The sequence below is a fragment of the Phaethon aethereus genome, assembly GCF_964289735.1.
Source record: "Phaethon aethereus genome assembly, chromosome: 5".
NCBI classification, from domain to species: domain Eukaryota; kingdom Metazoa; phylum Chordata; class Aves; order Phaethontiformes; family Phaethontidae; genus Phaethon; species Phaethon aethereus.
Genome location: NC_138579.1, coordinates 69577171 through 69865528, shown reverse-complemented (window position 1 = coordinate 69865528; position 288358 = coordinate 69577171). Strand labels below are relative to the sequence as shown.

The window sequence follows — 288358 nt, the reverse complement described above, 5'->3', positions numbered from 1 at the left end:
ATTGTCTCTCTGGTGGTGCTGACCATTTCCCAGGTAAGCAACTAAGTCCATAGCATACACATACGGACTGGCATGAACTTCCACACACATAATACTATTGCGGTTTTGTAGCCCTGTTTCCATACTTTATAGAGTTCTCCTTTGTTATTAGAAGACAGCCACCATGTGGCATGTGTTTACAGAACACGTAAAGAAGAAATTCTGCATTTTGGGAGCTCCCACTAAACCTAGTCTGGGATTCTTTCAGCAAGATCTGTTCTATGGGAAGCTTCAAGCATATCAGGATTTCATAGTTTCTTTCTGATTGTGACTTTGGAGCACTGTCCAAGAAATAGGTCTTGATATTTCAAAGCAAAGGATGGGTGTGGCACTGTCCTGGTCTTGATTCCTTTTTTATTTTTTTTTCTTTAGTTCTCCTCCCCTCCCAATGTTTTCTTTTTCCTCTTGCAGGTCCAGGCTTCATGGTTACAACATGATTTAGGACATCTTTCAGTATTCAGGAAGACCAGTTGGAACCACTTGCTGCATAAGTTTGTGATGTGCCATTTGATTGTAAGTACCCGACCCTGGAAAAACTTCTTAGATTTGATGGCATTTGTGTAGAAGTGTGTGTTCCGAAGACTCTGTGAGGATAGCGTGTTCAGCATTGGGCAAAGGAGGGGAATTGGAGAGAATGTGGCTGTGAGAGTATTGTACTTCTCATATCTTGTTCTTCACTAAAACAGGGGGCATCAGCCAAATGGTGGACTCTTCTGCACTCCCGGCACCATGCCAAACCCAACTGCTTCCAGAAAGACCCTGATATTGATATGCACCCTTTCTTGTTTACTTTGGGGAAGAAATTCTCTGTGGAGGTCAGTGTGTGTGTGTGCGCGCGCGTGCACGTGCTCAGGTACCAGGAGCTGGGAAGAACACCCTAGTCAACAAAAAGCACACTGTATCATAAAGATCTAAAACTAAGATGTGATGACAGTTTCTGAAAAAAGATTGCTTTCATCTGTCTCTTCTTTCTTCAGCCTTTGTTAGCAGGTCGCAGTTCATGTTAAGTTCCTTTAAAAATTTTTTGCATAGGTGAGAAGTTGTAAATAAATTAGACATGATGTACGTGCATCTCATAGGGTGGAAAATCCATCAGCAAAAAGATTATTAATGGTTATAGCAACTTAATGACCTAGTAGAACAACTCCGTAATTAATGATTATTAGATGACCTGTAAACATTAATATAAAGCAAGTCTGCAGTTGGCCTGCTTTCATATCAGCGTCTGAGGCTCAGAGGTACAAGCGGCTTTGGCATGTCTATGCCTTCCAGGAGAAGGCAGAAGCTTTGCTGTGAAAGGCAGCCAGCACAGCAGGGCGGAATAACCAAGGGCTGTTCCCGTACCTCCGTAGGACAGGTTGTTGGGTTGTTGGCAGGTCCCTCTTGTGGGCAGAAGCCATCTGACCACGTAGGATGTCCTCAGCTTGCACTGCTAGGCCACTTCCAGGAGCGACAACCTAAGACAATGCTGAACCCCTTTTGCTGTAGGACTTCATCAGTTCTTGAGACCCTGTCCGAGTAGCTACAGCAGTGAAATATTTTTCTCCTTGGAAGACATTTGCAAGCATGAAACTGTCATTTAAGTGTACAGAATCAAATTGGAGAAGAAAGTCAGGGGGGAAGGGAAGGAAGAGAGAAAATACATGCGACTTTTTGACCGATAATATAACTTAGCGTTGAAATATCTAATATTTCCCCAAATGAGTTATGAATTTGGTAAGAACACAAAACCAAGGAAAGTCAATAGTTAAAATTCACCTCTGTCCATCCTCAAAATTATTTTTATCATAACTTACAGATGACACCATCTTTTAATGGATGAAATGTTCTGATATAGTTTTTACTACATCATTCTGTTCGAACCCAGACAATGGCGGTATCTGTAACAGCAGTTTCCTTCCTACCATATACCAGCATAGGGTTTTTTTATGGGCTGTCACCTCTGTAATACGTATATCTAGAACTACTTTTCAGCAATCAATTATTTAATTTATTTTGCCCCCCCTAAAATCGCATGCTTGCTTAAAAGTTTATCTCTGAAGGACTTTACAAAGCTGTAAGGCATTAAAGCCGTACGTTAATGAAATGAGGATCTATACACATTAGTATAGGACAGGTACGCAAGAGGGAGAAAGTAGGAATGAAGGTTGTGGGAAGCGTGCAACAAGAGTGCCTCTTGGCAAGAAAGAATGGAAAACAGCACATTATCTGTACAAATTGCTCAGTTCTCACTCAGGTTTGTGGTTTTTTTCACGGTTTCTTTTCACAGCTTGGGATCAAAAAGAAAAAATACATGCCATACAATCACCAACACAAATACTTCTTCATCAGTGAGTATCTCCATTCTCCTGCAATACCATGAGGGGTACTAATGGGGCTTGTAGATCTTACTTTTGACCTGTAGAACTTGGGCAGAACTAAGATGCCTGCATCAGAGAACATAATAATCAGTTAGTATCTAATTTTTGGAGGAGTTGAAGACCTGGCTGGATAAAATCCCAAGTAACCTGGTCTGACCTCATAGTGGATGCTGCTCTGAGATCCTGAGGTCCTTTCCTGAGGCCTGAATTATCATGTGACCCTATGCGAGATCAGGTTTCTATGCCTTTCTTGATTTGAAACTCTCAAACCAAATGAATGTATTTCTAACCAAATGGCTTAAGTTTGTTCCAGGGTAGAAAAAGTAGCGGGGTACACTTATCCCAGCTCATCCTAAAAGTATAGTGCAGTGCAAAAATAAGTCTACATCTATTTGGGTAGAGAAAAAGATGTCAGACTCTTAATTCACTAATTAAGGAAGTTATTTGGGAGGGCTCTAGGGACTGTATATGTGAGCTTGTATAATGTATGGCTACTAAAGTGCATAAAGAGAGCAGAGGAAAAATTCAGAATTTCTCCACTGTCAGTACCCTAATCTCCAGATTCTCACTCCTGCCCCCTTCTTCCCATCTTAGTGAAGCTTTATTCCTTTTGCAAAGCAGCATAATTTCAACATGGGACAAGGAGATGTCACCTCTTGCAACTCTCCAGAATAGTCTGGTCTGCTGCTTAGGATGCTTGCCGAAAAAGAGGACAGTATGAATTTGAGCCCTAAAACCCAGCAGAAATGGGCACTTTCAAGGTGCGATTCATTTGACCTGTTTTCTGCCTTGACCTCTCAGGGTGGCAGGAACTGCACTCCAGCAGTGGCTCTCCTCTCAAGTAGCTAGACGGAACTAGTAGAGTTAGTTCAGATCTGCGTATCTCGGGCAACTCGGAGATGCCTAGTTAAGGGAGGTGATCCCATGTTACAGTGTCGTACCACATCTTTCAGTAGTATTCAAATTTAAAGAATAGTCTGTGAGGTTATTTGTTGGTTTGTTTTTTGAGTACAACAAAGATTTCCATCTGGAAGGTTGAGTTTGAGTTCTTCTTGCAACCCAGAATCCCTGGTAGACAAGGGATTTCCTATGTATTCCTGTTGTTCCTCTTTTTGAACAACTGAATGGGGAGCCAGGCAAGCTTTGGGGCTGTGGAAGCCACTTCTTGAAATAATACTCTGTGGCTGTTCCCCAGTTAGAAACCTAAAATGAAATCTTGGGTAAGCACTATCAGATTAGCAGACAGACCTTGACATGTTTAGAGGCACTAATCACAGAATCATAAAATAGTTTGGGTTGGAAGAGACCTCAAAGATCACGTAGTCCAGCCTGCCTGCAATGAGCAGGGGCACCTTCAGCTAGAAGGTGAAGGTTGCTCAGAGCCCTGCATAGCGTCCTAACCAGTATCCGTCAGTCACTTCCTTGCAAAGGGGTTACTGTGGTACTCAAAAGGATTATTAAGTTTCTAGGGTCTTGTCCTCCGTATTTTTCAGGATTCTCCACACCCCTTTTTGCTTTCACTCTTTTCTAAACGAAGCCATGACCATAGCTCTCTCTGAGGAAACAGAAGGCCATCCTACCTGTGTTGACCGGTGACATAAGCAGTAGCAGGCTGTCGTGCTGAAGAGCAGGAACTGTCCTCAGTCAAGCTTCAGAGAGCTTCTTGTCTTACCTTGTTTTACCTCGTGAGGTCAGCAGGTTCCCAGATTGCTTACTGTTTGTCTGTGGTGGTGCATGCTGATATCATCCAGAAAATTCCGCAGCCCTAAAGCTTCCCAGAATACTCTCCATATTGAGTAGCTGTTCAGGGATCCCTTGCTTCCAGACTGATTAGCTGTCATCCAGTCCGTGGCGTTACCAGTGATCATGAATTCTCCCTTACAGCTCTTCCTCCGCTCCTGTTTCCCACCTACTTCCACTGCCACACATTTTATATTGCATATACAAAAAGGTATTGGGTGGTAAGTATTGCTACTCGTGCAACCAAGAAGGGGTCAGTTGTGGGCCTTCAACCTTTCTTCTGAACATGGAGCCAGCTTCTGTCCAGAGCTCAGTTCCCGCTGTGCGATGCTGTATACCACTCAGTTAAGCCTAATGTGACAGTTTGGTGCAGCGTTTTCAGTGGCTGTGCATACTTTCTGCTACACCCATTCTGTATCCCAGCTCGACGATAAATGCTTGAAAACAAGCAATAGGCTGCTTGGCTTGTACTGCTTTGCCTCATTTGCAGAACCAGAAAGTATATGGTCTCCTTTGGTTTGGGAAGCAAATTGGAAGGTCCATAGTGGCCAGGAATGGGAGGATGTGGATTTATAGGAACTGTTGTTGTTGTTGACTTGTTAGCAGTAAGCATATGCTTGGCGTTACTTGCTACGCCAGGGAGCCCGAATTAATGCTTCGCTCTTCCTTCTCTCGTGTGTGTTATGCATACCGGAGGACAGAGCAACTTCCAGCCAAAACAAAATCGTTGGTCTAGCACTTAGTTCACTGTAGAGTCCTGGGCAATGATTTGATACGAGTCTTCAACTCACATTTCGGAGCACATAGTCATTGGCTAATAGGTTCATGTGCTTACTAGGCGTGAATGCTCAGATTCATCTCTATCACAGCAAGCCGTGAAAAGAAAGTGTTATTAGCTCCTGTTAACTTGGGTTGCTCCAGATGATTCAATTCAGCAAAAACCTATAAAAGCTGAATGTAGACTGTTCTCTTGTACATATAACATGAAGCTTAGGAAAAGATTTAAGCAAATGTAATTTATAATGATTTTCTTTTCTTATTGTCTCTGGTTTTGGTAGGACTTGGCCTGGATGCTGACCTTCTATATCAGATTCTTTTTTACTTATGGATCATTATTAGAAATAAAGAGTCTCCTGGCATATTATTTTATATTCAGGTGATCTCTCTTTAGAAGGTTCTTCAGCCTTCCTCTACGTATTCTTTCCATCTGTGCCTGCCTGCTTTTCTCTGCTTATCTTTCCACGTTCTCCTTGACCACGTCATTTTTTGCTTAGTTTTTTTAATTCCATAAAGATAGACTAAGACTCTTCTGCTTAATTGCTAGTTCAAGTTTTATGTTGCCTCATTGGCTCTGGCAGCAAAGAGACTTCACTGAGGGCTGCCCAAATTGAGAAATACTTACCTTATATGACACTCAGTGCTTTGGGTGTTGGGTCTGCTACTGGTTAAAGAAAGAGAACATTTAACAGAAACAGCTTAGCCCGGGCTTGCAAATGCCCAGGCATTACCCAGCAGCACTGGCTTGACTGAACATTACATTCTCCACTTGGATCATTTTACTGATTCTAACCAGTTTGGTCCTTGGCTACAGATAGAACAAGATGAGTAACAGGCTACATCAGTTTCATAACGAAACATATTAAAATCACGAGTTTCATAAGGAAGTATGAAACTTCCAGGTTTTGGAAGCTCTTCCATGTGCTGGATTAGCAAGGCTGGTGTTCAGCCAGGGGTTTGTAAGTCGGGCTACTGTTATTTCAATGGCTTATCATTGACTTGCTTACCTGTCACTGAATTCTGGCCTCTTGTCTGATTGCACAGGATGCTGGAGAGCAGCTGGTTTGTCTGGGTTTCACAGATGAACCATATCCCTATGGATATTTACTATGACAACAATTTGGACTGGGTGTCTACTCAGGTAAAATATTTTCCATTCTTAAGAATTGTGGCCATACAGGTACAAACTCCAACCACAAGACAAGCAAGTCCTCTATTGCACTAAGGGCGAGAACCTGTTGATAGCTGGGAAGTGAAGGTTAGTAGGATAACGGGATTCAGCTACACTAATGGTAAAGGAGGACAGCAATGACATGTTCATGAGCAATCTAAAATCAAAGCCAGGTCTCAGCTCTATTTCCAAAACATACCCACCTCCCCACCTATTGCATCACTCTGTCTTGGACCTTTTCTGCATATGTGGAGATGGAAGTTTGTGTCCCGCCCTTGCTGAGCGATTTCGCACTAGTAGAATGACAGTGTGGTGTCCCCTCTTTGCAGAGAGGCTTACTGGAGTCCAGCAGTAAAATCTGACCATCACAGCAGAACCCTGCCATCTCTGCTTTTTCTGCAGACATAGGTTTGAGAAGACTCAGGAGGAACTTTTGACTGTCTGTTCACATGCATTCACAGAAGCACAGAGCCAACTCCTAGTTTTACCATGGTCCATGTTAGCCAGTCTACGTACCTCTGCTGGTCCACAAAGCTGAAGGAGGATTATGATCCCTGGCTTGAGATAGCTCAGCTTAGGCTAAAACAAAACAATAGAACAGAGTAGCACAGCATACTGTGCTCTTTAGACAAACACGAAAGGCTGCAGTCACCAATCTGTACTGACTTTGCTTTCCTTTCTCCTCCTCTAGCTCCAGGCGACGTGCAATGTTGAGCAGTCTCTGTTCAATGACTGGTTCACTGGGCATCTGAACTTCCAGATTGAACATCAGTGAGTACACACCCTGAGAGAGAATTTTCTTCCCTCTTTTTAAAAAAAAAAAGGTTTTTTTTTTCTCTTTTTCTTTTCCCTATTCCTCTTTGCCCTGAATTCTACAAATACTTGTGAGGCACTGATGAGTTTGTCTTTTAAAAAGACTGAAAACCCTAAAGAGAATCATAATATAATTAAAAGACTTCACTGGACCTGCAGGAAGGTGAGAGTGACTGGCTTAAGTTGAACGTGGTCAGGATCTATGAAACCATACTGACAGCAAGAAGGTCTAACAAGGTAGTAGCTTGTAAGCATTAGTGAAATTGTACATGCTAAGGCATCCTATTTATAGCCTGACGCAGTAGTTTAAGCCTAACTATACTGACTACTTACACTATTACTCTAGAGACTGAGAGATACAACTGGAGGATGGGCTCATATCCTTTCTGTGCTATGGAGATGGTTACTTGTGGAGAAAGAAGTAGTTTCTTCCAGTTTACAGCATCACTTAATTTGGAGAAATGTAGCTTCAGAGATGCTAGAGCCAATGGTGGAAAATAACGGAAGGGGAAAGCAGGAAGGTCTTCTGAGTTACTTGTGCTAAAAGCACTCCAAGGGGAAAGAGCCAGGAGTAGCTAAAGGCCCTGCTCAGTGTGAGCTGGGTGATTCCTGGGAAGTAATAATGAATGTGAACATGTCAAAGGTAATATTTCTCATGGGGCTCTGGAAGAAAATTTGTCTGTCTCCTGTTCACAGCCTGTTCCCCACAATGCCAAGACACAACTACTGGAAGGTGGCTCCTCTGGTGAAGTCCTTGTGTGCCAAACACGGCATTGAGTACCAATGTAAGCCGTTGCTCACGGCTTTTGCAGACATTGTGCAGTAAGTAACAACATGCTGGCAAAACATTGCAGAAGGATGTAGGAGAGACTGGAAGCCCAAGAACAAGAGCTGGCTTGTTCTCCTACAAATCGACACACAGAAACCCTCATTTCCCTTGTCCCCACCAACAGTCTCCTAAGCAACCTTGCATAATGTGGCCTCTTGCGCTCTCTCTCTCTCTCAGCTCTCTGAAGAATTCAGGAGAACTCTGGCTTGATGCCTACCTACACAAATAAGAAGACAAGGCTTGACGGTACCATTCACAGCCTGCCACGTCTTTGCATTCCCAGCAAGCTGAGGAGCAGGGATCACAAGGAACTCAACGGTAGAAGAAAATGGATAAGGACTGAAGGATATGATTCCAATAGATACGAAGTTGCCTGAATTTTACTTCTGGTCTTTCCTGGTGTTTTGGTTCAGATACGTTAAGAGTGGATAGGGCAAGCAGGAGATGACTGGTTAGAACAGGAGAAACTCTTTGCTATCTATGTCTGAGTAAATATGGCCAAGAGCATTTCTGAGCCCGAGTATGTGTTCAAGTCAGATTATAGACTGGTGCAGCTGCACACACTTCACCTCATGTCAGAGTCCTCTGACCGGTGTGGTTTTTAGGTACTCCTCATGTGGAAGGTTTAATGCTTAATACAAGGTTTACTTATTTGAAGTCATTTGAAATGGTACAGACTTTTGAATTAACACTGTGTTCCAGCAATGTGCTTAAACCACGATAAATTATAATAAAGTACATGTCACACTTATAGTGTGTATATAGACACACTATATATATATAGACTTAAAGTATAGCAATATACAGTTGAATAACAACATAAATGTGTTTCCTGTTACTGTTCTCTAGAGCATCCTCATTGTTAGGAAGAAATAGATGGGTTGAAAGCAGCTCAAGTCCACTGCTCTCTTCGAAGTTGTGTTGTGGGTTTTTTTGGGGTTGTTTTGTTGTGTTTTTTTTTAATTCATTGTTTGGTTTTTGTACTTTGAGTTGGCCTGAGCCATGTGTCTGTTCCCCATGCTGGTCTGGCTGAGTTGTTTATAACCATGAGGTCTCCTGTTGTCTATGCCGTGAAGTGCTCTTAACCACTTCATGCCGGTATTCCTTCTGGCCAGGTCCTTCGTCTTCACTTCTCAAAGCTGCTACTATTATACCAGGTCTGTATTTCATTATGTTAACAGGCATAATGTGTTTTTTTGGTTTTGCTCATAGGTCCACAAATTAGGAGTTATTGGTTATAAGTTATGAAACCTCAACACTTGAGTAAGTAGACTCAAGTGAGAGGCTGGTCTGGGTAAAAGGGGATTGAGCCCCTGTTTGTTTGTCATATGTCTTCATGAGCTCATGAAATAAAGTTTAAATCATGGAGTACATTGTCCTGTAAATTTGACAGACTGGGACAGGTACTAACCCTCACCTGAAACCTAATAGGCCTGAACCCAAACCCCAACCCTAACGGCCCTAACCCTAACAGGCCCTAAACCTAGCCCTAATGGACATCATGCTAAACCTAACCTTAATGGCCCTAACCCTAACAGGCCCTAAGCCTTACCCTAATCATAACCCCAACCCTACCAAGCCCTAACCTTAAAAGTAACTTGAACCCTAATAGGCCTTAACCATAACACTAACCCTAAACCCAGTACTTACTTTAATGGCCCTAACCATAACACTAAACCAAACCCTAACCCTAGCTTTAATAGTCTCTAACCGTAACACTAATTGGCCATAACACTAAGCGTAAGTCTAACCCTAATGACCCTCACCTTAACCCCACCCTTAACACTCATAGGTACTAACCCAAACAGGCCCTTACCTCAACCCTAAGATTGAGCCCAAAGGCTCTAACACTAAGCCCAACCCTAGCCCATTCAAATAAATAGATTCAAGGATTTTTTTACTAAATGAAGTAAAATGTGTTTTTTACTTCCTATGCCACTTGATACATAGTGGGGAGTGGTTTATATTATATTTTTGGAGCTCATTCATGCTGTATAGTTACAGGAAGTCACACCATGTTTCTAAGCATATTTCTAAGGAAGTTTTGGGGGGCTTCCTTGCTTCCCAGGGAGGTTTACAGCTCTGGAAAGGAACCTGAGAGTTTGGATTACAAATCAGGTGAGGAAGGTGGGACAAGAAATTGGGGAAAAGGGTAGAGTTGGATAGTTATGCAAGTTTGGCTTGCAGGAATGACAGCCATGTGAACTCGTCATGGTGCAGAGCAGCTCGTGCTCTAGACTACCTCCCGGCTACTATTTAAATCAGCATCACACAAGGCGTAGTGCTAGCCATTTGGACTTGAACAGTGGCCACGTACTACAAGGGAACAAGAGTACCAGATCCAGAGTCAAGGTTTTAAGTGAGCCACAGATGTTTGTGTGTCAAGGCTTATTAAGGCAAAGCTTCTTAAGCTCAAGCTTATTAAGGCAGTTTTGAACGTTCAAGAGTAAACTGAATTTCCTGAGTGAAGTCAGATTTTGGCTCTGCCATTCAGAAGGTGAATCGGAGAAAGAGGCTAATCTAGGCACTCTGAATCACCCTTGAGAGGAGGGAATATCTTGCAGTTAATTAGTAAAACTGTGTTCCTTGAAGTGAGTACATACTCAGACCTTGAAATAAAAGACTAACTTTTGGAAAGGCAACTTGAGGAACAAAAAATTCATTTGAATATCAGCAGTTAAGTCCACTTTCCTACAATAATGCAAATAATGAGGTTAATAAATAGAGATCTTGCTTGGTAAAAAGAAAGCTTCTGATTAGATAATGAATGGACTTTGTATTGCTTGTGCAATGATTGTCTGAATTATACATGCCATACTCAGCACTGACTTTTACTTAAAAACCTTTAACCCAGTAGAGACAGCCAGAACATGTAAAATTTGTTACTAAACCATTTTCTGCCCTGGAAAATGTGCAATTATGTTTAGCGGTTAACAGCACAAAGTATGACGCCCGAACCGTGGGAGTGAAAGCAGCAATTCCTGAAAACTCTGTAGGAGAACTAAGGAGTGCACTATCAGTTATTCACAAACACTTTTCCACTATTTGAAAAAACCTTTTGAAATTACTTTAAGTAGTCTTTTAAAATAATTTCTTTGGGTAGATGAGAGGCCTGATTTTGAAGACCAGCATTTGATTTTTGGACCTTCGACACCGTTGGGCTTCTCGTGCAATCTGCAGTCAGGACCCCTGTAAGTCAAAATACAATTTAAAAAAAGAGCTGCAAATGTTTTCATTAGCTGAAGACCCAACAGTGTGCAAATGAGGAAAGGTATGCAAGAAGGTTAAGCAAGATTGAGATGAAAGGCTGCGGATAAATGTGGAATAAAGCCTAAGTGATATGGATCAATGCCAGAGCAAACAGGAGGAGCTGCCAAGTCTTCCCCAGGTATCTTTGACCAATCTTATCAGTATGGTAGGCAGTATAGATTTAGATGAAAGGCTGCCTGTATTACCTCAGGAAAATATTTAATAGCTTGGTGAGATTTTACAAAGAAGATATCACTGAGAGGTCCAAAGAAGGAAACATACAAATTAGTTATACAACCCAACAGAAAGGTATAAATAAAACTACTCTTATGTAAATAAGTTCTGGTACATGAAAAAAGAGTGGGAGTAAAACTGGCATCACCACTGGAGTATTTTCTCTAAATGTGAAGAATGATGGAAATAATACAAAATATTAACTGATTTATTCTAAAATACAGCCTTTATTCCTGCAACTCCAAAATGCAAATTCTATTATTTTCCAGTATCTTGAAATCAGAAAGCCACTGGAAATAATATTGAAAATTTGAATTTAAAATGAAGTATTTTTTCTGATAAATTCTCTCTGGAAAAAGAGTATGTTTTAAGGAATATCAGTGTGCGTGACAAATTTCATTTTGTATGTAGCACCTCAATAGCTAGATATTAAGTAAATTAAATAAGCACATTCATTGTCTTCTGTGTTATAAAGCTGAACAGTAAATAATAAAAATCTTATTCTTTAAATGAGAAGCTGTATCTATTAACTAGATCTCAGCCAAGCTTTTCAGCGCAGAATCACACTGTGTATTTCATGGAAGTGTTGAGAACTATTCCTCATCCTGCAGTCTTCACAAACTTGTACGCATTGCCTATCAGATGCATAACTTCACTAAAGCCAAGCTGGAAATGCATTTGTTTCAAATCCAAAGAGCGAGCTGCATTTGGGGAAAGCGATGAGCGTCGGAAGCACCTTGGACTCTGCACATACACAGTAAGTAAAGCAGGAAAAATGAGCAGAGACTTCTTTGTTGTTGCTTTTCCAACTTCCCTCCACAAAGTCAAGAGCATTGTCAGGAAACTGTAGAGGACACAAGGGCTATGATTAGGCAGAGCTACGTGGTTTCATCTCCTTAATATGTGCCAATTGGGATTTTTCCCCTCATGTCAAGCTATGCAAAGAGTAACATCAGACTTACCGCCTTGTTTAACTGGGTTTAACAGAAAGAGTGGAAAAAATGCAAGCGAGGCAAAAATACGTTAGACTTCTGTTAAAGATTACACCTCTAGGCAGAGCAAGCATTGCATAATTTAAAGCAGCACTGGTTTGGGCAGCTTGCTCACCAGGGTGTAGGCACCCGCTACCTCAGCGGAGCTGGCTGGGAACAGGTCGTGCAGACCTTTGATCAGGCAGGGGGTCAGCCGCGCGCCGTTTGGGCAGACGTTCGCTAAAGCAGTCAACAAAAGAAGCAGCTTGATCAAACAGGCAGTTACTCTGCATATTTTCCTTTGATCTATTCTGTCAAGACAATGCTAATGCAAAGAGACAACGTGTTTAACTGAGTTGCTTTCTAAAAGTGAGGAGGAACCAAAAAGAAGGCTGGACGCGATCGATGAGGGTGAAGTAACTGCAGTGGACTGACGAAAGCAAGCTGCGAGACTGATATTTGGGTTTAGGTCTTCCAGCGATCTCCATCTCCTAGATACCCTCACCCTTTCACAGCCTTACACACCAACACAGCCCAAGTATAGAAAATGAGATACCGACTTCCACAAGAACTCAGTTACCCGCTGCTTCACACATCACAGCTACCTGAAAGGGGGTTGTGGTGAGGTCGGTGTTGTTCTATTGCTGGTTACTTGGGAGAAGAGACCAAGAGGAAACAGCGCCAGGGGAGGTTCAGACTAGATATTACGAAAGATTTCTTTACTGAGAGAGTGGTCAAGCATTGGCACAGGCTGCCCAGGGAGGTGGTGGAGTCACCATCGCTGGAAGTGTTCAAAAATGTATAGACGCGGCACTTCAGGACATGGTTTAGTGGGGCCATGGTGGTGTTGGGTTGATGGTTGAACTTGACTGGCTTACAGGCCTTTTCCAACCATAATGATTCTGTGATTTTCAACAGCAAGCCCAGCAGCATCTGTGAGTGAAAGCCAGAATTAAAGCTGAAAACTTGCCCAACTCCCACCCAAGGGAAGGCTGCCTTAAAGCATTTTACATTTTCATTCCCTTTGGGCAGCGTTGCAACTGCAACTTAAGTCTGTAAACAGTATCTTCCATCATCCTTATTCCTCAATAATTCTTACAAAATATATGCACAAGGTCAAGGAAAGATTCCTGAGACTTAAGTGTAGAAAATAGGAGGGAGACAGTTCTTCCCCAGTTTGCTCTTTGTAGAAGAGTCTGTCCTCTTGTGGGTCAATGCTGCTGCTGTCAACCCCGAATCAATCACCACTGTGAGACACGGATTTATTGCACCGGGGCAAAAAAAATTAAAATCAATGAAAAAATAACAAAGTTCCCAATACTAGTCAAAGTTCTAAAATGGTGAAATCTGAGAGGAATAAGTAAAGACTAAACACTGAAGCTAAGTCACAGAAAATCTATATAAAGCATTTTTTGTGATTTATCACATGCTATGAAACAGGAAATGAAGCTTTTCTTCTGACTTGTTCCATTATAGCTTTACAGTATTTGAATCTGATAATTGCATCCAGCTTTGATTACAGCAACCAAGCAAAACACCTTTTAGAATCTTGTAATTATTTGAATGAGATGGATTAAGATCAAGGCAAAGACTTCTGAGGTTTTCAAGAAACTATGAGGACATTGTCTGCAAGTTCTTCCGAAAACAAACTAAAACCACCAGTGTCTAATGTCTTCTTTCACGGTAAAGAGCAATGTATCATCATTTAATGAAACAGGTCAGGCTGCAACTTCTCAGCTGAAAAATGCCATCATTAATCATGTAACAATACCAGACCTCCTTGATCCAGCAGCTTTGCTCTGGATGCAAAAATGTTTTACTTTTTCTATTAAAAAAGTACAAGTATCAGTTTACAAGCTTTAGTGTGTGACCTGAAAATAAATTTCAGCGCAGCTCCTGAGGGCCTGTTCACTCTCCCTGCAATGCAGTGAGATTTCCAGCTGCATTGGGGTTGAAGTTTGACTTTGTCACCACCATGACAAAGTTCAAGCTTTTATCACACAACCAAATCATACAGGCTCTACACAGCAATCCAGGCTGCAAAAGTGTCATTGTCAGCAGTGGACTGAGTATCAGGCTACTTCACTTATTTTTAGACCACTGCCTCATTGCTTAGCCTTGATTAGCTTTCCCAGACTATGTAAATATGCAACCCTTCACAACCTTTTGCAAACATAGGGCTTTTTCAGGAATCATCTTCAGTCTAAATAACCCATCCCCACAACTGAAGTAATCCTGAACTGGAAGAGGACCTCAGAACTTCTCATGGGGGAGAAGTTTTCACAGGAAAAGTATATTGATCATTTCTTAACAGGACAGAAGAGAAAGGGAATGTGACAGATGCTTTGCAGGTACCTTAAACAGCTATTTGTGAGATGATGGTACAGCACAGATTGTAAAGGTCTTTAGCTCTTAGTCTGGATTCAAGAGCTAAGTGGGAATCAGAAATTACTGACAGACAAACCACAAATCTGGCAAAATTGCCTTAATTTAATCTACAATCATCAAATTAGAGCCTTAGTTCTTCTCCCAGTTCTGTCCAAAATGGCCTTATGCAACTGCTTAAGTTACATCCTCAATGTCAGTTCGGTCAAGACTATGCTCAAGTCTGGCTTTGCATGTCACGATCACACAACTGTGAGCTCAAACATTGGTTCAGATTAAGTTCGGCCATGTTGCCTCGGAGGAAAGGTCAAGCTTTACTGTGCACTGCATATCTCCATGTAATCTACTATCAGTGAGAGAGAAGAACATGGAACATCCCACTGGATCAATCTACTTCTGCAGTACTGGTTTGAGGCCCCAAACCCCACAGCAAACAAAACTCAAAGTGCAGAAAGAATCATAGAATGGTTTGGGCTGGAAGGGACCTTTAAAGGCCATCTAGTCCAACCCCCCTGCAGTGAGCAGGGACATCTTCAACTAGATCAGGCTGCTCAGAGCCCCATCCAACCTGACCTTGAATGTCTCCAGGGATGGGGCATCTACCACCTCTCTGGGCAACCTGGGCCAGTGTTTCACCACCCTCCTTGTGAAAAATTTCTTCCTAAGGTCTAGTCAAAATTTGCCCTCTTTTAGTTTAAAACCATCACCCCTTGTCCTATTGCTACAGCCCCTGCTAAAAAGTCTGTCCCCATCTTTCTTATAAGCTTTAAGCCCTGGCAGCTGCACTAAGGTCTCCCCGGAGTCTTCTCTGCTCCAGGCTGAGCTCCCCCAGCTCTCCCAGCCTGTCCTCCCAGCAGAGCTGTTCCAGCCCACGGAGCACTTTTGTGGCCTCCTCCGGCCCCGCTCCAACAGGTCCATGTCTCTCCTGTGCCGAGGTACAGAAAGGTGTGACCCAAGGCTAGGGTATCACCGTCTTTAGAAACCCGCAGAGTTAAGGCACGTGAAGGCTAAATGGTGAGTTCGGACTCGTACCGCGTGCCAGAACACCAGCCCATAGAGCGCATGTGCACATCCAAACAAGACCCCTCAGGACATGCTCATTTACAACTGGGAAATATAACCACAGGGCACACACCTGTTGTCTTCTCCTTGGACCGAAGGAAGAAAGGGAAGGACGCAAGCCAGGAATCAGCCCACAGGCAGAAAGACGACTGAATAATTGGAGGAAAAAAAAAAAGAAAAAGGAAATAGTTTAAGAGTAAAATTCTTTTGCATTAAATAATTTCAAATGTTTGTTAAGGGGGAAAAAAACAAACTGAGAACACCACTTTCCTCTTTCCAAAATGATGGTGGTTACCATTTGTAAACTTCTTTAAATGCTTATTAAATTAGAGGGAAAAAATCTATGGTGTCTTTTTTCCTCTCAGCATCCAGGCAAAGTAGTCTATAAAGCCCTGTTGTGACACAATGAACGTGTTTTTCATAACAGTGTTCAGACATTATTTGAAATTCCCATCTGTGATGTTAATTAAAAGGAGCTCTTAACACAGCTAAAAACACATTTTTTAAGAAAGCCCAACCTACCAGTGAAGTCCCAAGCTATATGCATCTTTAAGGAAAGTTTCCTTATGGCTATTTAAGGTCTCAAAACTAATATTAATCTTGAAGCCTGGTACTTACTTTGAACCATAGCAACTTCTAAAACAGGTAGGTACTGTAAAGTTCATCCCCAGTGTACATCTACTACACCATTTGCAGTGCTGATCAATACAGTTACTAACTTAGCATCATGAACTCACGCCCACAACTTTAACTTGGTAAGAAAGCAGACATTCCTTCACATTTCTTCTCACCCAATTAACATTTAACTCACAGATAGAAATGAAACTGTTTAAAAAGAAAGATTAATGAAGCTCCAACTAAAAATATACTCAAGCACTCACATATGAAATGTGGGTCCTCGGGCTTAAGACAGGCTTGAACCTTCATGGACCACAACCACCTCCTCCTGTGGTATTAGGTGAGGAACCACTCTTCTGATACAATTTTGTGAGAAAACGTTGACTCCCACGCCTGTTTATCTGAGAATTCATGTATCAGGTCTCCAAATGGAGAACGAACAGCCATTTCTTCCAAGCCGAGTAACAGGTGTATAATGTTATGTGGCAAATCATCACGATTTAACAGACACTGAAAGTCATGGACACCTACAGACTGCTTAGTAGACAATTTCTGTCAATGGCTTTCACCAGGCAATGAGCTAGCTGGGTTCAAGAAAGGAATTCCGGGCTTACTTTTTCCAACATACTTAAAGCAGTAACTATCTGATCCAAACATACCTCACCCTTCTTCTCTGGAGAAGATTTAGCAATTCCATACACTTACTCATCTCCTGGCACAGCCCACCTCAGCAAATGTCTACTGGGATTCTGGAATCTGCTCATGTTTTTTGGCTACTCAAGTCCAAACGTTTTGGAAAAAGGAAAACAGGAGTAATAGGAAAAAATAGGAATAAAGGGGAAGGGCCCATGGAAAGAGAGATATTCCTGGAAAAGCTGTAATTTCCAAAACGCAAGTTTCAAATTCATTCCCAATTCCAGTTACAGATGTGCATCTAAAATAAAACAGTAACAGGAAAATGTTGAGCAATTCTCGTTTACATAACTGAAAACTGCATTGCAACAGCCTGTCAAAGGAATATTTGCTTTTACTTGAGCAGAACACAAAGTCAAAACACAAGTGAAATTGTTTCATGTCACGTAAACAGTCTTTTTACAGCTACTTACTGTAAGAACAAAGGGATTTATCATCTTGTTTATTTGAAGAAATAGCATTATTTTTCTTCCAGCGTTGCCTAACCTTCACAGTGCCTTTTGAGAAAGCCATGTTTTACTGTATACTACTTGTCATGGTCAGTTTAGCAGCACAGAACACAGGTCAGTCTTTTAAGTATAGCTACACTGAAATTGCGAGTTTTCAAAACAAAGGTAGCTGCCGAAGGTATGTGCTACCTACCTAGCCCGTTCTATGTCTTCTCAACATTACTGCACAAGACGTTTTCCTCTCTCATCCTCATTCCCTAGTGCTTGATTTTCTTGTCTGACTTGACACCAAACGAATTTTAGCCTAACCTCTACTCTAAACTAGTATAAATTACAGTGGAATTTATTAGTGATAATCATTTATGGGCATGGTCAGATAAAGGCCTCCTGGACAAAGTTAATAAAATAGCTGTCCATGTTGAACACTCTACTAAAACCTCCACAAGCTCATGTCACAGTGCCCTTTCCACCACGTGGTCAGTAGCTGTATTTATCAAGTTTTGTAAAGGTTACCCTACATTGTACAATGAGGCATGAGGCACACAGTTTCTCACCTGTGAAATAAGAAGTAAGGACTTAGGGAAAAAAAACAAAACAAACAACTAACTGCAATAAGAAAAGCAGAACTAGACATCTGAGTAATATAGATGGTAGAATAAATCTCTGTTACCAACAGCTTTTTGAAAGGCTCTATGGTAGATGTGAGGCACTTCAAGTGTTATATTTCAACTCTACATTCTCTGTTAAACTGTTAAGAACTGTCCTACACTAAAATGTGAGTGAACTGTGATGAAAAACTACATTAACTTCCTGACAATTCTGTAAATTGCCACCAAGTTTTTAGATCAAAAATAACAAAAAGTTCGTCAGAATACAGAGGCTTAAGAAGGCATCATCAACAAAACCCACGGGAAAGCGGGACAGTAGCTTTTCCCTGTTCATACAGTGCACACAATCGTAGGCACTGCTGTACCACAGACGTGAGCGGAATTCCCTTTTCTGAACGCTTAGGAAATTGAAGACAAGGTTCCTAAAAAGTAATTTCCCGTATCAGAGCAGAGCAGAATTTAGTGCTTGGCCCCTACACATGAATTCCAAGCATGATGCTTGAGTCCAAGACTTTTGTTGGTAGTCAGGGCCTGTGCAGGCCAAATAAGTAAGTTCTGAAAGAGATACCAGTTACCCAGAACTTCAACAGCTTCTGCATGATCTCCAAAAAAAAAAAAAAAGAAAAAGAAAAGATGAAGTTATGAAAGTTATGAAGTTCCTAGATGAAAATAAACTATTTGAAAACATTCTCACAGAAAATAGACAACGTATTGCCAAGAGATTTTTTAAATTCAGTTTTATTTCAGAAATAAAAGATGACAATATATTTCATTTAACAGACACAGCCAAAATTAAAGATTAAGCAAGCCTTGCTTATTCTTTTCCAAAACTCATTAGGATTCTATGTTCCAGCAAGAACTATCCCTGCCCATTCATGTAGCTCTTTCAGCTCCCACCTGCCTGATCAGGTAAAAATCCAACTGAATTCCAGAATAAGAGTAGGCTACCAGTTTATATTATTTTACTGCATCTATATCACAGCTAATTTTTCCGCAATATGTTAGTAGATAAATATTTGAGTTGGAGAAGTAGCAGCTTTCCACAATTTAATGGAACAGCACTTAGTATTCTACTCTTCTTTATGTATCTGCCATCACTTCTTAGAATGCCAATTCACACTTAAATGCCAAAATCAGTAAGTACTCCTATCCAAAATACAATTCAAGACAGACCCACAAATGCACTGAATATTGAAAAAAAAACTGCTATGATTTGAAATTTATGTAACATTTGCCTGAGTTAAGAGCTAGTAGCTGGGCTCTGAAATCCTTTGTATCACCACGCATGCTTTTTCCTACCCAAATGCTGAGGAGGCAGTGCCAACGGGCAAACAAGGAAAGCAAATATTTTAAACGAAGGGTAATGCTGTGCAACTAGGATCTGGACTAATTACACATATACATTGATCTTTCTCTTTGGCAAGGGAAAAGAAAGAATTCACAGGCAGAGTACTTATTATAACATGCCAGGACTTTAGATGCATGATGAATTGCCTGATCCTACTGAGCACACGCCTGAAACACTTTTGGTCTGTTAGGACTAACTTCAAAGTGCAACAGGTATGACAGATTCCGCCTCCCCCCCCCCAAATCAAAACTCCAACAGTCAGCTTGGACACTAGTTACCCTATAACTGGGTAACACTTTCCAAATAATTATCTATGGAAAAATACTAGGTGGGATTTTGGCCCTTATAAAACAGTAGTTTAAGCCTTGGTTTTGTTGTCTGCTTGTATAGTAAAGCATTCAAATGCTGACAACGTGCTTTCTTAGGCAACCACTACTCTGATTCAACCAAGGTAGTGCCCAGAAATTCCGTAATTATCATTTAACTACTGCTGTAAGTTCTCAAATATAAAGAGTTTCATTTTGTGCCAATTAGTAAGACATGATTAAAGATTATACTCCAAGACTGAAGACAAAAATACTACTAAGTAAAGAAACTCCTTTGAATCTAAGGAAAAATAGTAGGAAAAATTTTTCGTTCCACAGGGTTCCAAAATCTTTTGCACTGACTTAACTAAATTGCAAATACTAGGCAACGTTACAACATGCCTAAAATCAGGGTTTTTTACATAGATATAGTTATAGATACCCACGTTCATATAAACATGCCACTGCCATTCAAGTCTAATTCTGAAAACTAGCTGTGTCTCGATCAACAGATAGCAATATTGGATTATGGCAGTAAAAGAACAAAGTTTCAGGAACTATCGGGAATAGTTTTGAAAGTGCTTGAACTTGAATTTGGCCAAGAAAAAAAAAATACCCATGCATTTGGAGGTTAATTTCTCAGACAGTTGGAAAAATGTAATTTTTTCCATTTAAATTCTCCCAGATTAAAAAGAACAATTCCCCCCCCCCAAAGGGCTGTAAAATGTAATCAATTTAGTTGTAAAGTGTACGTAATAAGAAAATATCCTTTCCTATCTCCCTTAGGTCAGTTATATCCCAGCCTAGCATTAGTAAGCAAAGATTATCTTAAAACATGTATTGGGCATAAAATTTACATATATTGAGATTAAACTTTCCAGTTAGCTTCATTTTGATCATAAGGAATGAGACATAACCAACATTCTACTCTAACTACTGCATATCATTGTACTTCTGGAAGGCCAAAAATGAAATTAAAAGGAAGTGTCTATAAATATGGACAGATAACTATTTTATTAGAAATATTGAGCATCATCAACTTTTTAACATGAATGAGTTTATCCATAAGGATAATCACAGTATCATTATAGAAGTCCTATTGTGTGATTTAGCCAGGAAAGTTTTACAAGAAAAAACAAACAGTATTTTGATTAGAAGCAAACATAAATTTAGAAATGAAGACAATTTTTCATCATGAATTTCCTTAAAAACACTATATGTTGATTATAAGCAGTAAAGCACTAGTGTTGAAAGGCACTAGGATTGTTAGCTTGTGTTACCTAGTTTCCAAGACAGATACAGGCACTTGGAAGCTTAATAAATCAAGCCTGTAAAAACACTTCTATATTTGTGCGGAAGTCTGCTACATTCATTAACACCTTCAACAGGTTGTCCTGCAGTTATAAGGATGCAAAATTCAGAGTAATTCTCTGCAGCACACTTTACAAGTTGGATCTTTCTTTGGCAGACACACGAGATGTGGACTGTGTATATGTCCTAATTACATCCTAAAAATAATACAAAAGAAATATTCAGAGCAAGTTCCATTAAAAGTAGTCAGGGGAACTTCAGGATGAAAAAAAAAAAAAAGGTACTTGAAGCAACAATTTTGTTATTCTATGTAGCAGGCACTGAGCCCAGCAAAGGCTTGGGGAAATACCTCATTACTATCATAAAGAGTGGGTAATCACTTGGTCTGAAGAATCAACCTGAACACATTGCATATCATGTACAGTTACCTTCCAGAAGCCTTACAAAAACCCAACTGAAACAAAGTAGCTGTACATTACTGGCTAATCAACATGTAAGCAGATGTAATTAAGAGTGGTTTCCTCATTTTGTAATTCTACATGCTCTGACTTCTCCCATTTAAACCAAGTGGGAATCAAATATCTCACTTTGTTGGATTTACAAAAGAAGCTAAGATAATTCACAGCTACTCAAAATTCTACTACAGAAATCATTAGCATACCTTTTTCCCACTGTCAGCATTGTATTTGTCCAGCAAAGCCTGAATACGGGCACCATAGTCAGGATGAACATCAGTGAAGTTTTTCACCTAAACAGGAAGACAGAACCGAAAAGGCAACAAGAATTTTTTTCCTCCGCTTCAAATGTATTATTTAACACATCTTCTGCTCTGTGGCCTACAAGCAGTACATATCATAAGGAAGAAGAGGATGAAAACTTTTTCCCCAAGAGTTTAATTCTGACCAGCCAGAAAGGAGCTATGAACATTTTCAAACACTCATATAAAGCTCTTTCCCGATTTAAACAAAGTTCCACTGGGAAAAATAAAGATCTGATCCCTCCTTGACCCTCACTGCCTTTTCCTTGTTTAGAGCAAAAGGTTACGCCGACAGTCACCTGATGTTTGAAACACCGAGCTAAACACATGACGACATCCTTGACATTCAACATCAATCCCATTCTTCCCATCAATAAAAAGGTACTTTAACATGTTTTATGTTATTTGTAAAAATGTAAAAATGTCCATATTTAAGTGTTCTGTATTGATAATTCCTGCGTAAGAAAAAACTAGAAGTTGCTTTCTCAGAGAAGGATCCTGATCCTCCTTTCCACAAGCATGTCGCCATTTTAACAGAGTTACTAGTCTGCAAGAACACCTGGAATAAAGAGCAAAGGCTAAAAAACAAATAGGCCACTTACAGCTCTCTTCTGAATGAAGAGTTGCGCATCTTTAAGATGATCAGCAATATTTTTACACAGCCTTTGGCGTTCATCCTCCTTCAGCACTTTGGTATAGAATTCTCGCACCTTACGATTGGAAACAAAAGTTTTATTTTGAAATTCCCAAAAGCAAGTCATTATACCTGCAGCAGCCAATAATACTTTCTAGACTTTTAGGAGTCATTATTACTGAAAAAGAATAGCTTTCACTTAGTAGTCAGGCAACACTTAAAATACTCAAAATACTTAAACTCAAAAGGCAACCAAAATTTGTGGTTGGTGGTTTTTTTTTTTGGCAAACCTGCTAACAACTCTTTCTACATCTAGCTTGAAATAACTGTTGCTTTATTGAATTAATGGAAACAAATATTCCTGCTGGGGTCCAATTCAGGAATTGATGATCATGACATTACATGAATACTCTAGCTTTGGTATCTGCAGACACCAATCGCAAGAAGACAAAGTCACAACCTCTAGATATCCATGCCCAGAATATGGATGGCAAAGGTCTATGAGAATCCACTAACTGTCCTGTCAGCAAAAATTCAGTTATTCATGAAATTAAGCTGTACTGAGATCTTCTAAGCTCTTATGACAGCTAAGCTTTATGTTAGGCCAGATACTTCAGAGAGAAGCCATGTTTGAATCATTCTAGTTGATATTCTCTAGACTCACCCTATAATCTCATCCTACTTAATGAGCAATATAAAATCTTTTCATACATCATACCTGAGTCACATTATCTTCATTTGCACTATTGAAGCGCTGCACATCTCCCGAAACGGACACACGGCTCTCCTTTACCACGGGCTGGTCTTCTGGACCAGTAAAACTATTTGGATAATAGTTTGGGGCACCACCTGAAAAAAAGCAATAGCCCCCAGCCCAAAATGAACCCAAACCAATCAGATGCCAGCTCTCAGATTAGGTCAGAGGACAGAAAATGTTCTTTGCCTAGAAGAACCTAAATCAGTTACCCAGTTACGATTCACTTTATTAAAAACAGTTGTCAGCATTTTTCTGTCAACATACAGCTCAGCATCAGGAGCTGTGCCTTCAAGCCAGTACTTAGCATTTCCTACAAACAGAATTTCAGTAGGTTTTTGGGGTAAAAATTGATTTGTTTTAGAAATAAGGAGGTCTGGCCACTCTCAACAACATTGCTCAGAGAATTTTAATAGACAAAGTCATGGAAGTTGTTCAAAGTTTTAGTCCAAGGCAGCATAAAAAACCTAAACACTTTTATCTGCATATTTGTAGTACTACTAATCTTAACTATGTAGGGAGCTTATTCTAAATACAATGAACTTATAGAACTGCATAAAAATAAACTTATTATCTGTTCTTGGACAGGAACAGCTGTTCCCAAGTTCGTTTTCCAAGTATTTCCCTCTCCTCCCTTAGTATTAGAATTCATAGCCCAGAGGAATACAATTTTTTTGGCACGAGGCATAGCTTAGGTATACCCTTGTTTACTTTCAGGTATAAAACAGTCACCATAGGGCAAAGGCTGACAGAACATAACCTGTTGAATAGAGGTGAAGTTAAAGCTCTAGTCTTGCCATTTACACCCTTGCCTTTCCCAGTCTCATGGGAAATCAGAAAGCAAAGCAGTTTAACAAATTGGACTAGTGTATGAAAGCCAGTCTTTAAACTTAAGAAAGGCCAATACAGATTTCTCAAAGACATTTAGGCCATCTCTATTATTTTTATAATAGATTTTTCCTTAGAAGTAGAAACGAAGAGGTAACTGACTTCTGCAAAACCATTTCTCTGGCATATTTCTTCATTTTAAATAATTCATAACTTTTTAAATTTACACCCCTTTAACAAGCATGTGTCTAGAAGTCTTTAAAGGAACATAAACTAGGGACAGTACTGAATTCATTTGACTGAGGGTGTTCTCCTGAAACTCCCTTTCTCTTAAAGGCCTACTTTAAAGTTTTTAAACAAATCTTAAGTTTCACTTGTTTTTAACACTTCTAAACTCCCCACTCCCTGTTCGAACACCCAAACAAAGCCTCCTTTCCTAGGTTAACAGAAGAGATATACACCCATTCTAAACAACTATGTAAACATGACAAATATTCTACTTTTCAGGAACCAAGAAGAAAGCCTCCCTTTACCCCCCTCTCATTGTTTACAAAATTAAAAAAAGACAGTCTATTTGTAGCAAGTAAAAATTACATACATAGAATAGAAAAACACTTATAGTTAAGAGACGATCAACTACTTTACACAAGGCTGAAGCTGTATAAAGAACATCCACGTGCTGCTTTTAAAGTCTTAAAAAAAGACAGAGAATGCATTCTGCAATCTACACAAGCGTGCTTATGTTTTACAGTGAAGTTTTCATTCTCAACACTTGTACAAGACTGACAAGAGACAAACTGGATAGACAAATAAAAGCAATGAAGGCACTACAATATATTCAGATTTAAGAATGCTTTCAACAAGATCCCTTAAACAGGAGATAACAGGGTAAAAGTCACGATCTTGTCAACTAGCAGCATATCAAGAACATAGGATACAGGAATAAAAGGTCACTTTTTGTAGTGAGAAGAATTAATCAGGTAGACCCTCCTCAAGGATCTGCATGAGGACTATTCAACACATTCATTATGTTACCTGAAAAGGGAGCAAATAATAAACTGACAGCTTAGCCTCTTGCAAACTTTAACGTAGTCAAAATCAAAGCTGGCTATTTATACTGACACATGACTTCACAATACCAAAACAGTGAATTTTTTGAAAACAATTTTATTTGCCATGCAATTCACATGGGGGACAGAAATGCATGCAACTTTATACATGCACAACCATGGGTTCTAAGATATGTCACTACCTATCACAAAATAGATCTTACATTCATTTGGAATAGTTTGAGGTAAATTACTTTGATTGCTAGTGAGCACCGAGTTAAAGAGACTATTAGGAATGGCACATGGACAAATTTAGGGCACTCTACAGAAAAGGGCATATGTGGCTTTGTAAGAACTGCAGGTGAGGCCAACTAATCTCAAAAAGGACCTAGTAATATCAGAGGCACAAGAAGGTTGACAAAGATTATGAGAGGTAAGGAACAGTTTTCACGTAAGAGGGAAAAAAAACCAGACAGATTGGGAAGTCTGAAGCTCAGGAAGTTGTACAGTAATAAGCTTGAGTTCAGGGAAAGTCACAAGAGACCCTGAACACTTGAGGAGAAAAAGTAGCATTTCTCACGGTATAAGAAGTTAATAATATCCCATAAAGTGATCTGTTTAGCAAGTACCTTAAATCCCCTGTGAACGGAAAAGAATTCTGCAGTACATGCATAAGTATCATTATATTTAAATATATTTTCATGACTACCTTGGTTGTCAGAAACACACATCGGTCCATCTCTCTGGTAATTGGCCACACGAGTTCTGAAGGGGCAGTTCACAGGAATTTGTAGATAGTTAGGTCCCAGACGGTGTCTATGAGTGTCAGGATACGAAAAAAGACGACCCTACAAGATTTATCACAAACTTTCACTACCACTTGCTGAGAGAGACCACTTAAGTGGTATATGCCAATTCAAAGCACTACACATTAACTAGTAAAAGGTAGAAGACTCTCTCCTTTGCATACATGTTCTTGACATACTTCAAATTATGTCCAAAGTGACACTCGGCCACAAACTAACCTTGCCAGAAAGCCAGTGAAGAATGGCAGGTTAGATTGCATTTATGCAGCTTGGGTGCTTCCTACCAATTTCAGAATGCTAAAAGTTATTCTGAAGCAGGAAAATGGACACATGTAGAGATGAAAATTACTATAATGGTGTTAAATATTACTAAGGAATAACATAGTATTTCCCTACTTATTTTCAACCTTAGATTTACAAATTTATTACATCTGAAATATGGTAGTCCCTTATTTATTTACTGAACTGAATTTAAAGCAGTTCTAGTGACATCTGCATGCCAAGCATAAAACTGATTCTGACCATGAAGTTTGTGGGAGCGAAGAGAGGCAAAACAACCCCCCCCCAAAATGCACGATAGTTCACGAGTTTATCCTGTTAGAACTGTCAACGTACCTTCTTGTTTCCATGCCTATAATTTGAAAGAACAATCTGGTTTTAATCTGAAAAAGTATAACATGCAAACATCCATGACTGCAGACAGTAGAGTCTACTGCAGCCAGTCTTAATCAAGTATTTTGACCTGTAAGAAATCTGATAGTCTTGCAATTTGTATCAGGGATTAGTTATAGCTGTATTTTAGAGCATTTGAAGTCCACCTCTCACACTCATAGGAGTTTATAATTCTAAGATAAACTGTAAAAGCATGAATAAATATGCATTGCTGCTATGGCTTTATCCTGTACTTGCCAGACTGATAGATTTCCCCATCAACTTTGATAGTCGTTGCAGATGCCCCCTAAATTCTAGATTTTCTGCTCCATCAGTTCTTTCCCATTCTTTTTATATTTAAATTTTGGATGAGCACATCAAATAGTGATCATTAAAAAACCACCACCCAAAAAATAATTAAATAAATAGATAAATCAGTTGGTTTCCATCTTTCAGGTTTACTCCTGCTAGACAAACAGGAATAGGAATGCTTTCATAAACAGCAAAGCAAACATAAGGCTCTTCAGGTAACATCTTATGGGCATTGTAGTTTACCTGCAGCATTTTATCAGGGCTAGGTTCAATACCAGGTGGCATGTTGCTAGGATCATATGCCATCTGTTCTACCTCTGCGAAGTAATTCACAGGGTTCCTGTTCAAGACAAGCTTTCCCACAGGGATGAGAGGGTAGTCACCATGCGGCCAGATCTTGAAGACATAAACACACATACATTAAAATCAACATTATTATAGTATTATGCAGCTTAAATAACTACTAGGCCTAACTACTAGCTACTTGCCTGACTTAAGTCTTGATTGAAAAAAATACATTTGCTAACAAACATGTCTTATTTTAAGAACTCTTTTGCAATTAATAGAGTACTAATGCAACTTATTTCATCATCCCAGCATAATCTCAGCACTTGACTACTTAAAAGAAATACCCACAGGCACTTGAAAAACTGCCTAGGAATGCAGTATCATGGGTGGAACAGGTAGCAGGATTGTTTTCAGCTACTTCAAGATGCAACCAGCTTAACTAGCCTTTTCTTTGTCATGTTAGCCTGTATTTTCAAGTTCAAAAGTCTTTAGCCATTTTGGGAAAGTAATATTAGAGGGGGATAAAAAACGTAATACAAGTTTAGTATCTTTCAATAAGCTATTCCTTGGAACAGCAATTGGAAATCACAGAATCACACAGAATCACAGAATCACTAGGTTGGAAAGGACCTTCAAGATCATCAAGTCCAATCATCAATCCAGCGCCACCATGTCCCCTAAACCATGTCCTGAAGCGCCACATCCACACGTTTTTTGAACACTTCCAGGGATGGCGACTCCACCACCTCCCTGGGCAGCCTGTTCCAATGCCTGACCACCCTCTCAGTGAAGAAATTTTTCCTAATATCCAATCTAAACCTCCCCTGGCGCAACTTGAGGCCATTTCCTCTTGTCCTCTCACTAGTTACTTGGGAGAAGAGACCAACACCCTCGTCGCCACAACCCCCTTTCAGGTAGTTGTAGAGAGCGATAAGGTCTCCTCTCAGCCTCCTCTTCTCCAGTTCCCTCAGCCGCTCCTCATCAGACTTGTGCTCCAGACCCCTCACCAGCTTCGTTGCCCTTCTCTGGACACGCTCCAGCACTTCAACATCCTTCTTGTAGTGAGGGGCCCAAAACAGTATTCAAGGTGCGGCCTCACCAGAGCCGAGTACAGGGGCACAATCAGTTCCCTACTCCTGCTGGCCACACTATTCCTGATACAGGCCAGGACGCTGTTGGCCTTCTTGGCCACCTGGGCACACTGCCGGCTCATGTTCAGCCGGCTGTCAACCAGCACCCCCAGGTCCCTTTCCGCCAGGCTGCTCTCTAGCCACTCCTCCCCAAGCCTGTAGCGTTGCATGGGGTTGTTGTGGCCAAAGTGCAGGACCCTGCACTTGGCCTTATTAAACCTCATACAGTTGGTCTCTGCCCATCGATCCAGCCTGTCCAGATCCCTCTGCAGAGCCCTCCTACCCTCCAGCAGATCAACACTCCCACCCAGCTTGGTGTCATCTGCAAACTTACTGAGGGAGCACTCAATTCCCTCATCCAGATCATCAATAAAGATATTGAACAAGACCGGCCCCAGAACTGACAAAATCAGCCCAGCAATTAGAAACGACATGATCAACAACACTAAAACCAGTGGAGCTCAGGGTGTGACTATATGACCTTCGGAAATGCAGCGCAGTTGTAATCTACAGGCCTGGAATCAAGCCCTAGCCATATTTCACTGAGGAAGAGTAACATCAGATATAACATCAATATAACTTCATCTCCAGAATTTCTGACTCATCAGGACCATGTAATAAAGAGTAGACTTAAAAAATAGAAGGGAGGAATAAAAAAGGACAGACTAACTTCATTGTCAGGGACTAGTAAGAAAACAGTGCTACTCCATAGAAACTGTTACACTTTTTTTTTTTTTTTTACAGATAAGCTCAGTTCTGGCATTTGCTACTTTTTGATCTCATGACCTTACTTAAACTAGCTGAAATTGAACATTCACAACAGTGACAGAGATACCTTAGTTAAATCAAAAGGATTAAACGGAAACTTCTCTGCTTCTTCAAACGTCATAACTTGAATGTAGAAGGACCATGATGGATAGTCCCCCTTGGCAATGGCATTGTAAAGATCACGTATTCCATAATCAGGATCAGTAGAAGCTAATCTTCCTGCTTCTTCAACAGAAAGATTTTTGATGCCCTGGTCAGTCTAAAAGCAATAAAAGCAGTAGCACCAGTTACAACATGCAGAAAGCATTACAGAAATCATTAATAAGAATGTAGTTTAACAAAACTTGTTACCTAAGAATGTGACTGTCCACATTTCAATCTTCAATAATTTGAGTTCAGAATAATACTACATTCAACAGCTGCCTTCCAGATAAAAACTAGTTCTCTGATAAGAGTGACATAAATATGTAATGCTATACCGCAGAACACAAGACACCAAACTTGATGGTATGATCCCTACAGCACATCAAATAAAGCAGTTTCCTCTCCCTCCTTACAGGATGGAATGCTCCTTTACTGTCCCATCATCCCATCTTTTCCTACAGATCACATACCAACATAAAATGATAAAACAGTTGCAGCAGCCCTCAGGGCTGGAAGTTCTGGATTCTACATGAATCTCAATTCCTGCCCGTTCCCCCTGCCCCCCTTTTTTCCATGACATCTTTAGTGCTAATTAAAATATCACTTTAGTAAGTTTTTGATAACTCGAAGGCTAAAAGCTGCTATACAATCCCTCTTAGTTTAACATAATGGTTTCCAAAGTCTTGCTTCAAAGGTAGATGTCCAGCCTCCACTGAAGTCTAATGATGTAAGAAAATGTACGGCCTTCAAAACTTTGAAGGGAAGTTGTTTTCAAGCAAGATAGAATGATAGAATCTTCGGGTTGGAAGGGAACTTTAAAGGTCATCTAGTCCAACCCCCCTGCAGTGAGCAGGGACATCTTCAGCGAGATCAGGTTGCTCAGAGCCCCGTCCAACCTGACCTGGGATGCGTCCAGGGACGGGGCATCTACCACCTCTCTGAGCAACCTGTGCCAGTGTTTCACCACCCTCATTGTCAAAAATTTCTTTGTTCTATCTAGTCTAAATATACCCTCTTTTAGTTTAAAACCATCACCCCTTGTCCTATTGCTACAGGCCCTGCTAAAAAGTCTGTCCCCATCTTTCTTACAGGCCCCCTTTAAGTACTGGAAGGCTGCAGTAAGGTCTCCCCGGAGATGCTAGAGACTGCTTTCTCACAGAAGTATGGAAGTTCAGTGAGGTTCTGTGAGCTTCAGCTGCAGAGCTCTTGGAAACAGAGTTTTTATATTTTGGTATAGAGCTGAGGCCATCTTAAAAGTACTAGATCAATACAGCTCATATCCAAATGTTAAACGGGAACAAAACCCACCACATCCAGACTGAAAGAACTTTTACCTGAAGAAGCACCTGTTGAATCTGAACTACTGTGTAGCCCTGAACATGAAACAGGAACATAGCGCACACTGAATAAAACACATTTCCAAAGGGCTAGAAGAGTCTTGCATCTGCACTGAATGATGACAAGGGAATCTGACAGGAAGTTCTTGCACAGCTTCACACCCAAAAAACCCAGTGGTATGAGGCTGAAACACAGTAAGCTGAGCTAGAGCTCAGAGCTCATCACCCAGACCGAGTTCTTCAATAACAAGAGAGAGTTCCCCAAAGAAAAGGTCTTTACAGTCTAGTAAATACCTACTGTGTCACAGCAAGCGCAATGATGCTTGTCATATTTGTTAAAGGCATGCAACCGATATAAAAATCCCCCCACGCCTTTTTGGTTGAGTCTATGCACTAACAAGTCTTTTCTGAATTAAACTTGAAAAGTCACAGAACATTTTTACACAGTCTATTTAAACTGTTTTTCTTAATCCAATATGATATATACTTCCAATAGATAACTGGGAAAATAGAAAAAATATCAATACCTTCACATGGAATTTGCAATAAACTGCCTTTCCACTAGCATTAACCAGTTTAAAAGTATGTGATCCATATCCATTCATATGGCGATAACCATCAGGAATACCACGATCACTGAACAAGAAAGACACCTAAGGAGAAGGAGCAATCAACATTAATGGACTCACCAGATCAAAGATGAAGTGATCATTTGAGACAAACTTCGTTTATTGTATTAACCTGCATCACTGGAAGCCATCTTAATGTATGAATTCCTTGAGGAATTTCTATTTTAAGTTTTAAGAGTGTTAACAAAATAAGACTGCTTTGGTTTTGCACTAAGAACAACTGTGAGTTATATGTCCATGTAGTTTCATGCCCTCACGAAATATTCAGTGAAGTACAAGACATTAACCTAGTGATAATGTTATGATTTCCCTGTAAACATAGGGCAGGTAAGGATGGCTAATTTAAGTTACAAATAACATTTTTTTTTTTCCAAGTTAAAGACAAAAATCTGCAAACTGAAGCCCTTAACAACTTCAAAATCTTCAAGCAGTAAACATACCACCATGCAAACATATTCAAAAATGCTGCTTTTTTTTAGGTTTATGATCACTAACAACACTTGTGGGTACTTTTTCCAATCAGTAATTGCTGGAAGGCTTCTGTATGAACTCATTTTGTTTTTTTAAAAAAGCAACTGTGTATTAATTTTATATTAGGTTTTCTTTTTCTTAACATTCTTATATACATTTCAGAATAATTAGTAATTTTGCAGTTTATCTAATGTGTGACACAACATACAGCTTTAAACAAACTTGTATGTGATAGCATTACATTCCATGTATGTGATTACATTACATCCCATGACTATTCTAGCATTAGCAGTTTGTTGTTCATCAGTATCTCCACAGCTCTAACGTTAGAAAACGTAGCAATTTCCCTTTCATCCCTATATAAAATATGATTACAAAAACAGAAGAATCACATCCATTTCAGAGAGTCATTAAAAGAAAAAAGGCTAGACACATGTACTAATAGCCTTAAAAGTTATTGTAGGCCTTTCACCTTTACTGTTCCTAGAAGATTATTTCGGCTTCTAGATAAAACATGGAAAAGAGTTAGAAACATATACTGTCATAACATGATTTTCTTAATCATACAAAATAAAGTCAAAGGAGAAACTTACTTGATGCAAAGACTCAGGGCGAAGACTCCAGAAGTCCCACACCATGTCTGGATCCTTCAAGTGAGTCTGAGGGTTCCTCTTTTGGCTATGGATGAAGGATGGAAACTAATTTGTCCAGAAGTGGAGGACGGAGGAAAGGAGACGGGGGGGGGTGGGGGGGAAAAAAAGGGAAGAGTTCTGTAACACCTCCAAATTATACGGGGTATACTAAGCAAAGACAAGACAAACAGTTTTTTCAACACACTTAACTGAAAGGAACAGCACACTGAAAGATGAGACAAAGTTGTAAGATCACTAAAAAAAATATTGTCATATCCTTCCTGCAACCAAATTCATTCACAGACCAGTAAAATTAGGGGAAAGTGAAACATTTACAATTAGGATACACAGGCTGTTCAAAGCTGAAGAATGTTTTCAGTTTGTGACTGATAAAGTGAGAGGAAAATCTTTTCAAATTTGTATATCTGAACTTTACTGAATATCTGACTCTTAAATGAATACAGAGATAATATAAAGTATCTGTGCAGGACTCCTCCACTCAAGGAAAGCCCCTCTACTTAGAGTGCCATTAAACTTATACTAAAATAAAAAAAAAAAAATCAGATTTAATAAAAGGAATTTGCAAGAAGCTTTTAAAGTGAAAATCTTCTTCCAACCCTCCCCCACAAAGAGCCTCAGAAACTGTCTGCAGAGTAAAACAGCTAATTTGAACACCAGTGAAACAGGTCAGATCTGAAGTTAAAAACATGACAACGCACTCACTTGCTGGCTATTCTGCTGTGGCACGTGCACTAGCAAACACAACTAGATGTGTGTGCTATTTGTGGTATGAAACCACTTAAGTAATCAAGCATTAGTTCTTAAATTTATTTTATTTTTAAATAAAACCTTTTCAAGTCAAAAAAGTTTGGATCATCTAACAAACAACAAAGTTTAAGTGTGTCAGTACAATAGCTTTTGCTTCTCAGTGAAGCAAGAACAAGATGTGAATGAACTTTTGGACTCTTTCACAGTACCCTCATCTTTTGTGCTTACTCACCAACATTGCATCTCGAATAAAGAAGATCGGAGTATTATTTCCCACAAGATCCCAATTACCCTCTTCTGTATAGAATTTCATTGCAAAGCCTCGAGGGTCACGAACTGTATCAGCTGACCCAGATTCTCCAGCTTGAAGAAACACATGAACATATAGAGCGTTATGACAGGAAATGCATACAAGTCGTAAGCATAAAAACAGAGAACTTGAGAATATGCCATAAAATCCTAAAAGGGTGGGGTTTATTAATTTAAGTCTTTTCTAAGCCAAGGAATTTCTGGCATATTTTCAAGAATACTTCAGGCACTAGAAGTTTCCAAAGTGTGAACAGACACCCCCCCAAGCATTTGGGCCACAGTTAAAAGAAAAAACAAAACAAGTATATCCACTTGAATAAATTAAGAGTGGAATTTGCATTATCACTAACAAGAGACAACATCAGATTATAAGGCTGCATCGGCAAAAACCACACTAGTTTCTGCACATCAAACCCCAGTATGAAAGCTCTTATTTGGAAGGTAGCAATCTAAATGGCGTGCCTAATAAAAAGCATACTTATTGCAGAAGAGTTCCAACCCTTTTAAGTCCCCTCCTGCTTTATCCAAAACAGCCCTTTCAATGGGTAACTTTATACCAGAGCAGAAGCGCCTACCACAATACCTGAGCAAGAGTGTTCCAGAAGTATTCAGGAACAGCTAATGCTAAACATCATGATGAAATAATAAGGACATGTTCTCTCATTTTAAAAAAAAAATTGTAGTACTGTAGCTAGGAAGAAAGGTGTTCTCACAGAGCAGGGAAAGGAAAGGTAACGATGCAAGAACCCACTTCAGCACACAATCCGCAGCTCAAACTCAGCTGCGCATCTCTCCCCTGTATAACATTCCCTGACTCCCTAAGTTTTGGTGACACAGGGAAAAGCCAGTAGGGCAAAACCAGCAGCTCCTTGAGCCTTGTTGGACTACTTTTTTCTCTCCAATACTACTTCCAGAACCAAACCCTCACTAGGATTTCTTTTCTTTTAAATACAGATACAGTAGTAACACATATGTCTTGAAAGATCATTTTTCTATCAGACAAGATACTGATCATAATGCATGTTTCAACTACTACAATATAAGATTTTGCTAGTTTATGCATTCAGCTCTATAGAAATAAGTTTATTTATGGAAGATTGTTTATTCTTCTTTACCTAGTGGTTACTTTACAGCATTTATCCCCAAAACATTCCTACGGCATAAGAGATTATAGGTATTTAACTTTCAAGTGTTAACTAAACTTTCAAGTGTTAAACTGCAGTATGCAAGAGTTGATTGTGATCCACTTAGAAACAAAGCAAGCTTTCTGTCAGAACATAAAAATAGCTCAGACTGTGCTTTCTCTCACATTCCAGATGGAAAAGTATCTATGGAGAGCCTGGCAGAAAGATGCAAAAGCTGCTTAAGGTCTTACATTTAAATTCACAGAAGAGGAATTGGTTGGCAAAAAGCATTTCAAACTACCTTAAGTACATTAAATGCTCCACAATGCAAACATTGTACATAGTGTAACTATGGTACACGTTTAAGAAGATATACAATAACTTTAGAGCCTTACCGACAGTGGAGAATCGTATAGCAATTGGAGTTCTTTTTCCAATGTGTTCAAACACTTTTGCCTTACAATACTTGGTAATATCATGAGTGACTTCAAAATAGCCAAAGGCTCCTGAAGAAAAGTAAATTCAAAATATCAGATCTAGACACCTTCCTTCCACTCATAGCATATCTGTTATTCCAGTGTGGTCCAACACACAACTTTAAGTCAAAAGCGAGCATGGAAATACACCAGTTTAAACACAGGTCATATCTATGCACTAAGACACTCAATTTTCACAAAATTAAATTTACTTAACACAAACTACTATTTGCATGGTTCTCACTCCCCCTGCCTTCACTGATTCTTAACCGTTCCCAGCAGCAATACAGACCACATTTCTACTGTGCAAAATAACACACAGCAGCTTTTTGGATGCCCTTCTGCCAAGATTTGCATATTTATCTCAGAGCAAGACAAGTCTTTCATTAATCCTGGTCTGTGTTGCAGAATTTTTGGTCAGCTGGATGAAGCAACAAAATTCTTCCCAGCCCCACAGAGAAGTCTTTTCCATGTACATTCACATTACAAATTCAGTCCCCTATTTTCTTCTTCTAGGGCAATACATAACAAAAATCAGAGATGCCAGTTCTACCCTACTAAGATCAATAACAAATTTTAAAATAAATTTTTAAAAAACCTAAACCAATTCAAGTATTAGATCATCATCATCTTCCTTTGGCAGACAGATACATCGGATGACAAAGAAAAGAATCTCTACCAAATAACATGCAGACAGACGTTAAAATAGAGACAGGTAAGTCTTCCCTTCCAGAGGAATGGGGTACTATGGAGCAACAGAAGAAGCAGAGATTACAGCAAATACAGTAAAAATCTAAGGGCTATAACTGTATTTTCTCTCTTTTTTTCTTTTTAAACAGTTTTTCAGTGCTTAAAGTTTTGGCATTGAGCTCTTCTAAAGCAGGCCTTACCTCCTGTTCTCACTGTTGTGACACATAATTATTACAATCTATAATACTAAATTCTAGATAATATAATGCAATTTATCTGTAACAATCCAGGCATTTACTCAAAGAGTTTTTAAAGTCTAATTCTACACAGAGAAAAAGTATGTGTTTTTAATCATACCTGCTCCTTTTGCATGCACAACTCTTTCAGGAATCCTCTCTCTGTCAAAATGAGCCATCTCATCAGTGAAAACAACATCTTGAACAAGAAGAGGTCCATGTGGTCCTACGGTCAGAATATTAAGCTTATCCCCTACTGGGTTCCCAGCACCGGTGGTCAAGACGTCTGCTTTCTGAAAGCAAGAGACAGTCAGTATCACACCACCAGAAATTAAAACACCCTCTATATTTAAAGCCACACAACATGCATGCCTGTTATGTGTCATAGGATGTATTAACAAGTATATAGCTAAGTTATGTAAGATTCTGGAACTCGTTACAGAAAATACAGATATCTAACTACATCATAGTACTATGACTGCAGCTGTTTAAGAAGGGAAGTTCAAGTCATGTATAATCCAAGAATGTCTTCCACGGTTCAGAAATATTACTTTTTATTACTTGAAGCTCTTGCTTCAAGAAAGTATGAAGTGTCAACCTCAAAACATGAGTTAAGGTTCAGTTTGCGCCCCACCTCAATAGGACAGGATGGGAAAAGAGCGAGTTAGAAAAGGAATAGCTGCTGGAGAGTAATAAGGGAGCAAGGAAAGGAAGAAGGTAATGTCAATACAAGGATGGAGGCGTAAGAACAGAGCTATAGTCACACAGCATAAAGACTAATAGGGGGTACCCATGATTACTGTTGGTCTGGAAAAGCTATAAAAAATAACATAAGCAAGAGCACCTGAGGAATCATCATTCTAGACTCTTGAACCATGGAAGGACTAAGATTAACAAAAGCCCTAAGAAGCCCTACTGTCAATAAATGTCCTGTTTAAAGGACAGCAAACCAGAATTTTTTTTTTACTAGCATCATCACTGTCTTTAAGAGAACTGCCCAAGATAGCGCATATTCATCCTCTTCCCTTCCATACCAAGTCTTAAGTTAACCATTCTTGTAGGCTACTTCAAGCTGCAGCACCTGTAGGAGTGCTGCAGTAGGAGTGACCCTGTACCTGAAAAAAACAGCTACTCCAAGAAACACCTGCTGGAACTATGTAGCACTATAACTGAGCATACTTCCACTTTCTTAAAAAAAAAAAATCCACAGTTACATGTTGCACTAAACTGACATACATCCATATAGGCTCTCTATCCATACCATCCTACCCTCTTCTGCCAGTGGCATCCACGCACCTGAACCACGGGAAATGCACCAGAATACACTCATTCATCCCCTCCTGAGTAGTTCTCCTTCTTTTAAAGTTCCATAAATGAAAAGGGATGGTAAAGAGAAGGAAGAAGTAACTCTTGATGAGAAGACCATTTTTATATCAACGACTTTATGGGATTCCAACTTTCAACAATTTAAGTTCTGCTTTAAGTTTTTCAATTACTGTAAACAAGCAAAATTCCCATCCGTATCTCATGGAAGAGTATACTGAACCGGACTAGCCTCCAGGTTTTTTCCAAGAGTATATTCTTGGGGAAAGGGGAAAGAACAACTACTCACATCTACACCCAGAGCTCTGGATAAGGCAGAATTAAATACACCTTTGTTTAACTTAGGTATGTGAATAACCACATGAAAGACATTTGACAGGATAACTGCATTTCCAATGTGTTCTTACTAATATGCAATACACACTACTCTAGCTGGCTTGAATTCCAAAGATAGCCAAGTTCTTTATTCTTCATTCACCCATTCATTAGCATAAAGCTACAAGTATAAAGTCAACTCCTTCAGGATGCCCGAACTCCTAACCTACACTGAAATTTGTACAAACATTTAAAAAGGACAATATATAATCTGTTACAAACAGGAACATGATGTTAAAAATTTACAGGAAAGTTAAAATACCTTAAATAAAGCTAAAGTGGTAAGTCAAAGGAACATCTGCTTGAATCAAAACATTATCTATAACTTGTCAAGGGAAATATGCAAGAGAAGAACTATTCTTGGTATTCTTTCTATTACTTTTATATCACATGCTTCCTACTTTATGTTTTGCTCAGCTTTAAATGAGCCAAAGGAAACTATTTCACTGCTCACTTTGAGAAACCACCTAGTTAGCACAGGAAGGTCTCCCATCCCGAGTCTAAGAGTCCAGCTTCTTAAAATGATACCCTAATATACAGGCTCCATATAATTTCACACCCTTAAATATATATGCTTTATTAGGTTTTAACTATCATCTTGAACTAGAAATTGCTTACATTGCCATTACAAATGCTTAGAATTAGAACTTAGAAATGCTTAAAATTAGAATTTAATTTCATATATTAAAGCAGCTAAAAGGACACCGCCATATTCAAGGAACTTTAGGAAAAAGCTCATTCATCCATTCCCCGATTCAGTGTAGTAAGTGTTAAAACATTCTACTTCCAAGATAATTACCCAGCACAAATTAATGTAATTATATTATCAGCTCATTACCCTGACATATTTTTCTGTACTGAGGCATGAAAGCTACAGGCAACCCATCTCAAAACTCATTCTAAGCCTCCGCTTTGAAAAGCCCTTTCTTAGGACATGGTACCGTCTGCAAGATGAGCCTATAAAATGCTCACACATCACAACGCTTTTAATTGAACTCTTCGGCCAAGAAATTTTTTCAGGGTTTGTTTAGGGAAAACTACTATTTTTTTTTTTAAGTCAGCTTCCAGCACTGCCGATATTCTTTTTATCTTCATTAGTTTTGCTGATGAAAATTTTCAAGTTTCTCACAACTAAAACACAATGTATTAAGTTTTTCTAATCGTAAATTCATTGAGGGTTTTTGTATTGATGACTATCATACTCATTTAAGACAGGCAAGCTTGCTGTAATGTGATGAAAAAGAACAGATCTTATCAATGACATCCTAAGCTGCTGCACTTTCCTCTCCAACCTCCTGGTGTTATCATTCATTACAGACATTTCCATCCTTCCCACATGTTCTATGTACACGTAGAGACTTTCACTTCATCCCTTCTCTAAGGCAACCTGTGGCACTGCTACACAAAAACCCTGTGTACAGCTTCAGCACCATTTATGAATTCTGACTACTATAATTCGAAGAAAAGCAAACTTGGGGACTAGATTCTGGTAACTTTTTTTTTTTTTTTTAAACATGAGCCATAGCTCTTAAGACCCCTTCCCCATCCACACAATGACTTTTTAAAGTCACTAATAACTATGCCATCTTGAAGCAGCAACCAAGTTTTACTCAGTCCACTGAGAAACACAAAAGGTATGTTGAATTAGAGCCCTGTTTATCCTGGAGTTCTTAATAAATTCTAAGAAGCCCAGTACGTTTAACTACACAGTGGTAGGACTATAATACATATACCAACACCTGTGACCTTCTCCTCCACAAATCCCTTGTGAGAGCTTGGTAAAAGAAGAAAAAGTGAAACCTTAGTCTTCAGGAGACTTTTTGAGTCCTTTTGATTCACCTATACCTTTACAATAACTTCCGTGAGATTACCTCAAGGGTAGGAAAAAACCTTGCATATTATTTGTAACCTATGCATGTAACAGAATAAAATTTGGAGAGGTAATGCAGCCCTTCTCAAACCAACAAGCTATATTGTTGTCTGAAAACCCCTTTTCCTATAATACTAACATTTCAGACTACTAGAAGTAGTAGCTAAAACCACAACTTTTTGAAAATAAACATATCAAAGATTTTAACAGCTTTGTGGTTGTACAGTCTCTTTTGTGCAGGCAAACTTTCTGAAAAGTTCTTTCTAACATTCACATTAGAAGTACAAACACTATTTATTTTTTTTAAATGGTAAGATATATTCACTTTAGTTTCAGGATAATGTTATGCGGGGCACACAGAACAAGTTCCATCAGTGTAAAGGGAGAGAAAAAACCAGTAGTTTTTAAGAATTCTCATACTACTTTTGGACTCGGGCTTGTTTGATGCCTATCTTTTCATACAGTTGGGAGCCGCACACAGTCAAAATCTTAAAAGATAAGAACTTTCAAATCTGCGTGGGTATTTCATTACAGCTCTAACCTGCTGTAACAGAAAGAAGGGAAACAAAGCCAGGAGAATTTTAGTCACAGCTGTTGTAAACACCATACATCAAAGTACATACTTCCAGGCATTACTGATACTTTGCACCTTACACAAGTCACTTTAAAATTCTAATTAGTCCTCCCTACTTTCTATCTAAAGGTCTCATGACTTCTTATGCAACAGAGACTTTGGGTTGCCTCCCAACCTTCAAATTAACCTTGACCTGTATTCAAATACTGCTTCGTTACAGAAAAGCCAACATCCATACGAAAAGTATTACTCGGGGTACAAAATTAAAATATTGTAAAACATGCTAGAATATGATGAAGTCACAATTCATCACTGGAAGGTAGTTTTCATACAGTACTTTTTAGAACGGAGGAGAAAAAAAATAAAATCAAGTTGACTTAACCACCATCCACTTGTGTCTTGTAAGACTGCTGCTTAGTATAACCAACAGAAAAAGTATTTAATGCCAAATTCACATTTCCATCGGAAAATACATAGTAGAAACTGTCACAGTGATTTGATGAAGAAGGGAAATCAACTATTGCAGTATTTCTACATTTACCCAAATATTTTGGGGTATATTCTACACCTTCTGAAGAGTGCCAGGCTGTTGACTGTATGTTCTTATGGTTTTAACCAACCACCTGCCCCAATCCTCTTCAACCTGGTAAAGAAGTCTCCACATATTGCTGAGCGTACCTTATCTTTTATACTATTCCCCAGTTACATTTTCCCTGGGTTCTGTCAAATGTGATAAGACAGAACTGAAAACGTGAATATCTGACTCGAGACAAAAAAAAAAAAAAAAAAACAAACCAAAAAAACAACTTTGCCCAAGGACCTGTCTGCTGGGGCACAGGCAAGCCCCATTCCTGCCTAAAATGGGGGGCTGTGGACACGGCAGCTGTGCCCGCGGTGCTGACCGCCCTTGTCCCTCCTGGCCAAGCTGGCAGCCAACGGCCCCTTCGTGCTTCGCTCCTCCCGGGCACGGCACCAAGCTCCGCGCTACGGAGCTACGCCCCCCCGACGATCCCTGCTCTGTCCCAGCTGGTTTCCGTCCGGCCAGGCGCCAGGCCGGAGGAACAGCCCGGGCCCCGCGCCCTCCAGCACCGGGGCTTCCCCGCTCCCCTCGGTCCCCGTAAGGAGGGCGACGCCGCCCGCGGGCCCATCGTCCCTTCGCCGCCCCCTGCAGCGGGCCGGACCGTTACCGCCCATAAAGCCAGGCCGGAGGGAGAACGGACCCAGCGGAGAGCTGGGTGCCGAGGGGCGCCGTCCCACAGGCCTCGCAGCGCCCGCCCCGCGGAGCCCTTGGCGGGTACCTGCGAGCCCCGCTGGCTCCGCCACTGCTTCAGCTGGTCCGAGGCGTCGTCCCGGCCGTCAGCCATTTTGCAAGCTTTAGGCGACCCTCAAAGCAGGAAGGGCGACGCGGAGAGATGCAAACGCGGGGCGGCCCGGCGGGAGCGTGCTCGCTACCAGCGAGGAGGCAGCGCCGGAGAGGTCACCCCGCGGGAAGCCGCCGCTGCGCCGCACCCTGCAGCACCAGCAGGTAGCGGGAGCTACCGCACCTACTGCTTCTACACCCAGCGCTGCACCCACCCCCCCGCTACTTCCTCGGCCAATAGCGCCGCGTTCAGCGGGCAGCGCGAGCTCTGAATGGGTGACAGCAGCGTCAATCAGGTGCCGTGAGGCGGTGGGCGTGCGGGCGGCAGCCCGCCGCCTCAGCCTGCGGGGCTCGGCGGCAGGCAAGCGCGGGGCTGCAGCGCGGTCCTTGACAGCGCGTGTGAGTGTGTGTAATTAGCTAGTATGGAGGCGTGTAAGTAACTTCATTTTTGGTGTGTGTTTTCAGTTTTGAGGTGTTGGAACTTTCTAAAGCTGCCGATTGGGGAGAAGTTATTCAGCGGCCTAGGACACGGCGGGATGAGGGCACTGTGAGAACTCCAGTCACTTAGGGGGTTTCAGAGGCAGGGTTTGTTTCAGTGTGAAAAAATGTTTTAAGTTGCAAAATTGGAGTGACCAGGTGTATGGTTAAACGTTCATTCTTGTATCTATACCTCAGATGAGGCACTGGTTAAATGAGGCATGCTAACGTTGGTCATAATTCATATGCGCCCGATTCTAAACAGTATTTCTTTGGAGGCCTGAATTTGTAACCTTAAAAAAATCCACTTCTGCATTAATGAGAAAGCTCCCTGGGTTACACTTACAAATGAGGAGGGAAATAGAGTTCTCCCGTTAGGCCATTGAGGTTCCCCATTGAGGTTCCACTCCTTAAAGCGCCGTCTGTGTGCGCTCGGTTTTCTGCACTACATCCTGCAGGCCCGTCCCTTGCACTGTAACATTCATAACACTGCGGCAGGTCCCCTGGCTTTGTGCCTAAAGGATGTGCTACAGGTGATGAAAGTGGTTAACAGGCAGTCGTTTTTCCTATTTCTGAGGCAAAACCTTTTAGCAATAGGAATGATCTATCTTGAACTATTAGGTTACGTGACCTTTGGCACTTGGAAAGGTCGATGAAGATCTCTATCTACCAGTTATTCTGTGGACATGGACTTCATGGCACATACTGTGGTATTGGGTTCCTGGATACAGACAGGTGGATAAGACTATCTATACACGTTAGAAAACTAATATATATATCTCTCTGTCTTTCCCATTATTAGCTCTTCCCTGATGAAAATGATTGGGGGTAATCGTAGCAGATAGGAGACCTGTCTAAAAAACCAGAAATTACCCAAATGTGGTTGCAGGAATACTGATTTATAAAAGTGACTAAGCCAGCAAGTTTTGTGTGTGTGGTGGTTTGTTCCCTACAGACCTATCATTCCTGATAAGAATCCCAGTGTGGTTCTTTACAGAATACATATTGCAACAACAAAGCAGAGCAGCTCTGTTTACACATAGCCTGTCAGAAAGAAAGGAAATGGGGAAAATGCTTATCTGCAAGATTATGTCTACATTTTTTTCTCTTACTGGATACAAAGAATAGTCTAGCTCGTTATTTCAATCATACGATTGCTTTATCTAGTATGTGCTATTATGTATTAGAGGGCTAAGACTCCCAAACTCAGGTCTGCACCACATAGGGAATATCACTAATGATACTCCTTTTCCTCAGTGGTAAGAACAGCAAATTCCCTTTTTTCTGCCTCAGCCTTATTTGGGACATTTCTTTCCTGTCTCCGGGTCTCATAATCTTTTCTTTCTCAACATGATAACCAACATCATAAAGAAGAGCAAGAAAGGTAGATCACCTATGTTTCTAGTATTTTATACTACATATATATCATCATACTACTGCATCTTCTGTGCAACCACTGATCACTTCCATGTACCAGATGTCCACTGCACTCAGAAGATCCTTGGTAAAGCTAAACAATAGTAAATCCACAAAGATCTAAGCAGTCTTGGTACAGAGCAAGAAACTCTCTATAGTATCAGCCAAAGAAAAAAGTGTCCAGGCTTCACAACAAGGTCTTAACCCACAGAAAACTTGGTCTTCAAGATACTAGCTCTCATTCTGCAAACTCTTTGTAGGCCTCACCTTCAGCCACTTCTGAGAACATATTTGCAGGTACTCATTCAGGCTTATGTGGTGTTCTTCCATACCGCTTTTATTTTTTAAGACTGTTTTATTAAAAAAAAAGGTCTTTTCATGAGAAAAGACTGATTGACGAGTCCTATGGACTTAATATCAGGAGTGCATACACAGATTTTTTTAAAATCAAGTAATTGATATTTCTGTTTGCTTAACCAGCAAAATGAGGGAAATGTGGACATTTTCATGAAGAGTTATTGTTTGCTTTTCCTTTAAAGTTTAACAGTTCCTGTCAACAAATGTGTGTTGATAAACTTGCATGCTACAAATCTGTTTCAAAATAAGTGATGTGCAAAAACTGCTGCTCTTTCATTTCCTGTAAACCCTTCTTATTATAAATGTAACACTAGAGAAAAAGATATATGTGTATTTATGCATGTGTATGTGTGCCTAAAAAAAACAAGAGGAGATTAAATATCAGCTAAGAAAATATGCAAAAAAAAAAAAAATTCAAGAGAGTACAGATGGCAACATCAATGGTATGTATTTTCCAAAAATGTTTGCACTTTAGCTTCACTGCTCACACTTTAGCAACTGCATTTGATAAGAAAGGTCATACACAAAGCTAAGTTAAGTATGAAACAAATACGAAAATTTTCTCTCATCTCACCTTAATTTTCTATCTTTTCAGTGAAGAAAGCAGTGAATACTGGTTTAAATTCCACAGGTACTTTGCTGTGGGTATCTTTATTTATTGCCTTTTTTCCCCCTTTCTATTTTGATATTTGATTCCTGTGGCATCTTATTTGCCTGCATGAGCCTCCTGTTATATATGCATTAAGTAAACAAACTTCAAACAATTCCAAATTAATCATCTTTATTTACCTGAGGAGACTGGTTTTATGTCGCTGCGTGTCTTTCTGAGGCATAATCCAAACCACACTTCACCCTTAATTAAGATTTTGTAAGATTAAAAGTCATAATACTTAGAACTTGTATTTTGTTTTCTGCATTTAAAATGAGTTTAAACACGAACTGCAAGGTCAGTTTCATGCAATGCACACACACGATCGCACTGTATATAAAGTTTACACATCGTTCAGGCCATACCATACCCAAGGGAATGATCTAGAATTAGTCGAGGAGAAGGTCAATAGTGTCTGTTGCTTTGCTAGTTAAGTTATATGAGCACCTAAAGCTTTCATGGTACATACATCAGCCATCTTGGCTGGCTGACTTGGTACCTACCTCCTGCTGACAATTAAATCAGATTAATAAATGTTCCCATGTTCTCTACAACCTCTGTTGAGCAGATACTCAGGGCACCTCTACTGCATAGCCAAAGCATTCACTTCAGCACAGGGTGTGGGGGCCATATCTAAAAGATCAGAAAAGAGGAACACAAGACAGAGTGTGCTCATTTTTAATTAAACTGATCATTGGTGAGAACACTTATCACAGGACTGGGAGACTGATTTTTTTTCCCCTTCTACTAAAGATATTCAAACTTGTATCATCCAGAGTATCCAAATTATGTATCTAGAGGCTTGGATACATTTTCCACCTGTGCTACATGGAATAAGGTCAGAAAGAAAAAAAATAAAGACTCTGTTTTAGGCTCAGAGTTTATTTATATAACAATATTACTGAATATATTTTCAGTCATGAAACATTCAACTACTGTATGTACTCCAACTATGAAGTAATATAATAAAACTGTTCTTGAGAGTTGAAGTAATAATTGGCCTTGTTATAAATATCCAACCTTAGGATATTTACAAGTACCTCAGGAACTTCTACAAATGACTTTTCCACCCATCCTTTTGCTGTCACATCTGAGGTAAGCATTAGGGCACAGAAAAAGCACTGAAAGAGGAACATATACTACTACTTAAGTGTTCACTTACATGACAGAGGATTGAGGGGTACGTATGGCAAGTACAGTCAGAAGAAAAAGGTTGCTGTTATATTTTAGAAAAAGATAAATATTAATAGAAATGAGAGATTAATGTCCATTGTAATACAGTAAATGGAACATATATTGTCTGTCTTCATTCCAAAGTGGCAATACACACCCAAAACAATTTTCTATGTCAAACTTGCAATTATATAGACATGGAGTCCATGCTATTAAAGGCCAGACAGCATCTGGGTGATAGGTGCTGAGATGTTAGACAGCATGGTGAGAAGAAGAGATGGAATATGAGATAGGTAATAATAAACTGGGGATCTCTGTATATATTCTGTAAGTTATGTCTGAAAACATTTTACTGGTTAAGCGATCAGATAATAAGTTTATCGTTCAGTAACTTGTGTTATATGTAGTCTTTTTAATTTTGCATTGTTGGTCATCAGATCTAATGGAAAACACTGTGAAATTTAACATCTTCAGAAGAGGTGGACTTTAAGGGATGACTGAGAGTACGATCTAGTGGAAAGGGCAAGCAGGCAGGAAGTGAAAGCTGTTTTTTATGAGAAATAGCACGTGTATATTGGGCTGTCAGTTGACAGAGTGAGATACTGAGGTGCATAGAGAGAAAACAGGGGCTTCTGAGAAAACACATGTAGAAGAAAATCAGGAAAAGGCAGATAGGAAACCTCTTTTTGTGTTTGAATTTTTCTGTCATCCTATGCTGTAGTTATTAGGGCAAGGTCTTATTTTAAACCACTAGAGAAAAAGACTAACCTCAGAGATAGAAAAGTGTGTTAGAATAATAATAGTTTATATGTTTCAAACAGCCTTTCTTTTTCCCTGCTTCTTTCATTCTACATAAACGATAAAGACTTCAGTGATTCTGGAGCAGACATGTTTTCAAACTTTAATAGTGTATGTGGTTAGTAAATGTCAATGGATACGCCATACCTAGAGTAAAATAAATTTTGCAGTATTTTTACCAAAAGGAGAATTTCATTAATCTATATTAATATTTTGCAATAATTTATTAATTTTCATAAACAGTACTCCTGATCATCAGCATCAAGAAGTTGTGTTTCATATTTAGTGCTGGAAAGACAGCTGCAATATACTTCCTGAGACAAGTGTAAGAACAATAACAGAATAAGAAATGCAGCACTTTTCAAGTGGTAAGGTATTCAAACATGTATTTAGCATTCTGGACATCTCAATTTTAGTTTTTTATTCCTAGAAACTACATTATTAGAATGATTTAATGTCATATAAATACAATTTTCTTTTGTTAATGCATTTGCTTTTGTTTGCTTTTCTTTCAAGTTAGAGCAACAGTAAGTACGCTTATAAATGTTTTCTGCATTTGTTCACTGTATTGTTAGCAGCATCATCTGAAGCATTTAGCTAATAGAAGTTGATATTGAAATTTTTGAAATTTTGAAATGTGATTTTGTCCATTAATGTTTCATTCTGCATAAGAAAATATTTAAAGCTACACACAGCAATTTTTTTTTCTGTTGTTAAGCTTTTAAATGGGTCAGCCATCCCGTATGACTTAGTCACATGTTCTTTGAATTAGTCAAGTGCTTAATTGGCTTGCTGGATGTTTGCATGTATAAATATAGATACTTGATGCAAGAGATACCTTGATACAATAGATACCATTTTATATGTTCTAATTCTGTAGAAAGAAGAGAATCCTAAATGAACTGGTTTATCAAACCAATTGAATGTTCAGAAACTTAAAGGCAATTAAAAATGCTGCCTGCCCAGCAGGACTGGAAAATCAGGCTGTTATTCCATTGCCAGTAAAAATTAGATACATGCTTAATTTTGCATATATGTCTGTAGCTAAATGCATCAGTATGACTTTAGACTGAAACACAGAGTTTATTCATACAATTCATTAATATACCAATAAAATGAATTAAACTGAAGCTGCTACTTGGATGTATGAACAGAATTTGTTTGCCCATTATGTATGTTCTATGATCTGTAAGTAGAAGAAAGAATAATTTGATGCTGTGCTGAAAAATATCAGTGTAATAATTCAGATTAAAATGTAGAATTCCATGGTGCAAGTGGGAAGGTGTACCTGATATATGCTTTGTTAGAGGTCTAGAGAATGTGAAGTGAACAATATCAACATTGCTTTATCATCTGGGCATTCCATTTTGAAACAAAACCCCTACTTAGTGGCATTTTGAGTGCATGACTGGCGTTTAGGTTGCGAGGTGAATAACACCAGTAATGATGAATTTAGGCATGGTTCATACCTCAACTTTCAGTTAGTTTTGGTACTAAAACAATGTTAAAATTTGTTGTCTGATCACACATTGTTCTTTACAGTGGTGATTTATGAATTTTCCTATGAATATAGTATCATGATTATGACTGGAAGAGACAACAATGTGATCACAGGAAGCTTATGGGGAAAAACCCCAAACAAACCAGCCAGTGGAATGGCCACAAACAAGATGGACAACCATGGAAAATGTGGATGCTGGGAAACAAGGAAGGACAAAGAAGAAGGTATGTTGTATTTGTAAGGTACAATAAGAGAAAATGTCACTATCTTTGAAACCAATAGGCAAGTAGCTAGCAATTCTCCATACACAATCTAGTCACTAAGTCAAAACTGTTAAACCTGGGAGATTTAAGTTAGGCATCTAAGTAAATGTTTAGCTATCTAAAGAAAGGCTGGATTGGTCTTTTTCTGTTTAAGGAAGTTGTGAAAGATAAGACACTCTGCAAGTAGAGATACATCAAAGACTATGACAGTGCATATGTCAATCGTAATAGGTACATGTGATATTTGTATGCTAGAGTATCAGTAAGCATTTTACGTATATAATAATCTAGTGTGCTGACTTGATGGGTCAGTTTCCCTTGGAATCACCTGGAGGGAATTGTTGCGAGTTGCCAGATTGCCTGCCAGGATCTCATTATGATAATATTTTCTAAGTTTAGCTTGTTTATAATCCACAGGTAGTTTAATATGTTTTATCTTTCACTTTTTTTTCCTGCGAATACAAATACACTTTAAAATATTTAATGGAAGCTAGCTCATCACTGATCCATTTTCATTGTCTTTAAACTAGCTGATTAATAGATGCTGAACATAACTCAGATGTTTTAAGATAATTTCAATGGCTTGTGAAATAAATGCAGTTTTAAAAATTTGCTTTATTCTATAATAAAGAAGAATTGTGGCTATCTCCTTAGTTGCCCTGTTTAGGAGGAATAACAGCAATAGACATAAGTCTTGAGGTTTGCCCTTGAGATGGTTGCAAATAGAACCAAGGGAATTATTAATCCTGGGGTACTAGCACACTAGTTAGTATTGTTTGAATTGATAGGAGCTCTAGGTTCTCAGTACCTTTGAAAATCAGTTTTTATTTTGGTGTGAATATTTTAGCCCTTTTTTCACTTTAAGTAGCTGTCATTTTCAGTATATTTCACATCATAATAGGAGGCATCTAAGGATGGAATACTGGCAAAAAGTCTGTATACCATCTGCTTACATATCTGAATTTTGACAATAAGAAAGACTACAAAAAATTACAGTGTGTTACGAGATTCAAAGAAGCAAGGGGCACAGTCAGAGTGAAATACAGCACTGTTAGCAGCATATTAGATACATAGAAAACAGCTCTTCTAGCCTGGAATAATTGGTCCATCACAGAGCCTGCCATATGGCCAGCAGCTTGTTGATGCCCCAGCTGTCCTGTGTAATGGCTGCATTTGAGTTGTTGTTCCAGTTGTTCTGATAAAAGCAGTTTTTCACACTGACTAGTTATGTGTCATTATAGGTTGCAAAGATGGCCATTATTCTGTTTAAGACAATTGCCAGGGATTACTCTGGATTTCTGCTGAGTTAGAATAAAAGGCCTGGACAAGCCCTTGACTGTTTTGACCACAGGTAGATGCATGGAAAACAGAGTGCGCTGTATTTTTTCTGTGTATGGCTATTCTTAAAGCCAAAGTTGTCTTTTGTACATTTGACCTCATTTTTCTAAGGTTTTCTGTTCTTAGGAAATTCATTGCCTCAAATAGGTAAATTGAAATTATGGAAGCATCTAGTATACTAAAAAAAGGAAAATAACTCCATAACCAGAGTAGTCTTTACAGCATTTAGTTAGACATTTGGATCAATTTCAGACATCCTAAAAAGTCCCTGTTTTTTACGTGTATGGAGAGCTATGTTTTTAAAATCTGCACTTGCTTTATAAAAGTTGCTAATAAGAGATAATAAAAGTTGCTAATAAAGAGATAATAGTTATTTTGACATACGAGCACAGAATGTGGCTGTTTCATGACAGCCAAGAAGTGGTGAAACCTATCTGGAAGCTGTCAGATTAATAGTTTGTTGGGTTTTTTTCTGGAGATTGACATTAAGTTACCAGGTTAATTATATTGATATGTTTGTTTCTAGCTACTAATTGTCTCCTGCACCCTGGCTGGCCATTTACAAATTATTTACAAGAGGTTTACAAGCCATTTACATTGCCAAGAAACTTAATGATGTAGGGATGAAAATGAAATACAGATCATAACTTACAAACCATCACACTTATAAACACACTAAAACCTTCTAAAGAGATCTACAGTGATCTATCAGCATTCCTATCCAGCTTTGTTTATGTGCATTTCCTATTTTTGTTGGGTTAAGAGTAGTGTTTGTTCTGTGTTTGAACAATACGGTTGGGTCTTGATCCATAATGTGGACTTCTAAACAATTTTAAGAGAAATACACATTTTTCACTGAATATGCTGCTGTCATTTTTTTCAATACTTCTAGCCTAAAAGGAAGACATTTTTGACAATGAGGGTGGTGAAACACTGGCATAGGTTGCCCAGAGAGGTGGTAGATGCCCCATCCCTGGAAACATTCAAAGCTGGGCTGGACAGGGCTCTGAGCAACTTGCTCTAGTTGAAGATGTCCCTGCTCATTGCAGGGGGGTTGGACTAGATGTCCCTTCCAACCCAAACTATTCTATGATTCTATAAAAATGTTTGATAAATTTTTACAGCTACAAGGAAGAGTACTACAAGATACCAACCATGTAAATTAGGCCAACTTTTGACCACCAACTACTTTCAATTCACCAACAGTTAAACCAGCTATTTTTCAGTCATCCCCTGGTTATCATAGTGTTTGGCTGAGGACTTTAACATTTTTTTTTCTTTTCTTTTGTTGTTAGTATGGTAGGGGGTTTCTTTATTTGTTTTTACAATGTGCTAATACCTCTTCTGTTTGGTATTGTTATTCATACATTTTCCTGAAATCTGAAAATAGGCTTCAAGATACGGAAGTTGAGGTATCTTAGTTTTCTGCCTGCATGACAGATTACAGATTCTTTTTACCATCTTCTTCTGTATTGATGTTTTTGCTCCTTTTACCGCTTTTCAGTCATAGGGATTGTAACCAATATATCCTATTCACAGAAGGCTCCGTTGTCTTTGAAAGTTAACTGCCGAGTATTTTCCTATGGATTGGAGATATACCTTGGTCTATCCTCCTGTATTTTAATGCAGTTGAACGAGGAGGTTTTTGTTGTGATCCAGTTCTAATGACTTGTCCTATGACATCCACCCACCATTCTTCATTTAATTTAATTATTTTGTCAACCTCTGATACATCTCTGATTCATCATTTTATTGAGCGCTGATGGATCCTGTACTTCATAATCCTGGCACCAGCCCCACTTTTACTGAATCATACAGACTATTCTTATTTTTTTTCAGGACCAGTTACTGAGAGGTGCTATGCGTAGAACATTATATAGCACTGTGATACTTCCATTACAGATGATGTGTCACAGATATGCCTTCCCGATGACGTAGGTGGAAAAAAAGGAGTTGGTAATTATCTACCCATTGCTTATAGCATATGTTTCATCCCGAGTGGCAATAACAAATTGGCCTGTGTCAGCAGTCTCCTTGTTGGAAAAATATTCTTGGGTTATATGGTAACAAGGAACCCTGTGTCATAACTGGAATTAGGTATATAAGAAGGTGAACAGTGTTATGTTTATTAAGGTTGTGCGTTGTCTAGCTGGTTCTTGAGCCAATAGTACTCATTAACAACTCAGCTACATGTGCATGTACTGAACTGACAGTGAGTTTTGGAACCATATTATGTGATTGTTTCTCTACTGTTTTTCACATGTTTTTACTTTTGGGTTGGAAATAAGCATGCTCTTCTGCTGTAGCAAAAACATGGTGGTGTACACGTTCGGCATCTTCACAAGAATAGTGAGACGGTAAAATATGTTCATTCACATAAAAACTGGAAACAAGCATACTGAAAAAGTATGAACGGTGCATTATGTAAGGTACTTTTTGACTGTCATATAAAGTCAGAAAGTTTTCATTAATTTGTACACTCAGGCAATGTGTCAAACTACAAATTCCTGCTCCAACATACTGAAATTAAATCATAGAGTCATTTAGGTTGGAAAAGGCCTTTAATATTGAGTCCAACTGTTAACCTAGCACTGCCAGATCCAACAATAAGCCATGGCCCTAAGCACCACATCTACATGTCTTTTAAATACTTCTAGGAATGGTGACTCCACAGCTTCCCTGGGCAGCCTGTTCCAATGTTTGACAACCCTTTCAGTGAGGAAATTTTTCCTAATATCCAATCTAAACCTCCCCTGGTGCAACTTGAGGCCATTTCCTCTTGTCCTGTCACTTGTTATGTGGAAGAAGAAAATACCACCCACCTCGCTACAACCTCCTTTCAGGTAGTTGTAGAGAGCAGTAAGGTCTCCCCTCAGCCTCCTCTTCTCCAGGCTAAACAACACTGGTTCCCTCAGCTGCTCCTCATAAGACTTGTGCTTTAGACCCTTCACCAGCTTTGGTCCCCTTCTCTGGACACACTCAGCACCTCAATGTCCTTCTTGTAATGAGGGGCCCAAAAGTGGACACAGTGGCCTCACCAGTGCCGAGTACAGGGGGATGATCACTGCCCCTAGTCCTGCCGGCCCACCCTATTTCTGATACAGGCCAGGACGCTGTTGGCCTTCTTGGCCACCTGGGCACACTGCAGGCTCATATGCTGGCTGTCGACCAACACCGTCAGGTTCTTTTCCATTGGGCAACTTTCCAGCCACTCTTCCCCAAGCCTGTAGCGTTGCATGGGATTATTGTGACCCAAGTGCAGGACCCAGCACTTCAACTTATTGAGTCTCTCATTGAAGAAGGTTTCTTAACATTTTTAATATTGGCAGTATTTAGTGATGAATACTAGAATACTAGTTACTGTGCTGTTATGATGTTATATAGAGTAAAAAGATTTTTTGGAAACTGTTACAAGATCTTTGAGAGAGAAACATAAAGATTTTTTTTCCCTTACTAGAACATGTTTGGCATTGATTTAGTAATTATTTTATTGATGGAAGTACTGATTAATTGTAGTTTTTCCCACAAACGCTGCGGGAGAAAGATGGACATCACAACTCTATGAGAGTTATATTACGAAGCCGTTTATTGTCTTGTCTGACTCCAATATATATCATAATTTTTGCTTAGTCACTGCACACACACTCATGATTGGTTACAGCTTGTTACACACATTATTGCCATTGGCTATATACAAAATATCACGCGCTGTCCATGTGCCTCTCACACAGTCAGGATTCGCTGCCTGCAGGTGTTCCTGCACTCCTTTGCTTCTTCTTAGTTGTTTACTGCAGCTCCTTCTCCTCAAGGCTGAGCCCTGCAGGTGTCCAGCGGTTTACCATCTTCTCAATGCCACAGCTCCTTCTCCTTAAGGTCGAGCCCTTGCAGGGTGATCCCAACAAAACGCGTTTGAACTTTTCTCTCCTACCTTCCTAGCTGAGTACTAGGGTGACAGTACTGCAGCAGTCTGTCTGTCTCTCTTGCTTGCCCTTTGCTGCTATGCTGGCTCAATATCTTATTATTGATTCGTTACCAAACCAGAACAGCAAATAGTCAGTGGCTAAAAGAGTTTCATGGAATATGCGAAGAATCAAGTTCAAATGCCAGATTTAGACACGACGTAAACTGAGCCACATGTGCTGGATGGCTACCGTAGCTACTAGGTCCTTTGAGGTGCTGAGAATTTCCTGGATACATCTGTCCGTTTGCATGTCCTCCTCACTCCTTGGCCCGTGCCTCCATGGTTTAAACTGTATACTTTGTTCACTCCTGAGGTCTCGCTGGGTTGAATGTGCTAGGCTCCTTGCTGATGAAGCCCTGTCGTGTCTGAATGAATAGTTAAAAGACAATTGTAAAGACAGCATAGAGGACACTGCACAAAGACTGCCTGCCTCTGCCTGACTGTCCTCCAGTGCCATCCCAGAAGGCATCATACTCCCGCATGCTTCATACCCTGCCTTATTCCATGCTAGAGTATACCACACCTAGCCTAAGCAGTATGGCTTTCTGGAGGGTTGCCAACCAAACTTGTCACTGCTCAGGATAACCTGAAAAACAACCCAGTAAGTCTGAACACAAAACCATTGATGATTTGTAGCATTTTGATTTGGGTTCATGAGGAGACTTGGGCATAGCACTCTGTACCTGGAGATGGCCTGGAGTGGAGATGTCGCTTCCGGCACTGTCAGGCTAACATGCTATTAGCAAGTGATGTTTCTTGACTTGATATTTCTGAGTTCTGTCAATAGTGGCGAGCAGGGCCATTTTAAGTTTCAGAAAATAAAAGCAAAATATATGTGAAGGAGAGCACGTGAATTCATTAAACACAGTAGGATGCATGCGTCTCCTGGCAAGAAGTGGCTCTGACAAGCATCTATACATTCCCAATGCATGTATATGCCTCCTTGGAATCTTTTCTGTACAGATCAGAAAATGTAGTGCTCCCTGGGTACAAACCCCAGTCCACCCATGCATCCTATGAAAACATCATCAACAACATGCAGTTTATATAAATTATGTGACATCATCTTGGTGAAGGGAGTATCATCACACCTCCTCTCTTTTCCTATTGATGCTTTCATGTGCATTTCCTATGAGAGTCTTTTCCGAGGTTCCTAATTGCAGAAGACATCTTCCCATGGGCCTGTCACCCTAGGCCACATGTGGCACCCTAGCAAGGAAGGGAGGGAGAATACTCCGGGCATTACAGAGTATCCAGTGTACGACAGGGTAGTCACTACTGACCTTTTGGTGTATGGTAGTCTCAAAACACGGACAGAAACAGGACAACGAGCATGCCTTCTCTTGTTAACCTTCAGCCTAGGATTTCTGTTTCTGACTGGAATACTGTGTACATGGTGACAGATGTGCTCACACAGCATAGGGGATGCCAGTTTACTCCTTTTACAGTATGCATCCGAGGTAGCTGCCCACCCAGGAGTTAGCCGACAGGGAGCACAGGAGGCCTGGTAGGACACTCTGGTACAACAATTCAGTGAGAGTGGACGGTGTAGGGTGCACCACTCCTCAGCAGACAGGAATGTACACTGCTAATCATCTCAAAGGCATATTCCAATTCAAAGTGAGGCACCTGTAGCGTCACAAAGTTTTTGCTTCACTCACTGAGGGCAGGTTAGAAAAATACAGCAGCGAAGTTCCACTACCACATTGCATTTCTCTTAATATGCATCAGCTTGACTCTTAGCCTTATTTTCTTTCCCCGTCCCTGTCTCACTTGCTTTTTCCTTCCTTTTTCTTGCAGTTGCATTTTCTTGCTCAGGAGCATGTTACTGCACAGAGAGATGCCTAGGTCAGTAGGCACGATGCCTTGTCATGATGGGCCACCTCATCAGGTGCTGCTTTAGGAACATGATCTGCAAATGAGTAAGTTTAAATCTCCTCATGCAAAATTGCAGATTTTGTCTTTGTGAAGCAGGTGTCTGCAACATTGCACTATGCTGTGTCTGTCTTGCCAATGTATTGTGAACAGAAATACTGTTCACAGAGGGTGCTCCCTCTTCCAGAGGTTTTATGCGTGGGATAAGGAAAGCAAGCTGATCTCTATTTCTAGTTTTATAAATAGAAAGTCTTTGGCTTTACTGTCGTGCAGTTCAGATGTTATGCTGGGCAATCCTGCAACTATTCGAAGCAGTTACGTGTGCAAGGCTTTGCGCACTTGATGACTCTGTGAGGCAAGACACCTTGTGGTGGTAGTACCACATAGGGTGTGATCTTTGTGAAACTGGGCCACATACGCAGTGGCACAGTTCATGTGTTCACATACACCCCCATTACATGAGGTGTGTCAAACAGCAGTTGTTCACACAGCAGTGGGAAAGCTGATACTTATCTTCCGCTGAGCATTCTTCATTTTGCAGCGAATTGAATTACTACACATTTGATAGACAACCTGGAACAGTTCAAGTACAGCGTTTTTGTGGGATTTCCGTACAGACAGCCTCAAGAGGGAGTCAGTGGGTTACTGTGATACAGCAAAACTGCCTAATCCCACAAAGTTTGCTATTCCTTGGAAAAATAAAGCTCTGAGTAAACACAACCAAGGGAAGCAGAATTTGTGCACATGGCCTGTATAGGCTGTGATGGAGTAGTAACCTTGTGAGGGCTGTTAAGAACCTTGTGGAATGAGATCCTGCATCAGCTAGGAAACTGTTGCTAGGCTGGTGTATGTCAGTACCACAATAAATACTGCAGCTGTTGTCCTAAGACTCTGAATGATTCCTGACAAGGTAGAGAACAGTTTTAAGATTTGGGTTTTGCCCTTGCATTCCCTCTATCATTTGTCTTCAGTTCTTTTCAGCATTGTTTGCCATTGTATATGACCACTATTCTCAGCATGGACTGATATAGTCTGGGGCATCCACTTTATGGCAGCGTTAGAGGACAATACTTTATTTGGTTTCCTGACAGTTTCCTCACTGTTAAGGATTATGAAAAATACAATATTTAATTATAAATGTATGTCTGTATGGCTATTCTTTCCATGGACTCTGTGATCATAGTGGTTGACTCTTGATAATGTTATTGTCAATACTGTATTACTGACTAATGAGAGCGAGCTGAGGACATGAACATTATTTCAGCACACACATGCCAGGAAGCATGACACATATCTGTTGCAATCTGTACATGTAATTTGCTCTACCAAGTGCCTCATGAGACAGGTTAATATTACAGCGAGTGAACAGCTATAGTAATAAATGCAATTTTGACATGAAGTTCATCCAAATTTGTGAGTATTCTGGCACAGGGGACTATAGCAGTTTTCTACACATATGTGATATAGTAGTGGAAACATGAGCAGATAACTGAGATTATTGCAAATGCCTCCAAAGAATTATTTTACACTGGTAGCTAATCATGGATAGAGTTGTCAAACCTGGTGTTATATCGAAGCTAGATAGCTAGGTGACTAGAGAAGTTTATCCTGCTGTAACTTCATAGCTGGATGTTATAAATTAATAGCTGTTAAATGCTGAAGAACATCATCATTATTTGCAGCTATTTTGGTAATGCCTAATGACACTAGGAATGTTCTAGTTGTTTCATCCCTGCTTAAGAAAGAAAATGCAGGCACTGTAAAATTTTAATTAACAGTAAGAGCTGAAATGAGAAGAACGGCAGGAAAATAGGCCTCAGTAAGATGCAGTACAGCACTTGCCTTGAATAATGTCATGTGATGAAGCAAATACTCTTTATCCTCTTCGTTTGATCTGATTCCAGGTGGGATAATACGATTCCCCCCACCAACCCTCACTGGTAAGATCGTGCTGCTAGAGATTGAGAAAGTCTGATATTGTAGCAAGTTATCATCCAGGAATTTAATGCATTTTTCAAATGCTAGTCTTTCTTATTCTGACAGTTTTCTCCACCCTTTGTCATCATAGTCATTTTACTGTGTTATTCATAGGACAAAAGGATCAAACATAGATCCATAATTTTTGTAGTTCCATAATCTTCCCAAATAAGGCCTACTTGTTCAGTTGTCTGATGCATTTAAAAGTAAAAAGTATTTTTATATCACCTCTTGTCTTCATATACTCCAAATTTCGGGACAGAAATTTTCAATGTTTGTTGATGATTACATTTTAAATTAGGTGAAATCTTACTGGTTATTTCCAAGATTAGCTTGCTTTTCCTACTTCAAAATGTTTTCAAAACAAACATGGAATAAATATGTGAAACAGCTACTGAGGAAGGAGGCTATTTCCTACATTTAACAACTGTAGGAAGCAACTTCAATACTACTTTCATTCTTAGAAAGTGTTTGATTTAAAGATGTCTTCACCTATAAAACGTGTGCTGAATTAAGAGAAATTGAAAACTAAATTAAGCAGAAGTGTTTAAAGATAAGAGCAGCAGTGTTAGAAACACTAGTGAGGAGAGGGATTCCAAGTGTATGCAGAGGACCCAACTTTGGAAAGGGAAAGTTGTTCCAAAATGGGTTCATCTAGGTGTCCTTCACAGGGCAAAGAGCAGGATTCATAGAATCACAGAATTGTTGAAGTTGGAAGGCACCTGTGGAGATCATCTAGTCCAACCCTCAAAGCAGGGTCAGCTGAAGCAGGTTGTCCAGGACTATGTCCAGTTGGATTTTGAATATCTTGAAGGATGGAGACTCTACAACCTCCCTGGGCAAGCTGTCCCAGTTTTACCACCCCAAAATTATCACAGTAATTTTGGGGTTTTTTTTAATGTTTAAATGGAATTTTTTGTATTTCAGTTTGGGCTTGTTTCCTCTTGTTCTTTCACTGGGCACCACTGAGAAGAGCCTAGCTGCTTTCTTTACTCTGCCCCCCCCACCATCAGGTATTTATACACAAAGATACTCTCTCACCTTCTCCAGGCTGAACAGTCCCAGGTCTCTCAGCCTCTCATTAAGTAACAGAAACTGCAGCCCCTTAATCATCTTCGTGTCCCTTTAATGGTCTAGCTCCAGTATGTCCATGTCTCTCTTGTGCTGGAGAGCCCAGAGCTGGACTCAGCACTCCAGATGTGTCTCATCAGTGCTGAGTAGAGGGAAGGATCACCTCTCTCCACCTGCTGGCAATGTTTTTCCTAATGCAGTCCAGAATGCTGTTGGCCACCTTTGCCACAAGGATGTACTGCTAGCTCATGTTCAACTTGTTGTCCACCAGGAGCCCCAGGTCTTTTTATACAAAATTGTCTTCCAACTGGTCAGCCCCCAGCATGTAGTGATGCATGGGGTTATTCCTCCCTAGATACAGGAGGACGCGGTGCTTACCTTTGTTGAACTTCATGACATTCCTGTTTGACTGTCTCTTCAGCCTGTTGGACCCTCTGAATGGCAGAACCTGCTGTATCAATCGCTCCTCCCATTTTTTGTCACCTGCAAACTTGCTGACTGGCCTCCAGCTCAATGTTGTCATGCTGATCACAACCCCTTAAGCCCAGCAGCTCAGACAGCTTTCAGTCTACCTCTCTGACTACTTATCTAGGCCATAATTCATCAATTTGCCAATGAGGATGTTATAGGAATGAGTGTTGGAAGCCTCGCTGAAGTAAAGATAAACAATAGCAAACTGTTCTTCTCTCATCCATCATGCTAATGGTTTTATCATAGAAGGCTGTCACGTTAGTCAGGCATCACTTCCCTTTCATAAATCAATGTTGACTACTCTAAATCACTTTTTTGTCCTTAATGCATTTGCAAATGGTTTCCAGGATTATTTGCTCTATCCCCTTCCCAAGGATAAAGATGAGGCTGACCAGTTTGTAGCTAGTTGCTTTGAATGACTTCTGGAGGAGCACAGTACAGCCAAAACTGGCCAGCTAAGCTGTCTATACAGCAGCAGCAGCAAAGCACTTTTCTGTTCATCTCAGTAATCTGATGTACCTGGGCATAGAGATTTCACTTGAAGTTCTTTATCTCTCTAATTATATCTACTACAAAAGGCAGCTTTTGAAAGGGTATTTTTTCATGGATTCTCAATGTTTCTTATGCTTTTCATATCTGGAAATGTCAGAAGCAGGCTGTTGTATAAAATCGTCAGCAATTAAGTTTTTTAAATGGTCTTGCTTAACAGTCACCATTAGTGTAATAGACATGACCCATTATTTCTCCTCAGTTAGTAAGAATTTTGAGTAGTACCTTATCTGTCATTACAAATAATAGTAAAGCTAATCTGTGCTGATTTCCTATGCTAAGCAAACTTACTGAAAAAAATGAAGAGTGATATTTTTTACATAGAAGTTCTCTTTTAACCGACAATCTAAGGATATCAGTGAGGCAAGTTCTGTAAGGACAGGTAATGTAATTTATTAGACTAACTGGTACAGTAGAAAAAAAGCACGATTTGTTAAGCAGGAGCTTTTTCTGTGGAACTGTTAATAGCAAAATGTAGTTTTAGTCTATGCTAAATCACAGATAAAACTGGGACAGGGAGAAGAGATCACCATTTATTACCAACAAGCCCAAAAATTTCTTCAGTATAATCTCTGTAGAAGATTTCAGTGAGTTCTAACTACCTGAAAAGTTTACACAAGGGATAATATATTTATGAGGATTTTGAAGAACAAAAGCTTGGCCTGAAATTCTACATTCATGAGATTCTGTGTTCTCTTTTTAAATTTTAATTAGTGCTATCAAGTAAGTTTACCTATGAATTACCAATTATCACATTCTGAAATGTGTTGTAACCTCTGAAGAGGTCACTGTGCACAAAATGAATGGGAGAAGAACCTGACTTACTACATAGTGGGGAAAGAGTCTCTTCAGCTGGGAAGATGCAGCTGGTACCTCCATTATTACTTGGTAGTTGGTGAAGTCAGCAGTGAGTATGTGGTAGCTTGCTGAGCTGGACCCTCAATTAGGTTAGACAATAAATTGATGGTCTTTGCTGGATGGGCGTTTTGCTGTACTGTAGAAAACACACCAGATGTATGTTATCTCTCCATTAGTGTTGCTTTGAAAATATGCAAAATATATTCTCTTCACTGCAGGAAATGTTTTCCATTTGATTTAGATCTGATATGTGATTCACCTGCTCTAGTCATGCTTCATCTCTACTTTTTCCCCACATCTTCTGATGTATGGGCTCAGACTAATCTTCAGGTATTGAGCAGCAACTGTTAACAGAGCTACAGCTTATTAAAAAAGATAGTTCTGAATGTTGCAGATAAAATGCAGTTAAATTAAGTAGCTATATAAGGAAAATGGCATCTTTTTACAATAGGCAAACAGAATTAGCACTTGGTCAAAATAGAGACAGCAGCTTGAGAAGGAAATTTCCAGCGATAATCATCAAAGCAGTTCATGTCTGGTGGGGAAGCCCTGCTAGCTATCGAGCCTTTGGGCTCATTAACATTCCCACCCACAGCTGCAGTAACTAAGGCTTGGAAATAGCTCCTCTGGCAGGTGCTCTGTAGGTACTACTTCAGGGTTTTGGTTGCACCATTCAAACAGGTCTTTGAATGCTCTGCTGAGGATAGTTGTGTTAGTTTTGGGGTTTTTTTCTTTTTTTTTTTTTTAACTCTTCTTTTTCCTCGTGGAAAAGCTTGAGTCATCTTTACTTCAAGTGAGTAGAATAAGCTCATATGGTGAGGGATGTTTATGCTGCTCTGCAGTGTATATGTGAATGCTATTTTCTAGGAATATGCTGAACCTTGTGGTTTGAACAAGTGACAGATTAATCTAGTTGCTTGTTGCTTTAAATTTGGACTCTTTGGTACAGATTAAGTTTATGGGGGGTTTATGTCTGTTCTGATTGTTGTTTCCTTAAAAAAATGAAACAAGCGATTGTTTATTTTTTAAATGGGTTTGATATTTGTGTATTAGAATGCTGATGCTTGTTAATTCTGATGGACTTAAAAATTAGAGTTTTACACTATAGTCTTTGACAAGAGTTTTATGTGAGCTACAGTAACACTTTTATCTGAACCCTTTGCATGAAGGAAAATGGGGGTTCTAGAGTACCATATTTTTCTTTGTTATGGTACTTCTAGTGTTACATCCTTGATCTGCATTCCCTGTGTTCCTGAAAGTCTTCTGATACCTTCTACTTTCTTAACACTTTAATTTTATAGAGAAAGGGTTATGAGAAAATCTGTCTGTAGGAAGTTGACTTTTATTGTATGAATACAATTTGCAATCCCTAATGGCTCCAGTTGAAAAATATGTAAAAGGAGCCCAATACTTACCGTACCTTATAAATCAAGGAATGTTAAGTTGTTCTTATGGGTATTTTGATGTATGACTTGTAATCTTGATTGTTTGGGTTGGCAATTTTGTGTTAGCCCAGTATAGTAATTGTTTTCTGGAACTATACCTTAAGTTTTTATAACATAATCAATAGTATTGTTACAAATATATGTCATAGGTAAGTAATGCACATGAAAATGAAGAGTGCTAGTAGACTCTTATTTGTCTGGTCCTCTTCTTCCCACCCCAGTTTTGTTTTTATTGTGTTGTGTATCTTGGAGCTTGAGGCTTAAATCTTCAGTAAGGAATACCCTTTCCATACTTGAGGGCTTCTGTTGCACAGTTGGTTTGCCTTTGGAAAAGGCTGGTGATACCTTTGCAGTGGAGGGAGAGAAGGATTTATCAGGCAAAGTGTTATTGTATAAGGAAATACTACATGTGAAATTCTAAAAATGGAAAGTAGTGTAACTCCTAACAAGGAGAAAACATTGCATGAGGGACACAACGGCAGCATCTGCTTTCTTAAGCCGGATGATTTTTGTACTGTTAAATTACTTGGAATGGTAGGAATAACTATGTTAGGAGTATTGGAGAAGTGTGATAAAGGGAAGGAACAGAAATGACTTGTAGAAATGTGCCAAGTACTTGCACAGCTGCATTTTTCTCAAATAATGTCAAGTTGCCATTGGCCAACTATGTGGTGATTCTCAGTGGCAATTTATGCTTGCTTTTATGATTGAAATGAATCCTAAGAAGTAGACAGGATTCAGTAGGATGAATTTTAGAGAAAGCTTTTGCAAAGGGGTATCACAAAACAAGGCACAAAGGCTTTTTAGTGAGAAAGAGGTGATAGAGATTGGTCCTACTGCCTGCTCTTGCTGTTTGCATAGAGTTGGCGTAAAGACATGAATTGGGGGGTGGGGTGGGTGTGTGACAAGGATGTTTCCGTGTATGACCTTAGAGGTATGGACAAGGAACTAACATGTAGTATCCTTGTTTTGAGGAGGCAGTGGAGACATGTAGGGACAGGAGGGAGGGATGCTATGTGGTAACCTACCAAAAGTCATGTTTAAGGAGTCTACAGTAGTCCCTGGTACCTAATATATAGGATTAAATACAGATGTAAGAGTGGAAAGGTAATATTTTTAGAAAGTGTATTGATTGCACTGAATGCATGAGACTGAAAACTCTGTCCTTTGAATCGGTAATGTCTTGTCTTGCATTCAGATATCTATTTCCCATCTGCACTGTCAGCCACGTCTTTGCTGGGCTTGAAACTCTTAAAAATAGTGCTTAAACCTGAAAAAGATGACAAAATAGCAGACTTAGCTTTGATCTGTAAAATAACAACTGAGTAAGGTATTAGAATAGTGTAGTTAAAAATACCTATTTCTGAACTAACAGTGGAACACAAAGTGCGAAGTGTTACTGTTTTCAAATAATTTGGAATGATTTTGAGAGAATTATGTCTGGCTCTGTTAGACAACATATGCTTCATGGCCATGCTTTCATGGGGAGAAGCTATGAAAAAGCAATGAGCGGAATTATAGTTGGTCTTAGATCTAAGAAAGATAAAAGAAGATGCAATGTTTAGAAAAGCAGTTTTGAGGGTTAACCAGTGGGAAGTTAGTACGCCCTGTTAATTAGTATAAATGGAAGCTGCTTGCTCCTGCAAGCAGAAGTGCGTAAGTAAAAGATACGATTTTTTTAAGTGTGTATTCAGATCTAATAGTTGTTCTGATATATTTTTTTCATTGACACTAAGCAATGTGTATATCCCAGTATGAAAATACAAAATGAGATTCTGTAAGGTGTTATGAAGTAGGAAATCTCTCGTACCCCTGATAAGAGGAAAAACCTGTGGAACAGTGAATTGTTAGCCATGCGAACAAGTGGGCAATAGCCACATCTGCTCAAAGTATTCATGGGCCACAGCCTTTGTATGAAAGCACAGTGCTTTAGGTCACATTGCTTTACTAAACCGTATGCAAATACAACCCTTTTGCTTCCTCTATTGCTAGTACTCGTTAAGGGAAAGTATTGCCTGCTGGCAATAGATTGCTGCTCTGAGTGTGACTGTAAAATATTTACCTTTAGAGTTTTAAATACACCTTTCTAGGCATTTTTTTTAATCAAAAGAGAGAAGTGAAAGCATCTGGCACATTCATTGTTGCCTTGTGAAGCGGGTGTCATCGTGGTCAGCCCGCTGTTACGGATTTAGCCTATTTCTAAGTGAAACCTTTTGGCCTCATACAACCAAAAGACAACAGGACATGACACTTGGTATTTTTGGTTGGCATATATTTAGTTGAAGAAAAATACATTTCTTGTGCAAGAGCACAAGAGTCCCAAGGGGAGGATGCTGTCTATGGAAGGCAGGGAGAACCACCGCTTTGTGCGAGCCATCGCAGTAGTTCAGGTTAGTGAGTGCTGAAATTCCTGCCTGAAGTTTTCTTCCACGGGTTTTAAATATAAAACAGAATTTTAGAGAGAAAAAGAGCACAGAGCTTCTACATATCTTATAGAGCTGAAGTAAATTGCTGTGTCAGTCAGTCAGCTGTTGAAAAATCAATGCTTGAAATGTGCTAAATGACAGATATCTGCAGTGGCTGCGGTTTCCTGTATGGAGGAGTGAAATGAGTCTGGGCATTAACAAAATGGACTCTTGGCTACCTTCGTGCTCCCTGTCGGACCCTTGTCACCTATGGCTGATGTAATGGAGGGCTCCGCAGCCTGAGAAAAGATGACGTGTCTGCCTGGGCGCCTCGACGGTCGGGTGGCCCCACATAGTAGTGGAATGGTGACCTTGGCGGAGGGAGTTTTACTTCTTGTAGAAAGATGTGAAAACTGCGTTTAAAGGTTGAATTGCAAGAACTTGAGAACCTGATGATGGAAGTGGGGGTAATAGGGTTTCTCATTCCCCCCGCCACCGCAGCCGGGGCTGCCCGCGGCCGCGGGGGGGCGCTCTCGGCCCGCGCGCCCCGCGCCGCCGGCCCGGGCAGGACCGTCGCTGGGGCAGAGGGAGGGAGAGGAGAAACAAACCAGACATCTCCGTTTCGTACCCGGCTCACGGTTCAAGGTCAGGGCTGTGTAAACTGCCGCACAAAGGCTCCTTTCAGGAGTCGGCACGACGGCTTCGTGGCCTCCCGCACAATCCTCCATTCAGGCCGTGACCCCCGCGGGGCCGGGCGTGCGCGATCCTCGCCCCGGGAGCCGCCACACGGCCTGGCCTGGCCCGGCCCGGCCGTCCGCCGCTCCCGGGACCTGGGCAGGGCGGGCAGCCACCCTGGGCGAGCGGGGCGGGTGGCAGCGAAGCGCTCCTTGAAGCCCGGCCCCGCAAGCCGGCGGGGCTCCCCGGCTATCCTCACCTCCCCTCGCCCCTCCTTCCGCCGCCCGGCGCTATTTGCATACTGCCCGCCCAGCTCGGATTTCACTGGCGGAGACGGTCTCCGCCGGCGTCGCTGATTGGTGCTTCTCCCCGCAGGTCATTTGCATGCGGCCGTGCGGGGCGCCCAGCAGACCCGCGGCGAAGTTGACTCGGAGCCGCCGCCGAAGTGTCCCACCGAGCGGCTCGCGCGGAGCCCGCCCCGCGCCACCGCCTCGCGCCCTCCGCGGGCCCCGCGCCCGGCCCGGCCACCGCCGGCTGCCGCCAACCGTCCCTCCTGAGGCGAAGATGGCTGAGCGCGGCCTCCCTGCGGGATGGAGGTAGCCGGCCCTCGGCGGAACCGGCGTGCGGGGAGGGCGCCTTCCCACCGTGTTGCAAATCCTCCCGCGCCGCTGGTGGGGCAGGCGGCTCTGGCTCGGTAGGGCGCAGGCGGGGTCTGCCCCGGCCTCACCTTTCGTGCTCTTTGCGGTTGGCTTAACCCGTCTTTCCTATGGCTGGGATATACAGCTCTACTCTGAAGACCCTGGAGGATTTGACTTTGGACTCTGGTTATGGGGCAGGAGATTCCTGCAGGTCCCTTAGTCTCTCTTCTTCTAAGTCCAACTCCCAAGCCTTCACCTCTTCTCAGCACAGAGGCAACTGGTGGTACTACTCGGGCTCCATGAACAGTAGGAATAACAGCTGGGATACCGTGAACACTGTTCTGCCGGAAGACCCCGAGGTTGCAGATATCTTTTCCAAGTGTCCTAAGCTGCCGGATCTAGAGGAATACCCTTGGACTGATGAAGACATTGGAAAAATACTCAGAAAAGGGAAGGGAGATGGCAATACCAGAACCTTTTCTCAGGAAGCTGTCAGGCGGCTCTCGCAGTTACTGAGGCGCGCCTTGATCAGGGTCTCCAGGGAAGCTCAGCGGCTCAGCGTGATGCACTCCAAGTGCACCAGGTTTGAGGTGCAGAGTGCTATCAAGCTCATCCAGAGCTGGTCGTTGTCAGAAAGCTGTGTCTTGGCGACTGTCAAGGCTCTCTCTCTGTATAGCATGAGTGCTGGAGACGGACTGAGGAAGGGCAAATCAGCTAGATGTGGCCTCACCTTTTCAGTAGGGAGGTTTTTCAGGTGGATGGTGGACACTAGGATCTCAGTTAGGATCCATGAATATGCAGCCATCTCTTTAACTGCTTGTATGGAAAACCTGGTAGAAGAGATTAAGGCTAGGGTTTTGGCAAGTCAGAGCCCGGATGGTGGAGGAGGGGAGATCTCGGCTGAAATCCTGGAGATGGTTATCAACAACGATGCTGAACTTTGGGGAGTGTTGCAACCTTACGAGCATCTCATCTGTGGGAAAAATGCTAATGGTAAGATCCAACTTTCATGATTTCTAATCTTCACACCAGCAAGTTTTACAGTGAAATCGTTAATTTCTATGGACTTGGTTTTTTTTCTTTTCATCTGAATCGCCTCTTGGTCATGGTTTGTATGTGTGTAAAGCAGACATGACTGTTTTACCAGGCAAGAATGATCCTGCTTTACTCTTAAGATGTATCGGTTTATAAAAGGCGCAGAGTGTGTGGGAAACTGAGCCCTGTTGTCCTAACAAATGTCTCCTGACTTTCTACCAGCTGCTGTTTTGAGCATTTTTACTATAACGGGCATGAAAACATGCTTCTCTGTAACCATGGGATAAAGTGTACTTTGCAAGCTGCTCTTCAGAAAATACTGCTGTTGTTTTTAAACAAAATTCATATTGTAGTGAATATCTTGCAGTTTCATCTTAAAGATGCTATTCCCACATACATCCTGGAGAGGGAAAACAACTTTTTTTTTTTTTTTTTTTTTCCTTCTTTGGGGTAGTAAAATCCAGTTTCTGAGAAAAACCTTATAACTACATGTTACTTGGACTTCCTTCTAGTTTAGCAGAAACCTGTGTTGTAATTACACTCATGCAATAAATAAGAGCTTGTGCTTGGCTTGCCAAAGTGAGTATGTAGGATGGTGCCTCCATAATGAGAATAACATAGCATTAAGGTACTTACCTCCGTAATTTGTTTAGAAAGCAGACTTTTTGAACAGTTAAGCAAATAAGCAGATAGAGGAATGTTGGCGTCTTCCGATGAGACCGAGGAGCAATTTAAAAGGCTTAAGCCATGACAGTTCTGTTAAGAAGCTGCACTGTTTATTTTGCATTGTCACACTGAGGAGTACCATATTTTTCCATGGAAAATTTAGAGAAATATTCAATTTGGAAAACTATTCTGTATACCACACAGAGTTTCATGACTTTTGCTGGCCTCATCATTATGGTCAGATATTCCATGCATAATACCTTTTTGATTTAACTCTTCATAAAACCAAGTGGCTTGGTCCTCTTCAAAAGATAAACGTGTGACGAGAGACAAGTAAAGGAGCAGATTTTCTCTGAGGAAAAAATATACCTTAGGTGAATGCTGGTAATGAAACACTTTGTCAGAGAAGGACTGACTCCACTTCTGCTGCTTAGGTGCATTGTTTTCCTGCAGTTATCCTATACCAAAGAAATAATGTCGCAATTCAGATCACTAGTAGGTATGTGCAGTGACTGCTGAACACTGTAGCCTGTCCACATTGGGTCAGCCTGGTTCATCCTTACAAGGTAAGAAGATGGCTGCTGTTACCGTGCTCACAAAACCTCTCTTAGCACTCCATCTGCCCTCTGTCCACTGACAGTGTTGCTAAATGTATGTGAAGAGCCCTTTGGGATGTGCTCTTGGCACTGGTACAAGACATAACTGTAACTTTAAAAGTCAAACATAGACATCTACTTTTTTAACTACAAGCTCTTAGATGGAAGGCTATAAGGGTATGAGGATGTCTTGTCCTCTGCCAAAACACTTGTAATTCTTTGTGTACTCTGGGAGTATTTGTCACCCAGTCTAAAAAGAGGACTCAGTTCCCTCTCTTGTTCCTTATTTGGGGAAGCTGGAGTAAAATAGTGTGGTGCTGTAAAGTAAAGCATGTAAATACAGTAAATAAAAAAACAGTAAATACTTCAGCTGTCCTCTGCTCAGTGCTTCTGCCATACAGGTTCTGTGTGTAAAATGAGAGAGGAAGAGTCAGTCCCTCATGGAGCTTTTTTGCTTTTTTTCTTAAGAGAAATCTCCTTTCTGGAAAAATTGCAATGACTGGATGGAAGCTGGTGTTCGATGGTAACATGAGTTGACTGTGCAGGGAAATGCTTATAAATATTCAAACCACCAAATGGTCAGTTATGATAACGCTTGTATAGTGTAATACCAAGCAGTCACTGGCCACAGAAGGATTGGCTTCTGTTGGCTCTTTTGTTGTTCCTGTCTTTCAGATCAATTCTGTCAATAATTGAATGCATTTTTTAAGTCTGAAAATTGAATAAAATTGCACATGAAGGTATCCTGTGATTTCCTGTGACAGTCTGTCACTGGTATTTTACCTGACACAAGTCAGTGAATCTTCTAAATGGCTTTTCTTGCAGTTGTAAGACCACAAATGGTTTTACAAGGATGCAAAAAAGCTTGAAATAACTTCTTTATTCTTCTCCCTTTAGGAATTGTAAATTAGTAGTATTCACATCATTCTCCGCAGTGCTTTCAAATGATCTTGTCTTTTACATTAATTTAAATCTGAGGTAGATCTAGCAGTAAAATAACTAGATTTATTCCAGTATGAGGAACAGGAAAATTTGCTTTACTGTCATTTTTGTTTCTTTTATAGTAAGAACATTTCAATGGAGTACTCATAAATTAGGAACTTGGCGTATGTTTGGGTTTTGTTTTATAGCACTGAGTTTGATGGCAGAGATAAAAAGCACTTAAACGTTAAAGTTCCAACTCCAGTCAGGCATTGCAATCTCTGGATGAAATCCGTGGCTGTGTACTATGCAGAAGATTGCACTGAATTATCATAATGGACCTTTCTGACATTATGATCTATTAAATACAATTTTCATTTATTAGATCAGGATAGCATGCTTCTTTGGAGTCTAAGAAACGCTAAGTAAATACGTAAATCTTTGTAAATTCTCAAGAGACTGAGGTTTAGAGCTGTATTTCTTCAGTGACTAATCTGCCATCAAAGATGGTAGTCCAGTCACTGTTCTTAAGGCTTTGGAGGCTGAAAGCTTAATATACTGTATTGTAACAAACATGTTTTAATCAACACCTGCTGTGTGAAGGGTAAAGTTTAAAACTCTGTAAATGCTTAAGGGGAATTTCAATATTATTTTAAAATAAATAATAATCTGTGGCTTATTTATTCACTCTTTCTGTGAAGCTGTTCTTTAATCAACTATTTGATGCTTCGATGAGGCGCTTTTTGCTGTTAGTGTGAATTCTGACTTCATGCCTGGGACTTGGTCTCTCTGCCTTGGAAGGAGGAATGTCATCTGAGCTTGTGGCCATAAGGAGCTCTGTAAAGCTCCCTCTCTGTGTTAATGCCTCCAAGAGGAAAATCTTTTCAGACAGTGGGATGTTGCAAAAGTAACGCGATGCAAGCTGGAAAGAAAATAAAACAAAAGCAGCAAAAATGATAAGCCACTACTGGACAACGTAGTTACTTGAAGGTGAAAAACAAGAGAGTTATGTAAACATGTTTTATTTTCCATTTTTGATTGGATGGGGATACATGATATTCATTGGTTTAGCATAGAGCTGAAGTAGAGAATGTATCTGGTAGTTTCCTGGGGATTTTGAGACATGCTAATTTGGAATATTAGAGTCTGTTCATGTAAAATGTTTGTTAGGAGATTGACAAGAAATATGAACTTACCTTGGAAATATGATTCTTTTACTTGATGTTTCCGTGTTTGATGCATGGTTCATTAGAATCTGAACTGTCAGCCTTGCAAATATGGTTTGATATTATTGCCCTATTAACTACAGCACTTTATGTTGTATTTAACTATCTGGTTATTGCAGAGCACTCCTGTGACAGCCAATACACCTGCTGCGCTATTTAATGCATCAGCACATCCTTGTGTTCCATAGATAGAAGTGCTGACAGATGTTTTTACAAAAAAAGGGGGGGGGGGAGGATTTAATTTGCTAACACTATTCTTCACATACCTCTTAGCTGAAACACTTGGAAGTTCTCTGTGGACAACCTAATCCACAAATTAGCCTGTTGATTTGCTCGGCAGATGAGTAGTAGAAAGAGTCTGACATAAGCTTGACTTGTGTCTTGAGACATTTTTCTTAGAAAGGTGTTGAGAGGGAAAATGTGTAACCTTTCCTCATGGTAGGAGGGAATGATATGAACTCAATAAAATTAGACCAGGGAAGAATTTTTTTCTTTCTGATACTAACCACTGTGGCACACCCTACCAAGCGTCAAGCATGGACTTTATGTTAAGTGTCACTGACTAACCCCATTTTCTTTCAAACTATATTAGTGCAGTGAGAAATATAAAAATCATAGCTGATTTTAACACTGAGCATTTTTTAGAGCTATGCCATTGTAATAGTTCCTTTTTATAGTTATCAAAATGGTCTGAAATAACTCTTTTAATTTCAGTGTAGTCATGGTACTGTACTGAAATCCAGCATAAAAAAAAAAGATGACATTTCACTAAATAGGGTGTCCTTTTGTTATCTGAACTGAAAAAAACGATATGCTTTTAAAGAGCCTCATCAATTTTAATAAACTATCAGCTTCACAACTATTCAGAAAAAAACAGCATGTTGGAAGGAGCGCATTTTGGGGAAGAGCACTGCAAATACAATCAATAAGCTAGCTGAGTAGAAATATAAGGCTAGTACAGTGGTACCGCAAGTGGTTTGTAAATGATTTGAAACAAAACAAAACACAATCAAACACACCTTTGTCTTCTGTGTCATCATATCTGAAGCAGTAGTTTGAAGTAACGTTGCTTACTGGGGATTCCTGGGCAGGAATGTGATAGACCTATGCGCACGTTTCCATGTTGGATGAGCGGGTCATAGTTATGATCCTATTTAAACTATGGCTAGTTTACAAACGTACAAACGTACCCCTAGCATACCTTGTGTGCTTCTACTCCTGCGCATTCAACAACTTGGATTTATGTCCACAAACCCACAAGGACAAATTCTTTAAGCCTAAATAGTATTGCTTGTATATACATGCTCACCTCTCCTACAAACGCAAACCAGTAGATGCACAAGTAAAAATACAAACATCTGCAGATATGTATCTTGCTTATGTTAAAGGGTAGATCAAGTAAAGCTAAAATGCTTTTTTTTTTTCCCTTATAGTGGGCTTTATGTGTGTGTATACATATTTCATTTAGTGATACTAAAGGAAAACTTCATTAATGAAGTCGTTATGCTGTCTTCAATTAATCCTTGACATTGCTGATATTACCCTGTGGCAATAAAGTCTGGGTGCTTTCAATTCAGTTGGTTAAAGAGCAAGTGCAGGAACTCCCTCAGTATATAAATATCAAGTGCTGATACTCGCATTTTGGTTGGAATGGGTGTCAGTGACCCCTTATTCCTGTGAAACTGAGGAGCTAGGCCTGTGAAGAAGGAACCTCTTGGGGAGAAAAGTCTGTGACCTGTTGTGTTGAGGCTGAAGTCTGTTGTTACTGCTAAAGCCAGGGGCTTGAACTGAGCAAATACTGTTGAGGCCAGGACATATATCCTTGGTATGTAAAACCCTGAGTTGTAACAGGGGTTTGCTTTTTTTTTTTTTTAAATTTATTTTTCAGGTGAAAAATTAAGCTGCTTTAGCTCAAAGTTTAGCAGTGAACATCTGTGTGATATTTGGGGTGCTCTTGCATATTATTTTTTTTGTGTGTGTCTTCAGAGAATCAGGAGTGAGCTTAAGTGTTTGTATTCTTAAGAAAAAAATATGACATTTTCTGAGATACATGTCTTCTGATATTGGAATGATTGAAATTAAATTGTCTTATTTCCAGTTTGAAGATCTTGAAGGATACAGTCAGCTAGTCTTTCTGAACTGAGCCACCAGAGTGGTGGTTTTTATTTAATTTCTCATGTGATTTGAAATCTGAACTCATCTGATCTGGGGAGAGAGGATGGTGGTCAGTGAACTTCCCTAACAGATCTCTAGCATTACAAATTGCCTCTTCTTTCTTGAGATCAGCACTGACTCTAGTGCGTGGATGTTGTATATATTCTAGCTGTCTTGAAATGTTATTCCTACCTCATGTGGGACTATTCCAAAACTAATTGCAAGAGTAACATAGGGTGGTAGTGAGTTCTGAATAAATTATGTTTTGATAGTGGAGGTTGAGGTGAAAGATCTTCTTACACTGAAAAATTTTGTTCTCTATTTTTTTTTTGCAATGTTTTCATGTTGTAATTATTTATTTCTGCTCTCGTACCTGGTATGATTCAATTAGTCTAGTTAGTGGTCAATTTAGAGCTTCCTTCCTTATCAGTTTCATTTTTCTGTCCCTTTAACTTAGCTTGGTGTTCTAATGCATGGATGTGCATGCACACAGCAAGGGAAATGTTTATGCCTATAAAGCCCTCTGTTGTATGAAGTGTAAGAAGTGAAGTACTGAACATGCTTATTTACGATAGACTACATAAAATTGACTTTTCCACCATTACCAAGTTGCAAAGGGGCGTGGGCTTAAGACTCAAGCACTTAAGTAACTTCAGAAAGAACTGAAGCTCAGAAGTGCCTGTTTGCACTTGGAAGCTTAAACCCAAGATCTTAATGTTGAACTAGAAGTAAGTTCATTTTTAAAAAATAACTCATCTTATAGCAAGGCAAGGAAATGGCAAAATAAGGCCAAAGGGTAATATTAATCCCGTGATCTTCACTAAGCTGCAATGTTGTCCTTTCTTAAAGTAAAATGAGCAGGTGTTTATCTTGAGCAATTTGTCCATTGTGCCAGCATAATTCAAAAGAATTTTGAATTATGAGAAATAATTCAAAAAGAGAAACGGAGGTTTCTAAACACAATAAAACCATTAGATACTGAGAAGTGCCCAGCAAGTCCTTCAGCAATCTTTATTCTTCTGAATGTTTGGAAACAAGATCAAAATAATTTGTTGTTTATGTTTTAGCTCTCATTTTGCATTTAGTCAATGCTAAGCTTTTCAAGTCAATATATGTGGTCCTTATTTACAAACACTTCCACATCATTAGAGGCTCAGAAGTCCTGCTTTGCCGTCTTACACTCTGGACATTAAGAAAAACTTCTCTCATTGACTAAGTTTTACTCCACCAGTATTCAACGTAAAAAAACGTCCATTTGCTGACATTGAACTTTGTTATTCTTTCGTCCATCAGCCTGAATTCTCAATAATTTCTGATGCTCTTCTTGTTTTAATGGGATTAATTTACATGTTATTTTGAACATTAGTGCCTAATAGGACATTTAGTTAAATCTAAGCCAGCCTGAGGCAATGGTAAAACCAGTACAATGGTGGCTTCATGCCTTCTTAATTTACAAATTGGGACAAAAATATTTCAACAGAACTCTGATTCTTTCCCTAACAGAACAAGAGCTACGTTTGAAAAAAAAAAAAAACAAAAACAAAACTGCTGGACCTTGTTGAGAGCATCTAAGTCAATTTAAGGATTCTAAGTTGTGCGTTTATGAGTGAGGAGAGCCTTTTAGATGGAGCTTTCTTGTAGGCAGCATAGATCTTATCACAAGAAAGCAATAATAGAAAGAGGAAAGGATGCACAAATGTTGAAAGCTTTGTTTCTTTCACCCAAACACATCCAGACTTGCCTTCTGACTTAGGTCACAAACCAGGCTGGGACTGTGAGCTCATTCTGGTCCTTGGGAAATGTTTGGCTGCCGCGGGTGTGACATGGTATGCTTGGCAACTGGAGCGAGGAGAGACTGGCGCTGGGACAGGCCAGCTATGGGCAGGGCATGGCTGAGGGTTGTTTGTCAACCTGTAATTGAAGTGTCTGCTTGCAGCCTGCTAGGGTGGTGGTTGCAGCTTTCGTGAGCATGGAATATGTGGGATAGAATTAATAGTGTGAAAGTATCTTCTGAGGGAAGGGTGTGCTGTAACTGCTGCTCTCTTCAGGAGCAGAAACTTAGGATCAGTCCTTTTAAATTCAAGTTAAATGGAATTCTGAGCTGAAAAATCCTTGTCTATTAAAACCTACTTGCTAATGTGTTACTTGCAGATGAAAGTTCCTTAGCATTGTAAACTTCCTCCTTATCTGTACAAGACCTGTTATGTAATGATGTGATTCCATTAATTATAGTCTAGCTGATGTTTTTTGTGGTGGTCCTCTAGGAGGCAGTTGTTTGGTTTTTACTATGATCTTAACGTGAAACATTTCTTTGAAATAGCCATTCAATAAAGCTGAGATTGTGGACTGTAACCTGGTGAGAATCATTAAATTGGGTCACAGGGATTGTTGGGAATGTATTTATCTTCTTCCTGTTGACCAAGGAAAAAACATCTGGTGTTCTTTGTATGGGTTTGACCTAGACAACTCATAGATTAGTTGTAAGCCTGAGCACTTGTCTGTCTTGTTCTGGTTGTTTAATTATTATACCTGAACCATTTCTTTCTTAAAACTTTTTGGATGTTTGCCAGGATACTTAACCTGCTTCACATCTAAATTGAGCAAAATACTAGCTTCTGGAGGATGCTTCAAGGTTTCATTCAATCATCTGTGTAAAGTGCTTTCAGGCTGTGGAGTGACAGGGACAGTGGAAGGCAAAGCATCATCTTAATCATCTTGGGTCAGTGTACTTTGTTTATGTATTTTGTGTGAGGCTTTCTCTCTATGCCAAGTATGTTGTCTTACACTGAGAATATGCATCTCCATTTGTTTGCTTATTTTATGCACAAGTGTCAAGTCAGCTATCTGACAGGCTTTCTGCCAAGTTTGTGAAAGTGAAATTGAAATTGAAGTCTGATTTTTTTTTTTTTTATTGCTTTATTAAAAAAAAAAATACAAGAAAGTTAGAGAAGTTTCCAAGTGACTAAAGTGATACGTTTTTGGTAGTGTTACAGTGCCACAGCAGTGTATCAGGAAACTGTATTTGGCTCTCCCTGTAAAGGGGAAAAAAAAAAAGTTTTGACATAGCAAAAAAGAGGAAAACTGTGGAAAATGTCCTTAAAAGTAATTGCTGTAGTTTTTGTGTAGTGACACCAAAATGCTTCAAATGATTAAGGGTATTTGTGGTGTAATCATGGGCTAGGTACTAAGAACTGAAGCCAGATAAACATTTCAGACCATATTTTCAGTTCATGCATGTGGATTTATAACAGCTGACAAATTTGCTATGGGGCTATGCAAGATCAAAGTAAACGTTGTTTATGATGTTTCAGGGATGAGAGGAAAGGAACACTACAGAAGACATAATCTGCTTTTCCCATTCTTTAGTGTTTATAACATTACAGTCCATGTTGGATACTTCTGTTACTTTCATTTCTAGCCCAATCTGGAGTCTGTTGCCTGTGACCTGGAGAAAAAAGAAGAAAATATGACTGTGTGTTTATTCTGGGACTTACACATTGAAAAGATAAACATGCAGAGGCATAATTATCTATTATTTTCTTTATTCAATATAGCTCTGGCTTTTTTCCTGATTAATTCGAAGATGACAGTGAATAGATTTTCTTCAAACATTTATATTTTATTGCTTGTGAATGAAGCACACTACTCTTTCAGCTGAAGGGCAAGAGTTGAATATTGGCAAACAGATAAAGCAGGGCATTAGGCCAGTTTTGCCTCATAGTCTTTCTTCAAACTGTTTTGGATTCTTTGATGTTTTAATAGAATTCAGTAGAAATCAATTTCTTATTTGCTTGTTTTATTTAAATAACTACCCAATGCAGCACAGACTCACGTCAGACCTAGTAGATGAAAGCAAAACCCCAGTTTTCTAGTTGCCTTTCGAAAGTTCACTCATCTTTAACTTTGATTCTACTTTGATGATCCACTGATGATCCTGCAGCCTCTTGTAATCTGAAATGGGAAAGGCTGAGACACACACTGAGGGGTGAGGAAGTGATGGTGAAGTCAGGATGCTGCTGTGGCTTGTGAGGAACAGGGGCATGAGCAGGTGTGGTGTGTCCACAGTAGGTATGTGTGCAGGCAGCAGAGACCACCCCTCTGTGTACCATTATGCTGGAGTGTTGACTTCAGAGGTGTCTTTTTGGAGTGTTTTATTGTGTGCTGAGTTTGGGAAAAAATGGTAATGCGAGCCACGAGAAACAGTAATGGACTGGTGCACTCTGTAAACTTGTCCTCGGAAGTGCTCATCTGTTTCTGCACACATGGTTGAGAGGTTTTCCTTTTATTTCTTTTTCAGTTTTTGTGCAATTTCCTGAGGTAATACCACAGGTCTAACCAAAACATTAGGGATGTATGTACATTGTCATAATATAAGAGATAATACATAATGAAATGTATTTCCGCTATGGGGATGGAGATAATTTCTGGTTAATTGCGGGCTGAATTTCTTCTTGATTTGAACGTTATCTTCCCTCCACCCCCCACCCTGTTTTGTGCTCAACTTGCACTGGCAGTTTTGTTTAGTCTAGAGATCATAAAAATCACTCCAGAATTGAACTGATACAGTTTTATTATGGTCTTAGTATGGTTTCTGGAACTGTTAAGTTGTTATATTAAATTTATAAAGTGTCTTTGGATATTTTCACTGAAGTGATAGTTTAACGTAGAGTGAAGGGAAGAAGATGGAAAACTATAGTAGTAACAACCAAGATATATCATCTTTATTAGTTGTTTTTAAGAAACCATTTCATTCTATTGTCAATATATAAAGACTTCTAAAGCTTATCTGTGGGCTCTTTGTTTTTTTTTTTTAAGAAGTGTTATGAAAAGTTCTCTTATGCTTTGGCAGTGTATGTGGAAATTTTGGCTTGTTTGAGTATCAGTTTTGTTTGAACTTGTAAGGTACTTGAGGGTGATAACAGTAAGATTATCAAGTATGAAATTTGTCAGAATTGTCAATGAACTGAAAGTGAGCTCAGAATCTGTGCGAGATGTGCTCCTTACTTTAAAGTTTCATCTTGCTGGAACCAAAGGAATCATTTCCATTAGCTTTTGGTATCTGGAATAGGTTTGTGAATCTCTTTGTTCCGAATAATGCTTCTGTCTGGTGTGGTGTAGGTAGAAGAGGAGAAAGGCAGAAGGTCAGGAAGATGGATAAGGGCTGTGATCTAGGCTCGGGGTGGGGGAAATACAGTATGTTCATTTACCAGTGTTGAGAGACCGGAGAGTTTCATTATGGAATAAAGCAGTGGCTTATGGATTTTAGTCTGAGATTCCTTACAATAGCAAAGGAATGATTTTGTGTATCAGAAAAGACTGGATTCTTTCTGAAGCAGTTGCCTGGGCTCTTCCACTGAAATAATTTGGATTGAGGCCACGTGTTTGTCTGAGGTAGTTTTGTTTTAGTACTTTGTAATAAACTTCAGGGCTTTACACCTTGAGGTGGGAGAAGCTTTGATGGTGACTGTTCATTCCGTGGAAAACCTGGATGTCCTGTTGTGTGTGCTGGGGGCAGAGAGGATTTAAAGCATCTGTGCACTGGGGTAGTTCTGTAGCTGCGCCGGTGAGTGCGATGTGGGTGACTGGTATACTCTTGTTAATATTATTCCATGAAAAAAGTGTATCCTTCCCTCCATTACCCCCCTGCCCCCATTTTCTCAGGGCAATGCCAGATGCCGAGTCTCTTATTAAAGCCACTCAAAGGAAGATTCATGTTTAACACTGCATTTCCTGATAGAAAGCAACCCTGGAACTCTTCTGGCACCTTTTCCCAGTGTATCTAATATTGGGTCTCATATTTTTGTTGCAGACGCGTGGAAATGCAGCTTTTGTCATAGGTTATTTTGTAGGGTGATGTATGTGCTACACATCAATAAATCTGGGGAGGGGACTGTTGTGCTCTGTTTTTAAGCAGTTGCAGTGACCTGTGACCTGCTGGAATTGAGTGATAAAAATGTGTGAATTTTCTTCTACCTTGACAGCAGTTCAGAATATCATTTTCCTTTTATAGTAGGATGATGTATATGTAAGGCTGTGTGACTGCAGTTTTTTACATTCACTGCAGAAGGCCAGAGCTTCCCTAAGGCAAGCACAACTTATAAATTAGAATGAACATAATTTATTAGCATGACGGTAACTCTTGCCATATAGCCAAGACTTAGATAATGCATATGTTATGGAAGAAGATACTAAGTTGGCACAGGGCATTTGGCCTACCACCATCTGCAAAGCCTGCACTCCAATATTCTGCTGTTGCCACGGGCTGCAGACGCAGACAGGAAATCATGGTAGGATGGGAAAGGGTCCAAAATATACACAGCCAGTATAAGGTTTGCAGTTAAAAGAGAGTCGGAGAACAGGCTATCTGTTCTACTGAACAGGCAGTGCAAAGTAAAACTGGCTTGTGTGTGTTCGTGCGCGCGCACTTTCAATGTCTTTTTATATTTTATATACTCATTTTTTAAAAGCTTGAATTTTTTCCACGTAAAGTAACATATATAACTTCAAATGATCCATTTATATAGGAGGGACCTGATTCAACCCTTGCTTAATTGGACACACTGGTCTGAAAGAGGAGTAAAGCAGTGGAGAATCAGGCCCCTGGTACACAAGAAATATTTTCTTATTTGTCAATGAGAGAGTAAGCATAATAATCTACATGTAATGAACTGCACCATGGGCAAAGCTTCCAGTGTGTCTAAAGAGTAGTGTGCAGCTGGTCAACTTACGGTCCCTTGACAGATGATCGGAGAGAATAATTTCTCCATCAGTTGCTGATTTGATCTTTGTATAGAAGATGTTTCTTAACTAAAAAATAACAACAAAACAACACCAAGTGTCATGCTAGCTCTCATGGAGTAAGAGAATAGGAGCTCAGCAAACTTATTGTGGCAAAAACATGAACTAAAACTTTCTCTCACAGGCCCACCTGTGGTTTTTAATTCCTACTGAATGGCACCATACAGTAGGGTAATTTGTTCTACAGGGATTTTCCAACCATAGCTTTTATTTGTCTCTAAGAACTGTTTCTTGCTTGCTTTAGTTGTGTATGTAGTCCCTTTTCAGCTGCATGGAAGAGTGGAACTGTGAATATGAGCAAGGTGAGGTGTGTGTGTTGCAGTGCCAAATATTGCTGGCTGCAGTGGTGATGTATCTGCCAAGAATGAGACTGAAGCTTCCAATTAATCCCATTTAGAAATCAAATAACTTGGGTAGCATTTAACCCTGGGACTAGAATCAGTGAATGAGGCAGTCTATTTCGTGACCCTGTATCTTCTAGTAACTGCTGCTTTTTTGTGTGTAATATAATATCAGAAAGACTTGCTGATTTTTATTTTTAATAAAATCTGACTGGACACAATTTTCAAATTGCGAGCTGTCTCCGCCAAGCCAGCTGCCGGAGTCTTCAGCAGTGCATTGTACTTCTGAAAAGCGTTCTAGCGAAACATTGTAATTCTGAGAAGTTTGAGCTGATTCTACATTAAAAGAAGTGATCCAAAAAGCTGATGATCATTTACGTGTGAACGCTGCCAAGTATTTCTCTGATGAGAGTACATAACAAAGAAGTGCTCGAGTGACTGAGTAAGGCTGATTTGAACAATCTATTGTGGATTATAGTTCCTCCTGATACTCCACAGTTGTGAGAAACTACTGTCACTTGTATTTTCAAACATTTTTTTGCTTAAAGGTACAAGATCTTTTGTTGTGAAGTCCCTTGAGCCAGTTGTGGGGGGACATAAAATATTTCTTGCTTAAAAATATTCATGAAGCTTGCATGGGCTAGCTTCATCTGACTTTGTCATCCACAGTGATTTCTAGAAGATGACAGAAAAGTTGTATTTGATTTGCCTTAATGCTAGACAGATTCTAATTTGACTTTTGGGTCTCAATAAGGATATGAATGGGGAATCAGTTGCTTTCCTAACCTTGCTATTTTCTGAACTGTTACTAAGTTTGCTCAGTGAATATATGTAAAAATGTGTAGTATTCATTGTATAGGACTGGTTTATCTGAGGACACTTTTATGTTGTTCAGGGACAACAGGTTACTTTCTGTGCTTGTTATGTGATGAACAACATGGGCCTTAAAAGACTCGTGTGGGAGTGATTTCTTCTGCTTTTTGTGATTTGCTGTTGAAGAGAAATGAAGCAGTTTATATAAAGCAGCTGGTTGTTTTGGAACAAAATCAGCATAACACACTAAAGAACCCATTAATCACTTAGCTTGACCTTATTATTTAAAAAAAAAAAACCCTCTTGCATCTATTGTTCATTTCAGAATGCTAGAGATGCCAAGAAATACGTTATGTATTCAGATCTATAGGTTAAGAGCATCAAATTAAGTTTTAATAGGGAGCAAAACCAAAATGGATTCCTCCTGAAGTACTGGCTCTCCTTTTACTCATTTTTAGGACTAGACAAAGGCTGTATAAATACCTGCACAAATAAAGAACTGCTGTGAACTCTCATCTCATTCCATAGTTGCCATGTGTGAATTTTTGTCCTGGGATAGTGGCAGCTTCTTGTTGTTCAGTCCTTGCCAACACGAATGCCCTCACTTTCCAGCAAGTCTTTCAGGAAGGGGGAAAAAAAAGAGGAATAAACCATCTTCCATGTCCCCTCCTCTCCAAAATCCCAACTCTCATTTGACAAGAGAACCAATTCTGTATTTAGACTTTTAAGTTCCTCGGTGCAGTGTCTGTCTTGCGTATCCCCTGTGTAGTCTAATGGTATTGGAAGAGCTTGCTATGTTATAATCCTGTTAACTTGTTGCAGAGAATTTTGAGTACTGTGGATGAATGGATCAGCCATTAAAACCTAGATTAGTTTTGAGATGGAGGAAAGGGGTCAGTAGATGACTTTTCGAAATAAATTATTTGGTCAGAAAGCTGCTCTGTGATTGCATAGGAGCATAATACAATTGGCTATTCCTGCAAACCCAAATGTAATCATAACCACGGGATCAAGCTTTCATTCAGCTTTTAAGGAAGGTACTCAAACAGCATTTTCATTTTATTGGGAGAGTACAGTCAGGTTTGTGGTGTTCTTTAATAAATAGTAGTTCATAAAACTGGCAGCCTTAATTGGATGTAACAGTTAGTAGAAGCATATGAGGTGAACCAGAATGAGATCTCTTGGGGTCTGAATTGCCTCTTCTCTTAAAATACGCATGACTTGTTGCAGTGAGTAGCTGAGGTCAAGAAAAACATAGTAATAATTTTGTTTGAATAATGGCATTCATGTAGCTGTGCTAATGAGCTGTATTCTGCTGTCTGTCCTACAGGCTGTGGACTGGACTCTGAGCTTATTTTACATCTCTAATGGCTTCTGTCTGCAGTAGAGCTTCCATCAATGCACAGTGATGTAATGACTCAGAATCTGACCTTATTGCACTGCTTTCCCACAACTGTTGTGCAGCAATAACACAGCTGTTCACAGACTTTTTTTTTCCAATTGGCTGCTTTGGGAGACATTATTCTTTGGCCTCAACTTCCTAATGCAAGTAATCAGCCACTCTTTAGTAAAAACATTAAAACAGAGCAGGCAGTGGTGTTGAAGGCATTAAGCATTGCTTGAGTATTTGGTTCTGCTCAAAATGTTCAGGTCTTTAATGAATATTTGGTTTATTTTTATGGGCAGTGAATTATGTGCTTCCTCCCTCTCTTTGCCCCTGTCTTTTTCTCAGCTTATGACAAGTTAAGACAAAAGCAGCACTAAAGAAAGGAATGAAGTGTTTCATATAGATATATCTTGTAGGCTTTTTTTCATTAATGCCATGGATACAAGCTCTGTTACATTCAGTATCCCCACTGACAATCGGAGAAGTTGCATGTGCTAGCACTTCACTGCTTAGTGTTTTGGGGTGGGTTTTTTTTTTTTCCCCTTAAGTATCTTTGATTCATTCATTGTGAAAGTACTGTGAGCTTATGAATTAGACCCAAAAAAGGGTGGGAGGAGGAATGTAAATGAATACTTTGGGAGCTGGAAATCTTGGCTGCACTGTGTAACTACTTGGTCACATTAAAATGACTGAAATGCTGGTTAGGAGGAGCTCCTGGAGATCATTTAGTCCAATCTCCCACCCGTAGTTGGACTCCTGCCAGAACTAGATCAGGCTTTGCCTCTCTCAATCTTGAAAATATCCATGTGGTAGATCCCACAGCCTCTCTGAGCGACCTGCTCACTCTTCAGCAAAGAAGTTTCCTGTAATGCTCGACCTGAGCCTCCCAAGCCACAGTTTGTGCCCAAGTGCCCTTGGTGCACCATGTGTCACTCATGAGAAGGATCTGACTTCATAATTTTTGTAGCTACCCTTCAAGTAGTTGTAGGCTTCTTTTAAATTGGCCCTCAGCCTATACGAGCCCAGCTCCCTTGCCCTCTCCTTCAAGATTGTGCTCTCTGGGTCCCTGACCATGTTCAGGCGGAGACCCTCTGCTGGTGTCTCTGCAGTTTATCTGCATCCCTCTTGAAGTGGGAAGCCTAAAACAGTGTTCCCCACAAACTGACTGAGCCTGATTATGAAGATATTAAACAATATAGCCCCCAGTATCAACTCCTGTGTTCTCTGCTCGTTACCCTTCTGCCAAATGAATACTGGACACATAATATGCAGTACTGTATGTTATGTGGTCTACTGTCATCTCTGCCTCACAATGAGTGTGGAAAGGCCTTTCTGGTTAGAAACTGCTGTTGAATTCTGCCCAGGCAGAGTGCAAGGAAGCAGTGGCAGAGCTCCAGAGATGAAGAGACAGAAGTGTGGCAAGGAGGAGGCAGCAGTCAGCGGGCTTGCTCCAAAGCGGTTGGCAATCCCAGGTCTTCTGACTCCTGTCTGGTTTCTGAAGACTTGGCTTCTCTGTGATACTGAGGCTGTTGTATAACTTTTTGGCCATGTGATTTCTCTCTCTCTCTCTCGGCGCCTACACCACACACACACACACACACACACACACCCCCCCGGTCTCTGTTTTTAATTCATATGTTAAATGACGCTCATGATGTCTTTAACCTTTTGGAGAGTATGTAAAGTTCAGTGAATGAAAGAACTTCACAAACAAGTGCGTTGCATCGCCTTGTGACCATGCATTCATACTTAGCTGTCAGTGGCCATCATGTCCCTTGTCGCTTATAGAATGCCTCACATTGTATGTTAGCCTCACATGATCTTTGATGATTTGGCATGCCGTTGTACTAGAGGAACACCCGGAAACCCTGTCTTTGGAGCATGCTTGCCCTGGCTTGGATGCCACACTTTATTAGGCGTCATCTTTGGGCCAGAGAACTTGCAGAGCAGTCGGACAGAAGCAGGCGTGGGAGGATGAAGCATTGTATGACAACACTGTGGCAAAAGCAAGAATGGGTCCAGGCTTACCACTTCCAACCACTGTTGCACTGTCTGCTGGAGAGGGACATGTCCTGATGTTGCCGAAGTCCTAGACTTGACAGACTGTAGTGAGTGAGATTGTGGCTTTGTGCACAGTGAACAAGTGTGGGAAAAGAGAGGTTTCAAATGCAGAATTTGCTTTCTGCCAGAGCACGAAACTGAGACATCACTTGCTCTAGGGAGTCTTCAAAGAGAAATTACTTCATCACTAGAGAGTGAGAATCTTGCTACCACAAGCAGTGATTCTTGTGTTCCCTTGTAGCCATTTGTATAGTCAAAACTATTTCTGATGTTTTAAAATAAAAATTAAAAGAACCAACCAAACAAAAAATCCCCACCACAAACAAAACCAAACCAACAATAAAAATCCCTAAAGTCTTCTGTGTGGCAGTCAAATATTACTACATGCTTTGCTTCTTGCAGATTCCTTTAGCTTTCTCAACTGAGTTAGAGCTATGGTGTCAATGTTATTGCAGTGTATGAGAATATCAGTATTTTCACTGTCCAGACACCTTCAAAATCAAGAGTTTGAAGTCTAGCTGTGAGGTCTGTTTCTGCCTGAGATCTAGTCTCAGGTTTCAGTGTGGGTTGTTTTTTTTTTCTCGTTTTCCTTGTTCCCCATGCGGCTCCTTTCCTGTCCCCCACAATCAGTGTTGAAGGCACAACCTGCATGATCATTTTAAGCTTAGGAGATGGGAAAGTAGGATCTGTTAGTTACAGCAGACTGTAGACAGATTTGTTGCCATTCTTTATCACTGACTGACCTTTAAGTGGCTTACATGAATGCTGCCTATATGTACTTGGAAAGTTGAGTCACTCTGCTCTTTGCAAGTGAAGAACCAAGAAGCAAATATTTTAGTTTCTCTACCTACTGCATTATGATGTGGAGCATTCACGAACCAAAGACTCATTCAATATTTCTTTGGAAAATGTGACTCTTAACACTAGCTGCCCCTTCTGCCTTACACCAGCTGCCCAGGAAAACAGGTACAGGATTATGTCTTAGCCTTACATAACCCCTAAAATCAGAACATCACTTACAGATATTAATGGACTAATAATATATAGGCAAGCAGTTGAAGATAATTTTACACCAATCAACATAACAATGCTGGTGACTGTGCAAGTTGCAGAGTACCCACAGTGCTATTCTTCCCTTTTCTTCCATCTTTCATTTTTTTTGCTTCTAGGTTATAAACTTTTGAAGAGAGAGCAGAGTGGAGACCAGGACACAAAGTTACTCTGTATTAACTTTGTTCAGCTCTTAAACAAAGCTCTTAATAAAACTTGAGCTCTTAATTAGTAAAAAGAACTGATCAGACTTGTCACTTTTTCTTCCTTGAAAATGTTGAGTTATGCTGAAATGTTCCTCAAAGAGTCTGGATCCCATTAGCCAGCAGTATCAGGTCTGGTTGTGGAGGTCTCTCTGAGGCTGGCAGTACCAGTGGAAAAGGAGAGTACAGACATCTTTTTGACATACTTACAAACTCTGGAAATGTCAGCAGATATAATCCTGAATAATGCATTTTATTTACCAGTTGGGTGTAGACTGAATATTGGTATACCCCAGAAAATGGTGTTCTCCTGTCTTGAGTAGTGTAACTAAATTAAGTGTGCTAGTAACAAGAGGGAACTTGCTCCCTACGTACAAATTCATGTCTGTCTTTCTCTAATTGAAGTAAATCCTCTGTGAAATTGCTACCCAGAAATGACGTCACTAAGGTTGTTTGCTCAAGCTCTTGGCAATCAGTTTTGAATACTCAATGCGGTAGCCAGAAAGCAGAAAAAAACCCCTATAAGCTAGAGAATAAATGAGGTGGTGGTGTCCATTATACCAAAATGCTCTCTAGTTCTTCGCTGCTTTTGGTTCAAAAAATGATTAAGATAGTATTCCAATGTTGCATTTATTAGTTACACCCTGCCATGTGAAATCCAAAGAAACAGCTCTATATAGAATGCTAACATGCCAGAGGTTAACTGTGCTTCAGTATTTCATATTAACCCAAGTAACTGTAGTGAGCTACTTAAATACAAACATTAGGAAAAAAATCCTGCACTGTTCTAGGTCTGTTGCCAGTGAGTCTTTGAATTTAGGTAATTTCATGCATGTGGAGGTAGACTTTATTTTTCCTTCATCAGCTAAAATAACAATAAAGCTGAACTTGGTGTATTTATTTAATGAAACACAGGATCCCTGCCCTGATGGTTTTAATCAGTACCCTCGCTATGTGGTAATTAGGGGTTCTCTCCCATGGTTCTGTTTTTACTTAACTTTCAGAATGTGTAGCCAGTTTAGGTTTCCAGAGATACTTGCAACTAATGTTGTCTCATTTACATGCAGATTATCCAGAGGGGTCTCTTAAACACACACTCACGTTACAGAAACGCAGACGTTTTCAGCACTTTCTTATTCAGTTAACAGTGTTCTTGAGTAAAATGTTATCTTTTGTCAGTAACTAATTCATTCCGCTCTGCGGATGTGACCAGCTCTTTCATTTCTTGCGCACAAGGATTCAGAAGCTGAAGAGGGCTGAGAGCCAGGATTGCCTGCTATCCGATGTGTCACTGGATACAGCTCTGCTAGTTTAAAAGTACATACCTGAAATCAGGCTTAGGCTGTAAATTTGCCATAGGGAAGCCCTATGTGCAATACAGGTCAAGAAATGGGCCATTGCTCTCTCTGGCTAAACAGAGCACATCAGTGGAAAAGAGGTTACAGCAGGCTTCTTTATGCTTAATAGCTAACTCCCTAAAAACGACCTGAGAAATATTCATATTTGTGAACTGTACAGCTGGGTACCATTTGCTCCTGGCAGTTACAGAATCACTGGAGACGTGAGGAAGTAGAACAAGCGTATAGCATTTAAAGCTCTCTAAAACAGCTTCCCTGTTTTAACATATGCGATGTTAAAATACTAGATGGCAGTTTGGGCTGATATAAAAGTTTTATTGGTATGAGTTTAGGCCAGCCACGTTATTCAGGAAGCCACCACTGAGTTTTCAAGTCGTCCAAAATGTGTGCTAGTAAAACTCTTTTGTTAAGCAATACAACCTCATGCAAACTCCCTGGATGACTAGTCATCTGTGTCCTTGGATTTTAGCTAGTGGGATGTTTGTGATGTGAGAGTCTCGGTTGCTGGTTTGTACAGGTATACTGCTTGTAAAGCCAGACAGAAAGAGTGAGCTTCTCCGAGTCTTTCCTGGTCCCAGACTTCAGCAAAGGGATTACAGAGAAACCACCTTTGCATTACGCTGAAACCTATTAATTAAACCTTTCTCATTGCAGATCTGAATGTTGCTGGTAATTCCTTTCCCTTCACAAGCATTAAGATTAAGAGGGAACTTCCATGATTTTATCTAGCACACTGTGTACTTAAAGCTACTGTAGAATTGGAAACATGTCTCATCGTGGGTATCTGGTGCCTCTTTTCTATGATCAGAAAAATCAAAAAGCCTTCCCTACAACATGACCATTGAAGTGATGAAGCTGAGACAGTGGAATTTGAGTTTTGGATTGCAAAGGGAGAAAAGTTTTGTTTGTTTTTTTTTTCTTGTGTGCTGTGCACATCTTGGAATAATCTAATCTGAACTTAATTGTTGTTTTAATACACTTTGGTTGCAAATACAAGTCAATAGCTGGAGTGATTTGGGGTCAGGACAGGAGGTGGCTAGCCTGGACAACTGGCATATGAGCATTTCTTCCTAAATGTGAGTATACACCCAACTGGTTTTAAAGGTTTCCGAGACTGTGACTGTGGCTAGAATAATCCCCCCCCATTCTTTAGGCATACTGATAATTGTGAAAATGCCCTTATTGTAGAAAGGCAGTGTTAGAATGAAGGTATGTTGTGTTCTGATTGCAGTGAGATCTCTTATTATTTGTCTCAAAAGCTGTTTAGATTTCTAGCTAAATAGGTCTTTCCAGGCTTGTTCGCCCAGTTCTTTGATCTGGCTTGGCACTTTTCTCTTTCATTCTGTTGTAATTTTTTTTTCTTTGCAACTCAGCTGTTCTTAATCATAATAGCTTATGAATTTGGGTATGTACTTTAGCTCTGACTTTGAAAATGAGGGGTTTCATCTTTACAGTTTTATCATAAATAACAAAACTAAGAAATTGGTAATAAAATGTGCTTTAAACAGTTTCAGTAGGAGAGCATATTACAATGCATTGTGAGAAACCTGTTTAACTGGTACCAGTAACAGTCTACTAATAGCATCTTACCTTTAAACCTATGCTTACTAAACACAAAAAATCCATACACTATAACAAATTTAACTTTTTTATGTATCCGTATTTTATTGACAAAAGTGCTTTTAAAAATAAGGTTTGCTCTTACATGTTGTGGAAGAGCTGGTGTGTGAATACAGAGTAACATTTGGAAACCCATAAGGAGGTATAGACTGCAAAAGAAATTGCTCAGAAGTCTTCCCCTCCTTCATATTCCTCACCCCCCCCAAAAAAGGGGAGGATGACTGAGAATGATAACTATTACAAGCAAACAACAGGGAACCCAGCACTGAAAGTATTTACTGTTCCAGTGTAGCACTATACCAGTAGTACACTGCACTGGCTGTAGTGAGTTCTGTAGTAGCATCCCATGAAGAACACAGAACTGAGAGGGGGACTAGGGGTGTCTTCTGCTTTCTAAATGAAGGATCAGATACTATTTCTGCTTTTATGTTGCCTGAATGGCCAGTTGGTAATACTTAATCATTGGATGCAAGCAACGTGTTTGTAAATCTCTCCAGGTTTGGCCACAGTGTTCCTATGTGAATGTAATAGTATGTGGAAGGTTGTGTCATAAACATGACAACCTATAGCCAAAGCTTGAAAACATGGGACCTGCATTCACTACTAGGGCTGTTCTATTGCAAAAGGGAAAAGGAAGACAGATCCCTCTGGGGAAAAAAAGGAAAAGGAAAGCAGATCCCTTTATGAAAATAAACACATATTATGGGATAGCTTTGCTTGTATTGGAGTCAACCATATTTTTTTTAGCGAGGCTTGACGTCACTTAATGTGAATATTGCTGCTAATGTACAGCACCATACCCATTGTATTGATGTGGCACAGAAAATTCACTTGAACTGTCGAAGGCCACCTTTCAAGTCAGCTTTAGAATTGGATTGAATTCTAGATATTCCGGCTGTTTTAAGTTTTGAGCTTTTGTGCTCCCCCTGCATCCTCCACTGTCCAGCTGTAATTTAGAGCTTGTGGTTATGGGGGGCAAGTTGCGCTCAGCACAGTACCAGCTGACGGTGAGGTTCTTTAACAGCAATTCTATACCATGAGCATTGAGCCTTCAATGAAAATAACAAAAACTGCAAGACCTTACTGCAGTAAAAATCACTGGGGTTTGGAATACTTTCCACAACTTCTTTTAACAGCTTGCTTGTCTGATATTGTCTCTCTAGCCTTGTAGGTTGGGATGGTCACGAAGGAGAGTAGAGGAAAATATAAGTAGCCAGTTAACTCGAATTTACATTCTGCTCAGCTGTGGCATTCTGTCAGAAATAAATTTAGTGTATTATGATGAAATACTTCAAGGAATACTTCTCAGTGCGCAGTCACCCGCATTTGAGTAACATTTCCATGTTGTAGAAAAGCAAACCACTGTGCATACTCATTAGGAAAACATGTTTGTGCAGCTCACCATAGGTCGCATCCAGCAATAACGTACACATACCCGTCCAGTGACAAATGATTGCTCAGCCCAGCAGCTATCTGACTTCTGTTTTATGATAAGCTAAGGTGGTTTCCTTATTGCAAATTATGGGAAGGCCTCATTCTGTTTCTTTCTGAAGCAGCAGTCATCTGTTTTTGGATTCGGTTTGTATCATATTCATGATGACTCTTGCTGGGTACGTCAGAAAGCTTGTCATCATTCTTTTTTTAAATATTATACAGCTGAGTAGAATTAGGGCATACCATACACATGAGGAAACCTTCTTTCTTTTCCCTTTCAGCTATACTGAAAAGTTGCATTAATTCACTATGTGTTTGTACAGAGAACTAAGCATTGTAGGCAGTGTAATAAGAGGTGGAGAAGCTCTTGTGAAGAAGATGACACACAAGAGTTTTGGTATGCTGCTTCTACTTCACACCCTGCTTACAGAATATTGCAAGGACTCAAGCCAGGAGCCATAAAGCTTATTGTTATTATAATAAATAACTTGTGATTTTTAGAAAGTACTTTTTGTTAGTGTTTTACAAATACTAAATAAGCCTTGTAGCACTTTATTAAGGCAAAAAAATACTGCAACTTTAAAATAAAAAAGGAAGATTTGAAACGTATGCAGAAGTAATAATTCGTTTAAAGTCACACAGAAAACGAAGTCACAAAACTGGAAAGTAAGTCCTAAGAAATGTCTCAGGTGATAGTGTGGACAGGTGTGTGTGAGTTTAGGGCTTCTGCCAGGCCTCCCCACAAGCTCATCAACAGTCAAAATAGATGTGTTCTGAATGTGCTGTACTCTGTGCTCTCTGGCCAGCGCAGCAGCCAGTATGAGATTGTAGCAAAATGGAGAAGTTTTTAGAGCAGCCCCAGAACTGCATGAATTTACAGCCCACAAACAGTGGAGGGGGGACATGACACAGCAAAGCATCTTCAGCATTTCATTGTATCTCCAAACAAGAGATGGGATGCTGTCTTCCTGAAATTCCTTCTGATATTGAGTAGTTATTGGAGGATGGTCTGTTTGAGACTTATGGGCAAAAGGTTGTCCTATGCTTAGGCTACAAGTGTTAACCATTTATTGTAAGAAATTATTATAATTAGAAGTCTTGCAGGGAATTTTTCTGGAGAGAGATGCTTCTGCAGCTGAGTCAGTCAAGAATGAGGGTCGCCTCCTCAGATCAAGCAAATTCTCAGTGCGTCACACATGAATTGGTTACAAAATTCCTTTCCATGTTGAAAGTAAAATCTCAGTCTGTTTCCTTTCCCAGAAGAGAGTTTTCATTTCTTACTGCCTTATGGTAGCTGCTGAAGATGAAAGGGGATACACTTGTCACTGTGTTTTTCTCTTTTTGTGCCTGCTGCCTGTATGGGGATGCATAATGAGCTCATTACTGTCTATTTTATAAACATTTTACCAAAAAAAAAAGAAAAAAAAAATCAGTGCTTGTGTTTGTGGCTCCTTTTAGAACTGGAACACAATTTAGTGTTACATTAAATAAAAACTACTTTAGCTTAGGTAAGAATAGGTTCTGTCATTAATCAGCTATTAATCATGGTTATTTTTAAATTACAAATATAAAACCCCAAAGGCCCGAGGAAGTTCGCTAGCATAACTTAAATATAAAACAAAAAGTTGCAATTTCTTACTTTCAAATCAGGCTCTGACTTCATAAAATGGATCTGATGTTCATCTTGCAGCGGTGTACCTGAAATGAGCATTTAAATTCATATATCTCATCTACAATGAAACCTGCTTTAAGCAATGACCCTTTGGACAGATAAAAATTAGTTAGTTAGTAAAGTTGGTTATTTAAGGTAAAAATCAAGTTGTGCATAGAAATTTAGGCTCATTCCAGAGATGGGTGTGGCCATAAATTTACCTGGTTTAGTAAACTTGTTACAACAGTTTTAAATTAGACATTTTAAAGAATGGATTTTACATAACATGTGCTAAACCTCTGGAAATGTTATTGATTTACAAGCGGCTGAACTTCCGTGTTGCTAAATTTGTTCTAAGATCTCTCTTCCTCTGGAGGAAAATGATTCCGTATAATTTTAAATTGTTGGTCTTGCTGGTTATACATAAGCTGTGGGGTGGATTTACTCTCCAGTGTGCCTTGCAGATCTGGTCTAACACCTTCCTGATGTTCCTACCACAAGGCAGGACAGGACTTGAGTGCGCATGTCTCCACCTCCTCCCCAATCTGCCTGGTTGCCTGGGCACCTACATTTTCTTCTAAGGAAAACAGGAGTTTCCAGTAGACCTACGGCTGCATATTTGGGGAAATAAGACTGCAGGGAGTCCCTGGAGTGGTCCTGTTTTGTAGGCTAGGCATGATTGATGATGAGGATTAAATGGGGCCATGCCACAATAGGGTAGTGGTTACAACAGAGATGTGCAAAACTTTCCCTATCTTTGGATAGGTACGGTATTTTGACATTCAGATTCATAGTTTCATCTTACTTCTGCAAGGAAATGAGACAGTTGTTCATAAAAGAGGTATTTTTCATGCAGCAGGTGCCAATAAATAATATGAAGAGCTTAATGAAAGGTAATTGTTGGTTATGGGGAAAAAAGTTTCATTTTCATCACTGCAAATTGAAACCATGTTGTAGGTGGCTGCTTGCAACAGAGGCCAAACTTGTCTCTGTATCTTGTCTCTGTATCTTGTCTCTGAGAACTGAGGTGGGTTCATCCTTTCCCAAGAAAGGTGCTGGAGTGCTAATTATGCCCTTCCAACATGGGTGGCAACTGCATTGTGTTGTATTTACACCGTTGTTAATGGGTTTGTATCCCAAAGCATGCAACACCTGTGTTTAGGTGCAATAGGATAGAACTTGGTAAATACAATCTCATCCTTCTCATGCGCCTATGATCCAGACTGTTGTGGTCTTTCTCTTTGTGAGTCATAGTCTATATGTTGTGGAATATTTTTCCTAGTGAAAGTTTCTGGTGTGATTTCCGCCCCCTGGATATAAGTTGACTGACTTAAAAAACCCAGTCAAGTTGAAGTAATGAGACAGTGACTTGTGCAGGTACTACCATTCCCTTTCTGTGTTGGAGGAGTTGTTCTAAGGTAACATACTGTGATGTTAGTATACGAGGGCTTATATTGTCTGTCAGCATAGTTAAAAAATGATGATAGCATAAACACCTTCTCCTTTGCATTGATTCTTGAACTGCTAGCAGAACAAAAAAGCAAGAAAGGCTTGATCTGTGCCCTAAGAACTGATGATCTGGCTCTATACACAGTGTGAGAAGGAATAGAGCTGTTGAGTAAGAGGTTGTCATTGCTTCTTAGTAATTTTTCAAAGTGGAAACACTCTTGAAACTGAAACTTGAAGAGTCAGGTGCTACTGGAACCAAACCTGAATAGAACACTTGCAATAAAACCAGTTAACTGCACCATCCAGTTGAGCCTTGCTTTGAGATTAATGAGCACTGGGTTTTGTTTTTGTAATTTGAATTGGGTTTTATTTTTGGAGGACTGTTTACTAAAATGTGCATCATTGTTTGGAGTTTTTCTAAGGGGCATTTCAATGCTAAGTAAGTGGGGGTAGAAGTTCAGTAAGTCTATCTTAAAACTGTAGAAGTGGAGCTGCTCTGCATTTGTTAGGGCTCTGCCCAGTAAGAAAATAACATAGAGGGTTGTCTACATTTATGCCATCAGTTGCTGATGAATAATAATGCTTACACAGTGTGAGCCCTGAAATATAGCTGAACTCTGCAGTTGAGGAAAAAAAGGTTATCTTTCAGAATATTCTTAATACCACTGAACAAAGAGAAAAGATCAAAGTGAACCAATCAACCCCATTTTTTGTTTTATTCAATTGATTTCTAAAGGCCTCTGTTACTATAGTAACTCCAGTAGGTCTTTTAATTACAAAATTTGTAAAAACACATCAATTATTCAAAACTGCTTGGGGGGGAAACAGTGGCACAAATGCTTTACAAAAAAAAGTAGAAAAATTTGCAAACAAACTATTGCAAACAAAGCTTGACAGTCTTCCCATTAAGCATGATGGGGAATAACACACCATCAGCATAAATACATTGTTTGGAGTATGTAGTTCTCAGAAAGTAATCCCCTGTTAGAGGGTTCCCTGTTTGGCTAAAGAGAAAAAAAATCCCCATCACTGTCCAAATAAAGCACTTCCCTTTCTACAGATACAGATGGTAGAGTTTATTCTTTATGGACCCTAAATTTAATTACCATGTATCTGGGCAGAGCAGTTGTGTTATCACGTTAATTAGCAGTTTAAAGAACTGTTCGCTACTGGAAGTGTTGAATACCAGTGTGTGTTGCAGGTACTGGTTCTATCAGCGAGGAATCATTTAGCAATAATGAGCACCTTTCAAATAATAATTGCATTTAAAATAGATGCTGTCATCTTTTATTATCAGATATGTTTCCAAAACGGATTTATACTCCAGACTTATATTGACAGTACTAGAGTAGAAGAATTTGAGGCATATCATGTGAGCAATTTCTAAATGCCATCTCTTGACTTGAATACATGCTGAGTTGATTTATTTGGCAGACCTGATGTAGCTGTGGGAGGCATTGCGTTCTCTCACACCACAGGGGAACGCAGTGATGAAATTTTTGGTTGTGAATCTTTAATTTTTTAAAAATGGGACACTTTAAATGACTGAGATTTGGAATCTCTGTATCTTAATTTTTTTCCCTTGGCAGGAAAGTACATATCACTTCTGTCTGTTGTATTTCTTACACCAGTATGTCACACATCCCAAACTTTATTTCATCTTCTGACAAAGGTTTTAATTGTATGTCCAAGTAGTAAGCTTACCTCTGGATCTAACATGGGTTTTATCCCAAACCTAGATGGCTATGCCTGCACTAAACTACTACGCTCTGTGCATTGATCCCACTTGCTTGCTTGGCAGCGTTGTGAACAGAGACAGTTTCTTTTGGAAGGTCTTGTTTTTCAGACTTTCATTTTTCTAATTTTTCTACCTACATGCTCCCTACTTGCCCCATGTATGTCAAAACTCTGTTGTTTACATGGCGTGGCCAGGACTTAATCCTACTTTTCACACTGCCTATTCCATTTCTGCAGGACCCTCTCAAGTGATAGGAAATGTAACTGTGTGGGCCGAGTAGTCTAGATTCTGTTTAACCTACTGTGCAAGCGCAGGAAAAAAAGGCGATTTTAAAGAAGCATCGAAGAACTTCATGTTTCTTGAAGAAACTAGTTAGTATCCAGTGTTAGAAGCGATAGTAATAAGGAACTGCCAATGCTGTATAAAATAATAATGGGTGTGGATACCATTTTGACCACGCTAATGAGCACTTCTCTCTCAGCCTCTTCGTTAACCCCTAACAGTTCTGCTAACAACACTTTATCTTGGTAGCACTGTGGCTTAATGTGCACGTGTGGTTGTAAAGCATGATCAGGTTGCAAGCAGGTTTGGTAAGGTTTGGTTTTATCTTTGGAAGTCCAGCCCTAATATCTGCTGCGTGCAACGGTGAAGGCTTTGGGTAGAAGCGTTACAGGTACTCCAGCATATGAACGGGACCTGAAGTTGAATTCGTCCTTGGTCGTACAGCAGGTACTCTGAAGGTCTCAGAACAATCCCCATCACCCTGTGTTCCTTCAGCCAATTATATTAGTGAAAATAGAATACTTTGTGGGTCTTCCAGAATCTCAGTTACATTAAATTTGTCAGCTTGATCCTTGCTTCATAAAACAAGAAGCAAAACTAAGCAACTACTACTGTGGCAGTATTACTGGTTTTATTCTTTTCCTACTAATGTCGTTCCTATTGCTAGAAGGAACATTATATTCTTACTATTAACTGAACATGTTTTTATCTAAAACAAAACAATACGGGGTATTTCTTTTGACCCCCCCCGAATGTTTTGGTGTGTGCTATATTACTTTGCCAGAGTGAAAATGCATGAAGAGTTTTTGAAAAAGCCTCCGAAGACTGATGTGTTTACACAGTGTCAGCAGGTTACAAAATTAATCCTTTGAGACATTTTCACAAACATCACCCTGGTACTATATCCTTTTTCACATTTTTCAAACGCTGGGATTATGTAAATCCAAGGAGTTGTGGCGAACAAAGCTTCACCATTGGTGATTCCTGGGAGAGAATTTGTCCCTCAAACTGAATGGGTTATGTAAGGACTGAGCAAATGATAACTTTTTTCACCTGATGCATAATCTGTGCCAATGTAAAAGGAATCATAAATAGTCCAGCCGATCTATTACTGTCCATGGTAACATGAGTTTCACGAAAGCACCTTTGTTTCCAGGATGGTGATCTCCAGTGTAAATGTGTCGAGAATATTAATTAATCTGTCCTTGTAAATGGCTTTGCAGTCTTCAACTGCACATGCAAAATTTAACCACATTTCAAGAAATGTGGTTAACTTGATTAAAAAAAGTCAAAATTTTACCACAAAGAGACCATTGTAAAATACCACCTTGCGGTAATGCTACTCATCTTTACCAATTACAGATGATCAAAATCTGGGTTAGAAGCTTCATTTGAGAACCTTTTGCCGTCATTAAGATGTGTCTGTTGGGGTCTCCTAAGTGATGAGCGTTACAGCTGTAGAAGTACTAGTGTCCACTTCTGCGTGTGTGAATGCAGCCAGGCTCCCCTAGCTGATCACAGAGAAGGTATAAGGCAACATTTCAGAAGCTGATTCAAAGTGAAAAGTAATTTATTTTTTTTTCTATTAGGCAACATTTATTAACGGATATACAACATTGACCTGGGGCTTAAAAGCAGTGTTCACAAAGGTTAATTTTAACGTGGAGAAATATCTTTCCATCAGCTCCATGCTTTGAACCATCCCCTAGAATAGCTTCTGTTTTAGACTTAGTTCTTTATTGGCTTGCAGATCATTATTTCTCAGTGTGTGGAGTGGAGCTAATGACACTAAGTTTTAGGACCCATAACTGTGAAAAACCCTTGTTTTTCCTTTTTTAAAAATTGGTGGGTTTGTTTTTTTACTAAAAAGTTCTTGAATGAGGACTCTGGTTGTTCTTGTGATGAAAGTTACATGCAAGAAGAGGTCAAATGTCTTATATAATATCGCAATATATCAAGAACAGTAGAAACAACTGTTTGAATTGTAACTTTTTGCAGTTAAAAGTAGCATGTCTGTTGTGTCTAATAGCACAACCTGCTTAGGTTTAAAACTGCCACAGATGATGAAGTTTCCATTAAAGGATAATAAACTCTATATGTCACTGTGACAAAAGAACTCTTATCTCTTTGGAATAAGAATGCTCTTTGAAGAGCTTCATAAAAGACTGCAGTAAGAAATAAGGCTAGTGGATGGTTATTTTGAATTTCTATAAAGTATGTCAACCTGAAGGCTGAAGGGATTATCTGTGAAGTAATAAAATGTGAAAGATGAATGCTGTCCTTCTATGTAGTGAATGACATCTCTTTAGAAAGCACAGGTACAAATTGTTCCTCCCCAGCAGTGGTTCAAAGTGGGAATGATTCCTGAAATTAGTGGAGCCTTTCACATCCAAGGAATCTATCTCCAGTTGAAGGCTAATTCAGTTTTAGGTTGAATGTAGATCTCAAGTGTAAATAAGTAATTGTAATCCTGATCTAGCATATGGTTATCTACCTCTGGAATTGGAACACCTTCTTTCTTTTAGCTTTGTTTATACTTTTAGGTGAATTAAAAGTGACCAGGAACAAAAATTAACTAAATGAGCATATCCACACATGGGTTTACTTAATAATTGCTTTTCCTGAATTAGCTAAATATTTGCAAGCCTGAAATCAGAGGTAGGTTAGATGTGAATATTTAAATTAGTGATAGTCATATTTAATGTTTGTGGATTACTTTTTATTACTAGCTAAAAACTAAGCTCTTAGTCAAAGGCAGAGATCCTGTGGTAGTGAGGCTGAGGGGAGAGTGCTGTTTTTCTCACTATCAGACATGTACACAAACTGAGCACGTATTTAACCAAAAAAGAGAAATTATTTTACTGCTTTCAAGATCTAGTGCATTAACCATTTAATGTCTAGGTACAGAATTAATTCTGGGGTATTACTTTTTGAATTGAGAAACTGAAAATAGTAGATTTTTTTGTTTGTTTTTAACTAGCAAGGGAGAAACTGTTTCCATGTCATAATATTCCTTGTGTGCCAAACGTGTAGAAGTCCCTTTAAGAATGAACAATTTGGCCAGTGAGCAATATTAAATAGATCTGGCGAATGGCTAAGTTGTGTGCCGGTTAGTAACTAGCCAAGAGTAAATAGCTCTTTATCTGAGAACTGGCATATTGTACATAATGAAGATGAGGAGAGGAAAAATTCTACCCTGCTCATAGGAAGGCAACAGAAACAAAAAACCAGGCTTTGGAGATAATTGCCGCAGCACTGTGCTTTTGTGAAGTATATAGCCACTGAAATCAAAAGGAATGTAAAACTTTCCTCAGGCTAAATGGCTTCTGTCATCTCTGCTGAGAGCCTCGGCATCTTTGCTGGCAACTCCTGAGCTCCCTTACCTTCTAATCACCTTAGCAAAAAGCAGACTTGGTTCAGTGGATGAGTATCTGAGAGACTTAAACACAGAATAATATGGCCTCTGGAGACGAGCAGAAAGGGAAGAGAGATGGATATGACTGGTGGGTAGCCAAAATTCAAGTTATTAAAACATTTGGATGCTCTTGGTGCTATTTCGTTCACTAAATGCCAGGACTCGGGGCGGGGGGGGGTGTGTTGGGGGAGTGGGGAGAACATAAAAGGGGATGTGGGCAAAAGCTACTGGAACTCAAATTTACCAGCCGCTGTCGTTCCCAATTATGTTTGGCAAATGGCAGAATAAAATTAATGATGTCAAATTATCCTTCTATGCAATGTGTGATAGCTTAACTATTTTAACTATTTCAGTATTGTAAATTATGAAACTGATAGCACACTAATGTGATCCTTTCAGGCTTCTCGTTTATATTAATGAGTTTTAGTCATCTAAGGCAAACTGATAACTACTGATTAATAGCTCAGCAACTTTCAAACTGCCATCAAAGGCTGATCTCTCCTTTTTTCTTTTATTTTTTAACTCCTTGATGGGTTATGAGTTAAGATAGTTAACAATTAACTCTAAGCTTAATTGAAATCCAGATGTTAAATTCTGATGGAAGTTAATTCTGATCATGGCTATAGCTGACTTCAGTCTGATTTTTTTTTTAGGCGTCTTTGAACTTGCAAAACAAGAACATGATTTGTTTCACAATTTGTTTTTTTTTGTTGTGTTTTGGTTTTTTTTTTAGCATTTGCAGTCTGTTGAAGAAGACTTGCTAAACTAATATTGAACAAAGGTAAATTATCATAGAAGCATCAAATAGCTACTAGCAAAAGCAATTAAAACCCTTCAGGAAAAACTCAAAATTATCAAGAAAAGGCACACTGCTTTTCTTAAATCTTAAATCTGTTTTTAATTTCTATATATTTGTACAAAGAACACATACTACGTTCTCTAAACAGTATGTAATAGTAGAGACCAGGATGAGAGTTACAGGTATGTGTGTGTGAGAAGTCAAATAAACATTACTTGTTTAAGAAAATGGGTTGGGAGGGTTTGGAAGAAAAATTATTGGGAATGAAGTAACAAAAATGAAATCAGTCTCTGAGTAAGGCTGGGGTTTTTGAATGCAGGCAGCTGCTTACAGGTGAAATCTTTGAAAGCTTGATTGTACAGTGTTCAGTCTCTAGGTTTTCTATCACTACAGTGGATACAGGATTGTCAAAAACTGTTAGAATAGCCAGTGCAAATAGGATGTCATATTAATATGGGTTATACTATGCTAATACCTATATTAGGCTTCAAAACGTCCCAGTTTTGAAGTAGAGGTTTTCAAAGACTAAGCGGACAACAACTTAGTAGAGTGTTTGTGCCATTATTATTATAAATGCTCTGCATTTTTCCTGGACTGCTTACTAAAAATTACATCAAGCAGCTGAAGTTCTTGCCCTGACACTCAGATAATCCAGGTCAGCTTCTGCTTTTCAAACAACTGCCTTCGTTGTTTTCCAGGAGGAATATTGCTACAGTTTTCTAAATAAGCCATTCCTCCAAATAAGGAAACCTGATATGCTGAGAAATCTTGGCCTAGAGATCAGAAGCACCATTCACTTCAATTCAGTGTTGCTTTAGAAGATACAGCGATATTGATGCTTGCTTTTGGTGCCTGGTGTTTGAGCTTTAAGGCTGTCTCACAAATGGCTTCATGCATTTGATGGGCACAATGATGGGAACTAGATTTGCAAAAAAACAATCTTGCTGGAGAAAGGAGAAAAAAAAAGGGTATAAAGGGTAGTGGTAGACATTTAGTCTTCATTTTAGATCAATACATTTTACAGTCACTAGATATTCCAAACAGCATTTGCTAGAAAGATTATTCCATTGTGGTGGAAATTAAATGCTTATTTGAAATTCAGACAGTTTTGTATTGTCAGTGGTGTAGAAGAAAAATGAATGCGAAAGCCATTTAAAAAGCTTGTGTAAAACTTGCATGTGTGCTAAAGAATGTTGTCCTTTAGAATTAGACCCCAAATGAGACTTTCTTGTCAGATGGACTGCCTTCTTTCTAATCCTAAGAGTTCTTTTCATCTTTAGAAACTGAGTTTAAAAAACAGCTTTAATATTCTGCAACAGAATTATACATCTGAACAATGAGCATTTGCTACAGTTTGAGATTCCCTCTTCATTTGTAAGAGTGCTGAAGTTGGTGTGCTTGACAAAATGCTCTTCAGACTGTAGCCACTGGACTAGCAGTAAGGGACTTGTAACACTTGCTGCAGCATCCCTACCAAATTTGTAGCCCAGCTTTCAAAAACTACCATGTTTACCAATTTACTTTTTTCTCAGTTTTGAAGAGGCCAGCCCAAGTTTAAAGTATCACTTAACTCAAGCTAGACAGGTTTTGCTTGACCAGAAGACAGGTTAGTTTCATGGAAAATGTAAGTGGAGGTCAGCCAGGCAGAAGTAAGATAACTACAAAGTGAATTTTTAAATTACGAGTTTTCTCCTTAGAACTGGCATAAGATGGAGATACCAGAATAAAAAATAAGAAATGAAGAGATGATAGTGTAAAATAGTTTTAATGCTTTTAACTGGCATCCTCCTAATATTCAAGCTGTTAAACACAGAAGAAAGGAGCACTAATATGAGGAACTTACTATAAATTACTGAAGCCTTTTGAGAAGAGAAGCCTCTGCGGACACCTTATGGCAGCTTTCCAGTGCCTAAAGGGGGCCTGCAAGAAAGTTGGAAAGGGACTTTCTACAAGGGCCAGTAGTGATAGGACAAGGGGTAATGGCTTTAAACTGAAAGAAGGTAAATTTAGATTAGATGTAAGGAAGAAATTCTTTACCACGAGGGTGGTGAGGCACTGGAACAGGTTGTCCGGAGAAGTTGTGGATGTCCCATCCCTGGCAGTGTTCAAGGCCAGGCTGGATGGGGTTCGGAGCAACCTGGGCTAGTGGAAGGTGTCCCTGCCCAGGGCAGCGGGGTTGGAACTAGATGATCTTTAAAGGTCCCTTCCAACCCAAACCATTCTATGATTCTAGCAGAAAATATGTTATCTATTGTTTACATATTGAAGGTAGTCCTGGAATGCTAACTCCCCGATTTGCAATAGAGTGGCAAGTATTGACAAAACTACTGTACTGGAGTCTTGACTTCACATTGAAGGCTATTAAAAGAACTTCCATAGCCCTAATAATAATAAATAATTTGGGCAAATCTTGCTTTTACTGAGTTTTAGCTTGTATGAGAAGGTAAGCCACTATTTTTACTGTATGTGGACCAGGTTTCATCAAGAATGTCTCATGATCGCTTTCTGGATACATTGTTCCTCTATTTCTCCACTGTGAGCTTTGTCCCAACCTCTGTAACCGCTAATATACGAAAACCATTCTAGTAAAATACTTAGTGTATATTTATTTTTTTCCAAATGGGAGGAAGAGGAATCAGTCACATATGAACAGCTACATCTTCATAGTTGTCTGGAGATATCAGTCAGTATTCTGTGACTCTCAGAACGCAGCTAAGAAACAGCGTTGTAGCAAATTCAGGGTGCAGTTTTATGTTACACTGAGTTCAGTCTAAGTTTAGGCTGCCAGTGAAATGAGATCCTGTTCTCCCTGGGCCAGCCATGTGCTTCCACTGTTTGTGTTTGCTCTGGCAACTTTCTGACTGTGGGCAAATTGGATCAGTTTGCTGACTTAATGGAAAACTTGCTTTCAAAAATAAAAGCAAGTTTTCCATTGGATTGGATTGCTGACCTGAGACAGAAGACCGCATAATCCTGTGCAAGATGGAGGGTGAGAATATGTACCTTAGAGAAAAAGAAAATAGGACTTCACCTTTCCACAGCAGCCAGCATAATGTAAAACTGTGACCTTAGGTTATAAACTCCATTCCATCTAGTTTAAGTATACAGAATACTTGGGATCTTTTTAAAACATCAGTTGGCACCTACAGGGTGAGATCCTGATTCTCTATTATTGAATGTGAACTACCCTGTATGGTTATAGCACTGCATGTCAAAAGACTGAAATGGTAGAATTTGAATAGGCAAATGTAACATCCTTGGTATCGCTGACTCGCTCCTTGCCAATGCATTACCTGCAGTACTGAGCATCTGTTACTCTGTTACATTGTGGGAATTTCCTAGAGAAAGAGATAAACATGAAACTTCCCTGCAGTGTAACCTCTTATCAGAGGGTGTGGAACAAGTCTTTAAACACCTTTGACTCAGACAAGCAGGAAGAAGCCTGCTACAGCCCAGGTTAGCGTTTTGGGTGAATGTTTCTTTTTTTTTTTGCAAGTTGATGACTGACTCAACCAGTGGGAAACCACAGTTTCCAGGGTGAAAACAAATGCTTCATCCTCTCAACTCCTATTGACTTACAAAAAGCTTCTAGCCATTAAAAAAAAAAAAGTGTGTCCATCTACTACTTCATGTATCATGAATCAGAAAGATTAGGTAAGATCTCATTTAATTCTGATCCACTTTGTCTCCATTCACTTTGATATAGATCAAGAATAACTCTGTTGAAGTCAAGACATTTCTAGAGCATAATATTATCCCTTAGCTTTTTTCATGCAAATAGTCCATACAGGTAACCTGATGGGATATGTGCTGCAGAATCAAACCTTAAATCAGTAAAAGTTATGGTTTGTTGGACCAAGTTGTATTTATGGTGGGAACAGATGCTGCAAAAAATAGTATGTAGTAACAAGCATGCTATAGTACTTATAATTGGGGACTGTCATAAATAGTTTCTGTTTCACTCTCCTGCCCCTTGGCAATGGAAAGTAGAATAAAGAAATTCATTTTCCACACTCAGGAGAGCAGTAGCCCCACTAGGTCTGTCATGGACCTGTGAGCAGAGCCAGTCTGGTATCTCTCCAGAGAAATTCTTATCACTGGGAGGAGTAAAGCTGCACTTAGACCTTTGTACATTTTTAGGGGACTTACAGAAATTCACCCTGTTTTGTGCATTCAAGAGCCGGCGCTCTCAGATCAGTGTTCTTTATTATAGTAGCTAATAAAAAGACCTTTATCAGGTTACCTTGCTTTGTGGCTGTTTCTTACATCTGTCTCTGTTAAGCATTTCCCCTTTGCCTTCCCCAAAGGCAATCCAGTCCTGTGGCTGTGAGGGCAGCTGTGCAGCAACATAAATGTAGACGTATCACACAAACAGGAGTTTGCATTGAACGATCAGGCGAGAGATCACCAGTAAATTCTCTCCTTTCAGCTGTTCAAATGACGCTGCAAATTTCCTGTGCCAGAGCACCCGTTTTAACTGGCCTGAGCACATACATTGTGGCAAAAATTGTTAAAAAAGGTCCAAATCATGCTGTCAAATATGAGCTGACTGTGCATTGGAAATCAGAATGTATAATACTAGCTTGGTGTATAAAGCATGTCTTTGCAAAAATATTTTAAGGCTGTGGTAAAAATCCTTGTGCTTACCTGCTTGCTTTTGTTCGGGTATGGAATCGGGGGATAACAATAGTAAACTGCCTCTCATGGCTTCATTAATGCACAAACACATTTTTTTGAAGCTGCATTTTGATGTTAGTATAGTTCATTATTAATGCACAAGGAACAAATACAAATATGAAGGCCAAACTCTAGGCTTTTTAATGAAAATTGTAAGTGGAGAGAAATCAGTCATAACAGTGTAAGCAAGAGAAGAGTCAGTGCTTTGACTCTTGAAAGAGAATAAGAAATTCAGATAGATAATTCTTTTTGGTCCTTTGCACACACCAGTAGATTGGGAGTATTGCTTACCAGTACTGAATTTTACTGTAACGTTCAGAAAATCTTATTAATTATTGTATAAAACTGTAGTTTTCCCTAGCATGTCTGTTTCATAAGCCCTTTTCCTTACAATTACTAGATTTCTTAATTTTCAGTTTTCAGGTCTGATCAGTGAAAAGGATAGAAAGTATAAAAGTTGTTTTGATTTCTTTCAGTATAACCTCTAGCCAGAAATACATGATATTGCAAAACAGGAAGAAAAGAATGAGACAAATGTGAAAGCTATTGGTGTTCTAAGTAGAAGTCCTGCTCCCTGAAGGATAGAGCTATTTCATGTTCCCCTTTTCAAATGGAGCATTACAGCTTATAATGCAGCAATTATTTTGTTGGGTAGGTGTTTCATTACCAACCTGGGCCTTGGAGGTGATGGGAGAAAATTTGTCTTGACCTTCCAGGGAAACCATAAAAGAGAAATGATGTCTAAATAATAAATGTCTAGGAGAAATGTGAAATGCCTAACGGTGTTGCACTTAGCTTTCATGACATCTGTGCATTGTAGTATAAAGAGCTGGTATATGGATCGTTTCAAAAGCAGGAATATTTTCTATTGTTCCTTTGCATTTTTGACCTTCCTTCTCCTGGTTCAATCCCTCTCAAATATGGTTTAATTTTTTTTTCTGCAGGATGTGTGTTTTCCTGGTTTTCCCTTAGGACAGGAACAAACCACAAAAAGCAGATTTGGAAAAAAACTTTGATTCCAAAGTGAGGCTGATGGGATCAGGTTTTTATTTACTATACTTTGCCATATGTGCAGCATTTGGTATTGGTAGCTGCACAAGAATGACTCTTTCCTTCTCCCTTTGATGATCCTATGACAGCAGAACCGATAATAGTGTGGAAGAGAACACGCGGGAAGAGTAGCTGCTATGACATGTGACCCTGCACTGTATTGCTGTTCAGGGGTAGGAGTGCAGCTTGTTCTTGATTTTGCATGTTGTGCAGTGTTTTTTTTCTTCCTTCATGTTCCAAATTTAGATTTGATAGTTTTCAGGACCAGAGGTTGAGGTTGTTGTCATTCCTAAGTTCTGAAATGTATACTTCTGCTGTTGTGTTCTTTAGTCCCTTGTTGAATAATCATAATGTGTTTTATGCTTCTGCTTTTTCCAATTGCTTTGGGAAAGACTGATTTCCTCCCTGAGTGATCTACGATAAAACTGATTTTAATGGGAAAATAAATTGCCCTAGAATAAATAGTCTATTAAACACTCTCATTTTTAAATCTTTCCTTCTAGGCAAGTGTGAGTGTTACCATGCATTGTTTTTCTTCTTATTTTCTATTCCTCTAGATCTAATAGAGATGGAGATTCTCTTTTGCCAAGCAAATGTAAAGCCCCTAAAGAATTGCTGATCTGGACAGATAAATGATCATTATGTTGAGCTTTATTAAGGATCCTAAGAACCCTTGTGTAACATTATCCATCATGCCAGAGCGTAGGAGTAACTTCTGATTGTATCTGGCTTGAGTCATCTCCCTCATTCACTGTGAAGTTTTACATCCTCAACGATTCCAGATGCCAGTCGATCAGCTGTTTTCCTGTGGGTGCTTGACAGTCTTTGTTTTACTCCTAACTGAAGTGTTTCTGTTCTTGGTTCAGATTCTTGGTTAGAAGCAATCCTTTAGAGAAGTAAATGCTGACAAACTTATGCACTGCTTTATTGTATCCTTACTTGTGTCAGCTAGGTCTCTTGGACTCTGAGATTTGGAGTCATGCTTCTGGGTGCAAAAGGTTTGCAGTGATTGGAGCGTGTAGGCAAGTTTTTGATGCATAAAGCAAAGTTCTTGACAGCCAGGAACTTAAGCTGTAGCATCTGAAGCACGGTATCTGTGAGAAGCAGGGGCTCTCAGCTGCCGAGTTCACAATGCAGCACCGGTGGACGGCCACTCCCTCTTGCAATGATAAGAAACTACTGATAAGGAAATAAGCACAATCTTGCCTCTTTTTGAAGTTGATTTTTAACTTTATATTCCCTTTGGGAAAGAAAAATCTTATCTGATACGTTGGTCTCAAAATGTTGCCTGCGCTAATTCTAGTTTGGAGTCTAAGGAAGCACAAATGATGCTAAACACTGATCCGAAAGACTCTCCTTGACATAGAAGCAAGCCACTAAGCCTTTACATCATGCTTGTTGTGTTTCTGAGGTTCCCTTCCTCCAAGCGTAGTTGTCCTGTTCCCCTGTTCTCCTCCATTTTGAATCTTACTTTTTCCATAGTTAGGAGTCTTCACTGGCTTCCCTCTCAGCACAGTTCCAAACCCATTGCATTTGTGCAAGCGGAGTGCCCTTCATCTGAACCGACCTCAGTGACGTTTCCTAAACCCTCTTTCCATACTTAAGACTTGCTCGGATGCTATTTTCCTTCCTTCTAGGCTCCCATTCTTCACTGATTTCTTTTCTACCTTTTTGTAGCTCCTTTCCAAATACTTGTAAATACTAGTGCATTGGATTATTGGTGCTTTATTTTGTTCTTTCGCTCTTCCCTAGTAAGGCCTTTTGCCAATAAAGAGCCCTTGGTAATTTTTTTTTTTTTTTTTAAACCGTAAATGTTTATGTGATACATTCCAATTGTAAAACAACTTCTGGTAGGTGTCACGTCCCCATAGGTGTACACGGACAGTGATGATGTGCTTCTATGATTTTGGCCATAGCCGGCACTGCTCAGCTTTGAACCCACCCAATAGTATGTGATCTGAATCTCACTGTCTTTTCATTGAGAAAATAGGTATCTAAAGAGATTTAATGAGTATTGGTTTGTTGGAGGTTTCAGATGACTCGGTGTAATATACATGTCTGAGGGGAACAGGAGTGTGATACATTATTTGTAAAAGCAGAAACTTCATGAGTTGAGAGGGCAAAAAGCTTGATTCATCCTGCAGTTTGTGTCACTATTATAAACCTAGAAAAATGCCTGAGGAGTGGCTGTAGCTTTAACTTATCTCAGCTGAGAGTTGGTTTTGATCACTGGGAGACATGCCAGTTCTTCTCAAGGCTTCTAGAGAGCCTTGGTAGCATTTTGACATCATAATGACAGTATATAAAGATGCTTAACAAGACTGTCAGTATGGTGTCAAATTTATATGTACATATATGTATACACGCAAAAAAGTTTTAAAACTTTTCTTGTGATCCTTCATCTCATGACATACGTCTTGCTTTGCTGTGTCTCAGGGGAACAGTGTCACTGCTGGCATGTTTTCTCTGCTCTCTTTACTGCCTATCAGGCCCTTAGTTCTGCCATAAAGAGGTGATTTAAAAAAAAGAAAATCTACCAATGCTGATGTTTAGATGATCACATTTATGCATGTTTCCTGTCAGCAGATGCTTGAGATGAGCAAAAGCATGTTCCAGATTGTAAGCTGGAAGGAGCAATCATTGTTGCCCTTCAGCATTGCAATGGCAGTATGGATCACAACAGCAGCCTATTATGCAGCTTTTTTTTATGTTCAGTTAAATTGACAACGACAATCCCATGTCAAGTAACTTCCCATAACTCTTTGCATGAAGTTGCAAGGAGGTTCAACCTGTACACACACATACTTATTAACAACAACAAATCCTGATAACCAAGCCATGTGGTTTCTTTCACTTCCTAAAATGTAAGTCCCCATTTTATGAGGCTACTTAATAGGGGGTCTACATAACGTATGTACCATGAACATGAAGATATTTCAGATACAAAGATGTTACTCAAGTTTAATACTGATTTGCATAGAGCTTACAAAGAATGAGTTGGAGTTGCTTCCCCCAAAATTACTTGCAGATAGTAGAAAGAAAGACCATAGTAGCTGTGAGCATGGTTTCTCTGAAGCCCTCCAAGTAGGTAATGTGGAAGATAATAGTGTGCCAGACAGTCAGATACACTGTAAATAGTTAAAAGCTGTCTTTATCTTATGATAAAAGAATCACCAAAGCTCAGCTGGGCTGACGGCCTTGTTATGCTGAACTACTCACAGAAACTGAAATTGGTGTATGTTTTCAGTCTTTTTTGTCAAAATGCTTTACTGCTAAGTTTCAATGTTAGAGAGCTGTCTTGTTGCTTTCTTCACTGACAGTCATGGACTCGTGTGCTGAGCCCATTTCATTCTACTTAGGTGAGCATCACGGAGCATACGTGAGTTGTAGTCTCTGTTTTGAACAAGAATTGCAGAGTTTCACCCAGGAAGAGAGAGTGTATGGAGTCCATCCATCCATACCCGAGAGGGATACAGGAAGCCAGTGGGGGCAAAAACACAACTGCGGGAAGAATGGAATGAAGATGAGACCACCTGTTCTTACCTCTGGGATCTGGCTACTTCACTAGTGAAGATTGTGGATTTGCATGAATTTCCCAAGTTCATCTCAGAAATGCAATAGTAAGTTCAGAGTCCCCACATAATTCTGAGGAAAGAATTGTCCCCCTTGCTCACTGCAAGACCTTCAAATGCCATCTTGATGTAGACTATGATCCAAGATTTTTTTCCTAACAGGTAAAAGTAAGTGCTGGTCACATGCAGGATTGCTATTAAGAGTTTGTCTTACCTGTGAGTCTAATCAGCACTATACTGGATTTAGGCATCTGTTATAAATTAAGCTAGTTCATGCAGACTAGCCCCCTGACTTTTACTTCTATTGTTACTATTTTCTGGGCTTTGTGTGCATTTCTGTTTGTTGATGGTAAGTGCCATCCACAGTATATGGCTGCTGAAGCACGGTGTCAGCAAAAAAGCCACCCTGGAGGATAAGATAAAAAAAAGATTCTGTGTGGGCAACTACATAGGAAGAATCTTCAAAGGAGTGATACGAAGAAACATCCTTGAGACTTAACTCTCCTGATCAGCTAAACAAACAAGGGACCAGTTAATCTTTCTGGCCCACTGGTGAGTTCCCAGTGTCTTTCAGAAGTTTCTGGCTGAATGCAAGTAAGAATCCTTGAAAAGACCGTTAGATGTATCCTACCTAGTGTGTTTGCTGTTGATTTGTGGTTAAAACTTTAGTTGATGCTACAACAAAAAGTATTACTGCCTCAGACGGGAAGCTCTTGGTAGTTGAAGCGTGGCTTCTGTTTATAGGAACCCGATGGCCTGGTAAAGGCCAGTTAATCTGTGGGATGCCAGCCAACATAATTTCTGGATTTATATTATGTTGCCTGTTACCACTCTAGCAGGCTTGTCTGTCGGCTGGTGCTTCCCCTCTACAGAGGGGTTAATTTTGTCTCACTTTCTGAACACAAGGGAATAAAACTTAGCCTCTTTATTCTTTTGTTCCCCCTCCATTGCCCATGTTAATTTAATTTGACAGCCTGGTGAATAGGATTTGTCAAATACTGTAACCTTGAGCAATACAGATATTGAAAACTGGGCTTTAAATTTATATAATCCAGATGTGAGAACCAATAAAATGCTCAGATGAAATGAAATGTCAGGCTTTGTGGGGAGAGAAAGGGAGAAATACTATTTGCCACTTATTTTTCCACATGGCATAAAGTGCAGAGCAGGGTTCAATCAATTATATTAGTCTCCAAGAATAGAAGCAGGTTTTGTCATTTCAATGCTGGTAGCTAACAGTAAATATGATTGATATCAAAACGCTGAATCTCACAAGGCCTGTTAAGTAAAAACAATTTAGTGTTTGGGCTGTGAAAAGGCTAGTCTTCATAAGTATTTACAGCTAAGTTGCTGAGATGATCTTCAGCTCAGAATGGTAAAGTCTAATTAAGCAAATCCTGTAGTATCATGTATGAAATTGTTTGATTACTTCTCTCTTCCCAGCAACACAAGGCACCGCTCGAAGAGAGAACATTTCTCTCTCTTAGTAGCACTAACAAAAACCCCACCAATTTAATGATTTTAGGTCTGCAGGAGTTATCCGGTTGGAGTAAGTCAAAGAACTCCAAAAGAGTGGGTGGAAGAAAGCTTCTAAGCTGCTTCTGCACGTGTGCTGAATAAACGAACTACAATGTCCTATTTGGGAATTTCACTTGTTCTACAAAACATATTCTCAAATTATGTGCATATAACAACTTCTGTTTCTGCAATATTTGTTCTCCTGTATGTAGGAAGTACCTGAAAGATATGCAATAATTATCTTAAACTAATTTTCAGCTAAATCTCTTCACTCCCTCTGGTGACCTTTCTTTGGCAGAAGGGAGGAAATACCGAGTAACGCTAGGCAATATTTGTCAAATAGTTCATTCCCCGAGAGTGCAATTTAATTTCAGCTAAAAATGGGTATTCATCAAATTCAGCGCATAGGCCTAATAAGTAGGATTAAAATTTGAAAAGTTTAAAACACTTCCATTTTATATTTAAAAGGAAAAGATTTTAATGTCAGTATGAATTGTCATTTTAAATTTGCCTGCATTTAATATAAAACCTGAAGAAACTTTCAATCAAAACAATTTTTCATGGTTTTAAAATAATTTGATAGTAAGACAGAAGTTGTATGCATAGCTCAAACAGCAAATAAATGCCAGTGTTGAGAACATGAACTTGATTCGTCTGTATTGTTGTGGTATGATAAAATAGTTGGACTGTTCTTAGACTTATTTCCATTCCATTCCATATGAATTAGGTGTCCAGAAATAGATTAGAAATTGAACTGTATTTAAACCACCACCCTCAGTTTCGCTCTCAAAGAAGCACCTTCCACATTTGAATAAAGTTACACCTGAATCAAGACCATCTGTGGTTTTGTTCATATCAAATGAAACGTGTATGGTAAGATTGTGCAAATCCAGCCCGACCGTTGTCTTTGTATGTCTTTAAATGATGGTTTACTTAGGTCAAAAACTGTAGAAAAAACCCTCAAACAGTTACTGGAAAAAAGATAAATTAGTAAATGCATGTGTCAGAATTTTTCTTACTCTTAAAACGCCAAATTAGAACAGCTAGGGGACGCATCCCCTAGTATTAGCACAATTAATAAGATTAACTGCTCACGCTGGAGCCTTGTGCATTAATTGAGTAGACCACAGCAGACCTTAGCTAAGTTACTCACTTTTTCAATGACTTTCTGCATTGCCTTAGCACAGAACTACGTCTTGTTCTAGATCTGTAATATAAGGCTACTACTATGTCTTCTGTCTGCAATGAGATTTTTCTGCTTTATTTTTTTATGTTTGCGAGCCTAATAGGGTATCATGTTGAAAGAGCTTCTTCAGGCTGATGTAAAGGCAAAGTTCTTACCAAAGATAATTGTTGGAATGCAAGTTTGGGGCAAAGTCTGCAGTTTCTCTGGGAGTCTCTAGGTATCCCACCCCTTCCAGGCCACGCTTAGGGTATATTTTGTATGCAGCCAGCTTAGAAGTTCAGGCTGATTTTACTACTAAAAGGGCAGAATTTGAGCAGATAAAATTTCATAGCCTTGGATGCTTTCCAAGGGTTACCTTGTTAGAAATGCAAGATGCCATAGCTATATTTGAGAGAGAGAATACTCCCTGAGTTGTTCTGTCCAGAGTTTTGTATATGCTGTCATGGAGAAGCTTTTGCATCCACTGCAGCTAATTCAGACGGAGACAACACTGCTAAAAAATGTTAGTGAAGGCAGATCCACATTGAAAAATTTGTGTTTTTTAGACAAAGCAGTATCTGTCTGGATTCTGGCTCTTTGAAACCTTAGTATAACCAAGCGCAAAGATGTAAGTAGTGGAAGTGCCATTTAAAAAACCTCAGTCCCATTCAGCTGATCATATCATCTAGCCTCTTGGGTTTGATTCATTCATTAGCTGTGTAATCCATTTGTTTCTGCTGTGGTTCCATAAATCATGTGCTTGCCAGCGTGGAGAGTTATTTGAAAGGATGGAAGAACCATTAAGTAGAAATGAGAGTATGTGTAAAATGTTCGCCCTACATAGCTGGGGGGAATGAGCACTGGCCTCTGTACGGTATGGAGTGGAAAGACCAACAAAACCTCAGCCATTTCCCCCGTTTCTGGTTAACGTAATAAACATGGTACTAGGCTATTCCCAGTAGGGACATACTGCAGCTTCCAAAACTGGGGATAGCTTTCTTCTGTCATGCTCAGCCATGGCTTTGTATGTTTTTCCTCCAAATTACAACATGATTTTAATCTAAACAGACATCAGTTCTGTATGCCAAGCACATCAAATACATGTTGCAAGGATAACAGAATGGACGAAAGTAACATGGATCACAAAGTGACTGTGTGATAGTACAGGGAAGAGGAGGGGGAATTGGAGGAAAGGGCAGAGCAGGGAATGGACCCCCTAAAGCAAAGCAACTAATGGAAAAAGTGGTTAATGAATAGGGGTATTGTATTCAACTTTGTGAAGGAGATTCCCCAGGGAAAGGTTAGGTTCCAGGATAAATGAAACCTCCCTTCAAATGGTGGTCTTCCCTGTGCAGATACAGGCACAACGATTACCTATGAAGAAAGAGAATTGAAAGTATTTATTGCTTCTGTTGTAATTTACATGATTCTACAAGTGTCTTATTTTGCCTTGATTGGAACGGCTGTGTTATCAGGAGATTCTGCTTTTCTGGAAGATATTTTCTTCTAGGATCTCTCAGGCACCTCCTCCAATTCTTACATCTCCTCCCCACCCCCCAACTTTTTGTACTTCGTGTTGGTGGAAGGTATATGCTTTTTCCACAGCCACTGCAAAACTCTATCTAGAGAACAGAGTCAACACTGTATAAGTCTGCACAGCTTGGTGTCTCTCCACGTCCTCCACAGGGTACCAGATAACAACCAAAGAAGGTTGAAAGGTCTGTCACTTTTTTTTTTCTTGGGTCCCCTGTTGTAAGCATCAGAAAGATTAAGAGTCGGGCCTCCCACGAGTAGAGAGACTAAAGGGTGCCTGCTCTGTGTGGCTGGGTGGTAGGTCAGCACACGGGAGGTGCTGGAGCTATTGGATGACAGCACTGGAAAGAAAAAGCTGTTTTGGAAAGGGGGTGTGCATGGAGAAGTGCTGGCTTTGGAAGCCGTAGGATTGTTTGTCTTGTGCGAGCTCAGAAATTAGCACAGGCAGGGGATGTACAAATGCTTAAGGCGTCTGTTGTGAAGAGCACATGGGCCTGAGGAGGGAAGAAACAGACGGGACACCTCTTGCAACCTGCTCCAAGGCCAGAAAGCTGTATGATGTCATGATGTCGTTCTTGTGACATAGTGATAAGCTCTGTTGCTTTGACAGATGTTACAGGACAACTTCAGCTTTCACTACTGATAAGTCGGTTTTAGTTCCTGTGATAGCGAGAAGTTTTAAAAACGACGGAGTGTAGTCAAAAAATGCAGAAACTTGAAAGTTTCTGAATCGTAGAATAATATCTTAGGATTTTATTAATTTTTTTTTTCCTTGTTTTTCAGCTCCTGAGTGCGACCTGTATTTGCAGTAAAGAAATACATGTTAGCCTGAGCATGGTCCATCAGGCACTGGTTTTAACTGTGTCTAGTTTCAGCATTGGTGTTTACATTGTCATAGCTGTTTGGAAACTCATGCAAGTGCTAGACAAAGTGCAGTTATGTCTTATGGATGGCTTCAGGTTATTCAAACCCTATTTAATTATCAAGCATGTAGATATGATTATCTACTTAGTAAATCAAAGGTATTAAACCAGGATCATCTGCAGTTGCCACTAATACAGTGATTTAGAAGGTTTGTGATACTTGGTTTTTAGAAATTTCTGTTGAACTTTATGGAAAAAGATTACAGAAGTAGTTGTGGGGGGAAGCAGGCACAAAACAGAGCTCTTCTCAGAGCATGAGCGAGAATGCAAAGGAAACAACCTACGTGTAGAAGGTGTAGAAATGGCTTTTAAAAAACAAAGAACGAAGCTGAAACATGTTCTTTTTAGTATATGGTCTCACTCTACAGCTGCTCCTTCTCCAGCCAGGCATGCAACAGTTTCATTGCAGCACTCCCTAAGGACTTGGCATTGCTTAGGCTGTCAAGACCAACAACAACACAGTGCTGCTGAAACATATGAAGCACGAGTTGAATGGTGCCAACACTATATAACGTTACAGAGTTTTTACCCAAATAGAAAGATCCTGCACTGAACTGCTTTATGTTCAGTTCTTTTTACAAATCTACACCTCTGACTTCTAGTGTTTGAGAAATGTATTTCTCTTCATGCTGTAGCTTTTCAGAGATGTTGCATGTTCTCGGTCTTCTGCTTTGATGTACTATATTTTGACAGTTGCTTCAAAGCTTAAGTGGATGGGGCTCCAGAGGGTTGTAGATTCAGACTACAATTTCAGATGGATGAGAATGAGGGAGGGAAGTCAAGTATCATAACAGTGTCTGAACCCTGGGAAGCAAAATGGTACTTGGTAGCAGAGCCAATACGATAATATAAGAGCAGAGTGCTAGAAGCAGAATTACAGGACAACTGGGACTAAGTCACTTCATTTTGAAAATTTTCTCTCTGAGGTTCCTTGGGTTTCTTTTATAGAGCAATGGAAATGGTCTAAACTCAAGACTAATAGGAAAACGCTGAATTTCAGTCATGTTCTCATACGGACTCTCTCCTTGTGGCTGCAGGTAAAATGTTTTGTTTCCAATCTGTAAAACAGGTCAGACTCTTACTTCCCCTCCTCAGAGAGATGGTGCGGGAATTAGTTTCCATTTACAAAGTATTTTAATGTGGTGTTGTTCTTTATGGTTCAGAATGGACTTTAACCATGGGATTTTTCTCTGTGGCTCAGAAAAGACCACACCTACCACATTGCTCTCAGCTTTATTCATTTGAGTCGCCAGAAAAAGCTAACAAATTGGCGTGAGCTCAGAGGAGAGCAACCCAAACAGCTCAGGGATTGGCTGGAGGGGTTAAATGAATAACTGAAGATTAAAAGAGATAAATATATGTAGTTTGGTGAAAGGTGTTCCCCTGGAGTTAATTATGCCATATTATTTTAAAGATGTAAATGTTGAAGGATTTGCTTAGTGTGCTCCAGAGAGGTAATTGGCAGAGAAAAGAGGAAGCAAAAAGGAACTTCAAGTTGAATATCAGGGGAAAAGAATTTCCTGACCGTGGATCTGCTGCTCTGTCAAGCAGACTTGCAGGGAAGTGCTGAAAGCCCCACTGTTTGAAACATGAAAGTATCCTAGATGAGGAAGAAGTCCTGAGAGAAAGATGAAACCCAGTGAGTCTTATCTGTTTCAATTACTGTAATTTGAGAGACTCAGATACCACTACTGATATAGAAGCAATGCCCAGGACCTCAGATCAGAGACATATGCTGTAGAAACATGCAAACAAGCTTTCTGTATCTGTTAAAAATCTGTAGAGCAATCGGGCTCTAGACCAACTCAGAAGTTAGTATTGAAGGGCCACAGCCAACACTGGTATGGATATTGTGCCCTTTTCTGTTTGTCTCCCAACATGTTTAGCACAGCAGAGCTGCCCTTGGAGTACCCGAGAGGGCACCGACTCATCCTCCGTGCGCAGCCTGCAGTAGCGTGCACCTTTTCAGTTCGCAAACACAAAAATACCATCCCAGGCTTCCAAGGTCCTCCTGAGCTGTAATTGTAAGAAGAACTATTGGAAGTCTCAGAAACTACAGAGAAAACCTAAGCAGGAAAACTCAAGGAAAATCAGTTTAACTTCCCAGCTAATTATGAACATCTTTTCCCTTTCTTAAATATTTTTGTTTCTTTCAGATTCCAGGTGTTCCTATGCTGCAGCATATACCAGAGCTAACTTGAATATTTGAGGAAGGATAGCTGTGGTGGCCTGGAGCTCCTTGCAGGCAAATTTTATCCTGGTAGACCTAGCAGTGTATATTAATCCATGTTTAGCGCTGTGCTGTGGCAATTACGTTGCTTCCAGTGATTAGGCTAACTTGTTTAGACTTATCACAAGCATCTTTACAATGCTCAGCAGTCAGCTAAGCATTTTTCCTAGAAAGCAGCATCAGCAAAAACAACAGCAATAATAGGTATTTCTACCAGTTAAATAAGACAGAGACCTAAAATCAAAACACTCCGATTTGTGTAGTTTATTTACGTCAGGCAAATTCTGAACTCTGGTCTGTAGAGTTAAAGAAGAACTCAACCTTAATCATGGCTTTTAACTTGCCAGGCACTGGGTTTGATCAGAGAACTGAGTCAAATGTCCTTTGTAAACAAAACAGTAGATTCAAAACCACATATGAGAAATTATAGCTATGAAGCCTTAATCATATTGCATGGGAAATACCTAAGTTATTTGTTTAGCTAGGAGCATTTAAATTTCTGAAGAAAGTCTGAAGCTAGGGCTTTAATGCAAAATCCTGTATTTTTTTTTTTTTTTTTACATCTGTGATTATACACATACATAAGTTCTCATAAATAATGCTTTTGCCAAGCTTCGTTACCTATGCTGATGAACCCTGCAGGGTTTTATTCCCAACCTGTAATACAGTGATAGTCCAGGAATGGAAGTCCAGTTCTGTTCTCTTCCCCTGTAAGCATTTCATTGCTTATCTGCAGCTTTCTGCCATACCAAGCCTCAGCCATAGCAGAGCAACTCTTAACGTCTTGGTCCATGACTTATATTTAGCAGCGCACTGTATTTACAACGGTGCATGAAGCTTTAGGGCATTTCAGATGGAGGGTCTACAAAGGGAGCTAAAATCCAGAGAGATGCAGATGTAGAATTTCAAACTTCTCATGTCATCTTTTTTTAGAATGCTTCTGTTTTGGGGTGTTCATTTTGAGATAACTAGGTTTTAGAAAGCCATCCCAGTGGAATGAAAACAGTGAAATTGTTAGTGTTGCTGAAACTCCAAGAATCCCCTGCTGTTCCTGTGCTGGGTAACCCCAATACATGAACATGTACAGGCAGCATTTTTATCAGGATGTGTGCTGCCAAGCAATTAACTAAATGTGAAAAAAGATGTGATCTTTGAAAATACTGTTGTCTGTTTTGGTTAATTAACCGATTAAAAATTTGAAAAGCTAGAATATTTTGGTTGTGTTGAACTCTTCACTTCAGACTCACTTCTTTAGCAGCAGAAAGTCTGGTGTAGGGCCTATGCAAATTAAAGCCGAGGCGACAATTCTATTCCCAGGACCAGTTCGGGAAGTTGGGCCAGAGTAGCTGATCTGTCCAGGCTGTTTTAGCTTTTCTTATCCGCTCTCTGCCGTCTGTACATCAGAATCTGCTCTCTGCAACGCATCACTAACACTGTTCCAAAGAGAAATGCTGTGATAATAAGTAGTAACTTGGCTGTCCCATTCATTAGATACAATGTGACTTAATGATAACATTAATTGAATTGGCTGAATAAGTGCTCTTTGGGCGGGATGCCAGTGTTTGTGGGAGTTTGTGTAACAGCTGTGCTTCTGGGGGACTGAATGAGATACAAACCCGTCTTACAGTAGGCACCGATTTGGCGTCTGTTCCTGTGGTTCCCATCATCTTACAGCTCTAAAGTGATACGTGTAAAAGTATATTGCTGGCTGTAGTTTGATGCTCGTAAGCACTGGGGGGGTTTGTTGCAGTGATGACGATTGGAATTAGCACTTTGCAGATGGTATTCCCTGCCTTGCTGGCATGTTCACCACCAACCACACTCTTTCCTCTTGTTTGGCTCCTGATCGCTGTACGTTCCTGGCCTCGGCCCAGACAGGTCAGCGATTCTTTCCTCTGCCTCTTTCTTTACCTTCTGCCCTCTCCATTTCTCTAGCATAAGAGAAATCAGAAGGCAGGAAAACCTTTTTGTTGTCTTTCAGGGATTTCTAGCAGCCGGATTGCCATTTTTCCTTCCCATTTACTAGACCTCTGTGTTGTTCCATGCTCCTCCTCAGAACTTTTGCAAGGGAGTACCGCACCGCTTCAGATACAGGGCTCAGCCTTCTTGTGAGACTCCCACCGCATCAGAAAGGCAGGATAAATTACGATATTTACTGTGCTGATATTGTCATCATTAAAGCTAAGAGAGAACTCCTTATGATCCATACTAAAGTTACCAAAGTCTGAGTTCTTTTGTTATTTAATCATTATTTTTACTCAAGCAGAGGTATATGTAATAGGGGCCATTTCAATTATTCACTACTTCGGTTGGTTAGGCTTGCCCTTAACTAAAAACCTTATAGAGAGGCAACGTGTGTATTTATGTAGGTAGAAAGACAAGGGGGTGTCTTTACATATTCTGTTGTGTTCTGAACACTTCTTTTTTTTCTTTTTTTTTTTTCCCACCCTCTGTCAAACTTTGAGCTTCAGCAAGCTGCTTCTAACTACTAACATATGTCTGGGGGTGGGGAAAGAGATGCAGGAAGGAATACTCCGAGGAGTACAGTAGCATTTCTGCATTCAGTAAGTTATTCATCAGCTCTTTCAGTTGTAACACAAAAAATAAAATGAATGATCTGCAAAGGAGCTGTAAATCTGAGAGAGCAAACTTGCGCTGTTCATATAGTGATCACATAGTAGATCATAACTGTATAGTTTGCCTAGTTTTTTCATTATGAGGGTCTCAAAGCACTACAGTACTTTGAAGTAGTGAAATGTTTATTGCCTCTACCTTACGATGAAAACATGAAGAGGCAGACAAAGCTAGATCTTGAATTTCTTGATTCACAAACAGCCATTTACTGTTTTCAGTGTGAGATGCTGTATGGAAGGAGTTTTGAAAATTCAGCAAGTAGTGAGTGAGTGGGAGCTGAAACCGTGCCTGAGAGGACCAAGATCTTCTGCTTCTTAACTTGTTCTTTGAACCTCGATATCATCTTAACTTTTGTCTTTGAAGCCAAACTCACATCTATCAACAGTTAGCACTTGCGTGCTCTAACTGGACAGGGGCTGTTGTCACTTGAACTTTTTGAAATCTCTCCATTGAACCTGCCCTGATGGTGATCCCAATCAACTATCAGAGGTTTTGGTTTAGTGCTTTGGTCTCCTCCTGTACCAACCATGACCTGGGGGCCATCTCACCACCTTGTTTTTCCACCTCTGCCGTTGAACGCTTGAGAATATTCTTTCTATTTCCACCCCTCCCAAAATAAGTACTTTTTTCCCCCCCCTTGTTTTAAATATTTAAAGTCGATTTACTTTAAATCCTTAAGGAGCATAATGTTGTGTTTTAATTGCTGTCTCCTGAGTATTTCTTGGGAAGGCAGGTAGCTGTAGAAATAAGAGCACTAATAGTTATCTTTTAAATCAAATTACTGTAACATATGGTATGCGTGCGGTCAGTATCTCCATTAATTTTTGGTCTCATCTTAAAATATTTGAGTTGCCCATAAAACCTCTATGACAATTGCTGGGAGTGAGCCAAGAGAAACAAGAGTAGAAGCACATCTTCTACATAACTGTGATCACGTTTGAGGTCCACTTGTGCTGCAGAATTAGCTTTCTACTTCTGTGCATTCCTTCGTTGTTATCACCTGGGTTTCAGCACTGCACAGGAGCTGTACTGGGCTGAGGCTTTGGTTCAAGTCTCATCTTGAACGCATGCTTGTTTTCTTTTTTTTTTTTTTCCTTTGTGTTTGCTCAGACTAAAAACTGGTTACAAATCTCAGTGAACAAGTCCTTTGAGCTACGCCAGTTGTTTCTGGAAGCTAATTATTGTGTGTTAGTAAATGAACCAGGTGGAAAGAATGTTAAGTATATCAGACTTGCAGAAACAAGTCTCCTGTCAAAAGGAAAATTACTAACCTCTCCTTAACTGATGAGATAGCAGCAGCTACAGCCACCAGCTGATAGGAAGGTAAGAAACAGAGTAAACTAGGAACAGGAACAGAGTTGTAAGTGTTATACAATGAGCTTCTTCATGTAGAAAAAAGCTTCTGAAAAGCGGAGATGACAACTATTTCCCGTACCACATATGTGGTTGTGTGCTGCTGGTACTGCAAGGAAAGCCTCCTTTTTTTCTTTTTTTCTTTTTTTTTTTTTTTCCTCCCCTCGCCTCTTCCAGGCTTAGTAAATGCTGGAGTAGAACAGGAATTTGAATGCTGACTCAGAGGCATCAGCACATATTCTGTCCTGGTTCGTTTGATTCCTGCTTTTCCAGCTATAGCAGGATTTCTGCAAATGAAGTTTCAGGCTCTCAAATGCATCCACTTGCCCAGAGGGGAATAATGAAATCCAGAATGTAGCAATTCAAAACATTCCTGATTCCAAACCAATCCCCTGAGTCACTTAGTGCAGGGGACACAATTTAAGAGTGAGCTCAGCTCAAAACAAACCTGGAATTCATTATCAATTCGGGCTGATTTAATCTCACAGCCCTTTTATTATTCCTTTCTGAGACTCTCTGAGGTGAAAGTTGTTGTATCTTCCACTGTAGAGAGAAAGTGCCTGCAGCATAGCCTAATTGCATTTGTCTGACAAACTCCAGGACTTTGCAGTCCAAAAAGGAAGCTTATGCTAAAAGTAGGGCACGGTCAAACAGTTTGCCACAAGTCACTGACCTCCTTGTGCATCGCTCTATTTATCTATAAAATGGATGTGATAAACTATGAAGTGCAAATTTTGAAATTAAATACACCCCCACCCCCTTTTTTTTCTGCATCTATAACATGCCAGGTGAGGTGGCTGCTGTGTTAAGCAGATACTATGCCAAGGTAACAGATGCTGAGACAGTATCAGGTATCTACAAAGTTCTCTCCTCTCAGAGAGTTTGGCCTTGTAAGAGTGTAGCTGATAATGAATTGATCTCCGGTGTCAGCGGCTGTACTGCATAATTAATTATAACTTTATATGGCAGAAAGAGAAACAGAGCAATGCTGTCTCTGTTAATGGTAATAAATGGATCTGTTCAGTAAGGATCTATATCAGAGTTCAGATTTTTTTTTTTATTTAATCTTTCCACTGGTTTATCATTTCATCCAGACTTTTCCATTAATTAATTATGTGGTAATTAATCCTTGTTGCTGTTACATATCTGTTCCATCTGAATTTGTCTTACCTAGGTGACTAAGAACAAAGGCATTTATGAACTCCTGTCTGTGGAAAAAGTGACCCCAACTAAACTATACTTTTAATCCTATGGGTATCACTCACTTCTGCTCCGGTGACGTACATATACCTCTGTTTCGCACTAATATGGCTTTACCTTTACACACGTGCTGTGAATTTCTTTTCAGTGCATGCCTTCTACAGCCTGACTGGGGTATTAGTGTCAGCAAGAAGTGGGTGCTGGGGATGTGGCATGCCACCTGCCCCGTGGCTGCAGTGATGGCCGGAGGTAGGAGTTCCTCCTGCAGGTCCATCCTCACTATAGACTCTGAAAAAAACAGGGGGCAAAGCTCTCATTCCTGCTGGCACTGGATGTTCTTCTCGGGTGGGAGTTTGTGCCAGATTCCCATGCATGTGGTTGCTGGTGAGATGCGGTCTGCTGAGACGGTGTGATTCTTGCACATGAGCAGCAAATGACATACCTTGTATATGAGAGCTTTGTCCCTGAACTGTGGGCCTATGAATTTGGAAGTTGGGAGCTATCATGATATTTGGATTAGGTTGGCTGTCGAGAATGTGGCCTCTGTTTGCTAAGATGTCTCCCTCTGCAGAGAGTGAACATCTAGGCAGTGAATGTGTTTTAGATATACTCCATGCTTTTCTTGAATTGGGATAATGGCTAAAATACAAAACAGTTTCACTTACAAGCTACAAAACTGCGTGTTTTCCAGTTGTAACCTAAGGATGTCATTTAATCTTGAGGTTCTCCATCTGCGCGGTAGCCATGAATGCTCAAGTGAGAGTTTTATTTTCAATACAGAGGGGAGGTGTATGTATTATTCATGATGCAAACTGTAATGCAGTAAGCAGGTATTTGTATTTTCATTCAGGTCAGTTATTTGCCTCTCAAAAAACCTAGCAAGTAATAGGTTGGACTTTTTCCCCCTCTGCTGATTACACTTTATCCTCTTTCCTCATACCCTTCTTATCCTTAATTCTCTACAAAAATGCTTCGCTGAACATGTCAGATGTTTAGTATTCTGGTATTCTCTGCATGGGCTCAGACATTTTAAGCGGTTGCTTTAGAAGACCTATAAATTGCTTTACTAAATATGAATAATCTTATCTTAAACTGTTCTGCTTTATCAAAAATAAAGACATGGGAATTGTAAAGAAAAGTTCTTGGTGAAAATTTCAGCATGAATCATAAATTGCTTCTAAGGATATCTGAGTTTTGATTGTTTCTAGTTCAAATGCTGCATAGTCAAATTTTGATCTGATTTAAAACCCTGGCAAGCCTTTGATGTCAGTGAGGTTACGCAAGGCTGGCTTTGCAAGCCTCTCACCAGTTCCTCCTACGGATACAACCTAGACTCTCAGTCTCTTCAAGATGAGCAAATGGTTTACTGGCAAATTCACTTGGTTTCACCAAGGTTTTCCCAAGTTGTGATGTGTAAGGCAGGCAGAAATGAATAGAGGCCATCAAAAGGAAGTCTGATATATTAACCTGACAATAGCTGGCCTAGGAGTGTAGCACTGCCTGAATGCCCAATGCATGAAAGATGGGTATGTGTAGGTATACCTTTGTTTCACTGTTCAACAGTGAGGTAGGGGGATTCTCCCAGTTTTGAGAGGGAAGAAAAGTGGATGCTTAACTTATCCTTATTTCGTCTGGCCAGTGACAATTACCAAACTGCGTTGCGCATTGTTACTGTTGTTTCTTTAAGGTAAGAGATCTGGAGGCTGCTAAAGCTTTAATAAGCACGTCTGCAGATAATGGCATGTACTGCGTAGCTCATCTACTGCCTGTGCTTTTTTGCAAAGCCTTTCATCTGCCGGAATAGTGTCTGAGTCTTAGCCTCTTTTTGCTCATACTGATTTTGGTACATAAGTTGCATAAGTCAGTGGCGTCGCAGCATCCTGGAGAAAGAGGAGAAACAGGTCTTTTATTCCTTTGTTACATATGAGAGTCTTCTCAGCATTGCTGCCTGGGTAGTCCTGTTGTTGCAGTGGGCTGTCTTTAATGTGGCGGTTCAATGTAATTACTAGGGCTACTTAAATATGTCTTATACTTAAATATGGTTCCATTTGGGATAGTTTAGGCAGGATATTTAATGGTCCGGTGTGCTCTGTTGTTACAGTGGAGAATGGACCACTGGTAGTTTAGCTACATATGGCAACAACTGTTTAAAAGATGAGCTGTTATGCACTGTAAGCAGGAGCAGCTCGTCATGAGCTCTCCACCAAATGCAAAGCTCACCCCTGGCCACTGTGTCTATGTGTCAAGACCAACAGTGCAAGGTACTGCATTTTCTGGCCGAAAGAGCTTTCACTCTGAGATGAGCTCTGACAAGGAGCTATGCCAACCATGGAAGAAGAAATAAGTAAAAAAGGTGGATGGAGATGGCCTAAGGAGAGGAGAAAAGGGGCTGCATGTACAGAGAAGTGGAGTTATGGCTGCTCAGTTTGGCAGAACAACTCAACAAACTGTTGCCAATAGAGATTGGACTGACTGTGTCCCTGGAGGTATATAGCCCTTGACCTGCGAGTGCTTGTACTGACGAACTGTGGTCAGTACCACGAATCGAACTCCAGCTTGTGCCACAACCTCTCATAGGGAAAGGTAGGACTGCTGTAAAGAACATAACAATTTGGGATTTGTTTGCCTTTGTAGCTTCTGGACATGGCCTTTCCCTTAGGTCTCCCATGAACATTCCAGTAAGGGAGCCTGAGGCCCCTAGGAGCTGCTGATCGAACTAGACTTATAGTAGGGACTTACAGAGGTAGAGTCTGTATGTGGTTTTGCTTGTAAAAAGCAGTGGAGCATATTTTTAAGGAGCACGTTTCCTTTTTGCCACCTGTCAGTGTGTACAGATGTTATTTCAGAGAAAACCGTGCAACTACGCTGGTTTGTAGAAATCATAGATGATGCTGTTTCCTAAACCCCACTTCTCAGTCTCATGCATCCATGCGTGTATATGCTCTTGTAACTCAGAAGGGCTGGTCTTGTAGGTTCCACAATGAGATTTATTTTCTGGGACTTACTAGAAACATTATCAGAGAAAACTCATAGCTAGTGACCCAGCTACGTTGTGTTTTTCTGTCTGTTTTTTATTACGCTTGTGGTTTTCACTAGATTTTCTTCAGCTGTGATTTATTTTAATCTTCTGCTCTGGCAGTCACTGTTTTAGATTGCATATTCCTTGCATTTTGTTGAGTGTTACTTCTTTTCTCTGAGTTGTGGGATTATTTTGAGGTGACATCTGGGCCTTTGTCTTTCTCCTGAGTACATGTCACCGGTTGTCCAGATCTTTGTCAGAGATGGATTCCGAGTCGACTTGGCATCTCCTGCTTGATTTGGAGTTCTTGCTGCCTTTTTCTGTTACCGTTGCTTTTTTGAACCTGGAAAAGTACTAAGGTCCAGGATTTTCTGGCTTTGAACAATGTTTCATCTACTGATCACACACTGATTTTAGCATTTAATGATGAAAGCTAAAGAGAAATTGGGAGAGAGAATGCCTTTTGAGGCCCTTGAAAGGATTACCCTTTTCAGCAAAGGCTGAAAATAACAAATATACTGGGCTCGAGCTGCCCCATAATGCCAAATGGCACAAGTGATTTACCTGTCTTAATTTTCACGTATTGGTGCTATATATGAATGCTCACAGTGGAATCTGTAAGCTCTGCAGGTTGCACACAGGCCTGTGGCTTTTACAGGTTTTGGCTGAAGGGACAACCTGCACAGAGCAGGGTGGAAATGGCTCGAGCTTCCAAAGAAGAGCAAAGGGCCGAGTCAGTTCTGCTGACAAAAAAATGCCGCTCTTGCGGGGAGTTGGAAGTTCTGCTCTGAAGATGACATTTCCACAGAAAATACTAAGACAATTCCTCAGTCCTGTCTTCTCCTGGGACTTTGGTTGGTTGGTTGGTGAAAGATAGCTAGAAAACTTGTAGTTGGGAGTTTACTTAATGTAGTAAATAACATTTTAGTGGCATTCAAAGGCATCTGAGAAGATCTTTAAATTTTTTTTATTGAATTATATGCAAATTCTGGGGCAGGTTTTCAGCAGAGGGATTGTGGGGTGAAGTAGGTGTTGTAAAGTAAAGGTGTTGTCTATAGATTTGAGGTTCTTCTGGTTTTGCAGATAGATAAAATGTGGCTGTTACAGAGCCCAGGATGTCTTTCGTTTTTTGCTGTTCAGTGTGTCTGTTAGCGGCTTCCATTTTGTCAGTACTGTGAGCTTTTTCTAGCTCTCAATCTGTGAGCTCAGTGCTGTTGCCTACAAGACCTGTAGTCCAACACTGTGTGTATTGTTTGGGCAGGAGCTTCTCATTTGATTACCATATGATTCACAGTCTTGCTGTGAGACCAGCTCATGTCCTATGTGTCCTGCTCCCACGCCCACAGAGCTCACATAAATCCCTTACTTTTTGCTTCTATTTATTTTGTTTCTTTTGTAGTAAAAAGGATGGCTGGAAACTGCAGTTGTGGAAAGCAAGTGTGGTCAACTATGGCAAGGTTTTCTGGCTTTCCTTCCTCTCCGTGTGTGTATACATACAGAGCACAGCCTTGTCTTTCCTTCCTAAGCCGGGATCCGATTACACTATATCCCTGCTCTGTTCCCTCTCTTCATTGGCTACTAACACAAACCCAGTTATTAATACAAACCTCGTGTGTGTTCTGAACCTTACTGCAGTCTCCCCTGCAAAACTTGTGCAAAAGATGCCGTCCTTTCTGGCAGCACTTCAAAAGCAACCACGCTGATGCTGCCGTGCTAAGCAGGCTGATGTTACGCTAGTGACTTTGACTGTTCATTTAACAGCCCGTGCTACTCTTGCATCCAAGCTTCAGAGTTTTATCGTCGGTCATTCCAGTGCAGCAGGGAAGTGGTAGTGTCTCACAGAAATTAAACATTAAGGTTGTCTGCCATGGCCTCTTATCTTGGGGCTTGAGCCTTGTGCATCTTGCCTGCTTGTTGTGTAGGATCCTGCTTCTTATCTTAAGTGAGCCAGCTGATTTAGGGCCACTTTAGGGCCAGTCATTTAGGGCCACTTTGAACTGCAACTGTAGCCCTGGGGATGGTACTGGCGCAGCTGGCACAAGTCACCTAACCAGGGACCACGAGGCTGTTACTGAAGGTGCTCTGATTACGACCAGTGTCACTTGTTGAAGGCACAAGGGGAGACTAACCTCTGTGTCTGATTGCTGTTTTTCAGCTGAGTGTCAAATGCAAAGAAACCAAACCAAACCCTTGGTGAAGAGCAGGATGCCGCATCAGCAGTGAGCAGCGTGCCCAGCATGGGCCATAGTCTGCCTCGTCAACTAGAGAGCCGGCACCCATAAAGGAGGTCCAGATTTAGACATCTGGTAATAGACTTCGAGATAGGGCGCAAGTACAGATAGACTGGCCTTACCAGTGGCCTGATGTGAATTCCCACTGAAATTTTATGGTTTTATTATTTCGAATGAAACTCTGTGTAATCATTTAAACCATTTTATTGTTTGCAAGGCTCTGTCCCTGAGCAGAAGAGCAGAGAAGCTAAGTGTTAGGCAGAAAAATGTGACTGGTAAACCACAAAAACTGGAAAAGAACTTAGAGTGTGAATAACCCTTTCCCTCCCCTTTCCACGAGGCTTCATTTTGATGCAATCTACTGAGCAAAATACAGCAAGCACTTTTTTGATGGGAGGGCTTTTTCTGCGATTCTTTGGTAGCCGTAATGATTTATTTTATCCCTCTAATTTGGTATTACCAGACAGACTCCCAGGTACGTTTTTTGTTGCCTTAAGAAACTTGGAGGGAAACACTCTCACCCTGGGGTTCATTTTTCAGAAGTCTTAGAGAGATCACCAAGAAACCGTTTCACTTCTAATTTCTGCTTTAATAGTTCTGAACCATGCAATCCTGTGCAATTTAGTTGGTGAAAGACTGTATGAGAACATGATTTGGACTTCCTTGGCCACTAAGAAGCAGAAGATACTCCAGTGAAGCTGATGTAAAATTGCTTTTGGTTGAGAGTGGTATCAAGTGGAATGTAGTGCTGTGACACTTGCAGTGCTTGCGTATGACATCTTGGGAAAGTGGCAGGTTAAAAGTAAAACCTCCAAAATCAAGCATCAGGAAAGAGACATTGGCATTCCCTGTGCCAAACAGCAAGTTTGACATCTCTTCTCCTAAATATTTGCTATGACAGAGAAACCAGTAATTGTGTGAAGCTGCAGGAAGTCAGAGTTAGTTTCGTAAATAGCTCTGGTTTTTCATAATTTCACATAGAACTGGTCTCTTTCTGCTATGGTATGGCAAATGATCTTTAAAATGTCATTATTATTTTGGAGCACTGTAGAATGTAGAAATGACAGCAAAGGCTGCCTCCTTGCCACTCTCTCAGCCCTTGCTTCCAGTGGCATGAGCTACAGCTCCCTGGGTCTTCTGTTTTGTTGTTTGTTTTTTTTAAACAGATAGCTATCTAGACTTTATACGTGGCAGGATAAGCTGGTTGCAATGATAGGCTCTAAAACAAATTAATAATAAAAAGAAGTTATTTCAGGCTAGTTTAGGTGATGTGATTTATGGGTGTTCCAAAATCACTCTGCTTCCATAGTGCAGGATCAGACAGATGATGTTGAATAATAAAATGAACAAAGAATGTTTGGCGGGGGGGGGGGGGGGGGGGCAAACAAAAAAAACACCCCAACAGACTGTGCAGCAGCAATTGCATTCTAGTTGGTCGGGAGAATGTATGAATGTTGAAAAGAGATTAAAGAGGCATTAGGGTGAGCCAAGATGTTACGCTTTTTAAAAGAGCAGGGAGGGGAAATTCATCCATTTCACAGTCTGGCTGTGAGCCTGCCAACCCTTAGTCATGGCCTTGTGAAAGGGAGCAGAGAAGCTGAACTGACCATTTACTTGCCTTTTATTTTTGGAAGGAGTTGGTTTGGAATTAAAAAAAAAAAAAAAATCAGTCTCTTTTACATGACGAAATAAGCCATTTTTCTTCGGCAGTTATTTGAGAAAAGATGGCTCTGCCTGTCACAAACTTGGATGCAATTCAGATGTGCTGTGCCAGAGCCCCCCAAGGGGATGGAGCAGCAGGTCCCAAACAGGGGTGATGTCATTAACGTCAGATGAAGTTGGAGTTGCTCAGAGCCAGGCAGGGGATGTGGAAAGCTGCAAGGAAGGAAGTAACCTTCATTTAAAGATGCCAACTTAAGTCATGAGCAAAGTAATGTAGAGAATGGTAAGCGCAATTTCCATGTGGATTGGTTCCATGCAAGAGGCGATGGTGGAGCACATGCGTGTAGCTCAGTCATCTGAATAGCTGTTGATACAGCCCAGTCAGGCGGCGGTGGGGAAAGGCCTTTTTACTCCGCTAAGAAGTTAAATGGATCACATGCTCTGGCTGGAAGCCATGCGAATTCATTACTCATTGCAGAGTTATGGTAAACTGTCCTCTCTGGAGCCTCAGCTCGCTGAGCAGCCACAGGAACCTGTTCTCCTGTGGGACACACTCTGACTCTTCATCCACCGGTGGCCCTTCTTCCATGGTACTCATTTCCCTCTGCGTGTTTTGCCTGCCTGGGTGTTTGAAACCAGTATGAATACGAAAAGTCTTTGGTCAGCGAGAAGCTGTGCTGCAGAAATGAGCCTTAAACGTAAAGAATTGTATTCTCCCATATTAGATGCCTTTGAAAATGCAGATATTTAATAAAAATGCCCATATTACCCCCAATTCCTAGGTGTGGAAAAGGAGACATGGAGTAAAATGTCCCAAAGACCTTGAACAAAAGAACCCAACTGGGTATATAACCCAAGAAATGTAATGCCCTGTTTCTGTGTCTGCAACAACATCCTTCTGTAGTCTACCTTGGACAGGCCAAGCCTTGCGCTCATCTCTTGCTGCAGGACTTGAACTTTCAAATAAAGTGAAGCTTTGTATAAAGCACAAAGTGAAGATGTCTGGTGAAGCTGTCTGTCCTTTAGTCTAACCACAACAGATTGGGTTTTTTTGTGTGTGTGTTTTTTCTTCTCTAGTCAGAGACTGGCAATTAAGGAGAATTTCCTATGTGTGTAACTGGTGATCTTATAAGTCATTTGCCTGCTCCCTCTGGCATGCCTGGGCTTGCCTTTCATCTCCATTCAGTCTTTTAAAGGCCAGGAGAGCGCAGGTAGATTTTTAGCCTTATCACACAATTTGTTGTAAAACAGCTGATTTGCTGCATAGGTTGACAATTAGGGTTTTAATTGTGAATACCAGAAATCTATAATTGCAGCAACACCTACCTTGCCATAGACAACAAACTGCTTGCTTTTCAGTTTAATACTTCAATTGAAAAGACTGCTAACTTTGTCATGACTGTATCTGTTTGCTGAAGGTCATCTTGATCTTTGGTTTTTTGTTGTTTGTTCCCCCCCCCCCCCCAAGAATACTTTGGAGGAAAAACAGAATTATGAAGTAGCCTTGCTTTGAGGCTGATTTATAGTACTATGTTTTATATATAGCATTATGTTTTATATAAAAATAGGAAACTAACGCTTGGCCTTTCGTCTCAGTGGGTCATGAATTTAGCATTCGCAACGATAGGATCTTGTCCCTGTGAAGACTGAGAGCTTTTGTCTGCTGTACCGCTTCCTTCCCCTGCATCGCAGAGCATTTTCCAAAGCATCTCTGAGGCATCGTAAGTGGGAAGCAGTATTGTTAACTGTTTAACAGATGAGAAAACTGAGGGAAATGCCTTAGTCACATGATTTAGTGGCAGACTGGAATAAATTCAATAGTTCTGCTGCTGGGTCCCATGAGCTATGTATTAAACCTACTGTTGCCTTTACAGCCTACTAAGTCTTTTCCCACTATAACCTCTGTTTCAGCACAGGCTTATGGTTTATAATGCTGCCCTAAAATAGTTTTCCTTTTCTTCTGAGAATAGAGAAGTTTTTCTTCAAAATACCTACCCTCCCCCAGATCTTTATTTTTAATCATCCCCTGCTGAAAAACTCCACATCAATCTGATCTCAGCTTGTCCTTCCAGCTGGAGAGAGGGGTTTGCATAGGCCCCATCCAGAGCAGGGAATGTCAGCGCCTCTCTGGATTATTTAAGATACATCCACAATGTAATAAATCTGATGTTGTCATTCTAATGGTACAATAACTTGGAAATGAAAGAAGTCAGCTGGGGGAATATGTGTGCACTGGAAAAATCATCCAGAATACTGTGCTGGAACAGGGGTTTGGATATTGTTGTGGAAAAATCTTGGAAGCTGTTAGTCTGGTGCACAGAAGCAATGAAGCAAAACAGTGACGCTTGTTTAACGAAGGGAGAGAATATGAGGTGGCAGACTTAATGCATCTGTTCCTTCTAGATTCTTTTTCATTCTTTTTTTGTAGTGGTGCAGGTCTTGTTGGCACTATCCCTTAGGAGAAAGTAAGCCAGAGCATAACCAAAACAGTACTGAAGTAGACTCTAGCATTGAAATGATTTAATACGTTTTCTTGTACCTCCCAGCTGAGGACACTGAACACATGCCTTGAGCTTTTAGGCTGTCAATGAGGTACCATGTCCCACGTTGCATAAAACTGCTCTCTGGAGATGTATTTCACCTGGAGACTGCACCAAGTGCCCTGTGTTCACCAGTAACTGTGCAAACAGGAAGGGAATTATTGATAACCTCTTCTGTTCTCCCACCCTTTTCCCTGGAGTGTGTCTGACTTCCAGAGCGCTGGGTTTCCTGCTCCACCACAGTCCTGGGGAACAACGCTGGGCAAAAGCTTTGATGCCCATGACTCCATTTCTCCTGCTGAAAAACAAAGATAGTGATACCGATCTTTCTTTTGTACAGGAGCTAGAGTAGTTGAAGAAAGGGGTATGTAAGTATTGTTTAAAACTTAAAACTGCTTTAAAGAGAGGAAGGGCTAAATTGATTCAAAGGCATAAAACAGAGTTCCTGCAAAGAGTGGTTTAGGTTTATCCATTACATCCTAGAAGGAAGGGTAGGAGGAATTCTTGGTTTGTTTTTTCAGTCTATTAGATGAGAAGAGATTCAGAGAGACCTCTTCCTTCCTACCTAAGAAGTGCAGAGTTGGAAGCAGTTCCTAAGGGTCCTCGTTAGACCTGAACCTCAGAACTTTACCATGTTTGAAAAAGGAGTTGACAATGATGTCTTCGATGAAGCCTAAATCTGAACCAAATTTTGACAAATATACTCTGTCTGTATAGTGGGCCCACACGCTCCATCACGGCCTTTCATGATAGTTTGAAATCCAGTCCTCGGGTTTCAGGCAGTGTACAGGTCTAGGTAAAAAAAGCCAACATTTTCCTTCTCAGTGCTTGGTGGGAAGAAGGGAAATGCTAATAATCTAAAGTGCACTTCGTTTCATTATAAAATACAATACAGAAAATTGGGAATAAAACCTGATGCAACAAATGCACTTAACTTTTATTTGTGGTGAAGACATTTGGCAGCAGAAATCAAAATGACAACATAGCCTCTTTGAGACAGATGACCTCAGTTTGCCCTGTAAAATTTCCTGGTTTCTGCTTTTCATTAGCTATTTGCTTATGAGATTTATATACTGTATAGATAAAAAAATATGTAAAATATGAACTATGGTACAATTTAGACCTAACACGGACCTTAGGGATGATGTGATCAAGCTTCTAAGAACTGGACTCTGTGGTTTGATGCAACACTGCTCTTACTCAAGTCAATGCATGAGATCCCTTAACTGAAATCAGTGATGGCACGACAGCTTCTGTAATTATGGCTGAAATGCTGTCACACATACTTACGAGTCATATTTTTCCATCTGGGGATTCCCTTGGTGTTCATGGAGGTATCTGATTGGGAGGACACTTGCTGATAACTTGGAGGGAGCCTCTTTATCCTGGGCAGGTATTTGATGATTTAATGAAAATTTTAGCTCATACTAAATGCTTTTGGTTCAGTGTTGGATCCTGGAACTTCCCCCAGCTCAAAAGGATTAAGAGATGATTATATTTTTTTCCCAGAATGTTCACTCTGGGGAAGATTAGTGGGAGATTACTGGAGCTGTTTTAAGAGATTCACTGTTGTAAGAACTGAATATTCAGAAGCTGAACCTCATTTCTGGTCGTCTTTCATCAGAATGCTCCAGTGTGAGTGGGATGGGGAGAGATGGAGAAGGTAAAAAGTCCTTCCAAAAAATCCCTTTTATATTTGCCTAAAGATCTTCCTTTTGGAGAGGTAACATATTACCAAATAGAATTTATGTATAGACAGAAAGAAATCTTAAAGAAAAAAATCTTGCACAGAGGGTTCTCAACAAGTTTTCTGGAAACCTGTGTTCCCATGTCCTGACATTTGCACTATACTAGGGAACAAAGGCTGTATGTGTGTGAGCAGAGAATTTCCTACCTTCTTTTCCTCCATTACATTTTTTCTTTTCCCGTAACATAACAGTACTGTTTGTACTTCCGCAGCATTTACCCAGAGTTGCAACACATTTTAAGATGACCAATTAGTCAGCGCATCTGTGTGAGTAATGTCAAGGATACTTGGAGATCACATTTTCCCTAACTGCCCTTTTACAGCAGCCTTCAGGGCTGTTAAAAAGTGCACAGCAGCAACTTCATACAACAGGTTAGGCCAGGAGATGACGAAAATTTTAAACTACATGTGTCACAAGTGAGTTAAAGCAGTTGGAAAGGTATTGTTCATGTTAAACTGTATCAGGATGTTTCATTAAAATTTCAGCTTTCAGAAAACAAAGTGCTGTGAGCTTGAACAGTTGTACCTCTGAGAATGTGGTATGCAAAGTCACCACAAATAATAGTAAGTAAATCAGTTGTTCAAAGTTGGGGAAAAAGAAGCCTTTGTCGCCTCAGCAGGCATGGCCAGACTGAGTCACAAGCGTGAAAGCTCACTTTTGTGAATCCTATGTCTGCACAATTACATGAAAGTTTTGACTTTCATTTGAAAATGATGGTACAAGAATAAGCTTCAGATTGTTTCCTCAGGGATGGAAATGCTATAGGAACCACCTGCCTAGCTGAAGAGAGTCTAAAATGATTGCTCTCTTCTAAGCTTTTTAGGCCAACACTAAGACCCACAGAGCTCATCAACACACTTTCGTGGTGGTGTTGGACTACATGTGGCAGCCAAGCCTCCTGTCTTGTCAGTGGATGCACTGGCTGGCCCAGCACAAGTACTTGTGGCAATGAGCATAGACTCCTCCATGCTTCCCACCAATCTGTGACCATTTTATTGGGAAGAAGAGAGGAGGGATCCTGAACAGGCCAGGACTTTAGTGAGCTGTGGCACTGGGAAGTGCTTTGGTCCAGCCCTGACTTCTCAGCATTCCCCGGATCAGTTCATAAGAACAGCCAAACATTTTGTACGGCTGCAGGATAGTAGTTTTCCATTCTTAATTGGTAAGGACAGCATTGCTGTGCCTGGACATCTACTGGTTTTTGTTTTCCTTTCATCCCAACAGTGGCTGTATTTCCTTTTTCCAGGAAGCACTGCCTATGAACTACCTTGTTTAATGTATAAGTAAGTTCTTTTATATACTTCAAGATAAAAGGAATCCATAACGCTGCTTCAGAATTAATGATGTCATGCCAGCTCCATCAGAGACTTTGAGTCTTGGCTTCTTAGACTCTCGTAAAACAGGTAATTTATCAGTTGTGTTAAATGAGAGAAATCACCCTCCAGCTGAAGTCGGGAACATACGTGCTTTGATTGCATTGGTAGGGGGAAGAGTACATTATTAAACGAAACGAAATACATTAGTAACTAGATCAGTGCTGTATTTTATTTTGGAGTGAAATACTGAAAAAGTGTTCTCTAATTATGATCTTTGAAATACTTAAACATCGACTGACCTTTTTTGCATGCGTTGCGTTTTCATTTTTTAAACGCAGCACCACACGCACAATTCCTAGGCACGCTGGCACTATACTTAAGTCTAACTCGTCGTCAGCACCAATGGCTCTATGGCTTTTGGATTGGAGCTACCTTGCATTCATCCATTTTTAAGTGTGAACCAAGAAGGCTCATGTCCGAGGATGGCAAATTTTGGAAGTGTTAGTAAGATATGCTCGCTGTCCTAAGAATATTAAGGTGTTTTAAAAACAAACATCGCTTTCCCACCCCATCCCCCAACAAAATCCCAAGCAACTAAAAAACAACCTGAGGAGCAAAGAACAGAAATGTCTTTATTTCTGGTTACAGGTATAGTAAGTTTAGAGGCAGGGAAGCAGACTTGCCCATGGTCCCTAGTAGAGCTAGGGAGAGAACCCAGACCTCCTGCAAAACCATTTCTCCCTGCCTCTTGTACCAAGCAACTTGCTAATTTGAGAGTAATATTGTTCCAGTTCTCAGGCTATCTAGGCTGATGTAATACTTTGGCTGCAATCAGGTGGATCATAATAAATTTTCTGGAACCATTTCCAGTTCTCTGTTTCTTTTCTTATAAACAACTTTTTGCACTTGGCAAATTCAATTTGTCTCAGAATGCCAAAACTAAGAGAAGTTTTCTACTAATTTCTAAAAGTAAGCCTTTTACTATTTTCTCTAAAAGCAGAAGAGATAAATTTAAGGGATCCTACTTAATTTATTGTTTTCAGTACCTCAGCAGTTTCTATTATTTCTATGAGATGTGGTGGCAAAGGAAGGGTGTGATTTTGTGGTGGCTTAAGCTGGACTAAATTGAGATTGCTGCAGTCTCACCCATCCCCTTTTGCCCCCCAAACATGTTCCCACTGCCCCTTTTATGCCTGTACTTGCATTTGTGTGTTTATATGGTGCTTATGCTGGAGCAAGGAATTGATGTGACCAAAGCTAAGCCTGCTGAGAGAGAGGATAACAAAAAAAGAGACATCCCTCTGTTTCCTTGAAGCATCTTATGCCATGACTGCACAAATGCCAATTCTGGCAAAAGCAGAGTCCAGGAGCACAAAGCTCGAGGTCAAAGTAGAGAGGCAGGAGCACGGCTGCTCTGATATTGGAGGTAGTTCAGTGGAAGTTTAAAACAATGTGGGTGGTAATGAGAGTACCAAGCCTTCAGCTCCTTTTTAATGCTCTAGGTCTCTTTGAGGTACTGTCTCTTATCTGTGTCAGTCTGCGTGGAACGGGTAACGTGGAGACATATGGGTGCAGTCTGGCCTGAAGCACGTTATAATGATGATCCTTCATCAGGTCAGCTCTTTAGAGAGGGCAAAAGGTGATTCAGTCTCCAGACAAAGATAACAGGTTAGGCAAGTGCCAGTCACCTGTGGGGTAGGTTGATTTGAGAGCTGTGATTTGAGTATCCCATGCTGTTTGCACTGCAGATCCTGAGCTAGCTGTGAGAAGAGCCGAGGGATAAAAAGCTTGGTTTTACTGTCTTAAGTGTCCGGGCACCTCATCTAAGACAGAACACAGAGGCTCATGTTACAAACACAGAAGGAGAAATTGCTCTTTTCTTTTTCTGACAATTTTGGACAAATGATAGGCAACTCTTTAGCATCTGGGAAATGAGAATAGTAAAGGCTATGATAGCTGCAGGACTTTGATGTATTTCTTTCTCTTAAAAGCTGCAGCTTTTGCCCCACCTGTCAGTGACACAATGGATTTTTAAACACTATATAATATACCTCTAGCTGCTGCATATGGCCAAAACTGAGAGGTCTGGGCTTGACTCACACTGAAGTTTTCTCTGTGTGTACCTTTTTTTTTTTTTATTGCTGTCTTCTGTTTTTGGTAAAACTGCAGTTGCCAGATTTGATCCAAACATCAGCTTTTTGCTGCTGGCTTGGTATAGTTTTATGCTCTCACAACATCCCCAGGTAATGAGAAAGCTTTTCTGTCTAGTCCTTGGCGAGATAAGTACTGTCTGTGACCTGCTGGTTTACTGGTAGAAATGGGATTATAGGGAGAAACTCAAAGAGGGGGTGGAAGAAATATCTCTCCTGTACTCTAGAGATAGTTTGGTGGATGCTGTAGTGTCATTCCTCAAGGTGAGATGAAGGAGATGGATTGCTTACACCTGAGACACCCAGCAAAATACAAATAGAGTAATAGTGCAGCTGGAGATAAGGATTCCTACTGGCTTTACACAGCACAGAGATTTCCACATTAGTTCCTGTCAGCATGGAGACCCCTTGACATTATTAGGTCAAAGAAAGGTGCTAATCCATCACAGAAAATGGCTCAGCGCTTGATTTATATTCATTTATCTTTGCTCTGCACAAATTCTTTGTTCCTTACCCTTCTTTGAATCAGGCCAGGCTAATATATTGGCATCTCAATCATCATTTGGCTCCTACTGAGATGAAGAAGCAGTGGTCGGGCCTGCAGGGCTGTAACAGTAAATCAGTGATTTATTAGTAAGAATAGGGCAGGAAGGTGAAGAGTATCTTGAAGAAAATAGGTTGTTAGGAGGCTGTAGCATTTTTCTGTTCGTGTTTGATTATTCTGCCCTCAAGAACTGTAAAACAGGAAAACCAAAACAAACTGAAGTATCTTCAGGTTTCAAAGCACGGTATTAAAAAATGGATTAATTTATCTTTGTATCTTACTGTAGCGATTTTGCAATTAGCTCGTGAAGGTACACGTGGAAACTGAGTGACTTTGCCCAGATAGCTACAATCACTATCGGGTGCCATTGGTATTATGAAGAGGCATGTCCAGCTCTGCTGGATCACCCTTTGTTTATTGTGCCACTTTTCAGGGAACGAGGAGAGGTGAAGGGAGACAAATTATATCGGGGGTTAAAGGATATAGAGTGTTGTAAGTTCCTCAAGACCCTGAACATTTTTAGGAAAAATAAAATAGTTCGAAGATAAGAAAGCAGAAGTGTCTCTTGCTTATTGGACTGTTTTCCAGCGCTCACCTGTTCTTTCACTAATTCCTTCATCAGAGAATGTTTGGGGTGTTTTTTCCTGTTCCTGTCCCAACATCCTTCTTCCATGTATCTATTTCCGGCCTCTCTGAGTCTCCTGGGTGCCCCTTTCCCTTCCCTGTTACTGCTGTGTTTCTTTTGGGAGAAAGATGGGTCTAAAGTAAAATTTCAACTCCAAATAAGTCTACGTTGTGGAGCACCTGGGTTTTGGAACAGTGATGTGTCCTATCTCCTATTCCAATCTTTACTCCTATCTGCATTTTGAAATTTCCTTTATGGAACTGCAGTGCAGTCTAGTTTTAGTCCTTACCAGCTTGTCCTTTTTTAACAGAACAGTCTCTCTTATTCGAACTGTTGCTTCAATAATTTGGTGAAAGGAACAGAGTGCCATTAGAGGAAAAAAATATTCTTAGATAGTTGAGCCTCCCCAAATCTGCATCTGCCATGGTTTGAGCTTTTGCTTTCCCCCATGACAAATTTCAAAACCCTTCTAAGACATTTTTTCTTGGCAGTAGTCAAAGCTATTAATGTTACTAGGATATAGTGGTTGCATACAAACAGCTGGATCCAAAAAGTGATTACTTATGTGGTATGGGATTATTTATGTGGTATGGACCTTTGCTTTTCAAGTACTTCCATGCTGTGCATCACTGCTATACAGCAGTAGAGATGCTGCATGCTGCCATTGGAGAGAAAATTGCAATGTAGAGCAACGTAGTCTGGGTTCAGCAGGGAACCAACAAAATAAAAAATATGAATTTTATCTTACAGCCAAATGGCTACAGAGGTAATGCTATGATCATTTATTTTATGGAAAAAAAAAAACAGAAAAGTTTTTCCAGCTATGTTATTTTTTGTCAATGAAAGGATCTTCCTCTGAGAGCCAGTTTTCCATTATTTGCCTAAGAATTGTAGGAAGATTCCCTGTAATCTTAATCTTCACCACCAGTGTGTGAGGTGCTGCTGTTGGAGTATCTTCACATTTAGGACTAGGCTTGTTCATTGTTGGAAATGGGTGCTAACTGAAAAGGGGGAGAGGACTGCAAAACGATAATAGCTGCCTGCTTTTGTGTTTGCAGTCCGTTTGTGTCCTTCCTCAGGTCATCATCTTTAGTAAGTAGGTTGCCGTGGTCCTGCTGTTTGAATAGCTCCTGACTCTGACCGTGGGCAAGTTATTTTAGCACAATATGATCCAAGATTGCTTGAAAGATAATTGGCTTCCTGATTTTGAATGGTATTTAGAAGAATGGGCCACGCAGTCATGGATAAGCAGGTAGGCACTCCAGAGTTTGTTTTCTACATCTCAGGTCCCACAGAATGTGCCAGCAATGATGGGAATGAGCTGCTCTTCTGGCAGAAGTGCAAGAAATGCCATTTTACTTTGCAGGTAGCAGCAAGGGTTCCATAACGTTTAAAGAAAATTACTTTGGTTCTCTCTCTGGTAGAAATGATGGGCACAAAATCAGGTCATTATTTTTGCTTATTGTCTGTGAGAACAACCACTTAGTATTTTAAGCGATAGCTGTGCTCTTGCCAAAGCTGTTCTGGCACATGTGTGCTCACTCTCTAAGCTATACAGTATTATTTCTCCTGGGGATGCTGTCAGTGTCCCCGTGTTTGCACAGTATTGTAAAGCAACAAGAACCTGTCTTGGTCTAAATAAATACTTTCCTTTTTACTTTTGCCACAAGGCAATTTTTCCTGTTTTTCCATGATCTCACCTGAAGGAGGTCATCTCTACAAGTAATTATGTTCCAAGTGTCAAGAAAGTAATTGCGTGCTATGAAATGGTGTAGTTGGAAACTCAGATGCAAGAAAGTTTTAAGGAGATAGCAGAGTGGCAAAATCAATTGTGTTGAATGGCTGAATCCGTTACAGATGTGGTGCACGGGTGTAATAAAGATATCAAAATGTATTTTCCCTGTTTAAAACAAAACAAAACCCCCAACAATACCAAGAGTCTAATTTTCTTAACATGTTAAAAAACTGAAACATGTGGTAGTGTTTCCAGATTCTTCAAAGAACTGTGCCCATCCAGTCTGAGCATTGTAAACATTGCTGCTTTTTATGCTTATACAAAAAAGATGCTGTTCTAGAATAAAAATATAGGCAACCTGTTTTTTCTTCCGAGTTATTTAGAGTTCTAAAACAATGCTGGGGATCCATTAATCTGAGAGGTTTCCTGACTAAGTATTTAGATCTTAATGTAAATGTCTATAAATAATATAGTGGCAATAGCATTCTTTCGGAAACAAAATTCAAAGAGGTGCTGTTTGAAAAGTGAATACTTGCTTAGGGCAGTTATATTTAGGGCTCTAATGGAAGTGTACAAGTTATGCTTTTTATGCAAACTATAAATGGCTACAACCAAGACACTTAGACTTTGAAATGCGTTTGGCACTTATGCAATGAGGGAGACAGGCCAGAGCCTTGTAGTGGAGCTGTTGGGGTTTTTTTTCTGCTATCTTTACAAATATTGCCAAATTCTTACCCCTAAAGGGTACATTCAGAAATAGATATTGTATCTGCTCTTCTTTGTAGCTTGTGTTGCACCTTGAAAGGCTGAATCTTGGAAGGAGTACAAGCATGATGATGGTGAGTAGGTGATGGGGTGGATAGGAAAGAAGAATGCAGATGCAGAAGTAGAGAGTAAAATAGGAGCTGGAAGCCAGAGCAAGTGGCATACATCATGGAAGAAAGGCAAGCATGAATATAGATGGTATGACATGGTCCTTCAGTACCACACATGATGTGAGAAACAGGCTAAGGTGTTGCAAAGATTCGGCAGTTGGTGAATAAGTGGAATTCCTCAACTCCACTTCTGAGCCTTTAAACAAATTGGTCATTGTTGAAAAGCTCTCCCAGATGCTTTGATGTGAGGAAACAGAAAGTTGCAAAATGTTATCATTAGTAAGAGAATGATTTGCTGTATTGTGGGGAAGAAAACTGCCAAATGCTTCCAAGTGTGTGTTTGAGGAAATAAAAATTACAAGAGGAGTAGCTTCTGTTCTGAGATAGATTTGTTGCTGGTCTTCAGCGTTATCAAAATACTCTTAGAGAGTAAACCCTGTCTAATGGCGCATGTCAAACACAAACATTGTTAACTGTATGGTGGAGGTTTGTGTTTATACTTGTCCCAAAAACTTGCGCTCACTAAAGGTAATATTGGGCTTCAGGCAGTTTTGGGGTAAAAATGACAAAGCTTGTGATTCATGAACTACTCATGCACGTAAATGCTGGTGTGAGCAATTTAGCTACGCTGACAACAATATTGGAGATTAAACTCTCTGCATCAAATCTACAACATAGTATCTTTCTTCTCATGAACTACCCAGGTTACACTCACCCAAAAATTTGTGTTGTCTGGCCAGTGATTCAAAACCAGAATGATTTTCATCTGAAGGCATGGTATGCATGTGATCACCCTAGCGAGACTCCAAACCTTGCCCTCTTGAGGTCAGACTTTATGGTCTCAGGACTGTGCTCTGTTTCACTTAGATAAAATTTCAATCTTATATTCAGTGACAGATGCATATTTCGCCCTGACAAATCAACACTGCGCTGCTGTGCATCAGAGGGCCTGTGTTGCTGACAACTAATGGAGACAATCCTTGAGTTGTCTACAAAAGACCAGTCCTTTAGGAGCAGTAGTTTTGGTTACTGTTGAGTTCTGATTTCCTGATGGCTTTTTTAAAATAAGCGTAGAATAAACAGCTCTTACAATGCTTTGATATTTTAAGTCATTAACTGATGTAATTGCAGTCTTGATGTTTATTATTAAGTGACCACAATTTCTAAAATTTTATTTTAATGGCATGTTTACTACAGCCAGGGCAGTCTAACAGGGGTGGACTTATCAGGCCAAGGGCTCACCTGTAGAGAGAATTTGATGGGCAAGGGTCATGTAGAGTAAGCTCTTTCAAAAGATTGCGCTGGAAAAGCTGAGAAGGGATTGCATGGGATTATTTTGGAGTATTGCTCTGGTCAGATTCTCCATGTAGATGTTCCCTAAGAAAAGGAACTGGGAGTGACAGAGGATATAAATTTACTATCCTCTTTGTGTTTGGCAAGCATACAGATCATGGGATGTATAAATAGAAGAATTGAATGCAAGTAAAGAGAGGTCATTATGGCGTGTACAAAGAACTTAGTCAAACCACATCTGGAGAACTGGGCATGATTCAAAGACCATATTTCAGGAAGGACAGTGAACAATAAGGAATGGATTAGAAGAGGGTATTGTAGAGGGTATGAGGGCTCTAGCTGGTGCCTGCAGTCGCTGCAGTCCCATTGGTTACTCCAAATGAAGCTGGTTTTACTGTAAAAGCACCTATATCAGAGGCTTCTAAAGAATTCCAAGGGAAAGGAGAAAGTGAGAGAAACCTCTTCTCCCTAAGCTTTCTAATCCCCACAGTAATGCTACTAAAGGACTTGTTGCTGGAGTTGCCATTGTTTATCTGTCCTATCTATTTCTCATTTTTTAAAGAAGGTTTGTTTTTTACCTTTCATGTATTGTTTCTTGTATATATATTTTTTTCTTCTTTATAATTTCTTATGGTATTTTTGCTGTTTGCCAGAATAACTGTCCCAATACTGTATCCACATGAGAATTTCTATTATGCTTAAGTCCATTTTGCCTTTCTTAACCCTATCAGTTGGGTAAAGCCACTCTTCTTGTATTATAAGCTCCACTGAGGTGGAAATAATACATTGTCACAATATTGTGTCCTTTCATCTCAGAAGTAGCTGTGTCTCAGAGAGCTTTGGAATTATTGAAGGTAAAAAGGGCTATGTAAATGAAAGATGGACTGTTACTAAGGGACAAAAAATGTACTATTGGCACATACAGGAAATGGGGACACTGCTGAAATGTTGAGTAGCATGAAAGAGTAAGATGAAATGAGAGATGAAGCAGGAATGCTGCTTCTGTCAAACTACTCAACAGGAATGAACCATTATCCCCATTTTCTACATAAGTGAACTGGGACACTGAGACTGAATAAACTGGTCAGGGTTTACACAACCAGTTAATACTAAGTCTTCTGCTTGTTGGACCACAGTAATTTTTTGGCACAGGATTCTGGTTTTGTATTCCTTTCACAGTGTTCATAATCTATTTATACCATGCCTCATAAAACTTTCTCTCTGTTTTTTCATTGATATTTATAGCCCAACATGGGGTTTTCTCTTTAATGTGCCTTACTGGATCCTGCAAATAAGAGTCCTAGAAATGTAGGTGGTTTTATGTCTCAACCTAACGTTACAGTCTAGTATGGGTCTTCACCTGTCCTCAGACCCTGTGTAGAAGATCTAACGCCTGGAAAACCAAATGTGCAAAAATTGTAATGCATCAGCCTAGTTTTAGGGATATACTTGTGGACATACTAGCACACATGCTCCTTTTCAAAAGTAGCTGTAGTCATAGTACTAGGAAGCGATTACAGTTTATATTTACAGATCATATTCTCAAAGTTCTTTTATTATGACACATAAGATAGGTAGCATAGTTCTACAAACCTAGACTGAAGCCTCAGTCGTGTCATTTATTTCAAATCTCTGGATCTAGGGTGTGAGACCAATGGCTCCGTGCTGGCCAGCTTCATACAGGCAAAGTCTAATGGCACAGGGATTCTGATTTGGGAGATCTGGACTTTGCAAAGAGCTGGTTCCAATGCATGAGCTTGGTAGTTGCTTCTCCTCCTTTTGTCTCTGTTTCTCCATCTAGGAAACAGAGATGAGGACAATCACCATCTCATAAAAACATTGATACCTTTTATCTTGCAAAGTATGCTGCTCCTGCTAAAGATAAAATTTGTTGTGTTTTTTGGCATCATTAAAATATAAGCCAAGGATATGTTCCTTTGAGGCTATGTTCAATTAAGCACTTGGGGCTAAGCCAGGTTAGTGGTTGTCCAGAAGGCCGCAGGGGTATGGAAGTGGGATTAGTGACTCAGTACGTACTGACTCGGTGCTAAACCAAGGCCTTTCTCCTACATTTATAGTCATTTGCAATCCTGTATATCACAGCTGGATTCAAATATAACAGTTCTTATACACACTTTCTACCTTCTTCCTTCCAACTTCCAGCACAATTCCACCATTTTCACAGCAAAAGCGAGGCAAAGTATGGTGGAGCATTTCCAAGTGTGGGATGAAGACACCTAGGAGTAAGGCGGCATTTAAGCATTTGTAGTGACTGTCAGTAGGCTTTGCTCTTTCTGTGGCAGTGCGTACAGAAGGGCGGTGTTACAGCTCGCGTCGCGTTGCAGAACCTGCGAGCTCTGCTGCTTTCACCTGCTTTTGGAACACGAGGTGCTGCAGTGACCTGCACCCCAGAAAAGGGGTAGTGGATTTTGAGGGTGCTTTAAAAGTGTGGTTTGTGGTATTCTGATACTTCAGTCAAGCAATGCCTATTGACATTGAACTACATGAAGGATCAGACCGCGTACTTTAAGACCACCCATCTCTGATAACGTTCCTGAAGTCCAGGCAAACTGCATTTTGTAATGTGAGGGGGACATTGTCTCTACGAGCAGTTAGGCCAAGACCGGGGAGCCCAGGTGAGGGCTGTGTGAATCGGACAGATCTGTCCAGAATTGTCCGATTAGGACAGCAGCTCTTTGATGGACGGATTCGGTTGAGCACTTGCAGAAGATTTAAAGATCATCTCTCTGCTTGAAGCTCCTCCCTCTTCTGCTTTTTCTCCTGTTTTCAATTACAGAATTACTGTTTAATGTGGATGCAGATACAAGCAACTATGTTTGATCTTTCTTATTGCTGACAGAGACAAACTGAAAGAGATGCCTGCCTGCTTTATAGCAGAAGCCACATTATTTTCCTATATGTTAGCAATTATATGCATTGTTTCCTGATCACAAGTCTTTTCTCACAATCTATAGGATGACTGTGGTTGATTATAGAGCCTAATGTCTTTAGGTTTGAGTGAGTTATACCAGGAACACTTTGGTTGCCTGTGTGGGGTTTTTTTGGCGGGGGGGGGAGGAGGGGGAGGGAGGTAAGGAACGTTTGTTTATATTCTGGCAGAATGATCTTGCCTCATTTCATAAAATAAAGGAGTGTTGAGCTTTCCTGGCAGTGGTAGGTCAGCAAGAAAACAGAGCTCCAGGAATTGGCATTGATTCTAGATGGTGGCTCTGTATTCTGAATTGATTGGCAAGAGGGAACTGCATGGCATTGTGTTGCTTGGTAGAATGGGAAACAAAACCCAAGGAGAGCCTTGAATGCTCCTTGCAATGAAGAATTACAGGACTTTGTGCAAGGTGACAGCCATTCTGATGTCACGGCCAAATTCCAGTGTGGGAACTGCAATTGGATGAGGTTTTTACTAGGTCCATTTAAATCAGTGGGATTTGGCCGTTCACAGTGTAGTCAGGTCATCGCCACCTGCCTTCAAAATGTTGGCCTTCCGAATCACAGCTCAGTTCACCGGGATCAGCCATCGTTCTCACCTCACAGAGTATTTCTTAGGGAATTTATCACAAGCCAAACATCGCAAAAGTACGCTGATGCTGGAGACCAAGACCATTTTTTCTTACTTGGTTTCCTAGTACGTTTTTGTAGCATATTCACAGCAGTTCTGATTTCATGTATGTGGCTTTCTGCGGTACTAGGGGCTTTTAGAAACAATTTCTAACATATAAAGATGATCCTGAATTTTCTGAGGGCTGTTGTTTCTGGTTGGTTTTGCCAAATAGATACTTGTTTCCTGTTGTTCTAATTTGTGTTACGGTACTGATCAGTAACGATCACCACCGTTTTAGGTGCAATGCAAACACAATACAGGGAGAAACCTTGCCCAGAGAACCTGCTTTTATTCTGGCTAAAGGGAGAAATCAATACACGTTGTATTGTCTCATAGACTTCAGTAGGTTTATTAAGGGGGGGAGGGGGGGGGAGCATTTTTTCTGTGTCAGTAGTTTACATTGCATACCCCTGTCCTAATTATATTCCTGATTTTTTGCCTAACGTGTCATGAATACAGCCAGTGCATTTCTGAAATAAGGGAGTTAGTACCCTGGGCAATTCATGTGAGGAATCCAGGCAGCCGAATTCGAGTGCTTTCCAGACAAGTCTCCTTGGCCCTTTGCCACTTGTGAGTGGCCCCATCTTAACCTCCAGACATCATGTAAGTGTTTGAAAGTCATCAAGTGACTGATGAGTTAATCACTAGGAAGTTGTCTGCCAATGTAAAGAATTTAGATTAAAGTAGAGAAAACACAGAGAAAATCATTACAGTGAGGGAAAATGATGGCTAGTCCTTTTTCGTGAATGTAACACGCAAACAGCATGAAGTGTGAAGATAACATGGGTACTTCAAAAATTAGTTGAAATGGGGTTTTTAAACATTCAAATCTTAAATTCAGGTAAAAGCTTTTTTTTGTATCTCGATATCAAAAGAGCAGAACTTGATGCCAGCCTCTGAATTATTACGGGATGTTCAGAGATGGACCCAGGGCTCCTTACAGAAGTTGCCTTGCTTGAGGACTGGACCAGTTGCCCATTTGGGGGAAAACAGGGAGAGTTTTGCACAACCCTGCTCATGGGAACAATCACGTTATAGCCAAAGCTCTCAGCAGAACTGCTTGCACCTCTTAAAGCAGAAAGATGTCCAAGAGTGTGAACAGACTTTTCCCTGGACTTAGCTCAGACTGTGGAAACATTTTCAGTTGCTATTATAAAGCATCAAATGACAGACAACAATTTCAAAATCTTTAGGCAAGCAGAATAATTTGAGTTTAAGGAACTGCTTAACTGGAATTTCACCCAGTCGTGACTGCCTTTTAAGATTGTTGGCAGCAAGAGCCCATGAACAGGTTTCGTATATTAACTGAGGTAGAATAAATATGCCCTTATTTCCAGCTGCTATTTCAAAGGCTATGGAAATATCAGAAACAAATTGTTAGCCAGCCGTGCCTTAATCACAGTGCTACAAACGTGCTTTCAATTGGGCTGCTACAGCATGTTGCCTCATGCCATTCTAGAGAGGTGACTTCTTAGCTCCTTGTGCTCTTGAGGTTTGATCTAAGCCATGCTTAAATTAATAGGCTCTCACTAACTTCACCTGGGCTTGGATCCCACGCTTAAAATCTTGGTTAATTAAAAAAAAAAATTGTGACTAGAATGCCAGGATATGTGTAGGAAACACAACGTAGCCCACATCAGAGAAAATATTGTAAGAACAGTGGTGTGCATGCCTGAATGGTTCGTTCCTGCACGGTAATTATGTGCTGTTTCACATTGTTGTTTTGTGGGGAAGACACATTCTTGAACGTCAGGAAATAAATCGTCAGATTTAACGTGATTTCAAACAGAGAGTGTTTTGACATGAATTGATTTATTTCAATTACAGTTTTGCTTATTTAGCTAGCCATGATTAAAACCAGTGTTGCCACAAATATAAAAATACAGAAATGTGAATGCCAGATAGAAATAGAAATTGCCCCTACGATTTATACTATTATAACACCTTTTGACTGCAAGTTTCTTGATTTGGGTGGGAGGAGAGCAGGTACTACCATTTGGGGTACAAGTAGTCATCACAACGCAGTTGTCTCTGTTATCAAACAATGTGTTTTTAATTGGTATTAAAAGATTAAGTCCTGTTCCTAATTATAATACCAGTGGGCAAAGCTTGACTGCAGATGTCCTTGTGCCTGAATTTCTGATCTGAAGAGCAAAGATGATGCTTTTCCAACTCTGCGTGATTACTGGAAATATATGGGAGAGGAAGTCCTGATGAATGTGTTGCAAAGACGTAGTAATTGTGGGGTACATTTCCACTTTGCTGCCCATGCAGTCACTGCCCTCCGCCTGTCTCAAAAGCAGCGTCGAGAGGTGCGTTTTCTCAGTCCCAGGCCTGCTCATACCTATCAAGACCTGCCAGCCCTTGTGAAATCTTATGTAATAAGGGTCTGATTCAAACCCCATTGCCATCACGGGGGAAAATCCCCAGTGCCGTCACCGTGCTTTGGCACGTGGCCAGAGTCTCAGTAACTTCCTTATTTTTCTCTCATACATAGGGGATATTCCTCAGCTGTACCAAGGCAGATAAAAACATAAATCTTGTCCACAACTATCTGGTTTGAGTAATTTTTCCAATAGTAAATAAATCATCCCTCTTTCCTCTTACCCACAGCACCTGGCAAACTGTTAACTGAAAAACTGAAAAAATATTGTTTCGTTTGTGAGCCAACTTCAATCATTCTACAAATCTTTATTTTTAATTCCGTGTTAGAAAACAGAACCAACTGAAACTGGCTGGCAGGGCAAATGTGGCTTCCCCCCGCCCCCCGCCTGACTTAGTAATGTAACTGCCAGTTTTTGTTTTCGCCTCTGTAGAATTATATGCCTTCATTTGAAACTTTTGACAAATCAATCTATTTTCATTCTCCCTCTGCCATAAATTCAATCCATATGTCTTAAGACATCCTTTCATAGCTTTAACATTGAAAAGGAAGTGGCTTAGGCTCTGTATAGGAGGCTACAGTATATTTAAAGCAAGCTCTTCTAGTTTGCATGCATCACTTCTGCTAGCTCTTGAAGCCTCTACTTCCTAATTATTCAGGTTACTGAGGGCATTGGCAGAGTTTTCTCCATTAACTAACAGTGATGTACAGTGAAGAAGCACAACAGGATAAATCATTCCCTTATCCTCAAAATATCCAGGAAGTTTTTGATGCAGCCCTTGGCTTTACCACCAAGCAGGATGCAAAGAGGATGTGAAAAGGGTAGGAGAGATCAATTCAGCATAAAATTTCAAAAGAAAACATGAAGACAAAGAAACAAAGCTCTTGCACAATGCACTGCCGTTCATCTGGCAGCGTTTTGTTTGACAAGAATACACAGCACCTACGTGACAGGAGGTCGCTGCAATAGGAGTGAAGTATCTCTACATCTAAGACTGAGCTGAGGTCAGAAGGTGAGGGTGGGAAGGAAATGTGGGTCTAGGCTGAAATATATTGGTATGGCTGCACATGGATCAAAGTTGAAAAATCAAAAATACAGGATGCAGCAGGGTAAGAGCACAGGCAGTCATGGCTGTAAGTGTCCTTGCCTGAAATCATGGAAAACTTGGGCCGGGGTATGCCGCTGGAATTGCGGGATAGATCCGTAATTGTAAATACAGTAGCAACAAGGGTACAGGAACACTGGCTGAGTGGACTGCAAAAGGCTTTTCAGAGCCCACCTGCAGTGTGGATGCCGTGTCATGCTGTGTTCATCAGATCCACCCTGGGCAGGTCCACTCTCCCACCCCAGCCTCAGTCACATATCCATGCTCCCCACCTCACATCAGCTCTAGAGGTCATGTTCCCACCCGTCCCTCTGTGCCACACAGAGCAATCATGTGGTGGCAAAATTCAGCTGGCCAACTTGATGAAAAACTAATCAACTAATGGATTTCTGGGAGGAAAGCACAGGAAGCAATATTATTTTGTGGGGGATCTTTATGTTGCACTGACTTGCATTGTGGCTTCATAACTGCCATGCTCAATGAAAGATAAGGGGTGAAAAGGATGACTTGGGGCAGGTGAATGACTATCCCTTTTTGAGACCGCCTGCATCTTAATGTGTAACAGTATGTCAAGTTTGTTTGTAGCATCTCCAGTCTTCAGTACCATTCCCAGCCAATTCACCCAAATAGTTTCTAATTTGCCACCAATGCAAATGAGTTGGAGGGATATGCGCAGAGTGGGATGGGCTCCCAGTAAGAACTCCACAAAAGTGCTTGCAAATCCGTCATTCTGTTCAGTTACTGTGCATTAATACTCGTGTGCAAGAAGATAAAATGGAAGGAGTGTGTGTGTGGTGAACGTGTGTGTGCAGTGTAATTACCTTTCTAATCTCTTTCTCTCATAGAAGGGTCATTTATAGAGATGAAAACATAGTCAACCTCAAAATTTGTGGGCGTAATTTGGCATATCCAAAGGTTCACACATGTAGAAACCACAGTCTGTGCATTTGAAACTGCATGCAGGTTCAAAGAACTGGCATAGCCTATGGTTTTGTTTTCAGAGTTGCAAAGATTGCAGCTGCCATTTACCTTAGATGGACCTGAGGTTATCTTCCACACCTCTAAAACTGAGGCCCTTATATCTAGCAATCTGCATACAGCTGTTCAAAAGCAAGCTGTGTGTGCACAGCTGAGTTGTTGTATAAACAATAGTAGAGGCTTCACTAAAGCTTTTCATGTAGTTTTATCTTAGCTGCAATTTGTTTCTAGTTTTTAAAGGCTGTAGAAACATCCAGCTTTACTCCCTAGAGCATAGTTCCACCGTTTCAGCCGTTCCAAAGGTATTTACAGCACTGTTTTATTTTGTTTGAACTGTTCAAAAGACGTCAAGTCCCCCAAGAAAGGTGTAAACGTGTTCAAGTTCCCTATTGCTCCTATCGGTGGAGAGACTCACTCTTCTGCTCCTGTAATGTCACTTGTAACAGGACTGTTCTTTGCTGTTGTCCCCAGGTGTGCTGTCTCTGCCTGCCTACTTTAGCCCATACAACGATGGCTCTGTGTGCAGCGATGGACGGGCTGATGCTTATGCCCAGCTGGAACTCCGAACTTTAGAGCAGTCTCTGTTGGCAACTTGCGTTGGAAGCATCTCTGAACTGAGTAAGTTTTGGATGTAATCAAACATGGGTTTCTTTCAGGGAAGCGGGAGAGCCTGTCCCTCCGCTATTGAGGTCAGTGGGAGCGTTGCTGTTGTTGACAGTGTGAGCAATATTTGGCTAACGTTGTGTAAGATGTAATTGTCTTGTGGTGCTGTTTATGAAAATCAGGTTGCTTCATTAGACTACTTTATATTTAATTCACCTTGGAGATGTATAAGATGTGGCTATTCAGCCTTTTGGTAGCTAGTGGTGTTAGTGCCAACAGAAGATGGATGCTTTTGCCTAGATGCCTCTGGAGGCTTTCTTGTGCATTTGTGGAACACAGCAGTGAAACCTCCCTCAGACAGTGAAGAGAGTTTTCTTTGTTACTGTTAGTGCAGTGGAAATCTCAAGGGTGCAGGATATTCAAGGAAAAGCTTTTCGGTTACTTAAAAAACAAAAAATGGAGGGAAAAAAAATCTGAGAATACTTTGGTAATAAAAACTTTTTCAAAACCTTCTTTTTTAATGCTAACCAAATGAAATGTTCCATTCCTAGACTACTTACAGAGCCCCTTTAAAGTAAACAAAAATAATTTGCGTTTTCCCAGTCTACTTTTCCCTTGCAACATTTCTGCTGGCATCACTTTCTTAGTCTCCACCATCTGAATGCTAATGAATGTCAGGGCCAGCAAGGAATTTGTGGGCTTCACCATTTATTTTGCAACCTGCCTTAATTTGAGGTTTTCAAATTCCTTTAACACACCTCTATTTATCCTGGAACACAAGAGAACATTTGTAGCATGGGCCAAAGATTGAATACAGCTTCCTCTCCCTCTTCCCCCATCCCTGCTTTGGCCAACTTGGTCATTACATCTAGTGAATAGATCTCCTGATACAGTTGCCTACTTTTTTTTTTTTTTTTTAAATGTTGCTGCACATTGCCAGAAAAGTAAAGAAAGTGAGTGTGCAAAGGAGAAAGAACGTTATTCTGAGCTGAAAATTTGAATTCCAGATACATTTCTCCTATAACTGCACAGACTTCTGTGTTGGTACCAGCACTAGAGGATTCATGATATTCTCGTAAAACGTTTAGATCCTGGAGAGTCCAGAGCTACTGAAGTGGAAAGGCAGGGATGTTAGCAGGTTTTTCCATTCTGAAGTGGGTCCTTAAACTGAAGGCACTATGCAACAAATGAGTGCCACAGCTTTACATTGCAAACTGAGATTTTTAATACTCCATCGATCTGAACCACTAATAATGTTGTCATGTTGAGACATACAGTAGCTTTGTGGGGTTTTCTGCCTAACCTGTGTAACACTAGAACCCCATGGGTTCAGCTGGAGGTTGTCTGGCAGATTCAGTGTATTGCTGTTAGATATAAATGAACAAATAATAACTTCCTATGGATTTCAGAGGGAGGTGTGACTAATTCAAATGTAGCACAGCTGAGTTCAGGGCGCTTTCTCAAGAACCAGCTTCACGATGGGGCAACTATTTCAGTTCCGTCCTTTCCCAGTATTGTAACTGTAGGACACAATAGAGTAGCATTTCCTGTGAGAGTTTTAGGGGACTGTAAAGCATAATACAACAGAGGATTCTCCCAAGTTAAAAATAGGTTCTAGCTATGTATAGTAATCTATAGTAATCATTCAGCTCTCTGGTGTGGTAGTCACACTACTCAGAGATGAAGTGTCTGCAGCCTTTATTGTAAAGCTCTTGAGAGTTGGTAATGCACCACAATGAAAGGAGAGTAAACAGGGTATGCTTATTGCACAGGGACCAGCTTTATGTGACTGCATAGCTGCTGCCTTGGGGTCATTGCTCTGTGAACTTTTTAAAAATCTGCAGTCTTAAAATCCTTTCCGAGTAGAAACTGTGTAATATAGGTCGCCTTCTTCCAGGCCTCCTCAAGTCCACCAGTACTCTGACATAGAGGCAGGTTGGCTCAAGTTCAAAGACCAAGAGGAGTCCTGGATTGAGCTTCTTAACAGCTTGTGACACAACAGCACAGCTTGTGACAGTCAGAATGATAAAGATTGGCTTTTTAGTAAGAGAGTCATGTCTTGTAATTCTGGAGAAACCTTCAGCTAGAGTGAGAACGAGAGAAGCAGACCCCTAAAAGAAGGGAGTTTTATATATTTGTATAACACCACTAATTTGTCACAAGTGCCTGGGTAGGAGGATAGAACATCATAACCCAGTTGAAAGAAATGAGAACAAACTCATAACATAAAACGGTGATGCCAGTGATGAGAGTGTGCAGTATTTGTACTGGTATTACTGGCTTTGCCTTGTGAAAATTGTGCTCCCAAGTTGGGCAGTGGGCATTTTACAAAGATACCAGTAGTTTTTATAGACAGGATGGGAAAATCACTGTAAAGCTGTTGTTCTGAATGTATGGTGACTGAGAGAAGTTTCATTCTATATTTTCTAACTAAAACTTGTAATTTGAAAGAAAGTTAAATATCCCATACAACAACCTGCAGAGTGGTAGCTTGAGGACAGCTTATGCCTTTGTGGAGGAAAAGAAATATGTGCACACAAAAGCCATTTATCTTTAAGATTTTGTTTAGTTCAGAAAGTGTACTTAAGAGGTCTGTGGATGAATGGTAAAGAGATGCTTTTGCATGCTTTCTGTTTGTGCAGGTGATTTGGTATCACGAGCAATGCACCACATGCAGTGCTTGAACACCATCCGCCCAGGAATGAGCCCTATTCGGCAAACCCGGCAGCAGCAACCCATCTCCTGGTCCCCTGATGCTCTCCACACCCTCTACTACTTCCTACGCTGTCCTCAAATGGAGTCCATGGAGAACCCCAACCTTGACCCTCCAAGAATGACCCTGAGCAATGAACGGTATGTAGGTCAGTCAACTGTTAGTAGTCAGGGAGTTAGGCTAAGAAGGTCTCCTTTTGTAGAGTAACTGTGTGTGCATGGGCAGCTCAGGCCGCTTTGTGGGATGCTACCTATCAGGCATCAGTTATTCCTGCAGTCAAGCCAGATTATGTTGTCAGCCGTGCCAAGTTTACAAAGCGTTGGAATTGCAACTGGAAAGTGAGCTGTTTTTTCATGCAATCTTTCCGAGCGAGGCACATACTGTATGCTGCCAACACGGCTTGTCTAGAGATGCTGCCAAAAGTACATGTGGTTGCCTAAAGCAGTAAAGACCTTACCAAAGAAAATGTTACCTTCTGAATAGCGCCAATTAACAATTGTCATCATTCTCAGGAAAAGCAATGTCGTTTGCTGTGAAGAGGTTTGAAGGAGTTTATGAACATCCTTCTTAAGAATTACTTCAGTTGATGCTGTGTGTCTGGTATTAGAAAGAAATTTATATAGGAAGCCAATAGCTAAACAGAAAATGCAGTGGGCTCCCTACCTTCTGCCAGCATCATAACTGACTCTGAAAGTAGGCCCATTATTAGAGCGGGTCAGAAATTTTCCAGCGGGATGTTTTTTCTGTTAGAAACCTCCCTGGTTTCCTTCCTGCCCAGCTCCTTGGCAGTCTGCCTGACAAGCTGGTGGCAGTGGAGGGCTGAGGAGCCCTCAGAGCCCTGGCCACAAGTTGAGTTCCTTGACAGGTCAGGCAGCTCTGGCACTCCTGCTCCTCAGCTCAAAGGCAGACTGATAGCTGGCTGCCTTGCAGTTGCATCCTGCAGGGAGACCCAGGCCTCTCTGGACTTGTTAGGTTTCCCCGGCTTGAAATGCATATCCAATTTTGTATTTGTTTCAGAAATCTTAGCTAAATGGGAAATTCTGGTTTCTGATTAACTCTGTTCAGTATTTACACTGGCTTACTCTTTGGATTTATTTTAGCCTGCTGGACTTCAGGCTGATGGCTCTATCCTGGCCCTTTCCAAAAGCAGCCTGTTGTTGGGAAGTTTCATAGTGTAGTAAGGTGTTGAGAGGCCACATTCAGAAAACAAAAAAGCAAGGTGCTTGTTGGACAGGTGAGCTTGGAAAGGAGAGCATCTCTGCAGCTTTGAAAATAATGTGGTTTCTTCCCATCCTGGGCTTTACTGTAATGAGCCCCAGCTTCTAAAGTTGGTATGAAATCATGGTAACATACAAATAATTAATTCTTAAAATTAATTCTAAAAAAGCCTACAAAAGTTAGCCCTCCCTGTCGTCTTCTTACTCTCTTCTGCATGTGCGGGGATTATGGTGCTTTTTCCTCTGCTCCATGCTGGGTAACGGATTTTATTTTTTTTTATTGGGACACCTCCTGATTGCTCTCAGACTGCACTGTCTTCAGTCCATGCATTTCTGATGCTGCAAGTCAACCCTGTCTCATGCAGGCCTACATTGGTCTGCACCAAGCCTGCCAGCTGATTTACACAACCTTAAAGGCTTCTTGTAGCTGCATTCACCACCATTGGAGCTGTGGCTGGTGGCTTCATGGCCAGAGCTTGGCTAGTAAGGAGAGAGAAGACCTCTTGAGAATGAGAGTATATTGAACTGCCTCCTTTTAAGGCTCTGAGTTTTCAGGCCAGGTTGCAGAAAAACACACTGGATAGAAGGCAGCCTCTATAATTTCAGTCTTGGTAAGTTACTTTAGGTTAAGGGAAACTTCAAATAAGGAGAAAAATATAAAGTTGTCACTCTTAAGCTGCCTGTTCTGCCATAGTATTTTGTGTGTGGCTGGTCTGTCTAGGTGCCTCCACTGGTCACTTGTTTTCATTTTCTCTTGGTTGCTGACATCTTTCTGTACTTTATTGTAGTTTTTACTGGACTGACTTCTTTGAGGTCTTAGTCTGGTACAAGCTCAACTGTTTTACAAAGTAAAAAAGGTTGTCTTTTGATTTGTCTGATCCTCCCCAAAAATCCTTTTAAAAAGAACAATCTGTGAGCAGAACTGTAGCATGGTGGAGAACTGATGTACACGTGTGAAGAACAAAGAGAAATTAAGTGAAGTTGAATAAAATAGGAAGAGGCATGGCTGCACAGGTCAGAGCCCATTGGTAGCTCTGTTTTTTGGGCTCTCTAATCTCAATCAAATGCTCTACCTAGTGCAAGATGATTTATTTTTCATTTAATGTTTGCACACTGTGCAAAAAATGAGCTTTCGTGGAGCCAGATTCTGTAAAGTTGTACCACTGGTTCCTACAGTTGTACAGCTGAAGCTGCCAAACAGCTTGTATCAGACATATAGATGAAGTTTTCTATTTTGTGTTGAGTTCTTTTCAGTACTCTCACTATAATGATGTTACTGCAGCTACTTGTTTTGTACACTGAGGATAATAAATGAGTTAAATCAGGAGGGCGGTTGTCACTCCAATTGCTCCCAAACAATGCTCTTCACATGGTTCACTGGAGTTTTTTTGCAATGCAGGCTGCAACCGTATTCTATTTTAAAATCCGCACTAGATCCTATAACAGCTGATGTAAGGGAAATTTCTGCCATTTTTTTTTTCTGACCAGTATTTAGCTGTAAAGGAAATTAAAGAGGATATATTAAATGAAGCAAAAACTGACGTTAGAGGGGGGAAAAAAAACAGAACCTGAGGACTATAAGTTTAAACAATTGGCTTTGGAAGGTTTATGAAACCTGGAAGCAAAGTTAATACTGTCCGGTATACCAGAAATGAACATCCAACCCTACGTTTCATTTCTTCCAAGGTGTATTTGTATGTGTCTTACTGCATTGACGTCTGTGCACATCGTTTAGCGTAGCCAGTGGGATAGATATTGCTAGCAGTGCGTTATACAGGAGAGAGTTTACTCTTTCCTAGCTTAAGAGGAGAGATGATTGAGGCTGTATGTGAGATGCTGGACTCACGGCATAATAGATGAGGGCACTGATTCACCTAATGTGATTTGGCAAAGCTGTGCAGCCCAGTTTTTTTTTTTTTATTCTTTCCTGTGCTGTGCTAAATCAGCTGCAAACTCTGCATTGCCCTTTTGTGTGTTTATGCTCTCTCTCTGGAATATACTTGTTATGTGCACTGCAATCCCAGTTTGTTTTCTAAAGAAAAAAAAAAATCTCGGTCACAAACAAGGACAGTAACACTGACCTCTTCTGCATTTGCTTGTGCTTCAGTTTCTACGCTGCTGTATAAATCTATCGGTATGGAAGACCAATCTGAAATTTAGCAAAGAGAGGCTGTTAGAGCTGCAGACTTGGTAAAACCTGATCTTGGGAAGATCTGAGCGCCACGCTGATTCGGTAGAAGGAGCTGCAGTTGTTCAGTACATCTGGAGACCTGACAACCCTTTATCCGTCTTGCTTGGCGTTCTGTTGTCTGTGAGCTTTCTGTGTGTCACACTGTGATGCAAAGTGCTACGAAAATGATAACACTGTAGGGTCTGGAAGGTCTTCACTGTATTTCACTTCAATGTGAAGGCAAGCATAGCATTCAAGGTCTGAAGCCATGCCTGATGGAGGGTGTCATATGCCATAAAAGGCTTTAAAAAACCTAGCCAAGCTTCTGAACATATCCTGCAGCAAACTGTACAAGGTATGAAAACATACACACTTGCACTTGTGCAAGGCACCCCAATGAACAGAGCCAGTTTAAACTCACATATGCTATGTACCTTATCCATGCTAAACACCTTGGCAACTAAAGAACTGAGGTGGGTAAACTGCAGAGTCCTGCAGGAATAGGATGATGTAGTCATCTCTCTGGAGCTTGGCAGATAGAGGAGTTTTCTGTTTTGGCCTCCAGCATGTGAATGATTTGGGATACCAATAGATTGAGACTCTGGAAAGTTTGTGGATTGGTTATACCTGGTTCTGATACTTACTTCCAGGTAAAGGCATTGAAGCAGAAGGAGAGGAGGCAGAATTAGAGAGAAAGCACCCAGGTATCATGAGCAAAGCATTTTAAGCATTTCCACAAGGGATGCGGCTGCTTGCTGTATGACCAAGCCATGACCCACTTGGAACCCCAAAATGACCGTATTTGCTGCACGGGCAGTAGATCATCTGCTGTTTGATGTCAAATAGGCCTCCTGAGGAAGTGTTTTGCAAATACAGAGTACCACTTGTGCAATATTTTGGCAAATGAATTGGACCCTAAGGTGAGAACAAACTGCTTTACTCAGTAACGATACACCTAACTGCCTGAAGGCTAAGAGCTTGTCTTGTGTCATCAGAGAGCACATCTGTCTTTGTTGCTGCAAAAAAAGTGTCTCTGCTGGGCAGTAAGATTTCTCAGAGGTTATAGTCTCTATTGTGTCAGAGGTCAGACAATGTGTTTTTGGACCATGAAGAGTGAGCAGATGCATGGCACTCCTTCTCTCTCTGCTCTGGGTTTCTGCTCTGGGTTTTTTTCCCATTGCTTATGTCAGGCTGGCTGAACTTGGGAGCGCTCTGCAGAGTGAGATCATGTCCCAGAGCAGCAGAGCATGTTTGCTGGGATTGTTTGGGATACTGTGACTTGAGAAGGGCCATCCAAAGGTAAACGAAGTTTCTTTCTCCCTTCTTCACTTTTTCCCCGAGTGGAATATAAAGTTTTTGTCTTATTTTTAATGGTGTGTCAAGGCAGGAATGCTCTCTCAGTGATACTTATCTTAGGGAGTATTTGTCTGCTCCCCATAGAGCACAAATCGAGGTCAGTATTATAGTGTGATTTTACAGCTGGGTGGACTAGTCTACCGTAGGTTAATTGCCTTGACCAGGATAGTGGTCTAGCCTTAAAGCTAGGAGTAGACGGCATTGACTGCCCTCATCCAATCTCTCTTTGGTTATCATGTGAGTACAGCATTTATTGTTAGGAAAGTTAGCATGATCTAATACCTAAGAACAGGCAAAATGTTGGATAGTGCTTCCTTGTGTAGTTGATTACCTGTGTGTCCTTGCTAGGCTGAGCTTCCTCCTCTTCCAGCAACCCTATTAAAAAAAAACCCCTATAGATTGTGTTTGCCTACTGTTGATGTTGTTGGTCTGTAGAACGTTCTAAAAGGAATTCTGGGCTTGTCCATCAGTGCCCATGGATCCGGCTATGTCAGACTTTTTTCAGCTATCCATGTTGCAGACATGCCAAGTTTTACACATTGTCTGAGTTTGGTGCATTGTTTTATTCTAAATGTTAACGAGTATAAAACAATTTACATCAGCAGAAACACACAGACTGTGCCCATCTGACTCTGTCGGTGAAAATCCAGTAAAATGCTAGTGAAATTCCAGAGCTGATGTAGGATTTGTCAGCTGCCAACAGTGAAATTTGGGGCTTGCCAGTTTGATGGAAACTCACAGCTCTTCAGCTGGAAAAGCTGCGGACACTGCAAGAAGCCAATTGAATTGCAGGGGGGGGCCCACCTCATAAGAAGAGAGAATGCTTCATTCTGTTTTCCATGTGCAGGCATCTTGAAGGCTTGCCTCAGATTTGCTACTTCTCTAGAGGACTCTGATTTATGATCCGATTGTAAACAAACCTGGGGTCACTCAGTTTTTCCCTTGTCGCATGCCATCCTTCAGAAAGGCTGCTGCTCATTCTGCTTGCAGCTGGATGGCTGCTTTTATCTACAAGATTCAAAAGGGACCTAAACTTTTTTCTGCTTCCAACATTACATCTGTTACCTCATGTGATCCAGGGCTTATGGATAAGCATGCAAACCATATTTTTTCAATAGGGTCAAGCAGGACAAATGGACTAATTCCTACTCTCCAGTGCCACGTTAGCTGGGCAGCAGGAAGGAGCTGAGCTATCTACCTGGGTTTTCTCTCGGTGGAGTATTTCCAGCAATGCCTGCTCTGAAACATTATTTATTGGGAAAGGATGAAAAATGTATCTGATGCTGCCAGAAGAAAAGATTGTAGCCCTTTCATGCTATTTTTGAGTGCTCTTTGCTCAAGTACTATTTTCTTTCAATATTTGAGCTATTGATTTAAATTGTCATTAGCTAGAACACTTGATTTTTTTTTTTTTTTTTTTTTCCCTTGTGACCTATAATCCAAATTTACCCTGGCTATCATGGAAACCAGAGATGGGTCTAAATGACTAGTTCCTGATACAGTGTCAAAATCCTGTCCAAGCATCCCTTGATTCAATGGTGATCAAGTTTGCATCTCAGACTGTTATGCTCTTAGTTTCAAATACTCATGCTCAGACCAGACTAAGTAGAGCTGTGGCCTTTTGACCTTATTTTATCCTTCATGCTTTGCAAAATACAGTCTGTACTCAGATACATCAGAGACATTCCATTGACTTCTACTGAGAGAAAAAATAATGTCCAAGTAGTCTGTGCATCTGCTTTCCTACAGTGCTACTTTCATGAGCTTTCTGGCGTGGTTTCCCCATCAAGAGTCTTGCAGTGGTTGATGCAAACAGAGGGCCGCTGTGCTATGGCTATGTCTAAATCTCCAGTGACTATCTGATGAAGGTGGCCTCCTCATCACATTTTCTAAATCTCATGTTTTGAAAAAAGCATTACTTTGATCTTTCTTACTACTTTTATACTTGATGATCTCTAGGTGCATCATTAGAAATAATTAGAGCCTTCAGCTCTTTCCTGCACACTTAGCTGCTTTTTCCCCCCTGTGTTCAGAAAACACCTGGCACAACTAAATGTTCATTCTGAAATTGCTTCAGACAGGAGTGATTTGGTCACATAGATCAAACTTACACAACAATATCAATTCATATTAAAAAGAATACTAACATCTCAGTTATTAATGTGAATTGACTCCAGAAAGCCTTGCTCTGTGTTGCATGGACAACACTGGCAGAAAAGGAAAGAAAACCAGGAATAACCTGCAGACCCTGCTTCTGAGACCTGTGTTTGCTTGAGCTGCATCCTCAACATCACTGAGAAGTATCACTGCATTCAGAGCTGGTTAAGGCTTTTCAGGACAAATCTTTTCTCCAGATGGCTATTTCCAGACTCTCGCTGATCTGTCATGAGGCTTTTTTCCCCTCTACTCTTTTTAACTGCAAGTTTATGGAATTTTATTAAGTGCAATAGCTACATCATTGTCTGTCTTTTAGATTTATCTGTGGCCCACCCTTTCCTAATTCACATTTAATGTATTTATGTCTGAATTCTTTTATTTTACAGCCATACCCCATTGTTATCATGCTGCATCAGGAACAGAACTTGATATACTTAGTTCATTGAACTGTGTCTTTGAAAAGGTCTGCAATAAAATAGGTTCTGGGATCTCTTGCCTGAGAGATCTTTCTATTCTGTCTACAGCTGCTTCACCAGTCAAGAATACGTATATAAGAACAGTCAAAAGTAGACCCTGATTCATTTGCCTTGAGAGAGAATAATGCTGTAACCATACATTCATGTTTAACAGTACTTAAATCCACTCAGAGTATTCCTGAAGTCAATGGGGTGATTACAGAAAGATGTGTCAGTGGGCATATTCCAGTCCCACCCCCATGCAATAGTCCCATTGAGTTTTATTTTTTTTTCCCCGGAGCTATTTTGATATAAATATACCGGTTAAATGTAGGGAAACAGAAGGAAGCCTTACATTGAACTGTGCCATTATGGCATTGCTTGCTCAGAGTGGACATAAAAGTGTGCCCCTCTTTGTTTTAAAGAAAAAAAAAAAGCTATTTGCTACTGATGAAAGATTAGTTTGTTAGATTTATTAGACGAATAAGAAGGCTATAAGCAGGTAGGATCAGCTTTCTTCACCAAGGAGAGAAGCTGTTACCATGTATTTTTGCCAATTTCAGACTTCAATCAGGTAATGTCAGACTTAATTGTGATCTTGAGATACTCATTCGAAAGGAAGATTGAGTGAATGGCCCTATTTCAGAGGCCAATAAACTACAATCAGCATGGATCTATTGACTAAAATGAACTGTTCATTGGCTGTGCTGTTCCTGACCTTAAGCAGGATTATGTATTTGTTGAGCCCATACTAAATAGTTGCAATATACTGAATATCTTTCACAGTTTTGAGAATTGAAAACATATATCATTTAACAGGAGGAGTCAGTAGCTTTGTCACACTGGTGGTGAGCAACTTTCACCTTCCTGCTGTTTATGGTGACATCTCAGCAAATACTACAGCAGTAACATCTAGCCAGAAACAAGCCAGAAGCACTTAGAAACTACTGACTTTTTAACAGTCGGATCTTGTGCTAGTGGGTCTCCTTCTAGATGTGTGCTCCTGGTATCCTAAATGAAAGACTGACGAGAGACCCAGGATGAAATATTTGGCATGATTGTTTATTACTCTGTGTCTGTGTGTCCGTGCATGCGCTGAGCACCATGGCATTAGGGATGTGAAGTGAATTAAAAACAAGTCACAATGAAGTCAATAGGTGACAGACGGTAGTTATATTTGGGTTCCTGGCAATACTCCTGCCTCTGCCTGGCATCATTTACTGATGTATTTTTAAGTCTTGTAATTTTTTTTAGTTCTTCTTTTTTTTGTAGTTCAAAGATTGCAAAATTGGAATGTGAGGGGTGACCTTGGCAGTAGTGAAGGGAATTAGCTGCAAACCCCGAGGATCGAATTCATCCAAGTGTAACTGCTGAAACTGGCAATGCAGTCTACTCTGAATTAGACTCCCCGCCGCCCCCCCCCCCCCCCCCCCCGCTTTTATGTTGTTTTTATAAACAAATACCGCTCTGATTTTTTTAACTCTGTGTATCTCACACCTGGGACAGACTAGTCTTTGTCCCATATTACTGGCCTCAAGCAATTTGTAGTGTTACTGGAGTGTTTCCAAAATAGCCTGTATCTTCTGATCTTTCTGTATTGGAGCAGGGGTGTGGTACAAACATAAATTATTTAAATTCTCTGCAAAATTGCAAGGAGGAGCATCTCACTGTATACGAAATTGAGCAGCACAGAGCAGTCTTCACGGAGAGTAAAGAGACTGCCTTCCTGTGCCAGCCTTGGCGCACAAGGAAAGCATTACGGGTAAAAAAAAGCATACACAGTGGAACAAAATTTGATGCTAATGGCTGTATGTAAAGCCATGTGCCAAAAAGTCAGGCTCTTAGGCTGTCTTAAAACCTTGCTGCTGCTTATGCGCTGGTTTCCATGGACAATAGTTAAGGATGGTCTGAGAAGTCTCAGATGGCACAGCTACAAGCATGCAGGGGGACAGGTCACCTCAAAGTTTACCCATTTCAAGTAGACCCGGGCAACCTGCTCTAGCTGACCCTGGTTTTTGAACAAGGAGGGTTGGACTAAACAATCTCCAGGGGTGCCTTCCAACCTCAGCTGCTCTGTGCTTCTGTGGTTCTAATTACAGTATTTGTCCCTTAAAGTTGTTTTACTTGTGTCAGGTTGGTAACTTCCCAATCATCGATAGGTCTCAATACATTCGTTCCTAGGAGCTTTTCAGGCTTTTCAGGTGGACAGCAGGCAGTAATTGATCCTTACCACCTACCTAGAGAAGTAATAAGGCATCTGACAGTCTTTGTCCTGTGAGTTACAAAACATGCATTTGAAAAACAGTATTTTCTGCTTTCATAAGCATTTTACAGTAGACCTCAGTGCTTGGTGGAAATCCCCTGAAAGACTGGCTTTGACCTAAGCCATTTCTGGCGAATGTCCCCTATGTGTAAAAATGTTTGAAAACTAGATAGATGATCTTTGTCTCTCTTGTTTAGCAATGAAGAGATGACAGCCATTGTGCGTGTGTGTGTGTGCGCGCGCTACCACCCTGCAATTTCATTAACTACAGCTACAGCAATTACTGTAAAGATGTCGGTGTTACGTTCTTGGCTTCTGCTGTTAAGTTTCCATCTGTTCAGATAAAAAAGAAGGTGCAAGAAAATGAGAGCCTGGCAACTTAGGTGCCTGGATTCTCAGGGCTGACACAAACAGAAATCTGGGTGCCTGTAGGCACCCTGTGTTGTGTATTGTTTATTGTTTGCAGTTTTATGATGGGAAGACTAAGCAGCAAGCTAGCATCAAAAATGAAGGAAAAATAATCCAGGGGAACTTAAAACAAAACTGGTACAGCATGTGTTACTAAAAAGGCATTATAGAAACACAGAAATGCGTAAGACAAGGTCTCCTGGCTTCTTTTTCCACCTTTTGGACAGTGTCTGCCCATTGAAATAGTAGAGGACTGACTGAGAGTCAAAATTTCTCTCCTTGACTCTGGCTGGTTTGCTGTCAGTTAATATCAGCCTGTCTCTATTTTCCTAGGCATAGATTCTGAAAGACAGTATTGCGATACCAATGTAATGCTCTTCTAATTAATTAAAGTAAAAAGCAGTAACTGGGTGGATGAAAGGGTCTGAGCATATTGCAAAGAACGATGACGGTAACAAGCCGACAAGTTTCTTCTTTTTCAGTAATTGCTGTTTCCAATTGAAGTTAATATTATTTCCTATTGGACTAAATTACAGGCCTTCACTTGCAGAACTTGCCTGTTTCCTGAGGAAAGAGTTAGCTGGTGCTTTAACAAAGGCCACACTAAAGAAAGACACAATTCTGAGCTTTTGCTGTGCAGCAGCCAGGGCTGGCAGGTTGTTGGGGTTTTTGCTGTTATTGTTCCTGACATCTTGGTAACAGAGAGCTAAGAGCTAAGCTCTTCTGAAGAGTAAATGTTTCTGGGTATAATTTATGATAATAGCAACAATCATTCTTTCTCTTTGACCTTGTGGAGATTAGAAACTAAGCTTTCCCTGGGGTAATCCTAGATTGGTATGTCTCTGCTTTGTTTCCTTTTTAAAGGAGACCCTGGCAGTTTGCACTTCCTCGTCATATAGCTACGAGCGCACGTACTGCCATGACTTGATGGTCACTTATGAAGCTAAACTGTACTGTTTTCATCTCATGTTTTTACAGTGAATGCTGAACTGACTGTTTTAAAAAGCATGTCTGCTCTGCAAGACAAATCCTATTCAAATGAGTTACATGTCTGAGCTGATTCAGCTCTGGTTCATGGATTCTTCTGGGGCTAAACAACCTTGTGTTGATAGAGTGCATGCTGGTCTAACGTGTTCGCTTGGAGAGGAAAGAGACTGAGCTGTGTTTTGCTCTTACTGCTTATCAGTGTAAATCTGGAGGGATGCTGCTGAAAGGGGTAGTTTCAGTCTGGAGTTGAACTACTGGGAACTCCAGTTCCACTGAAGAGTTTGTACCTAAAGCTCTTTCTTCCATGGATTAGAAAGTATATCATAATGGCTAGAGAATAGAGAGGGAGACAGAAGCTCTTAAGTTTTTATTCCTAGGCTTTCTGGAAAACTCTCTGCTACTGTGAAGAATTCACTCTGCCATTCCTCACCTCTTTGGCTTCCTTTAGAAATGCAAAAGATCCTTCCAGAGAAACGTGGGGTCCTTCTGAGACCTTTAGAAGTGCTAGGATTTTTCAGTAGGAAAGGATGAGTTGTCCATGATGCAGTACTGGGAGAAGACAGTTAAGCTAGTTGAGAGGAATGTAAGCACATCAGCATGAAATTGTAACAGGACTAATATAACCTGTTCAGAATGTATCTTATTGTAATTATACTGCTTCCAGCATCCAGACTGTGATTAAGAGTTACCTCTGTGCAGCACTGCCCTGTGCCAGGTAGTCAGTGCTCAGTTCCCTGTTGTGGCTGCCAAATTCTTCAGGAAGGATCTCTGAAGAGTTGATGCGTTAGAACATCACAGAAACGTATGTTCCTTAAATGACTTTCCATCTGGGCATCCCATTCTTCCCTATACGAGAAGTTACAATAGTTTAATTAACTCACTTTGGAACCTCTTTTAGTCTGCTAAATTCTCTGTGTTAGGTGCTCAATATGCTTAAGGGTAAGTAGCCAAACTAACTTAATCTAACTGTACATGTAAGAAAGGGCATTCGCCCCAGGATAGTGATAGTTTTGGCTATGTACAGCTTTATTCATGTAATCAGGGCTCAGAGGTACCTGATGTGAAGAAAGGCAAATAAAAACTAGTTTATATCTTAAATAATTTTGCTGCTTCAGTTTTCTTTGAGGTAAAAACTCTGGGAAGAAAGATACCAGTTTCCCATGTTTCATATACATTTTATTGATTACTCTTCCTTTGTGTTTGGAATGCAGAGTACTGGGTATTGACAGAAAGGTTTATTCAAGCAACAGGTAGTGAAGTGTAGAGCAGATGAAGATTTTGAATGATAATATTTTTCTCAACAAGCTGAAAAAAACTAATTGTGCACATTGCACTTGGTGTTAGAAGTGATGCATGTTTAACTTTGTCATTTTTAACACAGCATTCATCGATGCTTCTGTGGTTTTAGATCTGCTTTCTGGCTGCAGAGTTCTAATGGAGCTGAAAAGAAAAAATATCCTTGTAATTTGATATTAGAAACAAAAATTATCATTTTGTCATACTAGTCATTAGCTGAGTGGGTAGCTGGAGCTTGAAATTCCTCCGTGTTCCTGTAGTAACCGCAGTTCTGCACTCTCTGCAATGGTCAAAATTAAGCAGGTCGGACCTGTTGTGAGAACAGGTTTTAGCTGCATATAAAAAACCTCCATTCTCTTACCACCCCTTAGAATGTTTGTCTAATCTCTTCATATAAGACTGTTTAAGCGTGCGTTTTAGAAAGAGAGATGGGCTAACAGATAACCTTGATATGGAGAGTTGTATGACAGTTTGGTTTTTTAATCTACCTCTTGGCCTGTACTGCAGATGTCAATAAACAAACATTGCTAGTGTCTTATTCAGTCATTTGCAAACTCAGCGTAAAATCTGCAACTCTGTAGTTCAGAGTACATGAGAGAGAAATCTTTGGTAGGATGGTAAGTTGCTTTGTAGGAAAGTATTGCTTATGGCACTGTGTGTGCTGCTGGCTTCTGATTTGTGGTAGTGGTCTCGGCAACTGTGTGCATGATTGGGTCAAGATTTGAAGGTAAGTGCCTTTACATCTCTTGTTTGCAAGATTGTCGTTTGTGAAGATTCCCCTTACTTCAACAATTCCTCAAAACACATGTATTTCTACACCAGAAGTTACCTGCTAGATTCTGCAATGCATATGTGGATGACATTGTCCTGAAGAAACTGGGAGAGCAGTTAAGTGAGTTAGCTTTATGAGCTGACAGTGTTTGAAAGACTTGAGACCAGACTTGCCAAAGTTCTTGATATTTTGTCAACTATGGCTGTTGTCTGCAGCGCATCAGTTCATTATAATAGGAACTCTACGACTCCGGCCTTAGATCTATTAGACCTTTTTCTAAGAGAAAGCAACACAGTTTTTATTTACACGTGTCCTGGCTGCATCTTTCTTGATTAGACCAAACTGTTATCTGCTGAAAAATCTCCTGCAGGTATATCCTGAGGTATTGAAACATAATGCTTTTCTTTGAAATTCACTGAAAGTTCATACATTACAACAGTCAAAGCAAGAGACTCTTCAGCAGCAGTGCTGGCAGATCTAAGTAAACCGTGCTGAAAGAAGACTTAGTAGCTGGAATTTGTGGCATCTGCTGAGCAGCACTACAGCTCCAAATGCTGAAATTTAATGCATGCGTACTTTAAATTTAGGATATTTGGAAATGGAGAGAATTTGAGCTTTACCAGTGAAGTCCACCTATTAGAATCCCATAGTTAAGCAGTTATGTCTTCCATTTGTAGTGCTGCTTGGGTTCATTGATATCCATTGATATGGCCATAAAAATCATGGTGATAGAAACATTAAAAAAGTTTGAAATTGGGACATTTCACAATACTGAACACAAAATGGAAGAGTGAAAGGATTTCTAGCCTGGCATAGAAGGACTGACTTCATCACAACAGTGGTTTTCTTTAAATTTAGGACAATTCTGTTGTTTATATTTCTTATATCTATATGCTTACATGATGCTATTTATTTATCTCAGGCAGAATGCAAACGTATAAATCATTATGCTTTCCACTAAAAAACAGAAACACATTCATTCACCACTGGTACAAAACATCTTTGGATGAAACAGAACTCTGTCTTCATTTCTGCACAGCAACTCTTTTCAATATTTTAAGACAAGAACTGAGGAGCAAAACAGAAGATCCGTGAAGATATAGGTGAAATATGTTTATTGAGCAGCTTGCCATTAGGACAAAGTGATGTTCTCTTACAAAATAATAATTTTTAAAATGCCACACTGGCATCTATTTCATCCAGCAGTGGTGTTACTCCTCCTTCTAATCTTTCATTAATGACAGATCTTGTGTGTCTTATCTGGCACTGACTTAGAGAGAAGACTACTGCCTATTCATTCACAAATGCTACATGCTGTGGGCTTGATTGCCTTTTATTCAAGAAAACAGATTCTTAAATTTTGGCTCTTTCGTAAGACCTTCTTTGATTGTAATACAGCAGCCTGCACCTGGATTGTGTAATTCCACTATTGGGTGGAGTGGGTACCTGATTTTAGCGCACACGTACATTATTGTACCCAATAATCAGTTCTTTTCATCGGCATGTATTGGTGTGTTCCTCATGCCTTCATGCTAAATTACTTTCTGGAACTTCTCAGATTCCAGGAATGTGAAAAGCCGAAAGATTACTTAGTTTTTTATTAAGAAAACACAGACGTCAGCATCAGGTGAGATTGACGTTACAAGAAGGCCATGCTCTCAGTAGCATGACATGGCACAGAAGTGTAACATCAGTCAAGCTATAGAAGTTTCATCAACATTTTCTTAGTCCTGAGAATGAAAGAACCGTCTTTTAACCTTGAAATGTCTAACCTCTAGATACCGTTATTTTGTATTTGAAAATTGCTCTTTTGAAATATTAGTTAGGTTTTGGCTTGTGCTGTAAGGTAAATGGGAACCGTTTCCCTATTTATTATGAAAACGCTTTGCTTTGATGAGAATTGTCTTTGTTTAGCTGAACAAGCTTTTGCAGTTATCATTAATTAAACAGTTTTCAGTATTCCAGAACTGCACAAAAATATTTATCTTTCTGGATCTTTGTTCACACAGTTGTTACTCAGGAGCTTCAGGCAATTTTCATAAGCATGGCAATGCTCTGCCTTCAGGATTTTACAAGTGGGCCCTGAAAATTAGTTCTATGATTGGATCTGGCAGATTGGTTTTGGCTTGGGAATCAGCATATGTTTTTAACATATGTATGTTGGCAAATCAGATTGAAGTCATAACTAAGAGGCCTGTTATCTCAATCCTGCTAGTGCTTTTGGGAATTAAGTAGAATGGGCAAAAAAATGATGAAGGAGGAGTCTCAGCACTGGATAGTGAAGAACTGCACTGACCCCAGATAAATCTGCTTGAAGATAGCAGTGTGGTTTTTTTAGTTTGCCAGCGTAGCTGCTGGAATGACCCGTAAGAGTTACCTCTTGGTTTTTCTGCCCACAGGATCAAGGCTAATCCAAGAACAGCAGACAATCCATCTGGCACTATGCCTGTGTTTATCTGTGCCTGTCACATAGCATGCTGTTACAGGCTCATTTCTTTAATGCATGTAGGTTGTATTTGTGTCCTGCTCCAAAATGTACCAGAGTTTTCCTGTGCAGGAGGAATTGTTGCACATGACAAGGTTTCCTCAGTCAGTCTCCTTGGTCCTGGATAACGGGCCTCCACGTGTCAGACTGATTCGGGGGGGGAATCAGACATGCCAGCCATTTCTTATTTTCTGTTAGCCAATGATGCTAATTTTAAAAAAGTAGTAGTATTTAAAACAAGGACACAAAGGGACTTGTTAAGATTTTTCCATGTGAGTTGATTTTGAAGGACAGCTGAAAGTTTGAGGCAATGTGTGACCTGCCGTGTAACTCAGCACCGGCCAGTTTGGGCTTTTAGAAACTTAAATGGTAAGAGCAAAAATGACAAACAGCAATTTCTGAGGGGCACGCAGATGCAAAGCATCCTTTCTGCGGGCCGGGGCAGGTCTGAGGGGCAGCAGCGAGGTATATTCCCACCCCACCGGCCCAGCAGAGGCAAGCACTGCTGCCTCCAGAGCCACTGCTGTAAAAGTGCTGGGCCACGTTAGATCTTGTCCAGAAAGCATTTTGTGCTTACAAAATGGAAGACTTGCAAACCAGGGTGATCACCTTTTTATAAGAGCTGGGAAAGGCTTAACAGATCTGATGTAAATGACCTGGCCAGAGCCACTGTTCTGTGGTGGGAAGAGCTCGTGCCTCAGTGATGATGCAAGGATGCTCTCGGTCGGTCAGAGATGGGACTTGAGACCCAGGTCCTTCGGAGGAAATCCGTAGAATTGACCTCTGCAAGTCTGGTGGTACAAGCTCACGTGCATAGGTCACTGGCAAGTGCTGTTTTCTGTGTCTAACATGAGATTCGGCAAGTCAGTCCTCATAGTTGCACCTGATCTTCTTGCAAGTGATTTAAACATAACGGCTGTATATTAATTGAGGTCAAGGCTGCAGTTAGGTCCAGAGTCATGCAAAAATAGTTCATCTCCCGGACTGTTTGCAGTAGTTTTCAGCTTACGGATAATCTTAGGATGTTGAGGATTTGGGAGGAGCAAGAGGAGCATGATCGGTAGTTTCCCTTCCTCCAGGTTTCCTCTATTGAGTTGGCTGCTCGCAGTGCCTGTCAGGGATCAAACAGCTCTGTGTGCATTTGGGGGAGGCAGATGGAAGTCAGTCACATCCTTGACCACAAAGCTATGACCATATTGTTGTACTTAAAACTATCGTGTATATCTATCTGACTCTTATCATCAACTACTACACAATTTAAGTTGGTTTTAATTATTTTCAGTCTGTCTAGAAACCAAGAGCCCCTTCTGCCACAGCATACAGATGTTACAAATATGTTTTTCTAATGAGACAAATGGCACATTCCAGAGCAGCACAAGTACTTGTTTTCAGCTTGAAAATGGAATCTTTTCCCTGGTGTTAAAACAAAGTTTGTAAAATGTGATTATAATAAATAAGCTACAGACTTGAGGGTCTTTTTTAAGATTCATAGTGAGTTCCTAATGATTCCTTCATGTTTTTTTTAAGTGAGCTTGAATTTAGTTTTTCCTTTGGTTTGCAGTTAACATGGAGTAAAACCTGTCTGATGCTGCACCTTATTTCTAAGTGTGGTTTGCAGGCAAGGGCGGAAAAGGTGGTATTTCTGTCTGTGGTTACTAGGATTGCTAAGAAAGATCAGAGATGCCAGTTCTAGATTTAAACTATTCTTGTACCATTTTATAGTCTATAAGCAGAGGAAACTGAAGGCAGATTCAGTGGAGAAAAGATCCCAATAAATATAATATTATCCAGATGTTTTTCATTCCATTAGCATCTGAAGGATAACTCGCTAAGCTGTGGAAGTTAATGTCATGGCATATCCAAGCCAAGATCTTAGTAACTTGATAATGATCCACTAAAATTTGAGAGCCTTTATCTTCTAAGATGTGAGCGAATCATTGTTTCAAGGGAGTTGAGAAGAAAACTTTCTCTTTGGGCCAGTTGACTGTGATTAAATTTCTTCTTCCTTTTCTGTGAAGATCTGGGACTGCTTCGAAAGACATGGCATTTGTTGAGACGATCCTTGAATCAGATCCAGCATGGTAATTTCTCTATTTTCTCTGTAAATGTGGGAGGTTTTTGCAAATTCAGTAAGATATTTTGAATCTGAAAGTCATGTTTCCTGACTTAAGCTGGTTGTATTTTGGAGTGAAGATTTTGTGTTTTTCTAAATCATAATTTCTGTTGTTATTTTATTCACATATAATTACACACTCAGAGAAATTTTTTTTCTCCAGCTTGAAAAGGAGGGTTAGTGTTTGAGAATCCAAACTGTAAATATGCCACTGTTTTCCACATCAACATGACATGGTTTAGGTTTTGGATACTCTGTCTTGCCTCAGAGTCTTTTCCCTTCTCCAATTAATGAGACTTCACTTTGTTTTCTTTTTGACTCTGTTGCCGTCCTTGGCGTTTTTCCATCTTGGTGTTAAGTTCAAACAACACATCTTCTTCTAGCCGCGCTCCTACATGATTCGCCATTTGGTTGCAGGTTAGTCTTACTCCCACTGTTTTTCCCTTACGTAGCTCTGCTTATTGCATGTGGGTCTCCCAGCCTTGAAAAGCTGTGAAAAAGCCTGCTTGGCTTACTCGGCGATCCGGCAATCGCTCCCAGTATCTCTGCCAGTCACATTACTCCCTCCTCTGTGTGCACCTGCACAATGTGACTTTTAAGATTATTCCTTCAAAAAAAAAAAAAAAAAAAAGGCAAGAGAGAACAGGTAAGACTAAGCTATAAGCTTTTATAGCTGTTCTTCACTGACTTGGTGTTACTGACTTTGAGGTAATTTTAGGGTAATATGGGACTGAACCATAGAGTTTGGTTCCAGCATTAAACTCAAACATCAGCTCACCACACTGAAAACCCTTCTTTTTTTTTCAGTCCTTTGCAAAAAACCACAACGATCTCTAAAGTTTTGGGATTCTTCTCTGCACGTAGCCTCTGTATAGTTTCAGTAAGTCAAATACGGGCAAATTATCATGGCTTACCCTACTCTGACCCTAAATATTCTGATAATTACACGTGTTTTGCAATGCTAAAGTTTGCATGTGTTTTAAAATGTTAGCAGGGGCTTATAGAGCAGTTGTTACAGAGGAAGGGAGGAGAAAGCTTGTTCAGTCAAACCATTTAGAAGAATATGGGACAGACTGGATGGGAGACTGTCCATTGCGTGTGTGCTCGGGAGCAGCTCAGACTGCCAAGAGGGAGACAAATTTTGCTGTTCTCGTCTGCTTCCATTAGGACGGTGTTTTCTTTCCTGCTTTAGAAGGAGGAGATTCTTGTTTAGAAGAACAAGGCTTTTCTTTCTTGATGTTCCTGTCACTGTTGGCTCCCTCTTTGTTTTGCTGTAGCAAAGCAAGAGGCAATGAAAAATAGCACAGGAGGAGAAGAGAGGTGGCTGCAGGGAAAATGTCTCCTCATCACCTTGCTCCTCCTTTCTTCAGCAGTTTTGTCACTGGACCTTCCTGAGGACCCAGGCACGAGGGAGGAATTTGATAGCATGGCTCTTTCTTCTGGGAAGACCTACTGTTTTTATCTGAGGTAGCAGCTGTTCCTCACCTCTGCGAGTCAAGCTCCAAGTGCGTTGTCCTAGCACTCAATGCAGAGGAAGGTTGACATAATTTTCGAACTCCTGTGGAGGTCTTTCCTCTTTTGCATACAACCTCCCTCTGCCAAAAATGTCTTGGCCCCAGGGCTGTTAAAAATCCTCAAAGAGCCCTCTTTGGGGACTAGTTTCTTTTTGATGCATGAGTTAACACTGAAAGTCTGTGATCCCACAGCACATTCTCAAGGACTGCAGCACATGATCGCCACATGCCTGTCATGTCCTAGGCCATTCTAATCAAATGAGCGTAGTACATTTTTCAGGAAGAAGTTACAACCTGCTATCGATTCTCTGCCAAGTGCTGCTGCCATCATCCTTCTCCATTATGTCTAAATAAAACAACATGTTTTAGTTCAAATGAGGGGGGAAAAGCCCACAATAGAGTCCATCCTTTCTCAGAGCACATCTCACCCAGCTCCAACCTGATCCCCATGGGAACAGAGCAGCTGTCCAATTCTAAATGGAGAAAATTTCAAAGAACCTATGGATAAAATACTGACAGCACATGACCGTATCAGACGTTACTGCGATTCTTTACAAGCTGTATAGTAGATGAGTGGTGTCCATTTTAGTTTCCACTGCTGTGTACTTTCCCAGTTTACACGTGGCATCGCTCGAAGACAACTTCATGGCAAGAAACTGAAGAAAGCCATGGTGGCATTCTTCATAGAAATCAGAGAGCATGTGTCCCTAGTGAACTACTGCTGTGAGTGACAGTTTCCCAGGGCTGGATCACTTCATGTGCAGAATTTAATGAGCTGCCAAATGCTTCTAAATGTCAGAAAGTCCAGAGGAAAATGCGCAGTACGGACCATGGCGCAGACAGAAATGCAGAGACAGAAATTAATTCTTTAGCTTGCAGCATCTCCCAGTTAATTTTCCATGAAGGTTTCTTCCCTTCCCCTCCTCCAGTGTTTTTCAGACTGTGAAATGATCAGTGTTTCCCTAGAGGCAGATAGACACCCAGGTTAAGACCCATAGGGATGATAATTGCATTTATTTTCTAGAAAATGAATAATTGCATTTATTTTCTTAGTGCAATGCAACTCAGTGTTGGCATTTCATTCCGCTGAACTGCATCTCTTCCTTTCCGCTCAGGTCATGTGATAATACTGCGTAGTTGATACAGTGTCAGTGAGTGAAGTAACACAGAGCTGTTCCCGTGAGCATGCCAACGCGGACAGCATGAAAAAAGGAAATAGCTGGATAAAAGAAGAGGGGGCGGGGTGTTGGGGGGGGATAGAAGGCCCATCCTCAAGCAAGAAATTTTCAAGAGAAGTAAAGCTTTTACAGCAAAATAGAAATTGAAATCAGTGTAGTCACTCCTGATAGAATAATTTATCCAACTCGCACAGGAATGCCAGTGGTGGGGCTGGGACAAATTAGGATAGCGGTATGAGGGAAACTTCCTGACATTTCTTTTTGCAATCCAAAGTCTGCTCTCCTTCACGCACAGAGTAACTAGGCAGTCTGTTGAGCTGTGAGTTTTAAAGCTTTTGGAAAAATCTGTTGAGATTAAAAAAATAAACAAACAAACAAAAAATCTTTCTCCTTCCCATTCCTCCCAAACCAGGTTTTCCACAGTCAAGGTCTGCTTGTGCACGCAAGCCATTTATAACCCTGGCACATGTGAATTTTTTACAGAATGGAAATTTCTTGATGATACGTGTTATTTCCGGTGCAGACTCAATGGTATTTTTCTGTTGGCCGACCACAGTCTCTTGCTGCCCAGTGCAGTGTGTAACAGTTACCAAGGTTTGGCTCGTTACCTGGTACGATGATCAGGACCGCGCTGGATGGATGTGGTTCTCTGTCCAGCAGTGTTCCCGTCACGAGAGTGTTGGGGAAACTGTGATGTGGCCTAAATAGCTTATCTACCACAAAAGGTGGTAGACATAATCACTTGTAAGATGAGTTTTTGCATTGCTCCTGAGGTGTTCACCCCATCTAACTCCAAGTAGTTATTTCTGGTGCTTTTAGCCTACCTAGCCTACCTCTCTGTCCTCACCATGTTTCGGGAGCTTTGAATCCTATACTAGAGGCTCTGCTGAGTAATTAGAAAGTCTAGGTAATTAATTTAGGCTCCTCCCTTAAGTGCCTGAATTTAAAAGGTGTAAAAGCCTCTGTTGTAGGCCAGATGAGGGTTGAAGTTCTCTGGAACATTCTGCTGAAAGGCAGCTCCCAGAGCCTGTTGCGGATTGCTGCCCTTCCCTTAGGGAATTCAGTCAACTCTGAATGGTCTGTGCTGGAGTGATTCATCCCGTGTGTCTGGGACAAGTTAGAAAGCCTAAACAGGTTGGGGGATTTGAGCTGGACTTCAAGAAAGTCTTTCATGATGAGCTATGGAGTATTTCGAAGTGATGAATGTAGCAGGCCTAATATTTTGATTGTTTGACATAGAAGTAAACTGATAAAAGCAATAAGTAGATGTCCTGTTAAAAACACCCTTGCATTGGCAATGCAGGATTGATCAGATGCTTAAGAGGACCTCTGATTTTGTAGATGCTGCTTCGCTACTCAGAAGAAGAGAAGGAGCGGAGGGAAAAATGGTGCACTTGTTGGTAAAGAGATAATGGCAGTGTCTCAGAGTGCACCTTGCAACTGGCAAAATGGAACAGATGGCACATATTTTACAGAGTGGAGTTATTCCACCCTGAAGGATGTTCGAAGTCATACAAAGGGAGTTCTGCTTGCAAATCCCGTTATTGGTAAATAGTTTCAAATGGGATTGGTGCTGCTTACTCTTACTGTGCTCACATATGTGCGCACGCATGTACATGCACAGCTTTGAAAATGCCTTTCATGGGTTCAGCTGCTTTCATTAATGACAAAATCATTTTATATTTTCTGGTATGTATCTTTTTTTCGCTGAACTTTGTAAAATAATTGGTACTTTCTCCCCTCAGTTATTTTCTTTTGAATGCTTAAATGAAAAAGGATTTTTTCCCAGCATTAATAAATTTGTTACTGGAAATGGGAAAGGTGTTTTCAATTACAGCTGGCACTTCTGAGCCTTCCCCAGGGTGGCAGGTATCCCTGGGGAAAAATCAAGCAAATAATACATGAGTCTGAGAGTATGGATGGATGAGATTATGTTGTGTATGAGAGTATTATGGTACCCATATATTATTGTGTACCCATATATTATTGTGTAATACCAGTACTGTGTTCATTCTTACAGCAGGAGTAAAGGGGACCTCTTCATAAGCTAGTCCTAAATGGCTATTGTTGCTATTGTTATTACCTTATTTGTATTCCTTTATTGCCTTGCAACCCTTCATATCAAGTAAAACCTCACTGTGTTGGATGCTGTACAATTAGGAACAGATGGATTGCTCTTCCACAAATTGCTTACAATTTAAGTAACGTACATTTATCCTTGCACAGAGATGTCTCCATATTAGTTGTTATCTTTTTGATTCTACTCATTCCTCCTTAGCAAAGCAGTTCACATTAAAACGTAGCTGCATCAGTCTGCTGCGGTTTAGAGGGTCAGTTGTGCAAAAATGGAGGCTTGAGCTCTGCGTGTAAGAATGTAGGATGTGAAAAGCCATCAGAGAGTGATAATGTAATGTAAAAATCAGTGGAGGTAGTACTGAATTATCCTGGTTTAACCGCAGTTTCAAATAATCAAGAATATTTTCAGTGTTACCGAGTGAGCGGTGGAGCAGCCTGTACATATGGATTATTTAGAACAATTGACACAATTACTACACACGCACCCCTGAGATGAGAGCCCTTCTGACCCAAAACAAAGCATTGGCCACTTGAGCTAGGAGGGCCTGACCTACAGCTAGTGGTTGTAGAAGTAGGTCCCTTATATTCAGTCTGGCCCTATTTCCCACAGGGTAAAATGTATTGCATGAAACCAGCATGTCCTGGCATGACCCCATTTTGGGTAAGAAGCAGTTCAGATAACCAAGGCTGAGCAGTTCCAGCTCCTTCCACCTGCTGTGACCTGCCAGTCTTGCTGAGCACAGGGACAGAGTTTGCCTCTGCAGGTGGCTTTTATCTGTGCCAGCCTCCCACAAGCATGCTCAGGAAGCGACAACGTGTGCTTTTGCATCGCAGGCCAATGTTGACTATGATGGATTTTTTTCCATGTTTGCACAGACCCTTCATGCTCCTGCCGCCGCTGATGGAGTGGATGAGAGTGGCCATCACCTACGCTGAGCACCGGCGCAGTTTAACTGTGGACAGTGACGATATCAGGCAGACAGCCAGACTGCTCTTACCTGGACTGGACTGCGAGCCTCGGCAGCTAAAGTATGTGGACTAAGCCTTATAAGCAACTAAAGTAATTGTAACTTCTTATGATATTCTTCTTGCTATAGTTCATGGGAGCCAGATCTCAAGAACTATACAGGCAATACATGTTTAACCTTTTAGTATTCCAAGAGATAAAGAAACTTTGGCTGCACTCTGCAGCTGGGGTAGAAAGATTTTTGTCTTGCCAAAGTTATGTAGGAAGAATGAGACAGAGAAGGGTTGAAATGCTAGTATTTGGGGTTTTTTTTGTGCCTCGGCCTTAATTACAGGATTATTCTTTGCTTTTTGAGATACCTTGGTGAAAAGTATCGGTACCTTTTAAAATCTTCCCCTCACATAGATATTGAACAGGGATTTATAATTAGCTTGGTTCATTAGCACATCATAGATATTTTATTCAGCATTTGTAGTCCTTTAAGTTGCTGTCATTATTTTGGTTTTGATACCAGGGTTACATCTTGAACTTTAGTATAAGATAGATCCCTGTTTCTTAAGTGAATTTCGTCCCCCATATACCTTTGGGTTAAATGAGTGGGTGGGATACATTAATAATACTTTTATCATGCTCTTAAGTGATGAAATGATCACCTGTAAAGAAAAATATGCCATTACTCTTAGAATTATTTTTCATGAACAACATAAGCAATGGGAGGCTTTTAATCAGGAGTCCTGAATCTGTTTTTGTTGCTTTTTACCTTTTCCTTCTGGCAGCCAAAAAGGCTCTTGCTTTTTGCTACATCTCTGTCTCCCCCTTTGTGAATTGAAGAGTAGTACTTATTACCCACAAAACCTAATGCAAAGCTAAATTAGCTGGTGAGTACGGTGGTGCAATTAGATAACTGAGTGTTTCTTCGGCTGCAGCTGACTCCTAGTCTTACTCTGAGCTCTCGGTTCCTGCCTTTCTCCTGAGACGTGGTACATGACCGACTGAGAGTGCTGCCAGTCTTTTTAAAAGTGAAGTTAAACAGGTGACCCTCAGCAGTTATTTAAACTCCTTGGCTTCAGACTGGAAGGGAGCAGCTGAACTTGGACTTCACGTCCACGAAGCAGGAGTTGTACACTTAGCCCTGGAACGCTTTTCTTCTCACTTTTCTCTGCCAGTGTACGTGTGCTCTGTGTCAATTAAAGCACACACCACTCTGGCTTAACATGTGGATGGTAGGTGCTAGTGTAGGCAACTTAATATGAGCTAAATTGATTTTACATATGTGCCTAATGCTTGCCAAAACCTTTGAAACTCTTTGATGAAGAGTACTGCAGAAGACTAAACTATAATCACAAGGACTTCCAGTCAGTTTCATGGTTTTTCTTTTAGTCTCTCCTTTAGAAAGAACTTTGGATTTCAAAACGGAATCCAAACCTTCCATTTCAAAGGCACCCCACTCTCTCTCTGCACTGTTTTTTTTGTGTACATTAACATACAAAACAAAGGTAGTCCCTTACTTTATAGATCGAATACCTTAAAAAGCAAACAAAAAAGAGGGCAGGGATTTGAATGGTTGTTTTTCCTGCTGATGTGAACTAAAAAGAAAGACTTGGAGACAGCCTTTGTGAAAATGAGGTTCACCTCAGTAACTTCAAACTGAAGCCATAACGATACAGTTATGAAATTAAGGTCTCAACAGAAACCTCAGAGGTCCAAAACAATGCAAGCAATAGATAAAAGTGAGAAGCAGGTAGAAAGGGCCTCAGCCACACTATGGGGGATATTCAAGCATAAGATAATTCAGTTGCTGTGGTGTTAAGGGTTAGCAGTACAGGCCCGGGGAAGGAATAATGTTCGAGGTTTCTATCCAGTTTGTTGTTGTTACAGAAGGAATGGCAATTCTGTAAGAAAACTAAGATCTCTTCATACCTTTTACCTCACCAAACTGTTCCTCCATAGGGATGTGTGCAGTGTGCATTCCCTGCAGGTGAAACAACCTCTGCTTTAAAGTAACACATCATCTTTGTAGTAGAGGACAAAAATCAAAGTTAATCTTGAGCAGGTCTTTGTTCTGAACTGTCTTGCCCGAGTTTTATTTTCAGAGGTCTAAGGATGTTCTGTGATGTGTGGTATGAGAGAAAGGGCATTGTCTTTTTGCTGCATGAAAGTTTTAAGCTAACAGGAAAAAAAACATTATGAGAGTGCAGTGCCTTGTTTCCAGTGCCCATTACACAGTCCTTTAAAGCAGTCATTTGTATCCAGCCATTACAGCACATTCTGGAGAGAAGGAAATCTCGGAACTGAAGCCAAATTTATCCCTGGCTTGCTGGTTGACTATAGGCAAATTGCAACTCGCTTTTCCTCATGGTGTGCAGGCTAAAAGTCATATAATGATAGTTCCTTGCAGTGGTGATGCATCAGGTAGGGTATGATGAAATCCCTGAAAGGGAAGTTGTGCAGAAGAACAAAGTATAATTAGTATAACCTGAAATTCAGACCTCTAATATCTATTCTTTGACAGAGACTGCTTGTGCAGTATAGTCTTCCACAACAACTGTTTGTGCCTTAGTGGATGAAGCCTTCTAAATATGATGCTCTCAGTTCATGTTTGCCAGACAACTTTTAAAAATCTTCAGTACTCACCTGCTACTGGTTAAATGATAATATAGGTGGGTAAATGCTAGTTTGCAGAGAACTGTGTTCCTTTTCCACCTACTTAAATAAAAATGTTGGGATTTTAATATTAAGTTATTATCACACATTGCTTTTCATTATTATTATTTTTTCCTCACTGCGGGACAAATTTAAATCCCTCACTACCAGTAGTTATAGTAGTAGTCACTGCTTATGAAACCCAAAGAGCACACCAGGCTCCTGCTCCTTCTTCAACCTATCCCTTCCCAAACCAGGACCTCAGCCCTATCCGTTTCCCGGCTCTCTGGGCTCTTCCTCCCTGATGTCTCTCGGTCCACCTTCAGTTCTTCAGTTTCTCCCCTGGGCACACATAGGAGCTGCTCTCTGGGCAATTGCAGGAGCACAGGCTTTACCCGAGGAAGCGTGCAAGAGTTTGTCTCTCTTCTCCACAGGATAACAACTCACACATGGAAAACCTGCTGTGGTTACAGCTGCTGCACAGCAGTTGTGCGTATGTGAGCTCTCCCCCCCGGCTCTTGTAGGATGCTCTAACTTTTATCACACTCTAAAAGAAAAAGCTACTTTGCATCTATCATAGAAGAGCATCCTGTCAAGCTACCGCTACAGAACAGCAAGTATAGAGTAACTTTTGCATGGGCTGAGCCTGCAGGTCCCCCAGGAGTAAAGCTCACAAATTACAACTTCAAATTCTTGTGCCTGAACTGGTCTCCTGGCAGCTCAGCACCAAGAACTACGGTCCACCTTTTTACTAGGTCTTTCTGCCAGCTCTGTGCATCTGTTTTGTTTTGCTGTTCGTTCTGCAGGGCTCATCGGTGAATTGTCCTCCACCACCCTTGCTCCAACAGTGCCTGTAAATAGCACTGAGTGGAATCATGCCTGTTAGCAAAACAAAATCATAGGATCATTTAGGTTGGGTAAGACATTTAAGATCATCAAGTTCAACCGTTAAATAGAAACAAATAGAAACGATGTGCAAAGACAGGTACCTTCAAAAACTTTTATTTTCTGAGGTTCACTGGATTTCAAGTGATGTCATTTTATGTCACTTTTTTTACATAGGATTTTTCTTCTTTTCCTTTTTCTTCTTATTATTATATAAAGTCATTGTATCATAATCCACATAATATTGTAGCATCATGATACTGTACCAATTACCTTAGTAGAACAAGATTATTAATTGACTAGCCCTAGCTCTAGGATTTATGTAAGCTTAGCATTTTGCCTTCGTGTCTTCTTGTGCTCTGTACTGTGTGTGTCCTAACCTAGTATCTGGGTACTTCAGAGAGCTTGTCTTCTGATACATAGTTTTGCTCAGCTACCTTGGAGACACATTTTATTTGCAGATATATTTCCAAGGAGCTAGTGACTCCAAGACTGTCACTTGGCTTCCCTGCTGACTGTTCCCCAGATTGTACCCTGATGTAGTTCCTTTCTGAAAGCAGCTGAGATGCTGGTTTCCCCTGTACGATGTGACCGGTCACCAGGCTGTGGAGGGTTCTTTGTTAACTCAGCATATTGTTCATAGCATCTGCTCACCATTTGTCATCCACCATCAATGCAAGTTCGGAAGCATTAGAAAATGACCAGCTGAATTAAAACGTGAATAAGATTTGTTTTGAATCTTCTACGTGAAGTGATGAGTGTTTTACTTATCTGGCAGGCTGTACAAAGTTTCCAGAAGAGGTTAGACTTGTTGAAAGAATCTCATTTTTCAAAGGAACTTGGCAGGCTGATATCTCACTTACTGAGGGTTTGCACAAGAGCCTGTGTTGAATACCAGACAACTAGTAGAAAAGGCATTCACCCTGAAATAACATCAAAGGGCTGACCATGTCGGTGCCCAGCTGAGATGGGAAACACCTCTGCTTTGGCAGTGTTTCTTCAGTGAAGGAGATACACTACCAGGTTTGGAATTCAGAAGTATCTGAGCTGATAACCAGAGGATTTACAGTAAACCCTGGGCTCCTTCCAAATGACATAAAGGTCCTTTGATAGTCATCTAAAGGATAAGGATTTAATAGAGCCTCATAGAAATGTTAACACACTTCCTTTTATTGAAGTGTTGGAAAAGAGTTGAGAATGTTCCACTACCTAAATTTGATTTTGATTTCTTTTTTTTTTTTTTTTAATTTTAATTTTTTTCCCTCAGAATAGAATAATTATCTTCTTTCAGAAATGCCTTTTATTTCAAAATAATAGCTAGTCTGGTAGACAGACAGCATAATTGTTTCATTCTAGAACTACACTGGTATTTTATTATATACACTTACTCTCCACCTCTTTCTTCGCCTTGCAATATGTTTTTATAGATGTTTGATGGACTACCCTTTAACAAGCAGGAAAATACAAATATGATATACAAAATATATCGAGCTAATTATGTAAAGCAACTGGGTTTTGGTGGGGTTTTTTTGTGAGAAGCAGAACGAAAAAAACCTTTGTAGGTTTGCAGCCTGTGACACTGGCCCCAGCACAATAACCTCGCTGCTGCAGTAACCCTGGTTGCTCGGTGCCCGTTACGGTACGGGCATATTCTGGCATCCCCTTTCTGTTTTGCCGGACAAGATGTAGAAGAAGTGGTGCCTGGTCCAGAGCTACCCTTGTAGTGAGGGGCTGGGTGGAAAATACCACTCTTGGCAAGGAATAAGGACTTCTTCCTGCCTTTCCCTCAGAGGAGGGGACCGACGAGGTTTCTCTACTTGGACACCATTTTAAACTTTTTTCCCAATGTTTACGTGAAATTACTGTGTTTCTCTAAGAACTAAAAGTTCTATCTCCAGTATGAGTGAAGCTAGCCAGATTTTTCAGAAATGATTACACAGTAGGGAAGCTCTAAGATAGGTAAAACCATGGAAATTCATAAGCCTGATTTCTGTAGGAGATGGGGACAAAAAAAAAAAGAAAAAGAATGCAGAAACTATTTTGTCTTTCACAGACCTGAATGCTGCTTTAGTTCATTCCGGAGACTGGATGCTAAGGCTGCTACTGAAAAATTCCAGCAGGATCTGGGTTTCCGAATGCTAAACTGTGGAAGGACAGATCTGATCAACCAAGCAATCGATGCACTGGGACCTGACGGGGTTAACACCATGGATGATCAGGTATGCCATATAACCACACACACACACAAATTCTTTGCATGAACAAATTGCATGTTCCTTTCCATGTGGCAAATGATCAGTACACGAGGTCACAAGTGTTAGTTGCCTCTCCAAAGCTTTTCTAATTCTAGCTTGTATTTTAGTCTGCAAATGTATCCCTTAAAAAACAAAAAAATAACCCCTGCAAAAGCCAGCCAAAGCCTAGAGTGAATTGTTTCTTTATCAGCTGGAATGTAGGTCTGTTCCGTGGATGGCCTGTCTCAGGCACTGATGGAGGACAGGTTAATACGCTGGCTGCGAATGGCAAGTGTGATGTTGCCTTAATGCTAAGACAATGTCAAAACAAAGTGGTGTTTGCCAGTGACACTCTCTTCTGGTTCAACAACCCAAATGCAGTCTGGGTCAGTGATGAGTGACCAAAAGGTGTTACTGTCTGATGGCTTTCAGGCGCGAAGAGAGTTACATGTTCTCAGCACGGTCTGACGTATAAGAGGCAGCACCGAGAACCCCAGTGGCATTGGTATCAGTCAGTATTAGCGTTGTTTTAAGTCCATCATGCTGATGTGTCTATTTTTTCATTTTTACCTATTCCCTACTCTGCTACATTGAACCATAGGGATTTGGTAGTCTGGGGAGTCTTCAGTTGCTTCTGCTTATGCTGTCAGTCCCATTAAGAGAGCAGTCTGTTCTCCAGGGCATCATTCAATGCATTGAATTAGCTTTTAATTAAAAAAAAAAAAAAACCACAAACAAAACCACCAACAAAAACCCTACCTCCTCCTACAACTAAACACTCATTATAACTGTCACAGCAATGAGAATGAGCTGTCATGTTTCAGAAACAATAGGATATTTATCAGTAGAGAGGTTTTCTCAAACAGAATTTTACTGCAGTAGCATTTCGGACCAAATTCTGAAACATCTTCCATGGTACATTCCACCATCCTGCAATTTTAAAGGAAGTGTGAATGTATACACATATACGAGCAGAAACTAATGCTGCACAAGCTTCTATCTAGGTATGTATTTGCCTTATTTACAATTGAGGAGCTTTGTGGTCACAGAGGTAGGGTATCACATCATAGGTCCCGTTGATATTGACTTTATTAAAGTGACAAAGGTGGCAGATTTATATTACAAAGGTTTGCCACTTGCTGTATCTATTTTTTTCATAAGTTTTTGCAGTTCTTTTTTATGTAGCCCTGAGGCCTTTTTCTCTCTCAAATGCAGATTATTTTGCATTGTGAACCTTACTATCCTAACACCAAAGACACTCTTGCCGTCACGTCTCGCTGCGGGATGTTTTTTACCTCTCTTCAGCCAGCCAGCAAACTGGGAGCTGTTTGGCTTTTTTATGCATAAAGACCCTGCGCTCTGTAAGCAACTCATTGGAAAGTTTGAGGAGTTTCTGCTGTCACTTATTTATGGTCTCACTGTCATCCTGTTGATGTCATCCTCAAGCCAGTCCTACCATGAACGGGGGGATTGTAGCATGCTGGCAGCTCTGTCGTCTTTGCAGAACGCTGCTCCCACGTCTCAAAGCAGTGTTTCAGCACTGACCAAGGAGAGCGAGACAGGTTCCCTCTGGAGGCTTTGTTGCTCTGAAATTCTCCACTGAAGTGACTCTGGAGCAACTCGTCTCTGCAGCTAAGCAAATGTCCTCCATTGCACTACCAATCCCAGATAGAGTTAAATCCAAACTCTAGCAGTGACTCTGCCATAGCTGGAATACGGAAGCAAATCAGAACTTTGCAGCCAGCTTGTTTTGCCCTTCCTGTGATGGAATAAGCCAAAGCCAGTAATACCCAAACCTGGGCAAACTGACTTAGGCAGGGCACCAGAAAGCAGATCTCCACGTCCTGTCGTAGGGTAGAACACTGAACACTGGCACCTGGTGAGCTCAGTTCATATACCTGGATTTCTGTTGGTCTTGATGAGTCTTTGTAACACACTGCACAGTAGGCGGGCACCTCTGAGGCATCGCAAATGGGTGTGACCATCTCTCACCTGACAAGTACAGCAAAAGTTTTGTTGCAAATTCTACAATAGACAGAACTGTTGGATTAATTTAACATACAGGCTTTAGATCCAGGTTCGGATTTTGACCACTCCCAGAATGTGTGAGTATGTCCAATGCTGAGGTGTGTGTTCAGAACCAGTTCTACATGTACATGTGTGGAGATGTTTTCAGAAAGAAGGAGAAAATTCAGAAACTTGAGTCTGGAGCAGGACACTCTATTCACTTCTAGTGGGGACCAAGCAGCACTCTTGTTTCACAGGATTTGGGGTGTTTAGGAAAACAATCTCTTCTTCCCTTTGCATGCTGAGGAACAAGCAGGGAATGCAAAACTGATATTAAAAATAAAAAAAATTAAAAAAAAAAAAAAAAAAAAAAGAAAAAATGAAAGGTAAGGTAAATCTATACAAACCTGGTAGTCATGCAACCCTGACTGTGGCAGTAAATATGTGCTTGTGCCTGCAGATCCAAGTTCTGAATTCTCATTTTAAGCTTACTTGTCTATAATGAGTGGATCCTCCCAAGCCCCCCAAAAGCCAAACCCTCCTCCTGAAACATCTTTGCAAATGTAACTGCCTCAAATGCTGGAAGATTGGAATTGTGGCTGTTTTGAAAAGACACATTTGCAGATACAAGAGCAGAACTCCTCTGTGTGAGATGTAATTCTGTTTTATGATACATGTCTGTCTCTAAAGATGAAGCTGTGTTACGACACAATGAGCAGCAGAGGTGCTGCCTGTGAAAAATTCAAACACTCACAATAATTAAGGAGGTGGGGGAGAAAGCTGTAGGACCTGAGCAGAAGTGGATTTTACTAGGCCATGTCCTTTCTGTCCTTGGCTACTTCTGGAATGAATTCCATAAGTAAGGCTCATTTCTCTCATAATTCAGCTCTGAGCCGTCATGGTTTACTGGTTAAGTAGAGAGAGTGGGAAAGATTTATGGAATTGAAATGCTGAAATGTTGTGGCAAATAGGATTTTAGCAGTGGGGATAAGTTGCCAAATAAATTAATCTTGTGTATTTTGGTGTTGTTTTCTGTTTTCGGTTCATCTGGCTACAAATGATCCAAGAAATGGTATTTCTTTTTTGGCATCCTTGAGAAAGCTCAAGAATTGTGGACAATACATGGCTGGGATTTTCAGTCATTCCTTTTGTATTCTTTCAGCCTTGTCCCTTGATGTTTTGTCCACATCATTTTCCAGTACTAGTGCATTGTGCCCACTCAGCATAAAAAACAAAATGTTTTGAACATACATGCATGCTGTCCCTACACATGTGCACACACGTGTGTACACACACCCTCTTACGTATGTTAAGATTCAAACTCCTCATGTCTGTGACAGTTTCACTGTTGACAGGTATAGAAAAATAACTTTTTTTTCCTTCTTCCTGAAGGGTATGACCCCACTAATGTACGCCTGTGCTGCTGGAGATGAAGCCATGGTCCAAATGCTTATAGATGCTGGAGCAAATTTAGATATACCAGTGAGTAATGGAGGACCCTCACCCCATAATTATTCATCTGTAAATTAACAGGAGCAGTTATGAAATCTTTCCTAGCAACTGAAGGATTCATTTCTGGAAGCCTTGGAGCAAAGCACTTCTTTTAGAAAGCATTGCTTCAGGGATTTGGGAGGGGGACAAAAACCTTCAAAACGTCTTGGAGCAGCACTCTAAGCGGCTCCGATTGGCATTGGCAAGTCTAATAGGCTTGGTGGGGATACAGGCACCTCCCTCCTGAAAGAGCTGCCATTAGGAGAAACCAGTAAGCCCATTAAAAAGGCCCAGGGGACTGGGGCAGAGTGAGTAGTGCTGGCAGTGTTCTCTAAATGCCATTAAGTTACGAATAAAAAGCCAGTTATGTACAAGTCTGAAGGTTATGGCAGACAGATACTGGAATGGTTAATAACTACCTGGTTTCTTTCTCCCAGGTTCCCAGTACCTCTCCACGCTACCCTTCAGTCCATCCCGACAGCCGGCACTGGACTGCCCTTACCTTTGCTGTGTTACATGGGCACATCTCTGTTGTTCAGGTAAGTGGAGGAAATCCCCCGGCTGGGAATCTTTGCGGGAGACACAGAGGGACTGAAGTCAGGCTTCCTGAGCACGGGCCCATCACAGGCTCCATGTGCAGTTTTTTGGAAGCCTTCTAAAAAAACAATGAAAAATTGCATGTTTTGAAAACGAGGAGAATGCAACCAATGCTTTTCTGGGGGAACTGTGGATTGATTTGACATAATTCCTATCAAGGCCTTGGTAACAAAACACGGTATGTTTCCTTATTTTTCTTTGGTTTCAGTATTGGTCCAAGGCTTACCACTTCCAGAACAATGCTGCACAATCATTTCTTTGGTCTTAGATAAACTAGTGCTTCATGTGGAGTGGGTACAGGTAGACTGGTTGATCAGGATGCTTTCTGACATTGGATGTTAATTAGTTTATGCATTTACATGTGCAAAAATTAAGTGTATGCCAATTTCTGCTCTAATGGCAGCAAAGCATCTGTAACTTTATAATCCTTGAGAATTGTGTGAACAAGACTTAAGCCGTTGTGGGAGCCGAGCCTTTCACATCCTCCTTGCTCCCTTTTCTGGGGAATTAATGCAAGGGACAGCAGAACAGGGTGGAGTCCTGCTGGAAACCCCACCTAAACTTCCAAGAGGAATTCAAAACTGATCACAGCACATATTAAATTTCAGCAATTGACTTTACCTTCTGCTCAAAGGGGGAAAAAAAAGAATTATGTAACCAAATGGAGGCTGCACACACTCATTTTTTGTTTGTGTACACTTATAAATAATTACAAAGATTAGATTCCACCTGGCAAATTGCCAGGGCAGCCTTTGGTATTACAAAGGTTGGACAGCCTTAATTAATTTACACGTGAGATAACAGCATGATTCTCCCAGGAGATGTAGCCAAGTGTATCAAAGCTCCTGTTGGACTGCATTACCCACAATGTTTGTTCCTTTTATTTTGGTTAAAATTTCTAAAGATTACATAAATTTTTTTCATTTGACAACTATTATTAAAAGAGTAGATGTCAGCTTTTGCTGAAAGCGGTATATAAAATCACCTTTCCAGTTAAGATCTACTGTGTGATACTTGCATGGAATAGCTGGCATCTCAAGAGAGAAACAAACCAGCAGTCGTGCTCTGCAAAAGGTTTTATAGTAAAAATGTGAATGTATATGCTGTTTGTGCCAAGGTCATCACTACTTGGGGATGGCCAAAACTCTTACAACTGTGACAATGTTGTACGATACAGCCAACTGGACTCCTACGTGCAGTGGAAGAACCTCTGCTGCTGCAGCAGGCATGCGCTGTGATGCACACACAGGCAGGGCTCATCCTCCCTGCCATGGGAGAGGGGCAGCATCCATCGGTCTGCAGCTGCGGGCGGTGCTCTGGGGGCCCTGACGGTGCCTGCCAGCCCTACCTGGCTGTAAAAGGTCTCCATCATCTTGTCACCTTCTCCCCTTCGTCTGGGAGGGGGACAATTTCACGGGTGAGCAGCTCGGTGCATTCAGTGAAGGCAGGTTCTGTGTATGGCAAATCACTGCAGCTGCCAAGGCCCTGTTACGCAGGCTCACGGGGCCTGAGAGACCAAGAGGTATGTCTGGCCTCCAGGGCTAATTCCCTGAAGGAACCCCATTTCCTGAGCACAGCGTGAAACTAAATAAGATGGACTTCCTGCGCTGAAGAGAAGCTCTGATTGCAATGCTCCTTGGGGTTGGGAAATTAACAATTGCAAAACCATCTTCATTAAAAGAGATTAAAAAAAAATCTCACAAACCAAGCAGGTGATGTTCTCCAAGCTGCCAGCTGAGCACCTTTCCAGCATAAATTCACTACTGAAAGCACGGTATAGCAAAAGAAAATCAGAAAACTCTAAATTGACATTCATGTGGAGCCTTTAGCCCTAGACTGAGTGAGGAAACGCAAGAGAAGTTTGCCTTGTAATAGATATTTTGCTTTAGCCTTTGAGATGGTCCCTTTGTGTGCATGCATTCTTCGCTGTGAATCTGCTGCTTTTTCTTTCTAACACACAGCCACTTCTGCTCTGTCTTTCTGAATTGCTCTTTTCTCATCTCCTTGTCTTTCACGTGTCTCTTGCAGCTGCTCTTGGATGCTGGTGCCCATGTTGAGGGCTCTGCTGTTAACAGTGGAGAAGACAACTACGCTGAGACTCCTCTTCAGCTGGCTTCAGCAGCAGGTAAGCTCTGTGCAGCCTCAGCATGCTCTGTCTCTTGCTACCCCAGAATAACCACAACCAGTTCACACGTGGGTCCGGTGTCCGTTAGACGTGCTAGGAGTCGCTTGGCACTGCATTCTAAGGTACTGTGGATACAGTAAAGGTATCAAATGGGTAGCACAGTGAGATGGATACTAAAAAGTCAGCATTTTTTTCATTTCTAAAACCCCGTCTGGGTTGGCAGTGACTAACAGTCGTCGTCATGTGGCCAGAGCTTGATGGGCACTAAATGAGCATCTGCTTTTGTAACTAGTATTGCCACTTGCCTTCTGCCAGCAGCCTCCATAGTAAAGCTGACTGAAACAACTCCTTTGCACAGGGTGCTGTCAAACATAAACCAGCTACTGTCTAGTCTAGGCATGTCATGGATTTAAATAACTTCCAGATGCAAAAATTAACAAGTTTAAATTCAGCCTGGGGAAAAATAACTGCTATATAAATAAATTTGTTTTATTAATTTATTAAATACAAGTAAAATTCTAAATTTCTTCTACCTGTCATGAGAAGAGTTTAGCATTCTGTGAACAAGTCTGTACTAGCCTAAAAATACCTCGGTTTTCAACGCTTTTCACCTCACACTGTTTTTACTTCCCCCCCCGCCCCTTCCTGCTTCATTTTTGTGCATTTATGAAGATGAATCTCTGGCTTGCTCTGTTCCAAGTTTTATTGAAGGGATAAAAAAACAGCCTCCTCCCCTCACAATGACAGGTACTCATTGTGCGGGGTCTCTTGCCACCACTCAGTACTACATGCAATGAAAACAGTGGAATGGAGGCCTGGCTGAACGTGGACTGCAGCAATACACTTGTCTAGTTAAACTGGTTGCATACATCTCTGCTGGTGTGTATTGAAAGCACCAGACCAGTTTAATTGTCTTTTCATTCTACCTCTACCTAGTTGCGCGTTATTTAAGTGCTTTCTGGTTCATTTTCTCTCTCCGAGATGTTTCAAAGACTAATGCATGCTTGCAGGATGCTCTGAAAGCCTTAGTGGGTAGCATAAAAGTTGCTGGTCCAGTGTCTGTTACCAGTCCCATGTTACATGCTTTCAAAGGGGTCACAGACATGGAATCATGGCTATGTTTCTGTCAATTTTTCCCTAGGGAACTATGAGTTGGTCAGCTTGTTGCTAAGTAGGGGTGCTGATCCACTCCTGAGTATGCTGGAAGTCAACGGTATGTCTTCATCGCTTCATGAAGATATGAATTGCTTCAGTCACTCAGCTGCACATGGGCACAGGTAAAGCTCCGTTCATGTTCAGAACAGGGCTTTTTTGCCTAAGGCTATCACTGTAGGTATTCCTATGTGACTTTATATTACATGTCTTATACCCAAATCCCTGGCTCCGAAGTTCAGAAGATGGTGTTAAGACTCTCCTGATAGAAAAGAAAGTTTTTTAGTGCCGCGCAGTTTCTCAGTCTGTTCTGATTCGGGTGGAGGTAGTACCTTTCGAGCAGTTTGGGGAACTGAAAGATTCTTTAAACTGGTAGTCGCTCTCTTTTACATCCCTTTGAGAAAAAAATATGCAAGACTTTCGTTATTCAGCAACTATAACTTTGATAAAAGAAAGGCACAAAATGCAACAGAAGGACTTTTGTTTGCTCTTTGCTTAATTCTCTCACTTGCTGGTCTAGCTCTGCAGCATTAAGAGCTGGTTCTAGGCCATACATGAGCAGGCTTACGTTCAACCTGTGGGTAGGTTATGAGATAGTGGTTCATGTTCCGAGACAGAATCTAATCATGTTAAGGTGGCAAAAATAACCTGCAGCAGAATTTGGTTGACTGCATCTCTGGTTTTTGAGTAGCCAACAAAGAGATGAGTCATTAAAACACTGAAAAGCTAGACTGGGCTTTCCAACCCTGTTTTCAGGGTAGTTTTTTAGAAGTAAGATATTACTTACAAACTCCTCCAGAAAGCCTTCTGTTCCCAGAAAAACCGTTCGTGTAACAAGCCAATTAAAACAGCCCTAAAACTGCTCATGTAGATGGGCTGAGAAATACCCACAGGGTCCTACAGCAGTACAGCTGGCCCTTCTAGTAGCACGTCAAATAGTAGCTACCTTGCTTGAACGGTGCTTTACAGTGGTGCCAGAACAGCACCTCCAGGTACATCGCACATCTGGATACACCATGGAAAATATCCCAAGCTCAAATGAGGCCCAACTCTGCAAAGCTGAAACAGCCTAATGCAGTAATTTACAGTCTAAAACTACACAGACACTGCTCTGTTCCCAATTCTGTTCCCCTCCCACAATCTTCTTCTACACCTAACCGTGCAGACTGAAATTCAAGGCTTATTCTCCCATCAGATAGGGCACAGGGTGATCCTAAAGCACAAAATTAACATTTTTTTAGGCCTGCTGAGTAGTGTGGGTACAAAGAGAGCACCAGCTAGTGGCAACTGAGGGTCACAGCTGACTACTGGGGTGGGCTTGCTGGGAGGGGAATGTCTGTTGCAGATGGCTCCAGCTGGCTGTAGGGACACCAGTGATGCAAGCTTTCTAAACTGGCTGGATGCAAACAAGAAAGCCTCTTTCTTGCAACTGCTGTGTCAAATTCCAAACCAAAAAAATTCTCCCTGGATTTAGTGATGCAGAACTGTCATTTTTTATGGTTTCTATTTACCGATACAGGAAGAGCCTCTGACTAAAACAATGCTAACCATGCTTGAAGCTGGTCATTTGGGAACAGCAAGGGTTCTAACAGATACTCTCTGGTAAAGCTTACTTCAGAGCTTAAGATACTACCACACTCAGGGCTGGCAGAAGGAAGTGTGCTTCTATGCCAAAGTACAGACTGCAGTAAGAAAGTTTGCCCTAACACTCTGAAATATGCCCTGCTACCACTAAAGCACAGGAGGCTATCCCATTCTTTGGCCCTTGCTCCCAGGGCATGAATTTCTAGTACGTGGGATAGGGAAGGCTGAGTATTTTAAATGCTGCTCCATCTCTGCCAGCTGTCTATCTTTTGGAAGAAGATTACTATTTACAAAGCCAGACCCCTAAACCCAAATCACCACAGGCCTGTCTGAATTGTTGACATTTCATTTATTAATAAGTGATATCTCTTCTTCCTCCTCAGGAACGTTCTGCGCAAGCTCCTGACCCAGCCCCAGCAACTGAAGGGAGATGTCCTCTCACTGGAGGAGATTTTAGCTGAGGGAGTGGAGAGCGACACCTCCAGCCAGGGCAGCTCCAGCGAGGGGCAAGTCAGGCTTTGTAAAACAAGAATGAAGGCTCTGCAGGAGGCTATGTATTACAGTGCTGAGCACGGCTATGTAGACATCACCATGGAGCTCAGGGCACTCGGTAAGGTGTTTTCTTTATTATTTTAAGCCTTGTTCATGTTTAAGGCATGAAAAGCTTTTTCCACTGCCCCTTTCACTTGGAGAAGGATCTGTAACCCCAACTGCAAAGCTAGCCTGAGCTTATGGAAATTAGCTGTGTAATTTAATAAACAGCAGTGTTTAAGACTCCTCACAAATTCTTTCAAACTCCCACCAATCTAGAAAGTCCCTCACTTTTGGCTGGATCCTCTGTTCCCATGTATCAAAAGCAAGAGGCCTGTCTTTTCCTCAGATACTCTGACACCTAAAATTCAGTGTTTAAAGAGGCTGGTCTCAAAAACAAAGATAACATCAGAGATGAAATGGTTTAAGGTGATGAAAGAACAGATTTGATCTAAAGGTAGGAAAGAGAAGCTTTGAAGCTTTTGTGTCTAGACTGTTAGAGGTAACCAGGAGAAAAGACCTCACACCATGGTTGCATAGGGTTATGTATTCGTACAAGTTCGGTTCAAATTTATTTTGTAGTTCTGACTCGTCATGAAGCCAAATACACAACAGGGAGTCTCTGGTCCTTAACAGTCAACAGAAAGTTCCAACGTATGGTCCCGGTCCCAATCCTTTGCTGTTGTAGAGAAGTCACTTAATCTGTCACTGACCCAGTTCAGTCATCTTTAATATCAAGACAAAAATTAATCTGCTGTTAGGATGTATGTAAAGATCTACTTCCATGCCTCTAAGTGTTAGTAACAGCAGGAGAACTATCTACTCACAGGTACTTGAGGAAATCATCATCTTTCACTGTCCTTTTTGCTGTGGCTGCAGGAGTCCCATGGAAGCTCCACGTGTGGATCGAGTCACTACGGACAACCTTCTACCAGTCTCGTTACTCAGTCGTACAGACCCTCTTACGGGAATTTGTCACTATTAAGGAAGAGGACTATAATGAAGAACTGGTTAATGAAGGGTTGCAGCTCATGTTTGATATCCTCAAAACCAGCAAAGTAATTATTAGTTCTGTAACAGTATCAAAATCAAGTGTTTGTTTTTTGCCATTGTAGAAGGTAGTGCACAACAAGAAGAAATGAATGCCTGTGCAAAGCCCCTAAGGAGTTACGGTATGAAAACGGCCCTGATGGCTTTTATCTAAATTCACAAAACAACCCAGAAAAGCAGTCCTCACAGTAAAGACACCACTTTCAAAAGAAGTGAAAGCCATTCTGTTAACCTCCCGTTCAGCAACTGGCTTTTGGAACCATGTGAATGTAAGAGGAAGAGTTACCAGTACGGTACCGGGCAATCCAGGTTCTCTCACTAGTAGCTTTTAGGAGTTTTCTGAACAATGCTTTTGTTCAGCGACATTTTCCTGCAACCTTTTTCTTTTATTTAAAGGCTGCCTTTGACTGTTCTTTCCTTGCTTTTCAAGGCATCTCTAGAACAGATTTGATCCATGGTACATACTTTCCCATTTTGCAGAGAAGTTCACCCCGTTCCCTACCATGTTCTCTTCCAAGAGGCTGCTGCCCTCCCATGTTCGGAGGGGGATGCCAGCCTTCCACCTGTAGAAGGGCTACGTTTGACATGCACAGACAGGGGAAGCCGAGGAGTGCATACAGCTCTTGACACCTCCATAATTGGTCACTACAACATACATTGTAACTGTCCTTTAAATTAAAAGCAAGAGATCTAAGCAGCTAACTAAAAACAGTTGCAAACGAGGACCCAGGACTTGGTACCTGACACTGAACTGATAGCATTAATCAAGTCTTGCTGAGAGCATTCTGTCAGAGCATACTCGTTCAGACCACACGCTTGTCTCTCCGTTTGGAGGTTATTTTTGTAGGGTGCAGTTGCTCTAAGCCTCAAGTGAACTGCTACACAGCATGTTTGAAACCTGCTCAGTACAAGGTGCCGACTGATGATACCTGTTCTGTCCTCCTTACAGAATGATTCTATCAGTCAGCAGCTTGCATCCATCTTCACCCACTGCTACGGCAGCAGTCCGATACCCAGCATTCCTGAAATCCGAAAGACACTGCCAGCTCGGCTAGGTAAGATGCTCACCTAAACGCTGAAGTTCTTGTGATTTTTTTTTTTGTTAAAGCATCCACAGTTTCAAAACAGTATTCATCCTCTCCATCTTTTTTTTTTTCCTTACCCTAACAGATCCTCACTTTCTAAACAATAAAGAAATGTCTGATGTAACTTTCTTAGTAGAAGGAAAGCTGTTTTACGCACACAAGGTCCTGCTGGTTACCGCGTCTAACAGGTGAGTCGCTTTCCACAGCTAAGTGTTAAAGGAAAGTTTGGCCCTTTAGTCTCTCACTGGCGTGACCAGCTCTCACTCACTCACGGCAGTAAGGCAGCTGCTAAGAATATGACTACAGACCATAATTCAGGTCTGCAGGACCCAAGCCACATCATCTTTGCTACTGTTAAGAATAGTAGGAGAGGAAAGAGTTTTTCTAGCCACTTCTAGTATGTGTTAGAGATTCCCAGAGCTCTGCTGACTAACTAACCAGTAGCTATCCCTACAAACACTGGCAGTAGTTGGAGCGTGCGTATCCAGCCATTCACCGCCTTCCCATTCCGCCTTGCAGAGTTCGCTAGCTAGAGCTACACTTGCTCCAGCTTTCCTGGAAATCTCACCCCTGACCTGGTACGCTTGCAGTTTGCAACTAATATGGGGTGGGATTAGATCACACCAAAGCAATTTACAGGTTAAGTTGTCCCTGAAGTTCTAAACTAATTGTCATTAAATGGAAAGAAATGTTTCAATTTTCAACTTGCAAACAAGGACAAGGAAGGGTCTTTATTTTCCCCTTGTCTAAGCTGTTTGTATGTGGAGCACTAATACAGAAATCTATTAAACCATTCTCAGGTTTAAGACATTGATGACCAATAAAACAGAACACGACAGCCATGGCAGCAAGACTGTTGAAATCAGCGATATGAAATACAGTATTTTCAAGGTATGTAAACTCACTCTACCTTTCTTTACTCTTTTCACCTTCTGACTGACTGACTTGGAAACTAAGAGGGCGAAGGCTTAATATCACAGGTAATTTACAAGTAGACACGGAGTTCATTTTGACACGCCTGTATTTCAGGAGTATTCCGATCTTTATCAAAACCTTTCAGCTAGGACCAACCTTAAAACAGAAACCTCCAGCCCATAATCTTATTTTCTTACTAGGCAGCTGACTCATCCATAAAGCAGGAGAAACTAGTTTTCTACTGAAAGTGGTTTTGTACTTTTAAGACACCATTTTCATGCTGTGCTAAGCAAAAAGTAAACTTAATTACTGCACGTAGACTGACAGGCTTTGTATTAATTCAAGTCAGATGATCAGAAATCAGTGGTGTCCCTTTCAAGAAAGGCTCAATTTTGAGAATTGCATTTTGCTCTCATGGCGTTTCTGTATTTAATAGACCTAAGGAGAGAAAGTAGGTTTCTTAACAGACACCCAAGGTAAAAAAAAAACAAGTCAGTGAAATGTGATAGTTGAGTTATTCCAGCCTTCCAGCTCTGCATTTCAAGTTTGGAAGAAAGGTGTACAGAACAGGGAAATCTGAAGTGCAGAATAGGTTGTGTAACGGTTTCACTACAGGGTTGAGGCTTTTCCTTTCTTTATAAGCAAACAAAACAGCAAAGCTGTCGGTCAGCAGTACTGTCGTCGTGCGCAGAAGGAATGAGGGTGACCATAAGAACATCTTTGCTTTACTTGAAAGGGGCTATATGGGTTTTGTGTGGGATAGATGACACCCAAATATTGCAGCTCAAGCCATGACAGAAAAAAGAAAATGTAATGGAGTATATTGAAACAAGCCTCTTTATCTTTAGAAACCTTTTGATGTAGAAATGTTAAACTTTTGCTTCACTGGGGAGAGCAACAAATCAAAGAGAGTGAAAGCAGAGAAATACTTCATGGAATTAAACAAGCTGATGGTAAATAAAATCAGATGAGTTAAGGAGATGATGGCATTCTACAGTAATCTCAGTTACAGTGCGTAGAGAATGCTGAGCCACCAGCGATCTATGTTCTGCTCACAGCTCTGCTGGAAAGCAGCTTTGCTCCCCTGTAATTCTGTTAATACAAATAAGACTATTTTCAAAGTAGAAGCTTAGTTTTGTCACCACTACTGTTAGAAATGGGAAGCACCGCATGCACTCCCCCCACCTGCTTATACAGCACCCAGGACACTGGAATGACTTCTCTTTCCAACCCTAAATCTAGTCGTTCTCTAGATAAGGCTGTACTGGTTTAACTAGGGGTGTGCACGTGTAGATCAAAGAGCAGAAGCTGCCTCTTGCTCTCCCTGCAAACAATTAGGCCTTTTCCTCTGGCCCTGATGGGGGGGCTGGAAGCTGATTAGAAGCACAGCAGGGGAAGCAAGTGGCTGGGAGGTCCCCGAGTCACACATGCTCATGGCGTGGCAGTTTCAGCGCTCCGGCTAGCTGGCAGCTCTGCATGTGACCAGCCTGCAAGGCTTTCCAAAACCGGATCCGAGGAACCGTTTTACAAGGACATTCACGTCGCCCAGAGACACACTGTCACCCTTGGCCTAAAATCCTCAGCGGGGCCCTTTTCAGAGCCCGAGGAAGAAAAGAGTATTAGAAAGCAGCAGATTGCAACACTAGAAAGAATCCAGCAGTGGAGGCGAGAGCCAGCATCCCAGGCGATTCCCGTCTGCTCAGGAAGGGGAGCTCAGCTATTCACAGCCTCTTGTGACCGGTGATAACAGCTTCATGCCTGGCCTTCTTCCCATTGCAGATGCTGATGCAGTATTTATACTATGGAGGAACAGAATCTATGGAAATTCCCACCACTGATATCTTAGAGGTGAGTGTTTTCTTCTAAGTCTTGCCAAGTGCACTGGGGCACAAACAGAGCTTGAAAGGCAAAATCCAGGAGTTAACAGCAAGCTTCCAATCCAGGAGTGTACTTAACGCTTCAAAATGAGCTTAAAGTTTCAAACTAAAGTTTTCAAAGACTAAGAGCACTCCCCTGTTACAAATAGGCCCTTCTACAATAATGCTGCTCAGTCACAAGTAGTCTGGTGAAATTAAAATTTGCAGTTAAAGCCTACATACAGCCTCCCCCTCCCCCCTTTTTTTTTTTGTGGAGAGGGGGCTTTGAGCAGTCTAGAGCTCTTATGTCATGGTGACAGAAGGTAGCGTAAATGCACTTCCTGCGGGAGGAGCAAGCCTTTGCTAAGAGCGGAAAGCTGTCTGCCGCTTTAGCTAGGCATTTCTGCTCTTCCATGAGGACTCTGCCATTAAAACAAGGAGTCAGAGATTGTTCAGAGAGGAAATAATCAGCTCTGCCCGTGTCCCTTCCCTAAAAGCCTTTCAAGGCTCATGATCTCAAATAGCTTCTCTCTTGTTCCGATAGCTGTTGTCAGCTGCCAGCCTGTTTCAACTGGATGGCCTCCAGAGACACTGTGAAATCCTCTGTGCCCAGACGATCAGCATGGAGAACTCTGTTAACATCTACAAATATGCAAAGGTATATGCCAAACTGCCTTATTTAAGAGCCACAGTGAAACAGCATGCATGCTTTCCGCAGTCGCATTTTGGTAACTAAATACAATGAGCACAGAGCGGGCACCTGCTATGCTGGTAACTCTACCCTAACCGCAGCCGCAAGTGAGATGTGTTCATGTTCCAGTCTGTAAAGTCCTGCACAGCCCCAGTGTTTCCTTGTCTAAAGCAATCATGTCAGAAATGGACGCGAGATCCGTACAGAGCAGGGGAGAGGTGTCTTAGCAGGCTGATGCAGCAATGTCATCCAGCAAAGCCCAAGAGATTCAAATCCTCAGAGCAGCAGGGGCAATTGATCATAGCACAGCAACTAAGTAGTAAACCCTTTCCTAGCGCTCCTACTGCTGAAATATACTCTTTACAGCTCCAGAACTAGCATATACTCTGTTGTGTGACATAGATATTCACCTCTAGAGCAAATGAGCCATGTTATCAGTTAAATCATGGAGAAACACCTTGCCATTCCCAGAAGGTTGCAGGGTCAGACCCATTAAAGACAAAGCAGAAAGACTACACAAAGGGCTGGTAATGATGTGCATGCTTACATCGTGTGTAGCATCGCACTGATCCTTTTCAATTCCTGACTCTCAACACTGGGACCTTTTTTCCCATGGAACTTGGGCAGGTTTCTTTCAGGACCTAAAATTTAAGAGAATTGCAGTGGTAGAGGGGGCAGGGAGCATGCTGGCCTTTAGTTAACTTTTCCTTAAATTACTATTTGCACAAAGTTCCCAGAAACAGAGTATGTGTGTGCACAGTGCTTCTTAATACTGAACTTGAGTTTTATTATTCTCCTATTATTAAGCTTCCCCCGCTGGTTCTGAAGCAAAGGAAACCAGATCGCAGCCAGAAATCCATGTAACGTGTTTTAGAAGTGCAACATCCCTGTTTTCCTATACTCAGCTCCTTTTTCGAGTTAGGCTCACATCCCGTGAATGATACTCTTGTTGCCACGAGCTGTGCATGCCATCTGGCAGCGCAGCATTTTATGCTGCGGCACACGAACTCCCCGCCTGCACAGCTAACCAGGTATCCTGGCCACTTCATCAGCCAGCTGCTCTGCTGCTTTAAGAGGGAGAGACTGGAGCACAGGCCAGTGGCCCTGCCCACAGCAGGCCAGCAGGGAAGGAATTAAAAAAGCTTGAATGAGCTCCCTGCTCACACCTGTGCCTGCAAAAAGCACCGAAAGAAATTATCAGCCATCACAGGTCCTACCTTCAGTGCTTTTTCCCCATTATTACCATCCTCCTTTTTCTGGCTTAGAAAGTATTGAAGGGACAAGTGGCTCAGGCATGTCCTTTAGGTCTGTAACACACAGAAAAGGCTAATTGATCTTCCTCTCTCCTGCAGATTCACAACGCACCTGAACTAGCCTCTTTTTGTGAGGGCTTCTTCCTCAAACACATGAGCTCTCTTCTAGAGCAGGACTCATTCAAACAGCTGATCTACAGCAGGAACAGCAAAGTGCAAGGCCTGGACCCTCTGCGGGACTTGCAGACAGCCCTGGCTGGCCGCCTGCACTCCGTGTACGTCACCTCCAGGGTGTGAGGCAGGAACAAGGCAGCAGCAGGAGCGCTGGTTCAAACTGCACGGGGATGCACCATCAGGCAAAGCTGCGGCTTTGCTGTTTGCCTTCTGGATCTTGCTGAAAGTCCCCTACAACAGCTACCCCCCTAGGCAAGGGTGCTGTGCCCCGTCCCACTGACGGAAGGGGAGCTGGCTTCTCTGTGCTACTACTGTCACAGAAACACTGTCACAGCGCAAACAAGAACTGAGGATGCACGCGAAGAACCTGAACCAATGAGAAGATCAACACTGCCATTTAAACAAGCACAATGCAGGGCTGTAGAGAAGTGAGGCAACTTACCTAGACCCAACACCTAATATGTAGTCTCAAGTGTCTGTCTACGTGCCATAATGGCCGCCTAGTTCATAGGCATAGGTGTTTTACTTGGAAACAGGCTGCATAGAAGTTTCTAATCCTATGGACCACTGCCCATTCGACAAGTCATCTGTCTGAACGCAAAGGCTGGTGTACACAAGCTACAGTAATAAACGCCAGTGTCTATACACGTCAAGAGACTCTGACATAAGTTTTCCCCCCAAACTGTTTGCACCTTGAGAGAGATGTATTTTGTAGATGTTCAAGGCTGAGTAGAAACTAATACTAACTCTGAAATTACTCACTCTTTAAACCTAATACGAACCACCAAGCTGGGGCAGGGAGGGGATAATTGGGGGTTTTGTATTTTTTTTAATATGGTTTCACTGTGCTAGTTGTTAATCTGGATCCATTTTAAAAGAGAAAAAAAGAGACTGTCTACCCTTTTGCTATAAAGGTTTGATAGTCCCAGTCACTTTCACCTTAAAAACCTGTTTCTGAACATTATCTGTGAGACCTGACACCATAAAAGATGCTTTCTAAAAGACTCAGGTGTAGTAGGAGCTAGCACTCTGCTGAAAAACTATCCAATAGCATAAATAGCAATAAAAGTCTCCCTAAGGCCCTGAGGAACATACAGCTTGACAGTTTCTTCTCTCTCTGGAGCTAGCTGGGATTAGACGCTCTTACCTCTAGTCTCCGCTTCCACAGACCTCATCCGTGGAGTGATGTCATTGCCACAGCTACGCTACCTCAGGGGGCACTGGGCGCAGTGCACCCCTGGCTGCTTCCTAGAGGTGTGCAGGGGCCTGACATTGAGGCAGCAGCTGTTGAAAAAGATGCCTCAACTCGAATGCCCAAGATTCACATTTTTTCCCCTGTGTTTGAGGCAGATGTTTGCAGTCCAAAAGGACTCATTCTAGGCCACCTTCTAGCAGACTGAGGAGAACTAAACGAGTTTTGTGACTGAAGCAGTGTTTTTGTGTGCGTTTTTCTTATTTTAAATAATCTCAACCATAGGAAGGCAGTTAGTTGTGTAAAAACACGGACCTTGCTCTTACCAATAGCTTTAAGGAAAGACCTTCAGATATTCCCACTGATCTTTGTTAGCACCCACCAAACGCATTTGCTAGGACACTTTCATGCCTTGTAGGTGGGTGAAGGAGAAGCAGCAGCCAAGTTTTCAGTGGAGGACTACTGCTTCTCAGAAATTCAACAAATGCTGTAACTAAACACACTGGAAGAAGGAGGCTCAGCTGGGCCCAAGCTCCAAAGCACAACACAGGCATAGTTTAGATAAATGAAGGGAAGGAAAACAAACTCCAGCATCTCCCAACAAATGCATCAAAATCTTTACATCAGAGGCAAAGTGCACGCAAGGATAAGAATGATTATAGTTTAGGCTCAGTAAGCTGACAGACAAGTTGGTCAGGGCACGCTCCAATTTGTGCTTTAGGTACACATCCACTTTTGAAGATCACCAGCTTCAGTAAGCCTATTTATTATCAGAAAGCCATAAAGGTGCTTCAGAATTATCACTGGTCTGCCTGAAAAATACCACAAAAGGCTTTATCTTGGAAGGTATTTTCAAGTAGCTGCTCCAGCTATCTGTACAAATATGTAGGCCCTCTTTTGTTGCTGTAATATTACAATGCTTTGTTAATTGTACATTAATGTTGTCATTTATGTAAATGTACCAGGATTTTATTAACAACATAATTTTAAAATACACAGCTGCTGTCATTTATTCTGCTCTTCTAACACCACACCTAAAGACACTTCTGTGGAAAAAGCAGCTGCAGTTTTAGCAGCTTAGATTTGTTTTGGTATATATACCTAGTGCTGCGCTTTAAAACAAGGGATCGAAGGCATTCATTTCCCCTTCCTAAGCTCAAACATTTTTTGAAGTAATAAGTTTAACTTGCATTTTCCCTAGCTGATGTACGTTTACCTGCCTTCCACTGAAAAGCAGCAGACATTAGCATCTAAGAAAAATCCTAACTCTAAGATTCTTCCCTGGAGCAGAAGAGACAGTCAGGGTTAAAGCAACTCTTAACCTGGAGGTATTCAAGCAGCCCTCAGAAGTTAAGTTACACATCCAATTCACTCCCTCCCAAATGCTAACAAAGAAAATGTGAAAAAGCAGGTAACACTCCCTTTCTGAGCCTCCTCAGAACCCCAAAGGCTTAAAAAGGCTCTGGCTGGTGCTTTGCTGCGGCAGTAGTGGGAAGTGCAAAGAGCATTTAAGAACACTCTCGACAGCCAAAGTCAGGCATGCAACGGTATAGGAAGCAAGGGCATTTAGTTACCTACAAGGCAAGAACTATACAGGTTTAAGAGCAAGAATCTGATCCAAAACTATCTTCCCCCACCCCATAAATCTTGCAGACCCCTACCAAGTTTGGGGCTAATGGCTGAGCTGTAATTCTGAAATTGGTGCTACCTCTACAAGACTCAAATACTTCCACAGGACGCTAAGCAGATTTCAGGGGAAACCACTAATACAGCCAGATCCTGCGCATGGCTGCCGAGAACCTCTTCCTAATGGTTTCTTTTGCCAAATTTCCCACCGCACAAAGGGAACCGTGCAGTGTGCCTCTCTGGCAGAGCAAGACTTGAAATGCAGTTCTGTATAAGTTAGCACCACAAGCTTTTCTTAGTGTTTGATTGACACCAGCTGAGCCAAGTCTGCTGGGGATGATGCATGAGGGCTGCCTTCTCTTGCCTCATGCTGTTACACCAGCACGCTTGGAAACCCACCAGTACAAACACAGACTTGTTCTCAAGTATCATGGACTACAAACAACCTAGGATTCCCTTTGGAGCACTTTCACTCTAAAAAGTAGATTAAATAGAAATTTCTTACAAAACTAGTTGCATACCACCTCTATTTTATATAGCACTGCCCTTGGAGGCCCCGAAAGTAACGTAGCGGAGTTTGCCCAGCTTTGAGGAAGTACGAAACTTTGCTGGCCATAATTACATCATTTCAGGGAGCAGATAGAGCTCACACATCTGCCTGAACATGCTCAATGACTTTCAGCCTAAAATAAAACCTTTTTGCTTTGTAGTAAGCCTTTGCACAGCAGGCAAGCGCCAGCTAATGTAGCACCGCTACTAACTGGCCCTTTGCCCTCACCAAATGCTGCCCCAGCAGCCAGACATCGCTTCCTGCACCTGCCGTAACGGAGACAGCCAAGGAGACGCAAGAGGGAAAAAGAGGAGAGCGGCGACTCCCTTGAGGAACAGGGGCAGCAAGCTGCTGTCGCGTCGCCGCCTGCAGCGGGGAAGAGGGCTCAAGAGCTAGGTTTTGCCTCCTTAAGGGGAGGTTTTGAGTATAAGGGATCCATTAAGTCCACAGCAAAGAAAACGGAATATTGCACTCACCACTATTTACCCAAGCAAAAGAGGGGCAGGAAAAAAGGTTTCTGTGAGTCAGATGATGACAAAATCCCAGCACAGCAAGGAAAAAGGCCTTGCTAGCAGCACCACAGACTGGCCCAGGCCCAGAGCTGGAGTTATTTCAGTGCTGTCCATTTTCCTACTGTTAGTAACTAGAAAACAAGCAGGCCAGTTCACACCTGCTCCGCTAAAGTACCAGCTTCACGCACCGGGCAGCCAGAGCTCCTTGCTTCACACATGCGTTCACCAGACGGGCAGCTTACTAATGCGAGAACAGAACTTCACCCAGTGCTCCTGTCTCCGTGTTTAGCTCGGGCAGCAGAAGGCTACCTGTGTCCCTCACCCCACCCTCCGCCTCCACGTGCCTGCTAACAGAAAGCAGTCGTTACAAAACTCACACCACGAGGTACATGTAGTTTTGGGCCCTTACCAAGAGACGGGCTCGTGATTCAGAAACTACACAGGGAAGGAGTAGTGACATAGTCAAACAAAAATCCAGCTGTGGAAGCAAAAAAATCCCAAGGCAGTATCACGATGGCCAAATGGAAAAGACACACTTCCTCCTACCCCTTCTACGCCTTGCCCTTATCCAGTACACCAACCTCTGCTTTCCAGACAGCTCGCTTTACCCTCACACAGCTGTGGGAGGCAAGACCCCTCCTGAAAGTACAGCCAGCTCACAGCAGCAGGGAAGATCCTCAGCTTCACTGGTTTTACTTCCTCTCGGATACCTCGCAGGGGTCAGCTCACTCCAGCTGTCAAAATAGCTCACGGGTCTCCAAGCAAGCGGGATGATTCCACTGACAACTAGGTCACATCTACCTACCACCTGCAGAGAGCTGCTCAGCTATACGTGGCTTTCCCATTTCCCTCCAATTAGGCACAGTGCTCCATCACTGCAGGCAAACAAGCTCGCTTGGGCACCGGAGAGGAGGAAAGATGAACCTGCAGCAATGTGACAGATCAGCGATCCAGGAAGCACTAAAAGAGGCCATAAACTGATCTCATAGGTTTAAAACAGGGCCCGAGACACTGATGTAGGGTGTTAGTGGGTTGTGCAAAGACCTGTCCCCTGACCAGGGAAGGAGGAGGCACGGACAGCTGAGCTGGCTTGGCTTTCAGTTAAATGCACACGCTGCAATTAGCGGTACATCAGGCTCCGTCGAGCACTCGCAGCCCCATCTGCAGGGGATCCGGGTACAGAAGGACCAAGAACCTGCTCTAGTCAGAGGGAAACTTGGTCCCGAACCCAGCCAAACCAACCCGACCCTAAAATCTAAAGATACAGGACTCGCTCTCGTCTCAGCTCCTATGTCGCGTGGCATTTTTAGTGTGCTTTTGGTGACAGAAAGACGTGGGTTCTTGCTTTGTTGTTGGATTGCATTCAACTAGCCCTTACTCTAGCTGGAATTTTAACCCGGCTTGACTGATGGAAAGCACAGACAGAGGAAAATGTGGTTTGACTAGACTTGTTAAAAAATGAAAATAAAAATCCACATCTCCCACTTATTTTAGCATCTGAGGGCTTTTTTTCCACTTTGCTGTTCAAAGAGCAATAGACAGGCAGAGGAATCCAAGAAGCTGCCAGGAATCATAAAATGTACATGGAAAACCTGGAAAAGAATGGATCAACACAAGTTTTCTGTAGAAATAGCAAAATTCTCCTTAAATACAACCCCCATTCAGAAGTGGAAGGGGCACACATGCACCTCAAATCCTCCAAGTCTTTTACAGCAACTACAGTACACCCAATTCACATACAACAGAGCAAGAATTACTACAGCCTATAGAAAGCAGCAGAGGCAGCTCTAGAAAGATGTCAGCTAAATAGTAAAATCCTAGTTTGCTTGAAGAAGCCAGTTTAATTTTGCCTACTATCTTCCACCTTGATTTACACGCAATTTACAAGAAGCCTTGGCTGGACTTTAGATATTTTCACAGATCAGCTCCTACCTAGCCTTGTTATGCAACGTACTTGCCCCAAGACAGTGCCAGCGAGTCAGGCATCACAGTTTTTGTGACTGCTGCCTACTAGCGTGAGACCGTATTTCCTGACACAACCAGAAACCTCAGGCTGACTTAAGCCTTACACAGTAACAGCTTCATCACAGCCACGTGTAGATGGGGGTCCCCTGGGCTGTGCAGGTCACAGCTTTTGCACAGTTCCGGCAGAAGCAGAGGACAGTCAAATTCATACATGGTTTCATAGCTATTTAGCATGGCCTTATAAATAAACAGAAACTTTGACATATTTTTCATATAAATGTGGACTCTTTGAACTTCTTGGCCATCTGACCCTCAGCTTAGCCATTAAAAAAACAACAAAACGCAATTTCTGAGCCCTAACAGCACACGGGTGTTGTGTAATAAAACTTCTCTTGAACCTTAGTTTTGAACCTATTAGTAGAACTCGAGTTTAACAGCCCTCCTGAGACATGCATTGCAATTTGCACCACTTCTACATTTTAAGGAAGTTCAATCAGCATTTTCTTAGCACAAGAAGTAATGTGCAATAAAAAACCAAAGGCTTCTGTCACCTATTAGACAGTAAGACCCAGAGCAAGTAAAGCACTACCACCTGGGTGAACAAATCCAGAAATCTGCATAGGTTAGAGAATCTGAAATAATAACTGCTGCTTTCTTACTGCACAGTTTCAACAGGCTTTAAGAGGACTCTAAAAATGTTTTAAGCTTTGACTTGCAGCCTGTTAAACCACAGGTGAATCTTGCTAAGCAGAGCATACAAAGTGGGCAAGATAATGATATGTCAGTAACCATTTGATACCAGTTCCTTACTGGACCACCAGTTCAAGCACATCTTTGTCATCCCTTCCTCAAATGGCTGAAGGATGCAAGCGGCTCGCAACAATCCACAAAAAACCCTTTTACTACAATAACCATCCCTCAGACAAATGTGACCAGCTTGACAGATTTCTGCACTGAGCTTAAAAAGACATTGTAAAACCACAGTCCTAGAGGTATCCGTGGGAAATGTGGTTTTGATGCTGCAGAGCCCCTGGGCCAGAGAACAGCTCCCCAGCCATGCTACTCCTGTTTGTTGGAGCTGACCTCCTGCCAGCCGTCCCCCCACAGGGCTCCAGCCCTAGCTACAGCTCCTCCTGCTCCAGCTTGCTCTAACAGCCCCTGCGCTACAACGTGGTTCTTTGTCTCTCAGGGCCAAGTCAGGCACAGACAGCATCCAGACAGCAGCAAGTCCAGCACACACCATCCCCCAAAGCCAGTGGTTGTAGATTTTCACCCCTCTCCCAGCAAGGCTGCCACTTACCCTATTTTTAACAATAACAGCAAAACCAGAAAGAATTCACACCCACCTTTCCTTCTGAGGATTTGTCAGGCAGTTGTGAAGAGCCTCAAACGTCTCACCTTCCACATCTGCTCCTTCCGCAACTTCTTTAGAGCTGGTCCAGGGCAGGGAAGCAGCCACCACCTCATCCCTGCAGGCTGCCATGCCGCTCTTTCACACAGCCGGGTGATAACGGGGCCCTCATCAAGCCTTTAAGGGCTGCAGCTGCAGATCTCCCCGCTCAGGGCTCAGCTGCCTCCAGTGAGGGGGATGTGCTGTTGCCACCGACTCTCACATGGTGGCTTGCTAACCAAAGGTATACCCAGGCTCTGCTCTGCAAGGCCCAGGCTTAATATAGCTGCTTCATAAAATGGCCTCCTAGAGAAGAAATACTTGTCTTTACCTAAGAAGAAACTGTTTCTTCAAGGATTTGCTGGAAAAAGGAGCTGTGAGATCTACAAGTAAACACAATGCAGCTGTGTATCAGCTGTAAGTCAGTCTCTCTGTTCCAAACCTCTAGGGCATGAAGCCAGAATATCAAGACAGTGCACCAAGGTTTGGACAGGGACACGCTATGTCAAAGGTTTGCCCTGGTTTTGAAGCCTCAGGAGTCTGACAGGCAGCAGACCTAGAGTACTGCCGTCAAAGTCCCAGCTCCAGACTGGTACGTACTTATTGCCAGTAGCAGAGCTGTTCAGTGGCTTGCCGGCTCACCTGGCCCCCGAGCTCAAAGAGAAGATCACCAAGACCAGGTATCAGTGTGACAGTGCGGATTTCCTGGCAACCTTAACACAAAACTTTCCACCAAAGCCAAGCTCTAGGTCAGCAGACAGCAGGGAGACAGAATGGCCAAAGCAGCTTCCCCAGCCCCTGTTAATCATGCTACCCTGCTTGAGAACTAGGAAGTCTAAATTCCTGAGCTATGGGAACTCTGAGGCCTTGTAAGCAAGTGTGAATGGAAAAGAGCAGCCTTTATTACAACTGCTTGAGGAGCACAGTAAGTAGGAACTATAGACTGCCTTCCAAAATAGAAGTGTTCATTGTAGACCCTGAACTCCTGTGAGCAAGGACCACATCGTGAGTCTGAATGGATGTGGTTAGTGCTCACTGAATAGCCAGCCCCAAATAAAAAGTCAGTTGTTGTTCATACCAAAATCTCCCTCAAGCCACAAAGGAGTGGTAGTACTACTGAACCAGTAGCTGCATATATCAAGATGTGCTGCAACGCTCAATGGTAGAGTCACAGACCAAAGCCTAACACATTTCTATCTTTTGTTGTCCAAACTGTTTTTTTAATAAAGACACCAACCATTAAGATACGGGAAAGTTTACAGATTGATCTGCCCTCTTTGAATGGAAACTCTGTAGCTGCTAAAGCACCCCCATGTGTTGCACAGTGCCTCGCTCAAGCTCTACAGTCACACTTCATAAAAAAATCTTCGTAAGACTGTCTCCTGGCAGTGTCACTGTACTTCCCCTAATACAAACACTTTAAAAATGCCTCTAAGGCTTTTTCTTCCCTCCAGCTCTCACCCCGCAAAAGAAAGTCTTTTCATTTAAAGGAGAATAGTACTTCTTAAGTACAGACCCATCACTTGTTAATTCAAGTTCACTGATTGGCTTTAAAGTCATTTCTTCCACTTCTGCTTTATCCCTTTAGTCTTCTTAAATTTCTTCTGTTGCTTGGGTCCTCTTGCTGTTTCTAATTTTCTCTTCTTCTCACTGGGAAATAGGAACAAAATATCTGTTAAAAATACACTGGATTCCCATACAGCTGGGAAATTTTTGTTGTAAGGGGGGGGGGGGGGCGGCGAGGGTCTGCATAGAAACGTGGTTGGGAGAAAATATTTCCAATTTCTTGGGTCATTTAAACCGGTGCTAGAGAATGCCCGAGCAAGAGTATGACCTAGGTTTTCTAGTGTCTTCAGATTCTCTAACCCAATTTGAATCCCGTAAGATCTTGATTTTTAGCTTTTGTCATTGCTTTTTAAGACTTAAAGGCAATTCATATAGGGCATCTGGAATTCAGAGTACCTAGAAAAAAAACTACCACTGACAGTTTTAAGTATACAATTTTGTTCCTGTCCTAGATTCTGACTAGAGCAAATGTGACAGAGCTTCGATCTTTATAAGCACTGACAAGACTCCCTCATTCCTGCAAGGCTTCTGGAAACTCACAGCTTCCAGCATTCATGAAAAAAAACATGAATATACAAAGGGTGGAAGAGAGATCACATAATTACTTCAGCTGTCAGGCACCCCAGGAAGGGGAAAATAAGCAGGCAAGTCTCAACTACAAACCCCCAAGGAAAAGATGAGGAAAGACTCTATGCTGGGCAAGGTAAAAGAAGGACGATGGATGAAAAGGAAGGAACTGCAGAAACATAGACTCAATATTTTGCAGGCTTAAGCTCAAACCTGAAATAATTTTTCTTCCCTAAATTTGCATTTTCTCCAATCAGAGGTTCCCACCCAGTGTTAGTTCCCAAAGCAAATGGGACAGTTACATGGAATGAGTTCTTCCGTTAAAAGTGACCCAAGGGAGACACAGTACCAATTTATGTGCGTGATGAGGGTCAAGGCTTAACCCCAGGAGTATACTCTAGAGCAACACCAAATTCCTAGCAGCAGTCTTGCCATTAGAGGAACCACTGACTATCCAGTAGAGCCCTCAGGTGCTCACAACCCTGATCTCCCCAGGAAAACTGAGCATCTACCAAGGACGCTAAGTTAATTTTATCTGCATTTAACTCTTCAGCTTTACTCTTTTGAAAAACGTTACAATAAAGCCAGCAGGAAAGATAAGAGAGACCTCTGTGGAGTATTTCAACTTCCTTAACCTTTTCAAACTGACGACAGATGCGTTCTGTCCTGCTTTGCCCAGCACCTCATTCCATTCTTCGTCATCACCCCGGATAATGTATCTAAGTGAAAAAGGTAAAGGAAAAAACAAGTAAAATTGCTAGCACGAAGTAAAAAAAATAAGGTGATTATATTGTCAGGCACACACTACTCTACAAAGCCACTGTGTCAGCACCCAACCAAATCAGTATTTAGAAACACATACAAAACTAGACTGGCAAAGGGACACAATAGCCTGTCACGACTCTGTCAGCAGACTCAGTCCAATCTACGTCAATAGCAACCCACAATTGTCCCCATCCAAAGCTAGTCAGTGTCGAACGAAGTTCTCTCAGGAGCCCCTATTGTAAACATCACAAAACCGTTCTATGAAAGCCTCTCATCAGACAAGCAGAGTGCTGAGTAGAGCACATCTGTTATGAAAGCAAAAAATAAGGCCACAAAGGTTATACTTTCCATGGCAGTGGTGATAATTCTACTTTGCCCACTAGATTTCTTAAAAGAGAGACCTTCAATCACTACAGCTGACAGCTGTAGGTCTGACAACCACTACCAGATCTATATTCACTATACAAATTTCTTTATAAAAGCTTGAGGGCTTTTTTGCTTTCTCCCCCTCCAAAAAAGAGGAGACAGATGGTTGTGGTGGTAAAGGAAGAGGATGCAAAAAGCAATGGCTTGTAACAGAAAGTTAGCTAAATTAGCAGCTGGTCTTAGGCCAGCAGTAAGCTTGAACTGTACAGTTTTTCTGTATCAGTCCTGGAAAAACTGAAGACCTACAGCTTGCTTTTGAAAAGAGAAAATAAGACAACAACTGCTATTCAAATAAGCTCATGTTCCGTGCCCCTTGCCTGGGTGTTCAGGTACCCTGGAAATTACATACAAATTTAAGTAGACAAAGCAGTCATGTAGCAAAATTGAGTGGTTGCTCTCCATCTCAAGTTCTTAGAGATTTATAATAGCCTAGCCTTTGTTCATACAAGGCTGAACAATACGGGACAAAGCCTTTCCAAATCCAACAGCTCTGTCTCTTCCATTAGTTTTCTATAACCTGTAGTGAAAAGTGTTCAAAATAGATTTTTGTCTCTCCTTCCTCACAGAAGAGAACAGAAACCTATTTCTGGGTGCAAAAAAAGGGAACATGGTCCAAAGTGACAAACAGCTATGTAACTATCAACTCTAAAAAATGGAATTAAAACTTTTAGAAAAATTCTGGTTATATTGTTTTCCTAATGTGACTGACTTGCAAGTGACTTCAAATCACATCCATTTTTGTTCTTCCTTCAAACAAGGCAACGAAAGATTCAAAGAAGCTTTTATTCCTTTTCTCAGATTTAACAGAGATTAATCTAGAGCCACAACAGACAACGTTTCTAGGATGTCAGTATAGTAAACAGAATTTTTAAGACAAAAAGTGAGAGGAAGAGAGAGAAGGGAGAGAATGAGTGGCATGTGTAACTCCTGTTGGTCCAGAAAAAGAGACATCTACTGACACTTCAAATAAATTGCTGTTTCAGCAACTCAGTATCCTACAAATTGTCCAGCTCTACAGCAGTTAAACAGCATCCGTGCACATGGTAGTTAGTAAAAGAAGCTCTGGTTGGTTGTTCTTTTTCTGTTGGTTTGGGTTTTTTTGGTTAAAGAAGAGAATATTAAAATTAGCCAGGTACTATTTTGACTTGAGTTTGCACACACAGCTAAGCTGGATAGCAGACAACAGGACCTGGGTATCCTGGGTTGAGGAAACTAATGACTGTTCCTGGAAGCACGGGAAACTGGAAAATGAGAAACAGTCCACAGCCAGGCAGCTTGCTTTATTACTCCATACCGTAGAAATATGTAACTTATATATGTATAATGTACATACTGTGCACAGCCAGGATCAAGAATGACACATAGATACATACCAAGAGCTACTGCCATGAATAATTTACCATTTAAGTGACAAAAGAGAATGGAGGTAAAAGAAGAATGTGCTCAAGCTCATGCCAGAGGCAGTGGGGCAGAGCTGAGAATTGATCCAGCATTCCTGTTGGCAGTACATCTTCTGTTTGCAGTACTGTACCCACACGCCAGCCCCAACTCTAACAATTCAGTTCTACAGACAGACAGATCTCACTGCGGATCAGCTGTGATCTGCTGACTCACAAGCTTTTGCTTTCTGTTCAAAGTACCAGCAGAAAAAGGGCTGTCAGTAAGTTCACGCTTAGGAATACGACACACATCTCGGGCAACGAATTCATGTACTGAGGTAAACAGGTGTGACGTAAACAGAAGTGACTGAATTTAATTCATGCTGGAAAGAATGTTTTGAGTGTGAAACAAAGCAGCTGCTAACAGAGCCGATAAAGACCAAGTTATTGGTTGTCAGGCACACAATACCCAAAGTTATCGTCAGCGTAGCAGCATATACTTATATACCCACTGCTATTTCTCATTTATTGATGGTTTGAGATTGTGATACTGCAACTACAGCCTTGTGCACAAGTCTCAGCAAGATGCACGAGTGACCTGGCATTAAAACAGGTATCAGGGGAAAACTGGATTTGAGACTCATGCAGATAAATTCTTACTGTGTAAGGTCCATTTCCTTCAGCTTCCCCACTTCTTGCTTGTGTTTTTCTTGGAATTCCTTTGCAGCTTCTTCCTACAACAGGACAGCACAACAGATGCATTAAGCTCTAAGTGCAACAGTGACCGTGTAAGGCAAGGAATATGCCTTTCCCACTGAAAGAGAAGTACATCCCCTAAAACAAATACCAGATGATCCCAAAAAGCTTACCTCTTTTATGTAATTGAATTTTTATGTTATTTGTGTGCATGTAATATATAACTCCAAGAACATCTTGGTAGGTTCTGCATAAAATCTATATTGCAGATTAGCAAAGTATGACTATAAGCATGTAACACAAAACTGTCAGATTTTAACTACCATAAAGTGACAGACCTGATGTGGAATTCTTTCCATCCAAGACAATTTAGATTACAAGGCTTCTACACCCAAGGGAACTCCATGAAGTGTTTACATATGTATGAAGAAGAAAGCTCATAATTACCAAATCATCATTTAAAGATTTCAGTGTTGGCTCCATTACAATATCCTTTGTTGCCACCATCTGCTCCTCCACAGCTTTTTCCTGGACTGTGTTGAACAACTGTAAATGAAGTAAGCCAACACATGTAAGACTTGCTGATGTTTCTTCTAGGTTATTGCTTTAAAATAAGTAAGAAATGTTGTCTGTCCCCATGAAACTCTTCTAACCTTGCAAATATTATCAGGCAGTTGTTTATTTCTGATGCATGCATTCCATCATACTGAAATAAAAAGCTCAAGGCTGCTTCCCTAAGGCAGAATTATATACAGCTTTTATAAAAAGTATAAAACTAAAATCAGTCAGCACTCAATGTCACTCGCATAAATGCAGAGAACTCTTCGTTTACAACATACTTTATTAATACAGCATCATTTGATTAACATTTGCAGCTAAAGCTGCTTTTTTTTTTTTTTTAATGTTACTTACTTTGAGATAATAATAAGTGCATTACACGGAGCAAAACACCTCTCCAGTGAGCAATCCCTGCCAGACTGCAACAGCTTTGGTACTGTATCCTGATCCTTGAGAACCAGAGGCCCCAGGCTCAGCAAGCAATTGCAAGCAGTTGGCAAGTATTCTGTCAGTGTCACCATTTGATAACTCATCACGTTACTCACTTTATCACAGACATTGGAGAGAAAGAAAACCAGATCCAAAACTTTCCAATCATTTCACTGAACTTCAGGTCTACCTCTAAATAACATTGGAAAAGTGTTGTTTTCAAGAAAAGTTGAGATGCCACCAATGCAGTAAACAATCATAAACAAATGGCTGAGGCTCAGCTGGCGACATGGGTTGTATGCTCAGCACTTTGGTCAGGCCATGTGAACATTTAAAACCATCAGACAAGCACTATTATTTGCAAAAACACTACATAAATCAATGCCATAAATACTTGCTTTTTCCACTGGGCTTTTCCCATCTTACAAAGAAGTTTCCCGTCAATTATTTGGGACATGTTAAAGATACACAGTTCTGATGCAGCTTCCTGTTAGTGCCAGGCTCAGTACTGCAATCACACTTTGGTCCAATACAACCAAGACAAAGCTTTTCATGATGCTGTTACCTGAACTACTTTGCGGATGATTCTGTTGAAGAGGCCCATCAACTGACTGCTGGGCAGTTCTACCTCCTTTTCCAGTTGGTCCAGTGATTTATGCTGTAGGCCAATCCCCAGAAAAAGGGCCTGAGAAAATGACATGGATTACAGTTACAGAGGCTTTTTAGAGCAAATATAAATATACAGCTTTGCTCAGATATGCTGGAACTCCCCTAAATTATTCTGTAGACGGCAGGTGCCATTCCATACTTAGTGCAGACAAATACCTTTCTCCAGAAGTACGTTTCAAGAGCCAGAAGACTTTGAGGTGTTTTTAAGCCACACTTCCCACCACACTATAAATGCAGAGTACTTCACTGAACGCACAACAGAATATGATCCCTACAAATTTTATTCAAAGCAGACACTGACTGACCGTGGAAGAACACTACAAGCAGGACAAATCACGAAGAGGACTACAAAAGAAGCAATTAACTGAAGCAAAGTCCTGTTTTAAAGATGACACGAAACAGGAGACTATTCCAAATATATATATAAAGAGAGGTGAAGCATGGCTTGTTCTCAGTGATACATACCGACTGTGCAGCAGAGAGAGAGATATCACCCATCTGGTTCAGAAAAAACATCCTCGCAATGGTAGGCACCATATCCATGATGAGATGATAGTCCACCATGTTGCGAGAGTACATCTCTAATCTCTTCAAGTCATATGGGATAAAAACTGATTCTAGTTCAGCACGGCTGATGGCTGATGAGTACAATAAAAAGACAACAATGTCAAGACTATTATTCATAGCTATCCAGGATCTCAGTATTTAACAAGTTCCTTTTCACACCACTGAGTAAAGGACAACTGCTATCCCATAGGTTCACTTCCCAACATGCTTCAGAATTCAACACACTAGCTACAACACTGCTATTCAGACTGTCTTGGTTATTCGAAGCCTTTTCAGACGGACATACACCCATATGAAAAACACTGCAACTGTCAAAACAGACCAGTGTATCAACTCAAAGATGCCAAAGAGACTAGTGAGGGCTGAGAAAGATGGTTTGCCCAGTCTTTTAACTACCTTACACTGGTTTTGCTGTTAAAGATCTTTGTTCCCTTGTAGCAGCAACCAAAACTCTTTCACCAAGACAAATACTAAAAACCCACAAGACACAGATAACCAAGTTCTCTCAAGAGGACTCCCCTCTGTTAGGCATGCTGAGAAAACAGCAATTTACTTTTAAGCCAGAAGTGACTGTCTTGTCTGGCCCCTTTTTTTATACGGCCTGTGTGTTTCCCCCAGCAAGTGCTGCACTGAGCCTAATAATATGCAGTTGAACTAAAGCCTCTCTCTTAGAAAGACATCACATTCCAGCTTCCAAATTTCTGATAACAATGTTCTTCATAAGATCCTAAGCAAGCTGCTCTGCCTACTGATCCTTGCTATTCAAGGCTTCCCTCTTTAATTCCACACTGGATTTGGCAGGTGTCAGTATCCATCCATTTTGTCATACATTTAGCTGTTACACTCAAGAGCCCGCTAATTTTGGGTTACTTAAATCTTTGATCAAAAAAGCAGGAAAAAAAACACCACATCAAAAAACTACCACTACCTGTTTCCAGTAGCAGAAAAAGTCCTCTTAGCTTTTACTTAGAAATACAAGCATTTTCTTGGATAATAGGAACAAAACACAGTAACCGAGCAAGAGCAATTCACGGCACTTCACAAGAGACATCATATAATGCATGTATTTGAGAATTCTGATAAACATATACATAAACTTTAAACTGCAATCTAACTGGACATTGTGAGCCAGGGTACTCACGTGGTTGTGGCTGCTGTTTGATATTTTTGTTCTGTAGAATATTCAGTGCCAACGAGGGAGAGAACGTGCTGAACTGGTAGGAAAGCAGAGAAAGGAACCGCCTCCTAAAATCTATAGGACAAGATGATAAAATAAATGATTCCTGTGGACCTCTAGAAAAAATATCCCAGAAGATTCTTCTACCATTGGCAAAATCAAAGTTACCTTTCCAGAAGGCAGTAAGCCAAGGCTCCTGTTCAGTGTCCTCTTCATTCAGCATCTTTAGCATGATGCACGAATGCTCACCAGTCAGGTCATTCTGATAAACAAGATGTATTTCCTATCATCCCCAAGAACCCTTTGCACTCTATGCTCAACTGAAGAAGGCAAAGGTCTTCTACATCAACAACAACTCATGTATCAACTGCTACTGATCACCACTACCTAATGTAAAACCTATGAACTTCTAGAATTTGGTAAATCCCAGTGCTGAAGGATTTTGGCTTCCTGAGCTAACCAGTAGGTACCAGCATTGCAAATTCCAGGTATAGCTCAAGAGCCAAAAAAATGCAGTGACAAGGAACAAATAAGTTATTGTCTCCAAAAGTACTATAACTGCTCATGATATTTTTTGTAAACACCTTGAAAAGCAAGAGCAGTTCAAGGGCCACTTGCATATTTTACCAATGACCACATTAATAATCCTCAACAGCTGCACCTTTGCTCTAATTTTTAAGTGCAAACTACTTAGATGACCACATTCACAACCCTAAAACTTTACTCCTTTAGCTAACTACAGGCCCAAAGAACAAAAATTAACATAAACCAAACCCCAAATGTAGTCTCAGAAAACTTTCCTGCCCAAATCACATCTCACACAAGCTAATGGAAAGATGCCCAGTGATTTCAATAGGGCTGGATCTCATTCAGAAACAGTATGCTACTTACTGGTGTCTGCCTTAGATAAACCGGCACAAATCCAGCACGTTTCCAAAACCTGGGAAAAGGGAAAAAAGAAAATGCATTGACAATTATGGAGCTGTTGATTCTACAATATACTTGTGGTTAAATGCAATCTATCTACCGTTCAAGAAAAACTGTTGAAAACTAGGCAAAAGTCTGTAAGACATCCCACCAATTAATGAAAATGAACACTACAGAAAGTAGTAACAGCAATCAAACTGATCGGAGTTCTAACTTAAAGGAGTGAAAAATTATGATTGTGATATCAAAAAATGAACAAACTTGTAAAGACTGAGAGACTTGATACAAGAGTTATTGTATCTGACATGCTTCCAGGACCTTCTTTAAAAACAGGTAAACAGGTTTTGACCAATAATATCAGAGAGTCCGAAGGATACCCTGGGGGGGCCGAGGATTTACAGTTTACTTCAAAGACTCTGCTCTTCTTCAGTGAATGATGATTTTCCCTGGCAAATTCCAGGTTTCAGATAGTCACTTGTGGACCAGAAAGAATCCCAGACTGATCAGCAAGATCCTGCTGACATCCCTTTCCATCCTCCTGTTCTTTCTTGCGTCTTAGTTATGAACTGATCCTACAATTCATTTTGCACCGTCAAAGGAAGACTAGTATAAAAAGACCTGCTGAGACCAAACATATGGCATCCCAGAAAAAAGAAAGAAGCCAGACCCCAGAGCAACTGTCACTGGCAACCTACCTCCACAGGCCATGGGATGACTACTCATCAGCTGTGCAGGATGCTGCAAAATTTCAGCAGGAAGACCTGCATGTGCACCCCAGCCTCTCCCTACCCCACTGTCTGTCCTTCTTTTATCTATCCCACCACAGCTAACAAATAATTAATAAAGAAGTAGTGAAACACTTTATTCTCCCCCTCTGCCCCAATAGGGATTGTTCAACTAAAGTAAACATCTGAACCATTTGCTTTATAATTTGCAAAGACTAAGACTATTTCACAATAACCGTTCAGTTCTGTTGCTCTCCTGCACAGCTAAACAATTCACCACCACATTTTGGCAGGAACTTTGCAGCATGGAACGAAACAGACTATAGTCTCTGTATCTGAAATGCCACGTCGCACATAGGCGTCTAACATCATTCCGACTGGGTCAGTCACAAGTTGGCCTCCACTGTTCTTACTCCTTCTGTTGAACTCAGTCTCATCTCCGGTGCTTGTACAGCACCCTAGGTCCTCTGTAAGTGGGGGTAGGCCAGTAAGGAACCAATTTTATAGAGTTTGATAATATTAAAAAAGAAAAACTGAGCAATTAAAGCTAATTAACTGTTTCGAAGGGCCACAGAGACAACCACGAAGGGAATGTGTTCACCTTCAGAAGGAGTTTGACGAAAAACTACCCTGAATGATGCACTTTTAGGATCAGCGTACTGTACATCAAGAAAAGGTCTTACAGGAGAAGTGGACTTGGAGCTGTCCCAGTTTTAGAAATCAAGTGAAATATGCAGACATAAAGAGAATATCCAAGGGCTAAAATATCTGCACCTATATCTATACATTATATTATTTATATAAGTTATCTAATACATACTAATTATTATTACATATCTAATTTATATAGTTATATTTTTGTACTGGATGTAACTAGCAAATAGAGTAAAGTCTTACTTGAGTAATCTTGGTGTTAGGCCATACGATACCCCTAGATAGTCTAGGTTTTCAGCTTGTCTCTCACTCAGTTTGAGAAGTAAAGGAGGCAAGTCTTTCCGAGGTGTCACAACCTCTTCTAATAAACTAACAGTCTGAAAAAGAAAGTGGAAATGGGTTAGTAGCAATCCTCACAGAAATCCACAAATTAAATCTCTTATTCTTTACAAAAAATAAATAAGAGTATTTACTCCTTACAGAGAAAAATCATTTTCAAGACTTACAGTGAAAAACAAACAACTTGGCACAAGAGAAAATACAAAAAATGAATTGAGCTCCATACCTCACTGCTTACAGTTGCAATTTCTTTTGGCTTTTGAATTGTTTTTTCTTCCAAACATAGGAATTTGCCTTCAAAGTACATTTGCAGTAAAGTCAGAGCCCTGCTGCCATAGCCCATCTGTGAAGTAGGAACAATACACTATAAGCAAAAAGATGTACCTAGTTTTTAAGACAGAGCAACAACACTCTCCCCTTACAAACCCATTAACAGTCATCAGTGCAGAGATCACTGAGTCACTGCAAAAATGCATTTTCTTTGCTACGTAGCAGCTCCATGGAGAAGGACACTATAGAACCTGGATGTCTGAAATCACAATGAGAGCCCAGTTGGTAGTTTAGGACTGTGTAATAATTGTTGGAGCTTAACTCTGGCACTCAGAAAATGCCAAACACCAGCATGAACATCTGGTAATCTCACAATAAATATCGCTGGATCTTGATTGTATACTGCTGCTTGGGATGCTGCCTAGCAATGACAGGAGCACTGATTTGCAACCCACCCAGAGAGAAGCAATGCCCCTCAGCCTGCTGTGGCATCTGACCATTTCTGTGCATCAGACATCATTCTGTTACTACCACTGGCTCAGTCCCCAAGCTTAAAATGCTGAAAACTGGAGTAATTTAAATGTTTGCCCTGTTCTTGAATTCTGCCTGTAGAGCCATTCTCATGGCTCCGCTGCTGACTATTCACAATAACTGGGTTCCAAAATACTTTACCCCCTGATAATCCGGATGAACTGCAATACGAACAACACGCCCACCAGAGAGGCCCCCAAAATCCGGATCTTGGAACTGCGTAAAAGACAAAAGTCAATTTAAAGAACACAGATGGGTACTCTGGAAATAAGAAATAGTGCTGCAATATATCGTGGTGTGAGTACACAGACAAATTATTCACCTGCTCTGAAATGGTCCAGGGAATAAGATCACCAGAAGCTTTCTTTCCCCTAGAAAGGCTATTCATGATAGACTGGCGAGAGATCTCTCCCTCCATGCACACCTGCCAGGAAAGGTAAAGAGCATTAATGGAGAAAAAGTATTTTCTCCTACAGTCACTCCACTACAGCAGAATCAAAATTTATACTCAGTTGCTGAGTTACTGCCCTTACGCAGTATTGACACTCCATGTAATCCCTGCTCTGCAACATGATGAGCAAACATGTATGTGCCAACAAACAGGCTCTGCCCCTAAAAGCCCTCTCAAAAAGCACACCAGTGGGCCAGCCAGGTATGTCTGATGCAGTAGGCATTACACTACAGTGCAACCTGTGTTCTTAAGGAAGGAAGGAAGCATACAGTCAGATACTCAAGAGTCAAGGGCTGAAATATTTCTGCATCTCTAAGCATGTACATCTGAGGAGTTTATATTTTTGCAGTTCTACTGCAAATAAAAGGAGTGCTAGAAACATGGGATAAGCAGAGTGAACCAGTGAACCAATTCTCTTTGCAGGAAGTTGAAATGGGAGGACAAAGTCATCTCTTGAACCAGTAGTTCAGCTCCTCAGAGGGCTCCTCAGGACAAACACATTGTGGAGACTGGGAAGTCTATGTGAAAGCATCAGCATCACAATGTACTTACAGAGCAATTAGTGATAATGAAAGCAAGTGGCAGGGGAAAATGGTGTTAATTCACCATTGTAACACACAAAAACCCACAGCTCTAAGCTATCATCTACTCCTAGACAGTACACTGCTCTCACAGAACACTAGCACTGCTTCATTGTTAACAGTTCACTTCAGATACATGCTGCTCTCTTACCTGAACAACAGCAAGTACTTCTGGTAATGAATTCTGGGTAGGTGGAACAGGTGGCAAAAGGCAAAAGAGATGATGGGCAGGTGCATCAGATAGCATCTGGAGGTCATTGGGTGAGTTCTGGAGGGTAAAGACACATAGAAAGTTGAAGAATTATTCCATGAGAAGAGCTTCAAAGTCCAGAGTAATGTTAGTAGCTGACCTGTAAACTATCCTCCATTTTCTGAATTTAGGGCTATTAAGAAACTTGGAACTAGTACAATATCGATGGATGAAGAAGCTCACAGGCCAGTTCATGGCTGTTATACCACCAGACAGTATTTCTTTTTCTCAAGTGAAACTTCTTGCTCTAATATGTATGGAACTGAACTTTCTGTTTTTATATAGCTACTTCTCTCTTAATCTAACAAACCTTAAATAATTTTTTGTTAATTGTCAGATTTTTAGTATTCTACTTCAGTACTTACAAGCTTCACCACTCACATTTACTAGTCACCCATGGTCTTGAAACCTTGAGATGAATTACTACTCTTTTCAGGAGTACAATGGTACTACTCTTTTAGTTAACTTCAGGCTACCAGAATATGGTAGAGAGAACTGTAGAAGAGGTTCATCACTGATACTATTCTAACAAGCTTGTAGGCTTATCTAGGATTTAGTCTCCAGAATTTCTCAAGAGAAAAATATTCCAGATATCTGTAAATCCATTATATTCAGCCAAGACCAAGGCAGAGAGCTTCTCAGAGAAAGAAGAATACGGATCTGTATATAGCAAGAAGTAACTGAGGCAGTTCAGAAATCTCAGTTAGGCCAATTCAATTAGACTGTCATAACAAGCATTGCTCCCTCCACACAATTCCTAGCCAAAATTTTGACAGAAGTAGCACAAGCTTTACCTTGTAGTGTGAAGCCACATAGAGGGCCATCAGCCTCTGCAGAAAAACTTCTGATGCTCTGTGGTAACAAAAAAGCGTGTCTCTATTTACATAGTATCTAAACACAGGGGTTAAGGAAACAACTTGAAAAAGCTCCTTGTTGGTTTAGGTGTAGTATTTCCAGTACAGCCTTGGGCTACATGCTGACTTGTGCTCTTAAGCTCTATCGACAAGAATGAATGACTTTGGGCAGTGTTCATAGCTTTCACACCCTTCATCTGTAAAGCTCAACCTTTTGTAACTCCAACAAGGACTTGCCTCCATTCAACCCTTCCTTAGGATTGCCTCTGCAGTAAAGCTGGGGTTGGGTAATGTCCTGGTAACACACACCACTGGTATTAAAAGGCAGTGGTAAGAGCGTAACTCCAGAAGCGTGGTCTTAATAGACTATTGCCAAAAGATTGTGTGCTGAGATTATCATGTTAGCTGTAGAACCCACTACTATTCAGCTTGAAAAAGCCTCCTTCACCTGAAGGCAATACATTTTGATCAGAGCACAACATCTGAGTAAGGATACAGCTCACAAGTCTCAGGCAGCGGGCAGCCGGAGATAATTCTGGTGATGCTGAGACAGTCCAAACACAGCAGATCATTTAGCCACTTTTCAACTGGGTCACCAGGGGCATATCTGATTGACTCATGGAGGGAGACTTCATGCAATGTACGAGCTGCAACAGATTTTAGAGAAAAGCATCTAGTGTTGGAAGCTACAGATAGCAAAGAATACAATAGGATCAGTGTCCTTTGAAGGGTTCCCAGGAGATTAGAATATCATTACTTGCATAGCTTTCATCCCTTAAAAGCCTTTACATTTTAAAAACATGAGGGAAAAAAAGAGGAGAGTTCCTTCATTTTCCTATACTGCTGCTTTCCTACAGCTGCAAAGCACATGGACACATGGGATACCCACAGGGCTTGCCAGCACCAGAGATCACGGTTATACGTTGCAACCCAGAATACAATGGAGTACCTGAGGTGAGTTTAGCTGTAGTTGTAGATTTGTTCTCTGCTGTCATGGTGACTTGGGTTTGGGCACTCTGTTGACGGAGCTGCTGAATGAGCTTCAGAGATAGTGATCGACCAGTACCCTCATACCTGAAAAGCAGAAGACAAAAGTCTGAAGCAAATAACCAAAGAGCAATCTTGAGCCATGGGGAAGCTCCAGCACAGAACTAGGCTGCCATCCAGAGCTATGGGCTGTTCTGAGGCCTGTGAGGGCCCCAACCACGTGTGAGAATCGCTGCCTTTTAACGTTCTTGTGCATGTAGGACAGCACAGCCTACCCTGTCACTTTCTCAGTCTCACCATATTGGAAGGAAGATGTCATTCTTCCATCTCTCCTAACAGACTTCAGAATCCTGTTTATATATTAGCAGAACAGAGAGGTGCAAGTCAAACACTTCATGAATCCGCGGTGGAACCAACAGAAAGCAGCAAGTTCAAGTACTGACTCTTGGTTATTTTAAGGAGCAGTTCCATGACAGATCAAGAATTAGCATGATCTGAGGTAACTGTGTAATAAAAAAAGTACTGTACACAAGAAATAGTCCACTTGCACAACTGCTTTCCCAGGTAGACAGTTGCTGCTCAAGCCTTACCCATTGATTGTAGAAGCCATGAAAACAAGATAAGGGCCTAGCAGGTTTTTCACCAGGGGCAGAGGAATGGCAGCGGCTTCATCAATCACAACAAGTTCGGCTTGACCCAGTTTCACAGAATCAGCAGGGTGTATGTACTGCAAGGAATGAGAGAACACCGTCACTGTCAACAACAGTTTGTCTGGGCATTAGGGAAAAGTCAGAGTTGGCAAACCTGAAGCTCTGAAAAGCTGTTTGTTGTCACTGTTCTCCACAGCCATCAAGCCAGAGACTGAGACATGAAAACAGTTGGGAGAGGGTTCGTGTTACCCTAACAAGGACTGAGTCACACATCTTGTTTTGCACATTTCCACATAAATGTCTCTACAGAGATCATGAAAGTAAAGGAAAACTAATCACTAGAAACATATGCTCTTCCTTCACTGTTTCTTTTACCTTCTTTTGCTTTTGTTTCAAGAAGAAATCCACAAGCAATTACTGAGGGAGCTTTGTAATCTACAAGTTATTCACAGAAAGAAATAAGACATTTTGTGAAAGTCACTCACCAGAAAAAAAGGTCTACCTTAAAGCAAAATCAATCAGGACAGTTACACATCACATAAAATGAACATGCTTAAAATCAAAACAACTACAGCATCGGTAAAGCCAACAATTAGGAACAAAAAGCAGAAAGGCAAGAGTGCAAAAGAGACCAGGTACCTGAATGGTCTGCCTGTGCTCCTTGAACACGTTCACTCTGACAACAGCCTTGTTAAACTCAGGATTTAAAGACTGAACAATCTCATAGTCTAGATGCTCCTGAAAGAAAACATTTTTAAGCAGTATGAACAAGCCAAGATCCAAGAAAAATATCATTTACCATTATCATCACAATAAGCTCACTAAGAGTACACTGTTATTTCAGATTCTAGTTAAAAACTCTTATAACAAATGCTTTAGAGGCCTGAGAACTGAGAAATTATTTACTTATGTTAAAAACTGTTTCACAAAAAAAAAAAAATTTTCCCAACCTAAAAATAGAGAAGGAAACATAACCGTACTATGATTCACTTTTGCAGAACATTATTAAAAGGGCTGATGGGGGAAAAGCTGGTAGCTAATATATATAAACAAAAATCACAGATGAGATGCAAAACCCCTCCTAAACAGGAACGCTGTAAAAGTATTGTAAAATAGTCTGCGCTCCTTACCTGATACTGCAGTGCATCAAAGCCTTTAAATATGAACTCAAAGAGAGTGTGAAGGTTATCAGGGCTTGGAGATGTGACAAAGATATTGGAGTAACTGCACAGAAAAAGAAAGCAAGAGTTTAACTGTTTTTCTACATATTCATACTAAGAGGGGCTGATTTTACCTAACAAACAAAACACAGCAGATTCCTTTAGACACTTATCTCACTTCATGTGTGATTATTTTGATTTTTAAAGACTGGGGTTTTCTTATTACTATAAAATAGAAAAGCTTGAATAGCAGTGTATGCAGCAATCAAAAGATATAAGAAGAATAAAAAGGAGGGATGTAGGACTGGAAATTACAAATATATTCAGATACTATAATCTTTTTTTTTTTTTTAATTAAAACTCACAGATGCAAATACAAGCCTGGAAGATGGGAGGATCACTCACCCAAAAGCTACTGCTCCAGCAATAGCCAGTCCCAAAGCAGCAGATTTACCACGTCCCCTGGCTGCTGTTAATGCCACAGTGCTCCGCAAAGTCTTCTCAGAAATGGCTTCAATAAATTTCAGAACTGCTTTTGCCTGATGATCAGAAAAAACAGAAAACAAAAATCAGCTGTGTTTAAATTGCTTTCAGCATTACTTAGACTTACCACTAGGCCATGTCTTCTTTCCTAGAAGAGGAAGAAGGAAGAGAAAGACAAGATGGCAGAGCTGAACATTAAAACCCAGACAAACAACGTGCAAGAAGTGGTGATCTTGACCCATTGAGTTCTTGAAATTATTCAGCTCAAAACACAGATCAACAATCAGGACAGCAATTCTCAATTACTACCTCCATGCCACTGGCCACTGAGTATACTCATCTAGATGGGAAGTGGCACACTGCTCTCAGAGGAGGAAGACGAACATATCTGGGCAGTAAGAAGACCTACTATAAAAGGGCTTAAGCAGTGCACAGCTCTGGGAGCCACCAGGCTGAACTGCAGCTTCTCAGGGGATACTCTGAAACAGGAAAGACAATTGCAACAGGGCCTTCATTCATACTAGTCGTTGATTCTCAAGTTGGAATAAAAAAGGTGTAAGGGAGGCAGGAATAGGGGCATATTAAAACATGACAGGGATTTTCAACTTCTATTCAGAACTAAGCTGACCAGGAACTTCAGGCTAAGTTTTATGCTTATTTCAAACGCTTAGACTCATCAACTTTTTAAATGTGGACTTCTCCAGGTCAGCTTCCTGTCTCCCTTCTAGTCCTTCCACTTACTCTCAACTTGATGAAGAAAATCACTGATAGTGTCGTTGAGCTACAATCAGTTTTTTTCCAAACAGTTTTTCAGGGAAATTCTCTAAGCCCACACCCACCAATGTTCACACTCAGACTTGATTACATACAACAGTACATACAAACATCAGTACCTCAGTACCTAAGGCAACCTGTCAAGCACAGAGTAACTCAAATTTAAACACCACACCAACCTGATCCAGAGTTTTACAGCCGTCCACCAAAACTCCTACAGGCTGTGTATCCTGCAAGCTCTCCTTCAGTTCTTTCAGCTCCAAGTCCTGCGGCCGGAGGCTGTCCTCCTATAAGCACAGGATTTACCATAACAGGATTAGTAAAGGACACTGTGGCACAATTATACCTTTGTGATGTCTTCTGTTATCTTTTATCAGGCAGAGAAAGGTATCTGAAAGGAAATATTACCACATGTTGAATATACTCCCTAGAAACAGAAAAATTTACATGGACAGACAGATATTTAACACTTCAGTTTTAATGCATCTTCAGGAAAACTGTTACACAAGAGGTGGGTATCCTGGCTCCCACAAGCTTGGAGGAAAAAAGGAAAGGATTTTTCAGCACATAGTAACTGGCAAATAGCATTGCTAGGCAGAAGAGACAATGGACACATTTTCTGAAGAATTTAATTCATTTTTCAGTCTTCAGTCTATTCCAAAATTTTATGATCGTTTTTATACCTGTCATACGATGCGCATACATTGCCATGTAGGGGGGAAAAACTACTGCAGCAGCAATAGGTCAGTTTTAAAATCAATATCAAGATTTTCAAAGCCAAACAATAAACTTGGACACAAAAGGAATAAATTTTAAAAAGGAATTAATTCTGATTTTCCGAGTTGCCACTTAAAATTCCAAAGGCATCAGTCTATTAATCCAACACACAAGCATTTGTGCTACTGTCAATATTGTTATAATGCTAAGCTGGATTTGGTTTGTTTTGACTTTTTAAAAATCAGTGCTCTGTTAAAATGTTTTTACCATCTCTGACAGAACCTAAGTTGGTATTTCTTAGGCCACATAAAACAGTTCAAAAGCTTAAAGATTTCTATTTAAAACTCGTTCCATTTTACTTTAGTTTACAACTGAAAATGATAAAAGGATACATTTCTAACAGTGCAAGCTACGTGTCTAGCTTATATTCAGTGAAATGTTTCCCGAGATGTAGCATGCGTAACTCAGAAATTGAAACAACTACCACAGCTTGTAGGTATCAGGTGTCTCCTGAGTTTGTAATATGCCAATTTCTAAAGTGTTTACCCACCATCCAACCCTCAAAAGTTCTTTTTATCTGTCTCATTCCAACTGTCCATCAGCTTGAAATCTCTCTATGCACTTCTGAAACAGCGAGCAGAGCAATTAAGCTCCACCTTGCCAGGCTAAACAGCAATACAGCAAAATCAATAAATACAGGCAAGCACACAAAAAATGCTGTGACAGAAAAAAACCCAGGAGAAGAAAAAAAAAGGAAAGCTTCCCATGCTTCACCCATACCAGGTATAATTTTTGCAGAACCTTCTACTTCCTGTCTGCAAGACCATTATTTGGTATAAATCAGGGTGAAAGGAAAGCTTCCTCCCTTTAAAATCTTCAACATACTGTGGTCAACTCAGGCCAATTTCTCCCAAGGAAAAGTGTCTGACTTTGCTTACTGACCTGCGACTGTGGTGGAACAGGTGTGATGTTTGCAACATGACTGGAGATGGGCAAGATATGCAGCTGATCATCAATCACGATGCAATTCTTGCATGAGGCCAGAGACAGAATGAACCTGAGCAGTCAAGCAAAGGCAACTCACTAGCAACACAATTACATTTTGGTAGTTAATTTAAACTCTTTTCTAAACCCAGACATAGTATTTACAGCTACTTACAGCTGAGCTATGACAAGTTCACACAACTGGCAGTATGCCTCTTACCATAAAATCGGGATCATCTACAATAAGACAGGCATCCACTTATCAGGATGCCTCCAAAGAGGAGCGCCAGCTAAAGATAATCTACCAGAGAGCATTTAAGCAGGAGGCAGCTGCATAAAAGTTAAGTCATGAATCCACAGCAATTGTGACAAGTGCTGACCCCCAAAGACTGCAGTCAGTGCTGGCTTATTCATCCTTCTGATTTCTGACATCACATAACCATCTGCCTGCATGCTAAAGAACAATTCCTGCAATTTTTCTACAGCTAGAGCTAGGGCTCACTCACTCCGTAAGAGCTGCTTATTCTATACAACAAAAGCAAAGAAAACATCTTTACAAGACACTTCTAAAACCACAGAGAATACTCCACACTAAGCAGTTTTATGTTTTACAGTAGAGCACTAAGTATCTGAACTTCAGTACACCTGGAGCATATGCTTCTACAGAGTGTTTCAAGAAAGGGACTTGGAACAGTTCACAAATTTGGGCCTACCTGCATATATCCCCTGTAACATATGCCAGAATTTTGTATACAGTTCCTCCAACAATAAACTGTATTCATTCCCAGAACAGTACGTGAAAACTTCACTGAAGCAGCCAAGAAGCCCTATTCCCATGCAAACCTATAGGATGCTTTCCTAATATGAATAAACAACATTGCTCCAGGTGCTTTTCTTGCGCATACAGCCTTTACGCTCTCAATAACTTACCTCTCATTAAACCGTCCTACCACGTCCTGGTGTGCCTCTGTTCTGTATCGAGAGTGTACATCCTGAAACAAAAAGAAGAATCTCGAGAACGAGCAGCAGTTAACGGTGACATTTAGAAGATTTTTACTCATGGGACAATCCAACTTCTTTTCCACTCTTGTGGATTACAGGCTTCCCTTCCATTAAAACTGCATTCTAGACAGGATCCTGATTTTCTGTTTGTTGTGAAACATCCACATTTTCCAAATACTTGTTAAAAATATACTTTTCCCACCAATAGTTTTCACAATGGTCTTACTTGTTCTTGCCTTAAAGGTCTACTCTGACAGGTACAGAACATTTCAAATACCTCAGGGATGCTAAGAAAATGTAGTCTATCACTTTAGTTCATCTACTGGCATTATTATTAATAGAAACAGTTCCTCTACAGGTAAGTATACTCAACGTGCATAAGTCATATATAGAAATATATAGCAGTTGTGAAGCTGATCTCACCTAGCAACAGGTCACAAAACACTCAAAAGGCCTATTCTTTTACTTAAATTTTCTGTTATATGGCCAGATAGCATAAATACTTCCCAAAAGTATTGTGAAACAAAACTTTCACGGTTACATTTGTGAACAACGGGTCTTTCTTCCTTGTAACCTAGCGGCATTTCAAAACATACAGGTTGGCAGAACTGCCTAAGCATAAGACACATTCAATCACAGACAAATGAAGGTGCAAGAAAGATGATGGAAGGAAGATCCTAGCCCATAACAGAAGCAAAAAATAAACACTTAGCATCACCATGATGTACCTGCTCATATAAAACAGACACATTAAGTTGAACATACCATAGTCATTGTATAGAGTTGCTTCAGTGAGTTCATAGTTCTCAGGAGAATCACCACAATTCCACCACCTTCTACTGTTTCAACTGTTCTAGCTAGCAGGTTTGGAGTCAAGGCTTCAAAATCCTACAAAATAAATAAAGCTTCAAAGTTGCCTAGAGTTCATTGGTGCAACTAGAACCTACTAAAAGGAACAGAAAACCTAAAAACATTATTTCTCAAATTTTAATTCACACTTAATACTTGCATTAACCAATATTCCATTAAAATTCTAGCAACAATGCTATCTCACCACCACAAAACTTGTAAATGATACACAAGGCCATCATAACTAAAATAACAGAAGCAACAAGTACTATTCCTGCAGCTTTTAAACTGAAAGCAATGAATACTAGTGCAATGTCCTTTTTAAGTCGAAAGTTTAATTCCTTACCTGAAGTACACACATGCCGAAAGTGTTACCAAGAATCTTATGAGTTTCATTGTAATAGCAGTAGCGAATGTTTGTGGCTGCTATGAATAACTCAAAAGGATCATCGTCCTTTATGTTTAAAGTTCCACTTTTAATCTTCTTCTGTAGTTGTCTCATCCTCTTCTTCCGGTGGCTGGAGAACAAAATTATACAGAAATTTTCTTGGAAAAAGGTTTGAGAAAAGTGCATTCAAGCCTACATTCAAGTCTAACTGGAAGTCAGAGCTCAGCCTCCAAGGAAAAAAAATCTTGGATCACAACTGCTGTTTTCGCAATATGTTCCCATGTGCCTTCAGCCCAAGGTGGTGGAAATCGCATGAAACCATCTGTTTTTGCAAGAAACTGCTTGGTTGGAATGATGCGGTTTCAGGTAACCCTTCCTGACTTTGTGTGCAGACTGTAAGTACATGCACAAATCTAAGAATTAAGATTTTAAACATTTTTTTCAAAATGCACAAATTCTAATGCTTAATCTGCATTCAGTCCTAAATATTACTGAGGCTAAAACACTGATGAATTAAAGTTTTGGCCTTTTGAGGTTAAAAAGGCGAGGGAGAAATAGGTACAGAACGAGTTAGCATGAGAGCTACAAGGAAGAAACCAGAAGTACCTAGTGCTGGTGTCAACTGTATGACGGAAGCCAAATTTTAGTTCTGGAAGACCAAACTTCCTACCGCTCCACCAAGAACTAATCTTGTTCCTCCTTACAACTGAATCACACAACCTATGCTCAGCAGACCAGTCATGAAGCATTTGCTTCACACAGAGCAGCGACCGCAGTGTGAGACACAAGATGTATCTTACCTGCTAAAGCCCAGCTCCTTTTTGTAACACCATAGGACAGAGGGTCTGGCCTTTACAGTTGCTTTAGACAACATGTGGTGAAGTATAACGACCTGCCAAAACAGAGAAACCTGCATGAACAACTATACCCACGAGCTAACACCGAACAGCAAAATATTTTTCTATACTTGATTCTACAGCTATGTTTTCTACTGGGCAACCCTGTGCAAACCAGAAGGATCTCCTGACATGTTGTGACGATTACATTCCGTTTTACAGACCTGTGTGTCTGTGCCTTCTCCAGGGCTACATGATACTGAAGACACTAAATTATACCTACCATTTCCTTTGCACTCTTCTTTGGCAGAACTGCTAACAACCGCAGAGACAGAAGGCGATTATTCCAAGCTAAATACAGTTCCTGGTATTTGTCTCTTAGTATAGATTTCGCATAACATATTTCAGACTTCTACAATTTAACATGATTTCATTTTGAATTTTAATTCTCTAGCAGGTTTGGCAACCCACCTCACTGCTATGTAGCCTGCACATTCTGTAAGCACACTCGCTGCTTTGGAATCCAACCCATCAGTGAAAATACCAAACACGACCAGACTCAGTGTATGCCCCACCAGAACTCACCCGCCCAACTCAGCAGTAAATTAATGACTATTTTCTTGTACTACCACCTGATCAACTCTTTATTTTCCAAGTATTTTTATAACTAGTTGCTCTTCCCCAGGAACTGGAACTAACTGAATTGACTTAACCCAAAATGTTATGGTTTTGCCATGCTGTTCTTCCCCTCTCCACTGGAAAAACACAAATCTAGAGTCTCCGAAGAGAAACGAGTTTACTGGTTAATTCCACACAACGTTACTGAGTAGGTCCAGTCCAAGTTCTGGTGCACCGACATCTGCAAGATGACTCAGGGCATAAAACATGCTCGAGTGCAAAACTGTAACATCTTACAACAGAACGGAGATAGGAAAGACGCCCCTGCTAAGCCAGAAAATTAAATATATTTTGCCCCAGTTTAAAAAAAAAAATCCGATTTGCGTGTACTCGCTTTTATTTAATGGTCACGAGATTCTCAAACAGGAGATGTTGAAGGACGAAGTCTCCCAAACCATTTCTATCACACCTTCGCCTTTCTGCACCGCGAGTTATCTCACACACACCGAGGCACGCCATGGCTCTGCGTCATTCCATGCGGGTTTTTAACACTTGCTTTACAGAGGAAAAAGCCGGTACCGGAGAATTACGGATCAACCGTTCGCCAAAAGGCTCGGTTCAAAACTAGCACACCCCCCCGCCCCGCAGGCAGGGCCAGGCCCTCCGCCCGCCGGGAGAGGGTTACCTGGTCCTTGCCGCGGTCACCGACCACCACGAAGAGGGCCCGCTGCCGCTCCGCCACCCCGTTCTCGATCAGCACCCGAATGCGGTTGTCTACTTTCCGGCGCTGCATGGCTGCGGGGCGCTCGGACCTCCGGCCCCGCCGCCGCCCCGAGAGCCGCCCGCCCTGGCGACAGCCGCCCCCTCAGGCGACAGCCACGCTCGCGGCGGCTCGCGGCACACCACGTGGGGGCGGCGCGGCCCGGGGCGCGCGCGCCGTGCACCGCGGCAGGACCTCGAGGCTGCCCCCGCCGTTCGCCTGCGCCGCCTTTTTTTTTTTTTTTTTTTTTTAAATATATATGTGTGTGTGTATATTAGTTTTTTTTTTTTTAAGGAGAATTTAAGCTAGTTTTCCACATGGGAAAGGCGCAGGGGAATTGAGGAAACACACGGTGATCAGAGCATCGACGATGCGTTTATTAATTTACAGTTCTAGCGGTTGTTCAACCCTTCCTGGTAGATGGTTCCTATTCACTCGAAGGGGCTCCTTGAGGAAGCTCATCGAGCAGCTGGTAAAAGCTGTTTTTAAGAGGGAGGCGGCTGTAGCTGGCAGGCAGCAATGCCCTCGGCCTCAGAAGACATCAGTCAGCTGCACCGCATCTGAGGAGACGGTGGAGAAGCCATGTTGTATGTAGGCCTGTCGGACCTGAAACTGAGCTAGAGAACATGTCACCAGCAGCACCAAGGACTCGCCTCAGAAGGAGTGTGTTGCTGTGAGAACAAACGAAGAGAAAGTAAATGCTTAAATAAGGAGGATTCTCTGTCTGGGGAAAAATACAGGCGTTCTGGAAGCTACTTTTAAAATCATCTGTCTCCTCAATTACGTATCGCAGATATCAAAACGATTTAGCACCTGCAAATAACGCAGACCCCTGCGACCAGCCGGCTCCCAAAAGCAGACAGAGATACAGACCAGTCCGGTGACAGGGGTTAGAAACTTCCATACCTATTATTTGTTTAGTTTGGTGACTTTTGTGTTAACTGACTACAAAAAGGGGATAAACCAAACTTCAATCGCAATAGCAACATCGATTTTATTTTTTTTGTTAAATCCTTTGTTCTAAATAAGTCTTGCTTGCAAAACCCGTCCCTGTTGGAGTAAACAGCATTTTATGAAGATACTCCCTTTCCACCTACTGCAGTTCTACATCAGCGATACACTCTGTGTCACCAGGTGTCCTTTGGTACTGCTGAGAGGGAAAAAAATGAGCATTTGGCTACACAGTATTCCCATGGAAACAAGACTGCAAAAGCAAACAGAGCACACATACAGAAAAATAGTAAATCTTTAGGATACATTATTACCCAATACTAAATCATGAAAGCCCACGAAGTGTTAGGAATCTCGCTTCTCAATAAAACTAGGTGGCTTCTAAGTTCTAAGCGCTGCTGTTTAATAAAACCACAGCTATTGGAAAGTTTTCTATACAAAATCCCAAATTGCACAGCTGTGGAGCTGCAGCAGGAAAACAATTTATCAACCTGACTTGGTTTAAATTCCAGTAAGAATTTTCAGAAACACTAAATCTATTCTCAACCTGACAGCAAAACTATTCCCAATAATCTAAAATCGGTAACATTAACCTTTTGATACCAAAGTTGAGCCAAGCTATTTGCATAGATATATTTATTCTTAGCTTTTAATACTGAAAAAAAAAATTTTGAACTTGAACATTTGAACAATGAAATATTTAAACCAGGTAACATCGTAGGAAAAATGTGTTTAATACCACTGGATGCATTTGGGGATAAAATATTTAAGTTTTAAAATATAGCAAAAAAATATGGTAAAATATTGACTTAATAATCACAAAGGCTGTAGAACAGTATTTTTTGAGGAGATGAACCCAGGTATACCCCATTACTGAGACAAAACCACCAATGCAACAGAAGTGTAGCAAGACAATTCCTTAAGGTATAGGTATGAAATACTTGCTTCAAAGGGAAGGACAGAAAACATTTAAATAGATTTATTTTTCAAGTGTTTACATAAGCCATGGACCAATTTGTTTTAAACGTTGAGTTGAAGAACTGCAAAGACATATATACAGGTATGTTTAAGGCCATCAGAAAATTTAAACCTGACAGTTAACTAAAACATAATTTTGAAGACTTAATTTATATGGTAGATGCATTACTAAAATTTATTCTAAAATTGAATAGCTTCAAGAAAGGAAATACGTTTTCATTTAATAATAGTCTAATGGATAATTACTAAAATTTATCTTGATACCAAAATTTCAGGTGTACTCTTGATCCACTATTGGGTATTTGAGCACATTCAATAGAAAGGAGAAATTGGCCACCGTACTTGGAACTGAGCTAGTTACACCCACCCAATTATTTTATGAACATTAAAAAGTGGGGGGGGAGGAGGGGGGGAACAGAACCTAGCTTTTAAAATTAATGGGTTAATAACTGCAGCAAGAGCTAACGACAATAAATTTAATTCAGAACAAAATCTCAAGTTAGGCTGATGTTTTCCTAATATAGTTTGTTTTAAGCGCTGCTCAAACTGGCTTTAGGATGTGGATTTTGGAAAACAGATTTCCTTGCCTCCTTAAAGGCTACATCTACAGAGCCACAAATAATTTTAACTGCATTATATTCAAAACGCCTAAAAAAGTCGTTAATAGAATAGCACCTCATGCCTTAGATAAACCATTTAGAAAATTAGTTTTTCATCAGAGACTCTGCCATACCACACCAAAAATTCAACACCACCCAGTTTCTGAAACCCTGTAGGAATTGAGACAGATGCTGCTTTTAGGTTTTTATATGAGGGTCAGGAGCTTACTTTCACATAGAGGAAGAGACATTAAATTTAACAGTCTACTGCAGTGTAGATCTTTTCTTTCCCTTTAACGTTAAACCATTTGAATGCAACATCAAACCCTAAGCAGCGAGGTACAGTCGTCAGTCGTTCTCAAAAGTATGGAACCTTTCCTCTTTAAAGTTGTACTGACTGGGATGAAAACCATTTGAAGGTAAAAGCAAGCAGTATTTGCAAACCGGGAAGTCTGAAGGACCTTCCTCATCTCCTTCCCTCTAGAAAAACAAACTGGCCAAACAGAAACACATTATAGTTTGAGCAATTAGCCTTCTTCATGACTATCAGGTATGCTAATCTGATGTTAAATAAGGGATTTTCCCCCAAAGTTCATGTCAAAGCTCCTTCTGTTAAATTCTGCCACTGACTGTAAGACAGCCAAGATTAGCATGACACCAGTCACACACTCAGATGCTGATGTGGTGATGGAACAGCCAAAGAAATTTTAACAAATTTTGTCATTTAGAGAAAACCAGAATTAGAAGGAAACTACATAATTTTGCAACTTTAAGTTTCCAGTAAAGTTCCAGACAATAATCATTAACTATATTTAAGCCTGGATTTAAATAATGAAATCATATTCTTTCCAAGTTCAAAAGGAAAGTTACATTGTACAGGATGGTTTCCTGCTTGCCCTTCAGATGAGGCACCCATTTTTCAGTCGAGCAGTGGTGAAAAACACCTACCCATCCCATACGTAGAACTTGGTGCCAGCTCAAGCTCTTAAAAACCTTTCTAGTCCCATTCACACTCAATGCAGAATGAATACTGTAAAAACAGGTGCATAGATTTGAAAGACATAACATATACAGTCTACTTCATATAGTCACAAACCTCGACTCCAGCTATAAATTTGTATCTTCAACGATGTGTTTCGATACTTTGCATACACTTTAATAAAGAACAGTTTTGCATGAGCAAGAGGGATGGATGATCTTTATTTTTCCAAGATGTGACTATCAGCCTCATTAACGGGGCTGGTACATGAGCAGTGTTCTCATGTCCCTTTGTATCCAGAGGAGACTTAGGATGGGAGAAAACTGAAGAATACAGCACAATTTTGTCCACTGAGCCCAAACACTTGCATCTCAGATTTGCATTTATCATGAATGGTTCTTGCAAAGAAGATCTAAGAAAAGTCAACTACTCAGCTTAGGCAGTGCCAGAACTTAAAAAAACCCAGGAAGCTTAAAAAAAACCACAGGAAGATCAAGATTTTTCTCACAAATTGTTTTGTATCTTATTCTTCTGGACCACAAAGGTTTTGCCCTATTTGCTTTGAATCATACGAAGTTTAACCACTTTTTCAGTATCATTTATCATCTTTTTCAATATTTGTCCAGAATTAAAAGACTTTCCAGTAACTCTTCCCTCTCTAAAGCAGTTACCCAAATTCCATTTGGGGGAAAGAAGGAAGCTCGATCCATTCTCCAGAGACACACATGAAGGTAACCTGTAACCCTACCAAAGAATCTGCCTGTCTAACAAGTAAGGTTGGCAGGACATTTTGAGAAGACACATTTTTAAGGTCACCAAGTTCTCTCAAAGTTATAAAGTCCCAGCAGAATACATTAACTGGCTAATAACAGTCATCAACATTACTCTTCCCACTAGTGTGAATGTTACGCTTTGCAGATTGCTATACACAAAAAACAGTGTCTTGGAAAGAAAACAGGAGTTAAGTGAAGTCTAGACCTCCCTCCACAGCAAAATACAAGTCGTATTGGTGAACTGTTCTTAAAAAGATGGCCCCTATACAGGGAGAACATACAAGTAAAATGTAGGACAAAATCGACCTTAGGCATGAGTCAACAAGTTCATGCTTTTCAAGTTAAATACTTAAGTTGTAGGATGCCTAGGAGGCATCCAAGCTTCCCAGACACAGTAACATCAGGTAGAAATACCTGGAAACTCAAGTGACTTACAAGTTAGTTACTCAAGAATCCTGAAGCTAGCTAATACACTGAAGCTAGAAGTTAGTTCTCAAACACATACCACAATACATTATCACAGCCTAGGAATATTAGACAATGAAGCCCCTGCAAAAATAAAAATCTGTATCTCCTCCTTGTAGCTGTATCTGCAAGAAGGCAGTCATAACTAGTCTGTTATGCTCCCAAAAGACCGATTCACAGAAGAATCAAGTAAAACCACTGAAAAGTGCAACTGATGGGTCTACATACAGGCTCAGAAGTAGCACTTTGTTACGCTCACTCGCGCTTTCCCACCACAGGCATCAGGCCCGAGTCATCCTAAAGCAGCACCTAACTAGAGTAAACGCAGCTTTGCCTCTGGCATCCAGAAAGGGCTCTACAACAGAACGGGCCCAGAACTGCCACTGTTTTGCCTCACTAGGATTACTTCTTATAATGGCCTTTGTTCAGAAGATGATCTTTTTCAAAAGACATTATCTAGGAGTGCTTGCGATCTGGATGTAACTCAGATCTAGAGTTAAGTTACAGCGTGAAGATGCTTAAAAGCTCCCCTGAACAGGCCAGACAACCAGTTAGTGGACCTGTGTGGATACTGGGACTCAAGCCAATTTTTCAGTATACTGTTTATTAGACACATGTATTGAGATTAAAGGAGTCAGTGCAAATTCCCAGATTAAACGCATCTTACGTACTTGTTTGACGGTTGTTATTATTATAACACATCTCCTTCTATCAGCATACAGCAGAGCAGCTACTCTAAAGACCATTTTCATACATGAAAAGGCTTACAAAGTTGTATCTCAATTAAGAGCCCTCTCAACTACCCAATGTTTTATTAATAAAGTTAAAAAAAAAAAAACAAACCCCAAACCTTAAGTGGAATGTTCTGATCCATTCAGCGGTCTTTAATACAGTATGCTGCAAGCTTTCTGTCAAACTACAATTAGCTATTTAAGAAGCATTTGGTGTGCAATGGAAAAAGCTGAAAAGCTTGTCTTGTAGCAACCGTTTACAAAGTAAGTTGATGCACAAAAAATTTAAAATAAAATTAAAAAAAGAATTCACTGTTTTCCTACATCAGTTCAACATTAAAAGGTTTGTCTTTTTATTTTTTCCAGTTAAAAAACAGCTGGGACTATTATCTCAGTAATAGCTTCCTAAAAAAGACACAGAACAGCAACTTCTCACCAGACTGCGGTTTATATTGTTATACTGGTACGGAATGTTTCTAGGCCTTGACTAAAACTGCTGCTTCTAGCCATCAGCATCATTTCAAGATGTCTGGTGTGTAATATTGTCTTCACACGCATATCACTTCTCTCGGTAAAAACATTTCTCATTTGTGCTCTTCACACAGAACATGGAAAAGTGATACTACCTCCTATTTGTATGGAGTTTCAGATAATTTCACAATTAAGTCAAAATACCTGACTACAAGTTCTGAAATTTCAGTTGCGATACAAAGTAGAAACAACCATCTGAGTGAAAACAACCTTCAATTTTGTACATAACAGTTAAACAACATGTAGCTGTTCCTTAATTTCACCTTTCCACAGGTAGGAATTATTTGATGAACAATACTTAACATATATAGCACTTTTCTTCTTGCATGTGCTATAGAATGCAACAGAACTACCAACACCTCTATGGAGGCAGCTATCAATATATTCTCCCCACTGCAGAGAGAGTGCATGTGCGCAAAAGGTAGGCACAAGTGATTTTCCAAAGATTATACCACAAGTATGCAGTAAATCTTGAATAAGACTTGGTATTTTCCAGCTCCTAGTCTTATGCCATTTCTTTTATACATTGCTGCCTTGAGGAAAAGGAAAGTCCATAAAAAGAAAAGTTTCCCAGAAGAAGTCACAGCTATTAGAATAAAATCAGAGAAACAGGAGGAGGAGGGTTTGCATCTATGCAGGAAAAAAGAGAAACTACCAGGGGAAAAAACAAACACAACCACCTTATGAAATGTCACCCCATTACATTACATTTGTTTCAGTCGTTGAAAACCAGTGTTCCAGGATACAATTTTTATAAACATGTTTTATTTGTCTTGTTTATTAGAACTGTAACTGCTGGCTGTCATTTCCCTTAAAAGGGGAAATCAATTCAAACACATACTGGTGCTTTTCAAAAGATAGCAATTAAAAGGGCAGCAGCAGCGGGCATTTGAGATTTCTTAAAACCTTCAAGGCTGCAGGAAAGACAAAAGGACATGTGACCAAAAGTGTTATGATTATCCATTAGAGATTTCCATCAGTACCGGCATCAGTTATTTAGGTGATAATACAGCAAGGTCAAGTATTAGTGACAGACAATGTGCAAGTCATAAGGAATGATAGAGAATACCAATCCTTACAAAAGTCATTGCTATCAAAGAAACTTAAAAGTGTTTTCGAAGAGATATCTAAATACTTCACATCAAATATACAGTGGCCGTCCAAATTATATCTCACATTTGTTGCAAAATTTTGTTGAAGTGCCAAATCAAAGCTTTTTTTTTTCTTCTTTAAAAAAAAAAAAATTACACAATTATATTAGCAGTTATGCAAGCAATCTTAAATCCTTAGCCACAGAAAACAGGGCCCTGGCGATGAGGAGTGCTGCAGCTAAGGGTGCTTCTTCTTTCTCAAAAACTGGCTATAAGCCTATTTGTCTATTTAGGGAAATATGCATTACTACACATCTTTAACTGTTCAGTGCTTCAATTTAATAAGAAAAAGCTGAAATGCAGTTGCTCTACCAAGCCACACTTCACCTTTTCCATCCTTTTATGGGAACATAAAGTTTCGTCAACTGCCACACAGTAAATCTTTTATGAATTTGCAGATTTTATCCAAATTTGTTACATCACTTTTAAATGTCAGAAGTGAGTCTTTGCTTTTTCCTGCCACTCCAGTTAACCATGGAGATTGGATCACCCTGAAAATTGCCTTTTTTGCTTTACTCTTAGCGAGGGTGAGGAATCTAAATCTCATGTGCAAGGCTCAAGATGATGCTTAGGACAGAACATGCAGAGTAAACGTTGTTTCGTTCCTTTCCATATCCAGGTAATATAAAGCTGGCAACTGTAGTCCTGTCATTATGGGTAATGAAAAGAGTCCCTTTACAACAAACTTCCTGTAAGGGAGAACAAATAGATAATAACTCTTCTGGTAACATGTATAGTACACTGGCCAGTGTGTTTTTGGCGTTTAATGCAATCCTGTGAATTTGTTTAATTCACTTGCTGAGCATTCATTTGAGGCATCCCTCTGTTTGGTCTTGGGGGCCCTCCACGACCTAGAAAACGTATGAAAAAAAAGCACTCGAATTAGGCATGAAGTCAGGTTATTTCAAAAATTCCTAAAAGCTCTGGCCTAAATTGGGTAAGAATTCCCAGGTGTGTATCTAGACTATATATGGCTCTAAAAGCTCCTTCAAATCAAAACTCAGCAGCATGTAAGCTGTCTTTACAGCTTCACCCCAATGCTTTTTTCCCCCAGAACTACAAAGTTGGAATCACTTCAAGTAAAAATGGGGAAAAAAAAAAAAAAATCAAGTCATGAAGATAAGAACCAAAGACTAAAATTAAAGGTTTTGTAGTAATATAAGGAACAGTTGGTTTACTGTATTTTAAATATAAAGTACTGTGAGATAACTAATCATGTTTTAACTTCCATTCTTTTCTTCCTTCATTAAGAGACAGCCTGTAGCTCACACTATCAGATTATGAGAACTGTAGGTCACCTGGGGAATCCCTCTCATGTTTGCCTGCATATCCCTGACAAAGAACCTCAAGACTTTTCTTCACAGAATTAATAAGGTTGGAAAAGACCTTTAAGATCATAAAGTCTAACCATCAACCCAACACCACCAAGCCCACTAAACCATGTCCTGAAGTGCCACGTCCACACGTTTTTTGAACACTTCCAGTGATGGTGACTCCACCATCTTCCTGGGCAGCCTGTTCCAATGCCTGACCACTCTCTCAGTAAAGAAATTTTTCCTAATATTGAGTCTAAATCTCCCCCGGTGCAACTTGAGGCCATTTCCTCTCAGTTCTATTGCTGGTTACTTGGGAGAAGAGACCAACAACCCACCTCGCCACAACCCCCTTTCAGGTAGTTGTAGAGAGCGATGAGGTCTCCTCTCAGCCTCCTCTTCTCCAGACTGAACAACCCCAGTTCCCTCAGCCACTCCTCATAAGACTTGTGCTCCAGACCCCTCACCAGCTTCATTGCCCTTCATTATCATTGTGCTTCCTAAAATATGCTCCGAGTTTCACCACAGCCTAATACTACGTTGAACTTCAGGCCAGAGTTCCACACTACAGGGCTTTCAGGACCCAGAGAGTCATGGACAGAACTCTTCAAAACCAAACTACCACACAGAACTGTGGTTTCACAGACAGCATACAGCCTTGAGCTGGTCTGACTGACAAGGCGTTCTGGTGGTAACTCAGAATTCTCATGGAAGTGTCTGTATCGAGACAGTCTCATCACCAAAAATCTACTAAAAAAAGAACTGTGTAAATAGTGTCAAAAATAAAATGTAGAAGTTCACCCACAGCCTCATTATGTATGTGGGGTTTTTTGCTTTGTTTTGTTTTCTCAGATGAACACGTGGCAAAGATTCTTATGAAGGTAAAGGACAACACACCTCCATAAGCTAAAAGCAACAATTCTATAGGAGCAAGGAACAGATGGGCATGGAGGGAAGTTTTATATCCTTAGATGAAGAGACCTCAACAGATGCAGTAGGACATCCTTTAATGCAACAGAGTAACACACTATTTTGAAGGCCTACAGTCAGCTCAAGCCCAATGCCTGCTTTAGAAGCAAGTCTTACTTTTAAACTACTAATGCACCTAGTAAGCAGATCTTAAGTCATGATAAACCTCACAAAAAAAAATTACTTTCCTAAGGCTTTCATTAATAAAAGGCAACTAAATAGTTCTGCTACATGTGAAGTGTCAAAAGCAATTGTTCTTTTAACTTTTAAAGAATTCCTCATTCAACAGCCAGCTAAACTTCCACCACAAGTTCAAAGGATCACAGTATAATTCAAGTCAGCACCTCAAGAGGTCCTCAAAGTCCAACCTCTGTTCAAAAGCAGGGTCAGCTATGGGGTCAGAGGAAAGTAAGCTTATTCTTCAGTTGTGAGCTGCTGAATGAGGAGTGAGGTTGCTTTTTAAATCTGAAACTCCCGAAGTTGGATCAAAAAACTTCCATTCAGCCCAGATCAATTAATCACTACTCAGGAATTACCTCTAGGAGCTCCCCGAGGTCCACTTTGTCCAGAGCCACGTTTGAAATTCTGTTGATATCCATCCTGAAGCAAAGAAATGAAAAAAGTTATGACATAAAACCTGGGTATTTTGTTATATTTCAGGAAGCTGTGAATTGCCAAAAAAAATAAGGAACTTTGAAAACTACGTGCACTGACAAAACACCTGTGACTTCAACATAAAAAATTTTATTAAGTTTAAATTAATCTTAGAAAAATAAATTCTTACTCCTGCTAGTACCTAGCAGGTATAATAAAACATACAATGACAAATTCTCTCTCCAGTTACAGGATGTGTTATTCAATATAACTAAGAAATGTAAATAGATGTATTTAGCCTTCAAATTTTTCAAACTACAGAGAGGTCAGATGAATTTGCTGAAGGACCCATCAACAAATGAAGCAACATTCTAACATCAGGATGAAAATCTATCATCTCATTTGCTTATGATGTTAGGGGATATGCAGAGTTCGGCATTTTCTAGCCAGTCTAAGCTTTGAGCAAATTGAGCATACTTCCTTCAGGACAATGAAATTCTACACAAATTTTAGAGTAGCAGATTGACATTGCAGAAGACAGGCAATCCCAAACAAGTTTGAAAAGTTAATTTCAATGGATTTAGTTTTTTAAGTTTCTTTCTGACAAAGCTGTGAAAATAATTCTATTTAAGAAAGAGTTCTTTATAATTCACTCAACCTTGCTCTAGTTGCTAGACTAATTCCTTTAGAGATCAATCAGCCAAACAGAACACGTTTCCCAATCATAACCAGCCATTTACTATTCTGCTATTTCTAACTATCTGTTTAGTACCTGAAACTTTTGACTTCATTAGCAATAAAAAAACTCCTTGGAAAAGTTTTCACTAATACATTTGTTTGAGTGCTTTCATTGACAGGAACTTTTTCCTTCTACTTCTAGACTATCACAACATAATGGTAGCTTACCCGCTGGTAGTTTGAATAATCCCGAGGAGCATTAAACTGTGGCTGCGTGTAACCACTGTTTGGAGTGTTGGAAAAGGAAGGACGGTAGCCATCGTATCCTCCTAAGGAACACGGTACAAGTCTTTCACTTGGAAATGATAGCCTATTACTGTATGCTACCATACAAAGAAAAGGACTAACAGCATTTTATCTAAACCTGAGGAAAACCCCCCTTTAGTAAATACTGTTTACCTGCAAGTCAAGCAAATGTTTGCAACATCAGTACTACACTATTACAAGACACAAGAATGAAAACCTAGTAACAACTGGGAGGAGACAGCAATTCAATGCATTCCTCTAGTAATTTGAAGTTTGATTTACATAACATGCAATCCAGAGCTAAACACACTACTGGGATCTAAATGTAATTAGCTGTGACCTGCAAGGCCACAACAGCCAACTCAAGCAAGAAGCTGCTCCTGAGCCAAGACTCTCCTGAGCGCTGGGAACCATGTCCAAGGATGGCTCCAGTCCCAAGGGTCTTACACCTGGAATCCAGCTCAGTCCTAAGCAGACAAGCAGTGACAAGTGCATTCCCTACTACAGTCAGTTGTATTTTTGTTATATAGGTTTCCCTTCTACTCTCCAACCTCATGAGAGGAAGAGAACATGGCAAGAACACACAGTACTGTACCCATTAGTCTAATCCCAGAACACCTGACAAGGGAACTGTCCCTCTCATTTTAACACACAGATCTTCACAACATTGACAGCCACATATAATAATCTCCAGGAATCATAAGAGTTCTCTTATTTACCCAGAACTACAGTATCATTCCTCTGCTCCTGTTAATTCCCTCAGAGTAACGACTTTTGGTCTTTTTTTGTTCTTGTATTTGTACATTATCCAGCCTATTTGCAATATGATGAAACATGGAACTCTTTAAAATGTGCTGCTTCTACCATAACTGGAACTAAAAAAAAAAAAATTCTGAAATACCAATTGGCACCGGAATTCCTCACTTGATTGTTGTGAAATCGTCAGATATTTCTGTGTTTGCTTATACCTGCAGTAGATGCCTAATCAAACTAACACTAAGCCTTCAGCGCAGAACAAAAAGTCTGTTTATATCTTACTGGGAAGCCTAACCAAACACCTAAAATTTAAGTTGCTTAAGTTAGCTAAAGCAAAGGGAATTTTTACTACAAGTTTAAATATCTTACAGAGATACTACTACAGCATAAAAACAACAGTAGGTCAGTTAACACTTGGTATCTTGACATGATGTTTCCAGAAAGAGGTAAGTAAAAGTCAAATGAGAGAGTTTAATAAAGCTGCTTACCTCTAAATCCATTTGCCGGTCCCCTGTAACCGTTCATTAAGCCACGAGCCCCACGTGATCCACCACGAGACACTCCTCGACTGTTATAATAAGGCTGACTGTTACGTGGAAATCCAGTATTCTGCTGGGGAGGTTGCTGGTGGTTACCCGCCACTTGATGAGTCTGGTCTGGGGAACCATGGTAAGTACCAACCACTATATTGGAAGCGGGGAGAAAAAAAATGAAGCATGAAAGTCTGTGTTTCTTTACGTTCCATATATATTCTCTTTGAACTCGATGTTCAAAGCTTTGAAATACCATTAAACATGTCAATAAATGCTCACCCATTCAAAGAAAAATAATCTGCAGAATTAAGTATCAATCTTACTAGTCAGATATCCCACAATATTAAAACAACCCAGAAACAGTAGAGTTTAAGTCAGTGTCAAGAAGTCTCTAGTGTAAGTTCAGCAACAAGTATTGCTAATGCAGGTACAATTTTCCTATACTATTTCAAACCCTTCAAAAATCAGCAACACACACTCTGGAAAAAACAGTACGAGTAAGTTAACCCACTTCTGTAACTTCCTCCTCTCTGAACTGGCAGAGAGCCACTAAGAAATCTTTGCTTTCACTAACTAAATTCTTTCTGTTAGGTGTAGCTGTGCTGACAAAGGTGAGATTGATGGGAACATTTTAACAGAGCTGCCGTTTTGACTGTACAGGCTGTTAGGCATGTGCCATGTCTAACTGATTTTAGCAAAAGGTTCTATTTTTTTCTGAACCTTACATCTGTGAGATGCAGTCCATATTTGCTCTCAGTTCTAGCTTACCACTTCCTTTGTAAAACATCACCTCAAATACTATCACCTTTTTTTAAAGCAAATTTATCCAACCTTAACATCAGCAGAGCAAGTACTCCACTATACTGCTTTCATCTTTAGAATAATCCTTAATCCTGTTCATGTTTTTTTTTTTTAAACCTATATAAAACTGAACTCAAGCAGCAAAATTCTTTTAACAGTTGGAGAAATATACACTGAGGTTCACTCCCTGCTGGATATTCAAACCAAGACAGAATAACAAAAAACAGGTACTGTTCAGGTGAAAGCTTCACACGACAAGGAACATTTGAGAATGTGCAACATGCTTTGCTACATCATCTAGTAGAACTTCACAGCCTGATCATCCGCTCTACACAAGCTACTGCCATTTTAGTTTTTGCTAATATAAGTTTACCTGTCTGGAGTTGTTCTTGCTGAAGATCTGATTGTTCTACTTGGTGGGGCTGATTGGAGAAACTCTGGTTGTAACTGGTCTGGTACTGATTTTGCTGCTTAAGGGTTTCTGGCTCATTAACAGGAGGAACAGGTGCATTCATGTTGAATACCTATAATGTTAGAAAAATAGCTCTCTGGTGCAATTCATTTTTTACAATTCTTCATTGCATCATGTAAAGAAGCGTGCAAGTCTGAGAAATGTGAAAAACCAATGACTATTTTATGTAATTACATGACTGATTCCAGTGTTTGTAGAACGCAAGGAATGATGACCAAAATAAAGGAATTCGGTATTAATTTACTACTTACTGTTTGCATGGATTGGAATGGAGCTGCATTAACATTGATTCCACTGCTATGCAAAGGCTTGCTAGATCCAGCCTGGAACACCTGTGGCTGGGATGCAGCGGGAAGTGATGATGATGATGGGGTCTGGTCTGCATTCAGTGACATTGAAGCCTAATAATTAAAACAACATTTTAGCATTAACAAAAACAACATTTTTGAATAATACCAAAAATTTAACTGCAAAACTTCACTTTAAAAAAAAAATATGACAATGCCTCAGGTTCACCTCAACAATGAGTATTTTCTACTTCAGCTGAACAGCCTCACTCATGACAGCACAATGGGAGAGGAAGAACCTAGCAGTCTTCTCTCTCATTAACTTGAAACACGAGAAAAAACTACAGGGGGAAATGAACAAGTTTGTGCACTGACTGCTTGCCAGTGTAAAAAAATAGATCACATTTCCTAAGCCAACAACACTGATGCTCACATGCTGATGTTGGCATCTTCTAACAAACAGACAATCTATGAAGTTAAAACTCTTACTACAGAGGACTTACTGGCTCAGAATTTTGAAATTAAACAGAACTGAAGTGGCCCTATCAATAGGTAACCAAAAATTACAAAACTTTATTTACAAAGAAACATAGACTAACATTTGATCACACTTGCAAGCAGAGTCCTTCCCACCTCCATGAAATCCGACTTACCTGAATCTGATCAATTGATTCTTTCTGTGGCCGTTGCTCTGTTGTGTGAGAAGGCTGATACATGGGTTGGGAGGCTGTATATCCCTCACTTGTAGAAGAAACCAAGGGAACCTGACAAGATAAACCCCAAAGCCCCCAAAAGTCATCTGATGTTCACACACAGTTTTATAAAAAGTATCAAAGAACTCTGGAATGAATGGTATTCTCTAGTAAAAGTATGTTTTCCAACAAATCTTTACAACTTTTTAACAAGTAGAGGTTTAACCACCTCACCTTGAGATATACTCTCAATATGCCACACCCCCTACCCCCCCAGCATATTGTAATCTGTGGATATTTCTGAACCAGCTGGGCATGTATATGCTTTTACTGAAGAATATCCTTCTTCTTTCATATGCAACCCCAACTACCATCACAATAAAGCTGGGGAAAGAGACAGAGAGAGGAACATACAGAAGTTTAAACGAGAGAACTCTAAGTTCATACAGAAATAGAGAAGTGCTGGTTTCCAATAGACTGAATTTGCTCATTTTATGGCCTCTGGTCCCCTACACAGAGTCCAGTGACAACTCTGGCCAACAAAGCAGAGGACTTTGCATTTAAGGTTACTGGGCACTTTAAGAGGCAACTGATAATGACTGCCAAGTGTGTTCACATTCCTTCTGAATGTTCAACAAGGTGAAGACGTATGTTTAGCTACTGCTTCCAAGATCCCCACGGGAATCATTGGCAGCACTGCTTGAGGTAAGGAAAATAAGAAAAAAATCCATTGGAGTAAGCCACAGACATCATTAAACAGTAACATAAAAGGTAGTGCAGAGAGAACACCTTGATAAAAAAAAATTATTCTACACCTACAAACCAACAAAACTGCTGAGAGTACTAGCACTTCAGCAGATACATACAGAGGAAAGTCAAGACAAAAAAAAACCCCACACAACACATTCCTTTTTCTATACATATGAGTGACTTAAAACTTGCAGACCTAATCTGGACAAGATCAAGCAATTTATACGACCATCACTCTGAGATACACAATCTATCCAGGCTTTTCTTTTGGTTTTCAAACATCTACAGGGATCAGATTCATTACTTGAGACACCAGCAGAGTCCTTCAGAGATGCCACACACGCTTAACACTAAATCAGAAGTTCTTTAATCACTAGACAATTCGGTAAGAAACTGACATCTTAATGAAAAGGCGAATACATCCTTTATATATTGCAGAAGCAAGCTTAAGAGATTCTATATAAACAGGAGTTTCAGGAAAGCTCAGCTGAAAATTGCATTCAAATTAACTCTGACTGCTCTACAACTCCAGTATTAAAATATTATCTGAGTAAGCAAGTGGGACTCACCCTTAACAGAACAAGTCGAAAACACCACCACAAACCATATAGTTAATCCATTAAATCTATTTGTGGTCTGACACACACTCGAACAGATACAGACTGCCCTTTAACCACATTATTTTGGTTTTGGCATTTCTGTCACAAACAAGCAAATAAAGCACGACTTTATCTAAATCAAAAAGACTTACATGTCACATTATTAGCCCATCTTGAACAGAACGCACAAACCTCAAGTTAAACTGCTGTATTAGAGTAGGCCTACACAGAACAGCATTCCAACATGTTCCTCTCAATCATGAAAAAAAACTCTTAAAATTCACCACTGTCACATGGGATACAGATTTTAAGTGACGGCAGTCTAACACACAGGCACGTGGAATTCAGTTTGTGAAATGAAAATAACACCCACACACCGAATTTGAAGACTGAGGTGATCTCCACAGACTGAAAGAACTGGTAACTGCCAAGAAGTCCTCACTGGGCCATTAGAATGAGCCACGCAAACTGCAACTGCTTCCGTGCTTGTGCCCTTCAGGTTAAGAGGCCTTTAATTCTAAATGCAGTTTCCTCAATAAGTTCATACTCCAGCCTTGAACCCAGCAGTTTTCCAACAGGGTAATGCCTGATAAGACTCCATCACAGAAAATATGCAATGTCTGCATAGCATAAAAACTGTATATAGCAATGCTTAAAAGCAACAATGCTGAAGAGATAGTGGAGATAACCAATTTCCCAAAATCAGAACTTCAGCTTTTTCTTTGAGTTTCTCATATAGTTAGGAATTAAATCCTATTATAATATCAATCAAGACCAAAATCAATTTAAATTCCAAAATACAATTTTTACTAAACGTTACCTGTGTAGCTTCTGGTTGCACAGGAACTTGATTAGGCTGGGCAAGTCTTGACTCAGCATGAACTGAAGTAAAATAATTTCACTTATTACATAGTATAATCAAACCTTTTACAGAATAGCATTACCATCTTATCTAATTCAGTTATTTGAGAGCTCATCATCGTGAAGATGATTATGCCTTTGGCATGGCAAAGCTATATTCAAAATACCAATTACCATTTCCATGCAAAACATGTTTTTTCCAGTTGTCCAAAATAATCCAGCAATTTCCGAAAAGCTAAGCAAAACTGTATTTTGTTCATTTAAAAAAAGTTTAAAATTTTTTTCTTTTTTTCGCTTCCAAGAAAAATCTAGAACCAAGTGAGAATCCGAAGTCTACAAATAGTATGCTTCAAAAGTACCACCAGTTTCTGAGAAAAACACACTTTAACAGTACTGTATTATTACTTCTGATGACCCCTTTACTATGTAGCAGTAACTGCAACATTTCTAATAGATGACTTGCAGGCTTCCCCAATATTTATGTTTAGGATTTACCATTACAAACCTGGAGGGCAAACCATTTGTGGTATGTCCAAATTCTGTGCTGGGTTCATGGGCTGTGCAGATACAATGGCAGGATCAAGTGTTTGGTTCTCAAACTCCAGCATAGAGTCCTGGGAAAAAAATAAAAAGAATCAAATCAAATTTACTGTATTTTAAAAATAGTAACATTCAGAATACAGAAATGACCAGGTCACAATAAAGGAAGCTTAGTCCACCATTACACAATTGCTGGTTTTACCAGCAAAAACTGATCTCAAATCAATTAAGATACTAAAAATTCCAAAACATATTTATCACAGTAAAAATTCAGTCCACGTATACAAATTAGAACTTATCTTAGAGAAAGATAACTGCAGGGAGACTTTAATAGGCAGACAGAATAGGCAGCAATCTATTCTTTATCCTAAATTAGTACTTTGTAGGAAGAAACAAGAAAAGGAATGTAACAAGTGTATGCCTCATTTGTTGCCAAGGTGTCTACTCTTTTCTTTGTGGAGGAGGAGAGGATTTTTCTGATGTATTCCATAATCTCCCAATGCATTTTCAGTTGTTCTGACTTTAGAGGTTAAAGGAGAGCCTTCAAGATGCAACCCAAAAAGCATTTTCTTCATGTGTTGTGTAAGTTTTCCATAGCACAAAATTTAGAACTAGCTTACAGAAGTGCTATTATTTCACAGCTGTTCTCACTTAAGCAGCAGAATACACTATGGCACCCAGTGATGCACAACTTTCTGCCTTTAGTAGAAACAAGGACTGAAAAGCTAAATAACATTCTAATTGTACTCTGACAGCAACACAGGTTTGAGGGCTTTGGATGAGATCTTGCCACACAGCACTATATGGTTTGCAAGACCATTGTATTTTTCAAATGAACTACCGCAGACTCTTTAAATCATGACTAACAGCCAGAAAGTGCTATTTTCTTTCTTTGATTCCAGCTTCACAGTATCATGGTGGGTTCATCATACCTGCATGAAGTTATATGGGCCCTGCATCTGCGCCATAAGGTCCTGTACTCGCTGTCTTCTAACAAGAGGATCTGCTTGAGCCACAGTAGTGAGCGTGTGAGGTTCAGGAACTGGAGGAGATGTAGCTTGTGTCTGTTGCTGCAGCGAATTTACAACCTAACAAGAAACAAGCAACCGACTGAAATTTCAGCTTAAGATGACACTGCACAGAAGTGACTCAGTAGTTCTTGCAATTTATGGATACTGCCTAATCCATTACGGTCATAATTACTATAGTACTCTTGAAGAAAAATACATCCTCTTACAGTCATGCCAATACTGGTGGCCAGCTACTGATCTGAGCACTGCACAGGACGAGAAAGTTTAAACACTGTGCTTTATTTGCTTTCCATCTACTCTATTCCCCACTAAGAACGGCACTAACAAAAAAATGCATTCAGTATTATGGGGACTTTTTTAGAGCAGGATTTGAGATGGAAATTTAACAACATTTGGAAAGCTCAAGAAAGTCAGGGAAAACTAAGTTTCAGAAATGTGCACACATGGACAACAATTATTTTCTCGTACCTTTTTTGTAAATATAAGTAGAGTCAGAATTTTTTGGTCTTTCTTAAGACTTCAGAATTTTAAATTTTCATGGGCATACCTAGACCTGGGTTCTAAAGTGTTATCCTAGCTAGCTGATCTATGGTCTCAGAGAACAGGAGGGAGCACTGTGTGATGAGAAGATTGCAAGACAGCACCATGGGGGTACAGCAGAAGCTTTTATATATATATATATATACACACACACACACATATATATAGTGGGCAAGAAGGCTCAGATTTACCAAACATATTCCAACATGGTGCACATAAACAAAGGTAAGACAAACAGCAACATGCTTTCAAATACCACCTTATCAAAGACAGCAGAGCAACCAGGAAAGCTGAACATGAGCATCTAAGAACCATCATCAAATAGCTTGAAAACAGACAGTTACAAGACCGTCGAACTGCACAAAGCAGCACTTTCTCATTCCTAACCAATTTTGCTCTTTAGGCAACTCCCATAATACAGAAATGCCATTTTCAATTTGCATTCATGTCAACAACTGTCCCTTAAAAAGATAATTGTCAGTAACTTGTCTGTCGCTTCTCTATTCCCATGAGCTTTTCATTTATTAATAATCTTCAAGATAAACAGATAAGCCTCAAACTTAGAGTTGCACGGGATATATATTAGCATATGTGCATCTGAAAGTTCAGAATATTTATGTAATGTATCTGGTTTCTTATAAGAACTGCAGAAGAGAGATTCTTGTACAGCAGTCATGAGAAGTGATAAAGTAGTCCTATTTTAGACCTATTTTAGTTCTAAAATCACAGGTCTGAACTTTAAACCTGAACTCCCTCTATCCACCCTCAAAGCTGGCAATTTTTTTTTAAACTTTTCAAAGAAACCTACAGCATCTTCCAGGACACTTACTCCTCACTCAAGATTTACAAATATTGTTTGTATGTGACATTCTGCACATGTAATTGCCTCACAAACTCCAAATGACTCTTTCTTTGGCCAAATCCCTAGTCATTTGTAATAGAAAATTAAAAAACAAAAAGTATCTCTAAATAAAACTAAAAACCATCCACAACCTACATTCCTCTTCTAGATTCCCTTCAGATCCAAATCTCCACTATTAGACATCGAAAGAGAAGCAACTTGACAATTCCCATGGAGTATACCCTAAGGTTGTCCACACTGGAAAACAAGCACCACCCAAGTTTCAAATCATGGACTGTTTCCAAATTAAGAATTAAGCCCTGTGAGTGGAGGGTTTTTTTTTTCTGAAAATGTTATTCAAAGCACATATGCAGACCCTTCTCTTGCACATTACAAAGTTTTAAAATGACAAAATAGCAGCTACCTATTTCCTATATGAGTATTACCAAAAATGTTCTCAATTATTTGAGTACTATCACTCAACTTACGAAGTCCAAGTCATTCATAACAACTCAGTATCTTCAGGAAAAAACGATGGAATAATCAAGAACACAGAACAGGACAAAAATCTATCAAACGTTTTCCTTTTTCACAAATAGTACAGTCATAACTTCATATGGTACTTAATATTTTACACTATCTTCTTCAAACCTCTTTTTTTAATGTCAAAAGAAACTGTTTAGGGCCTATTCCTTTAGTCTTATTATCACTACCAGGTACTTTGACCTATTATAATCATAGCAGGTTGAACCTATTAAAAAATGTCCAGTTTTGCGTATTAAGTTGCCTATGGACAGGCTGTAGTTCTAAAGTTAACAGCTTTCTAACAGTCTACTGCATAAAAAAGGTACACAGACTACTCAAATATAAGGATCATTATTCAAAAAGAGAATGATTACCCAACCATACATCTGCATTCATCTTGGGGGCACAGCAGCAAGGCGAAACCTTTCTTTTAGGAGTGCTGAACCTCTCTGCAGAATAGTATTTGACTCAAACTGCATGCTCACCTCCTGACACCCTGCCTCCTGACACCCTGCCCATTGACCTTCTCAGTAGGCAGAGCTGCCCAGCCACAATTAGAGGAGAATGACAGGGTATAAAAGGCCAGGGGGCAAAGGAGGAGGGAAGGAGGAGAGGTAAGAACAGAAGTTAATGAGACCACAAACCAACCAGAATGAACTTTTGTTCTGGCAGTCACAGAACAGTTTCCAGTTCCACAAAAAACCACACACATCCATAAAACCAAAGTGCCATAATCTAAGACACAGAGAACTTTGTATACAAGCAGATTCAGATTCTCATTACAAAGTAAGCAGTATAAAAAAAAAAAAAAAAATCACCCCCCCCCCAATCAAAACAACCACAGAACACCCACAGAAACAAACCCCCCACTATTATCAATAAAGGACACCTTCACCAAAACTACAACATCATATAATCCAAATGCATATACTGAGAATTCGCAAGCAAGTTTTTTAGTTTAAAAGAAAGCCTGTACAGAAATGTCATGATGAGACACCGCCACTTCTCAAACTATAAACATACCATACCACAGAAATCTCACATCTATTTGAGGGTTACTTAAAAAGAGACGAGTTTGTGATAGCCTTCCTCTTCACAAGCAACGATGGAAATCTGTGTAAATGTTCTCTCTCAGAATACTATCAGCTTCCAAAACTAACAGCTATCATTCACAGCTCTTACTATACTAATGCCACAAATAACCTTGAGCTGAAGAGCACAAAGGCTCTATACAACATGTATCATCATCTTCCCTAAAGACAATTCAGTTGCATTCCCACCAGAAATGGGATTTTTGGTGCCAGCAAGAACAGCAAGAGTCATTTCAAAGACAGTCATTCTCAATTTCCCCTTTTTGCATTAAATTTGAGAAAATATGGTTCTTTATTATGAAGAAGCAGTCTTCAACTTTAAATTTTTTAAATTGCTCATCTGTACATAGTCCAAGAAATTGGGACAGAAAGGAGAACTGAAATATATATTATTTGTATTGTTCTACAAAAACAAAGCTGATATAATCCAGATTTACCTCACCAGTAAAGATGTGTGGAAAACTAGGAGTTTCTGAAATCAGCCTGATACAAAACTACAACCTGAATTCTTTTATCATACTAGTGCAGTTTACCTCACCAGTAAAGATGTGTGGAAAACTAGGAGTTTCTGAAATCAGCCTGATACAAAACTACAACCTGAATTCTTTTATCATACTAGTGCAGTTTACCTCACCAGTAAAGATGTGTGGAAAACTAGGAGTTTCTGAAATCAGCCTGATACAAAACTACAACCTGAATTCTTTTATCATACTAGTGCAGTTACTCCGTATTATTATTATTCCCATGAGGAAGCATCTGAGTTTTCAACTGTGCAATGCACAGTCTTACACTTTAAGAGCAGAAGGAAGCACAACAGGCTTCAATCATAAGGACATGTCTCCATCCATACTTCTTATATTAAGAACTACAGAGAACTGAATCTCTAATCTACTCTGGCCACTTGGTAGACAAATGTAATTTGGGTATAATTCAAGATAGATTGAAGCCAATCAAGCTTTAACTTTAAAATACTGTGTCTTGTAAGAATACCCCAATCAAGCATGACTTTAATGTGTGGTTTTGGAGGGTTCCTTTGTTTTTGTTTTGTTTTGTTTTTTAAAGAGATTTCTTAAATCACATTCAACAGCAGTGACATTTTAGAGTTTAAGTAAGGGAATGGAATACTATGGCAAGATACTACCAACATCTTCACATACATGGCAAAGTTGTCTAGTTAGTTCTAGAAGCCTCACACCCATCCCAAGTATTATAAAATCTCTTAGTGGTCTTCAACACCATCAGATATGAATTTCAGCCAGACAATGTAAAATCAGGTAGATTATATAATCCAATCAAAATGGCTGCTCTCTTTTCCACTATTTGAAGAGATGATGAACACTTACTCCACTTCTCACTTAAAAGAGCCTGAAGACATCAAGGAAGAGAGTCTAAACAATTGACCATCTGTAATTTGCTGCTGCAGAAGGCTAAGGTGAACCAAAAATTAAGTCTCCAGCACCTGAAAGATGCTGCTTATACCAGTTCCTAACAGATGGATGCAGCCCAAGTTCCAACATACCAAACATTTGAATGACTCCATGTGACTTGTCCTCTCCAGTACATGAAGAACACAAATTCTAGTAAAATGGACTTTCACATGTAGTTAAGCCTAGAGTCTAAATTACTAAACTGGGAATGGATCCCAATAGCAATGTACCACAAACATCACAAGTGAACTATCACTCAACTGCAAAGCAGTAACAGGTTAAATACTCAAAGAACTATAGCCCTTGAAAGCAAAGATGTACCTACAGGCATACTTTAACATCCAGTTATGTACATATGCAATCTGGAGTAGATACTAGCTAAGATACCAATTTTCAGCTCCCTCTCCATGAAACTGCTCAATGATATGCACAACTATGCCACGCTGTCAGCAGCTGTGTAAATAAACTTAAGTTCCACGTTTGCAGCAAAGGTCTCTTAAAAAAAGTCTTCCAAAAAAATCTTTTAAGTCTTTTTAAGCCTAAAGCTATTAAGTCCCATTTTCCCAAGCAAGCCACTATTGCAAAAAACAAACCCAAGCTCTCTGCAAACTTAGCCAACTGCATAGTTTTTATTTTAGGTAATCCTGAGCTAAATATGTAATTGAAGAATGAGTAGTGAGTCCAAACCTACTTAAGTATATGTATTGTTATGTATATTGGGGGAGAAGGGGTGCAATACTAAAACCTGTCATGAATTGCGAGTCAGCAGAAACAGGGATTGCAATTTTACCTGCAGTACACAAGATCTTACCTCAACCGTTTCAACTGTCCACTCATCTACCTGTTCCTTCTCACTACTGCTGAACTGAGTCTCTGCCATGAATTGTCTGTTTACATACTAAAATAAAAATAAGAAAGGGTATGAAAGTAAAAGTAAGTGGCATTAAAGCTATACAAAATGACAATCTTTCCAGTGAATAATACCTCAGTTGATTCAACTTCAGTTGGTTCAGTAAATTCTTCTGCTGGATCAGGTTCTGCAAGAAAAATACACCATTTATGTGAAAAAAAACCAAAACAACCAAAAAACCCAAAACCACCCATATTACAGACCTAGAAGATACAAAGTTAAATGAAAAATCTCCCCCAATAAAAGTGGAATTTTGAAGAAGTCTAATGCATTTTTGCAGTAGCCATTTATCAAAAACTATTGTGACTGTGGACTATTAATACACAGGAACTACAGCTAGGTTTAAGAATGAACGGACACACATTTACTCCTGAGTGACATTAATACCTAGTTATTAGCAGCTTGCTATATGTTAAGGAAGGAGTTGCCTTGTCACACATCTTCAAGGGGATGGGATTTTGATTACATCTGAAATTAGAGACTCAATATTGGTCATTTGTACAGTTAAGTATCTGCTGGGTTCAGAAACAAACCGAATGTTACAAGGCAGATAAAGAAACTTATGTCTCAGAACGAAGAAAACAAAAATGTCAGGACATTGACAGAAAATTAAGCAATAACAAAGATTCTCAGAGTTTTGAATTAAAAAGGGGGGAAAAAAAAAATCACATAAATTCTTGCTATGAAGAGTTATGTTCAGTTGCCCCAAGTTTCGATTTTCTTCACAACATATTCAAAAGGGAAAAAAGGTCATGAATTTTCTTCTTCAGTTTGGTACCATATTCTCAAGTTCTTAAGTATGTAAGTATACTTTTTGCTTCAAAAACTACTGCCTTCTAACCAAGGATTAAACTTGTGGGAGCCACCTGAAAAATGGAAAAGCCTCAGGCAACAGAACTTTAATCTTTGATCTTTTTAATGCTACAGGCCAACAAAATTTTTGTTTATAAATCACAATGAGAAGTCCTACAGGAAAACAAAATAGGAAAAAGAGATGTTGGCAGTAATCTCCATTTTCATAAACCGGATTCTAAGTAATTTCTTTGTTAGCCTGGATTCTTATTTCAGCAAGTGATCCATTGGACAAATGCTGAAAGATGCACTCAAGAACAAGTACTACGAAGTGACTTTGTTCCTTCCTTTAGCTGACACTCCACAGTTAGAACAGTAAGCCCTTCCTTGCACGTGACAGAAGGCATTTACGATGCCATCATTAGGAAGGATTATGGTCCCGCCAAAGAAGTAGCTGGCAAGAGCCAGCCTTACAGAACTCTTCCGCAACACAGCTCTGCTTTTCTTTCCTCACGGCTCAGAGCAGGGCTGAATGAACGGCTGACTGCCCCTATACATGTCGCCTGGCTAGATATATGCCTGATTATCAAGAAATGACATTTCTATTCAAAACACTAGTAACACCTGAAGAATTCAGAGACAGGTGCTTTTGTGCACTTAAAACTGCATTTTGCAACTTATTCTGATGAATCCAAGACGACAAGACAGTACAACACAAAGAAATAAACTAGTCACAAGGCATCTTCATATTATTATATATTATCTTCATATAAAGACCTTATTGCAGCCTTCCAGTACTGCTGGAAGGGAGCCTATAAGAAAAATGGGGACAGACCTTTTAGCAGGGCCTGTTGCAATAGGACAAGGGGTAATGATTTTAAACTAAAAGAGGGTAGTTTTTGACTAGATACAAGGAAGAAATTTTCACAGCTAAGGTGGTTAAACACTGGCATAGGCTTCCCAGAAAGGTGGTGGATACCCCATCCCTGGAGACATCCAAGGTCAGGTTGGACAGAGCTCTGAGCAACCTGATCTCATTGAAGATGTCCCTGCTCATTGCAGGGGGTTTGGACTAGACAACCTTTAAAGGTCCCTTCCAAGCCAAACTATTCTATGATTCTATATTCTTACCAGTTTCTGCTACAGTGTCTTCTACTGCAGGTGCAGGTGCTGCCTCTTCTTCCTCACATAATCCATTCTGATGGTTATGGGTGCTATCAAAGTAACTAGTTTGAAGAATACGTTCAACAATCTCCTTTAGCGCTTTATCTAGGACAATGGAAGAAGTTAAAGATAGCAGTAACTCAATCCTAATAATCCGTTCCTTCCTTCCTAAAGATCCCACATACATTTTATTACGCCTTTGCGGGGAAGATGTTGCTGCTCCAAGCTAGTATACAGACACTACTGTTACAGAATTACTTCTGTCTTACTAAATCATATGAAATAAATCAATAAATAATCCACTTCCACCCAGAAAAATCTGAAGGGCAAGGAGAATCTTAAGAGTATATAATCCTCTCCAGAAGGTTTGTGAAACACTTCAAAGTGAGGTAAAGTTTATTAATTTAATTATCATACTTTTATTCCTGCTATTTCAAAAATCTCTTGCTTAGTTTTCAGTTTGGAAAGTTTTACGAACTCACTGAAGCTTCAACAATAACTCATTTATTTGTAAATTCCTAACTAAAAAACCCTTACTGTAATCAATTTAGTACAAAATAACTGTCAGTACAAACACATTTACATAGGTATCACCTTCATGAAGGTTCCTTCCCCGAGGTGAAGTGGCTCAGAACAGCCTTTTTAAGCGAAACAAGCATAAGTTTGCACTCAGTGCCTTAGATGAATGCTGTGGCATCTTAACCCAAAATAAATCAGCCACATTGGCCTAGACGGTCAGTAATGCTGCCTTGCCAACAAAAACCAAAACAGACTCAAAATGGAAGATTCACAATGCACGTCTGGCAAGTGATGATCACTGTGTGAATCAATACATACACACAAAGAGCACAGAAATACATTACCATTCATTCCTATTATAGGACAAAGCAAACCAGCAACGGCTGCCAATGACATCACTAAAAGCTCATCCCAAGATCTATAAAAACAGCCAGCCCAACTTCATCCAGTAAGAGAATGACTAGGCCTCCAAGGAGCCTATATCAGCCCTCTCCTGAAAACTACCCCCATCCTTCCTCCACCTCTTCAAAACAATATGTGGTACGTATCTTTGGGCTCTCACAAAGGTCTAATATCACAACCATATCAGACTTGAGTTCTTGCAGAACAAATACTAATTAAGAACAAATACTAACCTGGTACCTCCTCACAAAATTTCATTTCAACAATATAAACAATTTGAAGTTTCCTATTCCACCACAAACAAGAAAAATCCTATTACCATTAAGGCCACAGTATCTTACAATACCTTGTGTGTAATTCCTCAATAAAGCATGTTAGATAACAACTGCAGTACTACCATTCCAGTTTTTACGAATAGAACACAAAAAAACTTTCAACCGTTCAATAATACTCTAATATAATAAAGATAATTGATTTTTTTTTAAAGGGGAAGTTGTTAGCCGTTTTGCCTACAAAAAGGGACACTATTCCCTAGAACTTTCCCATCAATTTCCAATTAAGATACTTAAAAAATTGCCCATGATATAAGAAACAGACAACTGCCTAGCAGAGCCATTTTTTTGAAGTCTAATGCTAGAAGGTGTGTATTTGTGAAAATTTAAATTTCTGCAAAAAAGCAGTCCATCTGCATGATCACACCCCAATTTACAGGGTTAATCAATCAAAATAGGGCAAAACCAGAATGCTTTTTGCAGGAGACAAAGGGGAGCAGAACATCACACTAAATAAGGCCATGCCAGTTTTTGTATTAGGTCATATTATTGACAAAGCTGCTTGTTCACATACACGTTTCCAGAAAACAAAGAATTGCTACTAAGCACCACCAGCAGCAGAATGCTGCTGAAATAGCAGGAATGGACTAAGCTTAAATACCGAGTAATGCTGCATTGTTAAAAAAAAACCCAACAAACCACACAGTAAGCTCACACTTCAGTAAGTTATCCTGTTAGTCCAGCTAAGGTCTGAGGGGAAAAAAAAAAAAGGTAGCTACTCTAAAAACCCAGAAAGATAATTAACTGGCAAAGTTCTCTTACTTCAGGCACCGTATTTTAGTTCAAGCACAAATTCAATGTCTTATCTCTTAATACAGAGACTATACTTACAGGTTGTTCCACAAACTGGTTTTTCCTTCCCTTCCAGTAAGTCCCACAGATGAACAGATGCTTGCTCATACTGCTCATTCAACCTTAAAAAAATAATTAATAAGAGTTAAATTTCTTACCAAGTCTTTAAATTACCACAGGACAAATACATCCTTAACTAACAATTCTAAAGAAAAGTACTTTACTCTAAGCCTACCTCATGTTCATGTCTCGTTCAGGGTAAACTAGCTTGTAAAACTCATCCAGCATTGTCAGTTCCTCCTCTGTCAGTACTGGCACTCCATTTGATCCTTGTTTCAAGTCGTTGCGCACTTCGTCATCGCCCAATTTGTCCAAAATAAACTGTAGCTCTAGTACAGTCTTTAAACGCTTCTGCTCAGCTTCTTCTCGCATCAGTTGCTCCCTGCGTGCTGTCTTTTTTATTGTTTTCTGGATCTGTGTAAAATGAGAAGAAATTTTAAGTTGCTTAAACCTGGATTCTGTAGTAAACTCGGGGGAAAAAAACAGACTTGAGATGTCTTTTATTGATAAGTAGAGATGGCTGTTGGTGTTGAAATGCCACTTGTAATGTTGCAGCAGAATAACCTGTGAAATTTGGAGAGTATCTTTTAAGCAGAGTTGAAACCCTACAAATTATTTAAAATCAATGCCACAAACCTTGGATCATATTGGATAGTGATCATATTCTTATCTGAAGTCTGTACTTCATGCCTTACAAGCAGTTCAGTCAAGCAACTGCAGTTACAATGTCTAAAGCATCAGACAGGAACGTGTTATTTCAAACAAGCCGAGCTTGCTATCATCTGTTTCCTTTATGAAACATTCTGTAAACACTAAGTGATTTTGACCTAGATGGAAGTGGCAAAAATGTACAAAATTAAGTACCTTTTAAACAAATATTATGGCTATTTAGAACTTCTGGCTTCCATACTTTAAGGAGGACTTACAGCAATTAGAAAAGGTACAGAGAAAGGCAACTCAAAAGATTAAGGGGATAGAGCAGTTGCCTTATGAGCAAAGGCTCAATCTTGGGTTCTTCAATTTGGAGGAGTAAGGGTGATGCAGATTTTTCATAAAGGCCAGCAGGTAACATGAACAGAGTGATTATTCACCATATCCCATGATAGTAGGAGGCATTCATTGAAACTACTAGAAGATCATCTTAACACAAATAAACACAAAAGTACTCTTGTTTCTTGCACACCACAGGAGGGAACTTATGGAATGTTTTGCCATGAAAGACAGACAGTATCAGCAAGTTCAAAAAGGATTTGAACAAATTCTTGGACATGAGGTCCAGAGACAGACACCAAACAGAACAAGAATGTATCTACTCTCTAACATTCACAGCTTGAGGATCACAGATGCCATAAGGAAATGGAAGACAGATCATCATCAGCCTTGTACTCTACATAGTACCTTCTACAACTGCTGTCATAATACTGGTCTAAGTGCATCGCTAGTCTGAATCTACAGGACATTTCTTCCATTCTTATTCTTAATCCAAGCATCTAGCATCCAAAATTCAGCTTGCTTACTTTGTAAGTACACAAATTCTTAATCTTCTTTTTAAAAAAACTTAACTTGTGACAGCAACTTTCTCCCACTGAAGCATCTAAGTTTCTTTTTTAAAAACCAGCTGTATGAGAACTAAGTCCAATAAGGAAAAATTGCAACCAAGTTTGAAAGCAGAGCACCAATTTATTACTCCTGGATTCATTCGCTTCTTTTAGCGGTCAGTTGACTAGGGAAATATTTCAGGTCAAATTTGTCTGAAGAAGAAAATTCTTCATTACTAGTATTCCATAAACATACATGGAACCCTGATGCAACAAAAGCAAAGAAACGGCCTGGCTTAGAGGCCTATAAATTTACAACAACATCAAATGTAGAAAGCAGTTTATAATGTGAGGATGCCGAAGCCCTTCAAATGATCATATAATCTCTTCACAAACTAAATACACTCACTAGACCAGTCTGCTGCACTAACATTGACTACACAATGAATTCTACCAATGTTTCTGCTCTTTCCGTAATTCATTAACTCTAACTGTATTACTGCATTTAGAATCTTCCAGTACTCTAGAATAGGTTTCAAGCTTTCAGCTTGCCCCAGAATTGAATTTTCCTGCAATGATGGCAGAGGTCTAAAGTGTGTCTTTCTGTTTGCAGCTCTTGGCATAAAGAAATAAAGCGAAGCTGTTCATATAACTGGAACTGCCTATTAAGAGTTTTAGAACTTATTCTTCATTACACTGTTATTTTACATCCTTGTTGAAACACCAACCCAAAAGATTACTTGTTTTACTAGTATTCAGTTAACTTATCTTTTATGAAAGTAGTATTAATCTTGTCCCACACTGTAGTTTCAGACCGTATTTGCTATTAACAAGATAGCAAGAATCTTGAAAAAGGACTTGCAATGCTTTCAGTTGATGAGACTTGATATCCTATTGTAATATAAAGGAATGAAAACCCTCACCCACTTGCCAACGAGAAGCCCATGAGAAGCAGGCCTGTGAAATCTCAGTTTTCTTTTAAGAAAATGTTACTATTGGCAGTAAGCGGCTGTGTATAATGTTTCATGACAGGCCTCTTCTGCAATCACACTGTTTTCAACAGTTACATTTTGTCAGAAAATTACATTATTTTTGCTCCCATACATTTATGTAGTCCATCAGAAAGATCTTTTAGGAATAGTCTTCAGAAAACCTGACACAAGCTAGTACACAGAGTAAAAGAAAACAGCCAAACATACAAGAAATCATGTGCGTTTCATCTCTGTAGAGGCGACTACTGCATCTAGTATTAGTGAAAGAGAATTTAAAGCCTAAGTGTTTGGTATTGCAGCTGATAGCCCACATTGCACCACTTGCTCTTTACTTACGTCTTGGCTCAGAGCCATAAAACTCCTCTGCAGTTCTTTAGCAAATTCCAGATTATTTGTCACTTCCTGGTATTTTGACACTGCATCCTTAATTTAAAAAAGAAAAAGAAAAGTAAACCATGACAAATAGAACAAAATACATACTTCCAACAAAAAATTTCCACATTTTTAGTTCCTAAGTGAGACACAACATCCCTGAATGGGACTCCCTGCAACAACATTAAGTCAAACTTTGATTTTCACTGAAAAGTTATTTGATTTTCATTTTTCACCAAAATACTGAAAAGACTTGTGTATGTCTTTAGGGCCTCTAGTTTCTTAGCCGAATATGCTACAGCATATGCATATATGCGCTCACATGCCTGATACACTAGTTTAATGCTTGGCTTTAGCCTGTTCCTGACAAAAACTAACTGGCAGGCCAGGGAAAAGGGGGAGAAGAGTAATCTGTCAACTCAAAACTGCTCAAGAGGTAAGAATTTTGAGAATGCATTTTTATCTTGAGTCAAAGCCAAAACACTATATATAATCATGTTCCCTTCTCCAGAAATCTGTATTATTCGCTATTTCCTTAAATCTAATATTCTGATTTGCACCAAACTCTTTAACCCACTTTGCAGTACTGAGAAATTACAGACAGTTAACTCAGGGGAAAAAAACGGCGGAGATATTTACACTCTTGCTGTGACAAAATCAAGAATGGATGTGTTCTTGGTAAGAACAACTGAGCCAAAGAAAAGGTAAGGTCCTACTTTCTTTGAGTAAAGCAAGGAACTTGAATTTTAATTGCTTTTTTTCCTTAGGGATTTCCATTTATAATATAGCTAAGAAACTTACACCTTATGCATATACACATTATGCATATGCATTAGGTGATTTACAAAATTAAAATCATTCTTAGATGATTTGTAGAAGCAGAAGATATAAGTGAAAATAACGAATACTTCCAGTATTTCTCCAACCAAAAAAGATTTGATCTTTATGAAGTGTGGTAGTCAGGCTGTGGTCTTCATAAAACTTAATTCATGAGCTTCCCTCCTCAATATGAAATTTCTGTTATCTTCCCTGTTCATCAAACAGAAAACTTCTCATGGTTTATTTTCACAATACACCATTAAAAATTAAAAATATACAGATCAGTGATATTTCAGCTGGCACAGAAAAAACAGAGTGAAGCCTAGACAGATGAAAAGATCACATGGACCAAGAAAAACAGCTAATTTTTTTAACTGTGAACAGCTGCAATAGTTGCAGGGTGGTTTTTTTCCTTCACTCTTTTCAATGTTAAAAATCATCAACAAAGTATTGTTGATTACTGAGCATCTGGTAATCTCTTTAAGTATCAATATGCATGTTTGCATCATACAACTGAATTTAATTTGATACTTGCTTTATATTTATTACAACTGGAAAAGTGCTGTTGAGTCAAGCTCTAAAATAACGTACTTTAAGAACCAGCCCCAACAAGGAGAGAAGCAGCATACATCCACTAAGCTCAGCTTGTCTAGAGCATCACATCTGCTGCACTGATAGCTGTGACATGTGGACGTAGCTTATTTTTGGAGCCCTTCAGAACTTGGTCTAAACTACATCTCTAACTAGACTGCACAATATTTACAAGCCACCAAGGGACTAAGCTACTAGGAAAGTTCTCCCTGGGCATATTTTCTGCAAAGGACAATGTCCAGAGAACCTCAACGGTATCATTTAGCTATTTCAACAGGTTATAACATACGCCAATTTTCACCACAGCTTATTTACAACCTAACCTCAACAAGCATAAAGCATTACAACACGTTCCTCTACCTATTCTTTCAGTTTCTGATTAACAGAAAAATTGAGATGTTCTAGGCAATAAAAAAACTGAGGCCAAGTCAGAGCTCAGAAAAATTTAGCTTTTAACAACGGGAAAGGAGAAGTGAAATTCATCCCTTCCTTCCCCACCAAGATCACAAAGCAATTTAACAGAGAACTGGTTAGTTGGTCTTTTTCTTTTTACCAGTTGATCTTGATTCAGACGTTCTCCCTTGTTCATTCGTTCCTGGTAATCATCAAGTTTGCTCTGAAAAGAAAGAAAACTGCTATTATGAGGAGCCAAAATCAGGTTACTGCCTTTTTCTACTTGTATGACGGCAAACATAGACTGTAACACATTACACAAGCATGCAACTTGTAATGTAGAAATAGTACCCGAGAAAACTTGTCTCCTGGGTTAAAAAAATGTAAATACTTCCCCAAGAGACAAATATCTTAACCTTGTTTATTTGGCTATCACAATACATCTTCATGCCTAATCTTAATTTCTGAGGAAATACACATTCCTCCTAAGGGGGACAACACTCTCAATGCACATTTCCTTCAGTCCAAACAAAAAGCTGAACTCCGTTCTGAGTCAGAGGTTATTACCACTGTATCACTACAATACCAAAAACATTAACTGCAAAAAAACACTGTCAGTGCTATTAGGATTCAGAACTGTAATTCTTTGTAGTTGCATAGTTTTGAAGAACTTAAAACAGTTTCTAATCCTTTGTGCAAGAATGCCCACCAACACAATTCATATTAATAGCTCCAAAGTATTTTTGTTCAAGCGCATTAAGACTTCTTTTTCATGGGGAGAAACTGAAAAAGGAATCATTAGGTTCATTTTCAGCTGGATCAGTTCTATAATCTGCTCAAATGCAAAACCATGCAAAACACTGACATTAGCCAAAAGCAGGTAAAACCTATGCATGTCCAAGTGACAAAAATCTTCAGACTAAATAGAAAGGTTCTCAGAAAGGAAGCGAAGTCTGTAAGAATAACATACCTAACTATTAAGCTCTAAGTTTTCACCATTTCTATACTATCACATGTGATCATATTCTTATGAAAGTTGCCTCGATCTTATTAAAAGAAAACTATTAAAATTAATCCTTAACAATTATCTTCCCAATCTAGCATAACAACAACATGAAAAGGAAAGCAAACAGAAACACTATGTTTTGAAAGTAAAAGAATTAAAACCCTGACACAACCATTGTTTCAGAGTTTATACCTGTCACAGAGTGATGGGGTTTTTTTGTTGATGGTGGTCTTCATTTTTTACTATTTGTATTTCAGAACATTTCAGTTAAAATATCATAATGATATTTTTCCTAGCTAATTCAACTTCTAAGCTCAACCTCAGACCTTTTGGAAAGATTAAAGTTTGTGAAACACCTTAACAAGAAAACTCCTCTTACAAAGAAAGTATTTGATGCCCAGCATCACTTACTGAAACACACAGCCACCCTTATCAGACTTGGTCCTGTTGAGGTCACCTAGCACCAACAGTTTATTTCTTTGGAAATCCTACAGGTTAGATTTAACACTTAACTACTTCATCTTTCAGTGCATCAGAGACAGTAATGGCCCAGGCAAAGTCAAAGAAGAACTTCCTGAGCTCCAAAAACGTATTACCAGGAATTTCATGTTGGGAACAGACATGAGCAGAGAACAGTTGTCAAATGCAGCAGACAGTTGGCAATACATTAAAAAAACCCAAACCTCTGAAAAGCATTTGGCATTTGGAAATCTACCACAACAGGAAATAAGGTCATTTTTACTCTTACACATACTAATTTTAGGATAGATGACACCGTCGGACAATCACAAAAGTAATTTTCATGATTTAAGAGATCATAGGTGAGCTGTGAAGTCAAAAAGGGAGGGTAAAGAGCTCAAACATGGCAATACCCCAGCACAAAGCCAGGCAGGTTAACGAACACCTCCACTGCTTAAGGTGGCTTAAATCCTGCAACAAACTGGCTTTGTAGACAAAGAAATTTTAAGAAGTTCCTGCTTGCTCAAGCCACTTACTCCCATGCTGCAGATTACAACTCCCTTGGTCACACTGATGCAATTGTTTGTGAGGCTGCACAGTAAATAGGCTCTTAATATGAGCCAGTTTAAACAGTTCCTACAAAAATGCCTTACAAAAACCCCAACAATTTCTGTGATGCAGTTTCCAACACAAACCCAAAAACAACAACAGTAAAACAAACGCAACAGAACACCAAATTCTAAGAGAACGCTGCTTAAATCAACTTTGTTGAAGAAAATATATATTGCAAAACTATGCTGCAAAACACTCACATAATCCATTTTGGTGGCTAAGGGCATAAGGGAGGAAAGACACAAATACCCTCAATAACTACAAGTGTTTCTGCATAGATTTTTCCATGCAGCCTTACTTCAGCATAGTTGGTATCTTCAGATTTAAGTATATTGCAATAACATACTCAAACAGTGCCTAAATTTTTCTTAAATGCTCAAATATTCTTAGGTCTAATGTAAATGCTTTGTTCATTTTTATTCAGCAATTTATCAACTAAAAAACAAAGGGTAGTATGTCTATTTCTAACCATTAGGAATAGCAGAAAGGTTACTTTTCTCCACTTTTTCTTCCTTAAAAACATTTGTATCAGAAAGGTAAAAACCAAGGAAAGAAAGCCCTTTCAGCTGCAATGCAGAGGACAAGCAAATGTGTATTTGGTTACATGTTATCACAAAGATTTCAAATGCCAAGTAAGCATTTTTCTATCATCCCAAAGACACTGTGAAGTCCAAGTGCTGCATTACCCACAAACATTAAGGAAGCAAAACGTTTTCTTTTTAATCTGTACTGTCAACTAACAGCAATCTAAGAGCAGCACTAGTGCTGTAAAATAACTGCAGTAAAATTCCTGCTTAGCAACCTACTGCAGTGTCTGCATGAAGTAAAGATTTTTTTAATTTTACCCCTCCTTACACAACTTCATCCTCACTCATCATGGATATACATTTTGAAGCATAAAAGCTATGCCAGCAGAAAAAAAAAATAATAATAAAGTGAGCACATAAATTATCCATTGAACAGCTCATGAGTCAGCAGGCCCCAGTTCCGCAGATAGGAAGACGCTGTGCTTCAGCTCTTTTTCCACTGAGATACCTGAAGTATTTTGGAGTTCCCTAGGAGAAAAGCACTACATATAGCCTACCGGGGGGGGGGGGGCACAGGAGGAAGGTGGTGGTGTTCATTGCTTAAGTATGCCCTAGATTTTAATAAGAATCTAAATTTGAGTTACAGATACCTTCCCCTCACACTCAAGCGCTCATTACCTTCTCTGAATTGCCTCAAAAGTGTCATCCTGAAGTGAAAAAAATAGCAGTTACATGGTATTAGCTTTAAAAACAATACTGGTTTTAAAAACACCTGACCAATCAGCTGTGCTGTTACAGTCATTTACAGTGCTATGCTATGAACTGGATCACTGGAATGATCTGATTAAAAATAACCCTTAAAAAAGGGGGCCAAGAGGGAGGCACTATATTTAACCAGATAATTTCAAGGGTATGTTTTATACCAGTTACAGCAGCACAAGTATGTATGACAAGCTGCAAGGTGGACAGGGAGAAGGTAACCTCTTCAACCAGCTGAAGTAAACATTTTGTAACGCACACTTCACCACAAGCAAAGATGGAGGGGACTACTGCAAAGTGTTTTCTGAGACCTCTCAAAAAACGCATGTATTTTTTACACAATTAAGACAATCCAAAATTTAAAGTAGCTGCATTATACATTTCCCATGGAAGCAAAAGAAAAGCCAAGATATAAAACAGAAGCATATTACCTGTTTTACATTTGTACACTGTAATTTATCCACCCTCTACCATCATCTCCACACTCACCCATCAGTTTAACTTCTCAATAAAGACTGCCCATAAACAACCAAAAAAAAAAAAAAAATCAGGTTTCCCATTTCCTCAGGGAAAAAAAAAACCAAAAAACACTTAAACTGTATCAGGAATGAAACATGGAGGTTCAGAACCTTTCAAAAAAACACACAGTTCTCACATCCACTGTCTGGGAACACTTCCTATTATACCAAACGGAAGTCTCAAGAAGCTGTTTCAGTCCTGAGTTATAACCAAGATGTAATAAAGCATTAACATCAAATACTCCAGAACACAAAACACATACGGGTCTTCTGTTTAAACTAAATTAATTTGTGAAATAAGCTGTAAATATTCTTGTGGTTTTTCTCCCCAAAAGTCTGATAAGTTTGACAGTTTAGAAAAAAATACCTGTATTAGTTTTTAAGCAAGAGATACAGACACACCAATTCTGAGACTGCAGTCTCATGATCAGCTTAACCCAGAGGACACTGACCACAAAAGGCGTATTCTCCTGCTCACCACATGTTCTTGACCCTTCCCACACCCCAACAAGGACAGCCATACGGCCAGACTGACAGCTGGGTCAGGAGCCTGATCCAACCAAACACACATAGTGACCAAGACACAAGCATGCTAGGAGTGGGACCCACTCCTTCCCAAAGAAATGCAGAACTGATGGGTACATGCAATCTTCAAAATGTAAACCTTTTGAACTTGGATGAGTTGACTACAGAGAAAGAAATCGCTTCTTCAGTAGCCTGAGCCAAGTTAAGCCACAGATGAGCAAAACTCCTCAAAGTTTTGGTGGTTGCAATATATGTTGTCTTTCCAACTCGCCATACAGTATTTCCTATAGAAACACTATGAATCTACAGGGAAGTTGACTACACTGCAAGAGATCTAGATTTTGTTCCACACATCCTTTATTTTCAAAAAGAGTTACTTTTACAACAGCAAGTGAATTCTAGAACATAAACTGGGTCCTCCCAACACGTTCTGTGTATCTTTTTCTTCTGAAAAAAAAAAAGCATCAACAAAACATGAAAGTAGCATCTGAAAAACTTAAATAACTAGAAGATCTTTCACAGCTTTTAGGCATCATGTATCTAGTTAACAGAACTTGCTATGAGACATAATCCCTATGCTACACAGAACAATTAAAAACAAAACAGAGAAAGCTGAAACCAGGAAGTACCAAACACCAAATAATGTCACAGCTAAACCTGCTTGATTTTTAAGAGACGAAGCTTGGTTATCCAAAATTGTTATCAGAAGGGGTTTCAAAGAAAGATTTGGACTTTTGATACACAGTTTCAAATGAATTTTACAATTTTATTGGTTTCAAAATCATGTTTAATCTCCAAAGACAAATTTGAAACCAAGCTTCACAAGGAGATCTTCTGGAGAGACGCTCACAAGCCTTGAACATCCAAGTGGCCCAAATAATCGTGCAAAAGCACTTCAAAGTGCTGCTACTGATGGGCAACTTGAAGTGTGGCACTTCCCTGCTATCATTAGCTGCACCTGTAAGAACAGAAAACCACTCTCACCTTACTCAAAATTTGTAAATGTTTCCTATGGGAAATCCAACATTTTACTGAACCAAGTCAGATCAACTTGAAATACCCATCTACCGCTCCAGTGAAAATTCATGTGCAAGAATGAGAGGCGCTTTAAGTATTCATTTTTCAACCCCGTCAGGATTACATTTATTCAGAAATTCAGAGGCAGGCTGATAAAGCAATAGCCTCTTAGGTTACCAGCTACAGCTAAAATGTATCATCGTTTTAACTGTATGCAGCAAGCTCAAGTCATGTCAACTAGTTTAAGCTAACATGCTTACTTCATATTTACAGTTGCCCAAGAATAACCTTTGTGATCACCTGCCCATACCTTAAACCATGTGTTAGCAAATGAGAGCTTTTGCCCCTTTTACAGAACATTTGGGATTAAAAACTAAGTTTACATAGCTCATGCTGTATTACACAAGTTGAAAGCAAAAGTAACTTTGTTTTTTTCAGTCGTCATTGTATCAGGACATGAGTTTGATCTACATTCTACCAGCTTAATTTTGAAAGGGTTTTCCCTCTAAAAAACCAAAAAAGCAGAAAGAGTAGGTAGAAGAAGAAAATGCAGGTCTTACTGAAGTATTTTCTTCTAGGGAATCTGGAGTGCTAGTAGGATTCTAACCTCAGAGACCTAATAAAAACCTAGAGGAGTTCATGCAACTTTTAAATTAACTAAGCTTGTCAATATATACTCAAGTTGCACCTCTGAAGGTCTCGTGGCGAAAATACCCCTTCAATTACCCCCTCTCATGTACACACAAATACCTAGTCATCAAAGAACAGAAGAAAACAGGATAGCATTCCTATTATTTCCAAATATAAAGAGATGGAGAACTGACATTTTCAGGCCATTGTTTTCACATACATTTATGAAGAGCAATTCAATTTATCCTAGTCCCTTTTAACACAAGCAAAACTCATTCTTTCAAATAATGAGGTTGCTTTTAGGAAGAAAAAGTATAACTAATAATCTCATATTTCTAGTTTATACAGAAACATTCAAAATAGTATAGAAGTTATAAATATTATCATTTGAAATTGTGTACTGTGTTTCGATGGTCACATCACTTCACCCTCAGAGTTTAGAAGGAAACATGACACTAAATAATTTACTTCAAAATTTCTAATTTCTTCATAGTGACCTTTCCTCAACTAAAAGCTGCACATACCATTTAAAACCTAAGATGGTACCTCTTACAGAGCAATCATTTTTCATCCTTCAAAAGCAAGCGTCTTAAGAATATTTTTGTATTTGTTCTCACATACAAAGCTCCCTGAATCATTTCTACTGGCCTTCATTATCAGCTGTTGACAAAGAAAGGATTAAATGTTCAACTAAGCACAAGTTTTCAGTGAGATTTACTGGATTTTTCACCTGCTCCTGTCTGTGCAGTATCCACTACCGTTTTAATTTCTGGAGGGTAAAAAAAAAAAATTCTTGTCAAGAGATTCAAAATAAAGGAAAATTAATGAATTTGTGGACTTAAGTAAATTTATCGAGTAATAAAATAAAAATACTGATGCCCATGTGTACAATAAGCTTTGTTTTCAGGACCCTAAGTACGCAATGCTCTCTTTAATAAAAAAATGTTGATTTACTAAAGAACTGTTAATTCCCCCACCAAAGGGAGAGGCTCAAGCCCTCAATTTAGTAATTCTGCTCTAATACACCAAGAACAATTTATCTCATGACTTTGACATGTGAGTCCTACTTCAGTAAGTTTTGGAACTTCAGACCATTAAGACTTAGAGAAATCTTTGAACTGCAACTCACCTAGCCTTCGCTGGGTTTTTTTTAAGCCCACGCTGTCTACCACTGAGTACCCCAAAGAGATGCTCTAAGTAATTTTCATGGAAGATCTTTCCACTGAAGCCATTTCCAGAAAAAAGGCGCTTTGACCCCTGTATGCAGTTGCTATGACACCAGTTACAAAAAGTCACGACAGCAGACACAAATACACAAAAAAAACCCAACCCCAAAAACTAGGGCCTTCATGAGACCAGCATCACCAAATCTCACCCTTCTGCCAGAATAATAGCCTCCCACACATTCTTCTAATTATGAAAGTTGACTAGAAGTCCATTCAAATAGAATGGAATGACTAAACCAGGGGTAAATTAGGTGTAAATTATTTATTTTAAAAGGTAAATAAAAACGCTACTAGAAAGGAAAGCTGACCCGCACACCAGTAAGAGTGTGCTTATCCTTTTTATTACTTCAAAATACAGAACAGATCAAAAGAATATTCACCTGCTAATTCTAGGTTTTAAAATATACATTTGGAACATCATAGAAAAATATTTTTAGAGGATTTTTGTAGATGTTAGATACAACAATCGTATCAACAACTTCATTTTATTTGAAACAACGAGAGACATAAAGATCTGCATTCTTTCTCAAGTTGAAGATCAATATTCTTGTGTGCGGGCACATTCATATGTATTAATGACAAGTTTAAGACAGACATTTTGTGCTATCTATACACGACAGTATTCAGACAAGGATCAATAAAAGATCCTCAGATTCTAGAACTAATCTAAAAAGCTCCTGGCTTGCAGCTTTTTGTTCTTTCGTTTTTAAAAAACAGGAAAATCCAACACCCGTTTTTTAAGGGGGGAAACTACACTGTGCACATATATACAGGTAAAGCACAGCTTGTTTCATGTGCAACTCACCTGTACAGGCTACTGTAGTGCCAATATTTCCACCTTCTACAAATATGGAATACTAGTCTAGATTACTAGGAGCCTATTTTCTTCTAAGAACAAAAACAGACTTAAGAGCTTCAACACAGACATAAAGTTGTTTTTTAGTACTCCCTAATTTTAGCTTAGTAATAGTGTTTTGAAGCAAGTCTTTAGGCTACACGTATGTTAGTATTTTTCTGATGGACACCTCATGCTCTGTAGGTTGGAAAGCCCTGTGAAGCTCATGTAATCTAGCAACACCGAGCACTGAGTGGGTAAGTAACCACGATACCCTTTTTTCTCTTCTGTCACAACTCGAATCGTCCAAGGACCACGGATTTAGTAGCTGCTATTTCTAAAAATAACTCCTTAAAGGCCGCTTCCAGCTGACCTAAGACTCCCAAAGGGGTGAGCTTAGGGCGATGAAAAACGAGAGATGAAAAATCCCTGGGTGGGGTGGCCGGCGGCCCCCGGCTTTGTGCAGGCTGCTCGCACAATGCAGTTCCGTCGGAGAGGCTGAGGCTGCCTCCGCCGCCGCCATGTTAGCTCCCGCTTCCATGTGCACGGGCTCTGAGGGGAGCCCGGCGCGCCGCAGCCTCTCCGGAGCGGGGAGCGCTCCCGCGACGGGAGCGGAGGGAAAGGAGGGGCGGGGAGAGGGGGAGAAGCGAGGAAATGGGGGGGCCCTTCCCAGCGGAGAGCCGAGAGCCGGGCTGGGCAAGGCACGGCCGAGGGAAACAAAAGGCGGAAGAGAGGGGGAAGGGAGCCGCGCCTCCGAGGGGGGTCTCGCCGGCAGCGAGGAGGGGGCCTCGGCCCGCTGGGCTGAAGGGGGGCGGCAGCCACGACCCCTCCGGCCGCTGCCGCACGGGGATGAGGGGGAACGCGCCCGGTTGGCTCCCAAGGGCGGTACGGAGCCGAGGGAAGAGGGCGGCCGACAGAAAAGGCCGGGGGACCCCCGAGAGGGGTAGGGGAAAGGCCGTGAGAGACGCGCTCGCCCTTCTGGAACCTTCCAGCAGGCGGCCCCTGGGGGTGACGCTGGGAACAACCCGCGCAAGGCCGCAGGCTCCCTTCGCCCAGGGCCCGGGAGGGCACGGCTGAGGGGACCGGCCGCCGTCTCGCTAGCACAAGGAAGAGGAAGGAAAATGGGAACGGAGGATTCAACGTCCCTTCAGAAGGCCCAACGCGGCGGCAAGGCTCGCCAGATAGCGGGGGCCTGCCGGGACGAGAGGAGGGGGTAAGGAGGGTGGGCGACCGAGGGGCCCGGGGCCCACCCTCAGGACGGGCGGGGGGGGGGGGGGGGGGGACGGACGGTCAGCCCCGCGGCCGCCGTCCGAGGGGGACAGGACAGCACCTTTTTCTTCTCCAGGTTGCGCAGCTTTTTGTCGATCACTCCCAGGATCTGCTTCATGGCCTCGGTTTGTACCGAGGTGATGCTGCCGCCCGATGCCTGCGGGGCGGCCGCCGCTGCCGGGGCAGCCTCACCGCCCGGGCCCGTCTTCCCGCTGCTGCTCGCCATAGTGCTGTTGGTAGCCGAGGGCATCTCTGAGAGAGAGAAAGGGAGAGAAGAGAGAGCGAGAGCGCGTTACAGGGGAACGGGCCGCCGGCGGGGACACGCGGGAGGGCGGGCGGACGCGCACACGGCCGCTTTCCCCACGCCCAGGGGGCGCGCGCCCGCCGCACCTGCCGGCGCGCGCCCACTCGCCCCCCCCCCCCCCTTACAGCCAATTGACTCGGGCGGACGGGGGCGCGCGCGCGGGGCGGCCACGTGACCAGGCAGCCTCGCGCCGCTCGCCCGCCCAGCCAACGGTCATTCCCCGAACTCGACCCTTCCCGCCGGTGTCCGGAGGGCTTCGCCACCCTCCTCACCGTCTGCCTGAGCGGCCCGGGGTAGCAGGGGGGCACTCGGTGCGCTGCGCTCTCGCTCTAGGAATGGCCGCCTCAGCCGACTCGGGCCCCGCCGCCCCGCTCTTGCTACCTCCGCACCGCACTACTAGGGGAGAGAGAGCGAGAGCGCGCACGCCAGCGCGTAAAGCAAAGGCGGCCTGGGAGCGAGCGGCGCGGGGTCCTCGCCACTCGCGAGTGCCCGTGGAGGACGCCTGAGCCCGCCCGCCAGCAGCTGCGGCCCCGGCCCTGCCCAGGCGGAGGAGGTGCTTCCCAGCAGCGGCGCCGTCTTTCAGGCGCGCGGCGGGCGCCTAACCGCCAGACACAATAGCCAGGCGGGGCAGCCTGCCCGCGGCTGCCGCCTGCCGCCGCCGGCGCCGTGTCCCCGGCGGGCCCGCAGCGAGTCGGGACTCACCGTGGGTCGGGCGGGGTGGCCCCTCCCCCGCGCGGCGCTGGGCTGTGCTGCCCGTGAAAGGACGGGCGGCGTTAGGCTGGTTGTGGCCGTCCCTGAGGAGCGGGGCGCTGCCGGGGCCCTCTCGCTGAGGCGATGGGGCTGAGGAGGTGGCGGTGGGGAGCAGAGGCCGTCGCAGCGCTCCTGCCTTCCCGGGAGTGAGGCCGTTCACGACATAAGCGTGACTCCAAAACATGTTTTCTGCCTATTCATGCCTTTAAGGCACGTCCCTAAAACTGTGGGAGGGTTCCGGAGAGGTGGCGTGCCGCAGGTGTAATTTGGCCTTAATAACTGCATTTCTGCCACTGGAAACAGTTGCCTGATCCGTCTTTCATACTGGGAACTATGGTAGAGGTACCTGCGTCTCTCTCCAAATACAACCCCTGAATGCTACACAACATACTTGATTGTAGTTCTGCACATTTCTGTGACCCAAAGCTGCATTGTGTCTGGCTAGCACTTGCTGAAACTGTTCTTCTGTGCTGATAACAAATAATTACTTCAATGTTAATTTAAAGACATTGAACTGCAATGGCATCAGGTGTTTCTGTGAAGTAAAGGAAATTTTTGAATTAATACTGTACCATTTTCATGAAGTACAGCTTGAAAATGAAACGCCACTGCCTTCAGGGGGCTGGGGAGATAAATATCATTGGAAAGGTTCTAGTATTTATTCAGTTGCCTTTCTGGAATTAATGAATGGAAGACTTTGGGAATGTGAGGCCCTGAAAATTCAACTCCCAGTAACTGGAGATGGAATTTTTGGTTGTAATACCAGTTTAAGATATTTTTACCATTATTTTTTAAATATTAATTTTTTTCGATCTGTTTAATCATGGATCCACACAATCCATTACACTGATGCAAGAAAGGGCACTGTTTCTTGAACAACTAGGCCAACCCAATGGTTCTCCACCACTAAAAGAGAGATGTTGCATTACCCTTCCTCTCCAAATCCCCACACACAATCACACAGTCCTTGCCTTTGTTTCCATTCTGATTCTTGCTTTCTGGGTATTAATTCAAGTTGATAATCCAGTAAGAAACTACTTGCTTTGACCTCATGCTGTAGTAGTTAATTTTGAATTTATATTAGATTATTTGCTTTCCAAATCACCTCTTTTTGCATAACAGGTTATGACAAGTGCAATAAATCGCCCAACCCAATTATTTCAGTTGAATAAATGAAGTAGAAAAGAAATATCTTCAAATATTGAAAGTCCATTTCTTTTTGCTATTCACCAAGAAGATTTTGTTAATACCACTGTATTTACAAGATTTAATTTTTATGCATCTATTTCTCCAAGCTCCTGACACAGGGCTTGAAATCACCTTTGTCCCAAGCCAAATGCAGTTTCTTCATCAACATGTGAAGCACGTAGAGGCTTTTTGACTACAAAATATAATGCTTTAAAATAATACGGATTTTTTTTTATCCATTCCTATTCATTTCTCCTTTTTCTTACGTTGCCAGTGCAATTCTGCATAAGCTCTGGGCGCTCAACAGCTTAGGCTCCAGCCAAGCCATAGGATCCTAATGTAGTTGGTATCCAAAACCTGGATTGATGAGGAACATAAAATCTGCAATAAAAGAAAAATCAGAGCTGATGGGACAATTGGTGGCAAAAAATTAAGGATACATGTTGGACCAGAATAAAGCCTTGAGAGTGTAAGACAAAATAGCGAATGTTGTTGGTCTCAAAAAAAAAGAAGTTAAAAATACTGCTCCTGAGAGCAGTTATTACATGAGATTACATGAGCAATAATTACATGATAATTACTGCATCAAAGCTCTTCATAATTACACTGGATGCCTTTTTGGTTAGCCAAAGATGGAATGGAGACTACTGCTGAGTTTACATACTAAAGCATAAGTAACTTTAAGCAAAGCATTAAGTACTTCTCCTACACAGGGACTGCAAAAGGCAGACTTTCATATTATATTTTAAAAAAAAGAGACTTGTTAATTTAGTATGGGATAAGCCTTACTAAATTAGTTTAATGGCAACTTTGTACCAAAAATATCTGCCACCGTTGGATTGTAGTATAATTCACTGTAAGTACTACACTGCAATCGCTCCACATGGGCTTCATACCAGATCTCCGGACCCTTCAGCAGTCTCTGAGCGTCCTGGGAACAGCTGAAGTACGTGTGGTTCCCTAGTCTGCGTCAACTTTAGAAGTAAAACTCCCCAAATTCACTCTAAAATAACTTTCACACAAACTGTACTGCATAGTCGATCTCAACCCTTAAAATATCTCTTAATACTTAATGGGCTTGTAATTTTAGGCAGGTCTTGCTGTCATATATTCATCTACCCCTTTCATACCATTCCTTCAAAAACAATGACCGCAAATTCATTGTACTTCTGTGCCAACAATATTGAACACCAATGCCTGACAGAGTAAACCCTACATAAGAACTCCCCACCATCAAATAAGATTTGAGACCTTGACCTCTTTAAGGAAGTGGTGAACCCCTTCTGATGCATGAGTAAGCTTTATCCTAGCAACTTCCAGCATGACAAACTCGTAATTAGCATGTGGGTCTCAACCTTTACACTTCTTAAGAGATAAATACCCCCTTCCTTACCACGTGTGGTAGGATGTCTCTGTAAATCTGGATTTGGGTCTCTTTGCCTTTGACTTCTTTGATGTTAGCTAGCTGGTTGAAATCGCACTTCAGCATAATTATGGTGCAGATCAAATCTTCTTATTTGTAGGGAGCTGGCTTTGCATTTCATGTTTGTGGGCTGTGTAAATGAAGGTCAGCTGTGGAGTTGCTGATTTTGGAGTCACATTTGTTTAGTCACTATAGAAAAGCAAGAGAGGAGAGAAAGTCCCCCCAGCAAAAGGGCTTCCACAAATGTGAACCTTTAGACCACAAAATTGTGCAAGATGAGGGAGGCCTCCACCTCCTTGCAGGCGGTGTGGGGGTCCAGATTTAGGAGGCACTTAACTTCGCTCTTCATGTTGCAGGGGAACATCTCCCATGCTCCCAGACCTCTTTGGGTTTTCACTCATCATTATTTTACATCAGCTGTAATTGGAAAGTGAATATGACTTTTCTGGCTGTTTCTCAGTTTCCAACCCTCAGAAGGGCAAAACCAGAGACAGATGTATTTGAAACACACATAACCAGCCAGTTACACAAAAAAGAAGGTAGAGGGGAAGAAAGTCTTAAGCTTGTTGGTGTAGTCAGGGTTCAACTATTGTATAAATATTCTGTGGGGTCACAGAGCCTCACTGAAGTACTCTCTCAGGCAGGGCTTTCCTGATCTTCCTTTACATCACTTTTGTTACCCCTGACATACCTTCCCAGCCCTTCCCATTTCAGATTTCCTCCCTTTGTCCAATTGCTCAGGGACTTTTGACCAAGCCAAACCTTGCCGCTCCCTCGGGGGAGAATCTTACAGGGAAGTACTACTAGGGGAAGTACTACTAGTCCCCTGCCCCGTTGTTCTTTCTCCAGGTAAAAAAGAAAGAAAAAACATTGCTTTTCCGCAGTGTCCCGAGAGCTACTTCCAAGCAAGAGTGAAGTCTCACGTTGGTTCCTGGTGAGCTCCAAGGACAAGCTCTGTCTCCCTGCAGCCTGTTCTGACCATTCCTACGTAGGCAATCAAAGCAGATAAATGGAGACGTGCTCCTGTCTCCCCAAACCTGGTATCCCAGTCGTGTGTCCTTCCATCTTCTTTTTATCCAGGTCTCCAAAACAGCAACCAGTCCTACATCTCACCAGCTTTTCCACCCTGTTGATATGTTCTCTGCTTCCCCAAACCAGGAGTTCTGACCCATGGTGCATAGTGTTCTCTCCTTAATTGCCACATCTGCTCCCTGTTCATACTCAGAACTATTCTGAATAATATAATGAAATAATATAATGAATAACTTCTGTTTATTCTGTGTTGGGTTGTTACTTTATTTCTTTTTTTTTTTTTTTTTCAGTAGGATCCATAAGACTAAAATGAAATTTCCCTTCTTGCACATTATCACAGATCTATTCATCAATCGGTTCCCTGGCTGGATCTCACTGAATGTTATGAGACTTCAAATGCCACCGAGACCATGACAGTAAGAACAGAGATAGAGGTAACCATCACTTAAGTTGAAAAGCAGATCCTATTCCACTGGCGGTGCACAGAAAAGAAGTACCCACCTCTGTTTCCAGTTGCCAGATTTAGTATACAAGGATTATGGTTAGAAAAAGAAACAAACCAAAAAACTTTAACTTATAAAATAGCAACATCTAAACTATAGTAATGAAGAGGAGTCAAGGATATCTTCTAGTTGCTTTTGAGGTTACAAACTTACTTTGGAGAGTAGAACTGTATCTACAGCAACACTAACCCAGAGCAGGAGTCCTGTTTGGGAACAGGAGCCTGGGAGAATCTGAACTTTCACTCAGTTTTACTGTCTTAAGAGGGGCCCACTCTGCAAATTTCAAAAGCTGTGGGTCCTCCTCCTTATCAGGCAGTTTTAGAAAGTTGTTGCTTTGGTTTTATTTAGATTTCCTTTTCCCAAAGGAATTTGCTCAGAGGAGAGAAATTCCCATTCCATCTAAACCCACAGGCTGGCTAGCTTTCATAATAAAATTAAACCCAGGCAAAATAAACCCCTCTGAATAAGGATTAAAAGCTTGGTGTATGTTTTTGTCTGGAAAAAATTAGATTACGAGTTTTTTATCATAAATGTTAAACATTAATGCGTTAGCAGCAAGATCAATAAAAAATTCAAAAGATACTTGGGTTCAAAGGAGATTAAATGATGTCTAATGGTATGTTTAGTCAAAACTAGCATAATTCCAATCCAATACAGCAAAAAATTGATCAAATGCCACTAAATGATAAATTTCCCTACATCGCTATTGATGGGAAGTCCTTATAAAACTTATTTCTCTTTCTACTGATGTCACACAGTTCTTTGGCCCCTTCATGAAGCAATTGTTTACAAAACCCTTCAGCTTACAGAAGCAAATAACCAGGCTGGGACGCTACTTTGCTACATAAACTGTATGCAAAGTAGATCAAGCATTCTTTTTTGCGTACAAAGTCCCGACATAGGAAGGGAGTAGGTTGATCCTACATACCAAAGAAGTAGTCTCAACACTGAAAAGCAGCTCAGAACTGCTTAGGGCTTTATATGTGCCTGAATTAGACAATTTGAATGGGCCCAGCTTACCATGCTATCCAGACTGTTTTATGCCAGTCCTCCCTCTAATTTACTTTTTCAGTCATCTTTTTGTATTTGTAAATTATATCAAGTAATTTTGTATTTATTTCCTTACTGTTGAGGAAAATATTGGGTAGTGGTATGACAAATACTGCAGCTCCAATCAAAACATTTTCCTAAAAAGCAATTTTCTATTCATTTTTGGGGTTTTTTTTGGCACCAGACAGCAACTTTACTGCATCACACCTGTTTAAATGAGAGTATCACAAGGCTGTAAGTCAAACTTAGGCTTATCACAGTCTAAGTGTCTTATACCTCTACTTCTGGAGAACATCTAGAGTAGTTGTCATCCAAAATTTATAATCACCTCAATCAAAATAAAAAAAATCACAATAAAAAAAAATCCTTTTTGTTTCAAAAAGCTATTCTCTATAACTGTGGAGATAAAAATGGCGCTTACTGAAAGGATATTCAATCCAGTGCTGGAAGGTCACATAAAAATCAATAGTTGGAGGGCAAAGATATCGTTGGGGAACAGCAAGGGCCAGCTGCTCCCTGAGGGAGGCCAAATTTTACCATAGATGGAATGGGTAATGTGGGGCTTGTGATCTGTCTAATACCAACCAATTTCTCTTGATTTCTATCAACCTATGAAAGGAGGAGTCCAAATAGTTCTTCACAATCAGAGTCCGGATCCAACTACTGCCTGCCCACTTAGCCCCTAGTAAATTTGTGCCTAAGCTCTTCATCTCTTCAGCTGATTTGGTCATGCATAGTTATTAGAAAAACAATGTTTTTTCTAATGATATTCGTAATTTATTCATGGTCACAACACATAGTTTCTCAGTGAACCTGAAGATTGCTAATCAAATCTCGTGCACTCCAACTGGCACATCAAAATCTTCCTGCATATCACATACATAAGGAAGGTAAGGAGGAGTAAATCTGAAGGTAACCTGAAGGTGAAGGATGACTGTAAGGCATCCATAAAGCTGATATAGGACAAGCTGGACTCAGGATGCAGTTTAGTCCCAGGATGAACTGCTAACGTCAGCCTCCCAGGCAGGTTATTTTAATGCTTTGTGATTATTACTGGTAGAAAATTGTCTTCGTGTGTAATCGGAATCTCTGTTACTCTAGTGTTGATGCTGCTGCTGCTCATCCTAAATATCCTGAACACAAATAGTAGGTTTTTCTCTTTGAAGCTATCTTTCTAACGCAATACGGTAACACAGTTGTATTTCTTCACAGTGTTCTTTGCTACGTCAAGCAACCCCAGTTCTTTCAATCTTTCCATATAGGTGAAGTTTATTAGACCTCTGACTATTCTTGATGTTTTCCTCAATGCTATTTCCAGTTGGTCTTTATGTACCTTCAAATGTAGTGCTTAAAACAGGGTACATGACCTCAGCTGAGTCCTTATTAATGATGGCTACATCATTAATGATATGGCTACATTATGTGTCTCACAAGATACATGCACCTAGATTGGATGTTTGCTTTTTCTGCAACAAAATCACACCGTACACTGAGGTTCAGCTTGTAATTCATTGTCACCTCCAGGTCTTTTTCTGCAGAAATACTGGCTAGCACATTATCCCTCAGCCCGAGCTTATGAAGTTGCTTATCGCTGCCTAAGTGGACTTGTCCACATTGAGTTTCATCTCCTTTTTTGACCATTTCACATTTTGATTCCAAAGTATTTGACCTTTTTTCATGGCTTTCATACCCTCTGTTCTACCATCTCAGTCATAATGAAAATATTAACTAGCATGGACATGTGAACAAATTCCTCCTTTTATTTTGACGGGGAATCGCTGGCAATTGTTCTTTAAGTAGACTAGCTTTGCACCCACTTTACAGTAGTTCCATGTAGGTCATGTTTTTTTAGGTTGCTTATGAGTTCTATGAGAAAGTATTAAAAGCCTTGTTAAAGTCAGAATATGTCATCTGCTTTTCCTCTGTCTGTGTCATATTCTTCATGGAAGGAAAATAGTTTGACACAGTCTGGTTTTGACAAATTTATGTTCGCTTACTCATCTCCTTTATTTCCCAATCACTTAGGATGTTTCATGAATAAAGGTAGAGAGTCTCTAACTTAATTTAGGAAGACCTACTATACAGCTCAATCTGCAAGTGGCCAGATCAACTTGTTGCTTTCATTTTGTTTCCCAGCTGAAAAACTGTTATTACACGTTTTCAAATGGCAAAGTTTCTCCCAATGTGAAAACCAAAAATAGTGCCGATGTGTAAACTTGTGTGCACTGAGATGGGAAGATGCCTCTCTGCAGCCTGGCTCTTGTGTACTTGTTTATACTGACCTGCTGATCTCAGGCTTCATCATATCATTTACACTTCTTAACCTAATGTCTGTTTTCCAGTATAGCATAGTCAGAAAGGAACAGGAAATACTTAAAACCTCTTATACAAAATATTCTTATGTGGAATAAGCATGACTAAAAGAACTGGAAGCTGCTGTGAACAACAGCATTTGAAACCTCGGCACTTAACCAAGGACAGATACAGGTTGTACGCTAGAATTCCACCGTACAACCTTTAAATCCTACCAATGTAACCATGAAGTAAAAGAAAAGAAAATCACAGGATGTTTTATAGTTCTTTTTATATTATATTTAAGCACAAGTGTTCCACCTTTCAAAGATTCTGGGGAACTACAGTTCTAAGGTTCACAATACATTGACCATATTAAAATAATTTTCCATCTATCTATGTATCTATCTACTGTTGTAGTGTCTGCCTCTCTATCTGTTGAGATAGTAAAGTAGTAATATAGGTGACATTTCCTCACAGTGGATAGAATTGCATCTCACAACGAACCTTTGCACAAAAAGAATGCAGAAAACCTTTATCCATGTAGATATAAAATGGATATTAGCAAGGATGGGTCAATAATTCTGACACTACAGCCAATTTTTGAGGCTCAGCTGGGCTCTTTAGAGGAAGACTAATCACAGACCTTATGCTAAAGGTCTATTTGAAGAAAAAATAATGGTTGCATGAAACGAGTATTTCCAAATACATTGGTGTTACAGCTACCATTCGAAGGCATGCTGTCTTTAGGAGTGCTCACTGTAGCCCTTTTTTCTTCCTGACCGCTCAGCGCTCTTGGAGGCATACATAAATATGCTCCTCAAGGCCCAGGGAAGCCGAACAATTCTTCTGCTAAAGAATTACAAAAGCTTCCGCTCAAAAAAGCCCCAAACAAACAAAAAACCCCAAACAAAAAAAACCCCAAGCCATAAAAATAATGTAAAAACAGGTAAAGAGATATTTAAATAAATTCATATTTATTCCTAATTTTTGCCTGAGCTTCAACAGGTTTCTTTGTCAAGCCACTGAGCTTCAACTATGTTGTAGAAGAGCCCTGCTCAGCCCTGTCCCCTGCTGACCATGGCTGGACCTCCTGGCCGGACCCTGGCTTGACCCCTCACCTTGTCTGACGGCCTCTCAGTGGAAGCCATCACTGTCACCAACCCGGCCCCACGTGGGTACCTTGGGGTTGGGCTCTGGTCAATGGGGTCACTGCCCCTATGCTGTCCTTGCACTCAGCTCCTGGCTCGCCTTCCTTTATGGAGCAGTCCCTGGTAGCCTTTATGTGACTATAGCATGATGTCTTTTGGTGTGATGTCTTTTGCGGTCATGAAATTAAGTTCAAGGACTCTTCAAGTCCAAACTCTTCAGGTCCACTGGGCAATTCTATTCCCAGCACCCCAGTGATGGATGGAGTTATAAATGTCTTTGAAGGGCGATAGAGCTATTCACCAAGCAGCTATCTGAGTCACAAACACACAGGGTAAGACCCTACTGCAGCTGAGGAAATAAGAAATTTGGGAACAGCTTTCCCCAAGGAGGCTGTAGCTCAGCTAGTTTATCTGAGGACCAACACAAGATTTGAGGTTTAAAAAAAAAGTAATTTTGATGCACTGACATTAGTAGCTAACATATTGCAATAATAACATGTTACACTCTGAGAATTGCAATGACAGAACAATTATCTAATTAGAAAGTAAAATTAATTACATCATGTTTTAATTACTTAATAACCAAGAAATTGTCATCAGGATAAAGGCTGGGAAACATCATGAAAAATTATCAGGGAGTGCAGTTTGCTGGTTAAGAGAAAGTTTTCCTTGCAAACGTGAGGTTTGGAAGCAGGCTTACAGCAGCTCCTCACAGGCCCACCACCGAGTTTCGTTTTGCGTCACTACACTCAATTTGGGGACAGGAGGCCTTGTTGGACCTGCAGAGCTGAAGGCAAGAGCTGAGAGCTGAGCTTGGCAGCAGTAAGTAGGATGGGTGCTAGAGAGGGAGAATGCCCCGGCCCAACAGCGAGCTGGAGGAAGCTGGAAGATGAGATTGGAGAAAGAATACTCCTCAGTTCCAGGTCTTTTGGGACTACAAATTGCTGCCAGGAAGTCAGCAAAGGCTGATGTAATTTAGAGCAATGCCGTTCGTGCTTGGTGCTGTGGCAGGAGCTGGTTTGGTCCAGAACTCAAAAGCCTGTAAAAATGCCATTATTTGGCAGATTATGGCTCACGTCTGAAGAGATGTGTCGCATCGGTTGCAATGAAAGAATACTGCATCAAAATCTAAACCTGCCAAATGTGCGATTTAGAGTAAGTTTTGGGGATATACTACTCGCAAAGGACCTTATATGGCCCAGGATTTTTGTGTAGGGTTGTTACTGGAGCAACTTTCCGAGTCGCTTCAGACTACTTGAAAAGCAGTCTGATGTTTAAGCTGATGATGATTAAGGTAGTAACCGTGACGAGAAAGGCGGACAAACACGAAGACACTGTCTTTAAATAAATAAACAAGAGAGCAGACAAAAAATTGAAAACATTCAAATAACATGTGTCTGTGAACCAGTGTGTTTGTATTTGCAATACAGGTTGCAATTAACATTTGAAGAAGTATGTAAATCATCTTCATGCAAATATTCCCTTGGACGCAGGCTTGTGATCTATTCATTATTCAAAACCAATGCGAGTATTTTGTCATTACTGTCTGTGGCATGTTCTTTCCTTTAATCTGTCCTTTGGTCTTGGAGCTGCCAGATTTCCATAACTGGGTCACCTAGTTCTTTTTCAACTTTGCTTTCTGCTGTGAAATGAAAAATTAGCATTTGTTGTGACATACATTCAGGGCTTCTATGAGGAGCTTGAATGGCTACTCTAGAAAATAAGGGATCCCGAAATATATGGGAAAATATGCAGTAAGGAATGAATTCATATTTATGGATAACATGAATTTTCAGCGACCGCTGACCTTTGCAAACACAGTCTAGGAGGCAAATTGTTGGTTGGCCAAAGAAAAAGAAAAATATTACTCGACGCACAGGAATGATATTAGACTCACTCTTTGCACTTTGTGTAGTGAAAAACACTACTCTAGTGCCTAAGAATAAAATATGATAAAATATTTTCATAATTATAACAGTAATTTTAAAATCTTTTAAACTCGGAAATGCATGAGTCATTGTGAGTGATTTATTAAAATTGGGTTGAAAAGGTGATAGGTGACATTAAAAGTATTTGTTATAGTAACCACTAGAGAGCGTTCAAGAGCTGCTTGAAAAACCCGTTTTTAACTCGTCCCTTGAACTCCCCCCGGGAAGCAGGGCATTGTGTCACGATTATCCTCAGCAGGTGACATGCCATCGGGCATACGCATCCCTAAGTGGCAAACAGCACATCGGAGACGATCGTTAGGAAGAAATAATTTTGGAAGCGTTTGTCCTGAAAGTTGTATTTTTTGGTTTAGTTTTATTAAGAGAAGACGTGGATTGCATATTCTGAGGATGAGTAAGCAATGCCATTTTATTAAGTCAGTACTGATAAAACTTTTTCATCGTTTGTAGAATTTGTTAGTGTGTTCGAGTTTTGGCTAAAAATGACTGAAGATTACTACTGGGATCTCTACAGAGAATAAAAAACCCAGCGAAGCCCTTCAGTGGCATGACTGCTACCAGGTGCTGCACATTGTCCTTCCTCTTTAAAGTGCAATTTCCAAAGCCAGTTTTATTGAAGAAGACAAATCTGTCTCATTAGCAAAGGCAGTAAAGAATCTGCGCGTTCAGTAGGGATCTCTTCCACCCTGTGTGAATGTACTGAGTGGCCTCCAGGTGGTTTATGCTCTCCCTTAGAAAAACACCCTTCCCCTCACCTTTCCTGGCCCCTAACATCAGTTTCCAAATTTTTCCAGTTCTTATTGCCCACTCAAAAAAACAACTTTATTGGAACACGAATACACGTTAGCATTTGGCATCCCATGCCAATATTTCATCCTCAACAATGACAAATAAACTGAGCTGGTAGCGTAAAGACTAGATGAAAACAAATTTCTGTTAGATTCACAACACTACTCATAACACTTGAACCCCCAGATTTAACTGGAGAAGGGAGAGTTTCCAAGTCAGGACAGAAGCGAGAGCATTGCCTTACCTAATGTAACGGGAAGTTGTAGGAAGAATAAACTAGCTTTAATAATGAGCATCGAATGTAAGATTGGAGGTGTCCAGAGGGACTGATCTTATTTTTTCTTCTTTGCAAGTGGGAGTGGGTGGAGGAGGCCTCGGTGATGTTCGTTTGAAATTTGACTCAAGCTCTTATGGAATGGGTTGGGTTGGAAGGGACCTAAAGATCATCTAATTCCAACCCGACTGCCGTGGGCAGTGACACCTTCCACTAGACCAGGTTGCTCAAAGCCCCATCCTGCCTGGCCCTGAACACTGCCAGGGATGGGACATCCACAGCTTCTCTGGGCGACCTGTTCCAGTGCCTCACCACCCTTATAGTGAAGAACTTGATGCCTTGCTCTGCAGCAATGGTGCACCAGGGCTAAAGACCAGCATCCTGGCATTCCTCATTGCGCCAGCTGCATGTAAGTCTCATGGGAAGCCTTAGGGAACTCCCGAATGTGCTTTCTTCCTGTGAAAGTCAGTCTCAGCAGCCAAATTTCTATAAACAAATTCCATGAAACACCATTTACTCCACCTTTGAAATGACCCATGTTCCCCACTTCACTTCTAGATAATTGCCGGAATTCAGCAGAAGTTTTTCAGCCTGCCCTTTCTCTTTGGGCATGGGGTGGAACAAATGGGGATGTGGCAGAAGCCAATTCCGGAGCAAGTGGCCTCCTTGCAGAAAAGGGTTAAGCTATGAGAGAAGAGAGGGAAGCAGGTGGGACAAGGAGACTGTCTTGGAAAACAGCTCTGCTGCCCCGTTTCTTACTGCCCCCAGAGATTTCACACCCAATCTCTGCTCTGTAACCATTCCTGCAGACTCTTTTTTTAAAGTCCTGCCCTTTTCAAATGCTTGGTATGTACTTTTCCTATTTCAGTTTTTACAGTCCACTAAAAAGATTCGTAAGTGATTTACTGCAGAAGGGAAGAAGGCAGGAGATTGCTGACCGTCACCTGGCGCTGCAGTTTTAATGGGCTTCAGATGTGATAAGAGGTGAGGCTTGGACACAGACCTGCAATGCCTGACCCCCAGGCGAGGCTGGGTTCCACCACGGCCCCCGAAAGACAAGCCAAAGTGGCAGAGTGAGGATTTGAGCTGCAGGGCAAAACTTTGGCACCATTTAAAGTAATGTCAAAACTTTCACTGACTGCAAGAAAGAGATGTTTCCTCCTGAGGCCGGTGGAGTTGATAGGTAAGGATCAGAAATGTCTTTGTTCTAACAGGACATCTCAAAACCTTGTGACTGCAGATAGCTCAGAGAAACCTGAAATCAGAGAATCAGAGAAGCACAGAATAGTTCAGGTTGGAAGAGACCTCAGGAGGTCTCCAGTCCTGTCAGCCAAACCTCCAAGGTTGGGCACTGCGCTACCTCTTGAGCAGTCTGTGCTCCTATTTATAGACCCCAGGATGTTGTTGGTCGTCTTTGCTGCCGGGAACACTGTAAGCCCACATTCAGCTCACTGTCCACCAAGTGACTCGGGTCCTTCTCAGCAGAGCTGCCCCCCCGCCAGCTGGTCCTAGCCTGTGTGGTTGCCAGGGCCTCTTCCTTCCCAGAAAGAGAAGAAACATCTAACTGAACAAGTGGTTCCAGGGAGTTTTGTATTCTCCTACATGAAAAAATGTGTATGTGCATCAGAAAAAAATAATGAAAGTCTTCTGTTTGAAAATAATTCCAGCAAGTCTAACTAGCTTTCCCCTTGTGCCGCTCATCCAGGGTTCATCTGTAATTTCTAGTGTACAGAAATATGTAGATTTGGGGATCCGTTCATTAAGCTTACACCAAGCCTTTACATTTACACTCATCGATTTTGAGGCTAATGTATCATTAGCCTAATTTCCAGACTTCTGGAACATCAGTGCTAGTTGTAAATGCTGAGCTCATTTGGAAACCAAACTGAGCAACAATTGCTTATATAAAGAAAAATTGTGTGGCAATCTGCATTTCCTATGCACTGCTGCTTCTGCTAGTTCGAAAACCACCTTCTTACAAGGTCCTTTGGCAGGGAAGGAAGGGCTTTTTTTCTGTGGCAGACTTATTTGCAGTATAACCAGAAGTGGATGCAGCAGGATCTGTTGTAATCAAAATCAGCCCGGTATTGAACATTTCAGTATCCTTGGCCTTCCAGGTACGGTTGGGTTCATACTAAAAGAGAGGAGCTGGGCTTTGTACCATTACAGTCGATGGGAGTCAGGGTAAGGAGTGAATGCAACAGTCACTGTTATGAATAAAGATGACAAGATTTTTGCTTGAGTCTGATCTTGAGGGCTTGTTAATAATGATGTTGGGGAATCCAAAGCTAATTTTCCTTTCAGTAGTTCCCTCTTCTTTTCCTGCTGCAATGCTCTAACTTTTATCCACTAGAAGGCAGAAGTGAGGTTTTATGAGCACATTTACCAAAAAATTGCACATCAGGAAGATTTATAGCAAAGTGACTGCCGCTGTTTTTCTGTGGTTTCATCATCTTTGTTCTACCAAGCACTTCTCATTTTCAAGGGTCCCAAGGCCTTCGCAAACTTGACCTAACATAAGCGTTTCACTCAGAAACCATGCTATCTGCCAACAGTAGCTCAGCAGTGGGCTGCGACACTTCTCAGCCTCACAGGACATGCATGGAAGAATGTATTATCTGGCTGAAACTTCAGGGGGAATTTTAAAAGGCAGATTGTAATTAATTGAGTTGGAATTTGGCCAAGGCAGAGACTTTAATACGTCTTCTTTCCTGGCTCATTTTTTTTGCAGACTCAGGAGTCGTATAACACCCTTGCCTAGAGATTTTGCCTTTGTCAAATCCGTTTGAGTCCCATTCCCATCAGAAAGGTCCGGACATGGGGCCAGGGATCAGTTTACCCTTAGCCATGTGGTGCGTGAACATCTTTGGCGTTCTCTCATCTGGGTGCCTTCTCCAGGGTCCCTCCTCATTGTCACTTTTTTCCACCATAGCCGGTCCCAAACCTTGATTTGGCGTCCTTGCCTGCTCCTAATTTCTCTGTCATTCTTACACTGCGTAATGTCCGCCGCCTTTGGAGGAGCTCCTGCATCAGCGGCGGTCAGGTCTCTCTTATTTAACGCAGCCAGCTCTGGCCTACAGACTGTTAGTGCTCTCTTTCAGTACAAATACGCTTTCACGTTTTAAGCTTTTGGCTAAGCACATCTTTTTACTTTTTCCTCCTTTTCTTTAGCACCAGTCGAACTCCCTAGGCATATATTAAAAATGCCTATTCTTTCCAAGAGAGAAAGACTTTCTCTTATCGAGAGATTTAAAAACCCAAGACAACTGCAGCACTTTTGTCAATTAGCAAAGAGAATCAACTTTACCTCATTTATCTGACGATTATGCAATGTCATTTGCATAATGTGAAATTTAGATCTTCCTTTGTCACATGCTTCGACTCATTTACTATCCTAATGTCCATTTGAAGTACATGATGAAAGCGCTGGCAAATTCATAGTTCTTTGTTTCATACCAGACTTGGTTTGAACCAGTTGCTTAATTTTCTGCCAATTCCTATAGCACTGCAGGCGTTCCCAGCATTTGTACTACCAATGTGCTTATCTGAACGTTGTATCATTTTTGCTGCATTCTGTAATGGCTCCTTCCACATAAAATGCCTTCATAGCATCAAGGAAAATAACCAGCACTTTTAAACCCCATCCTTCCTTTTTTTCCATCAACAGTAAAAATCTGCATATCTGATTAATGCAACTTCGTCCTGTTCTGAAGCCACACTGTTTTCCTCTCACTACTCCCTCCAAAACCAGCTTTGATCTGTTGACAATTACTTTCATCAGAATTTTTCTCAGTACTGACAATAAGCTTTCACCCCCGTAATTATTTTGATCAGCAGGATCTCCTTTTGCCGGGATTGGGACAACTATTGCCTTCAGCTAGTCACCTGGTAGTCTCTCTCACTCCCACAACTGTTTGTATTTTTGTACATGATCCACAACCTTTCTCATTTTTAACTGATTGACTGCTCTGGTTGTTCTTATGATCCTGGCTAAATACTGATTCAGCACTGCCTTATGAGTTGACAAGTCTGTTCTTGCAAAGTGTCATTAAATCGTTCACATATGAAGATGTTCACCATGCCAATGCCCTGTTTGATCCTTCGCGCTTAACATACAACCAGTTTCTACCAACTCGCAGTAACCAAGTCATTGCCATTAACAGGTGTTTCTTGAGGGTGTTCGGCAAGTTCAGGATCTTCTTTACCACTTGGGATGTAACAGGACCACTGTACAAGAAAGTATGGCTTAATTCACAGAATCATAGAATCATGGAATGGTCTGGGTTGGAAGGGACCTTTCAAGGCCATCTAGTCCAACCCCCTGCCATGAGCAGGGACATCTCCCACTAGAGCAGGGTGCTCAGAGCCCCGTCCAACCTGGCCTTGGATGTCTCCAGGGATGGGGCATCCACCGCCTCTCTGGGCAACCTGGGCCCCAGTGTTCCACCCCCCTCATTGTCAAAAATTTCTTCCTTGTATCTACCCGGAATCTCCCCTCTTTAATTTACAACCGTTACCCCTTGTCCTGTCACTACAGGCCCTGCTAAAATGTCTGTCCCCAGCTTTCCTATCAACCCCCTTCAAGGCCTGGCAGCTGCACTAAGGTCTCCCCGGAGCCTTCTCTGCTCCAGGCTGAACAACCCCAACTCTCTCAGCCTGTCCTCGCAGGAGAATTCTTGAAGTGATGTCCATTACACTTTTTTTAAAACGGAAGGACCATACTATGCTAGCCTTTCAGATTCACCCCCATGGCCCCGTTCCCTGAGGTCCATGGATAATGACAGTCTGGGTGGAAAGAGCACTTAACAATTTAGGGGTGACTGTGGAATGAAAAAACCCACCGCCAGGACCCTTTCCTTTCAGCATCTGTCTGTTAGTAATCAAACAGTTAAAAAAAACACTACTTTTTTTTTTTTTTTTTTGCCGGGTGTGTATGGAAATGCATTCATAATTCGTACAAGTATTGTCAGATCCAGTCTGAAATCTTTGTGTATACCAGGTTTTAAACATCATGGCAACAAGTAACATAGATTAACTGCTCACTGAGTAAAAAATAAAATCTTTGGCAATTAAAAAAAATTATTTTCTTTCAATGTCATGAAATGTCTCCTTACTTTTGTACTACGGGGAGGGCAGACTGGACTGTGACTTTAACTTTACTGTGACTTCTCTG

The 288358-nt window shown here is 40.6% G+C and overlaps 5 protein-coding genes across 6 annotated transcripts in view; 2 read left to right on the top strand and 3 right to left on the bottom strand.

The window, feature by feature from the left end:
* Positions 1-7958, top strand: part of LOC309405712 (acyl-CoA (8-3)-desaturase-like) — a gene marked incomplete at its 3' end in the record, with an annotated part of 14794 nt that extends 6836 nt beyond the window's left edge. The window contains exons 3-12 of the mRNA XM_082000565.1: positions 1-33; positions 451-552; positions 726-854; positions 2309-2369; positions 4284-4360; positions 5198-5295; positions 5961-6057; positions 6779-6858; positions 7597-7722; positions 7907-7958. The exon at positions 1-33 is cut by the window's left edge and continues 165 nt beyond it. Of these exons, the coding sequence (XP_081856691.1) occupies positions 1-33; positions 451-552; positions 726-854; positions 2309-2369; positions 4284-4360; positions 5198-5295; positions 5961-6057; positions 6779-6858; positions 7597-7722; positions 7907-7958 (855 nt within the window). The remainder of the gene's footprint in view (positions 34-450; positions 553-725; positions 855-2308; positions 2370-4283; positions 4361-5197; positions 5296-5960; positions 6058-6778; positions 6859-7596; positions 7723-7906) is intronic.
* Positions 7959-20745: 12787 nt separating this feature from the next.
* On the bottom strand, positions 20746-41465 carry CAT (catalase). The gene is made up of 13 exons (XM_082000630.1): positions 41196-41465; positions 35877-36048; positions 34749-34859; positions 33153-33283; positions 32114-32218; positions 30948-31073; positions 29007-29198; positions 26997-27149; positions 25694-25832; positions 23072-23202; positions 22322-22429; positions 21624-21710; positions 20746-21159 (listed from the first exon to the last, which is right to left on the bottom strand). Exons 1-13 carry the CDS (start codon positions 41259-41261, stop codon positions 21094-21096), a joined length of 1587 nt encoding a protein of 528 aa, XP_081856756.1. The 5' UTR covers positions 41262-41465; the 3' UTR covers positions 20746-21093.
* A 23817-nt stretch (positions 41466-65282) lies between these two features.
* ABTB2 (ankyrin repeat and BTB domain containing 2) lies at positions 65283-196956 on the top strand (the record flags this gene model as incomplete). The annotated part of the gene is made up of 17 exons (XM_082000687.1): positions 65283-66147; positions 148302-148448; positions 151076-151286; positions 174470-174622; positions 180142-180307; positions 183722-183811; positions 184258-184359; positions 186446-186542; positions 187684-187819; positions 189662-189888; positions 190689-190867; positions 191809-191914; positions 192030-192132; positions 192745-192835; positions 194639-194707; positions 195260-195373; positions 196759-196956. The coding sequence occupies 17 exons, from the start codon at positions 65283-65285 to the stop codon at positions 196954-196956; spliced, it is 3054 nt and encodes a 1017-aa protein (XP_081856813.1).
* Positions 196957-205624: 8668 nt separating this feature from the next.
* Positions 205625-229355, bottom strand: NAT10 (N-acetyltransferase 10; the record flags this gene model as incomplete). Its single annotated transcript, XM_082001116.1, has 28 exons — positions 228583-229355; positions 227244-227335; positions 226402-226573; positions 225972-226094; positions 225135-225196; positions 224163-224277; positions 222683-222790; positions 221652-221785; positions 221217-221310; positions 220726-220824; positions 220027-220163; positions 219399-219523; positions 218946-219096; positions 218390-218486; positions 217497-217613; positions 216636-216737; positions 216455-216529; positions 215739-215855; positions 215417-215550; positions 213759-213807; positions 213036-213129; positions 212832-212942; positions 211589-211761; positions 211020-211139; positions 209915-210013; positions 209432-209505; positions 206837-206920; positions 205625-205718 (listed from the first exon to the last, which is right to left on the bottom strand). The coding sequence occupies exons 1-28, from the start codon at positions 228688-228690 to the stop codon at positions 205625-205627; spliced, it is 3060 nt and encodes a 1019-aa protein (XP_081857242.1). The 5' UTR covers positions 228691-229355.
* A 7114-nt stretch (positions 229356-236469) lies between these two features.
* On the bottom strand, positions 236470-270730 carry CAPRIN1 (cell cycle associated protein 1; the record flags this gene model as incomplete). 2 transcript variants are annotated; one of them, XM_082000924.1, is made up of 18 exons in its annotated part: positions 236470-236666; positions 238634-238697; positions 239598-239698; positions 240920-241114; positions 242139-242289; positions 242489-242638; positions 243178-243288; positions 245386-245447; positions 245932-246040; positions 246899-247054; positions 252233-252319; positions 252406-252458; positions 254255-254392; positions 256372-256454; positions 256568-256806; positions 259259-259345; positions 261258-261320; positions 270542-270730. In XM_082000924.1, 18 exons carry the CDS (start codon positions 270728-270730, stop codon positions 236602-236604), a joined length of 2103 nt encoding a protein of 700 aa, XP_081857050.1. In that variant the 3' UTR covers positions 236470-236601. The 2 variants fall into 2 exon arrangements, with proteins under 2 accessions (XP_081857050.1, XP_081857051.1); XM_082000925.1 differs by lacking the exon at positions 252233-252319.
* Between the last annotated feature and the right edge of the window lie 17628 nt (positions 270731-288358).

Bases quoted from the DNA above. Each gene is read 5' to 3' on its own strand.
- CAT (XM_082000630.1), bottom strand. From the start codon at position 41,261: ATGGCTGACGGCCGGGACGACGCCTCGGACCAGCTGAAGCAGTGGCGG. The intron at 32,219-33,152 runs GTGAGTAAGCAC...TGGACAAATTAG, and splicing joins TTATTCGAGATGCAATGTTG to TTTCCATCCTTCATCCATAG. The intron at 21,160-21,623 runs GTATGCTAATGA...TATTATTTTTAG, and splicing joins ATGCTGACAGTGGGAAAAAG to GATGTAATTAGGACATATAC.